This window comes from Accipiter gentilis, chromosome 30 (genome assembly GCF_929443795.1).
Source record: "Accipiter gentilis chromosome 30, bAccGen1.1, whole genome shotgun sequence".
NCBI lineage: Eukaryota > Metazoa > Chordata > Aves > Accipitriformes > Accipitridae > Astur > Astur gentilis.
The window spans coordinates 792,179-1,080,536 of NC_064909.1; the positions used below are offsets into that span (position 1 = coordinate 792,179).

Sequence of the window (288,358 nt, forward strand, 5' to 3'; positions counted from 1 at the left end):
TCAAGCCATGCATGTTCCACTGTTTCTGTCTTTCTCAGACACCTAATTTTGCCATTGCTGGGACACTGATACTTCCTTCTGATTTTACACAGGGTTTTATTCCAAGCATTTTCTGTACTTCTACATTTTAGAAACGAACGTTGATTCACCCATAGAGTTTAATGGTACACTCTTAACTCACTATGCCTATCTAACCTAGCTAGGCACAGGCAGTGCTCATTTCTATGGTACCTGAATGCCCAGGCAGAAAATCCCAAAACAGTTTTCATCAAGAATAAATACAGTAAACCAGACAAATGTGCAGTTATGAGATCAAAAGTCTCTCTCAAATGTGCCTAGAATCTACCCTGGCTGTGCCACTCTGTTGATTGCTTTTGCCAGAGTTCATTTTTCGGGTGACACGGGACAGCAAGAAGCAGAAAGAATTTCTAAGAAAGCAATGCCTTCTTAGTCTCTGGGCAGTGACAACAGCAGCACAAACTGACCTTATCTATCACAGATGAACGCTCCCCATAAATATAAACAATGCAGGAAAGCAGCTGATATTGCATCTTCTTTGGTAAAACTCTGTGATTTAGTGTGTAATACACTGGCACTTACTGTGTGACTTTAATACAGAACTGCAGGATTTACAGTGGTTCACACTGTGCAAGAACATTGCCAAACACTGTGATTTGTGTGAGGCAGAACTGGAAGAGTAGAAACTGCTGGTAAATATAATACATCGTCTTTGCTTGGTTTAGCTACTTTGTTAGAACCTTGATATGTATTTGCCAGTTAGCTGAGAGACTTGGGGAGCTGGATCAAAGAAAGCTCTTGTGTGTGTGCATATGCATTTTTTTTCATACATACCTGTGCATATATTCATACATCTATAGCCTTATTTATCTAGAAAAGTGGATGAAGAGTTAGGCTCATACAGTAGTAGTTGTATGATCAATATCTATAATCAGTTGATTATTCTCAGAAAAAACTCTGAAGATTTTTTTTAAATTGTTTTTATTACTTTACTATTCCTATTTTTGTTATCTTAATGCTGCTGTATATCTGATGCTTTAGAGGTGTGAAGTACTAATAGAGTATAGACAATAACTATAAATACTGCATATGCCACAGAGCTTAGACTATAGCTTTTCCTGATTTACAGCCTTTGGGTACCCACCCCCTGCCTGATTTTGACTAACAGGAGGAGGCAGAAAGGAAGAAGAGTGGGTTTGGGGGTTGAGGGGCAGAACATGACAGTTATTTATGTATTTTCTGGTTTGAAACCACATGGAAGATAATCCGAAGGCAGTTAAGGTAATAAATTTCTCACACCAGTATTGTTTGTTACCATTAATTCATCTTTGTTGATGACACACATACATTGTACCTCTCAAAGTCACAGCGACATCTTTCACAGTGTTGCTTTCCAACATCTGATGACATTGCAATAAGATATTATATGAAACTCCTTTACTGCTATGGCTAAGAATAGAAAAACCTAGTAGATGTCTGAATGATAAACATTTAATCCAATCAACCATACTATGCTGTGCTGTGACATGTCTACTAGGAACTGGAAAAAGCAGCACCTACTTTGGTTTGTTGGGGTTTTTTTTCAGCTGCGGTCTGAATTGGTTCTTCTTCAGCACTGGAAACCATTGCACAGGAGCAGTGCGCTGCTCCTGTCCTGAAAATTCCCACCCAGTTTACATTTCTTTGGACTCTGTTTTAGGATTTGTTGTTAGTGTGACTTGCTGGCTTCACTTATGCCTGTTGCTCTCTGCAAGATGAACCTTAAGCAGGCCAATGCACTTGTTCTCTCCCACTAGGATCACTACATCACTACCATGATGTAGTGATGCCCCAGTGATGCCATCATTGCCCCAGTATGATGCTGTAAAAAGGCCTGGTCTTTAGGGAAAGATAAGTGAGATAGCAGGACAAGTACTTTATTATGAACAATATGTTTTAAATTGCTTTTTTTTTCTTTTATTAAAAATCTTCCGAGTACCCAGATTTGACTTGGCAGTATCATTAACTCCTATTTTCATGTTGCATGGGTGGAACTACATTACTGCAATAGCTCAACAAAGATCCTTGAGCATATAGCATGTTGTAAATTTGCTGTAATGCATCACTTTAGGGGAAGGGGAGGTCTCTCTACTGTGATTCCCCAAGTTTTGCTGTGCAAATAAGGCATAGTCAACCGCAGCTGGTAGGAAGTCAAAGCTGCCTGCTTGTGATAGCTCCCATCTCGGAACGGTCCTGTTCAATATATGATGACTTCTGTTCACTCTTTGGTTTTTCTACAGCTTTTAGTATTCAGATATTCAACTTTAAAAACCTTCCCCAATTTAACACAGACCCCTTGATGCATCTCTAACTAGGGAGGATATCTAGATGAACCAGGCACACAACGGTGTCCCACTGAGGGTAGTCTCTGTGGCAAACCTTTGAAAAGCAAAATATGAGCTCCCACTGGAATACACAAAGAAGCAGTAACCATATAGGCATTATGATGTTGCATATATCAGAGAAATCAAGAAAAATGTATCTCAGGATAAGACAACATATGGCAGGCATCAGCAAGACTTAGACATTCTCAGCTTGTGCTCTGTGTTTCTTACACAGGTCACAGAAAAAATGCTAATGCCAGGAAAAAAAAAAAAAGAAAGATCAAAGTCTGCACATGACTTAAAAGCAGCTCAACAGTGGGCACAGCAAGTAATCCATGGACCAAAATGAGCAGCATAAGACATTGCAAGCTGGCGCTTCAGCCGCCTCACTTCCCCCAGCCTGCAGTTTGGTCTTCTGACCACCAGTATTTGCATCATGAAGAAAAGAGTAATCATTCATATTGCAGGACAATCAGTCATCCCATGAAGGGACAATTAGAATTTCTCTTTGCCCAAATCTTATATCATGCTGATCACCACGGTTTCTGAAAATGCACTTTAAACAAAAATGAAACTTGTTTTTTTCTCCCCCTACCCTGCATCTCTTAGGAATTGCTTCCTGACTCTATCTTCTGTCCAGCACCACTCAACAGGTCATGTACGTTTTAGAGAATGCTCCCTTTCAGTTGAAGCATCAGACACCAGTCCCTGACAACAGCAATTTAACTGATTTGACAGAGCAACAGATGAGTGACAACACCTATGCTAGGAATAGTTTCCTCTCTTTCTGAAGGCAGTTCATACATTCACAGACTGGTCAAATTTGTTTTGTGATGCAACAGTCTGTCATTCAGTGAAAGTGAGTTAGCAATTTCCAAGGTAATTCCCCTATTTCCCTGCCAACAACTCTGGCAGGAGCCCCTGGGGAAATAACCATTGAGCAAACATTTGTGTAATTCCTATCTGTCAGCATCTCAACAACTTCAGAAGTGGGGGCTGACAAGGACCTGCCAGCTTTACCAGAGCCCAAATTCTGAGGCAGCTGATATTAGCAGAAACTCTGACTCAACAGTGATAAAGACCCAGAGATACGCTGAATTGTACAAAGTAAAAAATTGCTGTTTTCCTAAATGTATTATGTTCACCTTGACACAATATATGTCAATTTTTACAATAAAAATCTCCCTTGAGAACTTGCTGCAGGATTAGTATTGTCATCTGTCTCGTGTTATCTGTCTGGTGATGATACATTGTATTGTCATCTTGTCAAAATGATTAAGTGAGCTAAAAAGCTAAAATTTTAGCACTTTCATGATAAATAAAATGCATAAAGGGTTCTTTTTGTTCGTTGGCATCTGCTATGTTTTAGTAATTTGGCTCTGAAGGAGGAGGGAAAAGGAAAAACACCGTAGGGAGAAAGACAGGTAAGGAAAACCATTAAACTTGAGAAAAACAAGGCTGTGATCTGCCCATCAACCTTGAGATTAAAATCACTCAAAAAACCAACAGGCAATTTTATTTTCACTTAAGACAAAAATGATAAAGCAACTTGCTACTTCACATTCTCAGAAGTAAAATCTACACAACAGCTGTTATCTAATTGTTTCTACAATATTTTCAGGGGAACAGAATATGTTCATGTCTTCCTTGCCATAAAATGGACCAGCCAACACTTCCAAACTACACCTGAAATACACCTTTGCATAACACCTAGCAGAGAATATTGTCTTCAGTTAGACTGCTAGTGAAACTGATCTTATGTCACCCTTAATATTAAAAATAGGGAGGTATTGCAAGTGACATTTGTGATGGAGGTGCAATCAGCTGAAAACATTTGATATTTTGAATTTAGATATCACACAAGCACCTCAACTGAATAAAAGTCAACCATTAAATTTGATGTAGGACTGCTACAGACAACTGTGGGGGATTCTCTATGGCATCTTAGATTTATGTCCCTACTGCTATGTCTTGCCCGTGATAGCATGGTCGATTTGGCTGGCCTGCTACTGCAGTCAGCAAAGAGAATTAGAGATCATAGTCAATAAACATAATATAAATATCTACCAACTTCAGTGCTCAGCCTACTTCACACTGACTACATAGTGAGCCACTATTTGGCAGCCTTGGAAAGCAGATGATCTAAACTATTTTGTCATCTCCTGATATTAGAAACTGTTACAGACACCAACCTTACTTGTATGTCAGTTGGTTGATGTGGCCCTGAATATTCATGTTTCATCAGCTCCTTTCTGTCTTATCTCCTTTACACAGATAAAAAAACCTTGCAACCATTACAAGAGCATCTCCTTCACTATGCATCAAGATCGCCTAAAGTAAAGTGCCAGGCCTTTTCCTGAGCTCCTTCATATACATAAGCCTGGCCAAAGGATCGTTTTCTGAAGATGACTAATAAGCCTTCTTCCTCTTTCCTTATCCCACTGAGAGAATATCTGAAATGTGTAATAGTTAAGCTTAGAAATCATTGTGTTTAAGTTATTGGGACAGTAATTTCCCTAAACAGCTACCCCTGGGAGCTGTTCAGAGTTAATGCTTGGAAACCAAGAAAGGAAATGCCCCGGAGTATTAGTAAACTTGCAGCTTGTGTTTCTGAGGTTTCCAGTATTAACAAGGACATGAAGGTGTCGTGATTTAACCCCAGCCAGCAACTAAACACCATGCAGACCCTCACTCACCTCCCCCCCATTGGGATGGGGGAGAAAATCGGGAAAAAAAGCAAAACCCATGGGTTGAGATAAGAAAGATTTAACAGAACAGAAAAGAAGAAACTAATAATGATAATGATAACACTAATAAAATGATAACAGCAATAATGAAAGGATTGGAATGTACAAATGATGTGCAGTGCAATTGCTCACCACCTGCTGACCAACACCCAGCTGGTCCCCGAGCGGCAATTTCCCGCCCCCACTTCCCAGTTCCTATACTAGATGGGACGTCCCATGGTATGGAATACACCATAGGCCAGTTTGGGTCAGGTGCCCTGGCTGTGTCCTGTGCCAACTTCTTGTGCCCCTCCAGCTTTCTCACTGGCTGGGCATGAGAGGCTGAAAAATCCTTGACTTTAGTCTAAACAATACTTAGCAACAACTGAAAACATCAGTGTTACCAACATTCTTCACATACTGAACTCAAAACATAGCACTGTACCAGCTACTAGGAAGACAATTAACTCTATCCCAGCTGAAACAAAGACAGAAGGGAGTAACAGCATCCTCTTTGAGCAGATGTTTTAATCACCCTAGTCATGTATTGGAACCCCCAAATGTTGGCCCATTGCCCAAACAGATTATGTGCAAGTGCGAGAGACAGCCGAAGTTCTTAAACACACCATCAGTCAAAGTTGAATCTGGCAAATGCTGGAACATTACAGGATTTCTTGCTGTAAGTCATGGGTCCTTGTCTAGTTTGAAACAAAAAGAAAGGTCTGTTTAATGGGCAATTCAGCTCTCATAAAATATGCAAGATAATGTATGTATGCTTATACTATTGCTCCCAATTCCAGAAAAATTGAAAGAATACTGGAGCTTGCCGGCTGTTCTAATCAGCGGCTAATACGAAACCATAATTGTGCCCAAACTTACCTTGGTTAGTTTTTTTTAAGACTTTGAAATTACCAACCCTGTATTCATTGCTCTCTACCCAAATACTTCTACGGCTCTGCAGTTGGGAATGAGGCTTTTGACAAGGGAGCTACCTATATTTTCTTCCATTTAAATAAACCATTTCACCAGTGCTATATGAGAACACGGACAAAGAAAATGTTTGCATAGTAATGTCATGCTTTATTTCCCTTTCAGTAGATTAAACTCGAGAGTTGGAGAGCAGAACTGTCACTGGTAGAAAGTCCTCCATGCTGGACTTACAACAGCACAAAGACAACAAAAGCTGCTGGGAGTAGGACAAGAAAGCAGTACCATTAAACATACGGAGAAGAGTTAACTGTATATATCAATGGGAAAGCTGTTGACTAGGAATATTTGTACACCCCTACTGTTATCTCCTGTATTTTTGCTGAAAACCACATTTCTTTAACAGTCTCAATTGCAAAGGCAGTGCTTTTTTATCCTCCTAGTAGGTTTTAACATAGACAATACTATGACAGCATCAAAAGCATCGGTAATTCCTTTCCTCATTCCATTCACTTCCAAGGGTAGCTGTTTCCATCTGATATTATCATTAATAACCAGAGAAATCAAAATATAAGTATAATGTAAGCTCATATATTGGCAGCAAACTTCTACTGATGCTATATAGCTTAGAACATGGCTAAAAGAGCATCATGACATATATTCCATTTATATTAATAAACACCCATTTATCTGTTTATTAATAGTAAAACTATTAGCTTAAAAATATGTCTATAAAAGAAAGTGTCACCTCCATTATGTGATGCTGAAGTCTGAACAGTGCAAGTAGCAATAAAACTACACTATGTCAGCACCTTAGCCAAAATATCTTTTCACCCAGCAGTTGATAACAGAATGTGGTATGTTATATCTGAATTAAAACAACAAAGATATTTATGTAGTGGTCTAGCACAGAGCACACAGCATAAAGAACACCTATCAGAAATACATCTCTGTACCACATTCTCATTTCTTAAAATACACATCACACATGTTCAATTCATTAGACTGCTAGAAAGCAAGACCTTTTGAGAGCCTTATACTGGTATCAGTTTAATACATTGCAATGATGGATTGATAGTAAATTGCTGTGTTAAACAGAATGGACTTGCAGAACTCACTGGGGAGCCTCAGGTGTGCCATAAACAAATTTCTAATATTCTTACCATACCCCTCATTGATATATTCAAGTACGTTTGTTTGTGCGTGATCTCTTGATACATGTTGTGCCTAATGAAACCATGAAATCAGGCTGCAAAATGGCTATTTATCAAAAATAAATACCTCTAAATAGAGCTCAGATTTGATCTTATGTAGTCTCCAAGGCAAGGACAATTAGGAATAATTATTGCTATAATCACTTTTACTTTTATATGAATTTGAAGCAGCAATCCTGGAATCCGCAACAAAGCTTACTACCTCAGCATACAACAGTCCACATTTTCAAAGCTCACAAACTCTCTGAATCAAATTAGGGATCTCTCTTTAGCGAAGTGTGTGCATGAACACAGTTGATTTGCTTGTAGCCATTTTCATACCTCAGGTATGCAGAAATATATGCAAGTATGCATGACCTACAGGCAAAGAAGTCTTTACGTTAAATAAGCACAGCTGTGTCTCAACCTACATTGCTGTCCTGTGCGTGAGCTCCAGGCAGTAAGTCACACAATTTGCGAATAACCGAGGCACGAGGCAGCAGCTAAGGCTAGACGGGGAGCAGACACACTGGAGCGCAGTTAGCTCTCCATGAGGATGACAAAATGCCTTGGCTATTCCATAGTTGTGCTCCCCTAGCTGGGGGGCAGGTTAATGACCTGCATGTAGCACATGCAGGCCCTGAGCAGCATCTCCTGTCTTCCAAAAACCACACCACAAGTAGTAGTAAAGGACTATGAATGAAACTGGGGACACACAAGCAAGTCTCAGGTAAAAGCATGTGTATGACCTGACATATCTGAAAACGTAAAAGCTATTCCACAATGCACAGAAGCATGGGTTTCTAAACACACAATGGGAAAACTCAGGATGGCTTTTGTAGAGGAAATAATTACCTCACAAATACATTTGGTGCCTTGAAGAAGTCAATGAGCACAAGGATACCAGTGATCTAGTTGGTATATTATATTTAGGTTTCCAAAAAGCTTTTGATAAGGTTCTTCACAGAATCTCACTCTGCTATGGGCTACCATCAGACAGGACACCAGAGCAGGGAGATTGTATCGCTCAGCAAAGGCTCCATGAAACTAAGCTGTCATAGGATACAGAATGTCCTCTTATAAAAAAATAACTGTTCAAATGATAGGAAACCAAATATACCTTTTATAATCTAATAATACCTCCTCTTTTCAATTTAATTTTATCCCAGAGATGGTGATATTTCAGTGCTAAGCAATACCACTATTTCCCTTATTACACATACTGTGTATCTTCACATTCAAAAAACCCAGGGAGATGTTTGATCAAACAGAGCTACAGAAGCAAGCATTTCCACAAACACTTCAATAACAGCCAGCCTGTGTCTTTGCTGCAAGCCAGAAGGGAACCTGTGCAGCCGACAGTTTGTTGCTGAGGGGAGTTAAGATTTGTGAATATTTCAGTTTCTCCAAGTCACGCAGTCTTAAAGAAAAAAGCTTAACAATTTAAACTTCAACCTTAAATGTAACATCTTAAAAAGCAGACAACAAAGAACAGTCATTCATAAATGGGACTAAAGTTGGCACTGCACAGACTAGACTCATGTAACTTCCCAATGACTCAGCTGCATTAAGGGATATTTTTGTCATGCATCCACTCTTATTAAATGGGATATGCTTTTTTTCTACACACCTTGCTGCTTATGCTTTTGAGACAAAAAACACATACTTTTCCACCTATAGAAGGTCAGCATATTATTGGAGGAGCAAAAAGGAAAGAGAATGGGAAAGCACAGAAATACAGAGACTCAAATAAGATCTTAGCAGATTATTTCTTTTTTGCCTTAAGCTATAAGGCAACCATTGCCTACTTTCTAGGAGATTTAAATTGCTTAGCACAGCCTATAAGGATGTTTAAGCAGCAGTTAATACAGGGTAAATTACAAAATGAGTAAGAAAGAAAAATGTCCTGTTTATGTGCATTTTGCTCCATATAGTGAAGATAAAATGATTGATTTGATACGTATCTGCTCTTTCCAACACATACTCAAGTGATGTGTCACAGTGTTTTAAGCTTCCTTTGTCACTGCTCATTAACAAGTGAGTCCATCACTTAGAATTAGAAACAACTTTGAAATGAATCTTCAGGCTGTAGCACCCAAATTGACTCTTCAGTCCGCTACTGTTTTTGGAAAGGTAGCTGTATTTCAAAGTTCAGCCTGCACTCTCTTCATGATCCCCACCTGTTGATGACGACTTTACAAGCCTAACCACAAAGATAAACTGGAAGATAAACTTACCGAAGCAAGGAGAAAGAGTATTTCTTCTTAGCCTTGCTCTCATCCAACTTCTTTTTTTTCTCCTCTCTATGCTTTGTAAGTCTATTTTTTTCTTTTAGTATAAAATATCCAACACTTGCTACGAATTGCACTATCTTGAACACAATCAAAATTTTGCCTGAGGGCTGCAACGGAAACTTCCCAAAGCCCTCGAGGCCTCTGATTTGCCAAGATAAGAGCAAAAAGCACTTACCTTCTTTTTAACTTGGACACATGACCTGGGAGTGTAGTTGGCTTCAGCACATGTTACTTCTCATTGACTGGATTATACAACTTTCTGGCTTCCATTCAGCCTGTACTCTATTAGGCAAACACCATTTCAAAAGTAAGTATTCCTCACATCAGTATTCCCTCATGTTAGAAGTGTCACAATTTAGTAACTGAGGGGAGTGGCAGCTTATGCTCCAAAATCCACACATCCATTTTTTAAAACAAACAGCAGGATCTGACACTTGAAAACCCCATTTTTTACTCTCAAAATCTAGTAACAACTGTCAAACTTATTAACTATTGTATGACTAATCAACACACAAAAGAAATTAGACCTAATGATATTATGGCATTGTATGGTTTGCTGTGGTACCTCAGCTTGATCCCACAACTTGGTATTGTACTTCCATCTTTTGAGTCTGACTTTTCTGCTTTTTAGGTAACAAAGGTTATATACATTTATGAAAGGAATAGTATGACATACCTACAAATGCTTAAAAGATTAGAGGAATGTATTGTTACTGGAGAACAGTCACTGCGTTAGGGCATGGAGTTCTGAAATCCAGGCAAGGCTTACAAAAATTCTGTTTGTGAGAAACTATGAATATGATATTGTTTATTAAGATTTATGTCAAACCCAGTGTAAAGATTAAACTGCAAAAAGACATGAGATCGCTTATGTAATAAACGGGTTAAATTTGTTCAGGAAATCAAGAAGGGGGAAGAGATGTTGAGAGTTAACATATGCCTTGTGTAAATGACAATACTTGCTCGAATTATGTGTGGAGGTCCCGGAAAGAGGGCACTTGCTATAACTTATTAGATAAGGGGGAAAAAGTAATGGCTATCACTCCCTAGATAAGGAAAGGAAGAACAACAGCTGCATTCCTCCACATCAAAAGACATTCCATATCAAAGGACAGTCATCCTTGAGAAGATCTACCGAATCTGCATGATAACAGACTTACACCAGTGAAGAAAGAAGAAACAGGACAAGGCGGAGACTTACAAGAAAAGGGTACATGAAATGTATATAAGGAATGTAACTGTAACCAAAAGTTACGGCAGTTGGTAGAGCGTAGACTCCCCTGCCGTCCAGCGCTGTATTTGCTCATATTCTACTTGCTATAATTAATAAAATTTTAATTGGATTATGATCCCTTGTGGTCGCAATTTATGACAATTTTGGTGCCGTGACTCGGATAAGGAACGGTGGGCTTCTGTCCTCCGGGGAGGCGCCCCGCGGCAATCCGCGGCCCCGTGACCGACAGCCTACCTCAACCTTACCGACGAACCTAAATTCTAGAATAGTGAGCAAAGGAGAGACCGGTAAAATCCCATAAAAATTCTGTGCACGGGAGTCCGGACGAAGACGCAGGACGCGTAAGTATATTGCGAATTTGTTCGCGGGTTTGCCGTTCGGGCGGGATTGGGTTTCCTGGATTATAACAAATGAGAGGTTCGATATACTGAACCAAGCAAGTGTAGACTCTTAAGTACTGCGTTTCCCATCTCCCGCGAGGGACTGGGCCAGGAACAAGGGGAGCGAGTGAGTGTGTGTGTGTGGATAATCCAGAAGATGGAGGCGAAGGGCAGCAAGCCTTCGACTCCCATGGGAAGGGTACCCACTGTACCTAGGAATACCCCTCTGGCATATATCTTAGACAATTGGAGATATTTCCCTGCAACCCTAAGGAAAGATAAGCAGAAAATGATAGAATATTGTACTAAGATATGGGGAGGGAAGAAGACTTCTAAAAATGTCTTTTGGCCAGTCTATGGGTCAGAAGAGGATTGGGTAAAACAGCAATTAAACCTCTGGGTTAATAATAAAAAACCCCTTAACCCGGAGGAAAGTCAGTATGCGGAAGTGTGGCTAGAAAGACCGGGAGCTAGACTTTACCCACTGACTGAAATAAAAACTAAACAAAAGAAAAAGAAGGAGGAGTTAGACGAAACCCTTCTAACCCCCCCCCCCCCCCCCTTACATTCCTCCTCCTGCTCCCGCAGCCCCTCCAGAGGTCCCCAGAGCGCCCACTCCCCCACCAGAGTCGGAACAAGGGTCCCCCCCCTCCTCCTAAACGCGTGACTAGAAGTCAAAAAGGGGCAGCTCAGATGTATCCTCTGAGGGAAATGCCCATGGGGGGACCTCAACCTGTGATTGGATATATTTCTGTACCCCTAAGCTCGGTTGATCTAGGAGATTTTAAAAGAACCGAGATGGGAAACTTAATTGAGGACCCACTCGGAGTGGCAGAAAGATTAGATCAATTTTTGGGACCAAACCTTTATACTTGGGATGAGATGCAATCTATCCTTGGTCAATTATTTACTACCGAGGAAAGAGATATGATTAGACGAGCAGGAATGAGACTGTGGGATGCTCAGCATGCCCAGGGACCCCAAGCAGATATTAAATGGCCACTCCAAAGACCTAATTGGGATAATCAGGATCCGGTGCATAGAACTCATATGCAGGACCTGAGAACTATAGTAATTCAGGGGATTAGAGAAGCAGTACCCCGTGGCCAGAATATCAATAAAGCATTTAATGAAATGCAAAAGAAAGATGAGAGCCCTACTGAGTGACTAGAACGACTGAGGAAAGCCCTTCAGCTATACTCTGAGGTAAATCCAGACGACCCTTTAGGGCAAGCGCTCCTCAAAACTCAGTTTGTGGCAAAATCATGGGAAGATATCAGAAAGAAAATTGAAAAGTTAGAAGACTGGCAGGACAAAGAGTTAGATCAGTTGTTGAGAGAGACTCAGAGGGTGTATGTACGTAGAGATGAGGAAAGCCAATTGGACTGGAAAGTAAAGAAGCAGGAGTTGAATGCTATTGTTGTGAGAAGAGAGGACACTTGAAGCAGAGTTGTGGAAGGAAACAGTAGGATGAACAAATGTTTGGAGGTGAATGGGGGAGTCAGGGGCTCTGCTTATTGGGGACTGGAACATCTACGGAGCCCCGAGTGGAATTGAAGTTGAGTCCCCAACGGGAGGGAGTGCAGTGTTTGGTGGATGCAGGGGCCGAAGGATCCACCGTTCAAGGGCTGCCCTCCGGCTACACCCTTGCTGGGAACACCGTGAATATTATAGGTGCAAAAAGGAAACCTCTTGAGGCCCTTGGTGATTTACTCTGGCTCCCTGGGGCGGAATACGGTTTGTTAAGAAGGGGTTTGGTTTTGAAACTGAACTTGAGCGTTTAAGGTCAGGGAGCGGAGTCCGGCTCCGCGCGGTCGCGGTGGAGCCGGCGCTGCAGTGGCAGCGGACAACGTCCTTTGTTACAGCAGCAGAGGCAGCCCCCCCCCCCCCTCCCCCCCCCGCCCCGGCAACGGCCGCCGCCTCTCCTCGCGCCGCGGGGCTGTAATGAAAGTCAACTCTGTAAACAGCCAAAGAGAGTGGGGCTTTCTGTGCGACTGCTGTATCGCTATCGATAACAACAATTCAAATGGACTGTGCTACCACAAAGGTTCACAGTCACCAAATCTATTTGGACAAACTTTAGAGAAAATTTTACAAGAATTCATTTCTACCCAGAGAAGTCAAGTTATTACATTATGTGGATGATCTATTAATAACAAGAGAAACTAAAAAAAAAAGGAACAAAAAAAAAAAAAAAAAAAAAAAAAAACCGACTATGAAATTGTAAAACCCCCACAAACTAAAAAGAAAATTCGACAAATATTGGGATTACTAAGATATTGTAAACCATGACTTAAAAACTACAGTGAAAAGGTGAAATTAACTAATAACCAACTTAAATGGTCTACAAAAGATGATTAAAAATTACAGAAAATAAAAAGGGCATTAATACAGACACCTGTATTAAGCCTCACAAAAAAAAAAAAAAAAAAAAAAAAAAGACTCAGAGAAAATAATTTGTCAAATAGAGAGACCCAGAAAACAGCCCTGAGGACTCAGATCACCAAAAGTAACATAGTAATCTTCTTTATGTTCCTATATAATAGTTCTAAGAGTAAAATATGTTACTCTGCTGTAAAACTTCTGTGACAAGGAATTGTGTTTTACCTCTGAATATTTAAAGTTGCCAATAAACTATTCCTGTTAGCAGGTTAATAAGAATATAAACACTACACAGTCCTGTGTTAATACCTAATTGTGTTTATAGGCAAAATTCAAAGACTTTACTAAACTATCTGAAAAGTAATACTAATTTCAAGTTGTTAAAAATGTATAACTTTTAAACTAGTTACTTGCTTCTTACTTGATTTGAAAAAGGACTGTAAGCGATTAAGGTAAAAACCAATTCATATGACTGTTATAGGTTGTCTCACAGGTATTTATAACAGCATCTTTTTCCAAATACTTTGATAGTTGTTGTAATACATATTTTAAAAATATTTCATTAAATTTATTAACTTAAGACAAATGAAAATTTATATATACACAAAACTACTTAACTTGTCAATAATGAATGTGAAACAGTGTGTATTAAAGAGTTACTTATGGAAATATCGAGGTAATCGACTCAGAGGAACACACTTTGTGTCGAAAATTGTTAAAAATCTAACAGAAAGCTTGGATATTAAGTGAGAATACCATACGCCATGGCACCCACAAAGTTCGGGAAAAGTTGAAAGAATAAACGGAGAAATCAAAGGTATTTTGACTAAATTAATGATAGAAACCAAATTATCATGGATTAAGTGCCTACCTATGACACTATTAATTCTAAGAACCAGACCCCGAACAGATTTAAGAATATCAGCATTTAAAATGGTGTATGGGATGCCCTATAGAATTGAAAGTCCACAAACAAATGTTTTGATTCAAGATTGTGTAATTAATGAATATGTTTCACAATTAGCAGAACATCATAACAAGCTTTGGGAACATGGACTGATTGTGCAACGACCTCCGTTGGACTTAAAAATTCACAATTTTAAACCTGGGGACTGGATATTGGTTAAAACGTGGAAAGAAGAAACCCTAAAACCCAATTGGGAGGGACCTTATCTTGTTTTGCTTACAACAGAAACAGCTGTCCGGACTGCTAAACGTGGATGGACTCATGCCAGTCGCATTAAAGGCCCAGTGACAAGACCCCACTGGAAAGTAATCAGTACTCCAGGTGACACCAAGATAACCTTGAAAAGATAACGTAATGATAGAGACCTTATTTGATTATTTTGCTGCATTACCTTTTAGTATAAAGTGTATATTGCTGTTTATATTTGCTATAATTACTTCTTCTTTTATCTATTATACATGGAAGCATACAAAGTGTACTAAAAGAAATTGCTAAATTTATGCAAACCACACAATATTAAATACAGAAAATGTACTAATGTAAATAATATTCTAGATATACAAATTAGGTGTAATAATTTGAACTGCAATTGTTATCCATTTGCTTGTTTCAGGTGTAAGGTATGCCAGAATAAATGGTGGACACACTGTGAATATGGATACCCTCCAATAGGAGTTTGCACACAGTGTTGGAAAATCCAATGAACTCTCACTGAATGAAAACTAAAACAGTTAGAGTCTAAACAAGAAATTATTTGAGAATCCCATGAATGGTGGGAAATTTTTACCAAAAAAATAAACCTTCAATATTATTGTTACCATTCCAACGAACCAATCCCCTTTGTAGCTAAAATCTTGGCTATAAAATACAGAAGGGGAATACTAACTGTGTCTTGCTTTGCCCCATTAGTTAAAGCTGCAAAGTGGGAAGCCTATATAAACAAGCAGAAAGCCTGAAACAGCTGTTCTCCTGAAGAATTCCCTTGCTGCCGAGAAGATGGTATACCCCGTGGCTCGAAGCAACCGAGTCGACGGGCGAGGCAGAGGAGGAACAAACTGTGGAGAAAAGAACCAAAACAATGGGACGCAAAAGCAACAATGGTCGAACTTCCCCAGGACTGGTAAAAATAAACTTAAATTGATAAAATTGACAGACACCCTTTTTCCTGGTATACCATTAGCTTGGTTATTAATAATAACCCAAGCAAATGGAAACCCTCATGAACCTATGGCCTGGAAATTATATAATTAACCAGAATCAAAATTAATTCAAACTCAGATCGGTCCAGGAAAGTGGAACTTCTCCGTGCATCTATATTCCCTGATACCTATAGAAGGGGGCCCCCAAGATGCAGCAATGCTTCAAGTCCAATGCAAGGCATTTTATATATGTCCAGCAAGTAACCCTGGCAAAAGTTATTGTAATTATCCAGGTCATTTTTACTGTGGCTATTGGGGTTGTGAAACTATTGCTTCAAATTGGAAAACGCAGGGAGATAAATATATAGATGTAACTTGGGGACCCCCAGGCTGCACTCCCCCAACACATGATTTTAGTGGAGACCCTATAAAACCCTGTGTCGAAGTGTCCTGTAAAAGAATTGAAATCACCATAAAAAAAACCCCAAGATGACACATGGTTAATTGGCTGTATCTGGGGAATTAGATATTGGGAACACGGAACGGATAGGGGAAGTTACTTTAGAATAGTTAAAGAAAAACTTCCTCATGATCCTTTGTCGATAGGACCAAATCTGGTCCTGAATCCACCCACTTCTTCTGAAAAAAAAGTTGCCCCCGTAATTGTTGTAACCCCTTCTCCAGACTCTCTTTCGGAAACAACTAATGATACTGTGACTGAATTCTCCTTATCCAGGGACCTAGAGTTGTCAGAATCCAAAGACCCCTTATGGAATCTAATGCAAGTCTCTTATCGTGCTCTTAATGAAAGCAAACCAAATTTAACTAAGGAATGCTGGTTATGTTATAATGTTAGACCACCATATTTTGAGGCAATTGGAAAACCAGGTAAGATTCAATGGTCTAATGGTTCAAACCTACGAGAATGTCCATGGGATGACCGGAGGAATCATACGCAAGGAATCACTATTCAATTAGTAACAGGCCAAGGAAAATGTATAGGTACAGTGCCCAAAAAGTACCAGCCTTTGTGCAACCGAACAGTCACTAACACCAACATAGAGAAACATAAGAATCAAAGGGACAAATGGGCTATCCCGACACCAGGAGCTAAATGGGTTTGTTCAGACATTGGAGTAACGCCCTGCCTATCCCTAAACGTGTTTAATCAATCTCAGTTTTGCATACAGGTGATTATTGTTCCTCGTCTTATCTATCATACCTCTGAGGAAGTGCTACGCCACTTTGAAGGAGACCTGAATAGACAAAAACGAGAGCCAATTACAGTGGTAACCCTGGCTACACTGCTGATAGCGGGCGGAGTTGGAGCAGGTACAGGCATAGCCTCCCTAGTAAAAGGCCAGGAATTACAAAGTTTGCAGATGGCTGTAGATGAGGATTTAGCAAAAATAGAACAATCTATCCAAAATTTAGCCACTTCAGTAAAATCTTTATCAGAGGTAGTGCTGCAAAATAGAAGAGGATTAGATCTATTGTTTTTAAAGGAGGGAGGGTTATGTGTAGCTCTCAATGAAGAATGTTGTTCTTTTGCTGATCACACGGGAGTAGTCCAGGACACCATGTCTGAACTCCGAAAAAGATTGGACAAACGTAAAAAGGATCGCGAAGCGAACAAATCATGGTATGAAAACTGGTTTAATGTTTCACCTTGGCTAACCACTTTGTTGTCTGCTTTAGCAGGACCGCTTATTATGTTGATTTTGGGACTTGTATTTGGGCCTTTTATATTACGCTATATTTTACACTTTATTAAAGAACGGTTAGACATGGCTAAACTGCTTATTTTAACTACGAGGTCTGGGGCAAAATATAAGAGTGTACCTATTAATGAGGATGAAGATTGTTGTGAAAACGTTATGCCACGTGAAAACTATACATATTGTAATTGTGAAGTATTACCTTGTGAATGTTATGATAAATGTTGGGATTATGAGAAAAGTTTGGCTTACAGTACCGAAAGTGAAAGTAACGTCTAATAAACAATAATAGGACAAAAAGAAAAAGGGGGGATTGTGAGAAACTATGAATATGATATTGTTTATTAAGATTTATGTCAAACCCAGTGTAAAGATTAAACTGCAAAAAGACATGAGATCGCTTATGTAATAAACGGGTTAAATTTGTTCAGGAAATCAAGAAGGGGGAAGAGATGTTGAGAGTTAACATATGCCTTGTGTAAATGACAATACTTGCTCGAATTATGTGTGGAGGTCCCGGAAAGAGGGCACTTGCTATAACTTACTAGATAAGGGGGAAAAAGTAATGGCTATCACTCCCTAGATAAGGAAAGGAAGAACAACAGCTGCATTCCTCCACATCAAAAGACATTCCATATCAAAGGACAGTCATCCTTGAGAAGATCTACCGAATCTGCATGATAACAGACTTACACCAGTGAAGAAAGAAGAAACAGGACAAGGCGGAGACTTACAAGAAAAGGGTACATGAAATGTATATAAGGAATGTAACTGTAACCAAAAGTTACGGCAGTTGGTAGAGCGCAGACTCCCCTGCCGTCCAGCGCTGTATTTGCTCATATTCTACTTGCTATAATTAATAAAATTTTAATTGGATTATGATCCCTTGTGGTCGCAATTTATGACATGTTCAATATGTGAGGCTGATAAGCCAGGTAGATACAGGCCTAATTTTAATGAATCAAACACTCAGTGCTCCCACCTTTCATGGTAGTCCAAAGGAAATAAAGAACTAAATACCTCTGAAAATTCAAGTCTTTTTTTGTTTGTTTGAAAACAGATTCCCAAGTCTCAAAATATTTTCTCCCTTTTTTGTGAAATAAAGTGAAATACTCATTCATACACTTCTTTCAGAGAGTACTAGCACATCCTGGTAGCCACATCCAGCAGCTGTTTTTCTCAACATTCGCAGTAGCTTCATGGATGCCCACTGGCCTGAAAGTCATTGTGAAAATCACCAGTGTTTTCTACGTTGATATTAAACCTGCGTCATTATGAGTTAATACATCAAGGATGATGATATTAATTTCCTTGTCATGCTGGGAAATCAATCCAGTTCTGCCAAAACTCTTCTATTTATACATGCAGTATAGGAATAGCACCAGACAGGCTCTGCCATTATTTTAACAAAACTACAGACAAGCAGTTAAACACAAAAGATCACTTTATTTCTCAAATCACACCCCTCTCATTCTTGAAAAGGTGCATTTCTAATTGTTACTATTTTAATATATTCTATATTTTCCTGTGAAGTTAAATACTTTAAAGAAAAATCCCCAAAGAAATAAATTCAAAGCACAACAGTTTCACTTTATGATTTGCTTTGAGCATTGTCTGGTCCTGCATCCACTCTGGTGAGTTTTGCTGCTCTTTGAAACTCTTAAAAAAGAAATCCACAGCCAGCCTTCCTTGCTCTCCAGAACCCTTTCCTTACCAGCTGTTAATACAAACTGTTAATACAGTGGTAGAGCATGCACAGAATAGCTTATAGCTGTTTAATATTTCTGTAACTTTCATTACAAATACACACATTGTTACGAAGGATATAATAGTGATGCTGCTGCTTCTAGATGCTCATAGAAAATTCCACATTACAAAATGCTTGTTTGATGATGTGCACATCTGCTGGTGAAAAGGAAATCAGTAGTAACAAGGTTTGCCAGGTTGCTCAATGGATAACTTACAAACTCAGACAATTCCCAAAGTTATTGACTGGATCACTGCATCACAATCTGCAACCATCATGTTACCTGAAACCTAATTAGCCCAAATGGTTGGCAATATGTATCCATTGAGGTATAAAATGTTACCAACATCATCAGAACATGCCATGTGGGGTTTATTCTTATATGATGAGCACACTCCAATGCAACAGCATATCTCCTGCTAACAGCCAGGAATGGAGGTCTGATGATACAACTGTTACGGTTGTCACAGTAGAAGAGAGGTGAAAGTAGTCCAGTGCAGGCAATACCATGTTCCTTCAAAGAGCTGAGATCAGAAAGTTGAAGTACTTGCTGTATCAGAAGTTGTGCTCCCGATCAGGTTCTGGTCAGGCTGATTTTGCTACATATACATGCACTTAAAGAACATTCAAAGACTACAATAAACTCTGAAAACTTTAGCTGAAACATGTACCTGTTCACAACAAGGTCTGAGGTAGTTTAGAACCACTCTACGTCTAGGAAATATGAGAAAGCAGGAAAGGGATCTAATGCACAAAACTTTAAAGACACAATGATAATTGCTACAGAGAAGGGGACTGTAAACATACAGTTTTAAATTACTGTCTGTCAGGAAAGAGCAGCAATGACAGAAATGAGTGAAAAAGTTCATTAAAAACTGAACTTCTGCTTAGCCTGGCTCTTTAAATTTAATTTATGATCTTTGAAGAAACAACATTAACATTCACTTCAGAAAGAAAACCAGTAATAATAATGAAATTGAGCAAAGCAGAAGAGAAAGAAATTTTTACAAGATATTCAACAAGGTTAATAGACAGGGGCACTGAATTGTGAAGTAATGCTGTACTTCTCAAAATGAGTCCATGTGCTCAGTGTGATGTTTGAGTCTCCAGGCAGCTGAAATACCTTCATACAGCAACACTGAAAAGTTACAAATTCTTTTGAGGTTCACTTCCAATGATGCAGTTTATTTAGAAAACAACACTTATGTACAACTAACACACGGAGCAATGCACAACTAACAAATTCAGCGCATATCTGGTGCATCATGGTGAGAGAGAAATATTTAAATTTATATTTAAACTTAACTTAGATAAGCCTACACAAAGCCTGACCTACTACCAAACTCAACAGAAAACCTCTTACTGATTTTTATCTTCAGGGTAACAAACAGACTGCAAACAGATTATGGAAGTACAAGCTCCAAAAGGTGTAGTTTTTCCCACATCCATAGACAGCCAAATTTAAATTTTGCTCACTAGCACTTAGACAGCCTAGTGGTAGCTGCCTTTAAAGTCTGATGTGAATGAATGGGGACGAGGATATTTTATTCAGTGTTATGACAAAGAGGTAAAAATAAATAATTTTTTAAAAATCCTTAATATATCACAATTTGGAGGAAAAATCCAGGGAATGCCACAGCAACAGTGACATGATGCTAGGTAGGGAGGAAAAGAAAAGAAGTAACAAGCAGATTGGGGAAGCATGTATGAAAAAATAAGAGCTGTGAGGACTGCAGACAAACAGAACTAGCTCGGACCACAAGAATTGTAACTTCATGTTGCTCTTCCCATAAAAACTACTAAAGCCTTGCTCCCTACGTTCTCCTCTTTTTTTTTCTTCAGTGCTCACATTCAGATGAGTGACAGGTTCCTTAACAAAATTCCCTACATTAAAAAAAAAAAAAACAAGGCCATGTAAAAACACATCTTTGCAAATAGTCACTTCAACTTGGGTAACACGTACATTTTTTCTTAGCTATATATGCACAGATGCACACCTCTAAGTCCATACCAGTCTTTCCCCCAAACTGCTCCTTGCAACTTCAGCTCTTGTTGTAAGTTGTATGTTTCTTCTGTAATCATCTAAGTCCCATGAACTTTGTATTATTGCATAAAAACTTTTACTCAAAGTATTTACCTCTCAAAATGAATATGTGACAAAATTCCTGAAATAGATCCAAATCATGCAACACTGTCTTGGTTTAACTCCAGCCAGCAACTAAGCACCACACAGCCCTTGTTATTAAAAAAGGCATAAACAAACTTACAGAAAGACCCAAATGGGATCCTGGCCTGTAGAAAGTGGAAGAAACCTGCCCGTGTTCTCCAGAAATGAACCCACTGTGACTGTTTCAAAAGCTGCTTCTCAGCATCACAAATCTCTAAGAGAAAATCCCGCGAAGAATTCTACTATCTTTTAGCAGCTGAAAATACCTAAAACCCCCGAAAGACAGCTATAGCAGATGCCAAAAAAACCAGTTCTGTGGCCTGACCATGCTTCAAAAGCACAATCTATAACTTTCATGTAAAGACAAAAACTTCTTAAAAACTATTGTTAAACACATTTATTGGATTCTAGGTATTAACCATCAATCACCTAGCAACGAGAGCTCAGGGGCAGAGAGACAACAGATAGGTGATGTAGACCAAAAAATGATACAAAGGAAATGAGTGATTTCTGGTAGGTGTGCAAGTTCCTTGCTTCCTCTACAGAAAGAAACTGTGATAACTATTATTCACTGGAATTACATGGCACATAAGTTTTAGATGCACAAACCCTCATCTGAACAGTAATACTGACCAACTTACTTGGTATTTCAGGAGTCACCTGGTACTTTTTGGACACTGCATTTGCTGTAAAAGACCATACAGGTAAGTTGTGTAGATTCCTCACGACTGCTTAATATAGACTAAGGTTGTTGATGTATATCTGCCAGTTTTCAGGAGTCACTGGATAGTTCTGAAAATCAGGAGAAACGATGTTACCTTCGTTTAACTGAGGGATGAGTATCTGCACAAAGATAACAAATGTGCCAAGATGATAAATATGAAAGAGGTGAGTTGAAGTTCTAATGAGGAAAAGTACTTACATTGCACCAACAGTGCAGCTCTCCTCTACGACAGGCCAGGCCCTAGCAGGAGACACTGGAGAGGCATGTTTACACCCATGCTGGGTAAAGTCACCACTCAATCAGATTTTTAGCCAAAGTAATCTGAACTTCAATTCCCATGACACTTATGTAATAAATCAATTATAATTTTTTTCAGAACACTGAGTTGTATTATTCTATCAGGCTGGCAGGAATGGGAAAAGAAGTAATTCTCTGATGTCCGGTTGGATGATGTCATCTAATGCAAAGAGTTTGTGGCGCTGATTCTTCACTTCCTTCCACCATTTGTATATACCATAGTAATTAAACACATAGTGTTATTAAACTGGTATGTAGTTGTACCAGCAGTCAGTCTATTGGTAAATGACAGATACCTGCAGTTTCCTCATATTATACTACAGTTTTTAATTTGGGCTTTCTTTACCTAGGAAAAGTTGCAGGGTGACTTTAAAGCTATTTTTCTAGTAAGCATTTTCAAAATCAAACACAGACCCAGATTCTGTTGTGGAATTGGGTGGGACTTTGACATTACCCCGGCCAAAGCTTTGCAATGAAACCTTGTGAAGGGCCAAAAAAAAGTCTGCAGAGTTTTTTTGAGCAGTTAACGGAAGTCATATGAAGACTCACTTTGTAAACACTGCAAGCCATAGCATACAAGATAGCTAAGAGAAATACAGGTGTGTTCTTTGGACTGCACCCCTGTCTTTGAGATGAGCATTTAACTTGCTCTATTTTATACACCTCACTGCAGTCAAATTGACAATACTTAACAACTGGGCAAAAAAACGTTTTGGACCTGCTCCGCCATACCTTATTTAGACATTTGCACCTTTTAAGCAACCATATAATAGTCAGCATCCTGCCATACCACAATGGTAGCATTTCACACCTGCTTGCACAGATGATTTTTTTTTTTTTTAGTTTTGGAGCTTTAGAACCTGTTCTAAATTTAAGCTAAAAAATTAGCTACTAGCTCAATTTAACATATGTATATGTATATAAATATTTAGGTACTCCTAAAACTGGAGCCAGGACTTTTATTTCTGTGTCCTGAACAAAGCTTTGTGGAGCTTCTATATATATATATATATCTGAGTTAACTAGTACAAGTGACAACAACAACAATCAGTTCAGAGAGAACTAAGGATTCTAACCGAAATACACCACTAACTGAAAGATGGGGATGGGAATCAGGCCTCAAACATTCTCTGGGATCTACAAATTATTATCTCTGAAGTATGGTTTAGTCCTCTGGCAACTGATATCATGACATACAAGCCTAAAAGTTTACTCTTAAATACATTAACCCCTAACTGGCTCCGATTATTTGCTGACTACTCCAGCCACAACAACAAAATTCCCAATGCATTCACTTGTCCATTTGACAGTATATTAACACCTGTCAAAATATAAGCCAATTAATACTTCCATAGAGAAATGCAATGTATAGCATGCCTACTTTCTGTAAAATCACATGTAAGTTCTAATTCCTTATTGAGTGTCTCTGAGTGGGCATCACTGTATAACCAGAACTACTAACACACAACAATCAGCCAAGAATGGCATTAACTTTGTTTTCTAATTTTTGCACTGACTCTAGATGTACATAATGTTGCTGAATAATGAGTAGATGCTCGCATGCATTTGGTTGGAAAACTTGATTTACTTAGAGTGGAACAATTATAGACATCTTTTGCTTTTATTCATGGAAACCAACTCTCATCAAGTCAGATACTAAACTGAAAATTCTCTAATTTAATATTATCATTAGTAAAGATGAAGATACATTAAGTTCATTTGAATTTTTCAGCAATGCTGAGAGGTACTGAGCTCTCTCATGAGTTGTCATAATAAACAAGAAAAACTGATTTTCATGGGGAAAAAAAAGAAATGGAGCTCTAAAGGAAGGAAATGGCAATGAATAACAGTTCATTCTCCAACAAAATTGGTGATTCCTCTTCTGTATTGTCTTTTACATTAGACTGGGATTAATTTCTCTCATTTTAATTCCATTTAACATGCCATTTGAACTTGTTTTAGAGCTGCTTGGCAATGGCTTGAAAACAGCTGCACAATTTTTGCTCACTTCAGAAATTAAAACTGATTTAGCTGGGAAAATTAGGAGTTGATATTTGGCTGTACATTTCTGTGAATAACAATCTTTTAAATGAACTTGGAATAAGTTAATTAAATAAAAGAGACTTTAGAAAGAGCTTTGTTGAGCTTCATATGAGTCGAGCTTAAGTCTGAATTTAGCCTATGGAAGAAAACCTGAGAAAATGAGGCCTGGGGAATTTAAAGATACTAATGTACTAAATAAAAAGAATGGCTCAATAGTGACAATATAGTTAGTTCCATTATGTAGAAATCTAACAACAGGTCTATTTTATAGTTTCTGACAAGTAAGCAATGAATACCCGGTCAGTTCTGCTCTACCCCTGTTGCAAATAAAATATGAGTAAGTGATAGCATAGTTCTGAAGAATTATAGTATTTCATCACTCTCATAAGCCCTGATATTAAGCCATAACAGCACAACTTACTTCCACTGAAAGGCAAAAAAAAAAAAGAAAAAAGAAAAAAAAAAGAAAAAAGAAGAATAAGATTTCAGAAGAATATACAAGAAATACATCTGAAATTTGGAGTCAATAAATACAGACAATAATTAGAATGAATGAGAACACTCACACCGAACAACAAATCAGTTCTGTGAGGTATCTTCCTTTGTCACTAGTAATAAGTTGCTGACACAATGTTTAAGACAGAGACCTATACTAGGCAATACAGATATTAGGGGTGTTTGTTGGTGGCTAGTGTTAGAAGACCAAGCAGATTTCAGGTCCCTTAAACATTTCAACATTATTTCTTTGTATAAAAAAGTAAAGGATTCCCACTAGAAAAAGTGAAGTTGTGGCAGGGCTTATCTTAAAAGCCAGGGAGCTCTGTGATCACATTGGACTCACCTCAGTGTCAGGTTCTAAGAGCAACTCTAACAGAAGAAAATAAAGACTGTGAGAAAGGCCATGTGTGACTGAGAATCAGTCTAATACTAAAAATTTCTATTCACCTGTATGAAGGGACAATGCAAAGTTGTTTTTTGATTGATTTTTGGGGGTGTGGTACTGAAGGGTCTATAGGACCTGATAGTTTTTGCTTTGGGAATCTCTCAGATTTGTTCATTCAGATTCCTGGCAGAGAGCATAGGTCACGGGAAATAAATAGACATTTCTGCTCAACAGCAAGTCATAGGACAAAACCAAAAAGATTTGCAGTAGGTTATAGCCTACAAGACTTATTTGTATCATAAAAATTAACTGTGCACATCAAAAATTACAAACTGAAAATCCTATTCTTTCTCTGAGAGCCTAGACTCAGAACAGCTGGCAAAAAATTTTTTTAAAACATTCTCTACAATGCTGACTACTAAAGAGTAACAGCTAGGAAGTTATGCCCTTTGCTCATCCAGAGCTTGAGAAAAGCAAACTTGTTTGATCAAACTGCAAAGAAATACCACCACTGACATGGAAGGACTTCTCTACCAAAGACAAGACATGCTCCATGCATCTCAGTAGTTCCAGCATGGATTACAACCAGAATAGAAAAGTTTTCTGGTTTTACTTTTCAAAGGGGCGGGGAGGGGAATCCAACTTTTTGGACCTATACTTAAACAAGAGTTGTGTCCCCAGTAGCTGGTCTCAATTCTTTCATGCTCCAAAGGTTGCTAAGTCAGAAGGTAATCAGCACCACAGACTAGGTGCTCGCCAGCACGAGCAGTATCCTGCCTCAGAATTCCAGACCATCTGAGGCAGCTGTGGCACATAATATAAGCTATATATAACACAATGGGCATGCATCTTCACTGACAGACATTCATGAGTCAGAAGACAGCAGTGGGAAGGGAGAAGGCTGTATGTAAATGTCAGAACTCAACTGCAATTTGGCAATGAAAAATATTATATTATTGATAAAGCCTAATCAATTTTATTTGAAACAAAAAAAAGGAAGCTTTTCTCCTTTAAAGTTTCTACTGATTCATTGCTACCACTTGCTATATTTCTTCCTGTTTTTAGCTCAACCAGTATGCAACAGGGAAATTCTTTCAAATTAAGTAGTGTGATAAATGAACATACTATTTGCTGTGGTGATATAACTCATTTTATCACTATGGTTATGCAAAGGAAAGCCCTATTTATCCTACACTAGCTTGTTTTTCTTCTGACAAGGCTATTTGTCACCACAGGAAACTCCAAGTTCATAAAACTGGATAGCTGACATTTCCAATACAATATACTTTGTGAGGAGTAACAACCCTCCTAATCAATTTTGTCAATTACATCAGCGTTTGTCTTAATACAAAACCACTTTATACCATACTGAAAGACCAACATGGAGCTCTACCTAAAAGTCACATAGATCAGGAGGGTAAGAGACTGCATCATCATCAGCGTGGAAATACTTAGAATAAGCAAAGTAGCAGGCAACGTAACCCAGACAGAGATGAATAACACATTCTGTGACTGTAAAGTAAGAGCCATATCTTTTACATACAGTGTAAAAGCATCATATTTTATGAAGATTATGAAAAAAGTTTATGCACACAGAGCCTTTGAATTTTTAGGTCCAGACTGTAAAATATTTTTTCTTGGGGAAAAAAAAAAAAAGTATGTGCAAATTCTTCTTTTTGTATTCTGAACAACTGCTTGTCAGAGTCCAGATGCAGTTCCACTTTTCTAAACCAAACATTTTTTATGATCTGTTGCAAGTTTTCTTACAAATACAAGTAAGATTTAAGTAATCATCTTCAAGAGTGTTTTTCTTCAAGATGGATGCTTGATTTAGGAATTTCCTTTTTGAGTGTAAGAAATGAAAATTTTGTACTTTGAAAAGTCAACTAAGGTCAAGATTAATATAGCATCCACTAATTAGTTTGTTGATATCATGAAGGTTTTTCTTGTCATTCCACTGATGAATGAAGGAATTTGCACCTCAGTAGGTAAACATGTTTGATACTTCCTTAATCTACTGCACAGCACTTGCTACAGTCAAAAATAAGAGACAAGGTGGAATACAGAGTCAAAACAATTTAGAAAACAGATTACTAGTTACAAAGGAATATGAATGAAGAATAACTTTTAAAAATAACATATATTCTGGACTGATGTGTTCCATAAACATTATCTTTGCTAATGGAAGCCTTCAGAGAACAAATACTCATTTCATATGTGTTCCATTCTGCCCAAGTAATTTTAGATTTCCTCTGTAGCTCTGCCTTTTATTTCCTTCTGTTCTCCTTGCCTTGGTTAGATTAGAGGTAGGGTGTTAATGGGGTACTTGATGAAGATTGAAGACCTATTTTCTCCCTTCTCGGAGACCAGTCTGATTTGAACAAATTGAAGAGAGTGAAGCAGTCTCTTCATGTCCTTGGGAAAAGCCTTTTCCATTTCAGCATTTCCAGCTTTCAGACATGGTCCCCTTTGTTCACAGAGAAAAATAAAGAAAAGGTGCCAGCATAAGAAGGTTCCAAATAATGTCATATAATGTCAGCGGGGCTACAAAAGCTCCCTTTCAATCTCCTTTACGGTTGGTGAGCATGTGAACGTGAGGTGGATCCAGGAGGGGAATGCAGGGAATTAGTGCTTGCAGCTCGAACAGGGAGAGAAACAAGCTGTTGCCCACCAGTCCCCACCTCTGTTGTTGCCACTTCCTTACTACTCTCATCCTTGTGGGTACTGTTTTGAGCTGGGCACTCAAAATGCACACAGTGAAACACCTGGAGAGAACAGAAAATGAAGATAAAGAAAACATTTAAATGCTGGCAAAAGCATGGTCAAAGTAAGATGAAGACTATATGGAAGTATGCAGGCCAGATCAATGCCAAAGTACTTAGTCAAATTAAAATGTTTCACCATGAGGTCAAAAAGATCTATCCATGGGCCATATAAACATAAAGCAAAACAAGTGAAGCAAGAGGAGGCCTTCAAATTATACCAAGCTTTATGTATGGCACTAAGGTCAGAAATATGGTTCCAAAGCGGATAGAGATATTTGTAAATGATTTTTTTCTTTACCAAGCATCATAAATACCTACTACATGCTATCAGATGACAACAACAATTACATTAATTGTCTTAAACATATCTTATGATCTAATTGCTTCCTCAAAAGACTGAACATTCATACATGCTGGAAATGAAATTTAAATCATTATCAATATGAATTGATTTCAAGATTTCCCTCTGCTGTAATAGGAATGGTAGCTCCACAGACATATCCTGGAGTATGTAGAAAGGCAGTCAGAGTGTCCAAGAGGCCACTGCTTCATCAGATGAAATATTCCATTTCAACCAGTGATCATTTTCTGATGTTTCAAACAATACCAGGGACCACTGTACAGGTGACTGTATCTTAGAGCAAGAGGACCATCTGTTTAAGCGTTTTTTTCCAATTTATTTTCTACTTTACTTACCTTTACTTCTACTTGTTCTTGAAGTGCCTGGGAGAAGAAGGGGGAGGAAGTCCTTAAAATTGTTGCAAAACTTCTTTCTACATGATTTGTCATTGCTACAAATTGCACAGATTTGCCACATACTACATACATCTTTTCTTATACTGATTTAAAATTTGCTATTTTCTCATGCATTGTAGTTTTATATCTAAAGCTTAAGAATATTAAAAACTGAATTTTAAAATTATTGTTTTAACATAATTTTGTGTGCTTTTATGACATCTATCATTCTTCTTGCATGTAGATCATGTCTTTAAAGCTCTTCTCACAAGCAAAGGTAATCTCTTATAATCTTAACAGTCTTTTCCCAGACCCTTTCAAGTTAATGTGGGCAAAATCAAATACCATAAACAAGACATGGGTATACTACATATTCATACAAGACTACAGAATATTATATTTTCTAGCCTTTCTTCAGTACTACTGAAAATCCTGTTACTATTTTTGACAACCCCTGCTCCAGTGCACATTGAGCAGACATCTGCAATGACATGTCTGCAATAGCCCCTGAGTCTTTTCTGAGGAAGTTGCTAGTTAATTCAAATTCTGACAGCATACATGAAATGAATAAAAAAATATTCTCAGTCACTGGTTTTTTTTATCCCCATTATATTTTCTTGTGCCTCTCAGTGTAAGATTTCTTGCAGTTTTTTATACAGATACATAGTGATGCTTGTTTATATTCCTTTATATACACACATGCTCATATAAAGATGTATCGCTATGCCTTTATATATACACATATGAACAGATTACAAATCTACACCTGTACCCACACACATACACATGTGCACAAAATGTTTTTTCTCTGCATTTCTTCTGGTGAGATTTTTTCTAAAGCTGAATTAATTTCTACAGTGGCATGAATTCTCTCCATCTCTTACAATTCTTGAGAAGCCAATTTTTGCATTCAGCTATGCTTGAGAAGCCCCTTTTATAGTCATCCTGCTCCCATGTTTTTAAAGTAACAGCTATTTTCATTTTTCCAGCCACACTTATCAGCATCAGGATTTGTGGGAACAAACATCATCTCATCAGTGCACCTCTGTAATATGCTACTTTCCTTGAAAGGCAGCACAGTCTAAAGAATGGGGTGGAGGTCTCCAAGTCAGAAGACTCCATATTTCTACTTTATCCCACACCAATAGTGTTTCTCATTTAAAACTTTATTTTACATAGCGAGGCATGCTTTTTTAAATATAGTATGGATACCACTGAAATCTAGGTAATACTAGTCTATAAAGTCTGAAGTACCCAATTCCTAAATTATAACTTTCATTTTTACTGATTCTTTCATACTAAATGAATAATGCTCAACTCAGCATCTGGCACATTAACAAGCCTGTGAATTTACAACATTACTTTCAGTTACTCTGCCACTTCAACGTACAGAGAACACAGCTTGTGAAAGAAGCAGAGGACAGAGAAATACAACTGAGCTCATCTGCTTCATCCAATATCGGAATTATGTATTCCAGAACAGTATTACTAAAACAAATAATCTTGCTTGTGTTTCTCTAAAGAGGCAGAGATGACAGTTCAGCATTATTCTCTTATCAACAGCAAATTATACTTCTCATGGATATTTTAAGAAAGGTCCAACAAACAAAGCAGGAAGGCCAAGTACATATACAGTGGTGCAATAATTTGTAAGATAAAGCTCTCACATTAGCAACTAGGTGTCCTTTCCAGTTCAGTAATACTGAAGAGGAATAACAAGATAAAACTTACACAGGCAAAGTATCAGGTGACCTGTCTGACAAATAAAAGATAAGAAGGGCTAAAGAAAAATAATCCTTTTCGTTATAAAAATAAGATGTCTTGAAGGTCGAGAAAAAAAAATTTACACTTTTTCATGTTCTAACATACCAAAAGTACTCAAATGCCAGGTCAAAAAATCTGTGAACATCATGCCTTCCAAAACATGGAAAACATGGCAAAGGCAAAGATGAGTTTTGGAAGATGAAATCATTCACAAAATGGAGAAATTTTATGAGATTTTTTACAATTCCAAAAATCAACTCTTCCCTTTGGAAAGTACAGATTGTGCTTCAAAGTTCAAAGGTATGTGTTGGTAGAACAAGTAGGGAGTATTTTTTTACCTATTACAGTAAAACTCCTTGATAAGAATATGCTGCCATTAGCACCTTCTCTTTAAAATGAGATTGGTTTGACATAAAATACAACCAGCTGTGGGCAAATAATTCTGGAAAATGCTTGTGTTCTTACTGAAGAGACTACCAAGACTCCAGAACAAACCAAGACTTTGGTTACACTGTTATTATTTAAATTGGAAATATGAAAAATACTTTGGTGCCTTCTTTGGAAAATGAAAATTTATGACAATGTTACAGACCATCTGTTTAATATACATCAAAACAATGTAATTTAGCAGTAATGAGACAAGGGGAGTCAAAAGAATCTCAGTAGATATACTAAAGGGGGATGAAAGATAATGTTTAGCGCTTACATTGTTGAAATTAGCCAAGGCAGAGACAGTCCTTGATAAGAAGAGCTGGTCCCAAGAACCAGCCAAGACTGGACTTGTGGCTTGGGTGAATACCAATAAACCACTGAGCCTGCACAAGAAACCAGGTTACTAGCGGTGATGAAGAGGAGTCGTCTATCTTCAATTCATCTCTGCAACCACCAGACGACCACCATAAGGAGGCACTGCGCAAGTGCAGTTGAGAGGAGACTATGGAAATGACTTCTTGGAGCTAATTTTAATATGAAGCGGGGATAGGTCATGCATATGTATAGCTGTATTGTGAATATGTGACACCTGACTGTATAAACTTGAAGCGAACTGCCGAGTCAGGCGCGCACAACTTTGGTGGGACTACCCCCCGTGCTGCCCAGCGCTGAATGAACATACCTACTTTACAATCTTACTGATTGTGGAGTCTGTTTTCCACACGTCAGTTTTGGTGAGCCAGCCAGGAGTCTCTCTGCTCAGCTGCGGGACTGACTGCGGAGCGGACGCCCCTAGGTGCGCCCCAAGCACTTTTCTCGGAGGAGCCTCCGCTGCCAGCTGCTCACCACTGCGGACCAAATGGTATGTGTCACAGAGGGAGCCTCTAAATCGTACGGGCCAGGGCAGCTGGTAAATTGCGCAGAGACGTCTGGCGTGCAGCGTAGTCCCTGTATGGGAGGAGGGTACCCTGTATGGTAACAAGGGGGGGATTTGCTGACCAATAGAGCGGCCGCTAGTGATCTTGGGGGTAGATCGAGCAAATCTGGGGTGACCGCTGCATCCCAGTATCAGGTGCCAGGATGGACCTGTTGATGGCTGGTATATAAGAGGCAGGAGAAGGGTAAGCAGCGCACCCCCTTGCAATTGTGCTTGGTACATTTTTGGGGTAAGTGGACACCCTCGCAACTGCACTTGGTACATTTTTGCAGCTGCTGAAAGGTTGTCAACTGGAGCAATGATTGTATGATAGGAATGTTTGGAAATTTTATGTTAAAGATTTTGTGTGGGTGTGTGGAAATGATATGCTGAAACTTATAGGTGTATGTATGTTTGTTAATGTGTGAATGTCTTTACGTATTAATAGGGGTGATTCCCTGCTTTGTATGTGGGCTTGCAACTGGACTATATAATAATTGGCATCCGGCTTGGGTTTTGCTGAAGTGTAAATCTTGTGGGAGAAGGTGGTGCTGCACATTTAGCAGACGGAAACCAGACTGCCTTGAGTGTTTTCCCCAAATTCCACACTTTTATGATTGGGAAAGAGCTCACCAAGAATCTGAAATAATGAGATTGGTGTGTAAGGGAAAATTTAATTCCGGAAATTTGGGATGTGTGGGAGGAAAACTGAGAGAAGACTATAAAGAAGTGTAAGAAATGATTTGCATGGGAGCTTATTACAAGGAGAAGCCAAAATCAAACTTAAGAATTAAAAGGAGAAGTCATAAAATGGTAAACAATCAAGGAGGAGTATTGAGGAAGAGTCCTCTGGGTTGTGTAATTGCCCACTGGAAAGATATTGTTGCGATCGGAGGTATGGAAATCAAAAAGAAGCTTACTAAATATTGCAATCAGTGGTGGCCGTTGTATAAGTTAGAAGGTGATATGAAGTGGCTACTTAATGGGTCAACAGATTAGAATATTCTATTACAACTAATGCTGTTTTTAAGGAGAGAAGGAAAATGAGATAAGGTTTCATATGCAGACATGTTTTTCACCCTCCAAAACCATGTGGACTGGCAAAGGGACTGTGCAATGGTACCCCCACAGGACCCCATGGTGCTTGCAGTTGAGTGAGAACACAACAAGGAGCTTAGAGGTAAACTGAGGCGGTGTTGTTCGGTATGTAGTATTGGACAAAGATGTACAAAGATAAATAAAATCCATCAGGTACCAGAACAAGATCTAACTGATTTACTTAAGCCTCCCCCTTGACCACAGGAACAGGATGAAGACTCGGACAGAACTCCGACCCCCCCCAGACAGCAAAGTACCCTTTTCTACTGCTGACCTAGGGAAATGGAAAAAGGTTGCAAAAGATTATAGGAGTGATCCGGTAAGTGTAACTAAGCATTTCCAATTTACTGTAAAACAGCATAACCCTGATTGGAAGGATATACAGCTATTATTGGAATATATGACTGAGACAGAGAAACAGCTGATTTTAAAAACAGCAGGGAACCTAGCTGAAGATCATTATAAGATTACAGGAGGGGACATTAAGGAATATTTCCCTCTCCAAGACCCAAAGTGGGATGTTAATAGATCTGCACATATGGAAAGATTGCAGGGGTATCAGGAGTGGATTACAAAAGAAATGGAGGGGGCAATCCCCAAAACTATAAATTGGTCAGCTTTATATGCAGTTAAACAGAGTCCTTCCGAGTCTCCATCTGAATTCCTGGATCGACTGAGGGATTTAATGCGCTGCAGCACACCGCTGGATCCTGGGTCAGAGGTAGGAGTGCAACAATTAGTTTCCCTGGTTTTGGGTCAATCTACAGGGGATATAAGGCGCAAACTTCAGAAATTATGCCCTACAGAGGGTAGGAATTTAGAAATATTGTTGGATGAAGCATGGAGAGTATTTAGTAACAGAGAAGAAGGATATAGGCAAGGCCAAAGGAAATTAATGGCTGTTATCCAGGAAAAAAGAGGAACAGGGCCTAGACGAGACCTGCCCTGACTGGGCAAAGATCAATGTGCTCTGTGTAAGAAATTCGGTCATCGGAAAAATGAATGCCCAAGGAACAAGAAGGATGATCAGTGGGCTCAAACAGGAAGAATGGTAGCCCATGTGAAAGGAGATTGACGGGAACCTGGGGAATCTACCCTAGCGTATCCACTGGTTATAATTAAGCTAGGGAAAACACAACAAGAGGTAGAATTATTGGTAGATACAGGAGCAACATCCTCAGTTCTGAATCAAGCTTTGATGCCCCTGGGAGATGATTATGTCATGGTGAAAGAAGCGACTGGCCAAAGTGAAAAGGCATATTTTTGTAAAACTTTAGAATATAAATCAGGAAAACGGAAGGGGCTTTGCCCATGAACACCTCTGCACAGAAGGCAGAAATAATTGCTCTAACCTGTGCCCTGGAATTGGCCCACGGCAAAGTTGTGAACACTTATACAGACTCAAAACATGCCTTTGGAGCTGTACACACACATGGAGCAATTTGGAAGGAGAGAGGACTATTAAATTCCCAAGGGAAAAATATCAGACACACAGAAGAAATTCTGAAGTTACTGGAAGCTGTCCAGCTCCCTGAGTAAGTGGCAATTATGCACATTAAGGCACACCAGAAAGTGAACTCAGATTTGGAAAAAGGGAATGAGCTGGCAGATAGAGAGGCAAAGCAAGTGGCCAAAACAAAGGTAAAAACAGAAGGGGCTTTAATTCCTGATAGACAAATCTCCCTAAAAGGTAAGCCAGAATACACCAGGGAAGATCAGAAGCTCATCACAGATTTAGAAGGGTCATATAATGAAGAGGGGTGGGCTCATACCCCACAGGGAAAACCAATCATTCCCTCTTGCTTACTCTGACATCTGGCTCAGGAGGAACATAGGAAAAGGCATTGGGGAACAGAGGCTCTGTATAAACATTTGATAAGGGAAATTGTGGCTAGAAATTTATACACCACAGTTGAGACAGGTGACTCAACAGTGTGATCTTTGCCTCCAGGCTAATCCTAAGAATACCCCCAAACCAGAAATGGGCCAGATTGAAAAAGGCAATGGGCCTGGACAACAATGGCAAATTGATTTCACAGAACTTCCAAGAAAAGGGGGGTATTGATATTTACTAGTATTAACTGATACCTTTTCAGGTTGGCCAGAAGCATTCCCAACAAGAATGGCTAAAGCTCGGGATGTAACTAAAATACTCGTACAAGAGATAATACCACATTTTGGGGTTCCAGCAACCACATCCTCTGACAGAGGACCACATTTTGTCTCAAAAATAGTACAACAAATTAGCTGCCATTTGGGTATAGATTGGCAGCTTCATACTCCATATCACCCCCAGCCGAGCGGTCAGGTGGAAGAAAATGAACCACTTAAACAGCAAATTGTGAAATTAGGACAAGAAGCAAATTTGACATGGCCTCAGTTTCTCCCTTTAGCCCTTCTGCATACCAAGGGCGAAAGAAGGACTGAGCCCCTTTGAAATCCTGTATGGACAACCCTATGGAATACAGAGAGGGGTGTCTGTACAAGTGGGGGATGAAGTTGTGACTTCTTATATGGTAGCATTAGGTAAGCAACTTAATAAAATCAAGAAGCATGTGGTAGGGACTCGAGGGAGAGGTTTGGATGGGCCTGTACATAATATACAACCAGGAGATTATGTGTATATAAAATCTCTTACAGAAAAAACTCTGGAGCTGCAGTGGGAAGACCATTTCGAGTATTACTCACCTCCTTTACTGCAATCAGAATCAAAGAACAGAACACTTGGATTCATCCCACCAGAGTGAAAAAGACACCCAAAACTCCATGGAAAATCCCGATGGACACTTAGTTTTTACACGGGTTTACATGGGCAACCGTGGGGACAAGAAGCATAGCATGGGATGGGAACATGTTTGTTCAACTATACTTCATGGGAATTTTCTGAGGCATGGAGAAAACTAACTTGCTGGCTGCCAAATTTAACGTGGCTAAAACAAGTCTTTGTGCCAACAAATATTTTCAGAGAATGCTAGATAGGGAAACAATGTATTAGAAGTACTAGGGTTAGATATAGTAAAAGAATTTACTATTTTCTAGAAAAGGGGGGACTGAGACAAGGGGAGTCAAAAGAATCTCAGTAGATATACTAAAGGGGGATGAAAGATAATGTTTAGCGCTTACATTGTTGAAATTAGCCAAGGCAGAGACAGTCCTTGATAAGAAGAGCTGGTCCCAAGAACCAGCCAACGAGGCAGAGACAGTTCCTGATAAGAAGCAGGAGCTGGTCCCAAGAACCAGCCAAGACTGGTCTTGTGGCTTGGGTGAATACCAATAAACCACTGAGCCTGCACAAGAAACCAGGTTACTAGCGGTGATGAAGAGGAGTCGTCTATCTTCAATTCATCTCTGCAACCACCAGACGACCACCATAAGGAGGCACTGCGCAAGTGCAGTTGAGAGGAGACTATGGAAATGACTTCCTGGAGCTAATTTTAATATGAAGCGGGGATAGGTCATGCATATGTATAGCTGTATTGTGAATATGTGACACCTGACTGTATAAACTTGAAGTGAACTGCCGAGTCAGGTGCGCACGACTTTGGTGGGACTACCCCCGTGCTGCCCAGCGCTGAATGAACATACCTACTTTACAATCTTACTGATTGTGGAGTCTGTTTTCCGCACATCAGTATGTGCATGTTGATAATGTTCCTCCTCTACAAGCTTTAGGAGAAATAGTTTTTTAAAAAAAGTTAATGTTGGGTACAGATTTTAAAGACAAAAGAGGAAAAGACCTAGAACAGCAGCATGTGTTTATAGTTCCATTGAGCCACTACATGAATAGCTGTAACCTCAATTTGCATATGCTGATCTTCACTATAGTTATGCAGTGCTCCATATAAATAACTACACAGGATATTAAATTCCTTGGACATAGTAACCAATTTGAAATTAGAATTATGTTTAAAAGCCCCTTACTCTTCAGGGCTTAAAGCTAACTTTAAGAATTAAAAGTTGGAGGCAATGTTTCAGGTAGGCTGATTTGCCAAGTTTATGCAACGTAACTCATTTATTAATAAAGAGATGAGAACTTAGAAAGCCTGGCATGACAACAAATGAGACTGACTGTATGGATCAGTAACGGAAAAGGCCTTCTTAACTCATGTACAACAACTCTGGAGTCAGTTTCTGACTCTGTATTTCTAAGAACTCACTGATTAAGACTGAACTGTACACTGCAAGAGAGAGTGCTTAGAAAAAAGAAAAAAAGAAAATTATATTCCCAGTTCAGTCGATTGGTCAGCTTCTTTCCAACTGTCTGCTGAGACACTGTTGACATCTGGTGGTGCATATGTTTGCAATAATTGCTCTGAAATTGGACATGAACAATGCTATTTGACAATTCTTCCAATGTTTAAGAACCAGCAACCAACCCCACATGCTAAGTATGATCAGAAATCCTGACTCCTAATACTGTTAGAGTTGACAAACTAATTACTACAAATGTAATAGGGCTAACCAAAATAAATTGGAAAGTGTGAAAATACAATGTTTTGTGGTGAACTACATGTGTGGGGATGTAGACATGCATGCATACACACAGAAGCAGCAGCTTTTAGTGCTTCTTACAATCTCATCATATAAGGTCGTAATCTCACAAAGACTTACATGTATTCCTAAATTCACATATTGTAAATTGTTTCACTGAAGTCAGCTATAAAATCTGGACTTCCTCTGAGACAAACACAACAATTATGAAAGACAGAAGCACAAGTAAACAAAAAGAGGATGATATTGCACTTGATCGGTTAGGGCAAAATATATTTTTTCCGTATAAAATGAAATGAAAAAAAAATCTCTTGGTTTGGCCACTATTCGTTAACTGATTTACCAGTTATGAAAATTAATTATAAGATAATCTTATGCAAATACATACATTTTAGAAGGCAACTGTACTGTTGTATATTCATGAAGAATATAGATTTTCTTAAAAGTTCCTTACCTCATTAGCTGTGTTGTGAGTTCCAACTATTCTGATAAAAGATGCAGGCTGTTTATCAAAAGTGATTGTTTGCCAGGATCTACAAAAAAGTCCAGAAAGACATACAAATATTAAAAACTGTCACAACAGCTTGCAGTAAAATATACAGAGAATCCACTCATGTGACAGTACATACTATTATCACTTAACAGGGCAAATAGAGAAACACTTTTCATCACCTGAATTTCCAGCACTCCTTGTTCATTTTTATATTTACGTGCCTTGAGTCTGCTTATATGTTTCCCATACATACCTTATACTACTATAATTTGCATATAAAAAAACTGAATCAAAGTCTAAAATACTTGACTAATATTGACTGTATTAGATAAACAAAAGATCAGGTAAATAAAAGGAAATGCATCTATCTGTTAACTACCCATAAGAAATCATCAGAGCTTGGTTACAGAAAATTACAACTCTAGGGGAAAAACACCACCCAAAACCTCAGACAAACTCTTCTGACTCTAAGTGGAGCAGCGGAGGCAGAGGAGCCAAGCTTCCCTTGTGTGGGCCAAGGTCCTTCCAATAAATTACAAGTGACATAAAACATTCTTCACAGTCCAGGTTGTGAGGATTTCCTTATGCTGACACAGAGATAGTGGAGAGAACAGACCACCCCCAGAGCTGGAGGGTAACTTTTTGGGCTACACTGAGAACACTATAGGCAGATTGGGACCACTAAATCTTCCTTCCTCATTCATACTCTTTTGATTTGGGCAAGGTACAACACCTCAAGTAGCCTAACACACAGCCAGAAAAGGACACTTACTCCTACCATACTTCTGTGCTTACAGAACACACTGACAGTAAAACAGAAGAAACAAAAAGAATAATGGGAACTAGAGGTTTCAGTTTGATGCCACTCTTCCACTACACTAGATTAGTACTTGAACACATTAGAATTTAAATTTTTATATTCATAAAACATGGAAGCTATATACAGAATTTAACTTCTTAGCAAAACTAGACTCTATCACAGATGACTTCAGAAATAAAATGTAGTTAAGTATAACTTGTTTAACTCACTACAGAAGAAAAACGTTGGATAGTTTTCCTGAATGTGTTCAGAATACCTTCAGAAGTGTTTGTACAAGAAATAAGGGACTGAAGCAAAACTGGAATAAAACACCATTCGCCACCAGAAGACTACCCCAAAGCCTGGCAGTATGAACAGCTTGGTAGCTGACTACTTGTCAGGCACTTGAATTTTCCCGTAGTAGGAAAACCTCTTTGTCACAAACATTTCTGGGTTTAATTTAGTTGACTATTACTTTTATCACTGCTGTCAGGTTACACTTGCTTAAAGAAGATTATGAGCCCCATCAAGACCTAATTTCAAGTAGTTTACTGGTATTACTGCACGAAGCAATGGATGTAATTACACTTACTCATCATAATAGAAAGTTGTGGTCTGTGTCAGGCCTCGGAGATACAGCAGTTATCTATCTCACAACATGGTTTATTTATACCCCTTATATGGCTATGTCCTCCTTATCTTAAAGCTCAGGCTGTTTCTTCAAGCTCTAAATAAAATATAAAATGAGAATGGACTATTTTATTGATCTGTCTCAAGATCTGAAAGACTGCTATGATTTAAACATTTTTTTCCCTAAACAGGAGAACAATTCTTGTTGAGTTTCCTTCTCATATTATTCTAGTACAGCCAGTCAGTCAATCTTCATGGCTGAATGTAACTTGTTACCTTGAAGTATAGAGTCCCAAAGATGAGTGGCTGAGACAATCAGATGATTGCAACACTACTACTTCTCATAACAAAGTATTGCCATAGTTTGCATTATGTACATGCTTTCACAATTACACACGCACACACTTTATGCAGGGAGAGTGATGATGTAAAAATCAGATTTCCCTATATAGTGATTTGGAAAATATTCTGAAGCTATTCTAACTAAAAGAGTTTAAGATCCTAAAGTCATTAAGAACAGCCCATGCCTTCCTAGCCTCTGAGATAGAGCTTGTGTTCTGTGACAAGAAAATAGGTTAATTAGGGATCACAGATTAGAACATAAATGGGTCTGTATTTATTTATAGTACTTCTGAGCACTGGTCAAATACACACTGCAAGAGTTCAGTGCAGATTTTCCACAGATGGCACTAAATGCCATTGTCTGTCATATGAAGTGACAACAAGGAAGCTGACGCATCTTTTTGGGAATACAAACTGAAAAGCATGACAGATATTAAGAGAGGTTGAGAAAAAGACCTCTGAAGATCCTTTTGACAACACACTTCTAGATCAGCTCTTCCAGGAAGCTCCCAGGTTCTTCCACTTCCCACTGCATTACAAGTCCTTACTTTCTGCTACAGTGCTGTTATTAGGATAGGATTATACTATGCTTTTAATAATATTAAAACATGATAGAAAATAGTAAAAATTCTTGAGGACCTGAGACTTGAAGGGTGATAGGGTTTTCAATAAATTTGGTCCTGAGAATATTTACTGTTTTGGTATGCGTCCATTTTATTCCTTTCCCATTGGAAAAAGAAAGTCAAAATTATAAACAATTTGTAGAACAGTTATTAAAATTCAAGTTATTAAAATTCAAGAATATTGCCACTAGAGAATTAGTACTTGATGGGATAATGAGAAAATTAGGTCTCTTAGTTTATTTCCTTATCAAAAAGGAAAAAAACAACCCAAATGGATTTGGAAAAAGTCACTTTTGAAATAAACAAGGCAAACCTTCTTCACTAGAAAGCTGCACTGATTTTGACTGTAACAGTACATTTGAGAACATCAATATATACCAAAGCAATACCTCTCCAGTACAGATATAATTATGCAGCAAAGAGATAATTTATGCAGTGTAACTATACCCATATGAGAAGAGAGATTAGTGACAGAACATTATCAAGGCATATCTGCCCTCTTTTTGCATTTTTGCTGATATAACAAATTCAGTAAGACTTCTATTTATGTATCAAGCCATAATAACTGTTCAATGCTGTTTCTTGACTAAATTAAAGGCATCACAGGTAAGCCTTAAGTTTCTTTTTAATCTTCTTCTTTTACTACTAGTTATCTCTTCTGGTACTATTGTAATAACTTCAGTTCCTCTGTAGAAATTTTATTTTGCAAATTATTTTGTAGTCATGCCATGTGTATGTGCTTATTTTCTATTTACCTCACAAAAGCTAGTCTTTCTATCCTTAAAATCACTTTTGGCGATCTTTACAAAAATTTCCTCCAAACTTTATACATTGCTCTGGTAGTGATTGATACATAAGTCACTGTATTCCAGGAACAGCAGCATTAAAACATATCAAAAGCACCTCATTTTTGGTCTGGGATTAGATACTTCTGGGTAATAGATACCATTTCTCCACCTTCACTCCCCATACACCAAGCAAACAAACCTTTCAAGCTAGTGGTAATACTTTCACCTTCTTTACCTCGGACATGGTCATAAAGAAGCTATCAGAACTTACTTCTCCCATAAACTGACATTTTCGTATTTGGACTTTCTGTATCCCTGTACTCCTTATTAGTGGCCCTGTAACAAATTGATTTTTCAGGGTTTAGCTTTTAAGTATTCAGAAAGTGTTGATCTTTTTTTCTGCTTTCACACCTGTCTTGCTGGTTGATTCATTTTAGATTTGCTGCTCAATCTGCAGCAGTCCTGGTCATTACTTTCACAACAGAAATAATCACTACCTCAAGCTGAGGTTTACATCTCTAAGACTCAGGACTAGCAGCCTACTCAGATTTATAACAGGGTCCTCAAGTTGAAACGCAGCTCTACAAGTTGTTTGGCTAGCGAAGGTCCCCTGACACTACAGCTCCATTTTCCAAAAGAAATTAGCCTTGTTACAGTCCTACAGTGTTTTATTTAACACTCTACATCTCACCTCAGCCACCCGACTTCTAACTCTCTTGTTCTGCCTGACTACCCTAAGGAGATCCAGTAATTGATGATTAGCATTCCAAAGCCATGCTTGCATCCTGGAAGCCTGTCATATTTAATTACATTTTAAATATATTCGTCTTCTATAATAGTCTGAACATAATTTAGATAATTATCTTTTGCTCTCTTATTCTCTGACTCTGCCTGTCTCACTTAGAGCTCCTTGCAATGAAAATCACTTTCTCTGCTCAAATATATAAACACTCTTGGGCCAAGTACTTTCATCTCTCCAACAGCAACAGCTGTCACTGAAAACTCAATGGCTTTGTGCATCCCACAATCTCTTCAACCTATTCTATTCAGAGGAAGAAGAAAATCATTAGAAACCTCTCCACTTTCATGTTTCTTCCTGCCTTTTTCTTTATTAGACTATTGCAAGAAGAATGCAGGAAATAATGATGTCCAGGTAAATTATAGCAATAGCTTGCTATTGCTTAAGCTATCTTTAGCTCCAAAATAGCAATTCACCTCTTAAGGAATTTAATAGCTTTTCTCAGCATTTGGAATCCTTCCCTAGTTATTTCTATGAAAAGCTGCTATCTTTCTAAACATTTATTAAATATAATAGGATATAAATAGTGACACTTTCCCGTTATTTCCTTCTCTTCCAGAAAGAACAAATTAAGAAAGAAGTGGAAGCTTATCTTTTATTGAGGTTTTCTAATGAGCCACTGGCACTACAGAGTACTACCACACTGTGGGATCACCAGAGCAACATGGATTATAGCTGAAACCAAGTTCTGCCAAAGATGTAAGATGAAAGGGAAAGCTGTTACATATAACTAACATTCATCGAGCTGTAATAACCATAACATACTCGTATCATGGCTTGCTTTAGGCTAAGCATGTATATTTTGTCTATGCACATTGTGTCTCCTCACTTTCCAAGGTGACATACAACCTCCATCTTTTGTTGCTCACTCTTAGAAGAAAAGCAAAGCAGAGTTGGAAGCAAATGTAGAAATTAACAACAGACCCTGAAAAATGTCAATTACCAGCAAGTAACCTCCATTTTCCTTTCTAACGCTTCTCCACGTATGCCTTGTTCTATAGTAAGTAACAAAACACTTCTTAGCTTATTTGAATGTGGACTTTTTCAACTGTGACTACATATCGTTTTAATGAAATACAGCATTCAGTATGATGGAATAGTGAGGAGATGTTTGTAAAAGCAGATGACAGGAAAAGAAAAGAAGAGTTGTGTTGTCTTTCCATATATCAGTCTGATGACTGTACTGATGTAAACAAGACAGCAAGTAACTAGCATGTGATGCTGCCAAATAAAAAATTGCATGCACACATAAGCAAGCCAACTGAAACTCCAGAAGTACTGTAGTATGTTCTGCATGATGTGTTACACCCCTTGCTTTATTAATGAATACCATACTAACCTCTACTATGGAGTATGAACAAAATAAACACAGAAGCGCACTAAAAATGCTATAACAGTTACTGCTATACAGACATTTTTCTTTATAAAATACTAAAAAGGTCTACAGCTACCTTATAAATTGCCTATAAAAGACATTTTCCACCGCAACAGTTCTAAACAATAAAGCAAAGTAATACTCCCTCTCCTGTTAAAGCTGTAATTTAACATACTAATTCAGAGTCACACTCATAAAGCACAGAAATCAAACTGGGTAGCTGGCTCAGCCACCCCCTTTCCATCCAGCCTCCCAAGCCACTGAGGGGGAAGACAAAGCATGAGAAAGAAAATATCATGAGGAATCAAAAGTGATCTACATTTTGTTTTTTAAATTAAAGTAAAATTAAGTGTCGTTCTAGCCCCACCTGCCTGAACCAAAACCTGAGACCTAAAAATGAGTTTCCATCTATTCTGCTGTCACCATGATAGCACTCTCTCAAGAGATGGCCCATCAAACATAGTACTTCTAAGGAAGCAAGGAAGGTGCAAGCTAGAAGTAACAGCTTGCTCTCAGTGGCAGAGGCAAAACTCACCTAACAATACATCTTGGTTATATTTATGCTTATGCTGTAAGTCCATTGATGAGATAGAAAATATACTTTATCCAGTCTAATAAGGAGAAAAAAAACCAACCAAAAAGGACTTGAAGTACTAATTGCAGAGGTAATAAAAATGGCTAAGAGAAATATAATGAGTGTCTAGAATAAATGAGAATAATAAATACTAAAAATCACCTGTCGCAGTATTTGTTACATAACAGCTTTATATATTGACATGTAAAAAAATGTATTCCCACCTTCTGGGAAAACTCCCCTCAGAAGTTTTTATTCTATATATACATCACATAAGGAACACCTAATTTTGAAAGCATCTGAACAAAATTGGTAGTTATTTCTGCCCTATGATTGGTCCCTCCCACCAATCCAAACAAATAAGGACACTTTACTGAACTGCTATAAATGTTTTATTGTATATGATTTATTGTGGAAAACAAACATGGGCTTGATAAAGCAGATCTATTAGAATAAAAATTCTGACATAAAATAGATCTAATGAAGTCTATATTGACTTTCTGACATCTTTATAAAGCTTCTAGCGTAAAAGATTCCTTATAGCAACCCCTGCTTTCACAGCTTCAGTGCTGACATATTTGCTGTTTTAGAAAAAAATATTGCATAAAGAAAATGTTAAAATATAGTCAAATTGAGCAATAGTAAAACTGAATGTAGCAATTATTTTTCTAACTAAATGTAGTAACCAATTTTCAAATATATTCACATGCCAATGTAGACATCCAGTAGCATTTTTGTACTGCATCAGCCATGTACTCATATAATTTACCTTCCTCACACATTTTTTTCAATTTCAACAGGTTGTCTTCCTGTACTTCCAGACAGAAAGTTTATATTTAAAAATCTTAAACAAAATGAAATTATTAGCAATTTTCTGGTAACCAGCTGGCAGAACGCCATGAGCCAAATTTCTATGCTGTGTCAAGAACTGTGCCTGTAGTATCTACACATACGTCCTTGGGGGATGGCAGTGGTGGTGGACAGAGGCTGTGAACTTGAGTAACCTGACCTATGAGTTCATCTTACATACTTTTGTGTACACCAGAGCACACATGCAGAAGACAAACTTGCACAATCCTAGAGGTTGAATTATTTTTGTTGTGCTTACTCATTACAAATAGTTATTGTTCCTGATGTTCATGTAGATAGCAAAGATATGAAAACCCATCCAACACATTAACATATCCACTAATACAACTAGCAGGCTGCTTTTAACTTTGAAGACTTCTTCCCTCCATAATCCTACAACAGACTGTAAGCTATTTTTATTACATAAATTTTCATACAAACAGAATAGCTGATTAACAGCAAATATATAAACAATATTTTTAGAGATATGAGACAGAATCACGCTTCCTATTAATCAGTTCCTTTGTAGCATGTAGACTAACACTGTATTTATTGCACTTCTCTCTCACATTCCCTTGGGTATGATTTCATGGCGCACTCGTAAAAACTTCACATTTACAGCAACCGCCCTTCTATTACTGTTGATAACATCTAATTGACATGTCAAACCTCCAAGGAATGCAGTAAATTAAACCACAGCCTCTGAGAAGAATAAAACACTGAAAAAAGTAAATCAGCATGTGCCTCCTTGTAACAGCAATACAAGCATACTAAGGTTTACTAATGGAAGGGAGGAAAACTGTAACCCTTTCTACTACTACACTGAATTACCTATTAACCTAGAGGTCAGAAAACAAAGCCTTGCGACCTCAGACTGAAACTCACCTAGAAAAAACCTGAACCCACATCCGTAACTGCAGTAATTTTAGACATGAGGCTGAAGTGAACCAAGACAGACAAAAATAACACAAGTTTTGCTTCTGTTACCATGTTATAGAACAGAAAAAATGTAGCTCCCCTCCAATAGTTTCTGATAAACTAAATTTTAGTATTTAATTTGTAACTCTGTACCTTAAAAATTTATAGGCAAAGAGCTGGGGAAAATTCAGAGATATAATTTTAAAAACACAGGAAACTTGACTCATGATGAAAGAGCACAAAAAGTCAGGCAAATCTTGTTTAAGTAGCAACCAAGGTAAAAGGAAAAAGGCAGAATGACTTTATAAATATGTTGCTGAAGTACATGAAATCCATTAAGAAAGAAAAATTGGTTTATAGGGATACAAGAAAAATAATGGAATGTAATTAGGTAATATGATGTTCAGTACTGGTATCGAGAAAAAACAATTCTTACTGTGGGAACTCAGTGTGATAGAAAAGCAAAGAGCAGAATCTCTTCAAGTATATGAAACAAACTGATGGAGCATTCTTCTAAAAAAATACACCAAAAACCACATAGTGCAGAAATCCCCAAAGGACGAACCCAAAGACATAATAATTCTTCCATTTTGTGATTCATAGGTATAATCTGTCCTGGTAAAAATATTACTGTGAATAAATCAATTGCTTAATACTGCATATATCTCAACACAGGATATTTGTAACACTGAAGACCACACCTGTTTTGGCCAGCATAAGCAAATGTGTACTTTTCAGAGTTTTAATGAAATTAGATCCTGAATATCAACAATCTAATTATGACAAATCTCTAGATTGGATGGGTTAACATCTGACTGGCCTCCTGACTGTAAAAGGAGATGCCAACAGTTGCTGTATTTAATGTCTTTGGCCTGTAAGAAACAGCTGCAGACAAAATAGTAACTTAACCCCTAGTTCATGAACACCTGACCATCTCCTATTCAATGAGTTATTAGATGATCTTAACCAACAATGAATTTGAAAGTAAACAACATAACTGCAAAACAACAGTTCAAGTATTAGGCATTCCTTTCTTACCTCAGGCAGATAAATGGACCAGTTTCACAAGAGACATCTATAATCTGGACAACCTTTTTGTAGTAATATTCATTTATAAAGGTGCTGAGAGTGCGCATGCGTGTGGGTGCCTGCACGCATGTGGGTATGTTCATGCATGCAGAGCTATTTTCAAAAGAGAGACTACTATGACTCAGAGAAGGCAATGTACTGCCATAGGATCCCTCCATAACATAAAAGCAGTAATCCACACTGTTGAGTCCTTACCAGAGGCTGCAAATTTGTTCCTGTACTGACTGGAAAAAACCCCCTTGCTTAGCAGGATGCACGAGAGGAGTAGTCTTCTCCTCCTAATCAGAAAATTAGAATTTCTGTTACGTTGAGCAGAGCTGGCAATAGTTGGCAAAGACCTCTTAAGATGACAAGCTTTTCCAGAATTGCGTAATGTTGTAGGACAAACTGGGACCCCAATGTTTAGGGTGGCGAATGTTTAAGTATTCTTAGCCTGTATGAACAATTAATCACAGAAGGAGGACAATAGAATTTACAAATATCTGAGATGGGCAAGATAGACTGAGGTAAAGCTGAACAACAGAATAAAGTTAAGAGGAATAAACCTACTAAGAACAAGTTTTCTTACGCTATCAAAGAGCTTCTTCATGGCAAATAACAGAAGGTCAAACAGGTTGTATATTTAAGTGAGTCTGACCACTGAAAACAATGGTGTTTGTTGCAAGGCAGAGCAACAGCCAAGATTCTGACTATAATTTATTTTGTAAGACAAAATTAACGTTTACTCATAAAGCAAAATTTAATTCTGGCAAGGCCTTATTAATAAGGTTTAACAGACATAGTGATCATTTCCCATCATATTCACATTTAGCCTGCATCTCCTAGGTAGGGTGAGGTACTGATAAAATATGCAATGTGTAACTCGCCATTTTACTGATCATCTTTAGTATTAAAAAGTGACCATAGTACAATCAAGCAAAATACAGTAACATAGTCATGCTGTAACTCTCAAGGAATACGTGTATTTCTTGTACCTCTACACTATAAGGAACACTTACAAACCCAGTATGTTGCTGCAGAAATGGGCTACTCAGGTATCCATCTAAAAACCTTACATTCTTCAATCTCAGCAAGCATTTCCTTATAATTAATTATCTTCTTTTCACAATTTTTGTCAGCACCCTTAAGCTTTTCAAAAGGCATAAAGGTTTCACCTTTCACTAAAAACCACAGTGTTTATATCATCTGATTTCCTTTTCGGCCTGGCAGAGATGACTGATTAAGTCAAGAAGAAAGGGTACAAAGAGGAGAGGACACAATTTTGTGACTGATCTCAGGAATAATGTGTAGATCAGGTCTTGGAGCTTCACTATCCAGGATTGTCCCATATGTACAATATACACACCGTATATATCAACTTAATATTGGTTCTACTGAACCTAATTCATTAACACTCATGAAGTATTTTTAGCTGTTTTGGTGGCATGTGTTGGAAAACAAGCATGGTACCATGTTCAAGTAAATGCAGAAGGCAATCAAGTGAAATTGAAAATAAGGATGTTTTTAAAATGGAACGTAGGGAACATGTTCTCAGAACCAACAAGTCTGAATGCTTCTATAACCTGGTCCCTGGGCTCAGGGAAACACAAGTCTGATTTGAATTTCAGTGTTTGTATAAATCTATCCTAACAACAAGCAGTAAAGACAATATATAGAATAGGTAATATTATCTCAGATTCTGGTGTGTTCTTCCCTCCACCCCCCAACAGATACTCTGCCCACTAAGCAATGCTGTCTCTCTGGCATATTAAAAAAGAAAAAAAAAATGGACTGAGAAAGTCAACGGACATTGAAGTCTACATGAATCTACACAATGTGTATGTGAAATATGGAACAAAAAGCCTATGAAATGATTAATGTCTCAGAATGACAGATTTACCATAAAACATCAAAGTGCAGGTAATTGGTGAAATAGTTAAAGTAAATTCATACTGTCTTTAAGAAAAAGAAGTAAAACCACAACAAAAACTCCTGTTGAAAAGCTCTAGAAACTGGGTGCTCAAACAAAATCTCAAATATGCATGCAAGAAGTCTTCACTCTGTTGCTTAGTGGACAGCGAATGAGAAAAGTTGCTGTGTCAAATGGGAAGGCAATGCTGAGCACTATGCATGGAGATAACGCAAAGGACAAGTCTGATTATCCAACCCAGGACTTTACACTGGTAACTTCTAAAGTAAATGTGGTCAATGTATGCAAATATGACAAATCAAGTGTAGCTGTATGTTGGATTAATATGTTTTTAAAAGTCACAGGCATCAAAACGGGAGGCAAGAAATCTACAGGAACACCACATCTCAGACAGATAAATGACAGCAACGGCTTGTGATGAAAGCACCATGGCACATCATCATGGTGATTTACACAACTCACAAGGTAGCACAAAATCAGTGATTCTGGCAACAGGTGGCCTTGCTCAGATTCAGTTGGGATAAGTAGTTGCAAAGATGAATATATAGATGAAAGAAGATGGCTAGTGCAGAATATGCAAGAATGAGTGCAACAATCAGACAGACGAAATCCCATCCACTTTCACAATATGGAAAACAAATCCCTACCTGGTCAAACCAAAGATGCTTTACGAATATCAACCCAGAAAACAAGATAATCAGAAAAACAATAAATAAATAAATGTCTGGATATCAGAAATATATTTAGGGGTTGATAAAACAATTAAGGCAACCTCTGTCTCCTTCAGTACTGCCTTTTCTCTCTTCAAAGCAGAATGAAACTACATGTATTAACCCCCCCTCCTGTATCTAGCACTTACAGTAGAAGCAGTGGTTATCTGTAAAGAGCGAGAACTAGCTTATACTTAAAATGTAATCTCTTGTAATAAGAATAACTTGAAAGTTTGCTGTTTTATCACAGAAGCTTTAGAAAGTCACCTGGCAAGAAACAAAAAGGCAAAGCCATTGGGAAGTTTAATTTCTACTAAAATGTCAATGTAATAATAAATAATAATAATAATTATAAAATAATTATTAAAATGGATAATAATTAAAGGACATTAATGATTTATTTCATTTTTATTTTAAATAGAAGACTATGCAACAGATATTTTACACGTACTTAATTACCACTGTTTATTTTGAAAAAAATTCAAAAGCAAAAGTGCTCACAGATACATTCAATCTGAATTTATTACCATAAAAAGTCAATATAAACTTCCTGCTATTCATCCAAGAGAAGGAGAAAACCAGGGCTTATTTTAAAGCATGATCAATAGAATAGCATAAGTATATTATGCACTCCTGGAAGAGTAAGGCATATTCTTTTCTTCAGCTTTTATATTACTGTTTGAAATATTTTAAAACAACAACCCAAACCCAAAACAACCACCACCAAAAACCAGCTGAAGTAAACAGGAATTCAGTAACACAGTAATCAAGTTACCCATTCCTAGAGAACACTGTGGGTTTGGAGAATTCCCTAGGATTTCACTTTTGTGGGCTAAGGGTTTAAAGTCCTCTCTGCTTATTCCCTCCAACCCAGAAAAGAAGAATGTAATTCAGCCTCACCAGCACAGCTTCGCCCTTCGTAGAGTTTTATAAAGATATTTGTGTATATTAATGACAGACTTCAGGATAATTCTTATTTCAAGCTTCCTCCCTCCCAAATGTATTTTTTCTAGATGATATATTACAAAGTAATAAACTAAATATCTATTTATATTCTTAGCTTGACAATTTTTACAGGCCTCCAAAGAGACATTCAAGTCTTTGATGGCATGGGAGAAAAATTCAATACCCAGTAGAATGTTCTATGTTAGGGAATTTTTTGACAGAGCTACACGATTCCAATGACAAGGTGGAGTGCTTATGCGTTAGGATGAGAGGGAAGACCGATAAGGCAGATATTGTGCTGGGAGTCTGTTATAGACCACCTGACCAGGTTGAAGAGACGGATCAATCATTCTACAAGCGGCTGGCAGTAGTCTCAGAATCGTGTGCCTTTGTCCTCATGGGGGACTTTAACTTTCCAGGCATCTGCTGGAAATACAACACAGCAGTGAGTAAACAATCTATGAGGTTCCTGGAGTGTGTGGAAGATAACTTCCTGACACAGCTGGTAGGTGAGCCAACCAGGGGAGGAGCATTGTTAGATCTGTTGTTTACAAACAGGGAAGGACTGGTGGGAGGTGTGATGGTTGGAGGCTGTCTTGGGCTTAGTGACCATGAAATGATAGAATCTTCAATTCTTGGTGAGGCAAGGAAGGTGGTCAGTAAAACCACCACTATGGACTTTGGCCTCTTTGAGGCACTGGTTGAGAGAGTCCCTTGGGAGACAGTCCTGAAGAGCAAAGGGGTCCAGAAGTAATGGACATTCTTTAAGAAGGAAATCTTAATGTCTCAGGACCAGGCTATTCCCATGTGCCGCAAGTCGAAGCACCGAGGAAAACGACCAGCCTGGGTGAATGGGGAGCTTTTGCTAGGAGTCAAGACAAAAAGGAGAGTTTATCATCTCTGGGGGAAAGGGTGGGCAACTCAGGAAGAGTACAGGGATCCTGTTAGATCATACAAAGAGAAAATTAGAAAGGCAAAAGGTCAGCTAGAACTCAATCTGGCTACTATTGTAAGGGACAAGAAAAAATGTTTTTACAAATATGTTAACAGTAAAAAGAATCCCAAGGAGAATATCTATCCTTTAATGGATACAGAAGGGAACGTAGCAACCAGAGATGATGAAAAGGCTGAGGTACTTAATGCCTTCTTTGCCTCAGTCTTTAATGGGGAGATCAGTTATCCTAAGGGTACTCTGCCCCCTGAGCTGGAAGGCAAGGGTGAAGAGCAGAACATAGCCCCCTTAATCCAGGAGGAAATAGTGACCTACTACGCCATCTGGACACTCACAAGTCTATGGAACCAGATGAGATCCTTCCAAGAGTACTGAGGGAACTTGCGGAGGTCCTTGTCAAGCCACTCTCTATCATCAGCGATCCTGGTCAACAGGGGAGGTCCCAGAGGACTGGAGGCTTGCCAATGTGACTCCCATTTACAAGAAGGGTCGGAGGGAGGATCTGGGGAACTAAAGGCCTGTCAGCCTGACCTCGGTACCAGGGAAGATTATGGAATGGTTTGTCTTGAGAGCACTCACATGGCAAGTCCAGGATAAGAAGGGGATCAGACCCAGTCAGCATGGGTTTACGAAACGCAGGTCCTGCTTGACCAACCTAATCTCCTTCTATGACCAGGTGACCCACCTAGTGGATGAGGGAAAGGCTGTGGATGTTATTTGCCTTGACTTCAGTAAGGCCTTTGACACTGACACTGTCTCTCATGGCATACTCCTTGAGAAGCTGGTGTCTCATGGCTTGGACAAGTGTACTCTTCACTGGGTAAAAAACTGGCTGGCTGGATGAGCCCAGAGGGTTGTGGTGAATGGGGTGAAATATAGTTGGTGGCAAGTCACAAGTGGTGTTCCTCAGGGCTTGGTGTTGGGCCCTGTTCTGTTTAATATCTTTATCAATGATTTGGATGAGGGGATTGAGTGTACCCTCAGCAAGTTGGGAGGCAGGGTCAATCTGCTTGAGGGTAGGGAGGCTCTACCGAGAGATCTGGACAGGTTGGATCGATGGGCTGAGGCCAGTTGTATGAAGTTCAACAAGGCCAAGTGCCAGGTCCTGCACTTCGGTCACAACAACCCCATGCAGTGCTACAGGCTGGGGGAAGAGTGGCTGGAAAGCTGCCCAGCAGAGAAAGACCTGGGCCTGCTGGTTGACAGCCGGCTGAGTATGAGCCAGCAGTTGTGCCCAGGTGGTCAAGAAGGCCAACAGCATCCTAGCCTGTATCATAAATAGCGTGGCCAGCGGGAGCAGGGAGGTGATTGTTCCCCTGTACTCGGCACTGGTGAGGCTGCACATCGAGTCCTGTGTTCAGTTTTGGGCCCCTCACTACAGGAAAGACCTTGTGAGTTGCTGGAGCATGTTCAGAGAAGGGCAACCAAGTTGGTGAGGGGCCTGGAGCACAAGCCTTATGAGGAATGGCTGACGGAGCTGAGGCTGTTTAGTCTAGAGAAGAGGAGGCTGAGAGGAGACCTTATAGCTCTCTACAACTACCCGAAGGGGGGTTGTAGTGAGGTGGGTGCTGGTCTCTTCTGTCAGGTGGCTGGAGATAGGATGAGAGGAAATGGCCTTAAACTGAGGCAAGGGAGATTGAGGTTAGATATTAGGAAATTTTTTTTACTGAGAAGGTTGTCAGACATTGGAAGAGGCTGCCCAGGGAAGTGCCTGAGTCACCATCCCTGGAGGTATTCAAAAAGCGAGTAGACGGGGTACTTCAGGACATGGTTTAATGGGCATGGTTGATGGTTGGACTCGATGATCTTGAAGGTCTTTTCCAACCTAAATGATTCTATGATTAAGAAACAAGTACTGATACTATGGGTATTATTTGGCATTGCTTATTTTCTCTAAGCAGAACTGAGCTAACATCGAAATTGATGTCAGAGTTACTGTGATGTTTTCTCCTCACAGTAAGGTGCATGAAGAGGAGCTGAGAACAGGCCAGTCACAAGGCAAATAAGAGCAAAGCAAAACTTCAATGCATATGGCACATGCAGATCTGCAATAAGTGTATGGCAAAACTTTCAAGGGAGACTAAGACACTGCAGTTTGCAACTCCTTGCTACTCTGTTCAAGGCTCATTCAAAAGATCCATGCATATCTGTGGCTGAAAAGCAACCGTAAGGAACTTATGGTAGAAGTGGGAAAAAGAAAAGACAAATGAACAATTTGAAAACCTTCTTGTAATCCTGAATCACCACTAAGAAACACAACTTAAAAGAAGCTAGATCTTTTTTCAATCAAACTAAACTCAGCTAAAATAAAAGCTAGCAAATGAAATGTTAGATGCAGGGTTTTCCTGTTTCTGAGAGGCTCCTAATGCTCTGAAATGGAATATAAGCCTGGTTTCTCTCTGTGAAATCTTAATTCTTTGCACTTAATAAGGTAGGTCTGTGAAGCTGGAGCCTCTTTCGTCTTTTGCTTTATTAGAATATTTCAAAATGTGAGCATATAAACACAAGGAAAAATATGTACTTCAATGCCTCCATCATTCAGGGCTTTTAAGCTCAATAATTACACAAAATGACCCTTTATATCTGTCTGACTTGCTCCAGTAGGCATTACTAGTGGCATAATGAACAGATTAATGAGAACACTCAGTTTATTTTGGTTAAGTGAGACTTGAAATTGAGCTTAACAATGTAGCAATTTCCCAGACAGCTTGCTCAGGTATATTTCATCTTTGTATTGTATGACTACCTACACCGAGTTCGGCAACTCTGGAAGAGGCATTTGGATTTCACAGAATTGCTGTGAAATTTGCTTCATGTAAAATAGGATGAACCATGGTGGAAACAGACTCTGTTTGACAGAAGAGGTACAACAACAGTTTCGCTGTGAAATTAATGTAAAATAGGATGAAGTGTGGTCAAAATACTCTGTTTGACATTGCAGGTACAAGAGCAGTTCCTTTTATTCTGTTCCACCCTGCACTTGGGAGCTCAGGCATGAGACAGAATTAAGAATTATACAAAAATTATGAAAAATCTTCTTTTCTCATTCTAGGTATGACAGGACAGTAGATGCAAGCAATACTGATGGGAAGCAACACAAGAAGTGATGTGAGCATACAGGCAGTTGGAAAGGCAAGCTGGCTGAGAAATGTTCAAGTTGTTTTATTATGAGAGAAAATAGTCCTATGAAGTGGTTAAGGAGAAGAATGATGGATGAAAATGGATGTGAGGAAATTCTAGAGATGGGATCACAGAGTGAAGTGGAGGAACTAGAGGAGGAAGGAGGGAAAAGCTGCTTTGTTTGTGGTTAAACATAAGGAACTACATACACGAGTACGTTAACGTGCCACATGCAGTTACGAGGAAAGGTATTCACACACTTCAAATATCTCTACAGCAAAAGAAATAATCACATCATGATAGAGATTAGACTGGTTTCACAAAAGTATACCCAGAAAAAAAAAAACAACCAAAATTGAGTTTGTCACTAACATTGTATAAAGCACAAGTATTTTCTCACTTGAAGTCCTTAGACAACACACAAACCACTCTTCTTTACATCTGAAAATTGGTTTAGAACTTTCAAGTGCATGACCTAGATCTCTCTAGGTGTTCTTTACCTGTGATTTATTATCAAAGGAAATACAGCAGTGCCTGAAAACTGGAAATGCACATAGTACATCATAGGATAGAAATATGAAACCCTGGACAAGAGCAGTAAACCTCAAAGTTGAAAATTATTCTTGAAAAATCATTCAGAAGACAGTTAATAAGTTTTGTTAACGTATCTTTCATCCACATCCCAAAGGGCCTTTCATGTGAAAGTACTAATTACATTCATAAAATAACTATAGAAAAAAAATTAGGGGACCTGAACTGAGAATTTAGGATTTGAAATAGTTATTATATAATAAAAAGATAATAAGCAATGGAAATGTGAAATTAAGTTTGGAAGTTTTTAAACATTTATCATAACAGCAGTATACTCCTAATGAGACCAGCGTGGGGGGGGGGGGGGGGGAGGGGGGGGGAAGGGAAGATATAATGCAATGTTATAAACCTTCTGAAAATGAAGTCATGCCCTCCACAAGAAAATCATAAAACTGTCCCAAACCAGGCATATAGACACTTGATACCAGCTGCCTTAGAACTGCCCATCAATAAACAATATTCATTGTCTCCCAAATTCTAGCAAGACTCTTTTCTCCTACTGGGGAATTGAACATGGTATGTCTGCTGCCAACGGATTAGATCCATTTCACAATAACTACACAAGAGAACGTTAAAGAACAATAGTTGATAACTGTTGTGATAGCCTGTTTTGTATTTGTCTTTACAGGGCCTATTTTATCAAAAGTGTCATTAACTCTGACTTCTACTGGCCTTTGCTATCTTCTGTTTTTTGTTTGACTTTCAGACTCCTTGTCAGCAAGTTCTTCTAACAAGTGCAGGTCTCTATTGTTTGACACTAACACACTCAAGCCCACTTATCATAAATATTTTAAAAAATAGGATGGAACATGACTGTTTTTCATTACTGTCATACTGTGTAGAGAAAAACAGCTTATTGTGGAAAAGAAAAAAAAAAAGCCTCCATAAAACATTTGAAAATTGACAATTACACAACTAGGATGCATTAATTGGCTCTCACTTAGATAAGGAATGCAAGCTTCCCCTGTGAAGATAACAGACATCCAGTTTCTGTTTTCAGCCTTTTAAAACTGGAAGAAGAGGAGGTTAGGAGAAGCCTGTCAGTTCCTGGTGTTGAGCATTGAATTATTAATTGTCAGAAAATACTACATTAAAAATACCATTAAAACAACCCAAAGCACCATACTGATAGTTTAAAGGGGAAGTTCATGCTTCAGTAGACTGCCAAAACCAATATTTAAACATAATCTACTTTTCTTTCTCATGGTTTTGTTTGCCACTTACTGATCATCAAAGGTGTCTGTTGAAGTCTCTGTTTGCTGTGTTTATGGTTCATCCTACCCCTTGTGCCAGAGATTCAGCAAAATGATTTGGCGACTACACAGGACACTTGGGAGACAGCACGCTAATGACTTACACAAAGAACTGTAACTCCACTGAAAGACTGGGTAGACAGTAAGTCAGGCAGCAAACAGCAAAGGAAACAACTCTCATCAACATGTCTTTGAAGACAGGAAAATGAATAGAGAATATTACTAGCAAAGTAAATTTTCTCATTGCAAGTATTTTGTCTCTTCAAATGTGGGCCCCTGTGAAATTCTCCCATGTTTTAACCCCATCCACTTTCATTTGCTACTGCAGCATATCCTACACAGAAAAGCAAGTGAGCTATTTTTCTGGAGTCTACTGCTGTATGTTAAACACCGAACTAAAGTCAGAAAGGGTAAACCCAGGATTTCAAAACCTTATCAACCACGTAGGCTGCACTCACATCTCCAAAATTTGTAAGAGAAACAGATGTAATCTGGAGTATACTTTTTGGAAAGAATTCATATTTTAGCCTGACACAAATACATGTATAATGATTTTTAGTTGACTGTTGCTCTGGGAGGTACTTGTAGTCAAACAGGCAATCATAGTCCCATGCAGGGACATATCTACTTCTCATTTTCTTTAAGCCTAAGTGATGACAATTTTTGTATCAATGCAGGATTAGTCCTTTTTTGGCTGGGATGGCCAAGTATTCATCTAAAAAATTAGGATTTGGCTGAGACAAAAAATAGTTTCAAATTTTGACCACATGAACAAAAGATTTGATCCATTTCTTTCAGGTCAGAGAGGAGTGCGGCATTCATAAGCATACAGAGAACAAAGACATGAGGGTGCTGTTGCTTCCACCCTGTTACGCTGTAGTGTGGTTAAGGCAAATTGCTGAACGCAGGAATCTTTAACTGTCTGCCTAAACCTGGTGATGAGTCAAACCCCGGTGCAGTGCCTGAGTTTGATTCTTGCTTTTCCTTGGGGAGTGCCTGAATCACTTGACTAAAAGGCAGTCAGAGGCAGATTTCTCTCTGTTGGAGCTGTGCTGTTTGCATAAAATACCAATGTAACCATGGTAAGAGGAAAGACAGAGACAGAAAAAACAAACCAACAATCTTTTGCATCCAGCAGGAGTATCTTTACCATTACACTATGACAGTAAGCCAGACAAACTGTACCATCTCTGCCTTACTACAACATCTGTTAATTTTGGTTAAAATCCAACTCTTCATCTCATCTGTTTGTTGTTGTTCAAATTACATAGAGTGAAAATAACTTGTTTGTTTTCAGGGCAAAAGATACACATTTTCAATTTGTTTTGAGATGCCTTTTTTTTTTTTTTTAAACTTATAGAACTAAACCAAAAAGTCAGTTCTTCACATATTCCTACCAGTGACTGGTTCAATTTTCTTCATTAAGATGTCTCCATCACAATATCGAAACCGTACCCAACAATTTTAAATAAGGGCCTTCATCCAGTTCCTGAGTCACTGGATGATGATGTCTCTTCTGTTCTACATTCAACTGGTTTTGATTACTAAGAGTATGGCTTGTTAGGTCACAGTACCATGTTTCAGTATTTTTCAGTAAAATAAAAGTGGTCCAGCTCTGACTGTATGCAGTTATGATTCTCTGTACTTTACAGACCTGTCCTAACATTTGTAGCATTTGGCAGTTATATAGTATTTTATATATTTATTTTACATATTTAATATATATGAATATATAATATATAAATATGCATATTATTGTATATGTTTATTTTTCTATATGATACATGTTCATATTTATATAGTATTTAGAGTTATCAACCTGCCATTACAATCAAAGTAATTTTGGAGCTGAAGTAATTTCAGCATTTCTGCAAATCCTATTTGAAAAGAAAATTTAACATATTACAGGGTTTTCTTTTCTGTGGTGGTGTAACTGTAAAAAAAAAAATAATCCAATTTGCTGATCATAAAGGGCAAGAGATTTAAATTGAACATGAAAAAGTGCTGTCAAATGCATAGAAATCACCTGAAAATTGAAGGGGGTGTGGGGGGGGACAAAGACAAACCTTTCAATTTAACTCAGATACAGAAGATACAGTTTTTAAGAGTAACTGCAGAGGATAGAAGACTTTCAAAGAGAAGTACAATTTTTTCAAATTGATGCTTTTCTTTTCTTTTTTTCTAGTCCTTGTTAAATTGAATTGTTCTGGAGTCCACTGAGCTTTTGTAAGTGTAAGTTTCAGGACCAGGTCTTTGTCTTTGTTCAGAGCAGATAGTTACAGACAGTACTAGGACACTAAGTCTGTAGACCTCAAGGTTAAAGACTGGCATTTTGCCAGCTGGATGCCCGTCTGCCAGAGCAAGAAGTTAGGCAAAATGCAATTCTGTACTACACATGAAAATCGTTCCTGCAGCCAGTTTTGAGAACTTCCAGAGCACCTACGTTTTGAATCAAGATCTTGAAGTATACCATGAGAAGGCAGGTATCTTTACATCAGGGATCATAGAATCATTTAGGTTGGAAAAGACCTTCAAGATCATCGAGTCCAACCATTAACCATGCCCACTAAACCAGGTCCTGAAGTACCCTGTCCACTCGCTTTTTTAATAACTCCAGGGATGGTGACTCAACCACTTCCCTGGGCAGCCTATTCCAATGTTTGACAACCCTCTCAGTAAAAATTTGTTTCCTAATATCTAACCTAAATCTCCCTTGCCTCAACTTGAGGCCATTTCCTCTCATCCTATCTCCAGCCACCTGACAGAAGAGACCAATGCACCTATACTTGTCCAAGGTTAAGGCTTTAAAATAAAAAAAGTATGTTTTGAACATGGTGAGTAGATACTTGAACTGGGCAGTCAATCAGCAATTCCACCCGCACTGTGCATACTTCAGCAAGTGCTTCTTTTGACTGTTAGAGGCTATTAGTATCAAAATGTACAAGGAAAAAATACAAAGATTCTGATTCTGAGTCCCTCTCCCTTTTTGTGGTTTCAGGCTTCTAGTGCTCCCACTGCTGGAGGCAGACAAAAAGATGAATTTTATCTATTATGCTGAGATGTCTTTGAGAATGATTAAATCTCCTTTACTCTTTCTCCAGACTGGCAGGCAGAACCCAGGTTTTCTGCTCATCCATACCCTGTCCTTTACAGACAGTGAAAGGACATGTCAAGTTCTCCTTCATGTAACATGTTTGAATTGCACTATTTGTTAAGACATAGAATATAAACTTTAGAAAAATTGTGTATCAACAGTGTTGCTAGGAAGGACTGAATAACTCTCTTGCTTGATGTGACAAACTGAAATACATCTCTAAATTTGTAAAATCAATTTTGTTTTGGTTGGCACAAATACAGAATGGGTAGGGGATGTCCCCATATGAGCTGATGACTTCAATTTTGTCCCAGGAAAGAAAGCATACCTTATGGAAAGCTGACTCAGGGAAAAGGAGGGAAATAAGATTTTTGTAAGTCTGAGCTTCCCTGGGGATCAGCCAGGAGATCATACCCTATCAACATTCACTGAATACTGAGCATACCTGTCTTCTGGATATGTAAGGTATAAATTTGCAGCCTGTCTTTTCAGTCCCATGACTGACAAGGATCTGGGTCATTCTTTATTTGGAATTAGAACAATCAAATGGTTTAAGAAGGCTATCAACACTGAATTATTCTTCCATACTAGAATAATGGGTTTTATCAGCAGACCAAATAATTGCAGAAAAGCTAATGGAGAGTTGTGACAGACTGAAAGAGTTAATGTCTCAAACATTGTGGTGGGGCAAGTTCTGCTTAAATACAAACCCAGCATGGCAAGGAACCAAGGTCAAAAGCCCATCAGTTCAGACATCAGCAACAGGAGGGGGAAGGTGTACTGGAGGGTGCGAAGCTCCCTGTTCTGATAAGCTGTTCTGATACAAAGATCAAACAATGGCCATGTCTGCAGGGAAGGAGAAGTTACTCCACAAACAACCCTCAAGCCCAAAGGCTCACAAACTGTTCATTAGCCTAATAAGTTTGAGTGCCTGCCCGAAGGAGGAGCAAGGATGATAAAAGGACACAAACTGAAGCCCCAGGTGCGCAAGCCCACCGGAATTGGACCCCTTGGCTGACTGAACCAACGCTGGACCCAGGACCAGTGAAATCTTTCTCTCTTCCGTTTTCTCTCTCTGCATTCTTCTCTCTTTCCTTTTCCACAATCCCTACACCTCATCCCTTTAAGACATAAAGCCACTGACCAAGTCTGGAACTAAGAGTGCATCCAGCCACCCTGGGCCCTTCTCTGAGGAGTCTAGAAAGCAAGGGTGTCTGCTCTGAACCTCATGACTTGACAGGAGGGATCTCCTTATGCCCTGAATTGATGTGTATGGTTACCCTGGGTTACACAGTTTACAGAAGCAGTCTTACACCAATTCCTGTTGTGAGAAACCCTGCCACCTACTACCATGCCTCTCCATTTCAGTTTGCTTCTGTCATGAATAAAATCTTTAACTGATCATTTGGTGGTGTTTCACCTTAATTTAGCCCAGGGGAATTTCGAATTAAACATGACTCCCTGGTCTGTCCAGTCCGGGTTGTGACAAGAGTATACATATGGAGAGTATTCATGCCCAATTTCTCCTGATTTAAGTATACAAATGAAAATTAAAGAGTTTTTCTCTCTTTTTTAGAAGAATGTTTTTTCTGTGGAAGGGTCCTGTTCAAAGACAGAGTGGTCAGTGCATGGCTTTTGAACAGAGACAAGGTCAAGCATAGGTAACTGATCTGTTATGGTTTCATCCTTGGCCTCACTCTCCCTGCCCCCTTCAAATATTATACATTACATTTATGTGCTTTGATAAGAGAGAAAGGCATTTGATTAAGAAAATCCTTTAACAAGCCTGCCCTCTTTCTTCTCCTACCATGTTTCTCAATGCAGGGTGACGTGACACCAAGGTAACAAGAAACACGTCAACTCCAGAGAAACATAGTTTAACTTCCAGTGATCACAAAACCAAGGGTATGGTAGGCAGACTGTTTCTGAGAATAAGCAATCAAACTGATTGTCTGAAGATCCAGTACTGATTTGGATCTTCAGAACTTGATTCTGGTTTGAAAGTCTAGGTATTCAACCACACTAGAAGCTATTACCTCCTGAAGTTGTATTTACAAGGGTCTACAGGTAGTAAACTACAAGTTATGTCATGATCATTCTTTCCACAGTCAAATAGTCACCTATGTAAGTGCTGAACAAAAGGATTAAAAAAAAAACCCAAACCAAAAAAACCCCAGTTTCTAGTTCTGACTTTGTGCAAATAAGTGGAAAAAAAATAAACTCACTTGCAGGAAATTTTTGTGCGATCGGCCACCATAGTCCACTGCTGCTGATTCGTTGAAACCTCAATGTAGTAGCTGTAGCTCCGATCATCACAGTCCCAAAGTAGCAACCTAAGTACAAAGAAGTTGTTGGGTGATAAGTAAAATAAACTTTAAACCAAGCTGCTTAAGTCTTCCAGTCCTTTATTTCCTCCTCTTAATCCTTTATAAATTTATCTGTTTCTTTTGGAACATCCCTCTAACACTCAACAAGGTCTTTACTTCACTTCAGTGTTTCTGTCATCTCAAACTTGACTGTCTCTATTTTTACTATCCTAAGGCCAGTAATAGACTTACAGGCCTCTAATAACCATCTTACTAACATTAATCTATTACATTCAACTAATTTAAAATTACTTTTATTTCAAAGTCAATAAATGAACTAATTTATTTAGCATGTGGCATTGCCTGCTGTAAACCTGAATCAAAGATCTGTTTGGAAAGGTCAGTTTAAGAGGAAAAAAAAGATTATGGTGACTAAAAAGATTACACTGTCTTCTTAACTGTATTCTCTTTTTTTTTTTTGGGTAAATCCATCAGAAATATTTTTTTAAAAAAGCAAGTAGGAAAATGCGAATTCCCAGTCCTGGTTCATCATAATATGAGAAAAAAGGCAATGAATTGTTGACCAAATTGCTACAATGACAGAAGAAAAAGGAATAAAATAGAGGTCTCAAGGACTCATTCCACACTCATTCTAACAAACATGCAGCTCTTGAGGAAGGGCACTAATTAACATATTGAACAGCCTTCAATTTCCATCCTTTTCTCTCAGAGAGGAAGATCTAAAGCATCAGTGATGTGATTTAACTTAAGTATATAATTCTCAAAAACCACATCTGCAAATGTTGCGTCTTCTCTACTTCTTCTCTTTATATGGGGATTATCTCCCTGTTGTAAGAGATATTTGAAACCTCACCATCATTCCTCAATTTCATTTTATTTCTAAGGATATGAATTAAAGCAAAACCAAGAACCTTGCCTCTCCTCTCCCTCTCAGTGGATGGATTGAGATATGTCTACTTAAGAAAGATATCCAGCACAGAATGCCTTCTTTCCTCAAAACCGTGAAAAATTCTATCCAGCATGTTTGCAAACCAGTATGGAACATTCTTTTTTTCCAGTGAAGCATCCACAAATGACAAGAGGGTATTTAAGCAACTTAAAGGGGCTATAGACTGGCCAGAACAGAGGCAGACACTTCTGCAATTTCTTCTTTAGAAGCAGTTAAATGTTGTCCATATTTTGATATAAACTCAATGGCAAACATGATATCAAAACCAAAATTTAAAAAATCTTTTCTATTTGAGTTAGAGGTGACTGAAAGCAAAAACCACATGCTGCATTTACCATTCTCTGAAATAACGATCTCTTGTCAACCTACCCCAAGTTTTTGAATTGCAATATTCTAAGTGAACAATCCACATTATGTCTTCATGGAAAATCATGTTTTGCTGATTTTATTTTTGTTAAAGCTCTTATTCCCTGAGCCCTTAATGGAAATGGAAAATAAATACTGCAATATATTGGCTGTTACCAACTGCTGCTGTCTCTCGATCCTCAGGTTCTTGTCAACATGTACTAGGATTACTGCTTAAGTCTGGCTATTTGTTACAGAAGCAAATGAACTTGCTGTAGTCAAATAACCAAAGCACAGCTAGCTACCCAAAATAGCTGTAACTGCAATGATTACCTAAATGAGAATAACTACAGCCACACACAGAGACAGAGAAGTGCAAAAGCCAGGTAATATGTCTAACCTGGCTTCTTTCTCCAGCTGTGAGAAAGAACTTCCACAGATCAGCATTTTTCAAAGTGCAATAGATAAGGATCCATTGATTATCAATGAAAATAGCTGACACACACACAAAAAGAAAAGGAACTTGTGCCACACTACAGACTTTCCCAGACAGAGTTTCAAGCTGTCCCTCTTTAATCGCCTTTCAGAAGAGTGCCCAAGTTTTATATTATAAATGCCTTTCTTCCAGTTGAGAAAGTCGTTCTTGCTTTCAGCTGCTACCTCTTCTAGGAGGAATGTAACTGCAAAAATTATTGCTCACTTTCAACATTTAAAAACCAACACTGCTAGAGGGGGAAAATGACCTAGCCAGTTGCTGAATGCAGAATCCTCCCTCTTACAGAGAGATGCTGTCCCAAGCAGAAGTGGGACCATCTTCGGAATTTGGTTATTAAGGACACATGTGTCTGTATCTTTGCCCTAAAAACCAGTGCTATTACCTTCTTTTCAAAACAATCTTGTTTAGCTCTGGTTTTTAGGTTTTGGAATCACAGCATTCAAAGTGGAATTGGGTCTACCGGACAAGCAGATTTAAAATAAACTCCCTAGACGCTCTCAAGTGAACCCAGCTCATTAATATTATAAAAAAAATAATAAGCTATCAAAAATAGCTTTAAGATGCCAAAATAAAACACTTTTAGCAGAAGCCTTTTAGCACATATTAATACTATTTGCAAATTAAAAAATTCAGAGCTGACCTAGTAAAAAAAAAAAAAAAAAAAAAAAAAGTTGCCTGTGGCATCATTAAAGACTTAAAAAAACCCACAACCCAAAACAAAACAAAAAACCCCCAAACCCATACCCCACACCCTAGAAGAAAACCACCCAACCCCAACTGCTCTCCCTCTGGTTCATCAGATCCTCCTCATTCTACTTTTCTATAGCTTGAAGGTCTCCAAACACTGAAGAGACTGAATGAAGTGCATTTTTTTTTGTAAGGGGAAAAAAAAATATTAAAAAGTTTATGGATTAAAATCCTGGATTTGGTAACTACTAGTAAACAACAGAACCTGAATTGATTTAAGATCTGTATTTAAACAAAGTCTTCTAAGTGATAAAAAGAGGGTAAAGCAAAAACATACATCAATTTGCTTTCTTTTAAAAAGGCTATTAAAAAGTAGCTAATTATGCTTTTCAATAGGATCCTTTTCATCATGGGTACTCAGTGTTGTTTGCTTGATCCATGTTTTCAAAGCTATGATCAAGAGTTTGAATATCAGAAGCACACTGGTGACTGTAATTTCAACTAACAATACTCTAATTAAAACACAAATGACTTGGCTTTAGAGCAGAAAGCTAACAGGACATATGTGTTCCTTTTAAGAATGTGTATAATTGCTCTCTCCCAAAACAACATAGCCCAAGTTAAATAGGTTTAAAAAGACATATGGCTTAGAATTATTACAAAGTAAATAATGAATGAATGAAAGTTGGCACAATCTTTCCCAAAGTGACTTAGCATGAATGCTAAATGTAGATTTTTGTTTCTTTGGGACATGTGAAAGAAAATAAAAAGTTCTTTCTTCAACTCCCTGCAGTAGCTTTTTTAGGAGATACTGGGGAGGGAGACTGATGACAGAATCTATTTGGAATTTACTCTGCATGAAATGCCTTTCTAGATAAGCAGTGAAAAAATTCCAGGTGATTACATGAATATTCACTAGTGCACACGGAGCACAAGGGCCACTTTTTATGCCAGGTACAGTAATCTTTGAAACACGTTCCAGGCAAACTACCAGGCTAAACTTTTGTAGAGAAGCTATGTTTTGATAAGATGGATATTAAATGACAGGAAGAAGAGTATTCCACTTAAAAAGTCAGAACTATTCTCCCTGGAAATGCATCTGTTTATAGCAAAATTGCCCACATTCCTACAACTTTCCGTATTAGAATAAAAAGCTAAATTGGCCCTTGATACTAAATCTTGCCCTTAGGATTGAGAAGGAAAAGAGGAACGAAGCTTTATCCAGCTCACTCCCTGCAACATTGTGAGATTTAAACATAAGCATCCCTGTACCCAAGTTGGAATGTTACAGTTTAGATGGGTGGACTACAACACAGGTAAAAATTAGCTAGATTGTTTAGCGCAACAGGTAGCAGTTAACAGTTCATCATCCACCCAGAGACTGGATGCAAGAGGAGTTCCTCTAGAGTCTATTCTGGGACCTTTCCTGTTTAATATCTTTTTCAACGACCTGGACAAGTAGATGGAATGAGCCCACACCAAGCTTTCAGATGACAGCAAACTGTGTGATGCAATCGATACACTCAAGAGTACAGCTGCCATTCAGGAGGACTGATTGCCAGCCTCTGGAAAGACTAAGGGCATGGGCAAAAAAGAACGTCATAAAATTCAATAAGATCAAAAGCAAAATCCTGTACCTCATACATACTAATCCACTGCAGCAGTAAATGCTACAGTCTGGCTGTGCTAAGAAGGACACGGGAGTCATACTAGAACAGAAGATGCCATTAGTTGGCTGTGTGCCTTCTCAGCAATGAAGGCTAGCAGCACATGGAGCTATAGCAACAGGAACTGAGCCAGCAGAAAAAGGGAAAGAGATTAGTCTCCTTTACTTGACACTTGTTAGATCACATCAGGAATACTGCATCGCATTTTGGACCCAACTACAACACTGACAGATCTGAGCAAGTCCAGCATAGGACTATTGAGATGATGGGGAGGTTAGAGCACACACACTGTGCAAGAGGCTGAGGAAATTGGCTTGTTTAGCCTAAGAAGGCTTGCAGTTGGAGAGGAACCTAACAGCACTTTTCAATACCTGAGAGCAAGTTATCAAAAAGGCTAAGCCAGGCTCTCCATCGAGATGCACAATGGGAAAAAACAAAAGACAACAGTCAAAAATTGAAACAGGACGTTCCAGATGGACTAGAGGCATAGGAAAACAGGAACCATGAGGAAAAAAAAAAAGGTACACTGTGTGAATAATTAAACATTGGAACAGACTACCCAGAGGAGTTGTGGAATTGCCTTCCTTGGAGGTTTTCAAGACCTGAGTGCACAAAGCCTTCAGTAGGATGGTCTTTCTTCATAGCTTACCCTCCCTTTGATGAACAGGCTGGGCTAGATGTCTTCCTCAAGACCCTTCCAACCGAAATGGTGCTACGATTCTAAGACAGGGTGACTTGTGCAGAACGCATGCATATAAGATATACTCCTGAAACATTAAACTCTCTATGCATTTCTAATGCATACTTGAGTACCAAGAGTTCTTCTGCCTTTTTCATACTCAGAATTTAGTTGACGTGGTAACACATTCTGACTTGGGAGGCTCTCTCCAGTGGTATTCCGATTTTTATATACTGAAAGCAGCTACTAACCTTTTTTCAAAGGCTCATGTATTTATTCTCTCTGATACAAATATATTCAATGGCACATTCATGCCTCTGAACTTAGAAGATGTGTACTTTAATTCCCAATTATTCATTTAGAATCCAAACCCACAGGTCTAATGACTCAGTTTCTGGGGTAGAACAATTCATGTAGTTCTGCAGTCACAGTGTACAGCCAGCCTAAAGAAAATGCTCCGGAAAATTTTTTTCTATTAGATGGGAAGGTGAAGTCAAGGGAGTTTTCAACCAAGGAAACAGCAGGAAAACAGGCAATGAATACAGTTCAATCAGTTGTGGAAAACATTCTGTTCAAAAAAAATCTCTTGCTTTCATTAAGATGAAATATTAAGGCTTTTTACTCTAATCTATGTTTATATGCTATTTGATTACTGTACCAGTCACAGATTTCCTGGTGCTAAATAAAGAGACCATTGTCACCATCTTTAGCATCGCACAGTACCGATCATGTTCTAGACCCTACAGCCAAAGCTGTAGCTGCCACATAGTGAAACCTCACTTCCCCACTCAAAAGGGCATCTTTCCCTTGGCCGCCTATGATCTGCAACAGACATGACTGCAACTCAAAATACTTGTTTTTCTAGGCAGAACGCAAAAAGGGAAAGATGACATAGTGCTAGAATTTCTGTCTCTAGGTAATGCAGGTAGTCTCCTCTGTCAGAATATACCCTAGACAATGGTGTTTATTATTGTTGTTTTTTAAGGCAAGTTGTTCATCTTGTTTGTACTAAATATGCAGGAAAGCTGACAAGGAAAGATGAGATTCTGATCCTATACCTGTACAATGAAATATCACATAAATCATTAAATGCCTCTTAGTTTTAAATTATGTAATGTTTGGCGCTTTTTTTAATTTGCTCTACACACTTGCTAATTATACAATTATCATTTCTTCGCAACCAGAAATCTAGTTCACCTAACACACTCTTTAATAATGAGACTTATTAAAAATCTTCTGCTCAAGAATAAACACTACCATAGTATTTAATATAGAAAAGTAATTTTTTTTGCACTGACTTAAAAAGATAGTATGATTCACCAATTGAAAGATAGCAGAAAATAATAAGATAGGAAGACAGAGACTATGAACTGAGAGACTATGCATTTTAGTTTTATATATTCTTCTCTTACTCCTTCATGTGGCCAAAGCTTCTACTGCTACCTAAATTTAAGTTTAAAGTGGCATAAAAATGATGCAATTACATTTTCAATTACCTCTTAAGAAATCTGAGTACTCTGTGTTCCAGGTTTTCTACTTGAGATGCAATAATTAATTGAACATTAAAACCACCAAACTCAAAAGCATAAAACATTGAGCATGGAAAGCTGCCAACTACACTTATTCAACTTGCTTCACACAGTGAGAGCAACGCTGGACTTGTACTATGCATAACATTTGTAGCTAGTATACGGACAAAACAGTACTTTTGTTAGGTTAGAGATTTGCCTGCATGTCTGATTTTAAACTTTATCTTCAAATTTTTATAACCATATTAACAATGCCATAAGCCAAAACCAAAGTACACCAAAGAGAAATTGGCAGTTATAAAAGAGCTTTCAAGTCTCACTTGCTCATCAGTCAGTTTGAAGAGGCAACTCTTAACAGGCAGATGGCACCAAGCTAGTTCCTAGCAATATGTACATATGTACACTGTCTCCGTTGCAAGCCAGTACCTCATCTGAGGTTTCAACCTTTGCTCACCGGTACTCTAACTTCAGAAACCTTTCTCTTTTTTTCCATTGTCACAGAGAATAAAAATTAAGTCCCTGACAACATATTCTAAATTTACAAAGAATGGGAAGCCACTTAGACAAGGTTTTGTATGTCTGATTTTATGAAACCAAAAAAACAATTTATAGTCAGAGAATCTGAAATTGGCAAGAATAATCTTCACCTGTGAACAATCCCACATTCCAATCTATTTCCAAAGCTTCTACATTAGCCAAAAGTTTGTTCTTCATATGTATACAGACATTCACTGTAGGAATAGCTCAATGAACTCAAATCTAGACCTGAACACATTCATTAATCCAACACTGTAAAGTAATATTCAGGTTACTGTACCATTATTATACACTCCATGTTCAAGTAAGAACTAGTACTAATTGTACAGTGAAAAGGAAACCTGGCTTACTTGAGATGATAGCTTTCTAAAATAAATGTTTGTGTTTTCACAATGAGGTGGATATGAGGAACTGCACCTACTTTGACCACAAGTGAGGCTGCAATTAGATTTCTGTTTTAATATAAGTATATATCTTTCATCTTAAAATTTGACTATTACTATTATTATGCATCTGAAATGTAGCATCTTCTGGAATTGCACTGCTGTATCTTGACATATAATTCACACAATTTTTAACATGCCAGTTATACTGAAGTAAGAATCCAATTGACAACTACTAAACTAGCCCCCTAATTACCATCATTTCCAAATGTCATATACTCTAAAGAAAATAGCTGTGCTCAGCAACTGTTGCTCTTAATTTAGAGAAAAATAAACCCTCTTACCTTATTGATCCAATCATGTAGGGCTGTGCTAGCTGTACTACAATTGCTCCGCTACCAAGCTGATGGCACGTGTACCCAGAATCCCAATCATAGTTTTTTGTGTCTCCATTCAATAAGGCATTGCGACTGCGACTTACACCCTCAATCACACTGGCACAGTCTGCAATTGTTGCAATGTTTTCAGTGGGAACTGTGAATTAAAAACACAAAGACAACAGACAGTCAGAAAATAGTTCGGGTACCAACGGTCTTTAATTCTGGCAAAGAATTAGGAAAAAAAAGAAAAAAAAAGGATGAAAGTATGATCAAATATGGAAATATAACTCTTATAGAACATGAACTATGAAGCAGAATCAAGAGGTACAGATAATTTTTATAGCATTGATCCCAGAATAGCTTGGTAAATTAACAGATGGATTTGTGTCTTGGTGATATGAAAGCACTCTTTTAATACAATTGGGGAAAAAGAGCTTGTCCAGCAAAACTTCTGAAATTTTCAAACAATTTCTTCCTGTTTTCATGATAAACCACCCCCCCCCCCCACCACTCCCCTACCCTGCCCCCCCCCCCCCAAAAAAAAAAAAAAAAAAGAGAGAGAGAAGAGAAAGAAATAAGTGGGAGATAGTTTAAAGCACTGATCTGGACTGTGGGAAGTCAGGACTCAAAGTCTTCAAAACCAGGGCTTGAAGTCTTACAGCTCAGGAGGCTATTCTCTACACATACCTGATGGTACTTCTGACAGTCTCTGACTGTGATGAGAAATTGCACCCCAGAATTTAGAAAGTCAAAATGCTTTTTAATACTTGCAAACCCCTTCAACACAAGTATTGGACTACAAGATGGAAGGAGACACCAATAGGTCTGCCATACAAATGGAACAGCAAGCGCAGAAGTACTTCTCATTCCATCAAGAGACATGAAAAAGGTATGACTGACTGCCACAAAAAAGAAATTATAAAATCCCAACAGCAAAAGAAAAGATACTACCTAAAACCCATCCTCTTGAAAAGAAAGGAAGGCCAAAACACAGGATAATGATTTTCCTCCAGGAGATAGGAATTATACAGTACTCCCCCCCCCCCCCCCCGCTAATTTCATCAAAGATCTTTGCCAGATAATTCTTTTTTCTATCCTATATGCAGCCATAAAAATGCCAGCATGCAGCAGCCTGCTATGCCCAACAAAGTCAAAGGTGTTACTGCAGAATATCAAATTTGCCTTCTTTCATTATGCAATATAATGAAATATGATATCATATAACCCTTACATGCAGTTATTTGAATATTACAGGGATAATGAGCAAGTTGGGCAACTCAAAGAATTTTCAAATTAGTAAAAGCATTCCTGGCAAAATCATGACAAGAAGGGAGTTTCAGTAAAAAGAAAAAAAAAGTAAGATTACAATTCTAATTCCACAGGCCAGTGCTAAACTACTACCTGGTGCTGGAACATCTGTAATTAACTCTTTTTTTCACTTCTACAACCCCTCTTGCAATCAGTGTACATATCCAACACTATGGTCCCTGTGCCATTATCCCCTAAATTCAGTTCTTCCTTCTCCCTGGTACATCCAAAACTGAACGCTCTAGCTTGGAAACTGCTGTTATAAACCAAATTAGGTAAAGCATAATATAACCCTTTAGTAGGCATTTTTAGAAGCAGGGGAACATTACATACTCAGGGGGTGGGGGGTGGGGGGTGGAACCCCTCAAAAAAGTAGCTTTGGGAGTTGTTATTCTTTAGCAAAGGACATAACTTTAGTGTTGGTTTCCAGAAAACTTTCTAAGAAGAAGAATGCTCTTGTACTTACTTAGTCCTGCTTAATGTGATTTAAATCCAGTGCTAAGTACTTTCCCCCCTTCCTTTCAAATCAAACACAATTCATAGTACAGTTAGAACTTGACATAATTTCAGCAATTTCATCAAAAATCAACAACAGCAGCTCCTCTGGGAGCACGCTGTAATGAGGAAGTGTATTTTCTTGTGCATAGAGTACTTTTCCAGTACTGTTTTACAAGTGTATCAACACTTGTTTTTGGAATTACCTATTATTTCCCTTTGTTAACATTTAATCAAGTATGGTACTTTCTTTCTGTTTGTAATTCAGAGAGAACCCCTAGCTTTTTGAATGTCACCTTCCAGCAAGATAATGGATGGGGGAAAAAAAAAAAAAAAAGCTGTTTAAGACACCCTAGTCATGTCCAGCACTTCCCTAAAAAGCTCAGTTTTTAACTATCATCCTCAACCTTTCAACCTCTCCCTATTCTCTTTTTCAGTAAAAAAAATAATATTAACAAGGCTGAAAAATGATGCTCCCTGAACATGTAAAAATCAAGGTTGCCTGTTGAGCCTTTGTTTTTTTTGGGAACGTGTTGAAAGCACTGATCGTTTTATCTAAATGATAACAAAAATTCTTTCAGCACAGGCTATATTAAAAAAAAGTTAAGATTTTGTGTGTCAGCCTCTGATAAAAGACAACCAATCTGTGCGGTAATTCAATTTAAAAGAAAGAGGAAAAATAAGTTACCAAAAATTATCTGAATGACAATAAAATTTCCAAATTCACAATATCTCATGCCAAAAATTTTTGTAAATCAGAAGAACAACAAAGCCAAAACAAAAATGGCACAAAAAAATTGGAAATGCAGAAGACATAAACCCAACATTATTAGAATTTTCACGAAAAAACAAGTCACGTATAGTACAGATGTAAATGTACCATTTTAAGCCCTCGGCACACTGATAACTTAATTACATACTTTTAATAGTTGTCTGTAAAATATGTATCTAAAATACTACAACATCTGAAAATGGTTGAAATATAGCTATGTGAAATTTCAGAGCTAATTGTAAGAGTCTCCAGCACCCAAAAAAAGAGATAATTTTCCATGAAGATCTAAGATTCTGTGTTTTAAGTGTGCTAGTGGTGTCAGGAGCATAATCTTAAGAAAACCACCAACCAACCAAACACCATAAGACACACAGCAGGAAAAAAGTTTAAGCTTGTTGCCAAGTAATAGTCCAAGGCAGTGGAAAAGCAATGGTTTCTGAAAAATCTACTGCACTATCTATCAAATGTAGTATCACCTCTGCTCAAAAACAGTTGCTAAAACTTCCATATTATTATTCTAGAAACCTCTTGATTCCCTATTGCTGAAAAGACATTCAGAAATTCCCAGATTAGAATCATAGAATCGTTTAGGTTGGAAAAGACCATTGAGTCCAACCATCAACCATGCCCACTAAACCACATCCTGAAGTGCCTTGTCTACATGTTTTTTTTAACACCTCCAGGGATGGTGACTCCACCACTTCCCTTGGCAGCCTATTCCAATGCCTGACAACCCTTTCAGTAAAGAAATTTTTTCTAATACCCAATCTAAACCTCCCCTGGCACAACTCGAGGCCATTTCCACTTGTCCTATCACTAGTTACTTGACAGAAGAGACCAGCACCCACCTCACTATAACCTTATTTCAGGTAGTTGTAGAGTGTGATAAAGTCTCTCCTCAGCCTCCTTCTCTCCAGATACTTATGGAGGAGCAGGTGGTAGACATTAGAAGTACTTCACCGGGAACAATCTGAATAAAGCAAAGACTAACAATCCAAACTAAAAGTACTGGCATCAAAATAAAGTGTGCCTTAGCTTCCTTTTCTTCCCCTCTTCCCTGGAAGTAAGGGAACTTCTCTGAGTATCCATTTTATATAGGCATTAAAGCATCTTCTATATATTGCTGCTTTTTTTAGCAAGAGGAAGCTACTGAAATCTTGGTTAAAAAAAAAAAGATGAAGTGTCAAAATCAGTGTTCAAGTTGAGGTTCTATTGCATGCTCTGGACACCCTCTGAGCTATGTAAAGGCATTAATTGAACACAGGACAGCTCAGTTCATCCAATATTTTATCTGCAAACCCTCTGAGCATCATCCCACTCCTTCTCACATTTAAATTTCTGCACTAATTGTGACCTCCTAAGAAGATGTTACCTTGATTAGTCAAACTCCTTAACAACCGCACAGGAACTGTCTTAGTGTGTTTTTAATACCATTCTGGTCTTCCCTACAATGGTTAATTAGAAAGTGATTCTAACTAATTGCAGTGTGCAGAAGGTGCCGTTCTGTTCCTTCTCTCTAGGAAGGTCTGCCACTCCCCATTTTGAACGTTATCATCTTTTATATCAGCTTGATAAATTTATTAAAAATACCATCTGGTGGGGACTCTGCTCTGTGCTGTATTTTCAAGTCTTCTGGTTCTCTTCCTTTTTCATGTTAGAATTTCTGCTGCAATTTACGTCACTTGTTTACAAAAAGATACTGCCAAAACCAACAGTCTTGTTTCTATTTATTTATTTATTTTTAATCTGTCAGCTATCCAGCTTTTACAGTAACCCATGTTGTAAGAGAAAACAAAAGAGGGGATTACAAATACAGAAATTCTTTTTTTCCACTGTTCATACAGCAGGTTTGCTCTGACAAATCTGATTTGCTTTTATGGAACAGAAAAGTTGTGCGTCAGGAAAGCATGCACATTCTGTAAGCAGACAAAAGAAGATGGTCAAGGGCACAGGACAGCTGCATCAAAACATTCATTAAAATGTACCTTCTTGTCTCCTGGTCTTCTGTTGCAGTATGGAGTGACGAGCAGCTTGGCATTATATTTAATTCTAATAATAGTATTTTTATAAGAGTTTGTAATTTTCAAGGCATGGCCTAAAGGCTATCTATTCTGGCTATACTTAAAGATGAGACAGAGATGTTATTCAACTGTTCTTAGAGATTCCCACAGGAGAAAAAGATACCAGGAGTCTGTGATAGCCTCAGTCACATTTATTTATTATTCCTTAAAGTTTTGGTTGTTTTTTCATTTGGTTTTGGTTTTCCTGCCCTCCCTTAATCTTTAGCATACTTGACCTTCCATAGGAATTATTTTTTCCCTGAAGTACTCAGGAAAAAATTAATACAGCCATTATTAACTGGCTTCCATATCCAAGTGTAAAGTACTTTCTTTCATCTCCCAGTGTGGACAGGTCAGATTTTGCTTCTGCCCATCCACTGTAACTTCACTGCAATTGATAGGCTAACGTGGGGGAAAGAAAAGACAGAAAAATCCTCAAATAACTCTGTGCAACACAGGAAGGAACAGAATGGAGTGGGCTCCTGCACCAGCTCACAAAACCAGCCATTAACAAACCTTTATTTAGTTACTAAAATAAACATACAGAGAAAGTGCATATCTACTAAGCAGTCTTATTTTATCGGCAAGCAGTAATTTACAGAATTATGGACTGTTGAATATATTTATACTGCAGTCTAGGCAACAGTCAAGTCAAAGGTTCTCAGCTAAGTGTCATCATTGCAATACAACTGTTCATTTTACTGAATTCTCTTAAGACACAAACGCATCACTTTGTGAAGAAACTATAAATAAGACATGATACTAGAAGAAATAAATTTTTGTTTTAGTTAATACGAATAAGTAATTTTTCTGTCATGTTGACATCTGTTAACTGCTCAGCTTTCAATTGCTCCATTTTTAATGGTAAAATTGCACTCCTCCACCTGAACATCTACTGAGCTGACAAAAGTTTCCTCGCTACGAAGCGAGTTAGAAAAAAGAAAGCTGAGAGCAAAAGAAAAAAAAAAAAGAATTAGGGATGTCACTAGGGTTTGATTTTATTGTATTAAATAATTAAAAGCATGTTGGGCATTTTGCTTTCATTATTTTCCACATGCCAAAAGATTTGTTAAGTCTAGTCTTTATTCAGTATATGAATTAGCACTTGTTCACTTGCTACATGGTAGAAAATATTAAGTCTACAGACTTTTCAGTTAATTAGAAGTACAATCACAAAGTCCTGTCTCCCCTTCCACATACTCTTTCTTATTTTCTTGAGCTGAAACTTGCTGATGACATTGCTACATTTCATTTGAATCTTCAATCAAGAAATCAATCAAGAACTCAAGAAATATCAACTTCAAACAGATATAAACAGCATTTCCACTTGTTTCAGTGAAAAGCTTTCTGCAAGCCATATTTAGCTAGAAAAGAAAACCCCACTAATATTTGTCTCTGTCCACCTCTCAGTTTGGATTAGAATAACTTCAGAGAAGGCTGATTTTTCAGTTGATATCTGCTAGACCTTGTGATTTCTGATCCAAAAATTAGAATAAAAGTATTTAAGTCATTAGAACTGGCCATACTTTTAATTGCCAACCAATACGCTCACTATAGGGCTCTTTCACTAAACATTCTGCCTAAAGAAGGCTTTCAGAAATATTAATTATTTCAGAAGAGCCCTAGGAAGTATGCATCCTTCATTGTGGCGCTGGAAATGAGAAGAAAAGAACAAGAAAAAAAAAAGTGTCCTGGTTTCAGCTGGGATAGAGTTAATTGTCTTCCTAGTAGCTGGTCCAGTGCTATGTTTTGAGTTCAGTATGCGAAGGATATTGATAACACTAATGTTTTTGGTTGTTGCTAAGTAGTGTTTAGAATAAAGTCAAGGATTTTTCAGCTTCTCATGCCCAGCCAGCAAGAAGGCTGGAGGGGCACAAGAAGTTGGCACAGGACACAGCCAGGGCACCTGACCCAAACTGGCCAAAGGGGTATTCCATACCATGGGATATCACATCTAGTATAGGAACTGGGAAGTGGGGATGGGGGAATCGCCTCTCAGGGACTAACTGGGCGTCGATCGGCAGGTGGTGAGCAATTGCATTGTGCATCACTTGTAGATGCCAATCCTTTTATTATTACTATTGTCATTTTATTAGTGTTATCATTATTATTATTAGTTTCTTCTTTTCTGTTCTATTAAACCGTTCTTATCTCAACCCACAAGTTTTACTTCTTCTCCCAATTTTTTCCCCCATCCCGCTGGGGGGAGGGTGGGGGTGGTGTGAGTGAGCGGCTGAATGGTGCTTAGTTGCTGACTGGGGTTAAACTATGACAAAAAGTAACTGGAACTGTATGAACAGATCTCTGTTGAAGAATGTGTACCAGTAATTAAACTGAGCACGTGGCTGTCCTTTCCTGTAAAAAGAGGGGGGGGAGGGGGAAATCCCTGCAGTATTTAGATCATCTTCAAATTTTCATAATTTCCTAAGGCTATGCTTGCAGCAGAGCTGACTTACATTGCTGGGTAAACCTGCATGGTTTTGAAAGAAGGCTAACCTTTTAAAAAGAGAACAAACAAAATATGATAGCTTTGTGTGAAGTCAACATTAAACTAGACACAAAACAGCATCTCTCACTGCTTCCTTGGACAGAGATAGAGCAATCTTCTACTAGGAAACTGGTATGACTGGTTTCTCTCTGTTATACATTTAATATTTATTTATTTTTTTAAATAAGTGTCTGAGAGTAAAAGACAATTGAATGATTATTTATTCATTTCATTTTTTCCCCTTTAAAACAAATTCTCTCAAGGCATTGAAGAGCACCCAAATGAAGATTCACAATGATTCATAAGTACTGAACAGCATTCCCCAGAGGGTGACCAAGGACATTCCAGTGTTTTACATCCATCTCCCGCTCTTTAGTCATTATTCACTGTTCTCCCTTCTGGGTGTAATGTACGAGTTACAAGATACTCTGACAGACTGAGACAGACTACAGATAAACACAACTTCATATAAAAGCCTTCTACACTGCGCTCCCTATGACCTTAACCAGGCTCAGAATAGGACAGTAGGCTGGTCAAAGCCACCTGCCTGCATAGTCCTTGACTGCCCCTCAGCACTGAGTAATGATTAAAGGACTAAGTGAGGTTATAAATTTTTTCTCTTTGAGGCAGAAAAGAGGAATTATTTCCTATATTTAGGTAGAAACCCCCACCCAAAATCAAAAGAGGCATTGCATAGAAGCAGCTCCTTACCCACTGTTGTACCTTCTTACCACCGGGCAGATTAGAAGCTTTTACAAAACATCACATCACACCAGGTACCACTTCTGCCTCCAAAGGAGTACGTCTCTTGCTTGTGACAAATTTCATTTGTTTTGGATTCTAGATTAAATATTAATGACTAAAGACCATCCAAAATTTCAGAAGCCAAGTGCATTAAAAGCAAACACTATGCTTTTGAGATGAAAAAATATTTACATCCCTGTTAAATGAAACAGTTATGTCAATCTCGTGAATACAATATGTAGAAGTGTTAATTTATTTACACATTGAGAGATAATACTATGCCAAAAGAAAAACTACATCTCAAATCTAACATCTGTGTTAATTTCTGTCACTTACCTCATTTCACAAGATAACAAAGTGTAAACCAACACTAAAACACCAGACAGTGCTAGAAAGAGCATTTCCTGCTACTTTTACTTCAAAACTGCTACCAATGGGTTGTCAGTACTGCATTCTGTATTATATAAAGTAACTATATAAATCGTATTTCATATTAACTTTTAATGTAGTATGTCAAGTTAATAATTTGTCATGAAAACCTTGTAAGTATAAGAACAGCAACATAAAATTGCTGTTATCATGAAACAGTGCTTCATTTTTATTATTTGTTTACCAGCCTTCTACTCTACACTTCACAGTGACAGCCATTACATAGATACTATGTATCAGTAGTAATATATCTGATAAATTACCCTCTTTGTATATACAGCTTTCTGATCAAGTTGAATAGGTCTCAAGAAAATTAAATAAATAATTACTCTTAAAACTCCGTATAAGATCCCTAAACAAATACCTCAGTGACCTTACATCTTTGGAATGACGCTTCAAATGACAAACCCTTTGCCTACTATCTTCAGTGTTGTTTTGGTAGAAGTAAGGGTCACAAAGTCTTTCTGAAAGAACCATATGGCCTTCAAGGGCTGACCCACGTTTTCTTAATAAAACAGGATATAGAAACAGCAGTTGCGTTTGTTCTAGCCTAATTTAATACCATACGAGATAAACAATGAACCCAATAGTATTACCTAATACTGCATTTCAAGGGTTGACGATGAAAGCTTCTGTACTCAGTCAAGCTTAAAAGCAACCTACTCTGATTACTGCACTTTCATATATTTCGTGGAGCTTTCCTAACTGCTTTCAGTTCACTTTACCCTATCCAGTCACTGCTGGAATAGAAACAAACATCGCAAATACTCATCAGAGCAATAAATAAATCTGTGCCAACTAATCCATTGGTAGTCATATAGATTTTTTTTTTACAGAAGTGGAACTGCTTGATCAAGGGAGCCAGACAATATGCTACTTTACAGTGACTATCACAGGTATGTAAAACAAAGTACTAAATGGATATAAGGTCACTTTCCTGGAGCACAACTGTTGAGAATATTTTTGAATAAGTAATTTGATGGCCATAAATTCTGGTGGAACAGCCATTGTGCCCCTGCTCCATTTCACAACTGGACTGCCGTCAACTAGTCCCAAAATATTTCCATTTGTCCCTTTCTACCATAAATTCTGCAGGGTCATGTATCCGACTTTTGATGCCTCATTTACAACTGGAAGTTAGTCCACATCCCTCTTTCAATTAACTACTCACTGAATTCTTACTCTTTTAATTTTCTATTAATTGTATTGACTACCATCCCTTCAATATGAAAAGCTGTAGAGCCCTACAGGCCTCTCTTTGCTTATTGTAGATCACTTCAAATGACTTACATGTACAACAGTTTGACTGACCCACACTGAAGGACAGCATCATTCCACTGATCACCCTGAACAACACTTGGATACTTATTATTATGTAGTCCAAACCCTGTTTGCCTGTAAGATTCTGTAACTACAAAAAAAATTTCATAAATGGATAAATTTTAATCAAGCCATATAAAGTCTCAATCCCCTAGATTATCTTTGAAACTCATGAAATGCTGAAACAGATCTAATAGTTTGCCTCACCAAAATGCTCACTAAACCACAAAACATCATTGAGTATCTGAAAGACAAGTCAATTATGGTACAAATACACCTCCACTAACATAAACGGATTCACTACCTTGCCTGCTGTTACGACCAAAGAATCTCTGTGTTAACACACACACACAAAAAGCTAATATGTTAAGTCCTAAATTGAATATTTGCTAAATGACTGATAATCTTCAGTCAAATACATACAGATATATACACGATTTATTTGCACACAGTAACTCTGATTTTGTATAAAGTTTTTAAAAATTCATAGCTGGCAGTGCTAAATATGAAACTTGGCTCAAAGGTTATAATCAAACTTGAAATATTTTGTTTCTCTGCTAACTAGATGTCGTGGTTTAACCCCAGTCAGCAACTAAACACCACCCAGCCGCCCACTCACTCCCCCCCCCACCCAGCGGGATGGGAGAGAAAATCGGGAAAAGAAGTAAAACTCATGGGTTGAGATAAGAACAGTTTAATAGAACAGAAAAGAAGAAACTAATAATGATAACGATAACACTAATAAAATGACAACAGTAATGACAAAAGGATTGGAATACACAAATGATGCACAATGCAATTGCTCACCACCTGCCGATCAACACCCAGCTAGTCCCCTAGCGGCAATTCCCCCCGCTCCCCCCAGTTTATATACTAGATGGGACGTCCCATGGTATGGAATACCCCGTTGGCCAGTTTGGGTCAGGTGCCCTGGCTGTGTCCTGTGCCAACTTCTTGTGCCCCTCCAGCCTTCTTGCTGGCTGGGCTTTGAGAAGCTGAAAAATCCTTGACTTTATTCTAAACACTACTTAGCAACAACCAAAAACATTAGTGTTATCAATATCCTTCGCATACTGAACTCAAAACATAGCACTGGACCAGCTACTAGGAAGACAATTAACTCTATCCCAGCCAAAACCAGGACACTAGATTACTGAAGGTGGATGTTTTCTTTAGCCACAGTTCTTCCTTATTCTATTTTCTTATCAACTGCAATTGCAATACTACTTGCAAACTCCCTAAAACAAAGGGTAAACTTTCTATTTGCATTATGGAAGACCTTGTACATTTTGGGGCTATATAACATAAAAATTAGTAAAGTGTGATTTGTCAGGCTACTTATTCTATGCTTCTAAAAAACCATCATGAAATTAACAGCAAACCTCAGGAGATCAGGTGTAACCATGTGATGCCTTTGTGTAACGCATGGGGAATGGGTGAAGGAGTTTGGTCTCAGTTTTTCACAGCTAAATAATATAGTTTTCTCAGAAAAAAATTTAAAAATAAATATGTCTTACTAAAATCTTCCCTCTCATTCTTTCTTGAAATCTGTTTTCCCTTCCATCTATCATAGGTGCATACTTAAAATTTAAATATATGTTTAAAACCAGCATGAATTCATGAAGAATTTTGCCGAAATACTCAATTTTCATGCCAGAAGTAACAAACTGTGGGAAATCCCACCTAGACAACTACTGAAAGCTGCACAAAAGTATTCCCAATGAATTTCAGGATCTCACTCACGTGAGTTTATATGGAAGAAAGCACAGAAATCACCCTGTTTGAACTATTAAAAAAATCAATATTAAATCTTACTTTGACATAATTTATCATTCAGTATTGTTGGTCTGTTGGGGATTTCTACCTTAAGTAATTCAGTACTAGGTAGAAGAACTTAAATTGGTATTATACAAGCCATTGGGAGCTCCAGAGGTAACAAAGCTCCATCAGTGCGGTGCTGTGAGAATAAGGGTAGCCAATATAGTGTTCTGCCATGGCTAAACGTGTCTGTGGCTCTTTGGGGGAAAATCAGCACACGAGAGTTTACCTTGAGCAGTTGGAACTAGGCTGTATAATAGGCCCTAAATGTCCAAATCCATCTTCACTGCAATAAATAGCTCTGGTTACTCCATCCTCATTACAGAATTCAGGTTAATCTACTGGGAGGCAAGTACAACCATACTATGACATGCAAAGAAGAACTGGATTAGCAGCACTGAGTTACTCAATTACTGGTATCAGCAGCAGTTGATTTAATTTGAACTTTAGGATTCCTGTAACATCACTAATTAATCCACAGAACTGGAATATCAAAGGAGTCGCAAGGACTAGCCAACTAATTCTATGCTTACAGCATCATTTAACTCAAGTATAGAGATTTCAGCGTGGAAACAGAAATAGAGTAAGAGTGCAGTGATGGCCAGTCTTAAAAGGCACGTTTTCGCAATAGTTCATGTGAAAGGAAAACAGTTTTATCTCTTACCTATCAGGCCTTTCTCAAGAGTAAATGTTTTGTTTGTGAACATGCATTCAAACGCCACAATATGGAAAACTTTGTTCACTGTGTTGTGGGTCCCAACAATTCGAATATACCTATAGGGAAAAAGGGAAAACAAAGGTAAGTAGCACAAGTTAAGCATGACAAAATTCTATGCACTAAAATATAAATAATTTAGTTGGACTATATTGTGCAGACCTGTAAGAACCAAGCAACTGTTAAAAAAATCAAATAAGAGCAGGAGTAAAAAGAGTATAAATTTCACAGAAAGCTTGCATCTATTCATGATGCTGGCTCCAGTACAATTTAAAAAAAATAAAAATTAAACAGCTATGAAATCTATCAAAAAAATCTTTCTGGACCAATTTGCCAAGAAAAGCAAAATGAGGGACCTTCTGGTTCAGAAATGGAGAAATAGCCTGTTCGTGCAAGTGTGTGCTCATGGAAGCTGTAAATAATTTAAAAAAATCACTTTACCAACTACTTTTCACCACAATGAAAGATTTCATACAGCCAGGACAAACACACCAGATCAATGAGGCTTCTCTGCAGAAGCAAAAAATTAATTCCATTTTAATATGGCTGTTTCTAATTCTAACACTGGGTGTACAGGACACAGATGTCTTTGTTGGTGTATCTTTTCTTAATAATAACAACAAAAAAATACCTGAACAGTCAAATGTTATGAAAAAAAGCTAGCTCTGGGTTTCATTCCTGGTTGTATAACTTATACTTCTAGACTCTAATTGAAAAATCAAGTTCCTCTTGAACACTGTGACCTATTGTCCTAGGTTCAGCTGGGATAGAGTTAATTTTTACAGGAACCTGGGAGGTGGGGGCATAGCTGGGGCAGCTGACCTGAACTAGCCAAGGAGCTATTCCATACCGTGTGACATCATGCTCAGTATAGAAATGGGGAGCGGGCCGGGGAGTGGTCTCTGTTTTTCGGTGGGGAAAGTGGCGGAGCGTCCGGTCCCGGGTGGTGAGCAGTTGCACTGAGCATCACTCTTTTTGTATACTTTTTCATTAGTGCCGTTGTTGTTGTTGTAATTTTTCTTTGTGTTTGTCCCAGTAAACTGCCTTTATCTCAACCCTCGAGGTTCCAGGGTTTTTTTTCTTTTCTCTCCTCCGTCTCCTCCCCATCCCACCGGAGGGGGGCGGAGGAGTGAGCGAGCGGCTGCGTGGTCCTTTGTTACCGGCTGGGCTGAAACCATGACACCTATTCACCTTCTGTATTACCCTGGAGGCTTCACGGTCTATAAACAGCCATTAACCTTGATTCAGTCCGATTCCTGCATTTTCTGAAGCGATCTGACAGTTCTTACTATAAATTTTGAAAAATCCTAAATGGAATATTGTATGCCATCTCCATAAATGTTGAACAAGCAACACAGAAAAACTACCTAAAACAAATACCATTACCCCACAAAATGGGTTGTATTAAATGAACTCATTCAATTAAGAAGTATCAGAATGCATGCATCTTAAGCAATATCCTCGGTCTGCAGTACAAAACAATCTTTCACTTATGTAGTATAATCATAGTTCCAACATAACAGCCAATCACCAACAGCATAATTTTGGTTTGTGTTCTTCATCATGCCAAGTTGAAAAGATACACAGCTTTCAGTCCTGAGATTTATTTTTTTTTAAGCAATAAAAAAGCCTCATAGCTATTTAGCATACTATTGTTCAACCTCCTCCTACACTTCAAGACTTGAGTGCCTTATGAAAGAGCTCTTATAAGCAAGCCTCAGTGAGTGTTATTACTGATACTCATTTGTCTTTACCACAAATAGAAAAAACCTTCTAAAAAAATAATTTTAAAAAATCCACTTATTACATGCAAATGACTGCAAGGGACAACTAAGTTACCCGAATATCATGATATCGCTAAAATTGCTAAAGTTTTTGACCTCTGCTCCTTTTAGCTTATATAATAGTTTAATTTAAAAAAAAAAACAACTACTGTAAATTTTGATTAAAATTACAAAGCTGATATACGATATGCTCAGAATTTCACTTAAAAAAATTACTTTATCATGACTTGAAACAAAAAAGAATGATATGCTATTCCCTAATTAATATTAACTCACAGATCAATTAATTTTCACAGTAGCAAATTTTCTGCAAGTCATTCTATGTAGAAAAAGTAAAAGTAGCAAAACTGGAAAAAAAATTATTTTCCATAAAGAAGGTGAACCTATATTTTAAGAGTAAAGCAGAACTTAGCCCTCATTGTGCAACTGTGACAAGTGCCTGCAAAGAGCAGCGCAGGAATCTTGGTTGACAGTCAGAGAAACAGCAGTTCCTTCCCCAGACCTGCCATGTGAACCAGTCAGTTACTGCAAGGTGATACACAAAATGCCTTATTTTGGGATTCACATTATTAAGGCAAAACCGTATCAGCCAGTTTTTCTGAACATGCTGAGGATAATTTGTGGTGCTTTTGCAAGTGGCACCATCAGGTACAGCCATAGTAAAAGCACAGCAGACACGCAGAAGCAAGACTCCAAAGTTTCTAATTGCAAAGCTGACTCTGCAAAACTGACACTGAAGATCCACTGAAAAGATAATCAAATTATTCAGGGGACTAAAAGTTTGCTGTTCAGAGAAAGTTAACCTGAAATTTAAAAGAATCTTTCAGTTTTAGGAGGTCTGGTAGACATCTTCAGTTAAGGGTATGTCTCCTCCTTGAAGTTACAGGCACAGACATATTTGGGCCAGTCCTCTCAGATTATTTTCTTTTTGTCAATTTGTGAGCACAGTATGAACCCTAAATACACAGGCAATGACAACAGTAAGTGTTCTGGTTCTATCCAGCATCAGAAGCACAGAATTTGACTAAACATAGGAACAATCTTGGAACATTTATAAGTGCACGTGGAGGCTGGGTCACCATAGAGACTCCCTTGTCTCTCTCAGGCAAGAAAGGTATTGATTGAGTTGTGCTGCTTAGACAAAACACACTCCAGGCTAACCAACAGAGCCTTACTAATGGAGATGCTTTGACATATTTCTGTTATGCTTCCTTGCTTTGAAGAGTTTAGAGAATAAACAAAATAACAATATTAATAGGAACAGAAGAAGCTGCTTCATAATTAGCTTTAAAAGCTAATTTATTTAGATTTTGTGTTATGAAATTGTAAAACTAGAGCAAACTTCTTGATTGTTTTTGGCTTTTTTGGTTTTTTTTGGTTGTGGTTGTTGGGGTTTTTTTTAATATATCAAGAGGGTAGAAGACACAAAAGACTTGAATAGTTTGCCATGGGAAAAGCATCTTTATCATACCACACACTTAGGTTAAATAACATCTCACTCATTGGTTAGCAAACTTCTCTGCCAACAGGTAGAAAGAAACAAAGCTTATTCTTGTATGCTAAATAGTCTATCAGTTATTTTGACAATAGGTGACAATGTTTCACACTGCTGGAAAGCTGAAATTTTGTGGTAATATAAAACAAAATCCCATCCATTAAAATAATCACGTATATGTCAATCTTCTACAGTGTATTATTTCAATGTTGCAATGTTATTGCAAGGTAGAACATAATGATATGACAAACCCCATTCTTTCTCCCAAGTACAATAGAAATATTTTATTCTTTCCTTATCTCTCTCAACGTAAATGATCAGCATGATTTCCTGCCTGAATCTTGCATTCTTCTACTTGGTGGAAATGAAAATAATGCAATCTTCAAACTTACTTTAAACACCCTAACTTCTAAAATCACATTCTCGGATTTTGCATAAAAATTGTAGCTCATTATTCCACTTGATGCAAGATACTAAAGCTGCCATAGCCTAAGACCGTAAAGATAATCTTCCTTCAAACAGGGCAGAATTTATTAGCAATTCCCAGTACTGCTAGGTAAACAAGCTGTATCTGAATTTCAAATATCACCAATGAAGAGCAATATTGAATACACATAACCTATTTCAGAAGAGTCAGATGAAGATATTGTAAATACTGAAATAGTACATCTTAATGAGAAGAACACTAAACAACAGGCTGAAAACAAAGAGTTGGTTCAGAAATATGATAGTGAGGAAAAACTGCAATGTGGACAACTTCAACACAAGCAACAAAGTCTTAATTCAAAGCTTACAGATTTCAGAAATTTAAAATGCCTATTATAGCTTATGGCACGCTTGAAAATGTGTAAATTTTCCTAAGCAGTTTTCTGCCAGATGGAAATGCAACTGAGTCATGATTAAAAATAAAAGTATCTTTCAGGCAATCAGACCATGTGTACCATCTCAACATTTTCCTGGAGTGATTTGTTAGCTGGACAGTACATCCAACAAAATTAATATGAACAATTATTCGGCACATGCAACTTTGACAAATGCTTAAAACGCATGGAACATGTTCTGTATGATTTCTCACTAAGTTTTTAAAAAATACTGTAGTGGTTTTGGCTGGGATAGAGTTAAATTTCTTCACAGTAGCTTGTAAGGTGCCATTTTGTATTTGTGCTGAAAACAGCGTTAACACTGGGACATTTCAGTTACTGCTGAGCAGTGCTTGCACAGCATTCAAGGCCTTTTCTGCTTCTCACCCTGTCCTGCTGGGGAGTAGGCTGGGGATGCACAAGAAGTCAGGAGGGGACACAGCTGCCCCCAACTGTCAAAAGGGATATTCCCTACAAGGATGGGGGGGGGACATTCAGAGTGATGGTGTTTGCCTTCCCAAGTAACTGCTACGCATGATGGAGCCCTGCTTTCCTGGAGATGGCTGAACACCTGCCTGCTGATGGGAAGCAGCAAGTGAAACCCTTGTTTTGCTTTGCTTGTGTGGACAGCTTTTGCTTTACCTGTTAAACTGTCTTTATTTCAACCCACAAGTTCTCTCACTTTTACCTTTCTGATTCTCCACCATCCCACTGTAGGGGAGTGAGCAAGCAGCTGTGTGGGGCTGAGCGGCCCACCAGGGTTAGCCCACAACACCATGATACTGCTTGTGGCTCTGAATGGCAGAGCAGCAACAGGTAAACCTCTCTGGCTTTGTTAAAAGGGCTAAGGTACAGACAATTGAGAATTAAGCACCATAAGATCTAACAGCCTTCTGGTTCCCACAAGCAAATCTGTATCATACCTGCAAGAGCATCGTACCTGGAGATAACGAGGTAACATTGACAGAGATGAGATCAGTGAGCAGGCTCTGTATACAACTGTCTACAGCAAACTAGGAAGAAAATGCTCAGGCCAGACTATGTTTGAAAATCCATCTTTGTCTCCATCAAGCGTAGGGAGATCCTTCTGTCAGCTTGGACTCCAAAGCTGAGACCCTTTTCTGCAGAACCGCTGTGAATACTGGTGCTGATAATCCCTCTTCATATAATGATCTGTTCTATAAGGCATTTTCTCAGAAAGAGGTTGAAATTCAACTCCTTTTTTTTAACAGGACTTCAAACAGAAGGAGACCTTCCTACCCACAGGGAGCCAGGCTAGACTGTGACACAATGTCCTCTCCCGCTGTGCTATGCACAGCAGACAAGGTGTGAGGCCACTCGGGGAAGAAAAGTATCCAACAGCTCCTCACTCAGGAACCGTAGTTCACATCTTGCCCTCTCTAAAGGCTCTTATTATGAAATCACTATATTATAAAACACCATCAAAAGATCAAAGGATACTTAATTAGGACTGTAGGAGTGAACAATTTCAGTAACCATGTATCTTTCAGAGTCCAACTTTGGAAGTTTAAACTGTCCTAACATTTGCTTTCTATTTACATATTTATACAAAAACTATATCCCATAAGAAAACAAATAAATCTTGGTTAACTTAACATTTTCTGTCTTGCAACTAAGGGAAAAAGAAACAAGCAGTTGCGTAATTGGAAGTGCTGGAGCAAGTTATTTCTCCACTATCTGTACCCTCTGTATGCTATGAACAATATAACAACTCACATGGAAATAAAATAAAACCTCTAACTGCATAATAAAACATTTGATTTGATCTTGATTCTTTTAGATACTTAAGAATAAGGTCAAACTTCGCATAGTTTTGCAATTACTTTTCATCTGTTCAAGCAGCGAGAACAAATACATTCACCTCTAAGATGAGTGGTATTCTCCCACCTCCAACACTACCTGCTTGCAATTATTGTAGTCCTCTAAATCAGAAAAAACAGGAAACAAACTAAAGATCATATTTTTAACAGACGTTTCCTGAAATACAAGTATCTTTTGTGCTGATTAAGTCAACATAAATGTGTATACTAATTATTTTTGATAGCCACACAGAATCATTCTTCAGTAAGTTCCTGTGCTTGGCAAGCATGTCATTAATTAAAGAGGACCACTGACCAGACTTACTTATGTATGCTGAATTATAAGATAATTTATAAGCTTTGATTACAACAAGACAGAAGGGGTAAAAACCAGCAGAAAGCCCAAACCCTAAATGAAAAGAAAAAATTTAGAGCACCTTGTTAGTGGGTGACACAAGCTTGGGCAAACCTGATTAATCTGCGACATAGGAATGATGAAGAATTAACTCTATAATCAAAATCCTAGTGCTACACTATAAATTTTAATTATATTGGTCACTGAGGAAGAGACATGGCAGACAAAAAAAAAAAAAAAGAGGAGGACCGACATTAAAAACACTACAGGCAGTTTTTCCAGTGAAATTAGAAATTGTTCGCTTTCCTGTCAAGAACAAAGCAGCTTTATACAACACAAAGTTATCTATCAATCTTTGTGTGATAGCAGAGTAAAAGAATCACAATTCAAAGGGCTAGACTAGCTCCTCTGTCAATGGAATTTAGACTCAACTGATAGACCAGTGGGAAGACAAAAAGAACCCTGAATCATTCTCTATAGAAAAAACCTTAATCACTCTGGGGGGGCTAAAAGTACTTCCCTGGCAGGTGAACAGGTCTGCAGCATGAGAATTTTTCGCCTTTAGAAGACATTTTATTTTGGTTTCTGGCCCTGTTTGAGAGTAATGAATATTCATAGTATTAAAGTGCTGGAAGAGTTCCATCCGCATGTCATAGACTTCTCTAGTCACAGTTAGTCATGCTACACTTGGCCCTGAAACTCCCATGACAGGAATACTAGAAAAATCTGTATTATTCTTTCTCTCCCCCCCCCCCCCCCCCCCCCCCCCCGAAAATTATTTGAACTAGAGGGAAACAGCATGTTCTACTGGATCTTAGGAGAATTTTAAACTACTAAATTTGAATGAACTACCTGGGTTGATTAATTAGGCACCCACATGGCAATGGCCCTCATCCATCCCCTATTTTTCCCAGAGCAATTCTTCACCTTTACATGAAACTATGACTTGGGAACTCTGTTGTGACTACAAATACACACATTTCTGAACAACTACATTATGTGTTACTTCTGCTCTTTACATTTGTATAGCTGACACATTTAATTGAGATAACAGCTGCTGTCAAGCATATCACTGATTCAGCTGTGGATACCCTAGAGGACTACTAATACCAAAGCTCAGCTGCCTGCATCAAAACAGTACTTAGGACATAAATGTCAAAGCATAAAAATATGCATACTCTGGGATCCATTTTAATCCTTCATTATAATAAAACCAGTAAGATATAAACAAACTCTGGAATATATTAAGTACAAATTTCAATCCTTGAGAACATTGAGAGAGAAGACTAAGTAAAGAGGTAAAGGAAATTAACTGGTATTTTGCACTGATACCCACTTTAAATTATTATCAAAGCAAACCAGAACAGGTACAGTGAACTAAAATAAGGAACTAAATCCAATATGTAGAAATTGAGCTCTTAAGAACTTGGAGTTTCATTTTCCTTTGTGGAACATTTGGCATGAGTTACCAGTGCTAGTCCTACATACTTTGTATCTCCTCTAACTGCTTAGAAACCACTAACATTCACATTCTGATCACTGCCACAGAGATGCATGAGATACAGCCCAGCACATAAGGGCATTAGAAGACATTCTGTTTGTCTTTTAGCAGAAAAGGAAACAGTGCTATTCACCACCATCTAAACCCCATTTATTGACAACTCTGTAAAACGTATAATCCTTCAGGCTCACACAGCTGAATCAACATACTAAGGGCAGGAGGACAAAAAAAACCAATGAGGAAAAATCCATTGCCAGAATTAAATCGTGGAAAAACAGTGGACATAAATACATAAAATAAAGAATTAAGACAGAACAAACATGGAAAGTATTTCTGTCTTTCGACAGGAGACAAGTTTTCCTGCACTTAGACTAGAAAGTCTAATAGAGTCTATTTTATACCAAAGGAAATCCCTGCTTCAAGTATAGAAAACAACAGTGACAAATCAAACAAAACACTTACATGAGACAAAATCATTGAACTCTAGTAGGAAAAGCATACATAATACCTGCAAAGCCTGTACAGTAGCAAACACACCAGTTTCAAAACACAACACATTTCTCTTTGTAATTTGCTAAAATGTATATCCAGATATTTTATGCTGTGGCATTCAAGTGGCTAAAAATATTGATATACAATAATTACACAGGATATGTAATTGTTTGTGTACTATACATAAGTAGCATATCAACAAAGCAACCAATGTTTCTGAACTTATTTAACCAAATTAAAACTGTTGTGCATGGCAACATAAGTTAACATTTGCATGATGTGATAATACATTTTGCATTCCAGACATAAGATTAATCACTTTACAGATGGTAATTTTTTCATTATTGGTTTCCAATTTTTATTTTCTTTTCTTTCTTTTTTTAAACAGAAAACCCCAAATTTGAGGTAAACTTGCTTGAACCCAAATCTTCACATCATATGCATCTCTAGTTCCATTCAATTTCTCACGTTTGAACTTGGCTCTGCAGGTTTTGTTTTGGGTCAGATCTCAAACCCAAACAGTTCTATCTCCCAGAACCTGTCTATATATGGGCAGGAATCTGTAATTTCACCTGATCTCACAACGGAATTCCACCACATGAATTCAAAATCTGGTAGGACAAGATAATAAGATTTTGATACCATGAAATCTGTATTTAAATCCTACCCCTGATTTGACTTTGCAGCCAAACGCAACTTAAATATCACCTTCATTTATCTTTATGCCATCTCTGTTGAATACACAAAATGGGACCCTAATAAATTAAATTTTATAGAAAAAAATAGTTCTTTTAAATAGAGAAGAAAACATTGTTCCTCAGGAAGTCTGGTTCTAGCACAAAGTGGACATGGGATTTAGATAGCAGACATGAGCTTGCTCTGCATACCCTCCAGACTGGTGTGACATGGAGCCGGATTCTTTCCAAAATGCACATAATCTTCAACAGAACTTGTTTTCTTTGAATCACAGTATAGCCTGATGTGGTTTCATGGCTTTGGCTCAATTTAACTTAGGCTTCATTATATAGATAAATTGTAACCTTCACATTTTTTAAAATATTGAATAAAATGGAATACAGAAAGTTCTGTTCCATGAAATCTGAGAATGTTTTCCATTTTCCCCAGCTTCTCATATTCCACCAGCCTATGAATTTAACATGCAATAATTATTTCTTGCTACAAGGACACTTCAGTAAGACCTGTCTAGATCTAGGCTGGAATCAGACTATATATGATATGACAAAGAAATACATGAAAAGTATTAAAACAAAGTGATCTAGAAACAAGTGGACAAAAAAAAAAAAAAAAAAAGAAAGAGAGATATCAACCTGCATCAAGGTAGCTCCACAAAGAAATAATTGTGGTTTTGAACTGCGTTTAATAAAGCAAGGAATTTAGAAATTCTTCCTGTAAAACTGTAGTGAAGATATATACAGAAAATTGTATTTAGCTCTGGAGTCTCAATATCTAACAGACAGTGGTAAAGAAGGGTGTTTTTTTTAAAAGAGGATGAAAATTATAAAAAAAGAGGATGGCAATTAATGAAAGAACCCTTTTTACATAAAGTTTGTTTGGATGAATCATTGCCAATCAGAAGTACAGCAACTCTAGGTATTCAAGCACATAAGGGGAAGAGAGTAAGAGAAGACCTCCAGGGCTCTCAAAAGGAGGTCATAAAAACACATGAAGAATGAAATGTTAAACTAACTTAATGAATAAATAGCATCCCCCCTCAGAAACACTGTAACTTTTTACTTACTGAGAAATATATCCAAGGATATATGCAAAGAACCCTCCCATTTGCTATGTTAAAATTACACCAGAAAAGTGCTAAGCAATACTTAAGTGGAATCTGCTAAGTGCTGGTAACATAAAAATGACTGGATACATCTTTTTCACCAATATTTTTATGATTTGAAAATTTGTACCTATGGATACAACTCCTTGTAGTTGGAGGTGGTTAGAAAATTGATGCAAAGTATTGCTGGCTCAATTTATAATTTGCTGTGCAAACAAATTTGTAATGCTGCAATGTGGGGTAATTCATTAAGCTGAGCCTGCCTTATACATTTAAAACATTTATGATAAAGCATTTAGTGTTAATATTCAAATGGTTTGGATTGAGGCAAGGATGGCTTTGTTAATGGGTTCCTTAAATAAAGCTATGATCATAGAGTTACTAAAAACCTTGCACTATCCAGTGATTTACAGATGCCAAGCCAACAGCAGCTATGTCATATACAAGAAACATCAACTTAAATTCTTCCACAGTAGGAGCAATGTTTACAGGAGAACCCCCCCTAAAAAAAAAAATAAAATAAAAAACCCCCACAAGTAATGCCCTACTTAAACTAGTGGAATGTCAGTTCTGATTGCTTTGGTGTTCCTTTCTAACATAATTAAAATGTGCAACACCTCTTCTGCTCCTAACAACACACAGCTTAACCAAACTCTTAACTATAATCATTCTTTACATGCATTTTAGAAATTATTTAGCAAAGACTCAAATTCACATGGAAATATGTATCAGACACTACAAAATGGAAGAGAAGCCTCACTGGAAATTATAAGACATGTTTTTCAGATTGGTGAAGTCTGATGTGAGACAGATCAGTGAAAGTATCAAACAATTATTTCTGAAGTCACCAAGTTCTGTGTTTCATGAGAAAAATCTGATATGGTATCAGTTAGCAGTATCACCTGCCACACATACATATGGTTGCTACCTCAGTTAATCAGTGTTTCTAATCTGCATGGCTTATACTTTCCACCATATTCAAGACCTAACTGCTAACTACTGCAGGCCTGAACTGAGCTATAAAATAAAGGACAAAAGAAGTGTTATTTATGGGACTGTTCATCAGACATGGACAGTGCAGCAGGTTCAATCTCATAAGCTGCCTAGATCTAGCTATTTTTAAACCAAATTGTATTTTACTGGAAATAATAGATAACATGGCAAAAGAAGATCATAAATTTGGATTACAAGTAGGCCTCCGTTAACCTGTACAAACAGTCCTATGCAGCTCAGGAGCAATGAGATGGCAGAAAAGAAGGGCAATGACTTCCAATATCTGAATGTGGATAGTAAAATCACCAGAAACTCACATTCCTGTGAGAAAAGTTGAATTATATTTATTTTAAAGACAGATAACTACTTTAATATAAGTATTTCTTCTTCATGTTGCTTCTCTCTTCTTCACTTTCTTTTTATTTTGTGATTTGTTTTAGCTGTAGAGTGGAACCACATGCATTGTATACAATTTGCCACACTTCTGCAGATTTAATAAGCAATCAGGAGAACGGTTTGATTAATTCAGAACAGTACTTCACATCATCTCACCAACTCAACTGATTACAATGGATATTAGCTCACTGAAACACTACCATCAGGCTGGAGCAGTACATTGGGTGCCATAGTCCCAAGAACATTTTATCATTTTGTTAAAATGCAGTTCTTTGTCTCCTACAATATGGAAATAATTTATGTTTGACATGTCTAAGAACTATGCCACTAAAACCTGTGAACAGGTGAGTAGACCTGCAGAAGACAGAAATATTTACTGAGCTACTGAATTCATGGCTCTTCAAATCGTTCTTTAACCAAAGAACAATGTAATTTAATAATGTCACATAGTTCCCTTTATATGGTAAAACATCTAAAAATAATAAACTGTTTTAAACCCAATGTCACAAATCCTAAAATCAATTTGGAGGCACTGGAATAAGAAGAGAATAAATGGCAACCAGAAAAATAAAGTAAGACTTTTCTTTTAAATAGTATTTCTTTTATTTTAAGTGTAATAGAAAATAAAGTTCTCACCTGTCCAAAATTTGCTCAACATTGAGTGAACTGCAGATAGGTTCCTTCTAGGGGATACTGATCCATCATAATAAATAAGCACTGAAAATTGGCCATGAATTTTCATTCTGTGAAACATACTTTAAGTGTAACAGCTGAAGTTGCTATGCTTTTAATAAAATTATAAAAACCATTACATTTCTGGAAATCAGTTTGGTTTTGTGTGCTCTTTGGCTCACACCTTATCTTTAAGCTAATCCTGTTTTGTACTGGAATAGTTTGCTGATTATTCCAGCTCAAATGAAAGATGACTGAACACCCCTACCAATACATGCAGTAAAGCCAAGGTGCAATAAATCAAACTTTCACATGTAACTGTATAGTAATTTAACTCCTCCAAACATTCACCAAAAAGCTTCCACTATTTCTGTCAATATATGCAGCTCAAACAATACAAGACAAGCTGGTGCCATTAGTACCTATAAGAGACCTGAATGAAGGAACTACCTTTCATTCTGTCTCAAAACATTAAACAACTTATTTCCACTGAAAAACTAAGAACTTAGGATGTATTTACATTCAAACAATGTTTCTCCACTGTTACGGGATTTTTTCAGGAAAATGGAAGAGTTACAGGTTGTCACACGTTATGACCTATATCACTGGTAGAAGAAATATCTCACTAGGGTGAATGCAGCAGTTTGTCATTTATACAATACTTTCAGGTCACCACAGCTTAACATAACAAGACACAACAAAATATACTCAGACCGCACTGCAGTGAAGGGCATTACCATTGTGAATGCTCCGACTGAATTTTATGAAAGTAACTGAGCACTGATAAAAGAGGATCATAATGCATATTTTTATCAGTAACAACAACAAATCTGCCTTGATCTTCCTTTGTAATACCTTTCAAATGCTTAATAACAGATCCCACAGAACATTGGAAGGACATGAAAAAGTCAGTACCTGCTTGTGCACAAATAGTTCCAACAGTTGCAGGATGACTGCTTCTGCAGTGAAATAAATTTTATGGCCATGGAAAAAACCCTGAAGTAATAACTTCCTTTGGTATAAACAAAGATTCTTTTATTTAGGAATCAAACAGAGCTTTGTCTGGATACCTACTTAAAGACAGAATGCATTAAGCCATCATCCTTTTAGCTATCCATATATTAACGAGTGCCAGAGAGAGGTTTCATGAACTGTTTCAAAAAAGTAACAAACTCACTGCCTATAAAAATCGCACTGAAAAATGCTGGAAGTTGCAAATTGATAGGCTTAGAGCCAAGTTATGACAAAATAAAGGCTCCTTAAATAATTTTAATGATCTACCTAGGATCCGCTAATGTAACAAACTTACTTCTGTATAAAGCTCTCCCTTTTTCAGTTCAGAAGACATGTAGTACTCAGAAAGGATAAGCCTTCTTTTCCCAGCTTAATGCTGTCACTGAAGTATTTCCATTACTTATGAAGGTATTGTATTAGGCCCCAATTCAAGTAAATCTTCTTGATATTTTTCCTCTATCATTACATTTGGTACTATGTTCAAGATGAAAACCACTCAAATGTAGCTCTAAAGAACATTTTTTTCTATATATAAAAAGAAAATGCAAAAGAGATTAAGTGCTCTGATCCACCTAAACTCTTACCACAATATCCCTGATACCACCTTATTAACTTGGATCCCACATCTGTTTTCACCCTGTTAGCAGCTAGAAGAATTCTGCCCAGACAGCATATCTCTAGCACTGACAAACCAGAGCTCCCAAAACAAAACCACCATATTTGGTTTAATGGCAAGTTGTTTTCTTTCACTTCTGTCTGCTTTGGAGTGTTGCTGAATTTACTTAGCTAACACTTTAAAATGTGACTCCTCAATGAAGAAATAAACTACTATATTTGAAGCAAAAAGTCAGAAGTAGGGGCAGGGGTGGGGGGAAGTCTTTTCAGTAGTCCCTATCCTGCATAGCACGTGAGATGGTGAGAATGAAATTAGTGATTTTAGGATATTAGCTCTAACAATTGTACAGGCTATCAGGAACCTGCAGTTACACATTTGTGTTGGAAAAAAAAGTGCTGAGCTGGTATATTCATATGCTTGTTTCACCATACTTACCCTCAGGATATCTGATAGCTCTCAATTGTTATTACCTTGTATCTGGCCTTCCCAAAGTGGCTATGAGCACACACAACTCTCGTATTTGAAATCCAATTAGATCATTACAATATTACATTGGAACAACTGCCATTGAAAGGTATTAGGTTGCATCATATCATCTTCAAGAAGATTTTTTTCCTCTAAATAACATCATTCTTGCCTCAGAAGCGATAGCAGTGCTCTGTGGTAAAAGGTATCTTTTAAAGGAATCTTACCATGCAGTTATGTGAATGTTGATTTTGTAGACATAACTTTCATTAGCATATCATTTCAATTTACCTGAATGTGCTGTATTACCTTTTAAACCACCTACTTCCCTTTATTAAGCTGATAATTTGAACTCAGTACTGCATTATTTTGATATGCAGCTAAAAGAGAACTTTATGTATTTTATTCTAATATACTAATGTAGTGAAAACCTGTTTCAGGTTCCAGTTCTTCATTATACTTCAATGTTTTATTCCTAGCTGTAATTGATGCCAGTTATGACTAGGAGGCTATTATCAGGCTAATACTATCTTTTACTCCATAATAGTATTATTTGCAGTATAAGGACATAAATCTCTGTTTGGAAGTAGAAGCAATCAATACTATTTATTGCTGTATTTTCATTAACTAGAAATTTACAGGCAATACAGGACTGTGACTTATTTTTGTCCTTTATGTAGCAGAACCTTTGAACTTCAGAATGAAGGTTCCCCTGCCACATGCCCCTGTGGCTTTCTTTACCTATGCTCAAAGTGAAATTTTCACACTTCATTTTCAGATCTCTTACTATACTTCCTCAGCTCATGCCCACTTCCCTTCGCCTTGGCAGCTCACTTAGTGTTAATGTTTCCCATTTTCCCACTAGGTCACATACCCTGAAATAGATGATGTATTTGACACATTCAGAATGAATCTCAATATACTTGGAATACAGCCTCCAAATTTTAGTTGAAATCAATAATCTGTGTACTTTTCAGCATAAAATGTTTAAGAACCCTACTGCCTCTATATTTAGCAGGTAATCGTGGTATTATCTAATGTATGTCCTTTCACATATACCCTATCCATCTATTTCAATTCTGATCACAGAGCTTTCTTGACTTCCTACAGCTCCCAATAGCTCAACTATATCAACCCCAAACTTCCTGATCTTTCTTCTTATTACTTTATATAAGTACTTTATACTTATATACTTTATATTCCTTTTTTTTTTTTTTTTAATATTACTCCAGAGAACACTGGTCAGCATTTCCACCTAAATACACACAGCTGACTCTCAATATCTCATTCCAGATTCTTAATGTCAACTCAGGAAAGGGATGGATAAGCCAAAAGAAGTCAATAGTGCCAAAATGTTAGTGAAACATTGGTTTATAGAAACCTTTTAAACTGGTTTCAGGGAACAGAGTCTAGCAGCATGCTTACTTAACAAAAGTGACTGAAGCATAAGGAAACAAAGTCATGGTAATTTTAATGCCACAGCACCATTGGCTTTCCATCCTACATTGTGGATTAAAGCACATACAAGTCTTACAAAATACTCTTAGAATCTCAGTAGCTGAAATCTGCATCCCTGCAATTCACCTGCTATTATTATCCATGGTAGCCAGATTAAAGTAAAAATGTGTCTGCCTAACTCATGTTAGGATCACATTTTCATTTCGTTATACACACAAACCATGGAAACAGGATGTCTACGTGACCAAACTGCATTTAAAATGATCTCATACTCAGGGATTCTATTACATGTGCTGATTTTCCAGAAATAAATAAAACAAAAATATAGCAGTTGGACATGAACAAATTTCAGCTCTAATAGTTTCATATAGCTGGAATACTAAAAAACAATTGCCCAATGTCTGATTCCATTTCTTCTATGTAACGGTCAAGTCCATATATTAACCAGGAAGTGAAAATGTTACAATTAGATACTATGTAAAGATGCATGTCTGTACATGACAAGCAATTTGGGCAACAAACAGATAACAAAATGCATAATACTAAGAGAAGATCAACAAGCATAAGAGATTTCACATCTACTTCTGTTTCAGGAGAGGTATTTAAGACAAACAGAAAAAACAAAACTACAACAACAAAACCCTTAATCAACCAAAGAACCCCAAAGCATGACTATAACTAAGGAAAGCATACAAATAGTAGGAAAAACATGAAAAAGAGGGAAAAAAAAAGAAAAAAATGCAGTGATGTCCTGGTTTTGAATGGGATAGAGTTAATTTTCTTTCTAGTAGCTGGTGTACTGTTTTGTTTTGGATTTGGTATGAGAAGAATGTTGGTAACACACATTTTAGTGTTTAGTTGTTGATAAGTAATGTTTAGACTAAGTCAAGGATTTTTTCATCTTCTCAGAGCCCAGCCAGTGAGAAGGCTGGAGGGGCACAAAAAGTTGGGAGGGGAGACAGCCAGGGCAGCTGACTCAAAATGGCCCACAGGGTATTCCATACCATGTGATGTCATGCCCAGTATATAAACTGGGGGGAGTTGGCTGGGGGGTAGGGGCGGATCGCTGCTCAGGAACTAACTGTGCATTGGTCAGCAAGTGGTGAGCAATTGCATTGTGCATCACTTGTTTTGTATATTCCAATTCTTTTATTATTATTGTCATTTTATTATTGTTGTTGTTATTATTACCATTATTATTTTCTTCTTTTCTGTCCTATTAAACTGTTCTTATCTCAACCCGTGAGTTTTACTTTTTTTTCCCCTATCCTCTCCCCCACCCCACGGGGTCGGGGGGAATGAGTGAGCGGCTGCATGGTGCTCAGTTGCTGGCTGGAGTTAAACCACGACAAGTGAAAAATCAATAAATAGGCAGTTCCATATTATTCTATACTTATCTCATTCCAACACATCTTTTTAAAGGAACTTGCTTTTAAAGCAATATTTAACCTCAAAGCAAAAAGTAACACCAAAAAAAAGAGTCTTTCCCCACACAAATGAGATCTGATTTTACTGTGACACCTCCTAACATATTTACCTTCAGACTTCAAAAGAAAATATTCACCACGTTTTGTGAAGGGGGGAGGGGCGGGCAGGGAGGGAAGAGACCTTTCAACAGAAAGGCTTATTCCCCTTAACACAATAACCTTGTGTTTGAGTTTATCTATTTGGAACCCATCTGTGCCCCATCAGGCCATTATGCAAAGCATAAAGGGGCATTACTTACACTCCTTTTGTTTCTCATCGTACAAAACTTTGTTCTCCTGCACAAGTGCAGCATAATTTTGAAAACATCTCATCAGGTTTCCATTGCCAATGTTAATTTGTAAGAATTCAAAGATTATTTTTATTATAAATAATACACTACTGTTGTAGAAAGTCAGTATTCTAAAAGGTAAACCCTGTGCATATGCTTTTAGTTCCACACCTACAGCTTTGGTTTTCCACCTCTGTTCAAAGCAGTAATGTTGCACATACATAGACAGAAAAGGACATCTACAACGAATAAATAAAATGCAAAAATGTATTTTATTACACTGCAAATGGAAAGCAATGTAGCTGCACCTGTACTATGACTCTAGCCACGTTTGTTCTGCATTACTGAAGTCTATGAACATGCCTATTCTACACCAAAAAATTCAACCTCAAAATGCTCACATTCTCATAAATACTAATGTTAAAGGTCTGCGACACATTTAAATTATAACTCAAAGTTAAATCTTCAAAACTTTTGAAATATTAAACCATCATCATAAAAAATACAATTTTATAGGTATTACATAAATTTTATGCTGTGAAGCTCCTTTCCAGAAAGAGGCATTCCAGAACTGCACTTCAATAAAAGGTTTGGACTATAGACCAAACTTTATTCAAATACAAGCCTGAGACTCAAAACCTGGTGAACCCTTTTGGACTGGAAAAAGCAGCTTGGCTTCCACAAGAAACAAACAGTTTAAACTACTCATTTTTGAGACTGAGTTCATACATGGCTAATGTACCCCTTTCCTTTTAAAACAGAAAGACTTCTTGAAATATTCTGTTAACAATTTTTTTCCACATTTATACACATATTATTGTTAGTGCCATAGGATCACAATTAAGCTCTGCACCAGTAGATCAGGATAAGCAAACCTGATTTTCCTTACTGTCAATGGATTAGTACACTTTGGCTCTTCTTTTTTAAAAACTGTCTGTTCAAGACCTCTTTAACATCAGTATTCTCCACAATACAGAGAATTCACTATACTATTGATAACCAATACAGGCTTACACTCGATGGTCTTACTCTATAATAAATTCAGTCTGAAAATTAACATTAAACCTGTCCTGTGCTATATGAGCACGTAGTTAGCAAAAAAACCTGAAAACATTTCTGTATCAGTGGAGATTAGAATGACAATACATCCTAAAAGAGGATACAGTCAGGACAGAAGTCATTAGCACACTCCCTACGCAGAGGGCAGAAATGCACCAATTCTAACAACCATCTTTGAAGTCCCCACCCTTGACAGTAGAACATATACTACATGGTCAACACATTCAAACGAAAAGTTTCTGCAATTGTACCTGAAAACTACCTGGTGGAGACTCTTGAAAGGGGAACAATTATGTCAAAAAAGTAGCACATCCAAAAGTGGCATCATAAAAATTTCCACTCCTCCCTCCCATTATAGAAAACATGATCATATTCACTGTCATTTCCTAATGAAAATTAAATGGTGTATACATATGTATACAAACACATATATGTACATATATATACATACGCCTAAAATCACTAAAGAATTCAGCACAAAGCCACAGTTAACAGCTAGAATGCTCTTGACATATTAGCTCATGACCTTCAGATTTCAAAATAAGAAGTTGATTTAAAATAGCACATTACAACACACTTTACAAAGATACAATAAAAATGCTTTAAAAGCTTGAAATAATAGGATTACGCACCTCATCTGCTCAAGGGCAAGCATAAACTAAAGGATGTTCATGTGAAGGTTAAAATGACAACATGCAATTGATGATTAAAGGAACTTTATATATATTCAGCCTCTTGGATGTTTTTGAGGTAGAAAGAGGGGAAGGTTAACTTCCAGAGAAAAGTGGGTCAATCAAGTAAAACTCAGAATATCAGATACAAAGATAAATCATACTTGGATGTTATTGTTTTGGTATCATACTTCTAAAATATTTTTTCAAGATTTTTGGTTTGCCTGCAGGGTTTTGGTTTGTTGGTTTGTTTTGTTTGGTTATTTTTTTTAATAGAAATGTCTTGCCTCAAAATGGATGAATCTTACAAAACAATGCATTAGCCTGTTCCAAGCAGGAAAGAGGTATAGAAGGGACATTCTGGCATTTAATTTAATATCAACAATACTGCCAGTTAATGTCCACATTCAAATTTGTAAGTTAAAATATGGAGTAGGTTAACTACCTAACATTCGATGCAAGTTAATTCCAACCTGCCAAATATATTGGTTTTGACAATGCCAAAACTCTTACAGGAAACAAATTCATTCCCTTTTAAGGACATCCACACAAGGCAAAAAAAGATTTGCCAGAGTCATAAAAACTTCATCTTATTTAAATCTTAAAATATATGACAAACTTCCTAAATCTACCACTTGACAAGAACAATATTATGATTATTTACTAAGGGTTTGTGTTTTTTTTATCCCACTCAACTGAAATGAATCATTTTATGAAGGTATACAGCCTGCGAGTTTAATAGTACAGAATACAACAGACAACGAAGGAGGAAGTTTTCAAGTACCGATATGAAATTTCAAAGCACACTGCCTCCCTCAAATACACACATTACATTGTCCAGAAATCCCCAGTCACAGAAGCAGGACCAGAGATTATCAAATTTAAAGGACAAATAACAACAATCTTGTCATTCCCATTCTCACACAAAAGAGAATATGATAATGATTTAATTCTTTATAACTATATTGGGCTGGGGGGGGGTGGGGGTGGGGGGCATTGCCAACCTTAAAATATCAGTGTAGCTCTTGCTCAATTCAAAGTCTCAGGCCCTTTTTTTTTCTTTATAACCCTTGTTCTGCTGAATTGCCTTGGCAATGCCAGAACACTGCCTGATCCTAATAGGTCAGCATTGATCACTCTAAACCAATCAGTTCCTTCATCAGAGAGAAAGTGAAGTAAAGAGAAAAGGCAGATGTGCTCTTGCACAGTCAGCTGGACTTCAGCTTCTCTTGCTCTTCTTCTCCCTCATTAACTAGCAATGAATCAATCAAGGACCTGCTCAGAACCCACAAAAACTATACATCACTTCTGACATGGAATTGTTTTAACAGTTCACTAACAAAGAATATTTGAGGTATCTATCTTTAGAGCCTTTAGAGCTCATACGGTTTTTAAACCAACATCCAAGAGAAAGGAAAATCAAAATGTTACACTCCTATATAGTTCTAGTCTAAATCTTGAATCCAAAATAAAATCTCTGTTAGTTATTTGCCCAAGATAAGAATCTGTGGTGTAGGGTAGCTAATTTTAATTGTTCTTTATTGTGAAGAACTTAGAGAGAAAGGCCAAAGCTGGGAGAAAGAGCGTAGATAGCCCCAGCCCCCACTTCCAGCTCATTCTCTTCTGCAGTTTCATGATCTTTAGTTGAAAATGCTCATGAATGTTTGTCCTAAAGCTTTACACACCATGTCTACCTCCAATTTTTGTAACAGTTAAACACTGCTTGTATTTCCAACCATTTCACATCACTTTTTCCTAATAGTCCCTTTCCTATCAAGCGCCACACTTCATTTGCCCATATAATTGCAAGGGGACCCTTTTACCTCATTTGCCAAAAGTTACCAACTGTTCAAATTACTCTTAAAAATCACTCTTCTTGAAAAGTTATCTGTATTAAGTAGCTCTTACTCTAGTCAGTTATTCATATTGTTCTTCTCATTCTCTGATTATAAACTCTGCACAATATGCCTCATCGTTATGCTTTGTTCACTAAAATAAGTTTGTAATTTCACATTACTATTACTTCAAAATACTGCCACCAATGCAATTCAGTAGAAGAAATCAAAGACATACTGTAATAAATATATGCACAGGGAACAAGACATTAGAAAGGGAAAAAACCACAAAACACCTCAAGAAGAGAACTAAACAGAGCATAAGGGAACATGAAATGAACAAAGGGAAGTGGCAGCAGACAACAAACTGGGTGAAGAAACAAAGGAGAGTGGCACTGCTTTGATTATGTAAAAGAATATTCCAGTGAAAGGTACTGCATAAAAAATTTCACTTACCTCTACTAAAAGAGCCAGAAAAGAGAAACAGAGAACCAATATGTCACTTTATGGTACACTGAACGGGAGGAAAAATTTAAGAGGGCAGCAGAACATAGAAGTGTAATCCTTTCATTTGCAAATCAGCATAAGAGCCATTTCTCTACCAGTTATGTCTATTGTCTTACAAATTAAAAGAAAAGGTTTAATTTTTATTTTGAACAAATCCATGGAATTGAATTGACTGAACCTATAGAACATCATAAGGAAAATCAGGTGTTTCATATGTGTTCTTTGTAATAGAAACATGATGTGACCAGTGAAACATTTCAGTTGGGAAAAATTTTATCCATTATATCCTATTCATCCCAGACAATTATAACAATTGTTAATTATACAGTAAAATGGAATTGCCAAGGAAAAATAAATTAACTAGTTCTTTTGCTAAATGTTTCCTCCCCTATAGTGACATACAGAATCAGCTTGCTTTCTGCTGTTGTTTTTTACCCTCTTTCCCCCACCCCCTTCTCTTTTTAAACCTTTGAAGCAACCATCCTGTGTATCATTCAAAAGCCATGATTTCTGAAAAGATTATATTGCTATTCAGGAACACAGTTTCCTGTGAAGCAAATCAATTTACCCATACCGTATGCTATATAAAGGCTATTCACATGACCTAAATTAGCAATTTGGATTGTACCTGAGCTCCAGAGGATGACTTGAGTTCCCCAAGTCTGGCTGGGTTATCCTTTGTCATTGAATCACACACACACATTCAAGAGTAGGTATCTAACTTGGACAGAAACTGGATGATTACACCTGCTTTGACTATTCGGGAACACAAATAGTCATACAGATGTCTAAAAAGAAGTATGAGCATGCTCAATGACTATTTTAAAGACTGTATAATGAGGGAACTTAACTGATCTTTCCCATAAACAGTCAAAAATTGTCTTCTAATGGTAAAAATACATTCCAGTAGATTTGTGACAATCCTAATTTAAAAAAAAAAAGATTTAAAACTTGACATACTACTGCATAAAAAAATTGAAGGACCATTTTTCCTTTGGTAATTTAAAAATCATTTAAATCAAAGGTTCCCAAATTCTTTGGACAAAATGACAGTGGCAATCCTCCAAGCTTCTCAGACCTCTGGATACTCTATGAAATATTTTTAAAAATTATCTTATGAGTATCAGAATAAAATAAGCCTGTTTTTCTACTGATGTGTGTCATAGACTTAATTGGTTTTGACACATGCAAATTAGGTTTCTCCAAAACTGGGGTATTTAAAAAGTTTTTGCTGCCTCTGTCTTACCCTTTTCTGAAAAGAGATCCTATAATGTCCGATAAGATTTAGGCCTTTTTCCAGTGAAGGTATTAACAGAATCTCTTTCCTTTATTTGGTGTCTGTCAGTATAGACTTCATTTCTTTATGGAACATGGTACATACACTATAAAAGAAATTTGCTTCACCATACTATGTCCCCAAAACCAGTAATCAATAAGTTTATGTACCATGGAGCTAGATTATCCCATGAATCACTTCCAACTCGTGATACACATGCTGACAACCAGAACGCAAAAGAAACATCAGCTTTTAAGAAACAATACCGTACTGACCTTATGGTTATCACACTGTTTCTACTCGAGCTACCAATTTGAGTCACACATAATCTAGAAATCAGAGTCCAGAATCCACAGAAAAAAGACTTAAAAGAGAATCTAAGATATCATTTAGCCCATCCCTCCTGTCACACTGTCAGAAAGATCAAATCACATATATTACATTCCAGGCAGATAAATATCTAACCCCTTGTTAAAATTCTCCACTTATGAAGCTTTCACAGCCTTCACAGACAACCTGAATTTAGCCAGTGTGACAGTGTTTCTTAGTGCCAAATTCAACTTTTTGTTGCTATAATTCATGCCTATTACTTCTTGTCTTATTCTTTGTGAAGATGAAGAATATGTTTATCTCTTGTTTTGTACAAGTTTTTTTACCTCTTGAGAGGTTTTTCATGCCTCACTTCAGACCTCTCTTCTCTAAACCAGTCAGTCAGAAGTTTGTCCATCTTTTCTTGTAGGTCAAACTGTATTGGTTCTTGCTGTTCCCTTCTAGACTCTTCCCATGCTTCTCGAAGTATGAAATGGTAATTTCCTCAAGGGTCCAGGATTAGCAATTCAGATATGACAGAACCGAATGAATAATTCTGATTCATAGTAGAAGTTATACTCATGTTTATATATTAAAATACTATTTTTTTTCAACAGCTGATACTGCAGTCCCATGTCCAGCTTGGCATTCACTAAAAATTGCCGATCATTGTGGTGCTGAAGTGCTATTCAGCCATTTGCTCCTCACCCTCATTTTTTAAATCATGTTCTCCTTCACATGTACAGATTCTTGTACTTGTTCTCAGGAAACTGCATTCTATTTATTTCAGACTGTGTCTCATATTTGTCAAGATCCTTTCTAACTCTAATTTTTTCCTTTCACATAACTGCATCTCATCTCACAGTTTCATGCTATCCTCAAATTTAAGAAAATATGGTGGGTTTTTTTACATCCAAATTATTACTCATACACCAAGTAGTATGGAATACAAGACCTCATAAAAATCACACTTCTTGTATCTTTCCATTTCCATACAACTATGACTACTACCGGTGCTGCTCCAGTTTTATATCTACTTTACTACAGTTTTCCTTTAGACCATGTTCCCCTTGCTTGCATACCAAATACCACATTAGCGTCAAAAGCTTTACTGAAGACAAAATATAACATGTACTGATTTATTTCTTAACCACGCCCCGTTTTTCTGCCTCAGAAGAAAACTAAATTGACTACCTATTTCTGACAAATCCAGTTTAGCTGACAGTAATTTCTTTATCTTCTAGTGTCTACAAACAATTTGGTTCAACTACTTGCTCCAATATTTTTCTGCAAACTGAAGCTGTGCTGTATGACAATTTTTCAGCTCCCTCATTTTGCTCCTTTAAAAAGGATGGGAAAAGAACAAACTTGGTGTCCATTACCTATTTCCCATGAGTTCATAAAATCAGTAACTTTTCCAAGCTAATAGGTGTAAGTTACAGCTACTAGTTCAAAAGCTTTTGCTTTCTGGGGATTAAAAAACAAGTTATATATTTATATAAATAAATAAAATGGGAATTAGAATATAAATTATAGGTACCAGCACAACAACTTTATTTCTTGTTCTACCATTGCTGATGTTAACTGCAACCATTACCACCAAGAAATTGTGGGCTTACATATTGTAAATTTTCAAGGACAATATCTGATAGTTAAAGTTTAGCTTATTAGTTGTATTTCCCAACTTGCATAAAATTTTATGAATGATAGAACAAGTACTTCCCCTTCCCTAACATGATTATTGCTCCTTACAGCTTCATGGTGAAATAAATATGGAATTTTGGAATTAACTTTTGCACGTCATGAAATTATGTATAGTATAAAAGTAAAAAAACTTCAAAATGGAAAAGCAAAGTCATGTCTTACTAAATAATATTCTCTAAGAGATGCAAATAAAGAACATATACGAAAAGAGGTAAACACAGTGACAATACCTTTTTATAATTTTTTCTTTTAAAAAAAAAATCATTTGGAAACAGTTTTAAAGAAAACCTTTTGGTGAAAATATTCAGCTCTAGAGGTAAAAAGTGAATGTAAGACATAGATGCCAACTGCTCTGTTCTCTATTTTAATGTGATGCAATAGTGTCCTTAATGATACACCACTGAGGGCCTTCCAGAAACCTCCACTGGAAGGCAGAGGAAGAGGAAAGACCTTCAGTAAGAGACTGTCATATTCTAATCTAACCTTCCTACAAAAAGAGCTTAAATAACTTTCTTCTCCTCCCCCCTCCCTGCTAAGTGAAAGATATAGGTCTCCCCACTATTTACACTACGAAAAAACCCAAGAAATTTCACAGCTTTCTGACTTCTCACTTGAGAAGACTCCACTCAAGAGAAAAACCTCTGCAGGTGAGCTCACCTTACCAGAAAACCACAGAAACTACTGTTTAACACACACCATGATAGAAGTTTTATACCTCTGAAAAACAAGCCCACCTTATTTTTTAATTTAGTGACTGAAATCACTAAAAATGTGCTACCTTATCTGCTGGTATCTGCAAAGTGTCTGTAAGGATTACCCATTGTTCTCTACCCAAAACTTTGTTTGAGCACTATGGAAAACTGTCTTTCAAAGTCTGTCACATTGTACCATATATGGAGGTTAAAATAACTTAAATAAAAAAACAATTAAGAGGGGAACTACTTAAAGTATTTTTTTTTCCTAAATGTAAATTGAGTGGTGGGAGGCATAACAAACTGAAGGAAAGCAGTTAGTTCTGTCGTGTTCTTCAACTGCACATAAAAAATAATAATGTTGAAGTAAAATAATGTGGAGTTTGTTTTTATTTATTTGAAATAACTGTTTTATAACATGGCTAAATGGGAAGCAAAGAGGAAAAATCTATTTTATTTGTTAGTTTCATGCAAATATCTGCATGTTATTTACACTATTGTTTCAAACTTCAGGGGCCTAAGGTAAATGAGTGAATAGAAATTCAGCTGTGTCAGTAACAACTCCTTATATGCTTTGCAACAAAGAATTGAGAGCTGCTTTCCCAATTTAAATAAGTGGTTGTCCATTTTAAAATGTTTTTTTACACTTCAGTAACACCAGGCTATGCTGTTGGTAACAAATCAGCATATTTCATGTTGGCATTCTTAAATTATTTAGATGCAGTAATCTTTGGGTAAAAGAACAAAACTCAGAAACCTGCGAGATAAATTCTTATCCTAGTATCCCTCAAAATTATACTCTGATTAGAGAGATACCTACAATGCTGCTGGGACAGCTGAAGTTACTGCCCCCCCCAACCAGAAGTTACAGGCTCTTCATATGAAGCCATTTTCACCTGCATTACAAGAGATGCAGCACATATCGCATCTCAGTGGAGACACCAACCCTCTACCAGAGGAAGCAGTAAATACGAAAATGAGAGATTCACAACAGGAGATAGTTAGACAAGATGATATATATTAAACAAACCTAAGTGTAAAGTAAAAAAAGCTATATTTGCTCCTTTAAACATACTATATATTTCCTGACATGAATAGCCTCACGAATAGCAAGAGGCTAGATAAAATCCAATAATACACCTCAGAAGAAAAGTTGAGCACTTTAGTAAGTTTAATTTTCAAAATTGTTATATCATCCTTTGATGACCATAATCAGGTAACAGAAGAATGAGCAGTACTCCACAGAAGAGATTAATTACCAGCTCTGCTTTTTTAAAGCTGTTTCCATTTTCCTCCATGGAAACATAAATCTTAAAAGAAATCAACAAAACATACCATGATTTTAAAATAGTATTTCAAAAACTGTCAGTCTGAAAAAAATAGAATGTAAAAATTCATGAAGTTAAAATTGTGGGGAGATTTCTATCTTCTGATCTCAAGACCTCAAGTTTTCCTCTTGGCACTGAGTGATGGGCCTGTCACAGAGACACTGCTTGGATATTATTTTCTTTGAAATATTCCAGTCCTCTTAATGAGGAAGGATGTAAGGTGAGAGGCAGTAACAGAATGAGAGTGTAAGTTTTCAAAGATGGCAGGAGGAAAAGTAATAGTTTCCTATTCCACTCAAATGAAGTGCATCACCTCAAATTTCAATAAATATTGTATATAAATGAAATTATGTACTGATCATACTGAACAAGTATTAAGCTGTCTTCAAAGAAAAATATCTTTAAGCACATTTAAGTTTTTACTTTTTGACTATTAGATCCCTCAAAAGCAGTCATAAATAGCAGTTTCTATCAATGCCCATGTATCAAAAAAAATAGACAAACACTAAACGTTTTCTGTCTTATTACTAAAAGGCACTACAGCAAACCACAGCTTACATAAAATTGTGAAATACATATTCTAAAATCTAATTATATGGAATACCAACCTATGTATACACATTTTACTCTCCATCTACTCTTCCAGTAACCTGATGAACATAGTCAAGAAGGACCAGAAAAACTCCCTGCCAAAACTTTAACAAGCACAGAAACAAGTATTTCTAACTAGGGCACAGAACTTGAATGTAGTGTTTGGAAACCATAGTTTTCTTTATTGAAAGACTAGTGGTATCCTTACTACACAGAAAAGTCATGTTCTTTAAGTAGTTGTATAATTTATATCTTTTTTCAGCATAAAAAAACCTAAGAAAACAAGGATATCAATATCTTTTATTACATTCATTCCCATTTTATTTTTTAGGCAATCACTCCTTACTGAAAATTTTGCTTGTAGCAGCTATTTGATGTTTCTAATTTAAAGGCATCTATTGTATCTCAAAACATGATTCCAAACATACATATTATAATCAGAAGCAGCAGTACACACTACACGCCGAAGAACATCATAGTGGAAAATGACTAATAGATATTTTGGGCCTAGGACAGACAGTAGTCATGCTAAAGAACAACTGTTTGCAAAACCTGTCCCAAAAACCAATACTACTACTGGAACCACACTGAAAAATGTTATTGCTAACAGAATGACACAAGTTTGATTTTAAACAAAAGAAATGAAGTTAAAAGATTAAAAATCAGTAGTACTCAACTCTCAGTAACTTCTGTTCCCCCTCTTCCGCCAAGCAGATTAGTCATATTACAGACTTAAACACTACTAACCCACTTCCATGTGCAGTGTATTGAGCTGAACAAACCACATCAGACTCAAGCACCCCATCACATAAATGCCACTGTACTGCTGCATATACTTGCATCTTCCTGATATTGAGTCCCAAATGAAAGTCTCAAACCCAGTTCTGTACTCCAGTGGCACTGCAATTCAGGAATTGTGGCCAGGAGAAACTACAGTGTGGGAAGAGCAGTGCTTCTATGTGGATTTAACTCAAAGTCCATGAAGTCTGTTCAGCCACATCCACGCTAACTTCTGCAGGGCTGCTCAACTGTTTCCCACCCAAGTTTATTATACTGGAACAGGCGTAACACTAGTACACCTATTATAAACAAAGCAAAACAGAAAAAGAAAAGTGACTGACTGCACAGTGGGAGTGGGCATTGTTCTCTTCCTGATCAGCTGGACTGGGATGGAACAGAGGGCAGAGGCTCCCAGGCAGGTCTGCAGAAAGCAAGCTGAGCCTGAACAGGGGCCAAGATGGTGTGAATAACCCCCCTTCCTCTAAGCAGCTCTCAAATATACATCTTGGAGATGTCTCCATTGAACTTTGAAGCAAAAGGAGAGAAAAACCAGGCACTAAAGAACGTTATCCATGATATTACTGCCACTCCCATTTTCCTAATTGATAACTGCCCTGTAATTTTAAGCCAAAGTAAAGCTATATTCGAACTCCCAAGGCAAAATACGATGTCTCTTTCTCTGTGCTAGTATACTTTACCTCCCTGTAAGAAATAAAGTCTGCACATTGCTAAACATGGCATCTTTCCTTTGCCAACAGGCTCTTCAAACTGTAATGTTACAGTAACAGTTTTCTAGCTTCAAGGTTTCATCTTCCTTCATTTCAGACAGACTGTTAATAAAGTTTAGTACTAGCATTTCAAAGACTGAAAATAGCCATTCCCCACTGAGGAATTTATGGGATCTATTTCTCATGTCATTATGGAGAAGAACACTGAAATGGAAGTCAAGACACTGTTCCATAGTTAAATTTTCATCCTGGGATCATACTTTCTTTTGTAGGAAATCTCTTCAATACAAATTCAATGAAAACAGCAATGCACATCTGTATCGGGTTTGTGTAGTAGGGTTTTGGTAGTGGGGGAGGGGCTACAGGGTTGGCTCCTGTGAGAAGCTGCTAGAAGCTTCCCCGGCTCCAAGTCGGACCCACCTCTGGCCCAGGCTGGGCCTCTTAGTGATGGTGGTAGCACCTCTGAAATAACGTACTTAAGAAGGGAAACCTGCAGCAGAGAGGGGAGTGAGAAGAACATCTATGCAGACCCCAAGGTCAGTGAAGAAGGAGGGGGAGGAGATGCTCCAGGTGCTGGAACAGAGATTCCCCTGCAGCCTGTGGTAAAGACCATGGTGAGGCGGGCTGTTCACCTGCAGCCCATGGAGGTAAGCGTGGGAGCAGATGCCCACCTGCAGCCCATGGAGGACCCCACACCAGAGCAGGTGGGTGCCCCTGAAGATGGCCGTGACTCCATGGGAGGTCCACGCCGGAGCAGCCTGTGACTGAAGATTGGCCTGTGGCAAAGACCCATGCTGGAGAAGTTCGTGGAGAACTGCAGCCTGTGGGAAGGACTCACATTGGAGAAGTTCATGGAGAACTGTCTCTCGTGGGAGGGACCCCACGCTGGAGCAGGGGAAGAGTGAGAAGTCCTGCCCCTAAGGAGGAAGGAGCGGCAGAGACAAGTGTGATGAACTGACCCTGACTCCCATTCCCTGTCCACCTGTGCCGCTGGAGAGAAGGAGGTAGAGAAAACTGGGAGTGGAGTGGAATTGAGTGGAGTTGAGCAAGCAGCTGCATGGTGCTTAGTTACTGGCCAGGGTTAAACCACGACAATATCTCAATCAAAACATGCAAAATACACCAAGGAAAGCATATTTGGAAATGAAAAGTATTGAACCACAAATTAACACCGGAGAGTCATTTTCATGTAAGCTGCTTGACAAAAAGAAGCTTCAAGAACACTAGATCTGTAGCTTTGACACTTTGTAATTTCAAGTAACATAAAAAAATTTCAATTTTGACAAAAATATTTTAAGTCCACAATACAAGAATTAGTTATATTTATTTTACTACTCTATTGGGTATATTTCTAAGACTTTCTCTGCTGCTGCTCCTATCACCCGCCACCTTCAAAGGGTGGTAGAAAAGGCATCAGCAGCAGATTCAGTATTGTTTTGCTAGTTACAATACTGCCCTTTTGTTTGTAACACAGACTCTGGTTTTCGAATAAGAGACCACATAACAATCAGTTCAACCATTGCCTATCTCAAAGATTAATCTATTCTGCCCATTACAATACTATCTTACTGATAATATGGATGCAAGAATAAAAACAGAGCTAACAAAACTCGTTCTGCAGCTTCTAGTCATAGTATTTCTTCTCCACAAATACCATTTCCAATTAGAAGAATTATTTTGTGTCTGAGACAGTAGGGAGAAAAAAAAAAAAAGGTGGGCAAATTTTTCCAATCAAACTTGTCCTTCAGTATTAAGACACTTGATACATTTGATGTACTTCCAGACACATCAAAACATGCTTTCCAAACTCACTCCATGGCACGTTATCATTTTGACTTGCAATATGTTTATTTTATCTCCAAGAGATAAGGACCCAGAGCTATCACCTAAAATATGTCACTTTCATTATCATACCATCCTCAGTTGGGGGTCAATTTTGGTGATGACATAAAAGACCATGCTATAACAGACTCAGACACTATTGACTTAGCAGAAGTGGCAATGACTTAAATGCATTGGCTTCTCAGAGAAAGAATATAAAGGTTAAAAACCAAAATGAAAAGAAGACACCAGCATCACTAGCAGACTCACAGAGGATAGCTACAAAGCTTGCACACTTAGTGTAAATGCCTAACTTAGCAAATATATTTAAACCAGCTTTATTTTTAAGCTAAAATGGATACCTTCTGGCAAGTGATAGGTACCAAATCTATTTTAATCTAAATTCTCTATTCACCACATTTTTTCTGAACCAGGAATGCCACATGGAAAGAATATTTTTCATAGAATACATTTGATTCTGAAAGTATCAATGCCAATTAGAAACCCAAAAGAAAACCCCTTAAAACTATAGGAAAAAGGCAGGACTTTGTTAAAGAGATTTCTCTTTCTGAAGGAATTGGATATTACAGCAGATACAGCAACAATCTGCAATACACAAAAAAAATCCCAAATTCACCAAATCACAGATTGTTTTATACATATTTACATTTCTGGTCTCTTAATGTCAGCTATACAATAAACCAAACTCTTACTATTCAAAATGGAAAGCTTAAAAATGTGTTAAAAAATACATTATTCACATTGCTAACAAAAAATTCCAATGAAAAATATTTCTAGGAAACTGTACAGGAGAAGTTTTCCATTTACAAGGAATTTAGGAAAATTAAAATCAATCTTCTGCAAGGGAATGAAGTATCTTTTGTTTGCTATCTCATTAGCCTGACCAGCAAAATAATACTTAAGAAGAAATCTTTTGTATGTCCATGTCAGTATACAGAAAAAATAAAACCAAACCCAAACTACACCTCTGACCAACATGTCTATACCAGGGAAGAATTGTAGAATAGGTGTTAACTGCACCAGCAAAATATTGTCAGGAAATTAGTATAATATATAGCAGGAAGACAATAGTTCCTTTACAAAGGTTAGATGGTGGTATATTTATATTGCCAACTGTTAAAGACGCAAAGAATCCACTAAAATTTACTTGTAGGTTTAAGCAAGAGCAATCGAAGGCTACTTGATTTCTGCATGACAGAATCGTCATGGTGATTAAAGATCTTTAACTACTATATACCACTCTCTCACACTTACATTGATTTACTCTGCAGTATTCCTGGGCCATTCCCATGACTGTGCAGCCTGAGCAGGAGCTTTTTACACCCCTCATGAAGGTTACTTTACTATGCCACATCCCACAAAGTATACCAAGTTACACTATATCAAATCTCTGCCACAAGGAGAAAATGCTGCTTACAAGATACACACTACAGTAGACTGGTACAGCTGAATTCCTACCAGGAGAGAAAAAAACCCCACAACAATAAAGTGTAGAAATTTAGCTAGATTCCTGAAAGCAAATGTTTTCTTTCCTGTTACATTTGATAGCAATAGCTACCTGTCACTTAACTCAAATTCTGGTAATTTTCCAGTGAACCTACACTCTCTTTTCCCCTTCTCTTCCACAAAAGTGTTGGCAATAGTGCAACCTTCTATTTCTAATATACTGCTCATATTTGCCTGTCATTCATGTTGAGATTTAAATAATGAAGACTACAGGTATTAGCAATGTTATGTCATTTTATTTGCAGTTTCTTCTGGCTCAACAGATGCAAATGGGCTCTTCCAATGTGCCATGTTTTATGAAAGTTAGCTGTAGCCATGACAAATTTCCAGTTAGTATCTTTATTGTGCAAGTTATGTATAGGCCTGGTCTAAAGCTGCGAAAATATAACTTCTGCTATCCTTAGTACTACCTTAGTCTGCAAAGAAAGGTGAACAGAAGCATTAAATCTCTGCATTGTGCATAAAAATCCTGGAAGTCCTGCATCCTTACCTGAAAGATTCCTATGCATTTCATGCCCACGCACCTCAGCGTATTTAACTAAATTTCCACCCTATATTCCATGGGCTACATACATTCCAATTTCCCACTTCTGCCCCACCGAGCTACTCATTCACCTTCCTCCGTAGAGCCTCAAGTGCTTCCACTTCTTTTCAGTGCCCCTCTTCTTCTTAAGACACGATCCATGTGCTTCAACCGTCTGCTTCTATGCTAAGACATGTAATGCAGTACTCTAAAGGACAGAGCTCAGAGTTCATCCCCATCTTTTCCCCTACATTTATTGATGTTTATTCCTCTCTAGAAACAGTAAGAGACTGTGTGTGTCTATACATATATATGAAACTTAGGCTCTTAGATGTATAGGCTAGATGGTGGGAATGTTCTAGACCATTGCCTGGAGAATAGGTATTAACTGTTGTTTTAACATGTGTAAAAATTTTCACAGAAAAATCCAAGATGGAAATATGGGTGATTCAAGATCCAGAAAACACTCCAGTAGCATAGCCAAAGCTAAGCTAATATTAGCAATCAAACTCTGCCAGTATGATTCTCCCTCACTTATTGCACTTTTAAAAAGCATTTATAGCTCTTCTGAAAAGCTTCAGCTCAACAAGACCAACTAAAATGTCAGTGGGCAACAATTTGAAATCCACAGTGCAAAGACATTAAAGTCACATTTATTTACGTGATTCATTGCTGTTGCTTCAATACACAATGAACAAGGCAGCAAATCAGAAAACATGTCTACAATTTTTTCTGCTGATTTTTTCTTCAGAGGAGCTCTACAACAAGCATAAGAAAAAGTTACACCTTTTAGTCCTACTGAAACTTGCAAAACATTTTTAGCAGGGTTTTATCCCTTTTACTAAGTGCCTTATGCAGTAAAAAGGTAATCACACATCAGTTGCGGGGTTTAGAAATTTGTAAGGCATCTGCATAAAATCAAATACCTAAAAAAATACCTAAAGTACTAACAAAATGTTAAAGTTGTAGTTTTAACTGAATGAAGCCTGGAGTATTTAATTTAGAATCCTCTTAGTAAGAGTAACTAATTTCCTTTATACGTACTATTCATTTCATTTATCAAGATATTCCATAAAGCATTGGGGAGTCATAACATTAGACATACACATGTGCACAAAAATCAGTAAATATCACAGTCTCAACTACACTTTAACTTCAATGTATTTTTAAAATTGCATAGTCCTAAAACCAGTTAAGACTAATGTATTTAATGCTACAAAAAGCAGGATATTTCCCTAGCTAGAAGGAATAATTTGATGCTTGCAATGTGATTTTGAGCCTGCTAGGTTAGCTAAGTTTATCCCAAGAGGATGGCCATTCATTTGTCAAAATGTGATGTACACTTCCTGGTTCCTCAAAGTAAAATATAATACATGTCAGCAAATGATGCACACATACAGTTGGAGCTCAGAAATCAGGCTGGTACATTAAAAACATGTAAGACTAACTGCAGGACACCGGCCCCATTATTGCTGAAGACGAAAGTAGAGTAAAATATGAACAAGAGTGAAGGAAATAATAGAGGAAACTTGCATGATTCAGGCATTTGAATGCTGCACTGTTGAACCGGGCACAGTCCCTTCACAGGCTGTAGAGTTCTGATGTGATACCCAAAACATCAAGTTAAACAGGCTTTTCTCAATTGCCCATGAAGTAGGGCTCCCCAATATTTGAAGCCTGTGGCTTCACTTTACATTCAGAAATGCAAACTGAGATCAAGAGAAGAATATGAAATGGCAACTACAGTAAATGCAATACTGTATTATAAAATACAGATTTAAGGAGCGAAAGTAAGGTTATATATATATTACCTTGATTTTGGCGTTTCTAAACATCCAATTACTGGATTTGCAACTTTGCAGAGAAGATTTACACTGAAAATTCACACAGAAAATTCACTAGTAATTTCTGAATTTTAAAGCCAATACAATACATCTGTCTATCATATGGTATAACACTTTCATCCACACAGGTGACAACAACATACACACATTCATCATGCAGGCTTGTTAACTAAAGTTAACTAAGAGCAATTAAGAACAGCAGCGGATACTCATCCTCCACCCTGATCAGCAGTACAGGTAAATGGGACACTCTCAGCAAGTTTCACAAACATTTGCTGCCAACAGAGGAAAACCAACATACAAGAATTCTTGGTGCCATTTAAAAATCAACTGGATGAGGGAGACAGAGAGCAAGTCAGTCAAATGCCTCCTGGGTCTACTCCTACCCAGCCTTTTCCAAACCAGCAGCGCCTTACTTGATTATTAAAGTTCAAGACATCTGACAATGCTATTAGTTACAAACAGAAATGTTTATTAGCACAATTAGCAGTGCTAGTTTTGATTTTGCTTCTATTTCATTTACTTATGCTCATACACACTCCAGATTTGGAAAGGTGAGATTTTTTTAGTTTGATTTTTTAAATTTCCTTTGCATTGAAAATCTTCCTGTTATTTTAAATGAGTATATATGCTTGGGAGGATATCATCAAGATATTTACCATTAAACCAATTACAAATAAAATACACATTATCTACATCACTAATTTTAAATTGCAAAATAAAGGTTGAAAAATACCACCACCCGGGAAGTACAAATATCTGAACTTCGTACTTAACATACTGATATTTTAACTCATTATATCCGCCCATTCTGTTATTAGGCCTATGAATTACTAAGAATCAAAATGAAACAGTAAATGATAATAAATGGTAGTACCAATTGTATTAAAAAGTGCACCTTCACCTGAAAACAAAAGATGAAGTCAGTACAGTTGGAAGGTAAAATATTTTAAGACAAGTAAAAATGAAATACAGCAAGTTTGTTTGCACTACCAATACAAGATATAATGACTTCTAGAAGCCTTATGTCATTGTTTAACCCCAGCCAGCAACTAAGCACCATGCAGCTGCTCACTCACTTCCCCCCCTCTCCCCACCCAAGTAGGATGGGGGAGAGAATCAGGAAAAAAAAAAGTAAAACTCATGGGTTGAGGGAAGGACAGTTTAATAGAACAGAAAGGAAGAAAATAATAATGATAATAACAATAATAAAATTACAATAAAAGAACTGGAATATACAAAACAAGTGATGCACAATGCAATTGCTCACCACTTGTTGACCGATGCCCAGTTAGTTCCCGAGAAGTGATCCACCACCCCAGGGCAATCTGATCCCCCAGTTTATATACTAGGCATGACATCACATGGTATGGAATATCTCTTTGGCCAGTTTGGGTCAGCTGCCGTGGCTGTGTCCTTTCGCAACTTCTCGTGCCCTTCCAGCCTTCTTGCTGGCTGGGCATGAGAAGCTGAAAAATGCCTGACTTTGTATAAACACTACTTAGCAACAACTGAAAACATCAGTGTGTTATCAACATTCTTCTCATACTAAATCCAAAACAAAACAGTATACCAGCTACTAGAAAGAAAATTATCCTATCTGAAACCAGGACACCTTAATAAAATACCCTTTTAAATAATACTGATTAAAATAGGCAAAAGTCTAAGTGCTGTTCACACATCAAAACATATCCTGACCTCTAAGTGATGACAGGAAAAAAAATCCAACAATAGATCAGCAGATGATGGCACAGCTAAATACAGTGTATAGTCTTTGTGTTACTTCCTGATACGTAATTTCTAACCCAGCACTCAGAGGCAGGATAGTGCCTGGCTAGTCAGGTTGCTCTGCAAATCCAATTACAAAACCCTGTGAAAGTCAAGTATCTTATTCCTCACAGTTTTGCCGAAAAAGCAAAGAAAGGGAGGGCAAAAAGGGATCACTAAAGTGCTTACAGGCACTACAGATACAGTTTAACAGCATTTTGGTTGGACAGGTTTGTTCCTAAAAGCAAAATTTTTGGAAAAATACGTTTCCAAAGCTTTTCTCCTGTCCCTTCCTCTCTTGTCATCCATTAAAAGATGTCAACACGTCCTGGGAAAAAGAAAGTAGATCCACTAGTGCCATAATGTTTTGAGATGAACAAGAAGTCAGACAACTATTATTTAGGGCATTAGTCACAACAACAAAAACCATCAGGGAAGGGAGATGAAGAAATAAAAGCAAGTTTCAAATTGAACCAAGTAACACAGAGTAAGCAGAATTTCCCGTATTATCAATCACTCAAGTCACAAGAAACCGAAATGTTTTCCCCTTCATTTCAGGGGGTTGAAGGATGCAAGCTAAGTACCAGCACTTCTAGTATACCTAAAGAAAAACTCTATTTTAACTGACTTCCCACATAAACTATTTCCATTACATTATGCAGCAAGTGACTCAATTTTTCTTCTGGCAATGCATGTGCAATGTTAACCCTTAAATTATTAATATATGAATGCATCTACAATAATGCCAAACTCAGAATACAGTTATGCTATTGTCATAAAGCAGGCTCATGAGACAAACCCAAACCATACAAAGCAAAAGCAGCTGCACTTCACTTACAAACAGCACAGCAAATGTAAAACCAGATAAGCAGGATTAAGTACATGTGACTTGCCTATCCTGAATGCTTCAGGAGCTTGTCCTAGAGAAATTTTTTTACTACTGACGTTCTTATGAAGTCATATTGTACTGCAAGATGAGAAAGCAGATAAATAAGGAGAGTATGGTTAATGAAAGGTCCTTTATCAACCTCTCAACCTACAATATTACATGGAAACTAACCAGCAGAACTGCTACTTTCTTAAAAAAAGGCTCTAATGGTAGGCTTTCAGGCAGAGTCATACCCATGAAACTGGTCCAGGGAAACATCCTGTAGATGTGCACCGGAAGCTTAACTTCTAAAAACCTGTATGCAACACTTCTGTAGTTCTTGCCAATCACTTAATGAAAAAGAAGAGAGAAAGATGTATGTAGAGCTGCCACATGTTTGGGGTGGAAAGCCCTTAAATACAGGGAGTTTGGTGTTTTCCAGGATCACATAAAACAAATTGACAGAGCTTCTCCAAAATAACTCACATGACTCAGGGGTTTCTTTTTTACTTCAATCCTAACATGTACGTAATATGATTTTCATCTGACTCCATCTTTAAAACAATCCTGGGAAGCTAGGTTCCTCCTTTCTAACTTTCCTAACTTCTTCCTTCCTCCTCCTCTAATTTCCCTTGATATTTAAGTTACTGCAATTTTTTTTTCTCCCCCCTCCCCTTCCTTTATTACTGAATCCTTTCCTTCAAAGTCTGGCAAACTACATGCCCTCAAACACCAAGAACAGAAGAGAAAGGCAGCAATGAAAACATAAGTTTGCTCATTTCTTCTAGCTTATAGCCAGCAATAACTGAAAAGTTGTCTGACACAAACATGGATTTCAAAATACAAGCTTTCAGTTAAAAACAGAGAAAACAGTACACTAGACAATGTCCAATAATGACATACATTTCATGTTTCAATTAAAAACAAAACAAACAAAAAAAAACCCAAACAGAAACAAATGCTTCAACAACTAATGGTCAATTCACATTTACCTGACCAACAAAAGCAAAGAGTGAATTTAATTAAGGTACAGTTCCTTGAAAAGGAAATTTCAATTGTCACTACTCTTTGCTTTTCAGCTACTTCTGTAATACACATACTGCAGAAAAAGCAAAAGCTGGCATTTTCTCTAAGTCTCTTGGTATTCAACAGTTAAATTTAAGAACAAAGAGCTCTACCTTTCAGCTTGGGGAAAGAAATCCAATTCAAAGACAGAATTAATACAGCAGCCTAATCATCTGACAAACAGTTTGAATAAAGTGACAGGGACCAACAGTTGCAGTGTGGATTCAGTCTACTGACCACAGATGACTGTACAGTCAAAATACATTTATTTTCAGAATAGTGTTACAGAAACATTTCACAGACAAAGACTTTATTCAGACTTGCTGAAGACCAAATACTCTTTGAACCAAGCATGTTAGATTCGTAGGTATTTTCTTCTCCTTACACTCAAATTATCATAATGTGACTATTTGTTATCTCCTAATCAGGTAACTCAACTTTCTAGTCCTGACATTCTGAATTAACCTGGTCATTCCCATCACCAATTCTCATCTACTAGCCTCAAAATAAAACTATTAAAAACAGTTGAGCTGATCTAAAAATTTCTCTACCATCTGAAAGGGGAGGTCTCACTCTATTTTCAATTTTATTTCAAGCTTCCCTACCACTTTTTCTACTTCCAGCCAAGGAATTCCACCTCTTTACTTGCAATGCTTCTGGTGCTTATCAGACAGTGCTTATTCACTTAATCAACTCAACTCATTAGGAAGTAGAAAACTACCCTGTCGTGGATCATGAGTTGAAGCTGTTCATGCGGAGGCCAGACATACACCAGAGCCAGCACAATGGAGAGGTATGTTCACCCAATAATGCGGAAGAAGATCTCCCATCCTTTTCAACCTTCTTAATATCCAGCTAAGGATTACACTTGCACATACAGCTAACCTATTTTATGAACCAATTAGTCTCCTAAATTTCTTCAAAGTAGTAGGAAACAAACATTTCCTCACTACTGAGAATTACTCTAACAGTGAGTATCTCAGGACATTAAGTAAGGAGGCACTGTTCACGTCACCAACTTTGAGCACTTTTTCTCACAGCATTGCTCTGAACCAGGGAACGAGCAGAATTCATATGGTGAAGCTGGTGTACCAAGGTACCTGAATGATAAATGACGTACTTGAAATCACATAAGGCACCTAAAGCAAAGAACTGTACCCAAGACACTTAACTCCCATGTTAGTACTTTTTAAGCAGAATAACCTGGCATCTTCATAATGAATATGAAAGCAAAGGGTCATCAACTGAGATCTGACAGATGAAACAACATGGCTATCAGAAACCAGGCAGCTGTACTTCCAAAACCACCTTACTCAGGCCACCAGATCATACTAAGCTGCAGAGCAAGCGAGCTAGATGGAACATCATATGCATCTTACATGCTTTCCAATATTGAAGCTACCCTAGCTATTTCTAAAATCCCTATAAAGTTGAACCCATATAATCCTAACTAATGAAGTTTAATAAATTATTTACAACTTTGTAAAATCCAAGTAAGCATCAGAATGCTAGACACAAGAACTGTTTTTCAGATATATTTTACTTCCTTTTCCTTAAAAAGGGAACAAAGTAGGAATTTACTTCCAAAATTGCTAATATAAGACAAACTGCAACATAAATTTATCTGAAGCAATGAAACACATACAAAACATTAAAATTTATTACTAAAGAGATGTTTAACTAAGAAAATTATCCTTTGCCAAAAATTCAGTAGCAACATTCATTAGTTCTTTCCCCAAGACACAATTGTTCTTATTCATGCTATGACACTTCAAGTCTGATTAAGATATAAAATCTCTTTAGGAAATGTTAAGACTATATTATACCTCAATTTACAGCTTATCTGTCAAACTGTGATAATGCTGTATTTCTTATCAAACAACCTGTATGTCATCTATTATTATGTATGAAAATTCACCGTAAAATATTTTCAGTTGCCAGAGATGATTGTAAAATTAAGGAAGTGCATGGTTCAGTAAGAAATGCATTCAACACATAATTGTAATAGATTGTACTGAGCTTTACGTCATGTACCTGTTTATGAGAGGACATATGGCAACATTCACTCTTACTTAGGTTGCTCACTCTGTCTTGAGCTTTCTTAAATATCGTCTCTGTATGTGACAAGAAAAACAGAGGCATGTTGAAGTGCCCTGAGCACCTGGAAAATTGGGCAAGGTGGCTGTACCATCACTGCTGCTGCTCACCTAGACTAAAGATTATTAGTGATGACTCCAAAGGGAGCTTCAGTAAAGGCGAGCTTGAAAGAATCCTGATTACAACTTTGAAGGTAATTAAAACTGAAATAATAGACCTTATGTAAAGGCTTATACCAACATTTTAAAAATGGCAAACAAAACAGAGTAACAACAATTAAGATCAGTTTGATGATCTGGTTGAAGACGCTAGATAGGCATTTGGTTACTGAGGGAAATGCTTAAGCTGGGGAAAATACAGGAAGTTTGGGCTGACATATTGTATTTTTAAAAACACGTATCAAACTTTCACTTCAGTAAACCAAGTAACTAGTTTTCATTTTTATTCATGGACACCCCCAGATGAGGCATCCTAAAGCTACCCAAACTGTAGTGACTAAACATGCCATGATTTCCCCCCATCCCTCTCCGTGACCAAATGACTAATTTTTTTTTTTTTTTGGCTGTACCTTCATTGTCAATTATGAGGTTGAGCAGCATTTTATTTTTAACTGCCATAGCTATGGGCTCCTGATAACAAAATACTGTACTAGTGAGTGCTCAGACAATGAAAGCTATTGAATTCCAAAGAAGAAAAGCAGCCAAGACTGTTACAGCATTCTAGCAGTTGTCTAATTCCAGTAAATTCAAACCTTTAAAAACTGCATAATAAAGTACTTTTGTACACCTTTATTAGCTGAATCCATACCAAATAGCAAAAACATTCCTGATGGATCTCTGGGCTTGAATGCTGAGGTTTTAACTTCAGCAACAGGAGATGAAGAATTGAAGTATTACCCCTGTCAGGTAAGTCAACATTTTAGTCCCTTGTTTGGCAGTTACACCAATTGTGTTATTTCAGCAAACACAACATTCACTTCCACTCAACAGAAGAATCACATAGATTAAAAAAGCCTATACAATTGGTCTGAAAAAATCAAGATTTAGTAGAAAGAGCATCTACATCAAATCACCACTTGCTTCAAATCTTGTCTGTAAATCTACTAAAAAGAAACACAGGAAGAATTATAAAAAATTATAAAACTGAAGAGAAGAAAGAAAAGAATAGATCAATTGAGAAAACACTAATTTTAAAAAAGAAAATCTTCAAAACTATGTTTATCTTCGAACTTTCTTTGCAAGTAACTTCTCATGAACCTGACTGCAAAGTAAGAATTAGAAAGTCTTATTTTAGGGGCTTGGGGTAGTTTTTTTGTTGGTTGAAGGGTTGGTGTTTTAAAATTTTTTTTTTTTTACACATGTAATTAACACTAAAAACATCATCAGCATTTTGTTTTGATCTCGTCAAATAGGGAATTACATGAACTTGTGTAAATTATAACCTTAAAAATTTAAATAACTTGCAATAAACCATTACTGTCATTCAAACAAATTTCTACACTTAAAGTCTGCATGTTAACTGTAAATTAATATGCTATTTGAAAAATATCAATCATTTATCTATTTAATGTGAAGAAGGAAAGATGCAAATGGAGAATTTCTTCGGGAGAGAAAAAATTTTAGTTGTTCCATAGCGCTCTCTAGTGGCAAAAGGTGTTCAAGTCAACTACGTCTTTGGAACAATTCTATCTGACTAAAGGATCTATCATTTAGGTTACAATATAATTTTATATGAATTAATAGACATCTACATTTCTTACTTTGAAGGAAAAATATGGTTATTTTGGAAAAGTGCTTAGGTTTGTGGTGTTTTATGGTTTGTGTTGTGGTTGGTTGTTTTTTTTTAGCTACTTCACAGTATCTCACATGCAACATTTCTCATGGCAATGTTTCAAATATCGCTTTGTGAAGACTACTGATGCTGAATTTGGTAACATTTCAAACTTTCTTTAAATTATGTCTTTTAATTCATATCTTTGTAGGATATTCCACAAACAACAAAACAGAAAGCACGACTCTCCATTTACACTCTCTGACTTCAAGCATAGCCCTTAAGTACAAAATACTTTGGACTGCTTGAAAAGAGTTTCTACAGTCTGCATGTATACTTCTTTCTGAAGTTTACTTCCATAAGGTTGATGACACACAGTTTACAAATGTGGATTTGCATACCACACACGTAACCAAGTTGTATTTTATATAATAAATTGTACCTAATGTACATAAAACAAAAGATTTCCATTAACCTGCACAAAAACGACATGAGCTATAATATTTTATGTTATATTTTTAAAAGTAATTTTAAGATAAATATTAGTTTTGTACATATCAACACAAAATTACTCATCTGTCACCTGGGAAAAAAGACACGACATGGAAAAAGACAAGGTTTCTTCAAGAAGTGCAGAGGAATTTACTGGTCTTCCAATCAGCTCACTCCCCACCTCTTCTAACAGCAAATTTTCAATGGCATCCTTATGCTCAACAGTGCAGATTTCCCATTATATTTGTGATACAAGCAAAAAACTTTATATTATTTTTCAAATGCAAGATCAACTCATTTCCATGTTCATTAAATACATTCATCTGAAACTTAACTGTGTTTGAAATGGAACAAACCATGAGTTATTATTTAATGACTTAGGATATGCTGGTTCCTAAAGTCTCATTTTATGCTAGAACTTCAGTTCAAACCTGTTTTAGCTTTACTTTCTGGGAACAAGCATCTTTTCTGGCAGATTAGTAAAATACTAGCTTCATCTTAGCAACAGAACAAGAGCAGGTAAGACTGGCTAATCCATTTTCATGACAAAATTGTAAATATTCTGTTAATAACTATCTATAACAATTTTGAGCCATTAAAGGTGAAGTTGTATTTTATTAAAAATCATTAAAAATATAAATATTATGAGCATCTGACTTCCAATACACTTTGTTACAAAAGAAACTGCAAAGCAAGACTAAAAACCTGAAGACAGACATGGATTTTTTTTTTCTTTTCCCTTTTTTTAAAACAAGATGTAAGGATTAGGTTAGAAAGGATTAGAATTATAGTCAGAGTCTAGGAGCTACAGCAATTTACCACATTTGTTAGTCCCGTATTGTTTAAAGGACCCACTCTTAAGCATTAATCATCACATGCAAAATTATGCTTTCTAAACAAGATTTTTACACAATAAAAGAAGTTTAAAAGCATTTTAATTAAGTATGTTTGGGCCCACTTTCTATCTCATACCCAGATCTCCAACCACAAAACTAGAACTCTGCTGGTTTGGCATGGCATGTCCCTAGATCGGCTCACCAGGCTTTTTCCATCAGTTAGGAGCAGTGTATTGTAACTGTTGACAGCAAGGGCTGAGTAGGCTCTGATGAAAGCAAACTCAACAGCCGTAGATGCAAAAGGCTCTAGTATGTAAAAAGAACTTGCGTATTTAAAATTGATCTTGCTTCAAGAAAGCAATCCAGAAGGCTTGCTTACATCCAAGGAATCACCTATTGCTGAAGGAATGTACAACTTACTGGAAACCCTTCAGTTGAGTTTGTAAGGGACAGACATTTGTCTTAACTTGGCACAGAAGAAACCACAAGATGCCAGTTTACAGGGCAGAGACCTGCACAAGAACCACAGCCTGGCGACACATCCGCATGCACAATGGACTGGTGGGGCGAGGAGGAGACTTTGGGACTCGGACAGTATAAAATGGTGCCATCAGGAGCTAGGGGTGGGATCCCCCACCACCAAGACACCAACAATCAAGAGGACCAATGGGATGCTGCTGGATCCACAGGTGGTGATGTCTCTGCCTCTGCCCTCCTCTCTTCATACATTGTCTAATTGAGCTGTCCAGTTAAGTAGTTGCCATTTAGTTATTGTATCTAACCTCATCCCTTGCATTTTGTATTAATGAATAGTTAAACTGGTTGGCTGGTGTCATTTCACCTTAATTCAGTCCAGAGGGATCACAAACTTGGTTGTTGGTCCCAAGGGGAGGGAGGTTGTCCTAAATGACTCCTTTCAGGCCACGACAAGGTTAGTTTCTTTGCATGCCTAAAACTCGTACATGTACAAGCTCTGAAGCATTACTGACTTCTCATAACTCTCTCCAGCTGATGTTATGACCCAGGGACTAGCTAGAAAAGCCCTGATAAACCAGAATTTTTTTATTATTTTTTTTTTAAAGCTATTTACATTAACTAGGAGTAAGCAACTCCTGTTGGGAATACAGGTTCTCTGAACACCCTTCTGAAGACTCATTGATTTTATTAGAAGTTCCCGTTAGCCTTTCCCAAACTTATTTACTAAAGGTAAAGGTGCATATTTATTGTTTTGAAAAGCTATCCTGGTAGTAAACAGGTACTTCTGGCACATTAGTATCTTGGTTTCACAGCTTCTGTAAAAACAACAAAGATACAAAACCAGACCTGGTGCATACCAGTTTCTAACAGGTACCCAGAATGCCAGAGAACTACCTTGAGCAGAGCATCAGGATTTCTTTATGAACTTATTGCTCATGACAGCTTTGAAGTACAGCTTATTCCTTTAACACTGATCCTTGACAATGTGCAAGTTTAAAACATGACCTGCTTCCTCATAAAGAACTTTTCCTACTATCTAGTCTCTGATGGAACAGTTTGTATCATTTAGTTTTCATTTTTAACAGAGTAACAACTACACACTGGAGGATCCTACCTCAAAAAAAGAAAAAAGTGGGCTTTTTAATGCTATAAAAAAAAATAATCCATGTTAACCCTCTTTAAAACTTTACAGAAAATATTCTTATTTCAGGCTGTCATACATTTATTCTAAATTAAAAGATTTTCTGAAGCATTTTTGATCTTTGAATTAATTTGAAGTAGTACATAACAATGAACATGCAGTTGTTTTCAGAAGTGAGAATTTAGGGAAGGAAATTTACCGGTACTTTATTCTGAATTTCTTATTACATTTTAGTTAACGAACAAAGTCTAGTTCTTATATATAGCCTTCTAGATAGAAAGAACAATTTTAAGAAGTCTTGTATTATAAAGCATTTGTTTTAAAATATTATTACATGTGGTATCTAGCTAACTAGACATTCAATATTCCCAGTTTGATCTTAATTGTAATACAACATATAATTCAAAAAGTTGCTTACATGTATAAGCCGAGTATTACACTAGCATACAATGTGAATTTAAAACAACTATTGATTATATTTGCATAGGACCTTTATTTAATCTTCCTGAGAGTAGTCTTAAAATCCTTCTATATAGGTTTCTCAGTGTGTCTTCATGCCTATACAGATACATAAATGTGGGTGTGCATGTGTGTGCAGGTGCTTTATACTGCCACTGAAAACACTGTAAAATACCATTAAAGTACTAAAGGCACAATCAATTCTACATTTGCTATGCATTATTTTATTACAACACCAGAGAAAAGAGTAAGGGAATCAACCACTTATATAAGAAAACCAGTTTTATTGAACTACTTTAATTTATGTCAGTAAGAAGGCTTTAAATTGGAATTCAGTACCCTATGTGGGGTTAAATAGGTAAGACACACAGTTTTGTTTGCTAGTCAAAGTAAGATGTGACTGTGTACATTTCATGTTAAACCTTGAAATTACTGTAAGGATGGAACAAATAGTTTCTCACAGGCATATTGGCTTTTGCTACGAAAATACACTGTACATATATGATAGTTTTGATATGCTTACTTCTCCAATATAGTGTCTTGAACTACTGTGCAGACTAAAAAGTCCAATCTCTTGCTTGCAAGAGGTGCTCTTACAGTATTTTAATAAGAATAGCAATTTGAAGTTTTAGCATGGTGTCTCGGAACTGTGACGAAATGTAGTATTCTGCTGGCATTTTCCTTACTATGAAACAAATGGACATTCTGCATACAAACTGTTAGAACAAAAGTGACTTGAGATTTCCTGCTTACATTCCCATCTCAAAGCCAATCTGCCTTTGCATTGCAAATTTTAGTATAACACTAGAGCTTAAAGAGCAGCAGTTTTTAAATCTGGTATCATCATTTTTATCAACAGGCAAGCAATATAAGCCTAACAGTTTTTTCACCCTCCAGCCCTTGTACTCCTTTCCATTTGAGAATTCAAATGGCCCTAGTTCAACAGAAAAGCATCCAACAGCAGAGACAGAAACTCGGTTTTGGGCCCTTAATGAGGTCTCCAGAGCCCAAGGCAAACCAGTAACAAACTGTACTTTCTGCACACTGGGAAGTGGGGGCTGTGAGGGAGGAGAGGAAGAAAACCCTGGAGCTTGTCATTTGAAATTAATTGAACTTAGCCATGCCAGGAAAACACTGATAATAAACCCTCCCCATCTAAATTAAGGCTTTACACCATGAAAAAAAAAAAAAAAAAAAGGCAGTAATTTCATCTTGGGTTTTTCAAGAAGAGCTTGTTGTTTTTCTTGCACTCAACAGAAAAATCCCAGAGGAGCAACGCAGGCAGCAATAAGGCACACTTCTAAAAAGATACCACTTAATTTCTCACTCCTTCCCTTGCACTACTGCTCCTCTTCCACTTTTATTTAACCGAATATTAACTCTATCACTGCAATATGCTACCACAAGGTTTCTCATTCTGTAAAGTTAGTAACTCCCATGCTTCACCATCCCCTTGAGAAGCTATTAGATCTCTGCAGGTTCATCACTCATTCTGTCATCCTAACAGCAGTCCAGAGAAGCTAGACACCTTGGGATTAACAAAATGGCATCAAAGATCAAAACAGAAAAAACTTTAAAATATTAAATCTCAACTTGGGCCAGAGGACAAACTTTCTGTATAAGAGTAACTGACACTGCACTTATTCCCTACAGGCCACAGAAACAAAGTGATCCTGGATTTGGCAACTGCTGAATACATGTTTTGCTTCACTGGCTTATGCATCTTATATCCTATTAAAAATCCCACAACTAATATTCATTGCATATATTTAATATACAGCATCCAAACCCTTCATTCAAGCACTAAAAATAAAACTTTGCAATTTGTTTGTTCTGCAAACAAAAGCAGATTCGCCAGTATCTTTTAGCTTTTTCTCATCTGCAAAAGGATGATAACTATGAGCTAAAGGAATTTTTAAAAGACCTATATTAAAAAAAATATTATCCATGCCCTCTATAAAACCTAAAGAAATTATCAGTGACATCCTTTATTGCTTCATTCTGTATCACAACAGAAAACAAAAATATCTATACTGCTCACACATATATCTATTGTGTCATTGAACAGCTTACACTGAGATGCTTTTGGCACGTCAGAAAAATGACCACCAAAGCTCTCCAACAAGTTGAACCTCACTCACACAAAGAGCTCTCACACTCTCTAAAGCACTCTGTTCAAGCAAACTGAAGCCATGCCGTTAACGGACCTGATAGCCCACAGCTTATGTTTACTACCTCCAAGCTGTTCCCCCATTCTGCACAGCAGTCATTGTGCACAAAAGCATAGGAAAAGCTCTTCCAGAATTCAGTCTTGCAATTATTCTGGCTACACTATTCATTTTTAAGGTCATCTGAAAATGGAAACAGACATAGTCTATGCTGTTGAAGTGTTAGACCTGTCCCTAGCACAATTCCAGTCTAGCCCAGCTGGAACTCTCTTCTCAAGCACTGCTTGAGTGAGGGTCCACGTGGGCCAGAAGCTAGTCCACCCATGGGCAATGAGCACGATCCATTCTGGAAGCTGAAAGGAGTTTAATAGGATGGATGTGGCCAATCTGTGACAGTTCATTACAGGGCTAAAGAATGGACATTGGGACTAACTAGTTCATTAATTTTTAGATGCAGTTGTAAACTACTTGAAAAGGTTTCAAAAGTTTATTACAATGGTTATTAGAAACAAACATACTTTCTAGGCAGAATGATAAATTATGTAAGTTTTTTCAGCATTCCTAAGCGTTCTCTAGGCTCGTCTTCCACAGCCATGTTTCTATGTTTTGTACATGACACTTGCTCCAAATCCTGTCTTCTGCATACAGCTTACTTTGCCCTTTGGCTAATACTCTCAGTTTAAAAGGTTTTGTTTTTTTACTTTAAAAGCTTATCCTCCTATTCCCTCTTCTGTCCAGGCTTTCTAAACCTCTCCAATCTCTTCTGAGACTCACAAGCTACACAGTTCTTAAAGATCTTACTTAATCCCCCTGATCAGGCTAATACTGTGTTTTTAAAGAAAGTCTGGAGAAAGCCAGCTGCCTTTATCTAGGATGAAATAACCATTTTGTTATTTCAAGTAAGACCCATAAAATTGTGATCAAGAAAGAAAATAGTGTAGCATTTGTTTCCCTTTAAATACAGTAATTACCAGGCTGATTTTCTGATAGTAACTTTGAGAATAAATCAGTGACACTGACAAGAACTATATTATCCTGCATTTATATATTAATCTAATTATCCAAATATGCACAAAACTGCTTCACAAATAATCCTGACCACCTGCCATACATATCTGCCATTTCATTTGCTGAAACAGTTCCAAATCCTATCTAGCACAAGTATCACATCATTTTCAAATCAACAAAACATCCTTCCTAATTCTGTTGACACCACTTGACCCATTTGACCTTAAGTTAACACAGTACCTACAAGCTGTTGTATCATGGTTGACCACAGAATTCACCTAGCTGTCCAAATTTTTCTAAGCGTCTTCCAACTCAGGACAGTAGTATGCTGCCAGAATAACAGCAGCCAGTTCCAGGGAGGGATTATGGCCTGTCCTGGGCCAAGTACAAAACTTTTACTCTTCATTCTTCCCTTCCTCTTTCCTGCAGTATGACCCAGGTCTCAGTTTTACATAGATAAATCAGTGATGAGCTCTGGTTGTCCTTACCACCTCTGTCTACATGTGAGAGCATGCTTAAGCAATTAAGCTATGCAGGGTAAACTAAAAACAAAGGAAAAGCACAAATGTGAGATAGCTTTGAACTATTATTATGTGGCATTAGCTCAGCAGAGAATTAAGACCATCAAAAACACAGAAGAAACAAAGATTGATGTGACAAGATATAGAAACACTACCAGAAGCAGCAGAGAGAAGGAAGACAGCAGCTGTGCAAAATGAATGCTCAGCCTGCTCCAGTGAATGACAAGACCAGCACTTTCCCACTTGACTGATGACTAGCCTGAAGACAGTCACTAGGGCACTGTGCTGAGGCTGAGGAGTATATTCACGTTCAGTCTAAGAATGTGCTTTTCTCAGTTAATTACTGTGTGTATTGTGCTGGTTTTGGCTGGGACAGAGTTAATTTTCTTCACAGTAGCTAGTACCAGGCTATGTTTTGGATTTGTACTGAAAACAGTGTTGATAATGCAGAGATGTTTTTGTTATTGCTAGGCAGTGCTCACACAGAGCCAAGGCCTTTTCTGCTTCTCACCCCACCTCACCAGTGAGTAGTAGGCTGTGGGTGTACAAGAACTTGGGAGGCAACACAGCTGGGACAACTGACCCCAACTGACCAAAGGGATATTCCAGACCATATGACATAATGCTCAGCATATAAACCTTGGGGAAGAATGAGGCGGGGAACACGTTCAGAGTGATGCCATTTGTCTTCCCAAGTAACCATTACTTGTGATGGAGCCCTGCTTTCCTGGAGATGGCTGAACACCTGCCTGCCAATGGGAAGTGGTGAATGAATTCCTTTTTTGCTTCGCTTGCGTGTGCAGCTTTTGCTTTACCTATCAAACTGTCTTTAAACTCAGCTCATCAGTTTTTCCTGACTTTTGCCCTCCTGATTCTCTCCCCCATCCCAACTGTGACAGAGGTGAGTGAGCGGCTGTGCGGTGCTTGGTTGCCAGCTGGGGTTAAACCACAATACATATGAACAAGAACTATTCTTCACACAACAAACTGGATATGATCCTGCTGTCAAGCATCCACAGCCAGAAGATGATACCTACCTACCTAGCGTTCCAAAGATTTGATGACTGCTCCATGTATCTCTACCACTGTGAAGAAAGTGGGGGGAAAAGTGAAAAGGAAGTCTCAAGCTAGATCCTTGGAGCTCCTGCCTATATCTAATTCAGCAAATTGTTTTTCTTTCAATAAGAGGCTGGCAGAGTTTCTCATTCAGTCAGCATAGGAGTACCAACTCCCAGTCCAAGCATAAGAAGTTAAGAGAAGAAGGGGAGAGTCTCAGCCTCAAAAATCCCCACCTCAGTACTAACCTTGAGCTCAGGGCATAGGAGACCAGCAGGAACGACCCATCAACACCCAATAAGGGCTTCTGAAGGAAGATGAAGCAGTGACTGCATGGCATACTGGAGTTGTGTGTTAGTCACTAGTCCAAGAAACCAGCTGTCTTAGCACTTGGTTTTCTGAACCAGAATGAATCACCTTCAATTTAGCCCTGGCCTGAAGAGGAATGTAAAGCATTAAATAAGGAATTAACAGTTTTTCTAACTATAAAGAACTCAAAAAATATAGAGGAAGAATGTGAGCATCAAGACATTGTTAATGTGCAAGTGAACTGCTACATTTAACTTGCTCAGCAGAAATTCCAAATAGGAAATCAGAGTCAAAAAGAAAAAAGTCTTCTAGCTGCAAACGATGAAGCATGCCAGAGAGCAGGCATCTGTTCTATTTGTACTTTTTGGAAGTTGTCAGAAACTGTATTCTAGAAAACAGGCCGCAAAAATTACACCAGTGACCCTGGAGTAAATTACTATTCGTTAAAATTTTAATGTTACAGAAACTATAAATGACAATTCTTCTAACACTGAATTTTGGCCATAATTCTAAAAAGAGTAAAATTTTCAACTTTATTTTTAAGACCAGCCTCGCCTATGCCTACAAGTACGGCACAGCATATTCTTTAAGGTCACAGAATTTCTTGCATATTTCCCTCCTACATCTTAAAAATAAAAAAATCTGCTTCTCAAAGTAAAAAGCACAACTGTATTTCAGAATATCCAAATAAGAATTCCCCATTTTTCTTCTTGATATTGGTGTTTATTGCTTTATTTTAGCTACCCATTGTAATTCCCTTATCTTTTAACTCTTACGTAGAATTTTGAAAATATTTACTCTAAAGCACCATGTCTGAACACCTGAAACATCATGCACAAGAAAACATAAACCACAAAAAAAATTTTCTTTCTTCCTCTACAGTGATGCTAATCTGTACATATTCCTCTTTTACAACAAGCCTTGCATCATTAAGATGAGACACATTAGTCTATTCCATCTTCATGGAACTCTTGCTCGCTCAGTGTGAGAGTATTTTAGCCAACTTTGGTTTAATAAGTTCCAGCCCAGTTAATACAGTGGTTTCATCAAAGAACTGACATGTTTGTACACAACCTTCTTGACCTATAAATCAAGATAACTACAAAGTCAACATAAAAGTTCTCCTTAAAGGACTGGGTGGGTAGGAAAACTCCACAGTACTGTCAAATCATTTCTTCTAGCCAACATTTGAAGTAGCACCAACTGATTCTGAAAACCAGAAGTTGGAAGGAGAAGGAGGAAAGTGTGGGAGGAAGCAAACCAAAAGACTTTCAGAAGGCCCCAGCAAAAACTCTTCTCTCCTTTAAAAAGGCCACTAGAAATAGGAAAAACTCTGCAAAGAGACCTACAAAACTAAGTCCTTTCCTATCAGCCTGATCCAATACACCTTATATAAAAGAACTCTCCATTGTTTGTGACTCCTGTGGTGACCTCTGTTTTCTCTTAAGTACTGCAACTACTTCAAGTAATTTCCATGCGAACTGCATACAGTTCCTAATTTTAATACTCCAAACAAATTCTTATTTGAACAAATGAAATAAAATACATATTTTAGCACTTTATGCAGATGTAATTCACTAGAAGCTAAAAGTAACAAAGATATTCAAGTTCAGTTATACCTGAAAAGGAAAGAACGTAATTCTCCAGTCTTACAGCTGCTTTCAGAATTCTGCCTAAAGGATTACACTCGGTAGTTACTCAGCTGCAAAACATTACTTCTATTCCATAGATTTTTCAATACAAACTATGAAATCTATTAGATCCAAGAGTAATTCCTCACACCTGCACTTAAGAAATTGATATAATGACCATAACATTTTCATACCGAAATATTTCTTTTTTGGGGAATAGAGAACAAATATATTTAGCTTTTTCAACTGCATCATGGCAGTTGCATACGATGTAAGCCATGAAGCTCCATAATAAAGATTAGATTATGAATTTCACCAAAATGGCAATTTTGAGTAATGTACCACCAAATTTACTTTACAATAAAATGGGATAACAGATGTTCTTCAGTGCCTAGATGCCTCCTTCCCCCCTGCAATTTTTATTTTTTTTTTTTTTAATAATTTGGTGGTTTGTTTCTGAACAGCTCAAACAAACACTGGTCATCCACAGTATAAAATGAGAAAAAATGTCAAGTAAGTTCAAACAGAGTAAATAGTCAGAGAAGATATATTTTAAAATCAGTTATTTTTTAAAGATTTTATAAATGATACACTAGTGAAGTCCTCCAAATACGCAAGACGCTGGTCAAGAACAGTACTTCCTCCCACTCTCCCCACCTCCCATAAAAAATGTTTAAATGTCATCATCCCTAATTGCACAGAACAACGCATCACAATTTTAACTGAGGTCTAATAGTTGCCAAAGCTAATAGAGGAAAACAGGCCAGCCTGGGCAGATGCTCGGTTTGCATTCCATGCATTGCTTTAAGCAATTTTCCTTAGCCTAGGATTTGGAGGATTCTTTAAAAATTTTTGGAAGAAATGTGCACTAAACAAGCTTATAGTACAGAATAAAATGTTCAGTCAACTCCCTAGTTGCTAAATGCCTTTTTAGATTAATTTTAGACACAAACTAACATTGTGTCTAAAAATGCATCTTTTGAGAATTCCAACACAGAAATTTTTATTTAATTCAACAAGCTCAAACATTTTGTTGAAAGTGTGTGATAGATAGTTCAGCAGATTTGTAATAAAAAAACCCAAAACACAAAAAACAAAGATCCTCTCTAAAATTCAAGTATCTTATTTCAGTCACCTTATTTCTAAGGACAAATACAAAACAACCACATTACAGAAACAAACACCAGTAAAATGTAGACTGCCCATTGCCCCTTAAATAAGAAGTCTAGACTCAACAGCATTTAAAAGATGAATTCCAGAGTCCCATCATCTCCCCAGTTTACCAAACACAAAGCTAAGAGCTCTTCTGTCAAAGCAGTCATGTTTTCTCTTTTACGCTTGCCTTATCTAGTGTAGATATTTGATACATAGAAATCCTAGGAGGTTATCTGAGCAGACACGTCATCCCATCACCTCTACCTCCTACCTACACCCTCTCTACTTCATTTGCACCATTTCTTCCCCCTCAAAAGTTTATGTGATGCACATCTAATTAAACTCAGAGCACTGTTTCTCAAAATACCTTCAAACAGTAATTTTTTTTTTCCCCCAATATCAATCAAATAGTCATTTCCCAAGCCTTACCTGCACCCTGCCCTTGTACTAATGTTCCTCCAAAGAAGTATTAATCTGCTCCATCACATGCATATCTCCAGTTCATAGCATAAACACTCCTAACAAGAAACAATTCCTAAAGGAAAAAGGAATTATTCACATCACTTAGCTGCAGCCATCCAACTTGGGGAGCTACGCTGTGGGAAGAGTCACCTGAGATTCCCCAGCACCATTAGTGAATATAAAAAGGCTCCTCTAAAAGGCATTCAAAACACCACATTTAGGTTCATTCTCTCTGTCAAGTCCTGGAAGAGGTTCTCCACTCTCTTTTAATTATATGTGCAATGTAGCGAGATTAGCCTCCTCTGGCATTTGTGTTACCTTACGTTGGCCTCTAGAATTACTTTGCTGTGAAGTCAGCCAATCTTTACCCTTGCTAGACTATTTCTTTAAAACGTTATACAGTTCTGTGCTGTAACAAATTTGATAGTAGTGGTCTCCAAACGATTCTTATGCACCAGAAAATTAAATAACTAGCAGCATACTTTTCTGCAGAGCATGTCACATCACATGAAAACTAAAGTGAGCATCTGCACTTCTCCAGCATTCACACTGATGATAAGAAACAAACAGATACACAAGGAAAGCTGGCTTAAGAACAGGCTCCTAAGTTTTTCATTGTACTAACAGAATTCTTAATTAACTAGTTATGCAAAACATAAAGGAACCAATTTTTGCCAAAGAAGTATGAACTATTGGTATGTATCTTGGCATACATATTACTCTGTAAACCAAACCATGCAAGTTAGAATTGAGAAACACAACTAAAATTTCTAGAAGATAGGCACTTTCTAGTTACTTTGACACATCCATCAGCAAGACAGAAAGATGTGTCTTTTGAATGATAAGAACAGTTTGGCTTTGATTTTCTTTGCATTCACACAGGTGATAGGAAAAGAAAAGTTTTGGTGGCTGCAAATACTTTTCCTGCTAGCTTGCTTGGGTATCATTAGTTACAAACCCCACAAGCTCAACTTGCATATGGTACTGTGAACCTTTCAAGGATGTCTCATTATCTACAAAATACGAAGAGACTGCCGGTCAGTTGTGGAAACAAAGTATTCTAAATATGCTGCTGACCCCAAACCATATTATTATATTTATTTCCAGACACCTGTGGGAAAGCCCAGTTAGGTGCTAGATACAATGGTGCCAAGACATGCCCACGTGCCAGAGGACAGCAAAGAGCCTTCAGTATCTTCCCAGAAATCAGGTGATGCATAGATGATGCAGACAAGGCACATGTAACTACAAACTTTCCATAATACAAAGGATAAAAAGAGTTTAAGAAGTCTGAAAAAATAAATTTTCTACCAGTGAACAGCAGCTTCTGTTAAAATGATGAATTAAATGCTCTTCTGTGTAAATTACCTGAGAGTACAGTGAACCCTTCTTCCTTGACTGTAATTCAGTACTTGTGAACGTGTCTGACTACTGTTGATGATACGAGGAACATTCTCCTATTACTAATCTGCAGTATGTCAATCTGCACCAACAGGATAAAATACATTTATAGTTTCTAGTTTCACCCAAGAGTGAATTATTTCAATTTCATTCATTTCCAGTCCAAAGAAATAATATAGATTTACCATATTGAAACAATGTTTCCCTTTCATTTACACACTTATCTATGAAGGCAAGATGAAGTATGACACAAAGTCATCTCTCTTTACAGCTGTTATATATGCTTCATAATTTACTACAAACTGGAATCATCAGCAATAATGTCTTCCAGCCCTTCACCCTATTTTGATCTACTGAAGTTTTAAAATCAAGTTTTCATCTAAATATACATTAAATTCTTGCCTTAAAAAAAAGGGTACGAAATACAACCTGAATGGGAAGAGTGTCTATGCATACACATATACACAGTGTTTCACATAGACTTAGTCTTCCTCCCTATTAACTCAAAATCAAGAATACTCTTGTAAAAAAACAAAGCAAAAATAACCCTCAGCCTCCAAATAAAACATTAACATCAGAAGTTAAACTGAAAAAGAAATAATTAAAATTGTCTGACATCAATAAAAGTCTTCATAAATACTCACACAGAAAATTGTCCTGCTACCAATACAGTAATAAAAAAAAAAATAATTTTAAAAGCCAAGCTCAGTAATTCTTAGAAGATAATTTTATCTGATTAAAAAAACTTATTAATATGCACTGAAGAACATAACTGGAAACACCCTAAGGCATGGTTAAGATTGATTGTATGCCTTAATACTATGTACTCATAATTTACTCCTAATTCTTTCAAACGTCCAAACATGTGACATTTAAACTCTTAGTTTCTAGACTCTAAAAAGCTTGCTACAGAAACAGCAACACCTTACTCTCTTTTGAATTAACTGCTCTTTTAAATATTTTTAAACTCCATTTAAACTCCAAATTTTGATGGCATAAAAGGAGTGAGGGCATCTGATAAATTAATGTGGAAATGAACACGTAATGTCAAATCACGTGGAAAGTTGGTTAAATTCCCCACACACAAATACTACACATTTGAAAAATCAAGGTCCTCAGAAAAAAAACCCAAGTTCCTCAGATTCATAAGGGCTTTTCAAGATTTTTCCAATCCAATTTAATTGTAACCACTTAGAAATAAATCTGCAAAACAACCAACAAACTTCCCCCCCTCAACTCTACATAGGAGGACGTGAAAGAAAATATTATTTTAAGAGTGAAACATTCTAGACTATAGTTCTAGTCATTAACTAAAAAAAAAAAAATCCTGCATGTTCATCCTCCCCCCCAAAATAGACATTGCTTAACTTGAGAAAACCCATGGATAAGTTTAGAGTGACATTTTTTGAAAAAGAAAAAAACCCCAAAAACCCAACAACAAACAAACCCCCCACATTTGATTTTACCCTCTAAAGTATATCAGAGAATTAATCTTTGTAAACAGCGCACCAACTTCAACCCAAAGAAACACTGCCAAATCTTACTTTTTAAAGGTTTTATATAAGAGTTGAACAAAACTGCAAGTCGCAACTGAGTCACACAGTCAAGGAACTGTGAAAGCCAAATAAGTTTTCATTTGTAAAACACTGTCAATATAAAAAAAAGAAAATAATGAAATCTGTTATCTTGCTTCTAAGTAGCCTAGAAAATAACAAGCCTAAATTCTTGTTAGTGCAGTCTCCAAATCTGCAGATGAAAGTAAGATTTTTGGGGTAGTCAAATGCCAGGGGCAGTGTCCTGGTTTCAGCTGGCATAGAGTTAAAGTTGTCTTCCTAGTAGCTGGTACAGTGCTATGTTTTGAGTTCAGTATGTGAAGAATGTTGATAACACTGATGTTTTCAGTTGTTGCTCAGTAGGGTTTAGACTAAAGTCAAGGGTTTTTCAGCTTCTGATGCCCAGCCAGCAAGAAAGCTGGAGAGGCACAAGAAGTTGGCACAGGACACAGCCAGGGCACCTGACCCAAACTGGCCAACGGGGTATTCCATACCATGGGACGTCCCATCTAGTATAGGAACTGGGAAGTGGGGTGCAGGGATTCGCTGCTCAGGGACTAGCTGGGTGTCGGTTGGCGGGTGGTGAGCAATTGCCCTGCGCATCATTCGTACATTCCAATACCTTTATTACTACTGTTGTCATTTTATTTGTGTTAGCATTATCTTTATTAGTTTCTTCTTTTCTGTTCTATTAAATCTTTCTTATCTCAACCCACGAGTTTTACTTCTTTTTCCCAATTTTCTCCCCCATCCCACTGGATGGGGGGGAGTGAGTGGGCGGCTGGGTGGTGCTTAGCTGCTGGCTGCTGTTAAACCACGATGACAGGCAGGGGATCACTGAAATATTGCACAACATTGGTAAGGTGCTGAGAACAAAATAGCATTGTGCTGTAACTCTGTAACAGCTTGGTGCAACTTTATCTCATGTGCTTGTGCACAGTTCTGGTCTCCACAGCCCAAGGAGTAGAGTCACAGAAGATACAGAGAAGGTCACCTAAAATCATAAAAGCAACACAGCAGATGGAACTAAAGAGGAGATGGTTGAGGGAGCTATTCTTGACATTGACAAAATCTTAATAAGAGTGGCAAAGGTGAACGCAGTATTGTTATTCACCAGATCTCACAATACTCAAACTAGAAGACACAAACCAGTAAAAGAATTGTGTAAATGGATAAAACTACTTTCTTTATGCAGTGGCTAATGAGCTTTTGGAATTTGCTGCCACAAGGAGTTGCAAAAGCTGTTGCTAACAGCCCAATCAGAGAAGAACCTTAGACAAACGAACAGACAAGAAATCTATGAACATATGCTAACAGGATCAGAGGAGTATAAGGCAAATGGAACACAGAGGGTGGCCAGGCTCACAGGCTCTCCCTGACCCAGGAGCTCTCGCTCTCAGGGTCAGAGACAGGACACAGGGGGAGGTGCCCATGAGGCGCTGAAGTTGTTAGTGAGAATGCAGCTTGATTGGCCAAATTTGCCATTTGCCATTAAAAGAGACAGGATAATTGAATTGAACAGGATACAGATTTAGAAATCAATATTTAATACACTGTCCATCACTGCTGTTATTTCCCAATACAAACAAAGAAAATGTCATGAAGAAAAGTAATGAAGCCACTACTTTACTGATCACACATTATGTTACTTACAGTATCTAAAATTTCCAAGACCTTTATTACATCTCCAGTGAAGTATGGAAATATTTATCCCAACGTTACAAAAGAAAAACAAGTATGAAAGTATAAAGCTGTAAAAAATTTTTTATAGTAAAAACCAAAACCCAAATGCAGAATCTGGTGTTTTACAAAGATCAATCTTTCTCTCTTTTAGAAGACATTACAAATAATAAAATAACTGCTTCCAGTAGCAGCCTGAAAATGATAAATCACATGTGGTTTTCCTATAATAATCCCTACTGTAAAAACCACTATATTTTAGAACATTTTTCAGTTGCACTGATTTTTTTTCCAAACACATTTTCTCTGTGTGATTTCTCTCTTCCATTGCTTTCTTTCCTTCAGTCACTCATTTCTGCCAGTTGAAGATGCTTATGCGCACTTTCACATGTCATATTTCCTATAAATTTGATTCTCTATAGCAACTAATTTGTTCATTTTTATTTATTGGTCTTTTCAGCTTGATTTTTCATTTTCAACTGTTTGTGTCCTATATTCTTCCATATTAGGGAGTGAATATTCCTTTTGTGGAACAGAACACTATTTAAAAGCTGCATCAAATGGAACCAGCCACCTAATCCTCCTCATTGAAACTGAGATGAGAAAGAGCAAGTACAGTCCAAGCTCAAGAAGCTTAAGTTCAGCACCAGTTCTACAAGCTTCTTTTGAGAAGAAAAAGTACACTGAATATAGCAGTTTACTTTATGGCTTTCCCATTCATACACTGATTTATACCTTTAAAAAACGCTACAGAGAAGAAAACTTGAGGTTTGTAAACAAAGAACCAAGTTTAACCATAGACAAGTTTCCTTTACTATAAAATTTTTAACGTCATCCAAATTATTCCACAACTGAGATTGAGATTGGCCTAGTGTTGGTTGACAGGTGGCTTTATAAACTTAGAAACTGAAAAGTGAACCCATATAAGTGTGTTCCTTGGTTTTATGTATACAATTTGAATATTCATAATGTGTAATTGTAAATGTGGTACAGTGTTTCAGACACACATCAGTAAACCATGCCCATTATCTGGTGAGAAGTGGGGAAAAAGAAAAATACTTTATACAATGGCATCAAACAACTTCAACAGATGGCCATCACTGATCAACAAACTAAAACAAACCAGAACTCTTACAAATTTGGCAAAATAAAATTTCCTTTTGTAAAAGCCTGTCTTTGTAAATACATATGGCAAGTTTTCACAGTTAATTCTAGCTCTTGGAGAGTAACAAAAATCACAGAAGAGGATTTAAAGAAAAAATAGTGTTGAAGATGTCTTTTAAACACAGAATTGTCTTACCCAACATTAACTTTAAAATACAACTTGCTGTAGAATTTTATGAACAATATGATAATTTAGTGTTTAGATGTATCTTTATGTATCAACGTCAAGCTGAAAAACTGATAATTTTCACCCATGTTAGATCTCTTATGAGGTGAAACAGCTTGAAAACAAACCTGGAAACAATCTGCAGTTTAAGAAACTCACAATGAATAAATCAAAATTCAGAATACATATAAATTCTAACCATGCTACAAAAAAAACCCTGCTTATTATGTCAAAGATGAGAAATATGTAATCTAGATCTCTTAAAAAGTTAATGGTTTCTTCTAAACTAGAAACCAAAAAAAATAAGAAAAGAATATACTATACTTCTCTATAATTCATATCCAAATGGATTGGCAGGCGTTCTCTCACATTTCTCAGGTATTTTTATGCAAGCCGTATTGACCCCTCTACACACACTTTTTCAGACAAATATTCATTTTCAGAGGGTGAGCTGTCTGGCAGGTTGTCATTGGCAGCTTAAATGCACACTAGCTTTTTTTGCTTTTCCTCAAAGCTGAGTTGGGCTCTTTAGGTTAGGATAACTGAAATTGTTATGGCAGGAGACAGAGAAGGAATCTGAGAATTAAAAAGCTGCCTTGATAAAGTTCCTGATGAAAAATGTTATTGATTATGCCTGTAGAGAAATGAGCTTCTGCATCACTAGGACCACATTTGGGGCTGAAACTGTAAGTTTAAGCTTAAGATCAAAAGCATACATAACCTCAAATGAAGAAAGGGATCTTTTAAATCAATAAACACTCTGTCCCAGACAAGGTAGTAGCTTTCTTGATCCTGTGTCAATGATCTACAATGTTTGAAAAATCTGGGACTATCACCTTATCTTAGGAAAAGAAAAAAATGCCAGATAGAACACATACTGGAAAAAAATAAAATATGTTTAAAGACTGATAGATAGCAAGATAATCAAGCAGCCACTAAAATGGGGACCTCAGGAAATCACTTCCTTGAATTTCACAAAGTTAAAAAGCAAGGTATTGGAAACATGCCAATAAAGTTTCCTCAGTATGATCACCTTCTAAAAAGAGTGATGCTCGTCACCCCCCACCCCCCCCCCCAAAAAAAGAAAACTGCACGCCTGCAGTGAAAATTGATTTGTGAAAATAATGTCAGTGAAAACCCTCAAAGGTCTGGAGTGACATTTCAAAATTGCTTTCTTTTAAGAATATGTTTCTGTAATACAAACTAAGATAATTTTTACTTATCTCCAGACATTACGTTATCACTGTATTACATACAGTATTAGGAAAAGATTTTAACATTTCGGTTATCCAGATATGAAGAAAAGCTAATTTGTATTGTGTAGCAAGGTGGTTTTTTTCCTAAACTCTGAAACTTCAGCATATCTGTACAGTTAGAAATAAAATATTTAAACAACAGTCAATGCTCCCCAAAGCACAGTACAAATAAAATAACTAATCAACACATTCCCTATGCAACCATTTGTATTTCTCAAGCACAGTAACTAAGGTAAAGATGGTTTCAGTTGCCCAAGTTTAATGATTCCCTTTGCAAGAAGTCCTTTTATAAGGTTATTAATGACTTAGTGATAAAAAATTTTTCAAATGTTTTTCAGACTGACTGAAGGCCTTACCAAAGCTCCTGCCAGCCACTCTTACTCTATGTTTTTCAGTTAGGTCAGTGATGTATTAGGGTTGCATTTTAAGTCAAAACAATGCTCAAAAACTTCTTTTAGATGTCAGTGTGCTTTTTCTGAACACCATTCTCTACTGGGGGAGGGGAAAGCACACAGAATTACTTGGTTAAAAAAGCCAGTGCTAAATTAGAACTGCAGACACTGCTTTCTTCTGTTTATTTCACATATCTGGGACAGTGCTTCAACCGTTTTTTCCTCAAGACTTAACTTCTCACTTGTTTCAACATGTTCTTAAACTGAACCATATTCGGAATGCCTTTTGGCAAGTTATTACACTAAGTTTCCACCAAGCACAGGAAAACTGCAAAACGGATATCTACTACAGACAAGAATGTCAGAGACCTACTGGTAAGGCTGAAAGTGAGACATTGCTGCTTAATCAGTAGCTAATTTCAATGAGTGACTCTCCCAAGTGAAAAGAAAAATAAAATGACTGCACCATCACTAGTATAAAGCACAGGTATCTGAGGCTGCCTGACCAAGAACAGAATTAAAGAAAAAAGCCTTGTCTAGCCTACACTTGAAAATCACATCTCTTTGCATGTCACTACCTGCATTGTGCACAATTACCAACGTTTCTTAGTTTAGAACTGCGTTGGTACTGAAACGTTTACTCTTTTTACATTTTACTTTTTTCAATGCTCAGGAGACAGGGTCTACAATTTAATTTGTCTCCACTCAGGCAGAGTATTACAAATGGTGTAATCACTAGCAGCAAAAACTGTTGAAGCACTGAACAAACACCCCCCCCCCCCCCCCAAAAAAAAAAAACCCCAACCACCCAATATCATCAATGCTTAATAAAAGGAAAGGCAAGAAATTCTCTCTGCACTGATAAATATATTTAATACACGAGTACACCTTCTAAAGTAAAAATAATTCTACACCATTCTTTCTATAGAGGCCAAGTACATTAAGGGAAACATGGAGCACTTAAACATAGTATACCACTACTAATTCAACGTACTAGTATTGAAAACCTCTACATTTTCTATTAAAAAACAGGAAAAACAGCATGCTTAAGTAATTTCCCACATTTACAGCATTATTCTACAGGCATCTATCAGTTCTTTTAATAGAAACATGCTTTAGCACCAAAAATTTATGCAGTAGTAATTAATACTTCCCTTTGATTAGTCACATTATAATATCTCAAGAAGAGATGAGACAATAAAATAGTAGCAAATGCAGATAAAAACTGACCCCCTTCTCCTCTCCTTATCTTTTTCAAATTCTGCTATTACTGACAAAATAGCATTACATTTCAAACTATAAATTGATGTAGTTAGGCGATACTCCCCCCATTAAAACTCAGCATCATCCAATGTCAGATGAAACATGGAAAATTAAATTAGTTTCCTTCTGATTTATTGTACCATCTCTGTACTTGCTCTCTCTATAGCAAAAACAGCAAACCAGAATGATTCTGTAAATCTGGGAAGTTTAGTACACAAGCACAACAGACACTAGGAATAACTGCCTCACTAAAGAAGTTTAAACATACAGAAATTAAGTCTTTAAAAAAAACAAAAACAACAAAACAAACCACCACTTTCATTATAGTGACACCTTGTGGCTACATTTGACTTATTTTGATTGAGACCTCTCAAAAATTTTTCATATTCTTGTAATTGCTTTAATGAAGTTCTTCAAAACTTGTGGTCTAGAACAAAGTAAAAAGATGAAGACACAAAACAAAAATGAAAGCATGAAAAAAGTGAGAAGGATAAACAGAAGACAGCATTGCCTGTTCAAATATCTTTAGAAGTATTAACATTCACTTAATGTATTTGCACTTTTTTATCCCAAAAAGAGAGCTGTGGCTTAGAATCACAACTCTGACTGCTACCTCGATTTGAAAATCTGCCTTTTTTTTTTTTTTTTTTTCCAAACAAACTATTGTTGCTTACCCATATTCAAACTGATATCCACATAGGATATCACACATAGGGTTATGAAAAATACCCAACAAGCAGCTCTTTTATGATTTTTATCACTGATTCCTTGAAACACAACACAATCCAACACTGTCAGGACTATGGACTAAGTGCTATATAAGAAAGAGTTAACTTTTTAATATAATCAAGAAGGTGGTATTCATTTTTTCAGGTTAATGACAGGGTAAACAGCTGGCTTAATAGGTACATATTAAAGATACTTGGAAATAGAGAAGAAAGTATTAATTCAAAAATCAGTAACAAACCACACAAGGAAAACAATCACAGAAGCATTCTCTTCTACATTGCCCAAATACTAAAAGAGGAAGCTGGAATAACTATGAACCTGACACTTGTTCCTAACTTTGACAGGAACCTGCTTATATGACTATTTTCTGTCTCCTGTCTTCCCTCTAAAGAAAGTCTTCAGCTCTACATGCAAATTGCTATGTAAGTGCAAACAATGAAACTAGGACCAAAAGAAATTCTAAAAAAAAAAATACAGTACCATATTAAACCAGAAAAAATTACCCTGTAATCCCACTCTCTTATTTGTTTTTTCTGCATAGTATATGGCTGTTAAATTTTTAAAGGTAGTGGAATAATGTCTTCTAAAAGCATTTAAAGCAAAAATTAAAAGTCTAAAATACAGTTATGTCAATAAAAAGCCCAGGTATCATACCTAGCATTTTCTCTTACAAAAAAAAAAAACCCAACTCAAAAACCAGCAACACTCTCTCTTACCTGTTATACTAAGCTTTGACGTCTCAGAAATAATCTTCCTCATACAAAGTAGCTTGTATACCTAAATCAGGGATTACATCCTACAAATCACAAATAAATCATCTTCTATGTGTAAGAAAGCATAAACAATCTTCTCATCTTCTTTTCATCATAGAATTTCAGAGTCTTTGGTCACTGCCCTTCCATTTTCCATCTATTAATCTAGACAAAAGGTTATGGCTAGCAAAAGTTATTCTGACCCTAATAAAACATAGACTGGAGCATAGAAGTAAGTAACAGGAAAAAGAAAAAAGTGTAAATAATCTTATCACATTACTTACTTGATTCTGCCTAATCAGTTTGGATGGCTTGGTACAAGCTTTGCCAAGTACAAATTATCTTTCATGGGAAGCACCATAATGCCCCTAACTCTATTGTGAATATTCCACAATGCTCCATATATCAATGAAATCAGTCATGATAGAGACTATGACATGCATAACACAATAAATGACTTGTAAAGGAGATTGAACCGGCCTTAATTCATTGTGGTATACATTACTTACTTTAGTTAACAATTAACTGCCAGAAGGTTGCATTTTTTCATCCAGCTGGTGTGAAAGTGGCATTGATTGTAGATTTGAAAATGGATAGATTCACTTAAGAGAAAAGTGAAAGGTTTTCAAAAAACAAACAAAAACCCCCTGACCTGCATACATGCAAATAGAAGATAAACGATCAATTTTTATGCCCATGGAAATGTCTGAATAGCTTCTTAAAACTCAGATGAACACACTAATTCAGCCCTTGACAGCTCTCACCTTGCATAACCAATATTTATGTGAAAGGTGACTCAAAAAGGCAACTAACCTTGCCTAATGTTACAGGGCTCATATTCTCTTCATAATCTATGTTTGAACAATTGCTCTAGTGTATGAGACACTAACAGGCTGTCCTTCAACAACGTGTACAGAATCTGGCATGTTCTACTCCCCTGCTTTGAAAAAAGGTGTGTAAACAAAACTCACAGTCAATAACCCTAATCTCCAATTCTTTGTTTCTCCACAAAATGTCATCCTATACAGTGATACCATAAAGCACTTTGAGCTCAAATAAACTTTTTTTAAATAAAAAACCCCAAGCACCACCTATGTCAAACCTTTACCGGTAAGAAACTGCACTGTGAAAGATACTTAGTCCATCATCTTCTGCTGAAAATGCATAGAAACCTTTAAAAAAATTGCTGCATGGTTCCCTAAGTGTTCACTTGCAAAGAGATTATTATCTGCATTACTAAGACAAAATTGGGAATAAATATTCAAAGGAAAGATGACAGAGCAAAGCATGATGCTTGCAATTCCTCTACTGTTGCCCATGAACAGGAAAATTTTGGCACTGGCACTTGTCACATCAACTCAAGTATACGACAGAAGTAGTGTTAAGCAATATGAAAACATAACTAGTTTTGGATTAACCTAGTGCTAATAAATGTGAGTGATTTGCTGAGTTACATTAGTCTTCCTTTAAAAATGGGGCAGGCATTTACATCTTTGAATGAAATCAATTAGGGTTTTTTCATTATGTGTTGATAATCTGATAATTTCCATCTAGATAGAGCATATAAAACACTTAAAATATAACTGCCCTTTGACAAGCATACAAAACTTACCTGTGAAAACAGAACATCATATACTAAAGCACACATTCTGACATAATCTCGTATTAGCTCATACTTTAAATCTGTGCTCACAACACTGGAGATCATCTCTTTCTTAGATAACAAAAAACTGCTATAGATTTTAGGATTTTTGTTTTGTGTATGTTAGTGTCCTAGAGAAAACTGTTTAACTCATTTAAGTAAACAAAACTACTTTAAATACATAATTACAAACCCCTGAAATTAGAGATAGAAAAAAAAGTTTAGTACTCCTTACTTCTTTCTAAACAGAATATTAATTAAAAGCCAGATAAATAAAAGTCTTGAGTACTAATATATATGTGTACATAGCCTCCCTCACTCAAAGCCTCTCTTCTGGAGGTCATCTGGTCCAAACCCCTGATCAGAGCAGAGCCAACCTTCAAGTTAGACCTAACTATTTATGTCAATACAAATAAATACGAACTTCTTAAAGTGGAACTCCTGAAAAAATTGTCAGCAATTTTAGTCTTTAAGGACATTTTAAATAGCCTTTTCTTATTTACAGGAAAAAATACATTAAAAAACAATAAATTATAGCCACAGTACTTCTACTTTTGACTAGCAAATGCACTTACTATAAGGTAGTCTTCAATTCACTGATGTAAAGAGACATTACAGAACAGCCTTAACTACCCTGAATTATGTTGACTCACAACTGACAACTTGTATTGCCTTAAAGTTACTTCTCCTTAACAATAAATACCCATAAACCTATGCTGCTACATGATTTTCTCTTTAGCTCTTTTGTTTGCTCTTCAAAGTAGCTGCACCTCCAGGGAATTCCCCACCACTCTATGGATATCATAATAAGGAACAGGGATTTATAGAAAATAAAAGCTTTACTCGGGATCATGGAACAGAACAGGAAAAATTAGAGGCATGAGGACTATGTGATAAAGAAATCTGTGCTGTAGTTACCTGGACAACTGCGTATTTCAAATATCTGCTAAAATAAAACTGCAAGGGGGAGGTTTCCAGGTGTGCTTGTATTTAAGTAGAAAACATATAGCTACATATACAAAAACACCACATGAAATGAATTCCCTCCTGATAATCTGCTCCTCCAATAGAGGGCAAGTAACTTACAGAGGACTAAGAGATCACTGGAGAGCTAAAACATACAATAGTACCTTTTGTGCCAAAAGAACGAGTAACATACCACCTAAAACTCTAGAATAATGTTCTCCCCTCCACTCCTCCCTCTCTTCACTTTCAGGCAAGGCCTCAAAGAGCCTTCACCAAAACAGAACAATGATGCTCTCAAAACAGAGCATACACACAGATGAAGACAGCTGAGGCAGGGCAATGAGACAGAATAACTTATGTTGAAATAGAAAATCACTTTTGGACAAGTCTTTGGATGGGGCCAAAGAATGACTACAACCTGGGCCTCTTCTTGGTAACATGATGGAAGCAGAAAAGCTGCCTTTACTAACAATCCGTCCACTTTGCGCCAAGTTAAGGCCACACACATGCACGCACACACACGCTCACAAAAATCTCCAGGAAATGTAAACCACCTACAAACTCCATGAGGCATTTCATCATTGCTAGATGATTTATCACAGACACCTTTAAGCAAAAATTTATCAGATACACACACAAACTACAGGACACCAACCATTTCAGAAAGAGAAAACAGTAAAATTAGAATCATAAAACTTACAAGGAAAATGTGAGAATGTATTCATTTGTATGAGGAACAGTTAAATTTCAAGTTACATTCAGTGTGAGCTTACTAAAGGACAGGGAAGCTGAGAAAGGGTTATCTGAGTAGGACACACACAAGTGACCCACGAGACTCTTTCCCCATAGATTACAACTGCTTACCAGCAATCCCATGTTGCAAAGCAGTAAAGATCAGAGAAAGAGGTCATTCTTTGGGAAAAAGAAAGCATTTCCCCTTCTTGGGGATTCCACGAATTGCTGTGCTGATTAAACAGTTTGTGTCTACAGAATAATTATTACAATACAGGGCATTTCTTCTTTGGGTCTATGACCCAAAACCTAATCATGATAACATCCTTGGAATCTACAGATTGTGGCCTCTCTACCAATGAGCTCAATTCAGTTTTTGGATGAGACTGCTTCAATGTGATTATAAGCTTTTTCTAGAATTCCCAGCATCTACAGTAAAAAGACATCACCTTAATAATGATCAAACCCATCTAGCTGCTTTGGTTTACACAAAGCATTGCTCAAGCCTCCTTAGCCCTAACTTCACCCTTTCACTCTTTCAATGCAACAGCAGAAAATATATAAAATATATAAAAATAAACTTCCAAGTTCTATAGCAAGGATGTAAACACATTTTAAACATTTTGGTAGTCATGGAATGATGTTTACTACTGAGATTAAAAAAACACATCAGCTGCAAGAGGAAAGAGGATAAGTGAGTTATGATTCAATAAAAAAAAAAAAAGGAGAAAGAGATACACAATTAGAGATGGAAGCACCAGAGTTTTTAAAACAAGATGCCTGGAATTTATGACCTATATTGATATCAAAAAAGCATCCACCAAGATAATTTTTTTTTCTTAAGATAGGTGATGAAAGTTGTGTATATCATAATCAGAAATACATCACGCAACTAGCTAAATCCAGACACTTATTCTGGTGTCTACATTATTTAATGATAGCCATGCAATATTATATTGATGAACTAACCTGCAGACACGGGCAGGAAAATACAGGTTTTGCCAGGACCGACAGAGGTATTTAGAGTGATCGATCACCCGAATCCAGTCTAACTCATCCATGGACACCTCAATGTAGTAGGAATAAGACCTACGGATTGTCAAAACACACTGGTTAGAATACAAGCAGCCACATTTTACATATTAAATTTTACACTGCTCTCGATTTTCAGTTGTGCTGTAGAGAAGGCTATTTGTTCCTACCCACAGACTGGTATCTAAGGTATCTAAAAGAGATCCCTATTTTCAAAGCATCTTTGAAAATAAATTCACATGCAGTTATATTAAGACAATTTTTCAGAATAACTTAAAACATCCTAACACTCATAATCTGCAGTAATTAGATGAGACCACTGTCCCTCAAAAAAGGCAATGGAGACTTTCAACTCAGTCAAAAATAATTATTTGTATTTCTTCTGCATGGAATAAATCTAAAACACCAGTGATAGTTATTATTTCTATTGCCTTAACGATAAAGAAAAATAAAATAAATTTAGCAGATCAAAAATGTAAATTCAAACCCTTCACTTGAAAAAAGCAAATTTCCTTTATAATCATTTTCTCACTGATGTTGTTCTTCACTTCTGACCCTTTCAGTTGTCTATGATACGTTGTTGAGCCTGTCACTACAGAATCAGTGTCTTCCTTTTGTTTATCAGTTATGTTTAAGCTTACAGTTTGCTGTTAGGAGAAAGCAAACCCAAACTAAAACTTGAAAGCCACAGCTATTCCCATATTATACCTACAACAGTGATAGTTAGAATGAAGTAGAAACTCCACTTGTAGATCAGCAAATTGTGAAATATACGTTTCAGAATATTTTCTTTCTCTTAATGTACTAGTCTGCAATATTCACAGACATTTCAACAGCACCATGTTAGCACTTACCCTCCTTTCACACTGATTTCTAGAAGAAGAGTTGCTCTTCCAGAGTTCTACATAGACATGTTTTGTTAAACACTAATGCCTTTGTTAATATTTCCAATTTTTTGCTGAGGACTTGAGGGGTAGAGGTCTAAAGTAGTATTGTTTAAAAATTCTTAAAATGTTAGATAACACTATTAATACCAATTTATGCACTTAGAAAGGTAATGCAGTCTAAGATGCCAATTGCATAATCAGCTTTCACATTCACACCAACCAGCTGTGTAATATTCACAACCCATAAAAATACACTGTATTTTAGCAACATTATTATTACTAACCTATGCATATGTGACTGAACTAGGCTTAGAGTTTGAGCAGGGTGGATCCAAAAGTTACTGACTGTCTATCCTCTGTGTGCCAAGAATTTAGGGATTCTCACAACTCCATTACTAGTCTAATGTAAATTTGTAACCAATATACAACATGTTATCTTTCTGGTTTCTGAAGGTACAAAGCAAAGAAAAATGATCTCAAAAATACAGTTCCATTATCATATATAACACTATGTTTTTTATTTTCTTAAGGATAGCATGTTTTTTGCAGAGGTAATTTGAACAGCTAGTCTGCTTAGCACTCCTATATCTAAGATTCATCTGTTATTAAACGCCTCTAAACTAGAGGTGCAAAACACACGTTAGTTTGGTTTTGGTTCTGTTAAGAATGTACATTATCTATATAAAGATATCCAATAGACTAGAGCTTTACAGGGACAGTTAAAATGAATGAGTAGTTTAAAGAGATGTTCAACAAGAAGCCACCATGTGCTTGTACAGTTGCTAAAATGCCTCTTTTGGAGGCATTATTCATGTATCCCATGAGAAAGATGCAGGTAAGTGGCTGGCAATTCTTAGACTAAAAAAGTATATAGATTGGAAAGGATCTCTAGACAAAGTGAGGACAATCTTAGACCAAGTTCCTTACGGTCTCAGCTTGTAAAGTTCTGCATACCTCCAAGCGCTGATATCCCTAACCTCTCTGGGCAAACTCTTCCCAAGTACAACTACCCCACTATGAATTCCTTCTGTAATATTTAAAAGGAATTTATTGTGTTGATTGTGTCCACTTCTCTTCGCCCTCTCAGCACACAGTTGTAAGAGGAGTCTGGTCCTGTATTCTCTATATTCTTTCATTAAATAGGCAAAGACAGCGATAAGTTCCACCTTCTAAGCCTTCTCCTCTTAAAACAGCAAGTTCTCTCAGCATCTCCTTGTAGATCATGTTCTCAAGCCCTCATCATCTTGGTGTCATGCTGAACTCACTCCAGTACATCAGTATCTTATACTGAGGAGTCCACAACTGCACAAAGTACTCCAAATGCTTCCTTTTCCATTTATCTTAGACAGTTGAGCTACTGGGGGGAAAAAGGCTGACAATTCAGGTACTATACCTAATAAGAAGCAAAAGAAAGTCTAATAGCGAAGTTTCCACAGAAAAACAAAAAATTCAGGATGACACAGAAACCATATCCTAAACCACTGTACCCTCAGTATTTTACGAAAACAAAAAACTCTAGAGTAAAGGTCCATCTTGGCCAATATGCTGCCAGCAACAATGGCTTGTTCTACAAACTTCAGAGGAAGGGCATAGGACACCAAGCAACAGATAATTTTTTAGTAAGTTGTCCAAAGGAGAAGGGTTTTTCCCTGAGTTTCAGCCTTGCAGACGAGGGGCATTTTGTCAGTTACAAGCTCTCTAAAAAATTGCTAGAGAACTCCTCATTATTAATATATCTCTAGTACTTTTTCAAATTTTATAAAATTTGATTGGTTGATGATTGGTTTATAAATTTGTCTGGCAAGTAGTATAATATCATATGACGCAGTTCCTTGTACCTTCAAAGTTTTACTTTTCCATCTCTCCAAAAGGAATAGAGGAAAAGCATAAATTGTGGTTGAACTCAATCAGGAGAACTTACTTGAAACAATTGAATAGCTAAAAATTAATGCAGTTTATTTAGAATTATTAATAACTGTAATTCATGTTTTAAAATATTTTAATTCACAAAAAATAAAAATAAAAAAATAAATAAAACATTAGTACACCCTTTTCTAAAATAACACAGATTAGTTAAGAAAACAAAATGCAACTGTTTTGCAATTCTAAACTGTTAGTCTGGAAGTAATATAAAATTAATCTTTTATCAGAAAGGTAATAATGTGTTAAAAGTATAACTGGCTTGGTTTATTGTTTTTAATAGAAAACTGCTTATGAATACCTGCATGAGCTGTCTACTAAATAGTAAAATCTTTGTCATGGCAAGCTATAAAATTAATACATTTAATTTGTCAGATAAAGAGAACCTTCAATTTTCCTACTTAAGCAGTCACTCAGTTGTTCAAATACGCATAATTTGATCTTTCATGCATTCCATAATAATCTAAAGTAACTGAGCATAAATTGGCTAAGGCATCCGTGACAGTTCATACTTCACCAGTCTCACCATGAAGCAGCTTCTAATAACTACTGTAGTTAGTTGGTAATTCACATTCTAAATAAATTTTACTACCTCTGAATTACTGTCAAAGTGTGTTATTTCTTAACAATTTTGATATATTGAAAAAATCTGAACAAACATTCCTTCAACATTTGGAATGTAAATATGTAAAAAATACAGTTTCTGCAGAAAAACTAGAATATTGTTTTTCTAACTAAAATAAAAAGTTGAAAACTAAGTGGCAAATAGAAAACAGAACAATTTAAATTACATAAACTTTCATTAGCAATATAAACTATTTAATGAAGACATAGAAAATACATTGAAAAATTATGAGGTAGCTTAGTATCACAAAATATGGTCTGGTGTGTATGTAACCAAAACTGCACTTAAAAAACCAGGGTGTTTTCAAACAAAACTTGTCATCTCAAACATTGTATCATGGTGTTTCTATAAAATATTTAATGAATATTCTGCATTGATATATTATCACCAGTACGAAAAGCACTACCTTTCTTTTTTAAGTCAACTTGGCACCTACCGACTATCTCTGTCCCATAGGAGTATTCGTATATGGTTGACTATTGATGGCTGGCCTAGTTTAATTTCAATTCCAGAACGGCAGTCATCATCAATGGGGTGTCGAGAGAAGCCATGATCCAAGTCATAGTTCTGAGTATCCCCATCTAACAAAGCAGACTTCAGCTCTCCTTTTACAACCTGCGCTCCATACTTCATTGTTGCAATATTCTCCCCTGGTACTAAGAAAAAAAGGAAATAATTGCTTAATTTTTACGGTCTTATAGTGCAAATTAGAAGTTCTGAACGTCAACTGTATTAGGTCAGAATAAAGATTTATTGCCAGTATCCTTTCTTGGCCACAAACACATGCTTAAGGAAAAAAAAAAAAAACAAGTACAAAAATAGAGGCATTTTAGAAATGTTGCTTCTTCCATTTCATTTGATGCCCCCCAGGTCTTTTACGGTAGTAATAATAAGGAATGATAATGTACTACTACGTAGTATCTACGTTCTCAGACCCCTTCTGATTTTACAGAATTCTATTGCACCTTCCTCATTCAATCATCACTTTCCTCCTGGTTTTAAAGTTTTGGTCTATTTAGTCTCTCCTTGTGATCAGCCTCTCACCATACCTCTAATACTACTTTTGCCCTTTCTTTCCTATTTTTTTGTTCCAATTTCAACTGTTTGTTTCTTTGTTTTTAAGTGGAAGGAAACTAGAAGTCACATAAAATGTTCAAGATGTGGATGCATTATGAATTTGCAGAATGGTATATAGAGTGGTATAGCTATACAAGCTATTTTGATAGCTACACAAGCTTCCAGTACTCTGCAAAGCTAAACGAACCTGAGTGAAATGGGAAACTTTTGGCTACTTGGGCTTTGAACCAACATGGTAAAGCAAGTTTTTTTTATGCCAGTATTTCACAGTAATAAAACCTGTCATGTCCTAGGAACAGATATTCCATCGAGATAACTGAGGATAATGATCCCTAACTCCAACTACGAAACAATATATTGAAGAACCATCCTGTTAAAAAGACATTTTTAACAGTCTGGTTTGAGAGAGACCCTAGAAAACATGATGTGAAAGCTAAATGATGAAAAGCTGCCCCTGTACTCTTCAGGCAGGTTGGCAACAGAAGTATGAATTTTAACAGGGTGTTAAGTTTAACATCGAAAGAACAGAATTTGAAGTGGCAAAATTTTAACTGTATTGTAGTACAACTACATAAAAACATCAAATGCACAAGCATGAAATTGTAAGTGGTTGTCAATGTTTTCACAGAAAGAGTCCCAAGAGCCTGAAGTAGTACTAAAACAACACAGTAATTCAGTTCTCCAAAAACATTTTTCCTTTTGACAAGATTTTGGCAAAGCTAGAAATTTTGAGATTAGGAGCATATTATTTTTGAGACATAAATATGCAGAAAAAGAAGTCAGAAAACACCATTTAACTTTTTCAAATTTATCTGCTACACTGTCAAAAGAATGCCTTGCATGACAAGACTTTTACACTATCCTAATATTAAACTCATACATTTAAATATTAATATTTGTAACTTCTAAGAGAACAAAGCAGAGATGCAGTTCTGACAAAGCAGTTATTATCAGGGCCCATCATGCATGACTGACAGCCTACAGCGCAAGCTCTAGAAGAACATTTAACTTTATTCTTTGCTGTGGGACAAATACTCCATAAATCACACGTTAGTTAGCGAACTGACAATATCTTTCTAAAGCTCGGCGTTAGATATTCTTGTTGAATTAACAGAAAGCACAGACAAACAGAAATCAAACAAAAGACTTCTCACACTTTTTAGGCTTCCATTAATACAATTTTGGAAGACTCGTTTATACTATTTGGGCAAGCATGTAAAGAGTAAGAGGAAAATCAAAAGCAGTGAAGAAAGGATGAAAATCTTCACGAAGCAGAAAACAAGTCACCATCAACATAAAACCATTTAAAACTCATATATCCCACAGTTTTTATTTTTAATGTTTTTTTGCAAAAGTTTTTCTGTTTAACCAGCACTTTCTCTAGGACAATATGCTTTTATTACAACATCAATGTTTAAGCAATATCTGAGATACAAAGCAAGAAAATATGTTTACTAATATTATTTCAGGAATAGAAATGGCAAGAACAGTACATAACAAGGTATTTCTTATGTAAGCCTATTAAAACACATAATAATAGATAAAAACTCAAAGCACAGATTAACCACATCCTCCAGGCAACTATAGTCACTAAATGAGAAAAAAAACAAAGAGAAAACCTGATGCTTACTTAACATGCCCCTGTAGTTGAGGTCCATGTCCCGACTCTCTGAACGAATCTTAATGGCATCTAGGATGGCATCAGGTGACAACAATCCCGAAGGTCTTACAACATTCAGTAGTTCTGTTAGACTCATTAGTGGCAAACGTACTGCTTGCATGATTTCAGCGTGGTTTTCCTTGGGGTTATGTTTACACCAATTCATCAAAGCTTGGAAAATGTCCTTCTCAGGAGCTGCAAATGAGTCCCTCAGTACAATACTTAGAAGAGCAGCCTGGAAAAGAAAAACAAACAAAATAAAAAATAAACAGAAATAAAATTAAAGGGGGAAAAAAAAAAGGAAATTAAATAAGGCAAAAAAAATGGGTATTTTAACTTGTAGTTAGTAAAAATAATCTCCAAAGGAGTGACTACCTGAAATTGTAGTTTTAGTTATTTATGCAATTACAGAATCCATCATGTAAACAATAGGTAATAGTACAAACCCACTAGAAGTAAGTCAGAACTGAAATGTGAACTAATCCCAGTTACCACTTCAAATTTACTTTGGAATATAAGTGATCTGGGGATTTGGTAGTATAGTTCAAAGCATTCCTTTAAACTTAGGTTGGTATAAGAACACTGATGCAAAAAATAAAGTGTGGCTTGAAATCACCTTTTTAAACCATTTCTAACTACTTGCATTTCCACTACTCCCCCCCCGCCCCTTCTCTCTCTCTTTTGGTACCAACTTAGAATCAGCAGTTAAAAACTCCAGTGGTTCTTATCCATGCAGAAAACCCACTGACTGCAAAATGAGAACAAAAAGAACTGAACAGCTTTTTGATTTTCACTCAGGTAGCAGAATAATTAGGAGTTTGCCTAAGAAAAGGATAAATCTCTCATATATACCAGGACTGGGTATGCCAAAGATTTCATAGAGTATGTTCTTCCATATGAATTACATTTGCTGATTTCTTTATTGATAATAAGCTCTCAGCACTCAGATTTAACAAACTGCATGACAGAGCATAGTAGAGAGAAAAAACCATTTTTTTTCCCCTACATAACTAGTAAGCTAGTCCACGGAGCAGAGTGTCTTGCATTTATTGAAGGAATAGACCCATCACAGCTTTTCCACTAAAAACACTTTAAAAAAAATAATAATTAAACTATCATTCAAGATGTTCTGCTGCTTCATATGAACACCACTTGAAAATACTCTATCATTATTATGTCCAGCTCAAAGACCACTGCAGAGTAAGTGGAAAATTTATACATCATAGAACAGCCTGACTCAGGCACAAATATTTATGCAGCTAACAACAATAACAAAACCAACACACAAAAAACCCAAACCACCCTACAACACCACCATTATTATGCAATTTCAGAACATGATGACAATCAGCAATATATATCACAGTGAACTCCAGAATGCTTTGGCTTATACAGTAGAAAATCACCCATCACTGAGGCAGCATATATCAAGAAATTAATTGAATGCAGTATCTTCTGCTATCTTCAAATCTTTACTTTCTATCCCCTGTGGAGCATTCAGAAGCAAAATTATATTATTTCAAGAACAGATGAAAAAAGACAAATTAATATTAGGTTGCCTGCTCCCACCCTTTAGAACACTCCATCCGATTTACTATATTTAGCTATACTGACTGGTCAAAATTAAATACCTAAAAAATTCAGAATAGATCACCAGGATTTTCAGTTCAGCTTGGCTTTAACACTTCCAACTGTCACAGTTTCACAGCATAAAATGATACCTGTTAATTAACATATAAACTCATATTTTATCATGAAGCTGTATTCAGATTAAAATTAACATTTCTGGGGGAAAAAGCGCAAACAAAAGATATACCTTAGAAAGTGACAGGAAGCCTTCACTGGAGAGCACTTCTTGGGCATTTCTATCCATGAACATACAGCACATACAAGTTAATTTGGGAAGGGAATAAAGACTGGCAACATCAAATGTCATACAGACATTCTGAATATTAAGTATTGTGCAAAGATACTCAGACGTGGAATCTTCCAGTTCTGGGAACCCATATTTATGTGCTAGGCTTAGGAAGTCTAGGAGAACCTCCTCTTTCTCATCTCGTAGTGTAGCACGACCAGTGTAAATATATTTCAATAGCATGGTAAATGCTTCTGCAGTGGTGTCCTGAAGAGGAATTTCTGCTTCAGGCTGAGATTCTCTCATTCCACCATACAATAATGCTCTATAAGGAAGACAAAATTTGAGAAATTTATATGCTGATAAAAACCAGGCAGAAAGTAGAAAGAGAAAGGAATAAATGACTATCTACAGCAAGGAGAATACAAAGGGGATATGGTTTAAGAATCTACAGAAGAAAACCCCTTCTACTTGGCATTTAAGTGCAGCTCTGAAAGCAGCTGCACAAGAATAATATTCTAATGCATCATGCTTTTATCCTACAAAAAATTGCTCCATCTCCACTTTGAACAATAGCTTGCAAAGCAGAAATTAAGATATGACTTCATACCTTCCTTTTTTTTTTTTTTTTTAAATATAGTGCTATCTGTGAGAAAGAAAAAAAAAGAAAAATTTTCAGAAAGCAAGTAAAACAAACAGTTTGCCACAATATTAGCAGTGGCAGATTAGCAAATCTTGGGATTCTTGATCCTCTATTGCTTACTCTAAATCCAGCACACTGCAACTCCAATGAAATCCTGAATCTTGAGAAAAATCAAAGTACTCGCAATTATTTTTTAAAAAATGATAGACAGTTTGAACACAATTTGCATTCACATTTTAGTTCAGCTATTAGTTTATCCCTCTGACAAAATTAACTGGAAGTAGATTATCAGGAAGTTCTATTAACTACACTTAGAGTGAAAAATGCCCAGCTCTTAAAAAAGCTGGATTAGTATTATTGCTAGTTTTAAAATATATATCCTAACCTGTACCAGCCAGACCTCTTTAAATACTCAATTCCAACACATCAAAATTAAACTTTCTAATTGAGTATATTCCATAGAAGCACACCATCCATACTCTGAGAAATCAAAACGATTTTACAGCAGAACTTTTCTGTTCTGAAGTTACCTTCCTCTTGAATTTGTGAAACTACCTTCAAAATGCAATTTAATGAAGGTCAAAAGAATAACATCATGACACGGTATTTATCTTTTTATATTTGGACACAATGATTTGATGTGCTGGGAAACATTCACACAGAAAAGGTCACACTCAATGGACAGATGATTACACCCTGAAAAGTTCATAGAGAAACACTATTTATCTTATCTGCATGAAAATTTCCTGTGAGTCTGACAAAAAACTCTACTTCACCTGAAATAATGACACCTAGCAGCCAGGATCACTCTGTGTGCTGGAAAACGTTTCTTTTCTACAATAAAGGTAACATCACTATATTCTTCCCCATTCATTAGAGCACCGATATGCTCTGACAGAATGTGAACGTGGTCAATCTCACCCACAGCTGTGTAAGGACGAAGTGGATGGCTGTTACTCATCTTGGAGGGATGGTGATATTGGTAGCCTAAAGGTTAAAAGAAAACAACCAGTATTTTAAAGGACACAAATATTAAAAAAAGGCAAAGATCAACCTGCGATTACGAAAAAAGTGACTAGTGTAAGTTACCATATATTACAAGAAAAATGAAGCCAAGAGGTTTTCTAATAAAGTTCATTTACAACAGGACTTGATGTAGTTTGCACCAACAATTCTAGCCGACAGAAAATATTTCAGAGAATTCCATCACCTTGTTGTTCTGTCAATCCATTTACTTAAAATAAAAAGCTTCCAACAAAAAGAATTAAAAATTAAACAATTTTAAAATTATCATTCAGAAAGCAATTTTATCTGAATTAAAAGGCACATAAATTATAAAGAAATAAATAATTTGACCAATTAAGCATAGTCTTACTCCCAAGTCTCTACTAAAATCAGTGATGAGTAAAGCCATCAGTGTTTTTGCAGAATTCCAATCAACTTTCCACAAATGGAAGAAAATACACAATTAGGATAACTTTTAATAAATAACAAAGTCTGTCAAAGAGCAAAACATTAAAACGTACAATTCAATTTTGTTACCCTTTCCACTCAGTTTTCTTGACACCTTCTTGTTCCCTTATATAAGAAAATAAATGCCCTAATACCTCTCAGTCATAAAAGTGTGAAACTGTCCACTAATGTACAATACAGACTAATGCATTAGTCATATCTTCTATGGAATTATTTTGTTACTTCTTAATTCACAAGAGGTTTTAGTTTGGTTGATTTTGGTTTATCTCAGCAATGGAGGCTTTCTGTAGTCTCAGCGGCAAGAGCATCCACAGGAGAATTTAGGCTAGTCACTTTTCAAAATGGGCACATACTTAGTGCTGAAGAAACATGGTGTACCACAAGAGGCAGGAAAAAGATGAGGCCATACCCTGCACACAGCTAACAATCTTTCAAGTGAAATATTCATGACACGAATGTATTTTTAAGTTATATTTTTAAAGTATTAGAAGATACGCATCTGTTTCCAGTCATTTCTACCCCAAAAAAAGAAAACAAAACACACACACATGGGGTTAAGTATTATGCAACACCTGGAAATTTTTAACCCAAAATCAAGATACAGTAGAAAAACAGTCCCAAAGAACTTTAAACTAAACGAGAAGAAGTGATAGGAACAGAAAATAAGATTTGAGAAAAATACAGCATGCTAAATTGATATTACAGATCACAGCACAAAAGGGAACAAAACCCCAGCTTTCCTCAGGCTGCCTCTGCTACTTGAATCAGAAGCTGTGTGCCCATGTAGCCGTTACAGTGTGGAAACAGGAATACTGGCCAAGATACCAGAGGCAGCCTAACCATGGGAACACAGAATACTGTACAGTCATTCTTCTATCCTGACATGAGCGTAAATGAATTTATGTTTTTTCAAAGTAACAGACTGTTTCTTCCATTTGCACTGGTTAATTTACAATTAGGTAAGACAACTCTGCACTGAACAAATTTATGCAACATACACTTGCAGTAACATTTACTTTGTAATATGCAAGATTAACTTAGCTCACATCACTCCAGTTGCATCTATTTATACTAGCAATAATATTTATCACAACATAATTGTTTGAGAGTTTATAGACAATAGTAAAATTGAAATGCCCTCAAAATAGAAAACCTTTTATTACACAAAAGGAGTAAACAAAAGGATGCATTGTTACTCAGCTGCAAATCTCAAGTCTCAATACTCCTTCAAGACTTCTGTACCTTACAAGTCTATAATTGCTGTTGTTGATCTTCATTCACAATAGTCAGGCAACCCAACTATGTGTGAGCTACACGCACATTATTAAACAACTCTGTACTATTTCTCTTCTGCTAGTTCTGATTTTGATGGATTAGAGAAGTTCATTTATGATACTTCATACATGTACAAGCACAGGCACATTTTGGTTTTAAAATCTATCTTCAATTCCATTTTTTTTACATTCTATTTCTCCATTTCCTTCATCCATTCTTATCTCTAACAAATAAGAGCAGGTATTGTCTGCATAAAACTGAGAGACTGTAACAGTAGCAAAGATAAAGGAACGCCATCAGCTGCACACTAACTTTGCTTCCAGTAGCTGTGGATGTTGTCATGTGCCAAGAGAGTGAAAAGTTCAAGGGAAAACTGTTTCCATGTCAGGTTAAATAAATAAAAAAAATTAAAAGCACACTTTCCTCTCAAGGGTACATAAACCTCCCTGTACATGAATTCTCTGTACAAGAATCAGCGTATAGAAGAGGACAAAGTCTGAACTGGGGACACTTGCTAATAAGCCAATGATGCCAGTCCTTATGAACATCAAGACCCTAAACTACAGCAAGCAACGAAAGTAGAAATTTAGAAATCCCTGTGCATAAACTGCAAGACAAATTTGTTTTGATGTTCAATACTCTCCAAATTGCTGGTAAAATGTACTATTCTAGATTGTCAACCAAGAACATGCTGATCACAGGGAATACAGGACTCGAACAACGGCTACAAGCCTCTGGGTGAGAAGCCTTTCAAATGCTTGAATGACACAAGGCTTTGGAAACTGGCAACTTTATGAAACTATGTATATGCCTTATATGCTTTCTGTGGGTAACACTAGTATATTGAAGAACACCTAAACTCATTTATTTGTTTACTTAAATGCACTTTCAATGCAAGTTTCATCTCTATTGAGGATTTTCCATATAAAGCAGCCCAGTAAGAGCAGTCCTGCCTTCAAAATACAGAACCTAGTAATACATCATTTCAGATCTTCCCAGACTGGATGAATTAATGGTACAAATTCAGTCAAACCTTGAAGTGATCTACACATTTCTTGTTTGAGGAAGTAAAACATAATATACTGCTTTAGTTGTGGCAAGTTACTATGAGCTCACAACTTCCCTGTACAGCTAAACCTGTATTTTTCTAGTTGCAACTCAAAGTATTACTTATGATAAAAAAAGACGGATGCTGCCAGGAGCTTGGCAAAACCCTTCCTGAAGATCCCTCTGGCATCTTCTGTCATAAAACAACATCAACCCTTTCAGAGAATACAGATGTTCACTCTTCCTGGCAGTCAATGAAGAACACCTAACCAACTTCAGAATAAAAGGCCAAGCCATTTATGAGTCTCTTGCCAGCACCACAACCTATTTCCAGGAGGTATTCAGAGCTAATTAACTGCTTCAGGAGTCAGCTGCTGCAGCAGCTTTGTTCATGCCGCAGAAATAAAGACAACAAAACAGTCTTCTCATTGAGTTTGAGGCATTAAAACTGCAACAACCTCAAAAGGCATCTGTTAAGTCAGAAGGCCTGCAAATCGCTTCTGTCTAAGACCCCATTGGAAGACACACTTCTTTGTGGCCATCTTCAACAGTGAGCATGTGAGAAAAATGTGGCCTAGTATTCATTACATAAGGCAGTATGCAATATTGCACGTGTGTCATGGCTAGAAAAACAACAAAAAACCTCCCAGTTTTCAGCTTGCTATATTTCTTTTTACTAAGTAATCTGTAACATGTTACGGCATATAAAAACGTGATCTAGAAAATACAGCAACAACAGCAAAACCCCAATGACATCTTTACTAAACAACTCTCAAGCCAGAGCTAAAATAAACACCGGTACTCAGGCACTTCCCCCCCTCATTTGGGCTATCACTAAAGAGTCCTCTGAAAAGCAGTGCATTTTCAGTGAAACATGTAAGAGTTGTTTTTATACTAGGCACAGAAGAAGGAATTTAAGAAATTGTTCACAAATAATTTGGAAATACTTTTACATAAAATGAATGAAAAATGTTTACATAACTGATAACCCTATTGAAACTTTAGAAATAAATGCACGTAAACATTGCTAGGATTAAGAAGTTTATTTTTAAAAGTCTAGATTATAAACACTGAGCAAATAATTTTGTACCCTTGAAACACTTAATTCCTTCATCATCTAGTTTGTACCTAGCAAGATAATACAGATTTTGTCAGAATTACACAAAGGGCATTTTCTTAAATATCATTCTCTTACACTGCTATTTTATCTAGAAGCAGGAATTGGTTCTCAGTTGATTGGAAGGGATTTGAGCAGAATTTCATTTTTTTTGTAAATTTATTACTTCATAAATTATTTTGCTACGCTTTAAATAAATTCCAGCAAAATATTACTTTCATTACAATTTCTATTACCATAGACTCACAGAACACGGTAGGTGTGACAACAAGGCTACTGTACAAACGTACCATTGTTTTCAAATCATACGGCTTGGTTTTTTTAATGGATATACACATCTTTTTATACAAAAATACTTTGTTCTCATAAGTTCTGGTACAATAAGCTAACATCTCAGGAAACAGGGATTTTTAGTAAATAGTTCAACATACATAAAGTATAACCCAAGTAAAGACTTTGATTCTGTCAGAACCCTTGCTACAGAAGCTCCTTTGTACTTCTGAAAAGCAGTAACTAAATTGACTATGAGTAAAATTATAACAGAAAGGGAAAAAAAAAAAATCCAAACATGTTCTGATACTTAGTATCCATAATAACATAATACAGTATGAATTTATGGATATAGGATATGAAGGATCAAGTAAATGAAATTCACAGAAATTTTAAGTCTCATCTCCAACCCTTCTGTTGTGAAAGGATTAAAAGAAAAGCAGATGTTGACTCTGGTTAATGGTAAATAACCACACCATTCAATGACTGCATTCTAAACTACAATGTAGTACCAAAATGTTTTGACTTAAAGGATATGGGAACTTATGCGCTGCTCATCTGTAAACACATCCCATTACTTAAGTACTGTTTTGTGCTCTGCTCAGAGACATACTCATCTGATAGAAGAGCAGGAATAAATTTAGCTAGGTACAAAGAAAAGTATACTAAGTACAGTTTATTTATTAATACACGTCTAAAACAGGTATTAATGCACTCAATACAACCTGGTTAAAATAGCATACAACTAAACCCTTAAATTCAAATATCAAGAAAATACATTGGTCTACTCACCAGTAAAGCTGTCTGAAGATCTACAGCGGACGTAGCCCGCAGGCAGATAACCAACTTCCTGAAAATTAGGGTTCTTCGCCATTCTGAACAACAGACGGATGGAACAGCAAGCTCATAGAAATGCTATTCAGCAACATCCAGCTACACAACAACTGTACCATTTCCTGAAACAATGCATGAAATATATACCATCAGAAACTGGGGGCGTGTAGCCTACAGCAAAAGTGAGTGAGATACATATTTCTCAGTTAAAATCTTTGTGGAAAAAAACCCCTTAAAAATCCCTCCACTCTATGGGAAAACTTCTAATAGTGTTAGGACATAACACTAGAATTTATTTTTTTGCATCATTATCATTTAATTTTGACCATTCATTTTTTCAACCATCAAAACAGATGGCAACATATTCATTTGTTCATTATAAGCCACAAAAACTTCATCCTGACATTCCTGGTACAGCATTAATGTCTCTGAGAACACCGTTCTCCCACATGGGTGTCCCAGTTAAACCAGGTCTATACAAACTGTATCATACACATTTTATTCCCTACACATCCAAAGTTCTCTTAAGTGTTCCTGCCCAGCTAAAGGTTTTGGGGGTTTTGTTTGTGTTTTCGTGGTTGGTTTTTTTTACAATACTTAAGCGAGTTTCAGGTCTTTCTCCAGTGCAAGCCTTTAATTTTACAAACAGGAAAACAAAACAAAACAAAACTGTAGGGTAAAGAAATAAAGAGGCTTTATTTGTTTAAAAACATAACTAACATAATGAGCCTCTCTCAACAAGTATAAATTATTGTTATTCTTCCCATCATACCTGCCAGCAGGAAAAATAAACTGTATTTAATTTGCTAAACAGATGATACCTTGATCTATGAATTCTCTCATAAGAGATGCTCTAATCTTCTTTAGAGTATATGTTTAAAGAAGTGAGGGAGAAGGAAGAAAAAGTATTTTTAGGTAGTCTCATGAACTGGAAAGTAACCACACCTTAATCCAGTTGAAATTGAATTGAAAACAGGCATTTCACAAAGAAGATCTCCTGGTTTTGGGGAATAACATGAAATATGTAAATATTTGTTCCTACAAGTTACGCATGTTATCAGATTGGCTTGTATTATCAAAATATATTCAAAAGCCATTTATGAAAATTCTTGTGGCTTTTCTTCTTTTATACAAATACGAGTGAACAGACGCCAACAGAACAGTATACTTCAAGCACCTGATTTACAGATTTGTAACAGAAGACACACCACGTACACCTGCACTGTTGAGTAGGGTCAAATTAATCCTTAAAACACATAAAAAAATTAAGTGATCCCAGCACAGGGCTTTGGGAAGGGATCTGTGTGCTGTGCTCTAAAAATAATGTGAGCAAAGAGCATTGCTGGGCATACAAGATTACAAGCAGATTGCTAACAAGTTAACCTCAAGTTGTTTTTTTTTTAAAGTCTGATAATATGACAGCTTCTTCCAAGTCAAAAGTAATTTCAATGAACCACAGCAGCGTGTAACTTGCAAGAGTAGTTAAGTACTAAGATGCCAGAAGAACCCGTGAAAATATTCTGTGTACTACCAAAGCGTCAAAATACTAAACTAATAAAAAAATAAATTAAAAGGAAAAAAAAAAAAGCCACGGCAGGGTCTTGCAAAGCGCAGGGGCAGGCAGGCAGAGGGGCGGGCAGGCAGGTGAAGCAGGCGCATTCACACCCACGAAGAACGGGCGGCCCAGGGCTACCGACCCGCCCAAGGTCGCGCCCGGGGAAGCCCGGGCCGCCGCCTCACCAGGAGCCGCCTTCCAAGTCGGCAGCCGCCGGGGAAGCGACCCCCGCCCGCTCGGCCGCCCCCCTCCCTCGCCTCCGCGAAAAGGCGCTTCAGAGCCGGAATCCCTCCATCGCCTGACGCGCCCGGCTGCTCCCCGCGGCGGCGCCACCGCCTCCTCGGCCCGCTCCTAGGTCGACCTGCCCGCACCCGGTGGGAGCCACCGGCGGCGGCCCGCCATGGGGCCAGAGCCCACACTGGGGGAGGCCTCGGGAGCCGCCGCCGCCCGGTCGTCACGAACCCGCTCCGCGGTGGGGCGGTGGGGCGGGGGAGACGCGACCGCCGCCGCCCGGCCGCCGCCCGACCGCCGCCCTCCCTGGGACTCACCGGCTCCGCCGCCGACAAGACCTCCAACCCCTGCCCCGCCACCACCGCCGCTACGTCAGCAGGCGCGCTGACGTCACTTAGTAACAGCTGCCGTCCTCCTGCGTGTTGACGTAGGCAGGCACCCTCGGGAGCGGCGCGGGAGCGGGTGCCGGTGGCGCCGTGAGCTCGCTTCGGCCTCCGTAGTGCCGTTCGCGCGGCGCCTGGTTTCCTCTTCCGGCCATAGAGCGGAGGAGGCCGCTAGCAGAGCGGCACCCGCCGGGCCGGGCGAAAAACGCTCGGGGCTCGGCCCCCCGCGGGGTCGGGTCTCGCTACCGCTGCCCCCGCTCAGGCGAGCCGCGAGGCCTGGGGCGGCTGGAATTTTTCACTTCCCTACGGGAGTGTCCCAGGTAGGGCTGCCGGGATCTTCCCGGCTGCGTCCTCCTGCTTGCGGGCAACAGCCAACCCGCCCGCGGATGCCCCCATTTGGCAGAAACCGGGCGCTCGTTCAGGCCGCGGGGACGCTTCAACACCCAGCCCTCAGGAAACAGCAGCTGAGGTTTAACCTTCTCTGTCGTTCTCATCTGCTGTTACTCGGCCGCATTCACAGCACACCTTTCCTTTGTTGAAGAGTAAGGGCGTGCTTGCTAGCCCCTTGCCAGTTGGTACGTGTTCCGCTTCCCTGAGCAAGGAGAACCTCCTCCTGTCTGTCAGGAGAAGAACGTGGACTTGTCTCTATGTGACCACTAGATTAATTACTGCTGTACTGCATGAAGCTAAATTTAGGCCCTGCAAGTGGCAAAGCACTACATGCTATTTAATTCCATGCTTTATTTAGCAGAAAAGAAGTGTTGCCTTAGAAGAAATAAAAATAACATTGTCCATCATCAGTGAGAACATTAAATAATTTCAAAATGTTTAGAACTGAGATCTTTGACGTCTGTGGCTGGCTAGAAGAATCATAATTAGGTGTTTTTCTTCAGTAGTTTATTCTTGGATTTCCTAACTGAGAACACCGGTTTTAATTAGTTCTCAGTATAGCAAGCAGCAGTAACTTTTTTTGTTAAAAAAAAAAAAACCACATACGTTGCCCACTTCATGATACTGCTGTAACAAGTTTGTAGATGCCAGTGGGTTTTTTACTAGTTTTCTCTGTATGACCTCATCATCCATCCCGTTGTCTATGCTTTGTCAAGCACGTTAAAAAAAAAAAAAGGATCATTCCAAACTTAGCAAACATGCATAGACATTTATTTGAGTACTAAGCAGAGAACCTTCAGCATAGCCTGCTCCTCCTTGTGCACTTATCTAATGAACTACACATGCACTCCCTTTGACTTACTCATCTGATGTATGAACTATCCCAGTTTTAATTACTGGATTCCATACAATTGGGTCAACAGCTTTTCCAGGCACACCTGTACTTTGAAGTGCAGCAAAACAAGTCTGAATGAAACACTGTATGTTGGTAAAATTTGAACCATTAAGTCACACACTTGCAAAATATTGAGATTTTCCTTGCCAACACCTTGGTCATAAAGCTTTAGGTGATACAGCTGTATTGACTGAAACAAAACCTACTTCTAGACAACTTCACTTAGACTACCATTAGTCTAAGTTTTTCTCCTTGCACCACCTAATGAGAGATTCTGAATGGTAATGAACTGCAGTTAGCACTTGTGCTTCAGTCGAGTTTTACTTCATTTTAAGTTCCTATTTCAGAACACCAGCAGCAGAAGGGATGTGTATGAAAAACACAGTTTAGCCATCACAACCTATGTAAGCTGCAATCAACTGAGTGTTTTGTCTCACTGCTGTAGCTCTCATGCTTCTTGGCACTATTCTCACCTTACTAACTTCAGAAGATACCATACTGTTACACTACCATAGTCTTCAAATTAAGAGTTCTCTTAATTGCTGCTGCGAGGTATTCTACAATATTGTGTACCTTTTTTTAAAGTAGGGTTAGGTTTCACGAGTCAGCTGAGCCAGCCTTTCTGCTAAAACAAACAGCTTTATTTACTCATTCAGGAAATGAAGGAGCCTTGAACTGGCTCCTTATTTCTGGTTAATAAACTTAGCATAAAACTAACTCAGCATTCAAGAAAATCATCGCTACTTTATTAACCTGAATTAGCCTGCTTTGGGCAGGGGGTGCAATGTCAAAAGCCCCACATCTGGGAGGAAGAAGACTGTGAGATCATGTGGTCATAGCTATTAAGAGAGCTCACTTAGGAGATCTCACTCCAAACAGTTCTAACTATATTATCCCTATGAAAATGGCCTAACATACAGGAGACTAATCAACCACACAAGGAACAAGACAGGGAACAGGCTAGGTATTAGTTCTGGAAGTATAGGAAAGCAGAAATAGAGAATACAACCATGAACCAATAGTGTTTATTGTTGCAGAAAAAAAAGGCAACTGGACAAATAATTCAAGAAGGGAAAGAATCTATTGTATATGCATGACACTGATAAGGCACCACCTAAAGACCAGTATCTGTAGATACTAGCCAGAAAATATCATACAAATGACAATTTAAAATATCAGGGTTGCTTCATGTAACAAACAGAAAACTGAAAAAAAGATTATTTTTTGAGTTACTATGTCTACCTTCCAATGAATTTATGATTGCTTGCACATCCGTAGGGGCCATTAAGCAGAGCAATAGTTCTCACATTCCTTTTTCCAACACCTAAGGCTCAGATGAAGCATATAATCTATTTTACTCATTTCCAAGGGTAAACAAAATATCTTTAAGTTTTATGAAAGATTTTTCATGTGGAGGTCTGTAAAATTACTGAGTTTATATATGCTATCTTGTTAAGATGAGGCAGACAGAATTAAGGGTTTTTTGGATAAGGAGATAGGACAGCAACACTTAGCATTTAAATCATTAACATCTACATTAGCATAGTAGAAATCAAATGCAGTACTTTCCACATTTCTGTTTTAACTTACAAGCCAGAAAGTTATTATTAACTCTGCACTAAGTTACTAAAACATCCTGTTGACCAAGTCACAGTTACCTTCTTCATTACTGTATTCCCAATTGATACTCTTTTACCACCAGATTTCTTACCAAAAACCAATCCATGAACCAAAACAAATACCCTTTCAGTTACCTAGGATTCAACAATTAGCAAAGCAACAGGTCATACTGCTTTAAGGTTATTCTGTAGTTTTCACCAATGCTTTATTTGGAAGTGAACTGCAATGCTATTACACTATTCAATAGTCACATAACTGAAGACTTAGTAGGAGTTAAGTCCTACTTGAACCACAGTAAGAGAGTTTCTTTCCTTGTTGGAAGGAACAACAGGACTTCAAAACTTGACATGGTTTACACCATTCGTAACAGCTGCAACAGCACAAAAACAAGTAATTTGTGTAACATCCGTAAATGCTACATGTTTTCCTGCTGTTTACAGGTATCGTTTCAGTAACCGTCACTCATTTTGACAGGGCAGATCAAAACATCTACTAGTAGGAAACTGTTGTTTCAGATACTCTTTTTCATTAATTTCCTAATGCAGAACAGAACATACAGAGCATTTTATTTTCTAGTATACAAGATAGGGCATGAAGCCTTCAGGATCTTCTGACTTCATAAAAAAATATTCTGAAGTGGGTTTTTTTGCTCCTTGTTAAAGCTCATCAGTAGTAACACAGATTTTTTTGTTGTTGTTAGTGAGATGCAGTGAATTTCTGGTCACTTATCTTTTGATAGTGTTTAGTGAAATATTAACATAAACACTGTTCAAGAGGAGAATCTGTGTAGGCGCTTTTCCAAAAAATGGTTGACTATTCCTAATTGGAAACAAATTGCAGCGGTATCACAGGACAAGAAAAAAAAAGGAAGTCAAGTACAGTGAGGCCCCAGGGGATAGTTTTAGAGGAGACTCTGAATGTGACTGATTCCTCTCCATTAAGCGAGAATTTCACAAACCCTGTTACAGATTTTCTCCAGGGGACTGAAAGTGGGCATCCCCTACATAATATATTTCATTAGAACTAAGTGAGAGTCACCATATGGTTAGGATTCAAAATTTCAATCCAGTAGCCATCAGGATCCTGAACAAATGCAAGTCCTTTCATTTTACCTATTAGGAAAAAAAACAAAAAAACCCCAAAAACAAGATAAGTTAAGACTACATGACTCGTTCTTAATGTCAAATACAACTACTTTTAAAAACATTTTTTCTTTTTTTCCTTTTGCATGAGAATTAGTTCAAATTTAGACAGCTAATTCTGAAAACATCCAGATTAGTTTTTAATCAGCATTAGAACTTTTTTATGCTAAATTGTCACTCTTACTCTCAACAAAGCTGTAGCTTAAAGTCACTTTGAAAATCTATCTTTTGTTGATTGAACTTTTCTGCATATGCCCCTATACATGTTCATCCTCTAAATTCAGAAAAATATCTTTGTGCTCCAGGATGCTTTGACACATTTTCTTGAACTTGCTTTGCCAGTATAAAATCCTGTGTTCCTCTGCCCTGTTCATGTCCCATCATTCCTGCCTCCACAATGAAGTTTTACATTACTGCTTTTGTTTGGTTTTCCCCCCTGACGTGGTTTATGGGACACATTTGCATCACTTCATAAAACAAAGAAATGCAGGGCAGGAATGTTTTAATTTTACTGTTGGAAAAAATATTGCTCATTAAAACAGGGTCCCCAAAAGTTGTCTTCAACAGTCGATCAGGATAGCACAGCTTAACATGTTATCTTAAAGTGTTAATCACAGACTTTTAATTGTAATTGCTCTACTAGGCTATTTACTGTAACAGAACCAACCTAACTGAATATAGTCTAGTTGCAAAAACTTCTGATGGAATAGTAGATGTTTGATTCAGTTATGTAGGAAAAAAACATCAGGTCTCTCAGCCTGCTCTGCAACGAATGTGAAGTCCAAAACTTTTTTCTCCTCCCTGGCATTTGCTTCATCAGTTTTATTTCTTAATGTTAAAAAAGAGCTTTTCTCTCCCCCTTCCCTTGACTGCTTCAAGACTTCTTTCCTGTGATTTATTCCATTTACAGTCTAAGCTTCCCCTCCTATCTACTTAGAGCTGTGCAGTGATACTGAATCAAAGTCAAGTCCTCACTCTTCAACTCTCTCAGGGTTCAACAGGTGCTGAACAGATTAAAAAGGGCTCAGAAACTCTAAAATGCTAAAAATACTAAGTTCAATTCTTAAATCAAGAAATCTCTGTTCAAGTTAAGTTTTCAGCTACACTTCTTACATTTGCTTCAGCTGAGAACAGTGAGATGAAAATCACTTAAGTCTCTTTTCAATTATGTGTTCTTATTCCTTCAGCAAGAAATCTAGATCAATTCCAGTATGTGTACACTGAAGCTTCATGTACTAATGTTACCTTCAAACTATAAAACACCTCCACCGTTAGTACGGGCAATAGTCTAGTTTCTATAGCCAGAAGGAAGAACTATCACAGATTTGTGCCTGCTGCTGGTATTAGATGTCTGTTTTGGAATGCATCAGCGCTAAAACTCTTGTGAGGTCTCTTCATGAAAGAGAATCCAGTTGAAAAATGCAAGACTTCTCTCCACTGATTTCTGCATTTTAGGCTATTTTGACATAGAGATTCTTTGTTTATGTACTCTCTAGACATTTGAGCTATATATTATGCATTTTTTACTAAAAAGTTATACAAGTCAGATATAGACTAATGAGGCTATTTCTACCAAAGCTGACTGTCTTGGTTTCAATTGGGATAATTGCCTCTCTAGTAGCTGGTACAGTACTATGTTTTGAGTTAGTTATGAGAAGAATGTTGATAACACTGATGTTTTCAGATGTTGCTAAGTAGTGTTTAGCCTAAAGTCAAGGATTTTTCAGCTTCTCATGCCCAGCCAGTGAGAAAGCTGGAGGGGCACAAGAAGTTGGCACAGGACACAGGCAGGTCAGCTGACCCAAACTGGCTAAGGGGTATTCCATACCATGTGGTGTCACATCTAGTATATAAACTGGGGGGAGTGAGGGCGGGGGGATCGCCACTCGTGGACTAACTGGGTGTCGATTGGCGGGTGATAGGCAATTGCCTGCTGTCATTTTATTAGTGTTATCATTATCATTATTAGTTTCTTCTTTTCTGTTCTATTAAACCATTTTTATCTCTACCCATGAGTTTTACTTCTTTTTCCCGATCTTCTCCCCCATCCCACTGGGTGGGGGGGACGTGAGTGAGCGGCTGCATGGTACTTAGATGCTGGCTGGCGTTAAACCACAACACTGACAGAACAGTTAAAATTATAATAGCTAGTAGGTGGCATTAGGTGCATTTACATAAAACATAGCCAGAGAAGTCAAGAATTACTCAGTTTTGATGGGTGGGAGTAATTATGTCTTCTGTGTCATCTTATTTTCATGTCATAAGAACCACACAGATGTGATATATGAATTTGATCCATGTTAAAATAAATTCTGTAATAACTCTGGGCAGTAGCATACATAGTAAACTGGCATCAACAGATCATGTGAATTTTACTGAAGGTGAGACCACATACCAAAGGCACATAGCTAGACTCATTAACTATTGTTACCAAGATGGCTCTATTGTCAGTTTTGCCCACTGTGTAAGAGGGCGCAGGGGTAACTGGTTCTAGCACCTTCTAAGCAGTGGCAAGTACATATTACCCAGCTTTCCAGGAATATCTACTAGACAGAATATGTTCAAAACAAGGACAGGAATTGACTTTCATTTCTGGTCAAGACTTACCATCATCTGGTTTTTTCACAAATTTCACTCCTAGTTCTTCAAACCTCTTACAAGCTTTATTGACATCGGGGACAGCAATTCCAATATGTCCTGGGCAACAAAGTAAAAAGAGTGAGGTATGCACTAAGTATTGCTGGATGTTGTAAGAAAAAGTTTGCTCAGCATTTCAACTTGTGCAAAAAGTTGACATGCTGTAGTTCACAAAAGATACGATTGTATACAAGAAAAACATTGCTTCCTGAAAGAAGAAAACTGTGGGTATTAACATTATTCTCCTTCAAAAAGTTGGCTTTTAACATAGGAACTTTACAGTTAAAATCTCTCATATTGTTTAGATGAGAATATTATCTAGAGTAGGAAAGAACATGATTTTCAATCAAACTGTTTTATCTGTATTTCCTTTCTCAAAACATGCCCACATAAGAGGATTTGTTGCATTTGCTCAGTTCAACAGTACAAGTTTATCTTAATGCTGTATTTGTAGAGTCTAACACTAGCACTACCCAAGGCCTGAGCTTACAAATCAATTCAGAAGCTTTAAATGTCAAGTAGCTAGATTTGAGTATGAAACTTATTTCACAAGCCAGTGACCTTTCAAGCACTCAAAATATCAAATCAAGCCACACAAATACTAGCCTCAATGCTACAGACAAATGGAATTCTCCTAGCTTAAAATGGGTAACCAGTGGATTATAAAATAGAAATCCAAATGTAAATCAGTCTAAACACCAGGATAATCTAATACACAAGAGCAATTACTGTTCTCCATTCAGTAGTTACTATTAGCATGCATTTGCTTGCCAAAGGATTAGATTCTTTATAAAAAGTGTAACTGTGGCTCATTACTGTGAAACACATTTGTTTACCTATTTTCACGATCTTTCACAGCATACGTGCGGGAAGAAGAGAGATAAAGGATGGGATGAGATGCAAGTTGCCTTCTCTCCTAGTGCTAGTATGTTTTCGTCAAAGTAACCTACTAGAAATGTCTTTTCATCCATACAAGTTTAAAATATTTTCTCTGCTAGTTCTCACAAAAAAAAAAAGCCTACAGCAATACTTACCCAATAACCTTTGCACAGAATTTATATAGGTGTTTTCTAAAAAACATTTGAAACTCCATTTTTCCCCAATACACATCGGGGGGGGGGGGAATCTATTCACAATAAGCCAAAGCTTAAAAACTACAAACACAAAACTAAAGACCTACCAAATCCTCGGGGATCTGAATTGCCATTGTGATAAGACTGATTTTCATCATTTTCAGTGCCCCAGTTGCTGTAAGAAGTAATTATTACATATTGAAGAAAAGCATTAAAATTAACAAATCCTAAATTTTCACTTTCCTCAGGAGGGTAAGTTATTTCTCCTAAGAAACTACAGAATTTCAGCTGTTGGCTGCATTCATTAAACTATCAAGATTTTCCCTACTCACAGGTCCCAGGGATAGTCTCTGGGCTAATCCAGTCATGTTCACACCCCTTCACTAGTATTCAGGCTCTAAATTTGAATGAGTCAGAGACACTCCTGTCTCATTCACATTAGAAAGAAGGTGTCTCATTCACATTAGAAAGAAGGTTGCACAGCATGAGTCAGTTTATCTACCTGTCACTGGGGAACAAACAGTGAGGGTAGCAGGTCCTGAAGCTATGCAAGACAGTGGGGTATTTGGGAGATTCTTTCTGCACAATTACAATAATTAGTAGCATTAACCAAATTATCCTGTTTATTGGAAGTTTATGTTTTGACTTAATACCTCTTTTGAATAGATTCCAAAAGCAATGGTTATCCATTACTAGGATGCTCTGGGGATCCAAAGAAGGTTCTAACCACATTGGGTTTACCTAAATTCTGTGGCTTTCCTACCCAGATGGCATGCATACTCAAAATATAGCAAGCATTATTTCATATTTATGTACCACTGTTTACCTAGCAATTTGAAAGACCTCAGAAAAAAGAAAGATTAAGCTTCCCAAGCATCCAAGATCTTAGTAGTATTTTAAGGCTATATGACAGTGAAGATGTTTCCACAGTAATGATTACATTTTTTATTCAATCCAACAGGATTTACACTCATCCACTTCTGTTTAACCACTGTTAGCTAAATGTCATCTCTCATTATACTAATACTTACTGTGTCAGTTCAAGTGTAGCTTTTCTAGAGAAGGTCCAGGCTGTTCGCTTAGTTTTATCTTTTGGGATATCATTTTTATCTTCATACGCCAGAAAATAGAGCGAGAACTTCATAGTAGGAAAGTCAAATTTTTGAAGCAGTCTAAATGGCAACAATTATTTTGAAATAGTAACGTTAAAAGGTAATCAGATAGCTTGCAAATAAACCAAGATGCTTTCCCCAAGGAAAAATTATTGCTGTGATTTTTTGCCTTTCTGACTGTGATCCCCATCTTAAAATAGCTACATTTTGAACTATCAAATAGAAACACTCCAGAACACATTACAAACATACAGAAATTAGAAGAATCAGATGCTTAAAAGCCTAACTATCAGTAACTGAATAGCAAAGCCAGTACAAAGGCTCACATTGAGGTTGCCACTCTGTTACCCGTATTTCCTCAGGAAGATCTTTAAGTTTATCCACTTTAAAGTATCACCAAGGAATAAAAAGATTTACTTTGAAACTTACTTGTTCTGGGGAGCTCACTGGCACCAGACAAAGTTTAAGAACACAGCAGGATTAAAAAACAAACATACCTTTAGATGAAGTATTTTTACAATTTCAATAACTAGGTATAATGATAAAATCTATTTCAGATGTGACAATTTAATCAACTAAAAAATACTTGAGGTATGCATTTTTATGTAGGACATTTAACCAGAACAAGTAGGCATGCAAAATGAGACTGATTTCTTTTTCAGCATATTAGGTATTTAATTTTTATTTTCTCACACCCACACCTTCACTAAAGTAGAAGTAGTTTATTTTACTCTAGTCTGGACTCATTTCAAGATGTTTAAAAATATGCTAGAATTTTGTTTTGAAACAAAAACAGCCTTCTCCCAACAGCCTTCTCCAAAAGACTGAGTTTGAACCTTGTCTCCAGCTTCCACTGCCTTGGTCTCTTATGACCAGAGATGGTCATAAGCCACCTCTGAGAACTAGTAGAAAACTTAATTTCAAGATCTATAGCAATGACTCTTGAGTGCTGTCATAAAAGTTACCAGTTAGCTGCAGGCTCAGCGAGGAAGAAGTAAGCAAGTTGTACACTAATAATTAATGACCTATTTAAGAAAAAAAGAAACTCCTAGTCAAGGCCAGTATTAGTTCAATTGCAGCTCAGGCATTAACTGTGCTGTAGGAGTTCTCAGAGATTGCCAGACTGTCTAATTGGGCATCAGCTGATGGGCCACCATTGTTTATGTAGCTAGACCAATTAGTATAACTACATCAAAATAACAGAAACTTTTCTTTTCAGAAGAATAGCAGGAAAGAGCAAACTTATTGTGGCAGACAACTTCTACTCACGTCATTCCAAGAACTCTTGTATAAAAATCCAATGACTTCTTAGGATCCTTTACTCTCAACATCGTCTGCTGCAACAAAAAATCCTGGAGGAAAAATCGTATATTTTTTAAGCATCAGCCAGAATTTAATTATGGATGTTAACAAAAATGTCAGTTAATTATGAATCTAATACTAACAGGTTTAGAAGTAACAAATAGAGCACTACAGTAAGCATAAATAAAACCTTTTGTCCTTATCTTATGCATACAGATTTGTGTTAAATAAATAAGCCTTTGTAACATCATGTTTTAAAACAAATAAACAAAACCACCACTGGTATCACTCAATATATATTATCAGTGGTATCAAAAGAAGGGTATCATTCTTACCTTTATTATTCTTTTACAGAGCTGTACTGCACATGAACCACTTTGCATGCAACCGTACTAGGCACATGAATATTAGATATCAGGCCTCACTGCAGACACAGAATTTAAACAAAGCTAAACTCCTGAACTCATTATTTTTATCATTCCATTGCACAGGTGTTGAATTTTTGTCAAGCTTGATTATATCTTGGAAGCAAAACCAGCCTGCAATTCTGTAAGGGTATTTGCTTGAAGCCACTGGGCAACTTTATCTACCAAGGGCTAACAACAACTAAGTGGATGAAAAGTAAATGGTAGGACAGGCTTGACATATGTATTTAAAAAAACCCAAACAAACCCAACAACAAAAAAACTTCAAACAGATGCAGAACAACTGAAATGCAATTATAAGGTTCTCCCCCCAAAAATAAAAATCTTTGGGGGGATTTTTTTTGCAACCCTGGCACGTGCTGGCTGAAGAGCCCCCGGATTGCCCAATTACCCCACGGCCGAGCGCAGAGCGGCCGCTTGCTCTCCTCAGCTCCAGCCTGACCGAGCCCCGGCAGAGGCCCCCACCCGCCCCAGTGCTCCGCGGCTGGCCGGGCCTCGGGGCAGGGCAGGACGGGGGCTCACAGCGGCCGGCCCAACGGGCCCGCCCTTCATCACGATCGCGAAACCGAGTCGGGCTGGCCGACGCCGGGCTGCCCCCCTCCCGCCGGGTCGGTCTCCCCGCATAAAGGAAGCCGAGCAACCCCCGGCCCTTTCTCTCCCCGACACCGGGACTCTTGCCGGCTCCATGCCACCTGCCATCCGCCGCACGTCCGCCCAGCGAGAGAGCGAGCGGGGCGGTACCGGCGCTGCCGCAGGCGCTGCCGCAGACCCTCCCGGCGCCAGCAGCCCCGGGGCGCCCTCGTCACCCCCACGCACCCCACCTTCGTGCTGGCATCCGGCTCCGAGCAGGCGCCATAGGCCGCCTCGTCGCTGAGGCCGCTGAGCTCTGCCGGGGCCGCCATGTCGGCAGAGGAAAGGAGGAGGAGGTGCTGGTGCCCGCGGGAAGGCGGTGCTCCGCTCCGCCCCGCCTGCGGCCGGGTCGCTGCCTAGCAGAGGCGGCCGCGGAACGTTGCAGGGTTTTGTGGTCAGGTGCAGTGCTGCCTCTTCCTTCCCGTCGGCGTTAACGGGAAGGAGTCTCCTGCCTGTGGAGTTAGTTTGCTGAAGCCTGGAATGAAACCACGGCTGCCCCGCGTTGAGGTGGCGATGCGTCCCTCTAGCTGCCGCTCGCAGGCAGATGGTACCCTGCAAACGCCTGAGTAGGCGTAGGTACCCGCTCCAATGGCGTGGTGGGGTTTTTTTGGTTTTTTTTTTGTGTAACTCCTTCCGACTGGCGATGTCCTGGGGTGGTTTGGAAACCACCTGCGCCTTCAGCCCTGTTTACAAACACACCCGCGCTGCGCTCGCTGTGGTATGGAGGGGGATTGGGTTCTGCCGTTGCTAACAGACACTGGGAGAAGACTTCAAATTTGACACCCGTTGGAGTTACTCAGTGACATTTTAGCATAAACAACTATTTCAGCTCCAAAAGAGAAGAATAATCTTTCAAAAACTCGGGATGAAAAACATTTTTTCCTGGATTGAATACTCAGGAAAAAAAAAATCGGTAACTGTGGAAAAAAAGCTCATCTTTGCAGTGCAGCATTCCTGCTGCGTTGCATTATGTAGCTTCCCTAGGTACACACCCAGCCCCTGAGCAAGGGAATTTACGGTACTAAGGGTCTTCAACAGCCCGAGCCGCGCACGTCGCCGCGCAAAGCTCTTTGGTGCCCGACACAGTCTTTACGATACAATTACGGTTCAGCTCCTGGGGCTGGGCCCGCGCGGACAGCAGCGACGCGCAGACACCGCCGGAAGAGAGCGCGAGCTCACAGCGCCACAGCCGTTGCGAGCGCCCCCTCACGGCTCGCTGTCTGCCTCCGCCGCGCTATACGGCCCCAGGAGGCAGGCGGGACGCGTGGGCGCGGGAGGCCTGACGCGGAGGAATAACCGCGCGGCAGCCGTTGGAACCGGTTGCTCTTGACTCCTGAGGGGGCAGCGGCCGGTGGTTGTGCCGGGGGGGGGGGGGGGGGGGGAAGGGAGGCTGCCCTTCTCTCCTGTCCTCTCCTCGCCTTGCGAGGTATAGCTCCAGCCAGGTCGGTGAGGTCTTTGTCTGTATTGCTCTGCTAAAGCCGAAGTGCCGGTTAAGGCACCTCAGCTTCTCAGAAGAGAGCCAAAAGTCGGTAGTCCTTGTTCTCTACGCTTGGGAATCCTCCACTTTTCCTTCCGTCCTTTACCTCATCCTCTTCCTATCTTCTAAAACTCGTGCTTGAAACCAGACTCACTTTCCTTTTTTTTTTTTAACATGATCAGGTACTGTAGCTAAGGTTTAGAGCACCCTGGAGGGGCAGAAAGGAAAGGAAGTTGTAATATAAAAGCACATCAGATGTTAAAACTAGGGTAGGTAGCCAGCTGGAGTTCATGCTGTTTTTTGGAAAGTGTGAAAATCTCAGCTGAGCCACGGGACAGTTGTTTGGAGAGTTAAGGAGGGTGATAGTATATAATGTATTGTTTCTAAAGAGAGCTATGACAACCCCACCTCTTTCATCTTGAGCTTTAGGGGAAGGCAGCAACTTAACTATCTAAAGTAAAGAGGCCCAGTTAAAAGGCAAAGAAATTAACATCCAAGCTATTCCACCTGAGTATCAAGGAGGAAAGTACCACTGCTGACCTTATAGATGACCAATCAGATAAACATGAAGGAAAAGAAAGGAATTAAGTAATTTAGATTTTATACTTTCCTTTTTTCATTACTTTCTTAAGTTGTTTTTTTTCTTAGTAGTTTTACTTCAAGAAAGAGACAAACTTTTTCTATAACTGGTGGTTACATACCAAAGTCCACAGAACAGTGGCCACTGCTAATCATGGGCAACAATAAGGAGCTAGTAATGTAGCAACAGGTGTTGCTTTTCATGTGAGCCTCACTTCTGATTTTCTATTTCCTGAACCAGGCAATAGTGTCTAAGAGAGTATATAACATAATTATACAAGTAGTTAGCTACCTTAAGGCTTCACAAGAACTACTAGGTAATTCTTGATACTTATTTTAATCCTTATGGTAATAGTACTCTGAGTAGAATGATAATTTCTGTGCTTTTGTTGTTGTCTGTTATTCTGGGTATGATATTAATGGTATATCTGAACATTTTTTTTATAAAATATTCCTCTATTGTAACATCCCTGTGAAACTGAACAAGCTACTTTTACAGGAAAAAATTAGGTACAAGGTAAGGACTTTAGGTATAGTTCTGCTGATTATTATGGTGCCTTAAAACTACTTGCTCAATCCATGTGTAGATTTGAGCACACTAAATAAAACATTTAATTATCCCTATATATTTAGGAGTGTTAAGATCTACAGAATGGGATTGATGGCAGCCAGCAAATGCAAGTGGTTGAGTATGTGCCATAATAGGAAAACATGGAGAAAGAGGATTTAGATGCTTTTTTGTAGCTCTGAATTATGGGCTTGGGATTCAGAAACCAAACCTTTCCTAGGCTTATGTGCTAGTAGAGTAGAAAGGGAAAGAAAATGGAAGGAGCCATCTTTGCATAACAGCCTACTGCTCTGCAGTCAGCCATTAATATACTTTGGTTTGGGCCTTTTTAGAAATCCTCATCTAGGATGATTAACCTGCTAGTCCCTGGTCAGCAGGAGAAAGACTGAGAAATTCCTATCTTCTGTTGAAGAATGGTACCCATTCCCTATGAACTGCAGTATTCCAGGGTTTAGGCACAGAATGAAGAGAAAATCTGACTCTGTTTCGTTATGCTGAAGGTGTCTGATGGTAAATTAATTTTTTTCGACTGAAAAAAATACTATCCACCACCCTCTGTTTTGCATTACTTCTGCAAACACACATGTTAAAAATATTATGCATGATGAGGTATTTGTATAAAAATCATGTGTAAGTATTTATGTAAGCAGTGATTTAAGACCTGGTACGGAAGTTTATGCAAGGCTTTTTGTAAGCTCAGTTGCTAAATGTGTGTGTATATTTTGCAAACTAAAAGTTAAACAAATAATTTACATTCTAAATAATTTCTATTTCTCAGTAATCAGATACTTAGTGACAGTATTAATATTTTAAGAATTTTATTTATTATCATGAAATATAAATATATGGTAAATTATTTTTAAAAATATTTCTGTAATCATCTTCAGCTTGACTTGGTAAGACTATTAAATGTATATACCTGGGACATTGGTTTTGAGATGCTCTCATTTTTTTTGTTTTTATTCCCTTCCTTGCTCTTCCCTCCAGTCTTCCTGAAAAGATGGACATGAAAAATCTGGATTGTTATAAATGCAGATTATTTTTTTTTTTGCAAATTTCAGATTTCAAAATGGAGGGGGTACAAAAAAATAACAAAGAAAGTTCAAACGCTGGAGAAGATGCTGGGCCCAGTCTTGCTGCCACAAATAATGCTGGGTCTAATATCACTGCAGAATGTTCTGTGCCTGCTCCCATTGCCCTAGAAGATGCTGTAGCCAGATCTATTCGCCATACTCGAGAAATAGCAAGCTTTTCTTCTTCCCAAGAGTCTTTTTCTATTGCAAGCCGAAGGTTGTCTAGGTTCTGCCGGAGCACTAGTGGAGTTCTGTCCTTGCAAGAAGTTTTAAAAGAAAAACAGGTTTAGTATTCAATCTTAGGTCTTGAAATAGATTTCTGGTTCTTTTCTCAGATCATTAAACTCAGTTTATACTAGTAGTTTCTTTTTTTTTTTCTTTCTTTCTTTTCTTTCCTTTTTGTTTCTACTGAATTCTTTTATTAAATTATTCCTGGTAGAAAGTGAGTGAGTCTTTGTTTTTAATGTTTGCAGTATTTTAAGATTTTATTTTAAAGTAAAGGAAGGCAGCAGGAGATATTAACTGAATAATTTGCACTGAAGCAAAGCTGTACCCAGCTTAGTTCCTGCAAATATTTACCCACTCTAGATACTTTAGTTTTAAATTGATATTGTGACCTTTCTGTATTGATATAATAAATTGAAATACTCATTGTGAAAAATAAAACCAGTTAATGTGGCACAGAAATATCTTCAAATCTAGCTGTAATATATTTAATATTTGCTTTTCCTTGAAATATCATCAGAGTTGACATTATGTTTTATAATAGTTCTTAATAATTTGTTCTTCTGTTAGCTACTGAAAATTTAGATTTTTTTAAAGAGTAGGGCTGTTATGTATTCTTATAACACAAGACAGTAGATTTCTGCATTAGTTGCAAGTTAAGTAGCAGGTCGTTGTGATCGCTTTGTGTATTTTTAGTTTGAAAGACATGTTTAATGTTTTAGGCTCAATACAAAGAAGCAAGAGACTATCGAAGAAAAAAAGTTGATGCTTCATATAAATACATATTTGAAGTTCTCAGTGTCAGGCTAGGTTTAGACTTAACAACTGTGGAAGAAATGCTTTTGGATGCCCCTTCGGTGAGTCTGTTCTGTATGTTTATTGATTTCAATTTTTAGTCAAAATATATAGCAGATTGCCCCTTTGATATGAAGAGTTATCCATCATTTAGATTTTTTCCACCAGAAAATGTGGTTTAAAAGGCACACAATTAATCTAAAATGATACCCGACTAAATCATTCAGTTTATTTGCAAATCTGCCAGGAAACTATTCCCAGCGGTTTTGATTGTGGCTTTTTCATCTTTCTTACCTCAAGGAAAATACAGTAACTGCTGTTATTTTGACCCAAGAGATTCTTGTCACATCCACCAGTTCCATCAAGTTTCATCCCTTTTACCCTGACGTTATTATATTCTAAAGATGGTAGTTTTTATTTGTTAAGCAAGTCTTCACTGAAATGCCAGAGATTCTGCAAAAATATGTGTAACTTCATAGGAACATTTTGAAAATTAAGAGTGTTACTTAGTAATAAGAAAGAAGATTAATTCTGCACCATTTAATTAATGGAATTACATTTGGAAAGACCCATTAAATAATTTCTGGGTTTGAGTGCTTTGTTTATTTTTGGATGTTTATGGGATAGTGGGTTTGTAGACTGAATAGATCCCAAACCTGTGGAACTTCTGAAAGCTCAGTCATTCTTCATGTGTCTTTAGTGTTGTCTCTTTCATAGTGTTTCAAAGTGCTTGAACAAACAGGAGCAACCAGCTAAACTGTTGTTTTAGTAGAGTATCAGAAGTCAGTATGGCTGTATGTGAAAAGATATGACCCTTGCCTTCTCTAATTGCATGATGTTATTTTTGTCTGTTAGAGATATTTCACTTAGCATTCAGAGCTCAGCCAGATATTGTCTCCTTTGATCAAATAAATCATTAGAACTTTAGCTGTTCACTTACAAGTCAAATTTAGTCCCAGATTTGTTGTTTACTGATATATATTGTGAAATGTGCTTAAACAGTCCTGTTTTTTCTAATGCTTATGCAACACAGAGGTGCTTTATACTGTTGTCAATCAGCTAACATTTCCTTTTTTTACAGTTGCTAAGTGATAGATAGTTTCAGATCATCCTGACTTCATGTAAAACTGCTGATCTGTGCTGTGTTTGATTAATTCAGACACTTAAGAACCTTTGTGTTCTTCAGGTGCTTTTTTAAAGTTTTGGTTTGGGGGATTTTTTTTTTTTTTTTTTTTTTTTTTTGCTGTCACCAGGACCATCTGAAAACTTTCTATTGTCAGAAATCTTACAGTTTTAGTTTATTCATAAACAGTTTAGGCTGCTGGGGCTGTGTGAACATTGTCCTTTAACAAATTGTCAGTTAATAAATTCCCATATACATATCATGTCTTTGACATCTGTGAGTTAAGTTTTACCCTTTAAAGCATTAGCCTGTATGTGTATTCACACAGTGAGTGTTTGTACCACATGGACTTGAACCAGAAGCTATTTGTAGAAGCAGTACCTACAGGGACAGCTCACATCTTGCCTCCTCTGTAAAACAATGCAAGTCCAAATGCTGCTGTTTGCCTTTCTTTTCTTCTCGGGTTGGAGTGCTTTTTGTAGCAGTGAATCTTCTGATTTTTGTCATTGCCCTTTCAGTACTTTGACTTTTTTTTTCTTTTAATTCACTCTTGGGGGGGGGGGGGTGTCTGTATTTTCTCAGTTATTCACTAGTGCCTACTAACCAAAGTGAAAGTGCAGCATGCATTTCTAGAGCAGTCTTGATTTTACTTCTTTTGTTTTCTCACAATGTTGTCTTCTCAAAGGAATGGGTTTAAATTCTGTCCACCTGGGTGTCACTCATTTTCCTATCACTGTTCTGATTCAGATTTTATATTTGTTTATTTTGGGGGGGGGGGGAGGAATTATGCTCATAAAAAAAAAAAAATGTACCACACCTAGGGGTGTGTATGCTTTTTGCTTGAACAGGTGATGCATCTCTAGACATACTTACTAGCTAAATTTTGTCAAAAAGGGGGGGGGGGGGAATGGGAGGAAACAAGATTTCTCACTACCAAGGTTGAGCCCTTCACTGGGACAGTTTGAATGCCCAGTCATATCTTGTTGAGTTAGTCATCCTTGCAGATAACTACAGAGACGGTGAAAGAAGCTGGATTTTGACCAGATCAGTCAGTACCTTCTGGTCTCCTTCAAACCTTTTCAATGCTTTTTAGACCTTTGTTCACTTTCTGCTAAATCACATATCCTGGTTTTACCAGGATGCACAAATTGCCTAGGGCAGCTTGAATATTCAGGTTTTGGAAACCTTAGTTATAATTTCAGGCAAGTTCTTCAAAGTGATGATCCATACACAAACAGTGTCTGTTTCAAAGCTTTGCATCCTTATTATCCAAAGCACCTTGTATAACATGACAAAATCAAAATGGCTATCTAGAGACCTGTAGTGTGTTAGGGTGGCCAGTTTATGGACAGGTACAGCAAGCTAATTATGGGGCAGTGTGGTCTCTCTCAGATGTGATCTCCTTGTCCTTCCAGATGTCAGCAAAATCTTTGTCATTGTGAAAAGATTTTGGAGCCAACTTGGCCAATTCGTGTCTCCAGAATGAAATCCTCATGTGTCATGTTAGTCCTCTTTTACAAATTAATCTTTTACATTTAGGGGCAGAGTAGTGATAGCAGGGTATGTCAAATCATGCAAATCAGCTGTGTATGTTTCTAAGGCTCTTATGACCAGTTACTTCCAGCTGATACTTTAGACTTACAGATCTCTGTGAGTGACAGAATATTCTCCAGTGTCTCTGCATTACTGGACAAGACCATAGTTATATATATAACTGATACACAGTTATCAGGAGCTAGGTCACCTGTGTGTGCAGGTTCAGTACTTGAAGGCAATATTTGAAATACCTATTATGTTGTTTTATAACTCCTCACAGTATTTGAGGATAAACATTATATGCCACCAAAACTTTAAACAGTGGCATGGTCAAATTATTTTTGCATGTCTTAAAGGCACATAAAATATTTGGAGTAACAAGTACTTATTTTTTGATTTAACAGTTGGAAGCCTTTGATTCTTTTTTTGCTAAGGGAGGAAGTAAAACACTGAAAGTTTTCTATCAAGAAGGAGAAGCACCAGGAATAGGTAAATTTTTAGCAATATTAATACAGGGAGATATGATAGTGCCTTTTATTATTAATTTTTTTAATGTTTCCCAGAATAAAATCTGGTTTTACTTGTTCATAATTTTGAAGCCTTTTGCTATAAGGACTGAAAATGCATATTTTGAATGCTTGCGTTAAGTCAAATTGTTTAGAAAAATTTCAGTCAATTTTAGCCATTCTTGGACGGAAGGCTGTAACAAGATAAGTTATTCTGAAATCTTAAATTGGTTGCAACTTTTTCTTACAAGAGTTATGCCCCCAGTTCATTAGAAAGCAATTTCATAAAACCTCTCTGAATTTGCATTTATTATAAATATTTGAATTTTTTTAGTTTCCACATGCTCGGTAGAGAATTAGAATTTAATGTCTAAAATCCCTAATGATTCTCTAAGCACTGAACCTGCTGTTCCCTTACCTATTTATATGAAGTCATCAAATTGCATAGGATTATACCCACAGAGGACCTGAGGGTATCTCATATTCTCTGTTTTCTCACTTAGGCATGACATTTTGTTTGATAGGGTGAACGTGAATAAACAAAGTATCTTGGTCACCAGCAAATTAACCCAATATGAGGGTTCCTCACTATGAAGGCAGTGAGGCACTGGAACAGTTTGCCCAGAGAAGTTGTGGATGCCCCATCCCTGGAAGTGTTCAGGGTCAAGTTGGATGGGACTTTGCGCAATCTCATCTAGTGGAAGATATCCCTGCCCACAGCAGGGGGGTTGGAACTAGATGATGTTTAGGGTCCCTTCCAACCCAAACCTTTCTATCATGGACCTGAGCAAGTTCCCTTTTCAGTGCAGTACAATGTGCCAAAATTGCTTTGTAAGACATATGTTATATGTTTGGCGTAGATTTTTAATTCTGTGGTTAATTACAGCCAAAAATTCTGCTGGTTTTGATTCTCTTACACACAAAAGAAGAAAATAAATGTTTTCTATGTTGAATTTTACTTCACTATGTTGATTTTAAGCATTTGATAATACCATTACTTTAAAAATAGTGACACTTATGAAATTCTTTTCAGAGTGTGGTCGGACAATTCCAGGAGTTGTAAAAGGAAGTAAAATGATGCAATTGTATGTGGACAATACCCCAGACAAATTCATAGGACTATGCTTATTTTTTGTTCGTTGTAAGAATGACAGCCCTTTAAGTGCAAAAACTATGCATGAGGTATTCTCTCGTATTTTAAAAACTAAAAACTTTAAAAGTAGTTATTTTTGTTTCATTATTTGTTTTGCTATTGTCAAGTAACTAAAGTTGCTGGTAACTGCATTTTTTGAATGTTAAGCTATATCATGCTCTTTAGTAGACAATGAATAGCTGTATTACTTCAGCAAATACTCAGGATATCTTGTGAATTCAGCATCTTACAGGACTCTTGTTAAAGAAGTCAGCATTTAGATTAATTTCTCATTCTCCTTGCTGTTTTTGAAGAACTTAAAGCCACCAAGTATATTTTAGATGGGATCAAAATCTCTAGACTAGAATGACTCACTGAGAAGACTTTATTGCAAATACCAGGAGAGGAAAAGTTTACTTGTGCCTTTCTCCTTTATGTGTCTTTGAATGTGTGAAATACACTTTTATCCTATGTAAATTATGTAGCATGAGCTTTTCTGCTTTAGAAAACAAATTCTTAGATAAGTGTGGGCTTCATTCTTGTTTATAGCTACACATTAATACTTGAGCAGTACTCAAGGGACTGTAAATTTATAAGAATCAGTCCTATACATATATCTTCTAATTAATATGATTTCAAATTCTTCACACAGAAAATCCATTATTAATTTATATACTTTATATTATATATTAAAAATGTTTTACTCCTTCTGAGAGCTAAGAAGGTGAAGGGGGAAGAGCACTACTAGAAGAAAGATACAAGATCTGTCTTTATCAAGAGTCTCAATATTGGTCATAAATATTACCTTTGCATCAGATTCCTTACTGAAGTGATAAGAAAAGGGAATATATGTTCTAGGAAGTTAGTTACATGAAATATGCTAATATTTGCTGATTTGAATGACATTTAAAATGTTGGAATATTAAAAATAGTCAGAACTTAGGAAGTTTTGGAGAGTAGACAAAAATTCCATCTAAACCAAAGTAATATACATTCAGTCAAATAATTGCTTCTAATATAGTTTCAGATATGGACATTCAGAGCATTTTTGCTACTTGCTTTTCATTACTTAGTACCTAATTGTAGATGGGGATATGTGGAATATTTTTAATTGTTATGTACTATTTAAAAGTTTCCAAACTTTCTGTATGATAGGGGAATAACTGAAATTAAAAAAAAATATAGACTGGCAGCCTTTTAAAACTGTATTAAATCAGTATTGACTTCTCTTTTTTTATTGAAAACAGTATCTTATGGTCACATTGTAGGATTCAGTATTTTGTAAAGATTTTTGTCTCCTTAAATTAAAGGTTTCATTGGCAAATTGGAGTGCCTTTATAAAAAGAATACACTGATTTTATAATACTGTTTCCAGTCTAAGTTACTGCATTACTGACAATCATTCTGTTACAATGCAGGATATATTCTTTGGTGTTTTGGATGCCACTGAAGGACTCCTATGTGGTGTTAGGAATATGATAGAAAAGATTTTTCTCCCTGCTATCCTCACAACAAATAATTGGGGTGCTTTAAGTCAGACCAAACAGGATACAAAAGACAAACGGAATTTTGTGGAAACAATTAACAGATACCTTTCATTTTTAGAAGGTAATCATTGCATTTAGGAAGAAATCAAACTAGAAGTATTCTACTTAAGAATTTATGTTTAAAAGCAGTAGTACATAGGTAAGGAACTTTTCATGTTCTGCAAGGAAAAATAAAATTATCCATTACTTGCATAATAAATACAGGAGTAGGTTATTTACTTAACACTCTAGTGATTAAAGAGTGTCATGGCTTAATCCCAGCTAGCAACTAAGCACCATGCAGCCACTCACTCACTTCCCTCCTGCCCAGTGGGATGGGGAGAGAATCAGGAAAAGAAAAAGTAAAACTCGTGGGTTAAGATAAGAACAGTTTAATAGAACAGAAAGGAAGAAAATAATGGTAATAATAACAATAGTAAAATGACAATAATAAAAGAATTGGAATATACAAAACAAGTGTGATGCATGATGCAATTGCTTGCCGACTGATGCCCAGTTAGTTCCTGAGCAGTGATCTGCTTCCTCTGCCAATTTCCCCCAGTTTATATACTGCGCATGATGTCACATGGTATGGAATATCCCTTTGGCCAGTCTGGGTCAGCTGCCCTTGCTGTGTCTCCTCACAGCTTCTTGTGCCCCTCCAGCCTTCTTGCTGGCTGGGCACGAGAAGCTGAAAAAATCCTTGACTTGTTGCCAAGTAGTGTTTATACTAGCTGAAAACATCAGTGTTATCAACATTCTTCTCATACTGAATCCAAAACAAAACAGTATACCAGCTACTAGAAAGAAAATTAACTCTATCCCAGCTGATACCAGGACAAGGAGGAACTTTTTCTGGAATCTTCTGCTTTATGTGACTGCAGTAAAATGGCTATTACATTGAAACAACACTGACTGCAGACATCTATTCCCAAATTTAAATGCTTAAACTAGTAGAAATTAATTTTAGAGTCTTAATTGGTTCTGTATTGTAATTGCTTTTCTCTCCCCCCCCCCCCCCCCCCCCCCCAGGGGCTATAATAAGCATTGAAGGAACTGTTGAGTTGAAAAAAGTAGATTGCATTAATTTTTCTAAACTCCAGTCCTTTGAGAAAGTAACTGCAGCAGCTGATAATCCTGACATGGTTCAGCAGCTAGAGGAAGTACTTATGCTGTGGTATAGACAAATTGAACAGGTAAGCTGTTGTTTTAACACATCAATCCAGCATGAATATGAATAGCTATTTATAAATTATATGAGACTTGCCTGAAGCTAGCTGGAGGCTTCAGCTGCATCTCCACCTGAGTAAGACAAGTGCTTCACTTCTATGCACAAGTTAAGCAGGTAGTCCTTATCCCTAGGAACTTAGCCTAGCAAGAATAAGAGTTTGTGAACAGTTAATGCACAAATAGTAAGAAGGAGAGGACATAAGGATGCAGGAGTAATAACACTGGTGAGGACCACATATATATATATACACATACAGTTAGGTATACTCTATACATTACCTATTAAGTTTCTGCTGCCAGTCATGGTATGGGATACTACTCTTTGCAAGATCTTTGACTGAGCCCAGTAGGGCATTTTTGATCCTGTGTAAATCCTAAATGGTAAGGTCTCAATTATCCAAGTAATTGGTGTCTGAGACTTCTGTGATAAAGCACTGAACCCTTTGTCAAAATACAGAATCTGTGTAGACTGGACATACTTTACTTGTAAGGGCATACTATGTTTAGAGAGTTTAGATCATGAGAATAAAAATGTAAAAGATGTAGAAAGAGCTGACTGTACTTTTACTTTACAAATGAGTACGTTTATGGCTTTGCATCTGATATTTCATATTTTTATTAAAATAGTTCAAGTTTTTACAAGTGAAGTTACATTTGGTGCTTTTCAATCCATAGATTCTGATTAAAGAAAAAAATATGGGTATATGCTGAAATTCACCCAGTTTATGACAGCAGTTGAACATATGTATTGGTTGTCTTCATTTTAGTTTGAGAATATGATTAAATTCAAACTTAGGATGCTTTTCCAAATCAGAACCATTTTCATGTGTCAATAACTGCAAGCTTGTTCCTTTTTCAGTTAGTATTTTCACAGTGTTTCTTCTCTCCTTTATAAGGATTTGTCTGTTCTCTATAGTAGATGTTTGGGGTTTTTTTTCAAATTGGTTGCAGGTTCTGATTGAGAGTAAGCAGATGAGGAAAGAAGCTGATGATTCAGGTCCACTGACTGAACTAGAGCACTGGAAATGTATGTCTGCTAAATTTAATTTTATTATTGAGCAGATCAAAGGACCAAACTGTAAAGCTGTCATTAACATTCTGAGTGTTGGACATTCTAAACTACTAAGGGTAATTATTTTTTTTCTTATGTTATTTTTTTACTATAGTAGACAAACTTGCGATAATTATTTTGTTTCATTGCATCTAAGAGAGATTTCCTGAGGAGAATTAAGAGAGGAAAATTTAGATATGGTGCTGGTGTGCTTAATATTTTAAGAGAAAGAACAAGGCATTTTTAGAGATATAGATAAAAATTATCATAAATTAACTTTTATTGCTGGCTTTGACAATGCCTTTAAAACATTAATTTACCAGGCTTTACTTCTGGCACATCGGTGCAAGTTAAAGAAATAGTTCACTATGTATAAAGTTTTTTTACCATACTGTTTTCCCTCTAGATGTGGCAAGAGTTAGATGCCAGAATCACAGATGCAGCAAATGAATCGAAAGATAATGTGAAATACTTATGCACACTTGAAAAAGTTTGTCAGCCACTTTACAACTATGATCTTGTAAGTATGCCTTTCATCATTCTTTAAACAAAGTTTAGGTATTTACTTAGAATGCCCAGGGCAAATGAAATCATCTTTGTATTTGCTCAAAAGTAAATTTTCTAATTTACTTTTCTATTTTTCTGATTATTTTTTTCTAAACACCTGTCAAGCTAAATGTTAAAGCATTAGCTTATTCTATATTACATAAAATATGTATTTATTGATAAATACATATGATTGCCTAGTAATTCAGTCCTGCTGCCAATATTATATTTAAAATGAGCTAAAACAGATACATATTTTATAATAAAAGAATCTTAAAATATGTCTTTCACTGAAAATTCCATACGTGTCAATGAACAATCACACGGCTGTAACCAAAATAACAAAATTTCAGTTATATAGAGAATAATGAAACCTAATCAGGTCCTAAATGGGTAAATTAATATTTTGATATTAAAACCAATATTAGCTAGTTCTCTTTGCAGAACTACCAGCTAGTCAGAATTTAAATAATTGGTTGTCCTTATTAGACTAGTCATCCCTAGTTCAAGGTAACAGTTATTAGGTTTAATATTAAATACTAATTATTATAACAGGTATATGTTTATTGATTGGTGCAGAATAGGGTAGAAGGAGGAAATAGCCTAGGAAAAATTGCTTCTTCTGCTCTGTTTTTTAGTCCTACCTGCCTCCAGTTCTCTGTTGGGAAGAGTTGCATTTCTTTTGAATTGCTGGCAGCTTAGGATCTTACTTCAAAGTTTTAACTGAGGGGAAGAAAAAAGTCTGTGATAATATATGACATAGAACTGGTACTGCATGTCATAGTAGGCGAGAGGAGTATGATAAACAGTATTAGCAAGACGCTGTTTATCTTCAGCTCTTCAGAGTATCACTAGAGGGTGCCAGATACCGGGCCATAATGACAAGCTGCTTCACATGAGTTAAGATAAAATTATTTTTATCTTAAACAAAGAGACATATGTGGGTGGAAACCCATTAAAGAGTTCATCAATTTACTAATACAGGATAGTTAACTGTAGTTCTTTGTTTAATCTGGAACAATTTGGATAAATCTGAATTTATGTTTTGTTTCTTGGAACAGCGTTCCAGACATCAAGATAATTTAGGTAGGATTTTTTATGGTATTCAACATAAAAATAGTGACATCCAGGTTAAATATATCCTGTTTTAAAAATAAGTATATTCTGGATTGAGTTGAATTTAATATCTGATATTGAAAAGTATTTTCAATATTAGTAGATTGGGAATCGAGTACATGCAGATTTAATATGAAATTTAGTATGTGTGTAAAATATGGCATTTAGTATATGCAGTATCACACATAGTCACATTTGTAGCTGAAGTGGGTTACTATATGAAAATTTAGACTGAGCATTTAACTCAGGTTTTGAATCAGAGAAATCTATAGTCCACTATTCAGGGGTTTATTTTTTTGTCAAGGATTAAAAAAGAAAACCAGTAGACTCAGAATCTCCTGATTCCATTTGGGGGGAGGAGCGGGGAAGGGTGATGAACAACATGCGGACACTGACAGTTGTTTTTATACCATATAGCCTTTCTTTCACACTCTTCTGCCAAATGCAAATGCCTGCTATATTTAGCCAGAGTATTAGTGTGTTTACTTTGAGTTTGAAGCCCAAAAGTGGCTTCTCTGTTGAGGAATGACAGTCAAAATTACTTTTTCTTGATGTTCTGAATTGCAATCTCTGATAAGTCCCTGATAATGTTAATGAATTATCATTTTTTACCTTTTTTCTTTTTTTTTTCCAAAATACTTTAGAAGTGATTGAATTACAGAACACTTGTAATACCATGGTTTGATTTTACTCATGTGAACAATGATTTAATGAAAAGATTTAGATGTGTCACATGATGATTGAATGAATTAGGCACTTGTCACAGTGTTAATTTCATTGATAATTACTTCATGAGTTTTTTGAAATGTCTGAATGAAATATTTTATGTAATGATTGTAATCACAATGTCATTGCACAGACTGTATTTAAGAGCTGTACCTGAAGGAAAACAAAAACATTAATCACAACCACTGTCAGCTGCCAGAAGAATATTTTCTTTTGTGCCAAAAAATGCAACCTGTACTTTTTGAATAAATGTTCAATTTTGATCATCAAAATAGCATATTAAAATATTTATATTAATATCTTTAATCTGATTTCTCACCAAATCATCTATGAGTTTTATTGTTTTTATTAGTTAAGGTTTAAAAATTTATTGAGTATGATTAGCTTTTTTTTTTTTTTTACAAGAAACTTTTGTTAACATGCCATGGCATTTTGAAGATTGATTCATGTGATTTAGGGAACAATGTAATTTAGAAGCTGTCAATAGAATAGAAATATAGTTGCTAAGAATAGAAAGTTATTTTTTTCTCAAAACTCTGCTTTAAGGTATCAATGATACATGGAATACCAAACTTGATAAATACTATTCGAATGATTCACAATGTTTCACGATATTATAATAGTTCTGAGAGGATGACATCATTGTTTATAAAGGTAAATATAATAAGTAATATTCATTATAAAAACGATGTGATTTTTCAGAAAAAAATTGTTTAAATCAGTAGGACATTTGTTAAAGAATGGTAATAAATAGTGGATGTCTGCATGGGAAAGGAGGATAAGTCAGGAGATGACTGAACTTGGACTAGAGACTTGTCTTCTGGAAGGAACTTTGTTGTTATTCTTGGTTCAGCAAAATTAATTTTTTTCTTATCTTCTTGATTAATCTCCTGTTTTGAATTAATCTGCTCAGTTGTTTCCTAAGTCACTGAATCCACAAAGACTCTGTTGTTATCAACCTTGAATACCTAATTAAGCAGATAGCTATCTGTTTGACTAGGCTATTCCTCCAAAAGGTATGAAAGACAAAAGGTTACCTGTTTTCAGAAGCAAGTCATACTTGAAAAGCTAATTGAATATCAGGTCATAAATTTTTCCACCTTAAACAAAAAATAAAGAACAGCTTAATAATTATACTAACGTATTTTGCAGAATCTAGTTATTCACTGCAGGAAAACATGGTTTGTGTAATGGTTATAGAACAAAGAAATCCTTTATAACTAAAATATATACCTCCAGTAAGCATATAGGGGAAATTGATAGTAGACCCTTGTTTTACCACTTTTTTTTTTTTTTTTTACTTTTTTTTTTGAACACCCCATGTATTGGTTTTGTGTGGCAAGGTTTTGGTAGCGTGGGGGGCTACAGGGGTGGCTTCTGTAAGAAGCTGCTGGAAGCTTCCCCTGTGTTCGAGAGAGAGCGAGCCCATACCAGCCGGCTCTAAGACGGACCTGCCGCCGGCCAAGGCCGAGCCAATCAGTGATAGTGGTAACACCTCTGTGATAACATTTTTAAGAAGGAAAAAAAGTTGGGATGGGGAGAAACAGCCGCCAGAGTGAGGAGTGAGAACATGTAAGAGAAACAAGCCTGCGGACACCAAGGTCAGTGAAGAAGGAGGGGGAGGAGATGCTCCAGGCACCGGAGCAAAGATTCCCCTGCAGCCCGTGGTGAAGATCCTGGTGAGGCAGGCTGTCCCCCTGCAGTCCAGGGAGGTCCATGGTGGAGCAGATATCCACCTGCAGCCCGTGGAGGACCCCACGCCGGAGCAGGTGGGTTCCCGAAGGAGGCTGTGACCCTGTGGGAACCCTGCGCTGGAGCAGGTTCCTGGCAGGACCTGCGGATCTGTGGAGAGAGGAGCCCACAGAGAAGGTTTTCTGGCAGGACTTGTCACCCTGTGGGGGACTCACGCTGGAGCAGTATGCTCCTGAAGGACTGCACATCGTGGAATGGACCCATGCTGGAGCAGTTCGTGAAGAACTGCAGCCCGTGGGAATGGTCCACGTTGGAGGAGTTCGTGGAGGACTGTCTCCCGTGGGTGGGACCCCACGCTGGAGCAGGGGAAGAGTGTGATGAGCCCTCCCCCTGAGGAGGTGAAGCGGCAGAAAATAATGTGTGATGACCATACACCCCCATCCTTGTCCCCCTGTGCCGCTGCGGGGGCTTGGTGGTGAAATCAGGGAGTGAAGTTGTGCCTGGGAAGAAGGGAGGGGTGGTGGGAAGGTGTTCTGAGATTTCGTTTTATTTCTCATTACCTTGCTCTGGTTGATTTGTAATAAATTGAGTTAATTTTCCCAAATTGAGTCTGTTTTGCCCGTGACAGTAATTAGTGAATGATCTCTCCTGTCCTTATCTCGACCCGCAAGCTTTTTGTTACAATTTTCTCTCTCCCCTGTCCAGCTGAGGATGGGGGAGTGATAGAGTGGCTTTGGTGGGCACCTGGCTTTCAGCCAGGGTCAACCCATCACACCCCAGGTAAAGTGTAAAGTTTTGTTACAATTCAATTTGAACTAGGATATTAAGAAATATGTGCTTTTTTGAGGCTAAATTTATCCATAGCTGTGGCTGTTTTCCATACATCAGATGTTAGGTATGGATTATGCAGCAATGTTTATGTTGCCTGTTATGTAATTGGGTTTTTTATATGTTTGTGTATTGATACTTGCTAGTGTCTATTATTTAACGGTCTAAGGGATTGAGCATTTCACTGCAGAGGCTAATAACAAACTGCTTACATGAAGCTGTGCTAAGAAATAGCAAGGAATGGTTTTGCAAAACAGGCACTTTTCCTTATAAGCTTGAGACCTACTTGTTTTCATTTGTCTGCACTAGGTTACAAATCAAATGGTCACGACCTGTAGAGCATATATTACAGATGGTGGCTTGTCTTGTGTCTGGGAGCAGGAGGCATCAACAGTGATTGAAAAAATTAAGGTTTGTATTTTGGTATTTTATTATTTACCTACCAAACCTATTGATTACCTATTGATATGCACAAGAAAGTCCATATCAATATGTATCAAGTACTTCACACCTCTTTACTGTTTTATTTCATGATGCTTTGAGTGTTTTCCCATTTCTTAGCCCACTGGCATTTGTTGAAATTAGAATGGCCTCATCTTTGTCAGGGTGGTCTGTCGCTGACCTTGGAATTGGCATCTTCACCATATGTGTGACCAAGGAATCTTGTCATCCTGCATAATCCACATTCTTCCTTCTTGAGGGTATCTGATATGGTACCATCTTCCTCTACCATGGAGAACCTGGTATTTGAATAGACCCCCATTTTGTGACACCCCCCCACACTTTTCACACCATAAAAGTTCAGTGCTAAGAAAGCCTTCCTTTTCTTCAGCTGATGGTGACATATTAAGAACAAATTAAGTACGTGCAATATGCCATAGCAAAATACATCCAGCTGTGGGGTTACTGGTTGCCAATACTGACTTCATTTCCACCTTCTCCTTTATTAGACTTTAGCTACTGACTTCTTATCCTACTCTGAAAGGCATAGGATTTCATAGTCCTTTAAAAATTAGGTCTAGAGGTACAAAAGAAAATTTATTGAATGTATCTTTCCTGACCTGACAGGATGATATGATTCTAATAATTCATCTATTTAATTGTGGTCATCTTGTGAGTATTCTACAGCTGACAAGCCCTCATTATTCTATGAGAGAAATATAAACCCAGTTTCTAATCATGGTGATCAGTCTTCATTCTGGTATCTGTATATTCTTGAAAACCTGAACATTCCTTTCAAAATGGACCTTTTCTCATGTCCTATGTAGGGTTTAGGGTTATTCCATGCAGGGCCCGGACGACACGACACCGATATGATGATAAAAGTCGCCAGTTTATTGAGCCTAGCTGATCATTCTTATACAATTCTCTAAGTTGTTTAGAAGCTTTGATTGTCTGCTGCATGCAAGCATTTGGTGTCCATGCACACAATGTGATTGGCTATATCAACACTGTACATGCATATAAACATAAGATACAGTTAGTTATACTCTGTACACGTGCATAATCACAGGACATAATTGGCTATATTAACCAGAGCATGCAAAACTTGTCTCAGTCTAATTGGTCAAGATAAATTGCCGAATTGAGGTGGTTTGTGCCAAGTTCCCTTTATCATGGAATGCGCACCTGTGTTTTTCTAATTGGGATCTTTCTTTTTCTGTCTTCTTGTTTATTCTGTTCAAGGCCTTCTAAAGGCGTCTGGAATGCTCTTGCGACCATGAGCTACTTTCAGGCCCAGTAACTAAGTTCCATATAATTGACCCCAACATCCTGTAATTCATAGCCAATTGTTGTATATAGCTATATATTCAGACAGGCTGGTGACTGCCAGTATATTGTGATAAAGTGTGCTTTCTGTTCCAAGAACTGACAGATTTTGTATTGCAATGATTATAGACTTTACATTTCATACCAGTCATTATTTTTACATCTGAAAAGGTCTTAGTGTTTTAAGTAAATAATTGACTGAGAGATTATTTTTCAATCTCACTTTAACTCAGACTTGTCAACACACATTCGTTTGTATAACAAATTTCCTTTAAGTCCCCTGGCAGTTCCAGATGGACTACCCTGTTATGCCAAATTCTGTCCTTATCTGGAGGACAGTCTGACCATTCTTAAGCAAGCCAATGGTTTTTCTTAATATTCAAATGTCTCCTTTAGAGCAGGAGTCATCACCTGCTTTTTGCTGGGCTCTAAACCACTCTTTAACAGGAACTAAAACTTTCCTGTTCTTTTTTTGGTGAGTCATTTCCCAGTGTTACATCTTTCACTGTACTGTAGTGTTGCATGTTCATATGTTGCAAATATTTGTTACACACAGTGAAAGAAAACCACTGTATGTAAATCATTACTGCTTTTTGACTGAAACTAGATTCAGTGATAATTAACCACTTTAGAATGACAGTAGCTTTGAGTTCTCCAGTCTCTCAGTCATAAGCATAGTGTAATGGGTATGGTATTTATTCCTTCACTTTTTAGGACTGCATGTTTCTGTTGAAAGAATATCAGAAATGCTTTCATGAAACAAAGCAAGAGATTTTGCAAACTCTAGGAGAAAAGACATTTGAAGTATCGGAAATGTACATTTTTGGAAAATCTGAAGCTTTTTGTAGGAGATTAGAAAAAGTGAGTATACTGTGTGCTGTTGTTATTGGTAGAGAAGGAGGGCTTCTCTAAAGAACAGTTTACAACGTGAACATTTGTCAACATGCATGCTCTTAATCATCCTGTGAAAGAGTTTGTAACTCTTTATTGAGAGAAATGAGGCACTTCTACAGAGTAAGTCATCCCAATACTTCAGGCAATGACCTCACAGTGGCCTTCAGAATTTGTTAATTTAATTCTGTTAGTGTGGAGAGAAATAATCTAATTGATGTTGATTTAGATCATTATTTTAGGAGGTTTAAAATTATGTGAAAAATAACACACCTTTTGCTTTTTTGAATGGTGTCCTAAGGCATTAAAAATTCTTGTTACTGAAGAACACAGTTCTTCAGATGATTTTGCTGCTTGGTGTGGTCTTAACATTTTGCTTGTTAATGCGATGAAAGAATTTTGAACTTGCATTCATAGAGTTTGTGGGGAAAAGATAATAGGTGCTCCTTGGTGCTGAATAAGGTCAGTCAAGGGATAAGAGGATAATGGGGCAATCATCACAGGGTAGGAATTCTGAGAGTCTGATGCTTTCTTTATCATGCGGTATATATACTAATCTGTATGGTCAGGTTTTTTTATTCTGTGAATGCATATGTCATGTTTTAACTCTTTTTCCATATTATCCTATTGAATCTAACAGTCAAATATTTAAAAAGAAATGCTTTACCATCAAAAAACCCCGAGATGATTTTACTTTGTATTGGGTTGTGGTGAGAACTGATGTTGAAAACTGAATTAACGATGCTCTGTTGAAGACACTTGACTTCAGAAGCTCAGAAGCAGCACGTTTCTGAATGCAGTAGTTAGAGAAGTGGCCAATGTTTATTTTATTTTACTCAGGTTTTCATTTATAGAAGAAGTAACAATTTGTTATGAGCATGAATATAATGTTGATATTTCAGATTACAGAGATGATAACTGTAGTACAAACTTTTCGTGCACTGAGTCTGCCTACCATTGAAGGGATAGATATTATGGCAGTAAAATTCAAAAATATCTACCAAAGTGTTCAAAAGAAACAATATGACATCCTTGATCCACGAAAAACAGAATTTGATCTGGATTTTGTGAACTTCATGGCAAAAATTGAAGGTTTAGAGGTAAGTAATATTGCTACTGATAACTTACTTGGGGAAGAATCTCATCACTACTTACTCAATATCTCCTGGAATGTTAGTGAGGCTTTGGACTGTGAATAGGCTATATTGCTCTTCTTCCAAAGAGCATAAAGTTTGTGTTTGTCTCAAGGGAGGCTTTTTCCGTTCTTTATCCTCCTTCCAAAGGAAGTTGTAAAATATATCATATAGTCCTCACTGAAGGTCAGTCACTCTGCAACCAAAATGACAAAAATTATGAGACCTCAGAGAATGATCTACATGGAGGTGGTTTATTAGCCTGGAGACGTGGATAGATTTTGGGCAGAACAAAGCTGCAACTGTTTTCAATACATGATTTGATTCTTTGCTAAAATTGTCTGGCATTTTAAGAGATTACTTGACTGACACTACCTATTTATTGACTATATTAAGCATGGACTGGTGAAGGCTGCTATTTGATGCTTTAAGCAGTAACAATTTTAAATGCTACTATGTTAAGAAATTATCATACATCAAAATAGTATTCTGTGACTAGAAAAACTATACTAAATTATATATTCTTTAGATACAGATACAGACATTTATGCGTACCTGTTTTGGGAGAATTTTGTCTTCACAGCATGCACTTCAGTTACTTCAAAGGTATTGGCAATTATGTTTTAAAATATTTGAAAGTAACCTCAAATTACTGATTAGCAGAATTTAAATACTACAGCTAATTTTAGAACGCAGGGCCTAATCAAAAATTTTTCATTATTGGTGTTCTGAACCATGTAATCATAAAAGATGTATTTTAGCTTTCTTGTGGGAATCAATATATTCTGTTTCTTAATTTCATTACAGTTTATTTTGTATATACAAGAAGACACTAAAAGAAAAACCTAAAAAACCACAACCAAAAACCCACCAGGGCAGAACTTTCCACCTTGCTTAAACTTGCTCAAAACAAAAGAAAATTCCCAGATCCAAAAGCATTTCCTAGATTTGTCCTTCTTTCATTTTATGTGCGCCAAAGCAAAATAAAATAAAAAAATTATTTGTGTTTTTAGAAATATCACTTTGGGTACTCATTTTTAATACAGGTTTCAAAATCTGAGAATGCCATGCCTTCAAGAAGAAACAGTACATACAGTTGGTTGTATTCTTCAACATTTTGTAGCAGAACTTGAAGCTATTAAAAAGGTATTTCATTTATCTGCAATAAATTTTAAACATCATGTTAAAATAAGAGCAAATATTTTAATGTGAATAATTTTTATTTATTCTGCCTATTCCACTAACTGTCAATGCTCAATTTATCATACTTCTATTTGCCTGTTACAGAAAACAGGCCTGAGTGTGTAGGCAAATACGATATACATGCTCTTGCAGGCAAATGTCATCACAATTTTACTTTTTAAATCAAAATCTCTTCTATCATTCCTTCATCAATAAAAGAAAAAAAAAAGTATGTTCCTTACTGGCTCTGTACATCATTTGCATATACCATGTGGTTTTGTGTTATATGAAGCCTCTACAGTTTATTTGCATTAATATATGGCTATTATCTAATGCTCTAACAGTATAAAATAGATATAAAATGTAGGTACATAGTATTTATGTTCATTATGAAGTAATTTTCCATGATTTGTGTAGTGTACCATGACTGTAGCATAAATGAGAATTAACTTCTGGGGAATGTTCACATCGGTGGACTTTAAACTTTTAGAGAGGGATTCATCTAACCTGACTGTATATGTCTGCAAAATAAACATCAGCATAAGAACTAGACATCCATATTCCCTTTCTACTCAAGAAAGAAACAAGTATTCTGGACTTAATTAATCTGATCTATTTTACATGTTAACTTGAAGATTTAAATAATTCCCTTCAAATGGCCATTTTTCTTCAATGAGCATAAGGGGCATCTGGAAAACCAGACTGATGCAAATATATTTTTTTTTAGAGATGTTTGCATTTTTTCAGATGAATGACACATGTTTACATGAGCAGCCAAGTATCTGTAAACTCTGCACTTCCTACAAAATGATTCCTCCAAACAAGGACTTAAAACTGTAGCCTAGCATGGCTGCTGTGAACTGCTCTTTACAGTGTCCTTTCCCTATCTACTCACTGTATATAACACTTTCTGAACCTCTAATTACTGGCTTAATTTGATGAACATATTTTCAGCAGCACTGCCTGCTTAAGAAATCACTGACCCCACCCCTGGCTGCTTTTTCCTAGCCAAAAAAATAGGTATGTTTTCTGAGGGGGTTTCATCCATGTCAGTTCCTCTGAAGTTCACCGTGAAGCTACTTGAATTTCTTTTGTTGGGTCTGTGCAGGAGAGTTATAGGGGTAAGAAGGCATGCCAGTAAGTGAAGAGTGGTGTTTGCTTAAGCAGTACAGTTTGTGTTACCACAGCATGAGCTTGCAATGCCTAAAGTTGGGTGCATACAAATATTCCTCTTCTGTTGAAGACTATGTCACCAATATACTGGCTAGTTCTAACTATTTATTAGATATTATTGGATTGCTTTTTATCTTTTCCAGGCAAGTTATTTTTCATAAGAAGTTGCTCCCACTACAATACTGGTTCTAAAGGGCTTGAATAATTTGTCACTGCAAATTTGGTATGTGATAATTTTAGGCCAAAATTGCCTTGACTACTATTCAGTGAGCAGGCCCCCTGTCCTTTTTTTTTTTTCTTTTTTTTTTTTTTCCTCTCAGCTTGGGCACAGATAAAAGCATGGGCTGTGTACCCAGGGGTCTCTACATGCATATTAATAAGAAGTTAGTAGAAGAGGGCATATGATGGAATCATAGATTATCCTGCGTTGGCAGGGACTCACAACAATCATCAAGTCCATCTCCTGAAATGTTAGCTGTTAGTCAGGTGTATGTGTCTGAAGAACAATGTTGAAGTTTCTGTTCAGGTAAGACCTCTCAGTTAACAATAGAGCTTAGGCCTTTCCTGAGGCCTTTTCCTAAGCAAAGGAGGAAAAGCCCCAACAAAGGTTCTCACAACACTTCCTTACACAGCTTGCTTTCACAGCAGATGGTTCCAAAGTTACACAGCTGCACCTGTCAGGCTTGGCCTTGAATACTACCTGCTCAGCTCTGAGGTTTGCAAAGCTTTTTGGTGTACTCAGGGCTCTGTCATAAGTAAGCACAGCTAAGAAACATGAGATAATGAAGACAGGAGACATACCAACAGTGGTATCAATGTGTGCATCTCAGCAGTGTAGCAAGTGGGGGAAGCAATACATTTTTCTCTCGGTGAATTGTTGTGTGACTCCACACAAATTCAATCTGTTTGGGAGGTGGAAGAAATTGTGGTACCAGAGGAAAAACAGTTTAACATTTCAATAGATTTTTTTAATCCATGTGTTTAATGATATTCTTATTGTAGCTTTACCAAATTCAGAAAGATGACCCTCCTCTTGCTCGAAACATGCCACCTGTTGCAGGAAAGATACTGTGGGTAAGACAGCTATTCAGAAGGATAAATGAACCAATCAACTATTTTCACGTAAGTTGATGTGAGGAGAAAGTAGGTGTTTTGTGTAACAGTGAAATGTCTTCAGTAGAGTTACTGTAATGTTTCTGGCTATGATGATGTCATTTCTCATATGCTAGGCAACATGTTTATTTGTATGTGAATATCTAGTTAAAAAAATATGCTTTGCAGTAACCACTGTTGTAGACCCAAGACATAGGAATAGAATAGACTAAGGTTAGACCAGGCTATTTCAGTTAGAAGTGACCTACAACGATCATCAGGTCCAACTGCCTGACCAATTCAGGGCTGACCAAAAGTTAAAACGTTGTTAAGGGCATTGTCTAACTGCCTCTTAAACACTGACAGGCTTGGGGCATCAACCACCTCTCTAGGAAGCCTGTTCCACTGTTTGACCACCCTCTCAGTAAAGAAATGCTTCCTAATGTCCAGTCTAAACCTCCCCAACACGGCTTTGAACCATTCCCACGCATCCTATTACTGGATACCAGAGAGAAGAGCTCAGCACCTCCCTCTCCAGTTGTCCTCCTCAAGAAGCTGTAGAGCACAAAGAGGTCACTCCTCAGCCTCCTTTTCTGCAAACTAGATAAACCCAAAGTCCTTATGCTCCTCATAGGACATTCCTTCCGGCCCTTTCACCAGCTTTGTTGCCCTCCTCTGAATGTTTTCAAGGACCTTCACATCCTTCTTAAATTGTGGGGCCAGAACTGCACACAGTACTCAAGGTGAGGCCACATGGATGCCAAATACAGCTGGGTAGTCACCACTTTTGACCAGCTAGTTATACTGTGTTTCATGCGCCCCAGGATGCGGTTTGCCCTCTTGATTGCCAGGACATACTGATTCATATTTAGCCTGCTGTCAACCAGTACCCCCAGATCCCTTTCAGCAGGGCTGCTCTCCAGCCGTTCCTCTCCCAATTTATACTTGTGCCTGGCATTGCTCTGTCCTAGGTGCAGAATCTGGCATTTCAACTCGTTAAGTTTCATCCCATTGATCATAGCCCAATGCTCCACTCTATCTAGACCCCTCTGCAAGGCCCCCTGTCCCTCAAGAGAGTAAACAGCACCTCCCAGTTTGGTATCACCAGCAAACCTGCTAATGGTGCATTCAGTTCCTGCATCCAGAGCATTGATAAATACATTGAACAGAACTGGCCCTTGAATTGAACCCTGAGGAACACCACTGGTGACAAGTCACCAGCCAGATGTAGCCCCATTCACTACAGTCCTTTGAGCTTTGCCCTTTAGCCAGTTCTCCACCCAGCGCACCATAAACCCACTCATCCCACAACTGGACTTTTCCAGAAGGATGCTGTGAGGGAAAGTATCAGATGCTTTACTAAAATCCAGAAAAACTGTTTCTTTGACTTACCACAGAACTAACACCTCAAGCTGGAAATATGCACCGAATTGTTCAGCTGTCTGTCTTCATACTGCACGAAGAAATACTTCACCGTTCCAGCCAGTAGTGTTTTTCTTCTTTTTGTAATGGAGCAGACCAGGGCTTGTACATAAGACTCATGTCCTGTATTTTAACTGAGTACCCACCTCTTCTGTTCCTCTAGCCCTGTAGGGTTCTCCATGGAGGATCAGGTCTTTTTACCAAGCGGCTTCTAGGAGTAGCTTAAGGCATAAATGTGGACTGCCTGATATCCTGAAATTGTCTGGTGTATGTGTTCTGGTACCACTGAAAAAGCAAGTTTACTGTAAGGACCCACACAATAGCTGTAGTACTGTAACTGAGAATCTGGTCACCAGTTTCACTGCAGGTGATCTCTGAACTAGTCTGGTAACAGGGAATTCCATTACTGAACTTGTCATGCTACATTTTCTGTACCACTTAACATACAGCTCAAGGTTAGTGCTAGCCACATAAGCTTTAACATTTATAGCCCTTAGGAATGTCCTGATATTGGATTTCCTTCCTTCATTGGATTAGTCGGAATCTTGCTATACTAGGATCCGCTATAGCAATAATATTTCTTGAAATGTTTGAATGATTCTCCTGTAAAGTATCTAGGGTCTCCTGCCAAGTTAACTTCTATGTGAGGAGGTTTTCACTTTTCTGTTTCCCTCAGATAGGAATAATGATCACCTAAATCTGCTCCAAAGAAAACAGTCATAAATATCAATACTAATTAAAAAAGGAGATTTTTTTTTATATCAATTTTTAGTTACTGTTCAATTTTGAGTAGAATCAAGCATCCATTTTACTGTGAATTACAGGTGTTTATCACAGTATAATAAAGTAATTGCTCTTACTTTTGTTAAATATTTAGCATTTGTTACTTACAAGTTCTTACTGACTTTATTGCCCTGTAAATTTGCATCATAAATACTTGATGCACTTTTTAAGAACTCTGTAAGCATAATTTGTAATATTAACTTGTATAATGTATAGTTGATAGTTAAATTGAGAAAAACCCCAATAGTATGGTTTTCTTTTGATATGGTTTTATTTGCATGTACTGTGTTTTAATAGAAAAAGTCAAATATCTTGGCAAGTCCAGAAGGTAAAGCAGTTGTTCGATTATACAACAGAATTGCCTATGTATTGGTGGAGTTTGAGGTAGTCTATCATAATGCGTGGATGAGGGAAATTTCACAATTACAATATCGTAAGTATTTAAATATGTAATTGGCTTTTTTAACTGTTATTGAATGCTAAGTTAACACAAATCAAATCAGATAATTTTTTAAGCCTCATTTACCCTTAATATGTGCAAATTAATCATGATCCAATAAGCAGGTCCAATAATACAAATCTCATTCCCTTACTGGCCTTGAAACTTGGTTTTGATGCAAAGGATTGCAGATTTGGTACACTGTTTGACAGATGACTGGAACAGTAGTGAAACAAATTTAAGGCACAGTTGTTCATTTTTGTATGCAAATTCTTTATGTATGCCATTTAATAATTCTTGCCATTTTCTTTCCACTTTAATAATGTATACAGTAGTATTATCCTACTCCCTCTCAGGACAAGTATTACTTTATGCCTAGAAAATATGTTTGATAATCAAGCTTTATCATTTTAAGATTAAATGAGAGTTGAAGTTTAAAAATTTATTTTTCTTTAGTACATTTTTCATATAAATTGTAGACAGTCTGTGGGCTTCAAAACTAGGAGTAGATCTATAAGAATAAAATCTCGTCATCACATAATCAAGAGAGGTTTTTGCGTTGCTGTTTGGGCTTTTATTTTGGTTTGGATTTTTGTAATTTCCCTGTATTTTGTAATTCCCTCTGGGTTAACAAATTCCGGTAAGATGCTGAGCATGTCATAAAGGTGTTTTGTTTGCAGGTCCTTAGAAAATTAATTTCATAATTTTCTAACTCAAGCTGAGAAAAAACATGCCACAAATAAGACTGGGTCTGATGCTTGTTTAGCGTATGAAGAGAAAGGTTATATATGGCAAAAAGCTAATATGGTGAAAGTCAGTTGCATATCTTCTTTAACTGAAAACGACGTGAAGCTATTTCACAAGTAACCATACATATTTAATCACTATACAGTAATATTAGAAATCTATGTTCCATAATAATTTATATAACAGAAACAATTGTTTGTCTTAGAAACTGATACAAAACTGTCTTTACAGCCTTACAAGCCACAATATTTGCATGTCATCCTAAAACTGGGAAGTTCGTGGTTAATTTCGATCCCCAAATTCCAGAGATTGTCCGAGAGACCAAATGCATGATAAAGTTGGGTCTGGAAGTACCGGAGCAAGCAAAAAAGATAGTAAAAATAGAAAATTACCAGAAGTCAAACAAGTTGCGTTTAGAGGTAAACTTAAAAATTATCGTGATTGCTGTTTAAAAAAAATAAAAAAGAAAATCTGATTAACCATAGAAATTTTTCTGTGGTTAACTAAAGATCAAAGCTGGCTATGAGGTAGTTTAAGGTAAATTTGTGGAATGTGCAGGTGAACATAGAGGATATAATTTGAAAAACCTCTACTAACTGCTGTGTGGGCTAGTATATACTTTAATATAAGCATATATATTTCTTATACCCTGTGGCATGTTAAATATATTCTGGTGATGAAATAATTAAAGCTGTCCAAAAAGCGTTCACTCTCTGAAAATCAATAAAACACAGTTTTACAGAGATTTTGAGAAGCAAAGATTGGAATTCTTCTGGATTGGAGGATATGTTGAGCCACAAAAACATCAAGAATTTTGCAGGTTGCCTGCCAGAGAAGTCAGATTTCTGATGCCTGCTGTAGTATTTGCTTTTTTTTGTAGTATTTAAAGAAGCTTATACCTTGAGGATGAGGTGTACCATACAAGATTTTTGTGTGTGTGTAAGGCACAAGACGAGGATATTTTAAAACTGAGTTTATATGTGACTTTAATTATCTAAAGCATATGATGCTCAGTTTCAAGAGGGTATTGCAAATTATGGTCACTGAAGCTCAAGCTGTCTTTAGGACTAGAGAAAGTTCATACTTTGTCTGGCTTTCTGCATAAAGAATGCTGCTTTCATTCTTCCTTCTGTAGCATGATGTGGATTTATTACATTCCAGAAATAATGTGCATAGGTATGTAATGTCTGTAAAATTCCACATTTGTTTTGAAATGTAGCCTTGTACTGCTTTCCATGCTTTTTCTGATGATTTGATTGTATAACAGGTTGTTTGCTTCACTAAAGAAAGCACTTAAATTATTCTTCTTGATACTACCCTTTCTAATAATTAACAGGGTCTTCTCCAATGCTATGAAGATTTGTGTCAAGAAACACCAATGAATTTTGTAAATCTAATGGCACCAAAAATGAAAAAGGTTAGTATTGCTAAATGTACTGCAGTATACTTCAGACAAAGTTAGACTACTTTAATAATAGTTTATAATTTTAAAATATTTAGATGGCTCTGCACGTTGTGAACTTCATGAATTTTACTAAAGCCTTTAAGACCAAAAATTTTCTCTTTGCATCCCTCATATAGTGCTGAAATAATGTGTATTACAGTAGAATAATCTTAGTGCCAATGAGATGTAAACCCAGTAGAACAAAGAATATGGACTTCGTGTGTCTATTTATCTACACAAATCTCTGGCTTTGACATGGAAGTAAATTATCACTTATTCCATTTTTAGAGGTTTTCACGGGAAGTTGTGCTTTTCATTTAGCTGAAATACTAAATGTCATGATTCTTGTCTTTGCTTGGAGAGAATTATTAGCCTTGTGAATTGGGTCAGTCTCTTCAGTGGTGTAGAAAGGTTATATACTACACTAAAGTTAAGTTTTACTGGAGATGCAGAATGTCTATCCTACAAGCCATTTTATTTTGCCAGACACTTGCAAGTGTATGTATGTGGTTGTTCTAAGTAACCCTTTCCTTTTGGGTTGTAAATAATAAAATCAGAAGGTCACAGAGTTTGCATAAGTTTGTGTAACTACATAGTTAGTATGTACTGAAGTGTGAGAAACAAAAAAGTTGTCCTTGCTCTTAAGAGTTAAATAGAGGGAATCATAAGCCTCTATTTTTGGAAGAAACAACTGGCAAAAGAGAAGGATGAGTGTTGTAAAAACAATAGAAGAGGAAAATGTTTTTTGAAGAAGGGAGAGAAGTCTTCAGTGTATAGGAAGAAGAGAGGAAAGCACAAATCCAAAAATGGAATGAGCAAATCTAATCTATGGCTACATTGGTGCCATAATTTGACAGGCTCATGTAGAGCCTGAAACTGTTTCTAGATTGGCTGTGTTGGTTACCAGTAACAGTACCATCCCAGCATTGTGGAGTTAAATATATTCCCCCAAAACATATATATTAAGTTGATAGTAATGGCTGCATTTTTGAATAGCTGTGTGTCTGTCTGAGATGAACTCATGGTTTTAGCTGTGATGTAGACATAGCAAAAAGAAGCATTAGGATGAAGAGAGTGGGTGAAGTCCAGGCAGTGACTTCGTAAATGTCAAGATGAAAGAGCAGATATGATAGGTGGCTATTTAAAATTAAATATGAGTGGAATCAGTTCAAAGTTTCTCAGCAATTAAGCAAAATTAAATTTCTGTCACTTCAAGGATGATGGGGATGGCAAAATTTAAAATTGTGGTGGCTGTATACTGGGAAATCAGTGAGAAATTTTTGAGTACTAGGCAAAAATTTCAGGGGAGCTCTTTGAGAGAGTCTGGAAAATTTGATTTTCATAGCCTGGTGGTAGTATAAGATTTTCTTTTTCTCAGAGTCCCATCTCCTTTGAAAGTACAGGTTCTGCAGTGAAGGAAGGATCTTGCTGTAGATCATACAGTGACAGGGAAATGAGCTACATGCTGAACATCTTGGTGACAAATCCAGAAGAAACAGACCATGCAGAACCAAGAATTCAGTAAGGGAAATAGGCAAGAGAGGATTTTCAAAAATAGCATTGAGGCTATAACAAAATTTGGAGATGATCAGTGTCATTCAAAAAGGGACAAATGAAAAAATCTCATTAGATAGATACATGAGGTTGAAAGGTGATTATGCTGTTGAGAGTGGTCAAGTTATGTTAAAGGGCAAATTGTAAGATCAATAGTAGACTTGAGTTTAATTGTAGGAAGTAGTGGGAACCACTGAAAGACACTATCCAGGAGAACAGGAAGGGCAAGATCGTTGCTTGAGAATGTATACTTGACAGTTGTGGACAGAGGCTGTAGTATGCACTAGCCTCCCCTTCCCCAATATTGCTTAAATTTCTTTGATATTTTCCTTGAAAACTTGTAACCTTCCTTGCAAAACTTAGACACAACTCTTTCTTTCATCAGTGACATTAGTGATTCTAATAATAATGGCATTTGATACAATTATTTTTATTTTTTTTTAATTTATGAAATTATATTTTTATGCTTAGATGGAAGCTGTGTTGAGGCAAGGATTTACCACATTGACTTGGTCATCTGTGACACTGGAAAGTTTCTTTCAAGAAGCTGATCAAGTTCTGATTATATTTAAACAGTTTTTGAAAAAGGTATACAATTGATCACTATATAAATGAAATGACAGTTTAGATAAATTATTTCCAATACACTGCTCTTCATATTGGAAATTAATCTGTACTTATTTTTGTACCACTTGAAATACATAGAAATCTTGTTTGCTTTTTAAAATATGTTCTTTTTTTTGAAGAATGATACACTCAGTGATTCTCTCACATTGTCCTCAAATGTTTGACCTTTGCTTCCATTCTTGCAGTAGAATATATTTCAACTTGTTGTCCACAGATTATGTGACTACCACTCTGATTTTTCAGTCAACCTCTGCTTCTCTTTGAGTGCTCGTTCATGAGTGCAGTTGCACACAAGATACCTCCATGTAAATACTGTCCAGTGGAGAACTTTTTAGTATTAACCGTGTTCGTAGCAGGCATGCTGTGAAACTGTCTCCTCTTCGTGCAGCCCATAAAATAGTGAAGGGGAGCATGCTTTTCCCTCACAGTTCTCAGCATGCTGACTGAGTCTGTGCTTTCTTCCTCTCTTAGTGTTTGCCACATAATGTCTGAATTCTTTTGATTCCATTAACATGCTTGAGGACCTGTTTTGGTTCTTTTTCTTCTCAAGACTTTACCTTGATAGTCAGATCATCCTTCTGGCTTGACAGTTGAACTATATGGCTATGATCTCTCCTACCAATATCATAAATTTTGTCTCCTTTGGTAGGAGATTGTTGGTCACTCGTGGTTATATCCACTTCTTTTTCTGTATGGCACAAAACCATAATTATGATCAAGTGCTCTGTTGGCCACTGAAACCCAAAGCTGAAAAAAAGATTGGCTATGTAAGAAATTAACAGTTCTCTGAGCCTGAGCACACCTGAAATAACACTGTCTTGTGTAGATACACTCTATTTTCCTTAAATATGTAGACTGTGTACATTTCTGACTTTCTTACCCCTCCCATATCAATACAAAAAGATGTAAACTTGGTTAGAGCCTTGATTACTGTGAATGGGATATTGTAAACAAATAGGGAAAAAGTGATGTTGATATTGTGACAAACAAGATGTGATACCACAGATGCAGAATATTTCAGGTAAAAAATTAAAAATTGAACAGAAGTCAGTTTTATTTGGATTCTGCCATGAAAAAGCCACTTCACTATAGTTAACTGAATGCTAATAATGCTATAATTTAGAATAAAAAGCCCAGTGAAAAGCTATGTTGAGTAAAAGGAGGACTGAAGATGAACCCATCAAGCAAGTTACAGCAGGTCCCTCTTGCCTTGCAACTAGACTTGCAGCCAGTAAGATTATGAACAAGAACCCAATCATCTTATGTTAACATAGCTTTTTTGTTACTCTGATTTATTTAATCTGGCAGCAGTGTATCCTGCATAACTAGAATGATCTGGGATCTGACTTACTATTACTGCCTGTCTGCCTAAAACTGCTGTTAAAACAGCAAGGATTCTTGAGGAGTCTAGCATGGATAACATCATGGAGCAAGAGTTCTCTTTTATTCCATCAATTCCTAAACTTTCAGGACAGAAGAAAAACAAGTTTAAAGAATCTACTCTTAGTCTCGGGACCACTTTCTGATGAGGTTCTTAGGGCATAGGAGATAATTCTTTCCATTGTCACTCATCCATCTAATCTCCAAGACTGATCAGCTAAAAGAGTTGTCAAGAGAAGCTCATGCAAAAATTAGATCATTGCTGTTATGGTGCAGAAGTAGTCTTGGCTTATGCTGTCTGTGAATTAATTTCATTTATACCATGAATTTAAAAATATGGTACTGATAACCAGAAATCTGTGAAGAAGTAGGTGGAAATGCCAAATTCCTCTAAAGATTTCTCTTTCACAAGGACTCATATGTTTTGGTTTCCCAACATGGAACCAGCAGATACTTGAGAATTACAAGATTTTATTTTAAATGACTGCCTGAAATGAAATTGTGCACACTACTGATCTTTTTAGAATTGTGTTATCACACTGTGCAGGATTTAAATACATACACTCTCAGCAATCAAGTTCTTGTTTTCTGTGGCAATAGTAACCATATAATTTCCAGACTTAAATCTGTTCTTTCATTCGTCATATTCCAGATCATCTGCACTGGAACATGTTAACAAAGGCTAAATTTATTGTAGGGTACTTGTCTCCCTAATTTCCCTGTAGATAATACAGAAAGAGGATAATTTACAGTAAAAGCAGACTATATTTAGCCATTGTAAATATCTCCTAAGTTATCATAACTCATGAGGCATTGCTGTGCTTCCCTTTTTTCTCTGCTTCTCTCATCTTGAGGTCTTTTGTGTTGGTGCTTTTACCCCACAGTTTTTTTCTGTTATGATTCACTTTCTTAGAGGATTTTCTACTATGTGATGCTCCTGCATTTTCAGTGGGTAGAGAGATACAATTTTATCTTTCTGCAAAACATTGTATACCTGTTATAACACTCTAAAATAGATACATTATGCTTTAAAGATAAACGTGTGGTATTAATGCAATTTTCTCTTTTTAGGTTAATGATTTAAGTGAAGCATGGATTGATTTAATATTAAAAGAAATATCAAATACTCTTTTAATTGTCTTACCAGTAGATGGTCCTATCAAAGTAGAAAACATGTTGACCTGCAATGAGGTGTGTGCCACTTTACATCTTCGAACTTGAATTCTTAAGCATGTTAGAAACAATGCTTTAGTAAATTAATATAAAACTAGAAAAGAATTCTTCTCACTGTAGAAATACAGAACTTTTTTTTTTAATTAAAATATTTTATATCAAGATAAATTGGTTCTTAGGTATTTGAGATACTTAAACTGTAGCATTTCATAGATAATTTTTGTTTATCTAACCGCTTCACAAGTAGATGAGATTTTTTTTCATATGAAGATGCTTGGACATAAGGACCCTTTTTTTTTTTCTCCTTTATTTTTCCCCCCTTTATTTTTTTCCAGACTGTTTTTTTAAAGGAGAAGGCAAGAATTACTTTACAACAAGTATATTTGAGAATTTACAAGTTTTCTTGATTCCCAATGAGGCTAAAAATATATTTATTTGCTAAATTAGTGCAAGCAAATAAAATTGTTAAGGACATTCGACAAAATATTTGGCTGATTTCAGATTCAGACTGTGGCCTCCCTTCAATACTCAGAATTTTCTTCTGGCCCTTAAAAATACCATTGCATTTCAAAAATGGATTTTTTTTTCTAAAAAAACATTAAAAATATTGTAATAATAGAAGGGTTTTTTATAATTTTGAATAAAGATTTGGGGTTTGGTGTCTCAGTTTTCTTTTAAAAATGTTGCTGTGTATTTGAAATGGTGTCAGTCTGAAGAATGCACTATTTGGGGAAATGTTTTCACTCTCCCTGAAAAGGAACAGTAGTAAGATAATCAGTGATACTAAGATAATAGACTGATATTTTTATTTCACAGGCTTATACTAAAGAATGTGCTGAGTTATTGAACCACAAAAGCAGGCACATTGAAGATGCTGTTCAAGATCTAATATCTGTATTTGAAAAAAATTATGAAATTAAATATTCTAAGAAACCCTCAGAAAAACATGTATTACCAGGTAGATAATGTTGATTATTTAAACAAAAATTTCTGTCCCTAGTTCTGTAGATCTAAGTGGTACATATCAAAACTGAATTGGTTTAGCTAATTTTCTTCAGACATCTCCCTCCCACTACAGTTTCATCTGTGTCACAGTTCTGCCTTCATTTACCATTGTTAAACTAAACCACTAGCCCATGAAATACAGAGGTAGTTTAGTATTGGTGGAGTTCTAGAATTAAACTCTGTCCTTCTGTTTAGATTACCAAGGTATTTGCTCTAGAGAAGAATATTATGGTTCCATTTTTCTTAGTCACTCATTATATCTCCCCCCCCGCCCAAGTGAAATACAGTGTTCCTCTCTACTCAGCTATGTCAGGTATTTGGTACTGTCCCTTTCTTTGTGACTTTTCTGCCACAGTAGAATTGTATCTCAAATACCAGTGCATTACTAGCTGGTCAGTTTAAATTAGTACAGACAATTTACTATCAACTGCTAGCGTATGCAGCTCACAGCTGATCAATATGGCTGGTTCCCGCTTCTCTAAGGTGTGTTACAAAGATTTTAGGAGGTCCTGTACCATTATAGGATAAATAGTTTATAGCTGGAGAAAAATATTCTTTTTTAAAGAAAAATGTATTTTGAGGCTTAATCAGTAATGGAGCTCCTTTTCTTACACAGGACTTTTTCCTTCTGGGTTCAGTTTCCTCCAGATATAGAGACATAGTCAGGGTCAATAGTATATACTTCAGTACAATGCAAGCAGAAAAACCTGAGGAAAAGTTACTTCTCTATATTTTGTTAAATTGTTTATGTTGATTTTTTTTTTGGACGTTTCCAGCTGATATATCCCTGTCTACTTACGTATCTTTAGTAACATATTTGTAGAGCGTGGTGTTTATTGGGCTGAGGCTTATAGGCTGGGCTCTTAACCAGATTGCTGTTGTGAAAGAACTGGTGTGAAATAAAACCAGCTAGCTGATCCAGGTACTACTAAAATAAAAAGCAATATTGTTTTGCCTGTTAAGAGGGGGCACATCATGCTTCAAAGCAGAACCAAATGTTCAGTTAACAAAAAATACATTGTATTTTTAAATTTACAGGTAAAGAAAAACATATAGTGTTTGGAAATAATGAAGAGGAGTATACTTCTGCAGTACTTTGTGGTGATAATAGCAAGGACAATGATAAAGAAGATGAGTTTAAAAAGGTATTTTGTGATAAGAAGGTTACTTTTTTCAGACCGATCAGATTAGTAAACTGTCTTGAGTTTTGGTAGCTGGATATCTGTATTACAGAAAGACTTCACATACATAGTGAATATCAGATGTCATGTAAAAATGATGAAATAACTTCCCTACAAACTGAGTTTAAGATGGATTTTAGCTTTCAAAAGTATATTCCGTGTTACTCCAATTATCACCTTTATTAAACAAATTCTTGATATGTGAGTGGTAAGTGTAAAAGTTTGGAGTGAATATTGTGCCTAAGCTGTAACTCAGGCTTTCTTTCTTGAGTGGGCACAAACATTCATCCTTTCTATCCTCGTCTTCCAACTTAACCAAGAAATATCACCTTTGTACTTTTTCCCTGAAAAATACCATCTCTTCATATTCAGCAGAGAAGGGAAGTAGAAGTAGAGAACAAAGACTCACAAACTTGCAAGCACAAATGCAGTAATGTTACAAGATTGCATTCTGTTTTTCTGTGCTAGTGATCATTACACATTGCTATTTTTTTATGTTCTTCTTAATCCATTACAGTCAGATTTTACTGTATTTGTCTCTTACTTGAAAACGGTACATATGCACCAATATTCTTGGATAATTCATGGTGTTTTTTTAATATAGAGAGCTTTTCTGAAGGAGTATGAGTCTTCAGCCAGATCTCAGTATTCTGTCTCTGAATAAGACAAATTGAGCTTCCTTAGATGCTATATTCTCTTTGCGCAGCTTTTACTTGTTTACTTACAAGCTATTTGTCCCCCAACTTTTCCTGTTGTGTTTCTCATGTATTTTACAGCATAAATTCCTTCAGACAAGAACTAATATGTTTGACTTAAAACCTTTTGAGATAATCTTCAGGTTCCTGTCTAAATACAGTACTTAATAATCTATGTTTTATTTATTATAGAAATGTAAAGAGGTGGTTGCCTATTTCAATCACCAGCTGCTAGACAGCCTCCAGAAAGCCACCCGACTGTCTTTGGATAGTCTTAAAAAAAGAATATTCGTTTCAAAGTAAGTTGCAAAAGAAAGATTCCTTCAATAGTATTACCAGAACAAAGTTATTTCTGTGTTAATATAATAATACAAATATACATTCACACATGTAATGATACATGCACATGTAACATCAGTCAAACAGTTCCAGACCTCTTGGCCCTTTTGGCTCAAGCAAAACCTGGAGAGCATTCAGTTTTAGTTGCAGTGATGCTTTAGGTGCACACTTTTCTTTCATGCTTTAATTCTTTATGTTGTTAGTTACAGTCTATGCACTTTGTTTTGTGCAGAAAATGAAGTTTGTTTCTAGTGTTGTTTCCCCTCTACCTGCACCCTTTTGTTTTTATTCCCATATCCTTCCCTTTGGATTGCTTTAAAGATGCTGTTAGTATATTTTATTGTGCAACACAAATAACTAGAACTTAAATGGCCATTCTAGGTCATATAAGGCACTGTGCCCCTATGTTAATCTCATTTCAGATTACTTCTGCAAGCATGGCTGTGCACCCAGAGTTGTTTCCCGTGGGTTAAAGATCATCCATGCACTCTTTATGAATTCTATATGATAATGGCAAGATCCATATGATTTTATCACTCTCCTATATTCAGTATAATTTCTATAGATTCCTTTTTCTCTGCTTGAACAGGCATACACTTCAGAGACAGAACTGAGTCAGTATAATATATTGTCTATTGAAGAGCCTACTTAGAATTCTATTAAGAGAATTTATTTTAAGCAGGTGAAGTTGATGGTGTTTTGCCATTAATACGTGTTGAAGCTTGAGTTAATTTTCTCTTTTTCTGAGGACATCTTTCGTAGAAAACATATTGAAATCCTGATCTTACTGAAGTCAATAGGAGTTTATTTGAGTGTCCTCTTTATATTTGTCTACTGTATTGTATTGCTGAATGCTCCCTTATTTGGTCACTGTGTCATGTCATAGCATTTAGAAATTGTAATTTTAACTTTATTTTTAGTTTGAGTTTTGAGAGGGTTCATGTCATGTATTTATCATTTTGCACTAGCTTGTCATCTTCAAAATTTTTTTCTGTTCTGTTGGATATTTATCTAAAATGTAATGAGGCAACTTTTACTCCTGATAGGCTGTTGTATGAAATGGTCAGTAAAACCTTCTTATGTACTACTCAAAGCACTGGCAGAGTTCCATCATTCTTAAATTGAGATATTAAAATCCAGAATCAGAAAATATTCTGGATAATAAATTCTGAAAGCAATGGCTGGATCCAAGGTAACCTTTGTCTGAATGATGGAGCTCTGGCTATTATCTTTATCCTTTAAACAAGAACCTTCCGTAAGTTTTATCAAGTAGTTCATAATTTAATGTGAAAATTCTCCATGAGGGTTTTCCCAAAAAAGGTAGCTCAAAATTACATATCTAAGATAGTTTGTGGGGATTTCATGGTGAATTATTTATGACATGTTTCAAAATTATTTTCAGCAAAACTACATTTGGGAGAACAAAGTTTTCTGTTTATCCAAGCAAATCTGAAGAGGTTGCTGCTTTTCTAAAAGCAGAAGTACACCTTGCTGTTCCCAATGTGGTAAGTTATGTGCTGTATAGGTAAGGTAAAGTACCTTCAGCAATTATTTTGCAGTCTGTTCATCAGTGTTGTCTGCAGCATGGTTACAGTTCTTCACATGTAGCAGTTGTATTGCTGGAACAAGTTTTTTCATTTTTTTTATTTTAACTGTGTTGTTCCTTGTGTCATTTAAATCCTTTGTTGAATAAAAATAATGAATATTATCTTTGCTCAGTTTGGCTTTGGTAATCTCAATAGCAAGTAAGATGACTAGAAGGAGGAACACTGAACAAAAAGAAGAAGATTCAAAACCAAAAAAAGAGCTGTGGATTTCTGTGTGCAGAGAACAAAAAGACAGCTTGATTGCAAAGAACTAATGAATGCATTTGTTTTCCTTTTTTAGAGTAAGATAATTCTGTGTCAGCAATATATATGGTATTTTATATATGATTAATCTTATAATTTTATAAGATTAAAAGTTTTATATTTATGAAATTACAGTGAAAAAAAGTTTCTATTCTAATGTGATATTCCTTTGACATTGAACCAGTGTTCATACTGGCATTCTGTTGTACATTCACACTGTGTGTGTACACACAATATATAAGGTCTGTCAAAGTGCAGAACTTTTACCTCGTTGATATTTGTATAAGCATAAAGCCCCAAGCTCAAGTAATGCTGGGTAAAATACCACTTTGCTAATGCTAATAGGATTTTACAAGAGATCCTTGCTTTTATCCATGCAATGGCTCAATCTGTGAAACTGATTTATAAAACTGTCCTGGTTTCAGCTGGGCTAGAGTTAATTGTCTTCCTAGTAGCTGGTACAGTGCTATGTTTTTGAGTTAGGTATGAGAAGAATGTTGATAACACTGATGTTTTCAGTTGTTGCTAAGTAATGTTTAGTCTGAAGTCAAGGATTTTTCAGCTTCTCATGCCCAGCCAACAAGAAGGCTGGAGGGAAATAGGAAGTTGGGAGGGGACACAGCCAGGGCAGCTGACCCAAACTGGCCAACAGGGTATTCCATACCATGTGACATCACATCTAGTATATAAACCGGGGGAAGTGAGAGTGGGGGGATTGCCACTCAGGGACTAACTGGGCATTGATCAGCAGGTGGTAAGCAATTGCATTGTGCATCACTTGTATATTCCAATCCTTTAATTACTATTGCCATTTATTAGTGTTATCATTATCATTATTAGTTTCTTCTTTTCTGTTCTGTTAAACTGTTCTTACCTCAACCCATGAGTTTTCCTGATTCTCTCCCCCATCCCAGTGGGTGGGGGGGAAGTGAGTGAGCAGCTGTATGGTGCTTAGTTGCTGGCTGGGGTTAAACCATGACAAAAACAGAGTCACTTTTAAGCAGTTTATATCTCAGTTCTGAACACTCCTGTGGATGATTTAATCATTTCAAAATGATGGCTTGCACAGGAAAGCTGTAAGATGATGTTCTAAGGACTATATTTGAGGATTGAGTGTATCACAGGAGTGATATTTCTTCTGAAGTTTAACAAGAAATGCTGTTTTTCTATTCTTTCCTGGATCACTCAGGTAGGTTCTTCTTCCTGCTCAGTATTTTGGAGAAACTGATGTGCGCATTTACTCCACCTTATCCTACATAGAATTATTTGGGAGTTAATAGCTATTTGTGTAGTACTAAATAAAACAGGCTAGAGGCCGTTTTTTGACCTCAAAGTGAGCTGATGTGAAATGGTGTGTATCTACATGGTAAATACTTTTCTTCCTAAATCCAGGAGTTTGCATTCAATTAGGAACAGCTTCTGTCGCGTTTTATGCACCAAACTATGGACGAATTTTTTCTGGGAGAGTGATTTTTTGTATCATCCCAAACTCTGCTAAGGGAGCATACTAGCATTTATACAGTGGATGATGGCAGACCAGAGCCTTTGTTTTGACCTATTCTGTTAGCTAGTTGTTCTTGATTCAGATCTAGGATCCTTGTTTTCCTTCCAGTTCTTTTTATCATGTACTCTGGTAGTTGAATATGAGTTCTGTTCCTCTTCTGACTTGGGTATTAGATTGCTCTGAAAATTATGATACAAAATCCTTGCCAAATATTTCAGGGCTAGTGCATGGAGTTCCTTTAATTTACTACACACTGTGCTCTTGCAAAAGTTTCTGAGGTAATGCTCCCTGTAGGAGGAAAGAAACATTTGGTATTTATTCAACTAGGACCTTTGACAGTTTGATCCATGTGATTTTGTTTGCCTGAAGTTACCCACGGTGTGAATATATGTATAGATAAGCAATTAGGAGAGGTTATATAGGTGTAAATCCTCTTTAAAATGAGGTGTCCTTATGCATTTTTATGACCATCCCTCTTACAATTCTCTCTCACAGAATTTAGGATCCAGTGGTTAAGAGCAACAGAGGAGGATCTTGGCCTGCAATTTTTAATGCTTTATGGTTCTAGAATGCAGGAAACAAGGCTTGTAATGTATTCTCACACACTATAAAAAAAAAAATCATAAAAATGCTGTTTAAAATGTTGTAGGAATTGTAACACTAATTGTAAAAAAACCCAATAAATTTATCTACTTATATACTTGCTTATCATTTTACCTACAGTATGACTGTACAAATAGATGGTAGGTCAGTAAAGTATGTTTCATTTCTTTAGAGGCAATTCTGAGCCAGAGAAACTGTTACATTTTCCAGCTTCTCTTCTGGGGCAAGTTCCACAATTCACTATTAGTGAGGTAAATCTGAAGTCTTCAAAAATGACTATCAGTTGCATTTATTTCAACAGTATTTCAACTGTTTTTAATAGGTTATGGTTCCCAGTTTAGACGATATACAGCAAGCCATCAATCGCATGATTCAGTTAATACTGGAAGTGAGTCGTGGAGTTGCTCAGTGGGGACAGAGACATCTGCAAAAATCTAGTTTAAAAGCAGAATCAGGCACAGAGCAAGTATCTTCAGCAGGCTTTGGATTACAAGGAAAAATAGCCAAAAAAGGGGAAAGTAAGTGGTGGTGGTGGTGTTTCCACTTGTTTCTACTTTTTACTTTAATAAAAATGGCATATATAAATATTTGTGAATAAGCTCACTTTTCTTCAGAGGCCAGTTGGGGATTATCTTGAATTAATTTGTTGGGTTCATTTTGATTGAATTAGCTATATTTTTCAGAAATAGCTTTTCAAGTTTACATAAAGCATTAGAACTCTGAGAAGCAATGAGCAAAAAAATGCTAGAGGAATTGCTAGATTCTGAATCTCCTATTTAATTTGAGGCAAAGCTAGCTTGTTAATTTATCCTTTTACCTACTTAGGTATATACAAATGTAGCCACAACGATATTGTTGAAACCATAAACAATGATTGTAGACTAGCTTTTGTTTGACTATTGAGATAGAACAAGACCTAGTTTAATAACTAGATTTCAGTAAATATTTTAATTGATGGCTATATTCCTAGAATGGATTATAAAACACTTCATTTGTTCATGTGAATATTCAGACTGTAGATAGACCTGCATCCATTTTAGTCAGATACTTTTTTTCCTTAATGTTATTTTTAAGCATCTCTCCATATGCTTTGCAAGCATCCACAAAAGCCCAAATATATTTTTGCCATCAGGTTCTCTTAGCTGCTTGGCTGAGGCAGTGATCTGCAATACAGTTGTATCTTTGTTGTGATTCCTTTGGAAAGCCTTTAACGTCTTGGAAAGTTTTTCTTTTTGATAGTCCAGAGCTGGGACTTTATTCTTCTGCTGATGTGCTTTGTATGATTTTAACCTCTTTAATGGGCTTCAAGCAGGGTGACAGGAAACTATCCTCATCAGACAGTCATAGCCTTTTCCTCTGCTGTGTCAAAATACATCAGCAAGTAACTGTTTTCATCACCTTTAAACTACTCATCAGCAACAGCTGGGGGCAAATGTTAACGTTTGGGCAGTGAGATCTATGGAGTACACTGGCAAGGATGGATCAATCTGAGACTTTGTTTCCAGTGTCCAGATCCCTGAAAAGGTCTTCAGACTAAAAGGCAATTGGAGTTGCATTAAATCCCTCACACTAACCAGTATGTGTGGTGGGAAGAGTGGATTTTTTCTTCTCCATTCTTTTAAACCTGCTTCAAAATGCTCAGGCATTGTTATGACAGAAAGGGCTCATTAGATCTCAGGGATATCAGTGTCTATATTGACCCTGATTGTCTCAGCAAGTCATCAAAGATGAAGGAAAGACATGATAAATTGCATTTTATTCCCTTCTATTTGAGCTTACTTGTAGTTCTTAAAGGAGACAGGTCTCCTGTTTCAACATCAACAGTGTAACTGGAGCAGCAGCTACCAGTGTCTAAACTGCCTTTGAAAGCTTATTTGGAGGCAAGAGGTTTAGGAAAATCTCTAGATTGTCCTTTTTTTTTTTCTCTCTTTTTTTTTTTTCGCGCTTTTTTTTTTCTCTCTTTTTTTTTTTTCTCTCTCTTTTTTTTTTTTTCTTCTTCGGTTCTAACCTCTTTCAGACAAGACTTTGATATTAGCAGTTTGTAAGACAAGTACAGCTCCAAAACATGACAACCTTTATTTCTGCACTCATTAATATGTGACTTAGCAAAGTTTAGGATCTTTTTCAAAACCACTAAATAGAATAACAGAAGTTATCTGTTTGAAGCATGTTAGAGTTCAAGAAACTTACACTGTTTTAAGGGGTTTATACCATTAAAATCTTTAATTATATAAACTTAAAAAAAAAAATTAAAAGAACACAGAATGTTTGTAAGGCCTTGTCATGTTCTAGTTACAATTAAATTACAGTGGAGAAAATGAAATTTGTGAGTTAAGAAGACTATTTTGGAAACATTCACTGTAGGTTGAATTAAGAAGACTATTTTGGAAACATTCACTGTAGGTTGAACTTGCTGTGGCTGTGTAGAGCCTGGCCTGAACTAGCACTTGGTACTTTCATATTAAGCAGTCAGACAGACATTTGAAGAAGGATATTCAGCCTTGCTGAAGAGCATCATTGCTTAACTTGGCTTGCATAGGTTTAGAAGAGAATTCTAACCAGACTTTTAATGGTTCATTGATTTACATATAACTTTATTTTACAGAAGTAGTTGAAGATGTTGTGCTTGTCAGAAAGCTAAGAAATTTTTACTCAGGTGTGGCAGAACATGAAGATATTTCTAAATTGGTTGTGTTCCTCTCTTCTTCTGTGAATTATATAAGAGAAGTAGCTAGTGAAGTTCTGCAGGACTTTCAGAAATATAAGGTGCTGTGGACTGAAGACAGAGATGCCAAAATTCAGGTGAGTTTAATGATGATCACCTACAGGACTGCTCTTCATTAATCTTTTTTTTTTTTAAAAAAAAACCCAGAAAACATTGAGAAAAAAAAAATCAAGGAAAAAGATGTAGAAAACACATTAACAGCTGAAATTCTTATTTTGTTTTTCAGTAATAATAGTAGTATATTTCCTAAGAAGAGGTAATAGCATGATACCTAATTTTTGTGTTGGGGTCTGGCTTTTGCTGCTTCTGTGCCATTCCAGATACTAATAATCTGGTCCTAATTTGTTAATTGCTTTAATTTTTGTTTGTGGAGCTCTGGATTTTAGGCCACAAGAAACTACCCCAGTCTGACATGATGTATACCACAACCCACTGAAACTCCCACAGCATCAGTGCTGATAATTGTGTACTTTTCTCTATAGAAAGTGTTCACTTTGAGTTTAATACATATTTTTATTCACCACCTTTCCTGTAGTTATTTTAGGAGGTGAATTCTTCATTCTCTATTCCTAGAAAAATTCTTTACACAATTCTTGGTTGTTTGAACTCAAAGTTGAATCCTCAAGTGTGGTAGAAAAATTTAGCATCTACTACAGCATGAAAGAGTTGGTGTCCAGCAATTGGAGGTCGGTGGGACTTTTGCTTCAGAATATTTCACACTGTCCTTCTACAACAGAGTTTTAATTTAGAGTTTGAATTTAGAGGTTCAGTATTAGAAAGTTGGCTTCCACATCTACTTAATTTAGCCTTGACTTAGTTGAGGTTTCTATTTTTATCTTTTCTATTTAATAGACTACATATATATACATAGATCTGTGAATATCGCATTACCTTGTTTACTACAGGAACACTGGTATCTTTTGTGTGTCACAATGCAAGTTGTGCTGTTTATGTGGGCTAAACAAACCACTTTATATGCAGAGCTGAGAATTTACTGTTGGTCTAATTAAAATTTTAAGTCTAATCAAATAAATATTATTAGTTTGATTTAGTTACTACTGAAGAAAAGGATACTGCTACAGAGAAAGCCTCAATAATAATGCAGTTAAGTTTTAGACATACATGCCCTAGTTTCTACATTCATTCTTTAGCACTACGCTAACGCTTCCACTTCCACTAGGTATTCTCAGATGAAAGAGTAGAAGTGGGAAACAGCTTTCAGCATTTATTATTTGCCCATGCAATGTAGGCATATTGAATACAGCTCTTGTGTAACATTTCTGAAATGCAGCTTTTCAGAATCACAAAACTTTTCTACACTTGAGTTCTGCTTATGGAACTAAGAAAATGTGTTTTATTGTGATTGTTTCACACATAATTGGGCTAATGGTGTAGTCCTTCTGTAAGCGTAGGTGTGTATTTTTTGATCTCTGTTTTGTCACATGTTTTGACAAAAAACAGTAGGCACTTAACATGTCTTGGATATCTGTTTCTCTGTTAAATTTGATTGGAATTTCCCAATGAGCTTCAGAGTTACTGACAGAAATTGATAAATATGAACACCTCATCACATGCATTTTACTGTGTTAGCAAGGCTACAGAAAGCTAAAAACAGGTATAATATTGGTATACATTTTCAGTAATTCCTGAATAACTGTTGCCACTTGTTTCACCAAAAATATGAAAAAGAACATTTGTTGATTGACATTTTAAACTACACACAGCAATTTTTGGCTAGCTGTCCATCTCTGACTGAAATTAAAGAAGAAATACTTCACTATGCTATGTTTGAGCAAGAGATGGAAGATTTAAAACCCATTATTCTTCTTGGTCCAATTGAATTGCATACAGGTAAGATATTTTCTTATCTCTGTATGTACAGTAAGATAATGATTATAATATGTTTTTTTGGTTTATTCTCTGAAATAAATGCTTACAATATGAATAGAAATTACTGAAGAGACCTCCCTGACTATCAGCCAGGGCTCATTCAGACCTTTCTAAGAAATCTAGCTTGAAAAAACCCTCCATTCCCCTTCCCTTCTCCTCTTTGGAGTGGTGAAATTAAATTCTGTCATGGCTGTGAAGTCATCATGGAGGGTTGCTGAAGAGTTAATGAATGTGTATTGACACTGATTTGATCATCCCTGGCACTCATCTCTGGCACCAGGTCAGCCAGTGATTATAAAGAGCATTGGAAGCATAAATCACCTTCTTTGGTTTTGGTGCAAGGCTAGCACATAGCTGCATTAGCTTCTTTGTCACTATCAGTGTTTGTTTCAGCAGGAGACATGACTGCTTAGCCATTCCCATGTTTAGCATCCATAGCTCTCAGAATATTATGTGTTTTCCTGTCTACCTCTAGTGTCTTTAAAGGTAGAGAAGCTGGCACCAAGACTTGGTGTTGTAATGTGTTCCCTCAGTTCTATACAGCACTGTGCCTCAGTACCTGGCCTTCTGTGGCCCTGACAACCTGGTATTCATTGGTCATGTTACTCTGAAGAAGTCAGGTGTAGAGAAAAGTGTTCTCTCTGGACAACTGCTTGTTGAAGAATTAAGATGTTTGTGCTATGACAGAGAAGCAAGGATTTCAATGGCAGTTATCCCTCTCGCCTTGCAGATTATTTTGTAGCTAACACCTTCTCTGGACTAATGTCACTGTTCGGTTTTTGGTTTGTGTGGGTTTTTTTGTTTTTTTTTTTTTGTTTTTTTTTGTTTGGTTTTTTTTTTCCTTTTTTTTTCTTTCTGTGGCAGATGTTATCGTGGTTGCTATCTAGGGATCCATTTCCAAATATCAGTGTAGCCATGTTTCTAATGAGCAACCCCCATCTTTTGAGAGATTAGATTGGTTAGATTGAGAAATAAATCTCTGTACAATTTGTCTCCCTCATATCAAAGAAGACAGAAGCTGCACACTTTGATGACTAGAGTTCCTTTCAGGATCTTGGTGGCATGTCATCCCTAGCTTTCTTTCAGTGAATGTGCAAAATTGTCAGACTCCTGACTGCATATCCGCATCCAGTTCCTGGATGCAACTTCTTAATGAAACCTCTCTGGACCCAATTAATTCACTCTGGAAAAACTCTTGCTGTCTATTATTCTGTGACCAAGAGTGATAAGAAGCACTGTATCCAAAAGAATATGGATTTTGTTGATGGTCACACTACTCCCTCATCTGTGACCACTGCATCAGAGAAAGCCAAGTCCTCCAGGTTCAAGAACAAGGATATTAAATGTTTTTTATGATCTGGGGAAGCAGGTATTTTTCTCAGACTCAGTTTAGGGTTGGGAATTGATTTATTATTATATCCATATTATAGCTTCTGGACAGGGTACAGTACTGTTCTTGAATTACCCTTGGCCTTCAGGAATCAGATTTTTAATGCTAATAGCCACATGACTAAAGAAGAATCTGCTGTAAAAAAAATTGTTTTGTGAGCAGAAAGGTTATATGCTGTTAGTATCTCTTGGTTTCTTTCACCACAGTACAAAATGCTGCCTATTAAAATCCTAATTTATTCCGATAATAAGTTAAAGTGCCAATGATTGGCTTTTTTGTTTCTTCAGTGTTGCTTTGGGTTTATATACTAACTGCGTATGATATGATGTGACACCTTATAGTTTTAGCTGTGAAGTATTCCAAATCTCAGTATTGAAATCCCAAGATGCCATTTCCTCAACAGGTATATACCATTTAAATATCACTGACCTTTATGCATTTGGTTAATATATATTCAAAGGTATTCTTTGAAAATTTACATTAATAAGTAGGCATTTCTTCTTTATTTATCTTCTCTATATGTTCTATTAGATAAGCTTACCAATATGTTTTACAGATATCATAATATACAATAAAACAACAGAAATATATTTAAGTATAGTTGAAATTGTTTTGAAACTTTTAAAGTGCAGTAATTGGATTGCCTGTCTGCTTTTCCTATGTGATGATGTGGGGGATTTTTACAGAAAAAATTAAGATGTAGAGTGAAATTTTTTTTTTAATCATTTGTTTGTTTGTTTTTTTAAATCAGGACCACTGAAAATAGCTTTAGCAATTGAAGCCAAAGCCTGGAAGATGCTCCTCTGTCGTTATTTAAATGAGGAATATAAAAAGAAAATGACAGACATGATGTCATTCATAAATGAATATTTAAAGAAATTGTCTCGACCTCTGCATGACTTAGATGACGTCAGATTTGCAATGGAAGCTTTATCTATCATACGTGATAATAACATACAAATGGATATGACTTTGGGACCTATTGAAGTAAGATAACTTCTAATTTTTTATCTTGATTAAAATGATATTATATAGTACAAGTCATAAGATGATAAACTGAGAACCCAAACAATGAGTTTACTGCCCTGATGGATCATGGCTGAAGATGGGAAACAAAGTAATACTTTGTTGTTATTTTTTTAAAAATTATGAATCAGTATTAGATAATTTGCTAGATACTGTATAAATGCAGAACAGAAAAACATTCTCTTTCAAATAAATTACAATATAAATACAGTCTAGGAGAAAACATGCAGAAATAAGCAGATGAGAGCATAAGAGAAGGGAGCAATATTCTCCCTTTTGCTGTGTGCTTTTCCATTAGCCTTAATCCTCTTCTTTTCTGTTTCTATAAACAAACATCTTGATCATCTAATCCCTTTATAACCAGAATATATTAATGGACCCACACTTCATTGTATGCTGTCAGAAACTTGCAACATTCTTTTAGTTTTCCCTATGAGAAAGAACCTAAAGGAAGCTCACTGAGATTTATATATACTTGGTATTTATTATCACACACTGAAATAATAAGCTTAAATAGAACACCTTTGCCATCGCACATCGAGTACTGTGTTCAGTTTTGGGCACCTCACTACAAGAAAGACATTGTGAGTTGCTGGAGCATGTTCAGAGAAGGGCAACGAAGTTGGTGAGGGGCCTGGAGCACAAGTCTTATGAGGAGCGGCTGAGGGAGTTGGTGCTGTTTAGTCTAGAGAAGAGGAGGCTGAGGGGAGACCTTTATCGCGCTCTACAACTACCTGAAGGGGGGTTGTAGTGAGGTGGCTGCTGGTCTCTTCTGTCAGGAGGCTGGAGATAGGATGAGAGGAAATGGCCTCAAGTTGCGGCAAGAGAGATTTAGGTTAGATATTAGGAAAAAATTTTTCACTGAGAGGGTTGTCAGACATTGGAATAGGCTGCCCAGAGAAGTGCCTGAGTCACCATCCCTGGAGGTATTCAAAAAGTGAGTAGACGGGGTACTTCAGGACATGGTTTAGTGGGCATGGTTGATGGTTGGACTTGATGATCTTGAAGGTCTTTTCCAACCTAAATGATTCTATGATATTTTCATCTACCTTTTGGAGAAGAAATTGTATTGCTGTATAGTAACATTTTCTTTCTTGAAGACTGTTTCATTAACATGATACCAGAAAAGACTTCCAGTGGGTTGTTGTCACTTTTTCTAGTTTTATGTTAAGAAAGTAGTTTTTTTCTTAGCAATTTATGCAGTGGTTTATAAGTCAGCAATGGTACAGAGACTATTTGAAGACAAATATAACCAGTTCTGTGCTACAGAAGAGGTAGAGGTTAAACGAGTAAAGGAAGAACTTGAACAATAAGTTCAACATTTAAAGTAATATTCAAATCTACTAAATGTTATTTCTTAGTCTGACTGTCTTCAGCCTGAAGATACAGACATGGTAATCATACTCATAGATGTTAAATAAAACAAGCAAGAGGAACTAACTTCAGCACTGTCTATTTGCTAGATTTTACATGTGTAGGAAATGATGTAAAATTTGTAAGTAAATAAATAAAAGGTATACAAGATTATGAAGTATTAACATTGTTTGTTTATTTATACCTGCTTCTGGCACTTTGAGTTGAATATTACCATAAAGGTTCTTTCCCAAACCACTTACATTCTATGTATCGTGCAAACATTTACTCCCTTTCTATATTAACATAATGAGCTCCATTAATATCAGTAGGGCTAGCCATGTTAACAAGTCACTCCTAGATCTTTTTTCCATGAGCTTTCCTTAAATAATGAAAGAATATAGAGCTGATAATATCAAGACATGAATGTAGAACAATGGCAGCGGCTCAGTAATTTCAATGTTCTGTCTTGTTTTCTTGGTGGATTTAATTAGAACTTTGTTGATGGGGTGATTAGGCATTATATTTCTTACTACAACATGATTGAAGGAAAGAGGGCTTGATGTAAGGAAACGTAGAACAGGAAAGGTACTGAGCATAGTCAGTGTGGAATTATCAAGGGATAATCATGCCTGACCAACTTGATAGCCTTCTATGATGAGATGACTATTGAACTAGGGGAAACTAGTGGATATTGTTTATTGTGATGGAAGCAAGGCTTTTGACACTGTCTCCCATAACGTCCTCATTGACAACCTGATGAAGTGTGGACTAGATGAGTGGACAGTGAGTTGGATTGAAAACTGTCAGGCTCAAAGGATTGTGATCAGTGGCACAAAATCTAGTTAGAGGCCAGTAAGTAGTGGTATATTCTAGGGGTCCATACTGGGTCCAGTACTGTGTACCTGGAGGATGGGGCAAACTGTACCCTCAAGTTTCCAGGTGACACAAAACTGGGAGGAGAGGCTGACACACCAGATGGTTGTACTGCCTTTCAGAGCAACTTTGGTGGAGAAATGGGGCTAACAGGAACCACATGAAGTTCAACAAAGGGAGATGCCAAGTCCTGCTCCAGGAGGTGAATAACCCCAGGCACCAGTGCAGACTGGGTAGAAAGTAGCTTTGCAAAAAAAGAGCTGAGTTTCTTGGTGTACACCAAGTTGAACATGAGCCAGCAAAGTGCCCTTTCAGCAAAGAAGGTTAGGGATATCCTGGGCTGTATTAGGACTTGTATTTCCAGCAGTTTGAGCGAGATGATCCCCTCTGCTCTGGGGAGGGGAGACTTATCTGGAGTGCTGTGTCCAGTTCTAGGCTTTGCAATACAAGAGAGACATGGACATCCTGGAGTGAGTTCAGCAAAAGCTGATTAAACAATTGGAGACTCTGACATATGAGGAGAGGCTGAGAGAGCTGAGAATATTTATTCTGGAGAAGGAAGCTGCAGGGGGTATTTTATCAATGTGTATAAGTACCTGATGGGGGCTAAGAAGGAAGAGAGAACCAGGTTCTTAGTGGCAGCCAGTAGCAGAACAAGAGGCAATGGGCACAAACTGAAATACAGTAAATTCCATTTAAACCTAAGAAAAATTTACTGTGAAGGTGCTCAAACACTGGAACAGATTGCCCGGACGGGTTGTGGACTCTCCATCCTTAAGATATTTAAAACCTGACTGGACATGGTCCTGGGCAACCTGAGGTAGGTAACCCTGCTCTGAGTGGGTGGGGGGCATTGGACTAGCCAATCTCCAGAAGCCCCTTTCAACCTTGAGGGTCTACTCCTCTTTCAGAAGCTGAACAGGAGAGAATTCTTAAGTGTAGATATCTGCATGGAATAAACTACTGTGTTTATCAACCATCACAAACTGCACAGAAGTCATAGGTCAAAGGAGAAGCTGAAATAATGCATGCTGCTGTTTGTCTTCATAAGCAAATCTTTTGCCTAGCTGTTGGGAAATTATAAAATATGAAAGTAATCTTATTTTTAAGTAATGTCATGTGTGTAGGAGGAGGATAACAAAGGACAAGATATGCAAACAAATTGCAAATGAGAACAAGCAATAAGAAAGGTTCATTCTGTAACAGATACATATGCAGGCATTTGATAGTTTGGCATAGTAATAAATATTTTATAGATGATATGGCAAAATGTTTACAAATGCGTAGTTTTGTGTGCATAGTTATTCAGAGTTAGGAAAAATTAATCAAAATCTACATTCAGGTGGAATGTAGATCAGTAGAATAAAAATACTATTGAGATGATAAAATTTTATAAATTTTTAATACTAAATTTATTGTGTTTATATATTTTTTCTAGTATTTCATCCAAGACATCTTTGAAGAAATATTTTTTGCTGTTGTTCCCTAGTTCTTCATTCATCATCCATATTTAAAAAAAAATAAAATAAATATTTTATGCCTAAATTACATGAACAAATTTTCTTTGAAATTTTTCTTACAAATTGGATCTATGTTCCTGCAAATGAACTTAAAATGCATCATTCCTAAGGTTTTGTTGTTTTTGTTTTTTTTTTTTTTCATCTAGGAAGCCTATGCCATTTTAAATACATTTGAAATTGAGGTTACAAAAGAGGAATCAGAAGGAGTTGATACACTCAGATATTCTTTTAATAAACTACAGACCAAAGCTGTAAGTATATAAACCTATGTTATCTTCCACTTGACTTCATGTGCTTTTTTCAGACTATAAATGACAATGTGGGACCAATTGTCACTCTGCTCTGTTTTCTCACTCTTGGCCTCAGTTGCACTCTAGTGTCTATACCTTTTATTAGTATGTTCATTTTCTAATTTTATTTTCATAGAGCTCTTCAATATTTAAATATATTATTGTAGCTTTTAGATACATGCTTAAAACCTGTCAGAAAAATGAGGAATTTATTATGTCTCTGCTCTTTCTGCTTTCCTTCATTTCCAGTTTTGGTGTCATTCTTGTCTGATCAGCAAGATTACTACCCTTAGATTACCTGTTTTTAAGAGGTGCACACTCTGCCAGTGCCCTTACCCCTAAGTGATGATTGCACATTTACCTTTATTGCTTAGGACAGCCTTATGTCCCTCAAAAGCTCAATGTTTATTGAATATTTTCTGTAGTGTAGAAGGTTAGATGGAAGTATGTAGATATTTTGTTGGAATGATTGAGTTAGATCCTGTTCCACAGATTAATCACTCTGGAAAGGACATATTTTACACTTGCATTTCATGCAGCTCTTGGTTCTTTCTCTCAAGCGTTTGAACAAAGAATAAGAAAGTTGTTAGAGAGAAGGCTGAGCCATCCATGAGGAAGAGGACCCTAACGCTTTGGGTTTTAAGAGTTTTTTTGGAGGGAGGGAAGGAAGGAAGAGAATAGGATCTTTCCTCCTGACCCTTTTCTGTGTCCTTTTGTTTCTCCCATCCCCTTGTAATGAAACATGTTCACTTAAAGGTGGAGGGGAGATTCTGTTATGATTTTTGGTTGTTTGTTTGGGTTTTATTTCTCTTCACTTTTCAATTCAAAAATTGAATATATAGCACCATAAAAGGAAAAAAAAAATGCTATTTATCTTCAAAAAATTAATTTTTGTTTAGAATTTTAATACTTTTTTATCGTTTTGCTTAATATATAACTCAATTATCTGTTCCTGATTTTTAAAAAAATAACTTGAATTTTAATCTTTTGTATGTCAGACCAGAGTTCAAGATGAGTTGGTTCAAGTTCAGCCCAAATTTAAGAGTAATTTGCTAGAATCAGTCGCAGTTTTTCGGGAAGATGTGTCAAACTTTGAAATGTCATATGAAACGGTAAATTACTTTAGTAGTTATCTTTAAGACTTGTACTTAGTTTTTCAATATTTTTGGTTTGCAGCATTTGGGTGCCAGAATTGTTTTTGTGCTCAGCTGCTGGATGTTTGATGCCATGGTTGCTGAGCAGTCATCATTGTAGGTTAAACTTTTCAGTATGAAGAAGTAACAGTATACACAACTCTGTAAGGAAAGAAATGAATCCCTGGTGGTACAATTTGCCATGAAATCTTAATTTAGAAATTAATTCAGAAACTGTACCACATGTTATGGCATCTTTCCTCACACATCAACATTAAAAAAGAGGGTCTCAGGCCACTCACTGTGTATTTTATCTTTGGCAAAAGAACAAAATATGAAAAATGAAAGTCTAGTCCTATTGAGTTTAATTAAGCTAAAGAATTTTCACTTTCATGAAAGTTATCTTTTTTTAGATTTACCATTGTAAGTATTGCATTACCAAGATACATAACTTGATTGGATTTTGACTATCAAAAAAAAATGCATTTTATGATGACCTGTAAATATACAGTGGCCTTCAGTCATTTGAGAATTAATATCCAATTTTTTTTAACTGCCTGTTTGAAAGGAAGGACCTATGGTTCCAAGTATTCCACCTCAGGAAGCCAGTAATAGGCTACAGATCTTTCAGGTAAGAAAATAAACTGCTGAGTTTCCAAATAATTAAAATTAGATCTGTTATTGCTTATCAAAACAAGTTTAGAAAAAGTCACGTCTACAGTATTTGGTAAATATGTCTTGCTGAATATTCTGTGTAGTATTATGTTAACTATGCTTTAGTTTCTGTCAGGCAATGTTTTCCTTAATGTGGAAGGATTGATTGATGGATGTGTAACCTTGCTTCACTCTTTGCATTTTGTGAGCAGAGATTATCTACTTGAAGTAATAAAAGCAGTAGAAAAGGGAAGATTCAAGTATGACAACTCAATAATGACTGAAAAGAAGCCAGGTTGCATAGTCACATGAGCCAATCTTTTAAAGACCATATTTTCCATTAGATAATTATCTTTTAACTTGATATTTGTTTGTTATGAATCTTAGTTCATGGGTCCATGACCAGTTTTAATTCTATTTTCAGTCCTTCCTTTCTCTGCAAGTTACAGTAACTTTAACATTTTTTTTCAACACAACTTTTGTCAGTCTCTTATATATTGTATAGATTCTGTAAAAAGTAAATTCAAAGTTTGTGAAAAGCACTAGGTAACTACAGAAGGTGCTTAAACCTAACGTATCTAATATGTACTGAAAATGTAGTGATTTTGGTTGCATTTTCTGTATTTATTATTTTGCCAAGGGAATGCCTTATACTTATGGTTAGTAACTGCCAAAATATTTATTTCTATTTTTCCATAGGCTGTACATTTTACCATCTGATACAAATATTTTCTTTTTTTTTTTCCTTGATGGAATTAATTTCACATCCCATTTTTATAAAATGGTGCTTCAAATTCTTGCTTCTTACGTAAACTTTCACTATTTTAATTCAATATATGGATTTGAGTATTACATAAGAACTGTTCAAAATTTTAAATATAAAATATTTTCAGACATTTAAATATGCTTCTAGCAGAATTATTTTAAGATGAGTTTAGAACTGTATAATGATTAAATATTAGGCAATTTTAAATGAAAACTTATATTATAAACATATTTTTATCTTGTCTGTATGAATCCGAATTTAATCAGGCTAACTTTGATGAGCTGTGGAGAAAGTTTATCACATACTCATCTGGTGAACAGTTGTTTGGATTGCCTGTCACAGACTATGAAGTTTTGCATAAAGTCAGGTAACTGTGGATATACAGCTGCCTTAAGTGTTTATTAAGTATGTTAGAAAGGCCTAGGGTACACCAAAGAGGGAACTATTAAAATATGGAAGGATCAAATAATAATAGTAAAAAAAAAAATCAATGAAAATTTTAGAAATCTGATGAATTTGCCAATAAAAAATAATTGTATTTATTATGGTAACAGAACCATACCAGATTATTTTACTACATGTAAATACTATATAAAGGAGCAGAATACCATGTCCTAGAAAAAAAAATATCTATATATCCTTACATATAAAAGTGGGTGAGTAAATATGGTATTATGTATTAAGATATGGTACGAAAAGCAAACGAGGAAAAGGCAAGGAAAGGTCAGTGTATCATCATATATGAAAAATATATCTAGAGCTTTTATGAAATTCTAAAGGTTTGAGCAGCTGTACAAATGAGGGTCAGATTCTGAAGTTTCTGCACCAGCCATTTCAATGGTTTGATGATGAGTCACACCGGATGAGGATCTGACCCTTTAAGCTGTTTTTAGATCAGCATTTTAGTTCAGATTCAGAGTGCTTCTAAAGTAAATTGACTAATTGTCCTGACTTGTCCAAAATGATCTGCTTTGCACTTCAGAGCCAGCTCAGGGTACATAAGCTAGGTTCTTTTTGCATGAATGGAAATTTTATATAACTAGGCTAAAGCAAAACTTCCCCCAAATATGTTTAGTGTGGATATTAGGTCCTTAGCACCAGCTATCTGCTCGCTCTTTTTGGATTTCATTTATGAAGTGTCCTTTGCTACAGTAAGAAGAATAATCTAGTTGATCTACCTCAATTTTTTGTAGTAATATTGCATATACTATGTATTTGACTATTGTGAGATATCCAAATACCTGATTAAGATTATCACTAGGATTATTTTTTTTCCCAGGAAGGAGTTAGGCTTGCTTCAGAAATTGTATGGATTATATGATACTGTAATAAACAAAATCAATGGTTATTATGAGATACTTTGGAGAGATGTAGATATTGAAAAAATTAATGCTGAACTCCTGGATTTTCAAAACAGGTATGTTCATAGTATGAATTATAACTGATGTTAAATGCGTTAAGATTTAGGTGACTTCAGTAACAAAACTTCCAGGAATAAAGTTCATCATAAAGTAGTAAGATTCTTCAAGGAAAAGTGGATTAAAGGGCATACAATCCGTTGAAGGGTTGATCTCCTTAGCTAAACAAGCTAAGAGGTTAGGAGAGCTGAAAGTTTACTTGTAAAGGTAAGTTCAAGAGCTAGGATGATTAGCCCATTGATTTTGAGTCCTGAATACAAGAATAAAGTTTGAGTCTTAGAATATTTTATCCTTTTTTAAAAACATTTCTGCCATTTCAAGTACATTAACAATGCTGACCGTCTTAAATATTATAGGTTTGTAAAACAGTTACAAATATTTCAGTAATGCTGAAAGCTTCAAATGGTTTTGACACTGTTGAGAGGATTAGATGTAATTAGTTTGATTCAGAAGTATTTTCTAACCTTTTAATTTAACACTAATTTTAATATTCTCAAAAAGTACATTTTTTTTGGCGAAGAAATATAATATAGAAGACTAGGACAAGGATTATTTTACAACAGAATAACTGCATCATTGAGTGCAGCCCCCAACTCTCCTGCTACCTAATAGAGTTGTGTTATAAGCTTGGCAAGGCTCATTCTAAAACAATTACAGCTTACTTGGCACTTTCCTTGTACCCCCAGTCCTCTTATTAGAATAATATTCCAGAATCTTTCATTATTAATTTCCAAAACAAAAGCATGACTAATTGATGTATGTTTGTACTTGTGCCAGTATTTGGTATCTTAGAGTATATCTATACTACAGTTATAGAGCAGTGCAGGCCTGTTAAAAGAGCTTTAAATCAATCTTAGGTAATGTTAAAATCTAATTGCTGAAATACAGAGCTCCACAAGAGCTAAATTATATTACTTTCTGAAACTGACATTTGTTTCAAATAGTTCAAGTAGAAGTGTATAAAAGGGCAATTACTTTTGTAACTGCAGTGAAGAGAAAAACCTTCAGTATAAATAGTTCTTTCTTTAGGCTGTTAAGTACTCATCCCCCCTATTTACCCATCGTTTCCTTCTATTCTCCATTTTGTCAATATATCTTAACTCTTGGCATTACTTTGGCAGTTTTTCATGGCTTATCACACTGATGAGTTCAGGTTACCCCAAAATAGTAGCATAACCTTCCTAAACTAGGGGGAGAGGATCTGTACTACAGAATGTGGAATTTTTTATTTGATTTTTTTTTTTTTTTAGATTTTGTTACTGGCTACTAGTCCAAGGTGTCATGGTAGTCTAGTAAATATATGTTCTCCTGAATAGTTAACTGATTGTCAGGGTTTAAGCCCAGCCAGCAATTAGGCACCACACAGCTGCTCGCTCACTCCTACCACACCCAGTGGGATGGGGAGGAGAATCGGAAAAAAAAGTAAAAACTTGTGGGTTGAGATAAGAATGATTTAATAACTGAAGTAAAATAAAATATAATACCAACAATAATAATAATAAAATATAATAATAATAATTGTAATAATAAAAAAAGGAAACAAACAAGTGATACACAATACAATTGCTCACCACCTGCTGACCGATGCCTGAGCAGCGCTCTGCCCCGCCCAGCCAACTCCCCCCAGTTTATATGCTGAGCATGATGTCCTATGGTATGAAATACCCCTTTGACTCATTTGGGTCAGCTGTCCTGGCTATGATCCCTCCCAGCTTCTTGTACACCTGTTTGCTGGAAAATCCTTAACTTAGCATAAGAGCTACTTAGCAATGACTAAAACATCAACGTGTTATCAACATTATTCTCACACTAAATCCAAAACATACTCTACCAGCTACTAAGAGGAAAATCAGCTCTAACCCAGCTGAAACCAGGACCCTGATATATCAAATATGTCATTATAAGGCATAAAATTGGTAAGTGAATAATTTCCATAGCTTTGAAATTGCTTTTTTTGACAGTCAGAGTTGAAGGTTGAGTCTTAGATTCGCATTGTTTCCAAATTTCTAAGTGGGAAACGTTAACCAGAGACTAATAAACTTTCAAGGAAATATGTGCCAAAGAGTATGTTTCTTTCCCAAATTTGAGTTTACATATGCTGATAGAATTTTAGGGATTAAGAGTCTCTCAAAGAAGCAAGATGTTGACAGACACCTAATTGCAGTATCTTGTTTTTGTGTAAAACAGTATCTCCTCCAGTATCTTCACAAGACACCGTAAAGATAACAGGGCTCCCAGCTCTGGAAGCTGCAGCATGTCATTCAAAATTTGCCTCTTCACTGTGTCTGATTCCTGTCTCCCAAATCACTGAACCTAATATTAACTCTTCACTACTGAATGAGAAGAATGGCTGCAAAGAGTGTAATTTATAAAATATTCAGATGTTTTGCCCGGTTTTCTAAAGAAAAATGTTATCTGTGATGTTACTCCTGACCACGTCTGTGCTCCTCTTTTTCAGCATTCTTGAATACTTTTTTTTAAAATCTATTGGCTAGTTTCAACTTTCAACAAGGCAGATTTCTCACAAAATAACCTTAAGTGCCTATGAGTTTTACAAAGGTCAAAACTTCATAGTAGTCCAAAACCAGACACAAAATACTTTTTCCCCCTCAGGGAAAGGCAGACAGGTATTAAACATTCTGTTTGACAGCAATCAGGGGGCTAATCAACATGAATGTACTGGCAACCATACAGCATTAACATAGCTCTAAACCAGACACAGACTGTTGTATTGTACCTGATTACAGAAAATATGAAATTGTATCAGTGAGAGGTAGAGAGATAAGTGACAAAGGATGCAAAACCAAGGGAAATAGGATCCAGGCTTTATAACTTTTCCTGCTAAGGATATACTTTATCATTTACATTATGACACTCCTGTGGTGGGTCAAGTGCTTAATTCTTAATTCTGTAAAAGTGTGGTCAAAGAAGTGAATATTCATTTAACTGTTTTGCTGGGGATTTTCCACATTAAAAGTATATAAATTTCATTTTCTTAGTGAATAGTTTCAGGACCACTAACCAAAAGTAGAGGCGAAGGTGGTCATATCTTTCTAATTTTCACGTTTATCTCCAAAGTAGTATGTTAATATATGCCATGTGTTTTACTGGTAAATCAAAGTAAATATTGTATTTGTACAAGGATTACATATATGAAATTTAACTAATTTTGCTTTAGTTTTTGTTTGCCAATAGAGTTTGTGATGATAAGCAGCAGATAAGCTATGTTTTAATGCAAACTATAATATTTCTGTTTATTTGCAAAGAACATATTAATGGTTAAAACTGTTAAATATTATGATTTCCTAGTAGGGCATTTGCATTAGTTTTTCCTAAAAAGGTAGAATAATTGACACAAATTGGAATTTTACATAGAAAATGTTGACCTCAATACACGCTTCTTTATATCTCCTTGTCTGTTTTTAAAATGTTTAAACAATTCCTATTTTGACAGAAGAGACATTTACTACTGTATCAATTTAACTCAACTGCAGGTGCCGTAGACTACCTAAAGGACTCCGACACTGGCAAGCTTTTTTAGATCTCAAGAAAAAAATTGATGATTTTAGTGAGTCTTGTCCTTTGTTGGAAATGATGACTAACAAAGCAATGAAGCAAAGACACTGGAATCGTATTGCTGAAACAACAGGACATCAATTTGATATAGAATCTGATTCCTTTTGCCTTCGAAACATCATGGAAGCACCAATTCTTAAACATAAAGATGATATTGAAGTAGGTACATACATTTATTTTTTTTTCCCCTTCATGTTCATTTTATATTGTCAGCAAAAATAATATGATTACTTATAAAATTATCACCTTTTTTACATTGTTAAAGTCCTTGACTCTCAATCAGACCACACTAGTTTTAAATAATTTATATTTTATTTAGAAGTTCTTATCCTTATGAACAAAGACAGAGGTGGCAGCTGGAGTCTTTGGAAACTTATTGCTAGATAATCTTTTGTCATTCTTCCTGGCCCTATTTTCTATGATTTTCTTAGTCCTAAAACATGAAAAAAGACAGACAAATCTTCAAATGATCATGGTCTCCCACTTTTTTAACTCTGTAGTGGCTTTAAACATTTGTAAATAAATCAGAAATTTTACAGGAAGGCTCCATGCTTGTTAATATTTAGTATGAGTACTTTTCTAGATCTTTATGGATTCTTCTGAACCATACAACTTCAAAAGCTCCCCCACATAGCCTGAAAATCTCTCAATGGAGTTTACAATTTTCACAGGGTAAATATGCGTGCAAAAGCTATTGTTATATCCATACTGTATTTATACAGAAGCATTCCAAGGTGATCTGCTTAATTTTGAATTAAGCTCTGATTTGAATAGAATGTTGGACGTGATGGCCTTTCCAACCTAAACTATTCTTAGATGCTGTGATTCTATAAATTGAAATGTGATAAGACTGAGAGTTCATCCGGTGACGAGTCCCCATCACTATGCTAAATTTTGTAGAAATGATGATTCAGTAATCTCATTATGCAGAAATAACAAAATGTGAAGCCACAGAAGTGGTATATCCATGCATTTCCAAGTGGTATATTTTTCAGTTATCCGTACATGTAATTTGAGTAAAATTAGTAGTGTGATCTCTGCATTTGTGTGACACATTTCTGTACTATTTTAAAACAATATATGGAATTTTATAAAATATTCTATTACCTGATGTGTAATATTAGGAAAGATTTCACTTCTGAAGAATGGAGATTCTAAAAAATTGTTTGTTCTTTGCAGGATATATGCATATCTGCTACAAAGGAAAAGGATATAGAAGCCAAACTATCTCAAATAGCTGACATTTGGGGAAGCCAAATTCTGAGCTTTTCATCATTCAAAGGGAGAGGAGAGTTACTGTTAAAGGGAAATGAATCATCAGAAATGATAATGTTGATGGAGGATGGTTTAATGATTCTTGGCTCTTTACTGACCAATAGGTGCTTTTGAATTGTATATGGTATTTTCAGAAACACACCAAGATAGCAACTGTACTATTATTAGGCTAAATCAGCAGTAAATTTAAATGGAATATTATTTTTTAATGAAAAAGTATGTTATAATGTCTAATGAAAATCTTCTTCAAGTGGAAGACTTTAATGTATTAGTAGCAAACTATTGTCTCAATAGATTTGAATATAATCAAGCTGGTTGAAATTTTCTGCAAGATTCTTCTTCCTCTAAGTGAAACAAGTGTTGTTTGGGGTTTTTTTTCATCATTCTAGAGTATTTATTTTATAATAGCTTTATTTAGCATTAAATAATTTCTGCTTCTCATCCTTTTTTAGATACAATGCACCATTTAAAAAGGAAATTCAGAGCTGGATTTATAAACTAAGCAGCTCTACAGACATAATTGAAGAATGGTTGGTTGTGCAGAACCTCTGGATTTATCTTGAAGCTGTTTTTGTAGGGGGAGATATTGCAAAAGAGTTACCCCAGGTAAACTTTACAATGCCTGCCTAAAAGCTATCTGTGTAATAATTTCCAACAGATTGTGCTGTGAAAGTACTTATGTTTTTGCTATATATAGGAAGCAAAGCGTTTTCAGAATATTGATAAATCATGGATAAGAATAATGCAACGAGCTCGTGAAAACCCAAATGTAATTAACTGCTGTGTTGGAGATGAGACTATGGAGCAAATTCTCCCTCATTTACATGAACAGTTGGAAGTATGTCAGAAATCACTTACAGGGTATGAATTGTTTAATTTTTAATGCATTTTATTTGTAAATAGTTTATATGAGTTATAGGAGGAGGAGCACGAAGATGATCAGGGAGGCTGGAGCACCTCCACTATAGGGACAGGCTGAGAGAGTTGAGGTGGTTTTGCCTGGAGAAGAGAAGGCTCTGGGGAGACCTTATAGTGGCATTCCAGTACTTAAAGGGGACCTACAGGAAAGACAGGGAGGGACTCTTTAACAGGGAGTGTCACGATAGGACAAGGGGTAATGGTTTTAACTGAAAGAGGACAGATTTACATTAGGTATTAGGAAAAAATTCTTTACTGAGAGAGTGGTGGGGCACTGGAACAGGTTGCCCAGAGAAGTTGTGGATGCCCCATCCCTGGAAGTGTTTAAGGCCAGGCTGGATGGGGCTTTGAGCAACCTGGTCTAGGGGAAGGTGTCCTTACCTATGACAGAGGGGGTGGAACTAGATGATCTTTAAGGTCCCTTCCAACTCAAACTATTCTATGATAAATAGTATTTCAGTCTTACTTTCATTCTTAGAAAAAATTGAAGAGCTGAACTAGTCTAATAAAAATCTTGTTCAATTTTAAAGGTACTTAGAGAAGAAAAGACTACTGTTTCCTAGATTCTTTTTTGTTTCTGATCCTGTCCTACTTGAAATTCTTGGACAAGCAAGTGATTCTCATACAATTCAGGTACAAAATTAGTGATTGTTTTTTTTATGCTTATAACAACAACAAAAAAAGAATATAGAAAAGCATTTAATAAATGAAAATGTAACCATTTTCTTATTAACTTTGCTTGAGAAAATTTTTTGTTTCTTGCTCTTTAGTCTTTAAGAAAATATGAAATGGATATCTGTAATTTAAAAAAATCTTCAGAATTCAGAACACCAGAGTGTGCTCCCATCAAGTGATTTGCTGGTGGTTTCTTTCACAACTAAACTAACAGAATGGACCCTGTGAGACTTCCATGCTTTGCATATTGCAAAATTCATGCAGCTAGTCTGGGGCGTTACTGAAGGTTTATAGTCCAACTAGTCTGGATTGTTACTGAGGATTGACTAAGATAACATAGTTGATCTCATACAATAGCTGATCTCTGTTCCACTAGATCAACTGGAAAATGTAAAAACAAACAAACAAACAAAAAAAACCCCAAACAAACAAAACCCACCAGCAAATGAAGATAAAATCCTACATAACCATTTCTCTAATTATTACCTACAGATGGTCTGAAATTCATCTGTAGGTTCAGATGAACATTTACAAGATCACCTTATCTGAGATTTTCTTCTGTTTGCTAATGTTATATATTTACATTGAATGACTTCTGAATTATCCTTACAGCCACATCTGCCTTCCATATCTGACAATATAAATGAAGTAGACTTTCACCCAAAGGATTATGATCACATACTGGCCGTCATATCAAGAGAAGGAGAAAAAATTCCAGTAATTCTCTGAATTATTTTTTTTTCCAGAAATGTTGTTGATAGATAAATCATTCTATTATTGAACATATAAGTATATATTACATTGAATAATTTGATTTTAATTAATTACAAATGAATATTTCTAGGATTTGTGTAACAAAACTATAATATGTCTTCATTAAATAAATTTCTAGTATGTTTATTGAAATTAAATCTGTTGCCTTGAACAGAAGTATAATAACTATTTAGTAACTAACATTCTTGAACAGAAGTTTAGTAACTATGTTCTATTTTGTACCTTTTATTAATTTTTCAGTTGGATACTCCAGTGACTGCAAAAGGACCAGTAGAACTTTGGTTGCAGGATTTATTGTGTGTGCAGCAGAATTCATTGCATGGCATAATTAGGACAGCATATTATCAAATTAGTGACCCAGGATATCAGTTGCTGAATTTTCTTAATCAATTCCCAGCACAGGTAAGATTACAGGATGTGGATTTGTGTGTGCAGTCTGGGTTGGGGGTGGGTGGGGAGGTGGGATGCGATGTAAAGAGCATAAAGGATTGTCTATATGAGGAAGTTTTCATAGAGGATACAAGCATAAGGATCTACTCAGTAGAAGGCAATCCTTAATGACTTCAATTTTGGTACCCTATATATAGCATAACATTTTTCTTGTAATCTACTTTAAAATGACTTTTTTCTTCTCTTGGAGAATAGGAAGTAGAGCTTATATTTTCTGTGATGGATATTGAACCCCTTTCAGATGCAAATAAAATTTCATGTGCAGATTGATTTCTCTCTCATAATTAAGGTTGCAAGAGCTATGATTATGTTATTTATCTCATAATTTACAAGATTTACCTCATAGTGCATATATTTGTCACTATGGTAATGCAGTCCTAGTAGAAGCCTATCTTGAAGGATTCTAGTTTGCCTAGAGACTTTTCCATCTTACTGATAATTCATAAATTTCATTAACAAGTACTGAATTGTTTCCTATTCTCTACAAATTCTAACTCTGTAATTTGCTAATCAGTACAGTGCTGGGTGTAATTTTTTTAATAGAAATTCTGCAAATGTTAAAACTGGCCAATACTTTGCCTATTTAAAAAAAAATTAAGTACACTTAAATATTTAATAGAATTATCTTAAAGCTGTATTTATGACATAATTATGTATTATCTCAGCAGTATTTATTTTAAAAAATCTACTATTTTTCTTTAAACAGATAAGGACTGTCTGTCTTATTTGCATGTCAGATATTTTGAAGTGGCTTTATTACCATCTGCTAAGATCTTCTTTCTCACGTCTTGCTAATCCAAATGTTTTTATGTTCAAAAAATTGCTTGTGTTGGCAGGGGGGAGAAGAAGAAGTGGTCTTTGGCAAAGAAATTTAAAGTACAGAGAAAGAAAAGCTGTGTTATAGGACAGCAAAGAAATTGGGCAACATACTGACAAATATCTGAAATGTTTTCTTTCCTTCAAACTGCCTTTTTCCTGTCTCAGAAGCTTCTGTTACAGGTAGCATGAAAAAGGTCACATCCAAAGATTTTTAATTTTTTTTCCTCTAACTGGTCATTTAAAAATAAATTTGGTTTAGACTCTACTGATGATAGCCTAATGATTCTAAAATGGTAAGATATTTCCTGCTGCACAATCTCTGTAACCACGAACTTTCTACAAGTATAGGGAGATAGAAAAGTAGAAAGAATGGGTGAGTCAAACTCTTGGTGCTTTGTGACTGTAGAAATGTGGGGAAAAAAGATATTGATACAGTTCTCGTCTATCCTGTTTTGTCATGGGTGTGCTGATACTGTAAATCAAAATAAATCTGAGACTGTAGTTTACACACAACATCCTATAACTCTCTAGATTTATTTGGAAGCAAAATAATATGCAGTTCAGCGTGCTTTAGCCTGTACTCCAGTCATGATGCCATGTTAGAAAGATAGCAATCCATCCCATGTTCAGTAGAAATGCACAGAAATTTTTTTTGTGTTCTTTAATTAGCTACGAATGGGAAATTTTCAGAAGGACTTCTCCCCACAATTTAAGACCTCTTCATGTTTGTGATATTGGAGTACACTTAGGGATTGTAAGTAAAACTGACTCATTGTTAATTTGTGTCTATCTCAGTATGTGACAAATTTTTGTAAAATTTTTAAAATGTTTTCTCAGGAGTTTCCAGTACCACAGCAAAGCCAACTAACTCAGCACAGTATCCTGGTGAGATAGCATCACACTGGACATAGTGATAATCTCTACACCATAATTTATTGTTCCTATTACACCTAAGGCTTCTATAATAAAGGTAGTGTTCAACAACTGATTTTTTTTGTATTTTTTTCACATATTAAATTTGTAGGTTGGATTACTGGGACTTCAAATGTTGTGGACACATGATTCAGAAGAAGCTCTACAGAATGCTAAAGAGGATAAAAAAATCATGCAAGTAACCAATGGGAGATTTCTGGAGATTCTGAATATGTTGATTAGCCAGACCATGCATGATCTTTCCAAGTTTGACAGAGTGAAATTTGAAACGCTTATTACCATTCATGTACATCAGCGTGATATTTTTGATGATTTGGTAAAGTATAGATTTTGATTTCTGGCAATTAAATGCATTTTCTGTCATCATAATTTTTCTTATACGTGGTACTGACATGTGTATGCATGTTTTCATAAAACAGAGATACCCATAAACTCACCATAGTGAAAACAGTACATTTTTGCTTAAACTAGAATAAAATCCATCAGTTCTGTCATCTAAATAGTTGCTCCAAAGTTTTATGCTTTTCTTAAAATATTTCAATTTGCCAGTTCTTCCTACAGAATTGTTTTGATAGACAAAAACCTTTTAGTATGTCCTTTCTTTAAGAAACTGTTTCATTACTCTTACTTGTATAACTAAAAAAGTTGAGTCTGCTGAGGGTGTTGTAGATTTATCATCATAGATAATTTCCTTATGGCTTGTTACAGAATCTCAGTAGTTGGCACTAGGTTGTACTTTAGCTCCACCTGTTCTAGAGTTACAGCAATGATAGTAACATCTTCTATATCTCCTTGTTTCTTCCTTCTGTCTCCTATTCCTTTGGACAGTAGGCTACTGCGATTCTCCTTCTGGTTCCTAAGGAGAATACATAGAAGACAAACAAACAAACAAACCCTACTAAAACCTACAGATAAAGCCAATCCTATATTTAAACTTTGTAGACTGTGGTAAATTGTTGTATTGGCTTTGTGTGGCAAGGTTTTGGTAGCAGGGGGGGTTACAGGGGTGGCTTCTGTAAGAAGCTGCTGGAAGCTTCCCCTGTGTCTGGCAGAGCCAATACTAGCTGGCTCTAAGACAGACCCACCACCAGCCAAGGCTGAACCAATCAGCAATAGTGGTAATGCCTCTGTGATAACATTTTTAAGAAGGAAAAAAGTTGTGGGACAGACAGAAACAGCAGCCAGAGAGCGAGCGAGAACATGTAAGAGAAACAACCCTGCAGACACCAAAGTCAGTGAACAAGATGGGGGAGGAGGTGCTCCAGGCACCGGAGCAGAGATTCCCCTGCAGCCTGTAGTGAAGACCATGGTGAGGCAGGCTGTCCCCCTGCAGCCCATGGAGGTCCATGGTGGAGCAGATATCCACCTGCAGCCCGTGGAGGACCCCACGCCAGAGCAGGTGGGTGCCTGAAGGAGACTGTGATCCCATGGGAAGTCCACACTGGAGCAGCCTCCCAGCAGGACCTGCAGATCTATGGAGAGAGGAGCCCATGGAGCAGGTTTCCTGGCAGGACTTGTGACCCCATGGGGGACCCACGCTGGAGCAGTGTGCTCCTGAAGGACCCCCGTGGAAGGGACCCATGCTGGAGCAGTTTGTGAAGAACTGCAGCCCGTGGGAAGGACCCACATTGGAGAATTTCATGGAGGACTGTCTCCCGTGGGAGGTACCCCACGCTGGAGCAGGGGAAGAGTGTGATTAGTCCTCCCCCTGAGGAGGATGAAGTGGCAGAAATAACATGTGATGTACTGACCATAAACCCCATTCCCCGTCCCCCTGCGCTGCTGGGGGAGGTAGAGAATCCAGGAGTGTAGTTGCACCTGGGAAGAAGGGAGGGGTGGAGGGAAGGTGTTTGGGGATTTGGTTTTATTTATCATTACCTTTCTCTGGTTGATTTGTAATAAATTGAATTAATTTTCCCCAAGCTGAGTCTGTTTTGCCTGTGATGGTAATTGGTGAGTGATCTCTCCTGTCCTTATCTCGACCCATAAGCCCTTTGTTATATATTTCCTCTCCCCTGCCGAGCTGAGGTGGGGGGAGTGATAGAATGGCTTTGGTGGGCACCTGGCATCCAGCCAGGGTCAACCCACCACAGTCTTTTTGGTGCTGAAGCCCAGGGGGAATGTGAGGAATTTGAGATAAGGATAGTAACTGAGAGAGGTAACAGGCAAAACATGGACTGAACAAAACATGGACAGCTAGAGAGTGAAGAGCTGCATGACAAGTGGGGAATTTTTCTTGTAATTGTGGTGAAGGGAAAAGGGGTGGATTGTGTGTAAATTGTCCACTTTTTGTCAGTGGTGTGATGATATTATTTTGATCTTGGTGTGGAGAATTCTTTTTCGTTGATGTGAATGAAGATTTTGTGTGATGAATATAGATTTTAATGATAATTCTTAAATATATGATGCACAGAGGCGAGGGGTGGAATGGAGGTTCCACATTGGGTGCCAAAAAGGACTGTGGTGGGTTGACCCTGGCTGGATGCTAGGTGCCCACCAAAGCCATTCTATCACTCCCCCTCATCAGCTGGACAGGGGGGAGAAAATATAACAAAAGTCTCATGGGTCAAGATAAGGACAGTTTAATAAAGTGAAAGCAAAGGTCGCGCACGAAAGCAAAGAAAAAAACTAATGATGTTATTCTCTACTTCCCATTAGCAGGCAATATCTAGCCACTTCCTGGGAAGCAGGGCTTCAGTACGCGTAGTGGTTGCTCCACAAGACAAAAATGTCCCCCTTCCATCTCCCTTTACTTAGCTTTTGTATCTGAGCTGACATCATATGATATGAAATATCTGTTTGGTTAGTTTAGGTCAGCTGTCCTGGTTATGTCCTCTCCCAAGATCTTGCCCTACCCCAGCCTGCCGTTGAGGCAGGGCAAAAATGTTGGAGAGACAGCCTTGATGTTGTGTCAGCACTGCTCAGCAGTAGCCAAAACACTGATGTGCTATCAACACCTTTCTAGCTACTGATGCAGAGCACAGCGCTATGAGGGCTGCTATGGGGAGAATTAACTCCATCTCAGCCAGACCCACTACAATTGTTTGCATTCCTTTATTTTTTGAGAAATGCAATCCCTCAACACTACATCTCTTGCATATTTTTACTGCTGATGACAATGAAGCTTATTACATTTTACACAAATTTGTATTCCACGTCTCAGTTGGATCGTCCCTTTGTCATGCCCTTTGTTCCAATGTGTTTGGTGGATTTAGCAGTGTGTTGTTTGCTAATTTCACTTGGGGAGTGAGCTGCACTACCAAAGCAATTCAGGATTTATTTGATTAATACAGATGTTGTGATGATCAGGTTAAGTGATCAGGACATTTTTTAGTATCAGTTTAGCATACATCTGAAGGTATTGTGTGATGCTTACATGTATTTCACTTTACTTACATAGGAACTTTAATCTGAGTAATCACTCATTATTCTCATACAAATAAGCATTTTATCACAGCTATCAAAGACAATAAACATGGATGCTCAATTATAACATATACATTTGTTTACTTTCTTTTAAGGTAAAAATGCACATCAAATCACCAACTGATTTTGAGTGGTTAAAGCAGTCTAGATTCTACTTTAAAGAGGATTTCAATCAAGTCTTGGTATCCATTACAGATGTTGACTTTGTTTACCAAAATGAATTTCTGGGTTGCACTGATCGTCTGGTTATAACACCTCTTACAGACAGGTTAGAAGAACAACTACATAATTAATACTTTATATATTTATATTGTTTATTTAACATACGTCTTTAAAGAAGTACATTCTGAATTAAGTCCTGTGTGGGCTAGGTCATTCATGAAAATTTTGTCTTATATACTCTTTTAGAAAAGGTAAAATAGAGTCTCAGTAATTTGTACACTTAGTAATTCCTAGAAAAATTTTATCACTGCCTACTCTTAAAAAAGAAAAAGCTTTATTTGCAGAAATGAATAGTTTTAATGTTATATGGTAATGTATAATTTAGTAATATTTCTATACTGAAGAAAAGATTAGGTCAAATATTTCAAATTCTGTAATATGGAATTCTTTAAAGATTTTGTGGCTACCACAAATGTCTTTGAAATTCTAAGACAACCAGTCAGTGTCTGTTGCCTTATTAATACTGGGAAATAGTTTAGATATGTTCATAAGAATCTAGATGTTGACAAAATCCAAGCTGTATGCACTCACCTGCCATTGTTCTCTAGCCAGGCAAGCAAACAACCCTTAATTTTGTTTCAAATGTGGCTTAACAATGAGAACTATTTTTCTTTTTTCCTCTTGGGAATTTCTTGGCTTCTTTTCTTGTCAAAATTCTTCCTCCATTTATTCCTTTCTTGAGATGTCACTTTTGACCAAATGAGAAAATAGAAGGCCAAAAGATACTTCACTTGCAAAAAGATCCCCTCAAGAACCAAAAATAACTTCCAACCTACAATCATTTACTTTGCTACCTATGTGAAGTATGTGTCTGTACAGATTTTTGAACACCTTTATTTCTCCAGAAGAGGTAGGACTGCTATTGTGACAATATGGAAAGTGCAGGACATTTCTGCAGTGAACTGTACTGCCCTCAACAATCAAGTATTTTTCATGCAAAATGTTAATTCTACCCCAAAATTTGCCCTGACTCCAATAGAATGGTAGAATTAAAACCTTTATGTCACTAGAAATTTTCTTATTGGCTAGAAAACATCAAGGTCCCTGCAGTGCAAGTTTGGCATAATATATTACAGTGATTCAAGCTAAACTGTAGGAACTAGTTAGTCATTACATTCTGTTCAACTATGGATTAAAACCAGAAATACTTTAGTTAGAAATGTGTTCAGAGTATGTTGAGTTGATTTGACAGTGAAGTTACCCTATCATTTGTATAGGAATGTCATTTAATTCCTTTAGCGTTACCCTTCCATACCTTACCATGAATGAAAATTGTAATAAAAACTCTCATATAACTAAAACAGTAGTCTAAATTTTTTAAAAACAAAGAAAAAAAGGGGAAAAAAAAAGGATAAAGCGTAGGGGTTTGGGTTTTTTTAAGTTGTAAATTTTTTTTTATCCATAATTGTAGAAGCAGCCATATATCCTTATTCTTTCACACTTGAGGATTTAGACAAAGGTAACCTAACCTAATGAAATGTATACAGATTAGGACAATGCAGAATATGATGAGGTGGCAGAATTCAACAGTACAATCTGTTCTTTATAGCTGCCAAAAGAGTTAATGACAATTTACTTCCTTTATGTGGTGTGCATTAATTTTTTTTAGCTTGTCTAATATTCACAGTTTGTAAGAAACTATATTAACACCACATAAAATTTTTTGCTTTTATAAGTAATGTTTAAGTGCTGTATTTTGTGACTTATACTGCTCTGAACTTCCTGCACTCAGGGAACTGCTTTATGAAGAAGTAATGTTTCAACATAAGAGCTGTAGAATATCACATAACTCATTGTCGTATATATACACATATATCTTTTGTATGATTTAATAAATTAATATGAATTTTCATTTATAGGTGCTATATAACATTAGCACAGGCTTTGGGAATGAACATGGGAGGAGCTGCAGCGGGACCAGCTGGAACTGGTAAAACAGAAACGACGAAGGACATGGGAAAGGCTCTGGGAAAATACGTAGTAGTCTTTAACTGCTCTGATCAAATGGACTTCAGAGGTTTGGGTAGGATTTTCAAAGGTAAGACTTCATGTAGGATAGAAGAGACCTCCACAGGTCATTTAGCAGGTGCAATTAGAGCAGGTTGCTCAGGACCTTATCATGTTGAGTTTTGAGTGCTCCAGGATGGACGTTCCACAACACCTCTAGGCCTCTGTTCAACTGTTTGACCATCCTCATGGTAACATTTTTTATACTTCCATTGACTTGGAATTTCCCACATTGAAACCTGTGTCCGTTGTCTCCTTTGCTTCCACTGCATCTCTGAGAAGAGCCTGGCTCCTGTTTCTCAGTGTCTTCTATTAGCTAGTGTGAACAGCAATAGGTTTTCCCCTTAGTTTTCTCTTCAGGCTCAACAAATCATGTTCTCTCAGCCTCTCCCTGTGTCATGTCCTCCAGCCACTGACCATCCAATGTCTCTCCTCTATTGGTAAGCCCCAAACTGAACACAGTACTCCAGCTGCTATCTCACAAGTGCCGAGTAGAGGCAAACAATGATTTTCTTGCATGTGCTGGCTACACTCTTGCCCAATATGAGGCTGGCTTCCTGTGCTACAAGGGTATAATTCTGATTCATGTTCAATTAGTTGTTAAGCAGGACACCAGGTAATTTTCTGCAAAACTGCTTTGTAGCCAGTCAGCACTGAAGCTGTACTGCTGAAAGGAGTTATTCTGTTCCAGATGAAGGACTTGAACTTCATGAAGTTTCTGTCAGCTCATTTTTCAAAATTATTGTATTGCATGTATTGAGAAACAAGGGGTGGAACTATTAATAATTTTTTTAATGTGGGGTGGTTTTTTTTAATCAAACAAATAATTGTGGCATAAAAGTGCCTAAAACTGTGGGTTTATAAACATATTGCCCCTTTGAAAGTCAATCTATGCAAATTTAAAAAAAAAATCTTTGAGTACATGACAGAATCCCTTTGAAATGATTTAGCCTTAACTGCATAACAATAATATACCCTGAATGAACTGGATAAATTTTTCACTTTTAAATAGCTATATTTTGGTATACATGAAGGAAAACTACTGCCTGCTTGGTACGTCAGTATCATTTGGGAAAAAATGCTGCTAGAGATTTTCTCATAAAATGTTGCTAAAGGGACAACAATTTTCTTAGTTGCTACTAAAGACATGTTACTTTTCCAAACTGAAATTAGGCAACTGTGAAATTAATCCTTTATGAAAATGTTATTTTTATTAATACAGTGCTACTAGATTTCTCTTCCCATTTACTTTTCTGTCTTCAGCTCTTTCTTTCATAGACAAGTTCACACAGAGCATTGTCCACACTTTGAATGTTAATATCCTGTACCATTATATGAAAAACTCATAGTTTAGTGTGGACTTAAGATGGTAATGCTTATGCATAGAGATATATGCTGTAAGATTAATATTTTCTGCTTTGTGAGATTCAGAGTTTTATTTAAACCCCTAGTTAGTGCAAAAATAATTTCAATTTTTAATTTCAATCTTTATGATTTATAAGAGCCAAGGAAAAAGTAATTCAAAAGCACTGTTAAGGCTGAAAGACCCAAATGAAAATTAAAAAATTGGGGATTTTTTTTGTTGTAGCATTTAGGGTTGGTCTTGTAGCTCTGAGTCACTTATTTTTAGTTTTTTAGATTAACAATACAGCTTTTGGCAAATAATTTAATTGCCCTTTTACAATAAAAGGCTACATTCACAGAGAGATCTGGATGAAAAGATCTGCCAAATGCCACAAGATATCAAAAGATTTTTTTCTGATTTTGATTCACTTTTAAGCATTTTGTATAAATCAACTAACATTGATTCAGACTGATATGGAAATATTCAGGTGGACTGGAGGAGGATAGGCCTTGGCCACAGGGTAATAAATAAAACTAATTTTATTTAATAATTTGAAAGAAAAGTTATCTAGTTGTCTCAAATATGTGTGAAGAACAACGGATAATAAATTTTTCTGTCCCTGTTTTAGGTCTTGCACAGTCTGGATCTTGGGGATGTTTTGATGAATTCAACCGAATTGAGTTGCCTGTCTTGTCAGTAGCAGCACAACAAATCTATATTATTTTAACAGCAAGAAAAGAAAGAAAAAAGCAGTTCATTTTTTCTGATGGAGACTGTGTAGATTTAAATCCAGAGTTTGGAATTTTCCTAACAATGGTAAATGTAGTAATAATTCTAGAGAAGTGATGAATTCTACTATATATAAGTTAATTAAATGGCGAAGTGAAAATAACTGATCTTATTAATTAAGTGATGCTGTTGCTATACAATTAGATTAGACTACTGGAACACATAAATAATCTGATTATTCATGAATTGCATGCCTTCATTTTTACTTTCAGATTATTGAAAAGGTTCATAATTATGTCCATTCATTACTGTATTGCAATTCATTATTACTAAGAGTTTGGCCAAACTTCCAGAATTCTCTGTGCTCACTGAGAGGACTGAAACAGTAACTTTACTACCTTAGCTTGAAATACTTTACAGCATTAGTGAGAAAGATACTGTAGGAAAAAAAAACCACATTCACTTAAAACAGGAGATACAAGAAGGATGTTTTTGAAGGACATATGTCTTGTCTAACGGGTACTTTACATGGATATATAAAAAGAATTCTTCAAGATGATTTACAGAAGACAAGTATGATGATCCTGGAATTAACCACCCTCCTTGTACTGTGGTGACAACAGGTCTTTTCAAAACCTGTGCAAAAAATCATCAGATTCTTTCATTTGTTGATATAGCATATGTCTAAACTGGTAAATACAATGCTGGATGTCCGCTTTTCGCCTTCTGTGGCAAAGGCACCCGTTCTGGTCTTGTGCATCAATCCTGGAATAAGCATGGGCATTATGACAGAACTGTACTTCTTGTATCATGGAGTTTTTATGGGTGGTATTTGAGATACATTGTTCCCTTTCTTATAATGACTACTTGTGAAAAAGACTTGCAGTATATATAGATCAAAGTTAGATCCCACAACCGAATGGATACGCTGCGCAAAAAAGATATGCAAGACAGTACATGTAATTTTACACCAGTTACCAACCATAACCCAAGGGAGAAACACAAATTCCTGGATTTAGAATATTATCTTTCAGAGTATGCTGTCTTGTTGCCATAGGGTTCCTGAGGCTTCATAGCACTAATTCCTGTCATCTCATGGGCAGGAAATTTTATAGTGTATGTTTCCTAATACCAAGGCACATGGCAATCTAAGATGACTTTATGGGAAATAAAAATCTTCATCTGCATGTTTGAATGCAGGATAATAACTGAGGAGGTCATAAATTTGCACTGCTTCTAGTTTCTTAAATGTCACCTATTTGATGTCAGAGTTATTCCTCATGTTTGCAGCACATTTCCAGAAATCTTTTATTAGTCAAACTTTCTTGGTCATTAAAATTTTCTTTCATATAATTTTGTTGTAAAGTTTTAATGTTTTAATATTGTTGACTGTGTTATTTTTACTACTTCATTAAATAGTATTCTCTGAGTATTCTTGAGCCATTATTAAAGTCAGATCTGTCACTAAAAGAGAATTATGATTTCTTATATGATTCTTAATTCAGTGGATAGGATTCACTCACAAACTATTAAACGTTCCATGAGATTCTGTACTTTAAGGCTAGCCTTTTAGATACAAGAATTAGAGAAGGGTATCTTAATATTTCTTCACTGTAGACTGCTTGTTATCCTTTTAAAAATTATTATTATTATTATTATTATTATTATTATTTTGGCTCTTGCTAGACACTGAATTTTTAATATGTTACAAAATCTACCTCCTGCAAAATCGTAATGAAAACTATTTGCATTGGGAATTTACTAGAAGAAATCAACCAAATAGATTGTATTCCATGAAATTTTAAAATTCTGATTGCTGGCATGTTATGATAAAGAAATTCAGTTATTACTCTAGCAATTATGCATAGGTTATTAAATTCATAATTATGGTTGAAGTTTTTTCTTCACACTTTAATCATTACTAGACAGGAGTTCTAAGTCTAAACAGATATAGGTATTTATGCATAAATTTACTTTTGTTGAACAATAAAAAGAATGTTATTTTGACTGTTGTAAATAATAATGCAGTATGTTTTCTTACATAGAATCCTGGATATGCTGGACGTCAGGAACTACCAGAAAATCTCAAAATTCAGTTTAGAACTGTTGCAATGATGGTTCCAGATAGACAGGTACAATATACTGACTGAACTGAAAGAAAAAGTGTATTTTACTTTGCTTTCCTATATTCAGAAAAACTAACAGGACTTTAAAAAAAATTGTATTTCAGATAATTATAAGAGTTAAGCTTGCAAGTTATGGATTTATTGATAACGTGATCTTGTCTCAGAAATTCTTTATTCTTTATAAACTTTGTGAAGAACAGCTCACTAAGCAGGTAGTGTTATGTATTCCCTTCCTTTTTGTCTTCATATTTACACAATACAGCCCCTTAGGTTTTGATTTGTGCAGACTGTTTTTGAAGCATCACTTTTATGCTTTTTATAAAATCTGAAGTAGTTTAAATATAATTCAAACAAATATCTCTATAAAATTTTTCAACAAATAACTATGTTAATTCATGTATATGCAGTCACACACATTTGTTTATTAAAGAAAGATAGTTTGTGGTTGTAAGTGCATGAGGTTCTCTGCCTAAACATGGCAGCCACGTAAAAATTAACCTCATGATGTCACTTTTCTGTAAGTATTATCTAGGGCTAGTGAAAGTAGTTGGAAATTGGAAACCACAGGGGGAACGCCTCAAGGTTGATTTAGGTTGGCTTTCTCCTCATAGCACTACTTTGATTTGACGTCTTGGCTTTAAGCTGCCTCAGTTTGAAAGACCCAGTCTGGAACAGAACTATTATTTTTTTAGAACCCTGCTATACAGAGCTACAAAATAATTGCTATATGGCATTATAAATGGTGAAGTCATTAAATTTGAATTAGATAAGAAAAACCTTATACTCCGCCCCCCCCCCCCCCCCTTTTCCTGAAAATTACCTTATTATCCTTCATTTATTTTAATAGAATAATTCCTAAACAACAGCAACAATTCCTATTTTAGCTAACTTTTCCAGGCAGGGCAACTATACTATAAAATATGCAAGTAAGTTTTGATATACTGATGAAATAAAGCTAGAGAACTTGTTACTGATACATAAGTGTTTTTCTACTCTCTAGGTCCATTATGACTTTGGTCTAAGGAATATTCTTTCAGTACTGAGGGCCCTTGGGTCTCAAAAGAGGGCCAGGCCAAATGAAAGCGAATTAAGTATTGTTATGAGAGGGCTAAGAGATATGAATCTTTCTAAGCTGGTAAGAATCTAACTTAATATTCTAGCACCATGTAGAGGCAAGTCTACTACATATTTCATGGGGTTTTGCAAAAGATTAGACAAAATCTCAAACATCTTTTTTTTTTTTTTTTTTTTTTAAAAAAAGAAATATAATCATCATGTTATCATTAAACATGAGAGTTTAAACATTAAAATAAGAGTTTATTAGAATTGTAAACAGTGCTGAGAGTGCAAAGGTTCAAATAGGTTAATAGTGGCTTATCTGTGGGTGTGACATTTTATGTACTGACTTGTGTGCAGACTGTCTACTGTACCACAAGTAAACTGAATAATTTGAGTATCCACTGAATTAGACTCTTAAAGATTTCTTTCCAGATAGGATGTTCCTTCCAATATATGCTGCAAGTGTTTTACGAATCAATTTTACAAATAGATTCCAATCTCTGCTCAGTGGGAAATTTCTTTTAATTTGAATTTTATTTCTTGCATGGCATATGGATGATATTTTTAAACTTCTATTTTTGTAGTGAGCTGTCCTGTTGGCTTGCTGTGTTTATGAAAATAAGCATCTGTATTTAGAAAATATATTCTTACTGCTTATTATTTTAAAATAGAGATTAGTTTTCATTTGAGAACATTCTTTGGATAACCACACTTTAAGCACTTAACTTTTTTGTTTCAGATAGATGAAGATGAGCCTTTGTTTCTCAGTCTTATCAATGATCTCTTTCCCGGGTTACAGCTGGACAGTAGTACTTATGCTGATCTTCAGGCTGCAGTAGCTAATCAGGTTGAAGAAGCAGGATTGATTAACCATCCACCATGGAATCTTAAGCTTGTTCAGGTAACGCTTTTCTTCCCAAAACATTCGTAACAAACAGGAGTCAGAACACCATATTAGTAGTTAAACGCCTGTCTCACTCAAGGACCTGTGCTTCTAATGTGGGGAAAAAATTAAGGTTGTGTGTACAGCACACTAAGGAAGACCAGTCCAAGGGACTTTAGGTTTTTATTTCTTTAAATTATCCAGAAGAAGAGAAAAAAATACCTTAAAGCATGCTATTAACCCAGCCTTTCCCAGACATAGTAGTGGATCCAAGGTATTTGGATGAAGCAGCAAGGCACCTACGTGGGTCTCTAACATGACTTTCTTAGACTAGAGTAGGGACAGTAGGGCATAGGGAGGATTGGGAGGCATTTTGAAGGCCAAAGCAGTAAATAAAGAGTGAGAAGAAACATAGCCAGGGCACAACTCGTGCGAAGTAGGAGAGAGCTAAAAGACCTTTTTAAGGGCAAAGAAGAATGTAAGAGGTATGTATATAAATATGTTTCTGTAATGAAGAAGAGTCTTCATGATCAGTTTGAGCAGACATCGTAGTAAAGTTTTTTCTCACGGAAGTTTTGAAAACCTATACAGTGGTTGGGTCATCATTCAGCTTACCTGTATTTAGTTGAAAGAGTTAAAGTATCAGGATGTATGGAGCATATATGTCTTAGCATATGCTATGACAAGCTTATGGAAACCTATAACAAGGTTAAGCATGCAAGTGAACATGCTTGTAGGTACTATAAATGAAAGAACCAAAAATAGTGTCAGTAACAAGAATGACACTGTCATACAACAGGAATTGTTTCTCTCAAGGACACACATGATTGAAAGACTAAAGCTATAAAGATATTTGAGACTTTCTAGACTAGAAAGGATGCGAACAAGCCCAGCTACTGTCAATTTCTTTCTGTAGTGCTCAAAGCTAGCATATTTCTGAAGTGCATTAGCCATCTGAATACTGTGGAAAGACCCTGCCTAAGTGGAATATGTATCCCTCTGTTACCTGCATGCAAGAGTTTTAGTAAAAATGAGTAAGAAAATACACGGAATCTGAATGAGAGACTGCAGCAAGATGTTGTTGCAAACAATGTTGTTTACATAATACAAGAAGTTGCTTAGTTTTGACATGAAAGACACTTGGATTTTGGCAGTTGAGGAATAGCGGATATAGACCCTGTGCACTGGCAGCTTGCCAGGAGTGTAGTATGTTTTGTTTACCTTGTGTTGCAAGGTCTTTAGACCTAGTGGGCGTTCTGATTGAAAAGCAATAGAGAGAAAATTGTTAGGGTGTTGCAAGAAATTATTTTGACTTCAGTATATTTGTAAGATGTTCTGTTTAGTAAACTTGTGATTTAATGATTGAACTGTAGTTTTGGATTATGGTAATTTGTATTTAATGTGGGATATTCTTTATGACATGTTGTTGATTAATGAATGTGTAGTTATTTAATATGAAGGAAAAAAGGTGATTATATGGCTTTTTGAACCTATACTCCAACAAAACATTTAAATGGTTGACAGTTGTATTTCTGACATGCAATCATGTTTGAAACTAGCTTTGAATTTATTGTTAAAGACAGTTAACTCATGTTCTGATGATCTTTATGCCAACACACTTGCCTATACACGTTCTTCTTTAAAGAGCAAACTTAACAAATGCAGCAGACTAACAACTCAAGAAATAAATAATTAGAAAATCACTGAACAGTTATAAATTGACAAGCTAGAAAGGTAACTAAAGCATTGTTGCACTTCTGTCTCTTTTGTTCTACTCCTTTTTGAGAACACACTTTAATTATTCATGATGTTGTTTTTAAACATTATGACTGTTGGTTTCTTGTGTTCTCTGATTCTTCATTTTTTCTGCATGCAGGCAACGAGATGCGAACGCTTTTTCTTGTGGTACCATGCTTTAAACAGTGCTTAGCTTTACTTTATTGTCTGTATTACTTATTGAGATTAGCATGTAGCCTTAATTAGTGATTTTATTTTTTTTTTAAATTCCATTAATTGATGAAATTGAATTTTGCTTTGTAAAATCTGTCAGCCAGAGAAGTATTATGCTGTTTTCTAATTTTTGTATTTTACTTATCCCTACTTTTTGGATAATTGTTAAACTCTGTAATGATTAAGACTAATAACCTTTTCCATTTCTAATGGCTGAAAACTATATTGCTCTAGAAGCATTTACTTGTAATTTTGCTGATTGCCAAGCTGAGAGTATAGCTACAACAACTGACACTTAAGAACATTTTACCCTATGGAAATAAGTTTGCGTCTTCTTGAAGCACAACCTCAAAATAGAGACTTTATAAAACTACAGGCCTTGAAGTGCTAGGCTTGTTCATTGGCTGTACAGTCTTAAATTAGAAACTACGTAATTGGCTCTTACAAACTAAGTATCTTAAAGAAACTAGATGTAAACCAAGAAGGGCATTCTGACCTTTGTGCTCATTACCAGATTTCTGAAAATTTCCAAACTTGTCTGGCTTAAAAAACAAAATTCTTGTTGCCTCTTGTGAGGCAAGGCGACCCGGTTCGGAGAAGACACGACGGCAAAACGTACAGGCCGTTCGGGCTAGTCACACACGGACACTAATGTGGTGGATGGCGAAAAGCGTTTATTCCCCGTGTTGCTTCCTTATATAGCCACGGTGCGCTTGCATCACCACTGAACTGCTATTGGTTAACGTAACTGGAGGGGGTGGGGCCCTACCTTTCTGTACACCGCGAAATCTTCCGATCGGGTTACCTGTCTAACCACAAATTCTCGTGCGATTTGTTGAATGAGAGCAAAATATACCATATGGTACAGTATTCTACAAAGTGCAACATTCTGCCTTATGTTACTTCACAGCAACTAGAATACCATGTCTCTGTCATCAAACCAGATGTATATTTATGGATCTGCTCAAGATTCCACTGAATTTACAGAATGTTTTGCTCCACATTCTGCAGGTTGGATCCATATTGTCCTTCACACAGCTTCACACTGATAAGCAGCAGAATTTTTGCATGGGAGAAAACACTTTTGACCACCGTGCTTAAAGTCATGTTCACTGTTTTATTCACAGCTCAATATTTCTGGTTGACAAACTGGTCATAGGAAGATTGCTTGTTCCTTAACAAATTCCATCTTCCACTGGGAATAAGAAGTTTGAAATTGTCAAGTTCATGGTGGACTTGACCTTATTTTAGGTTTGTGGTACCTGTAGATCTTCCTTCTGGACTGATACAAGCCTTTCTTCAGCATGCAGAGGAAGCAGCTATATATGCTTTTCCTTACAAGTTTCTGTCATCCAGAAGGACTGCCACTTTTTTGTTCCTTTCGGTTGCTCCAGAAGGAGATATTTGTGTAGGCAGATCCTGCCACTTCCATATCAAGCCTAAAGCTAATATTAGAAGGAAAATAGAAAATTCAATAAGGAACTCTCCTGAACCTAAACCCATCCACAATCCTGGAGGATGTGCAGTCCCTATGTTTATTTCATATACTCGGGTATTTTAGCACTGTAGTGATTAGTCATTCTTCTGTTGCATTAATGTTTTGCTACTATTCATTTTTCCTTTTGAATAATACAGAAGATCCTTTTTAAAATCTGGTAAAATTATTTTCAGTTGCTTTGAAAAGTTTAGGCAAGATTTAGTTAAGTAAACTGTTTTATAGTAAACTTGCTTGGTGCTTAGAAGATTAGGATGTGAAGGTATGTATATTCCACAAAACAGTAAAAATCAGCAAATACATGCTGATTTCAATTCTGAGCATGTAATTTGTATGTCTAATACATTTATAATCACTATCAAATATATTAAATGCAAGCAAAAATCTTCCAAAAGCAGGTATTTCTTAAAATATTTTGATTTTTTTAATAGTTGTATGAAACTTCTCTAGTACGTCATGGGTTGATGACACTTGGACCTAGTGGATCTGGAAAAACTGTAGTCATAACTATATTAATGAGAGCACTGACAGAATGTGGCCAACCTCATAGAGAAATGCGCATGAACCCCAAAGCTATTACTGCTCCTCAAATGTTTGGAAAACTAGATGCTGCAACTAATGATTGGACAGATGGAATCTTTTCTACATTATGGAGGAAAACACAGAAAGCTAAAAAGGGTATGTAAATACTTTGTATGTGGCATCATAAAAAATACCTCTTGAATGATAAGTTGAAAGAAGCATCCTGAATTTGCAAATGTGGTGAAGTTCCCTCTTGAGAGAAATTACAGACAACATAAATGAGGTTACAGTTCACTTCTCAAGAAAGGAAAATAGTTTAAAAATTTATTATCTCAGTAGTATATCTACATGAAAAAATTGTTTGTTTCCTTGCACTTCAGTCCTACAGTGCAGATGTGTTATTTGGAAGCTGATAAGTTATAATTTAGATGTACTTTTACTAATTACACTAGCTTGAAAATAGGGGGGTTTCCATGGTTTTTCATATGTTGATTACCCATATTTATATTCAGTATTTTAGGATTGGAATACTGAAATTCCTTTTCACAGGGATTTGTTTTATATTTATATTAAAGAAAGGGAATTCTTCTAGGGAATCTTCCTAGAAGGAGGCTTTTTTTAAAAGAAAGTTGAATTTTCTATACTGGGAATGTCTCTATTTTCTCTATTGGAAATTTTTTATATTCAAACCAAAGCCAGAATTTTAAAATTTGATTGCCAAAATTTAGGCATTTTCATCTATATTTATGTTTCAAAATAAAAGAAAAATAACTGGATTTTCAGAATTGATGAGTGATGGTATTTTCAGTAACTTAAATGGGATCTGTGAATATTCAATGCCTTTTGTTTATTTGCTCAAAGAACCCTTATTTTAGCAACAAAATGCTAAATTTCCATTCCCCCTGTGCTGCTCAGGGGTGGGGGAGGAGGAAGGAGGAAGACTTAAATTAGATTGGGAAGGAAGAAGGTGAGAAAGAAAAGGGGGTGGGGGAAAGTTGGTTTAGTTTTTATCTTTGTTTCTCATCATCCAAGTCTATATTCATTTGCAATAAATTAATTTTCCCCAGGTCGTGTCTGTCTTGCTGTGACCCTAGTTGCTAAGTTATCTCCCTGTCTTTATCTCAACCCACAAGCATTTTCACCTTATTTTTCTCCCTCTGTCCTGTTGAGGAGGGGGATGCAGAGAGTGGCATGGTGTCTGTCTGCCAGCCAGCCAAGGTAATCTCACCACAGGTGTTCAACATTATAAAGATATACTTGTGCCCTCATTTGCTACTAATTGTTTCCAAAAGAGTTCCTTAACTAAGTATGCCATTTATACAGTAATGAGCATCCATGGAGATGGCAGAAACTGCAATAAATAAAATACCTTTTTATATATTACTTAGTTCTAGACCATCTTTTGTAAACTTATTTTCTTGCTTTTTCATCATGGTGATATGAAATAATCTTTTGATTATTTTTCCAGGTGAAAATATGTTTCTCATTTTAGATGGTCCTGTAGATCCAGTCTGGATTGAGAATCTAAATTCAGTTTTAGACGATAACAAGACCCTCACTCTAGCAAACGGAGATCGAATTCCTATGTCTCCTACATGTAAACTGTTATTTGAGGTCCACAACATTGACAATGCCTCTCCAGCAACAGTTTCTCGAATGGGTATGGTCTACATCAGTTCTTCTGCCCTCAGCTGGAGAACAATATTGCAAGTAAGATTATAATTGCTGGCTACTCCTAACTTTAGCCTTTTATACATTTTATACAGAAAAAATATTGTGGATGTTTTTCAGGCATGGCTGAAAAAATTTTCTTCTCAAGAAGCTGAAGTTTTACAAAGTTTGTATGATGGAATCTTTGAACCAGCATATACATATATGAAACTAAACCTTAATCCAAAAATGGAGCTTCTAGAATGCAACTACATTATGCAGGTAAAACAGATACTGTGTAAGTCTGTATGAATTGACTGACTAGAGTAAGTGTGCAGAAATAACAAAAAGAACACCTGATAGCAATAAAATTTAATTTTAAAAGATGATTTCTTGACAAAAAAAACCCCTCAAACTCAATAATTGTTTCTTTGGCAATATATGAGGAACTGTTAGAGATGTGCAAAAACCCCCCTTCTCTTCACTGCTTCATATGTAGGCTAGTCTTCTGTTGACTGGAATTTGCAAGCTTCAGTAAGTTTTCACAAGCATATGTTTAATAAGCTAGTGGTCTCACTCCAGTTCTTTTAATACCAAACAAATTGTGGTACGGGTCAGTCTAACCCTATGGTGGCGTCAACAGAGAGTGTGAAGAATAATTCTAATTATCCTTCTATCTCCAGATGTAATAGCTGTCATTCTGTCAGTTAGCTCTTCCAGGGTCAATGTAGTAATTTTTGCCTGTTCCCTCCTATTAACTGGAGTTCCACCTTAAGTGGAGTCCATACTTTATCAGTGATTTATTAATAATAAAATTATGTGTTTAGCATATTTTGCAAGACTGTCAGTCCTATACTGCATGTCTCCAGCTGATTTATGAATCTGTTGTCATTTGCAGATTCTAAGTCTCCAGACTATCCCTTTGCCCATGTAATCTCGGTTTTATATTGACACTTTCATAACAAATCAGTAGTGCTTTTGAATAAGAAGGTAGACAAGATAATATTTGGGGTAACACATCAATTTATTATTAAACTAGTCAATTTGCACCCAATATCTCTTTATTGTTCATCAGAGATTTAGCTTCAGATTTTCAACAGTTTGAAGTATTTTGCTGCAAATTATTAGCCACAGTAAATGCTGCAAAGATTAACTGTGCAGTATCAAAAGGAATTAGGATATCTATAGAATTGTAGTCCACATGCAGAAACTATGTAACTTGCTGATTTATGATGGTATTGGGTCTGGCTGAGATGGAGTTAATACTCCCCATAGCAGCCCTCATAGCGCTGTGCTCTGCATCAGTAGCTAGAAAGGTGTTGATAGCACACCAGTGTTTTGGCTACTGCTGAGCAGTGCTGACACAACATCAAGGCTGTCTCTCCAACGTTTCCCCCCCCCTCAACGGCAGGCTGGGGTAGGGCAAGATCTTGGGAGAGGACATAACCAGGACAGCTGACCTAAACTAACCAAACAGATATTCCATACCATATGACGTCAGCGCAGATACAAAAGCTAAGTAAAGGGAGACAGAAGGGGGACATTTTTGTCTTCTGGAGCAACCACTATGCGTACTGAAGCCCTGCTTCCCAGGAAGTGGCTAGACATTGCCTGCTGGATGGGAAGTAGAGAATAACATCATTTGTTTTTCTTTGCTTTCGTGCGCAACCTTTGCTTTCACTTTATTAAACTGTCCTTATCTTGACCCATGAGACTTTTGTTATATTTTTTCCCCCCTGTCCAGCTGATGAGGGGGAGTGATAGAACGGTTTTGGTGGGCACCTGGCATCTAGCCAGGGTCAACCCACCACAGATGGACATGCTACGCACAAAGTTTTTAGAGAGAAACAATATTTTTTTCTTCTACATTTGTTATCTGTGAGACCTCTGACTGAACTGATGTTGTCTTCATGGAAGACTTCTCCTAGAACTGGAAGTTTCTATGTTATTTTTGATTAGGGCTTGTTAGGAAGTGTGAGCAAGTCAGTGTTCTATGCATACTGCTTGGTCAGGGAAATATTTCCCTGATTTAACCTGTATTGAATGTTTCTTCCTGCGAATGAAAATCTCTAGTTTCTGTCACAGGTGCAACAGAATAAATAACCCTTAGTGGATCTTCATGCTGGGGTTTATCTAAGAAACAGTGAGACCAGAGCTTTTACCCTAGTTTATCATTTCACAGATTCACTTTGTCACTTGCTTCCCCCGTCAAGTGTTACATTCGCTTAGTCTTGATTTCTCCTCCTAGCAAGGATTTCATTCTTGGTGTGGGAAGGCAGGGCAAAAAGTCATGTTGGTTTCTGTGATGTGCAGCTGCTTGGATTGGGCATTACTTAACAAGTTTTCTTGGCATCGTCCAGCGTTTGTCTACATGCATCTCTCTGATCTCCAGGATCTTCCCTTGTTTCCAAGATCCTTTCCTCTAACCAGGATCTTTACCTCCTTCTTTCTGGGCCACTTTTTTTCCAAGAACAACTTCTTTTGGGAACTGTTCTTTTCCTCACTGCCTCTCCTTTCCAAAACCTTAAGATCCCAGTCTTGCCATAAATGGTCAATGTGCAGAAGCACTGTACCTTATCAGCCTCCTGATTGGTGGTTCTGTCTTATGTCTCTTTATTAATTATGGGATTCAGGGCATGCCACTTTTATTTACTTCAGGTGTTTTCAAAATTTACAACCATCTCAAAACAGTTACATCTAGCAGATAGCAGATTCGTACTCGAGTTCTAAACTTCAGTTTGGGATGTTCACCCAAACATGCACGTGTACCCAGTTATCTGCCGTTTGTTAGCTTTCACGATTTAAACTTTTTTTCACTTACAACAGCTTTATAATGGTTTTATATAAAAAGTGATCTTACCTTTGCTTTACTCCTTGTGATTTCCACTGCCTTTCTAACTGTTTACCATCCTCTGGCCCACCTCATTAGGTAGACAAATGTAATTTACCGTAGGAGATTCAACACAGTTTTTGTTTAGAGTTATCCTGCCTTATAAGCCTATTGGAAAAGTTAATAAACTTGTAGCTAAAGGAGATCTGATTTATATGGCCTGCATGAAGGAACAAAAGTGTTCGACAAAGTTCTTTACCAGGTATTTACATGGAAGCTACAGTCATAGCAGAAGATAGGAGGCTCATTTCTAGATAAATAACTGATTAGAAGATAGGAAATATGTGACTGGAGTATCAGTTCTTAGGAAGGACAGAGGTTAGCACTGATCCCGAGGGTACTTTTGTTGGGGCCAATGTTGTTCAAAATATTCATAAACAATTTGGAAAAGTTTTAGGTGAAGAAATTTACTGATGATACTAAATTATTCAGGGTAGTAAGGACAAAACAGCTAACCATGAAGAACTGTAGACAGATGTTATGAGACTGAATAATTAGGTAATAAAATAGCAAATGAAATTCATTGAAGATAAGCATGAAGGGATTCACACAGGGGAAAACCCAAACTGTTCAATGCCATGAATAGCAGACCTATGGAACATCTTGCCAAAGGCGTTATAGATGATAAAAGTTTATGTAGGTTGAAGACCAGTCCTGATATTTTCTGGCTGGAAAAATCCAGGGAGGATTACTAAACTCACAAAAAGTATGTTTGGTTCAGAAAGGCCCAAGCTGAAGAGAGTACCAGTAGGAAGTACCACCCCCAGTATCACCACAAGCCAAGAGAGTTTTTTCTTTGTTTTTACTCTTCTCTAAGTGTTCACTTTTGGTCACTATTGCAGATGAGATGCTGGGCAAGCTGAAGTTTTCATCCAATTTGTTGCAATCATTTGTGTGTTTTTAGAAGTCAGTTTAATTTCTTCTGTTTTCTTTCTTCAAAAACTTGTTATAGAATATTACTAAGACCCAGAGCATCATAGGAAATTTGGAACTCGAGCTTGTATTTGAGGGAACAAAAAGATTTTGTTCAGATAAACTGGGACACAGCCTGTCCTGGAAATAATTAGATAAATCAATTGTCTTCCAAAGAAAAGAAGTGACATTATTTTAATGTTATGTAATTAATACTGATTAATAATTTTTTAAACTGAATTTTAAAGTAATCAAAACTATTCTGACTACTTATGTCCTTTAGGCTGCATTAAAAGTGTATGTTACTGCATTACTTCCCACTTAAGTATGAGAAACAATGTGTTTGACACTGCCTTGTGTAGAAACGGAATATGAGTGATGTTATCTAGGACAGTCAAACATCTGGCTTCATGAACAACGTCACAGAATTGTAGATAGCAAGTTACTAGATTTCTGGAATCTGGAGTCTAGTTCCTTAGAAACAGAGTGAAGAAATCATAAAATAGGATATTTTAATCTTTTTTTTTTTTTCAAAGCAGAAAATAGAAACTAATGTGATAGATGCGTAAATTGACCATAATTGAGATGAATACATTAGACAGATGCTGAAAATTCTTCCATTCTTAAAGATGGAAAGAAATGGCTAGGCTCCACCTACTTTTGGAGTTCTGAATATCCCACTAGCTATTATAAAATCCCTTAAAAAGCTGTTCTGTTACCCTAGCTCTTAAATGACATTTATTATATAGGCATAATTTAAAAGATAGTTGATGATCAAATTACTTAAGTAATTTTGAAAACTTGATCCAGTTTTATATAGGTATCTTTAATCTGTTTTCTTGGATTTCTGAATTTTATGTTATTCTTTGGTAATGTACTGGTTTTCAAATTCTGAATTAAAGTTTGAATACATATAAATAATGCATGTGCATATATCTATAAAAATAAAAAATGATTATGTAATTTTCTTAATACATAATATTTTAAAATATTTTCAGTCTATTAATCTTCTGGAGGGTTTGATTCCATCGAAGGAAGAAGGTCGTTTATCAACTATATTTCATCTGCATAAATTGTTCTGCTTTGCAATAATGTGGAGTTTAGGTGCCCTTCTGGAGTTGGACAGTAGAGATAAACTTGAAGCCTTCATTAGAGCCCATGATAACAAATTAGACTTACCAGAAATCTCCCCTGGCACCAGTGAAACGATGTATGAGTTTTATGTTACCGATTATGGTAAGAAAAAGCACTAACATTCTTTTTTATACTGGCATTTTAAAACTGAGTATAGCTTCTTTGAAATTTAAAATTACTCCTTTAGTCCTTATTATACAGTCATATGAGCGGAGATTTTTGATGACAGTGTAGCAGTAACAGATTCTGTATGCAGTGCCTCTGTGGCGGTGAGACATCAGAAAGAAGAGATAGAGTGCTCATTGGTATCATTTTCTTATGTCTTTTGGGTTTTAATTTCATCCTTACAGATTTCTTTTCTATTAATGTAACCAGCCTGCAATTTTTAGATAATTTATGCTTAGGGTGGTTTAGTCTAAATTAATATTAATTTTATATTTAATTTCCCCACAGCTAGTGTTTTTTGTTGAAAAATATAATCTGATTTTAATTCCACTTAATCAGTAATAAATCTTACAGTTTATAAAACTGTAAGAATAGTGTGATATTTTGAATATTGTGAATACTGATATTTTGAATAGCATGATATTTTCCACAACAAATTTAAATAACACACAGAACCAATTTCACAAAGAATTTACTGTTCTTTCGGAGTATATTCTGACATGAATACATCTATTTTTATTGTATCAAATTCTGATATTTTTTTTGCCAGAAATGTTTATTTAGTGTACACATACACAATCCATATTCTCATATTCTATAATTTTTCACCAGCAGTGTGAGAATGAGTTTCTAGGTAAACTTGCTTTTGGGGTTTTTATTTAGATAGCTATATATAAATTTAAGAAATCTGTGTATATTTAGTAGGATTGTAGGCTAATTAGAGGTCATGAGTAAGTATGTCCTTTGTTAGATGCATTTTAGCTAGATTTAAGAAAATTTATCCCTTTTTATACTTTGTAGTGCTTCACCCATAACATCTAGGATTTTTATTTTTTTTTTGTACTAACAAAATGTTGAACACAATCAAAATATTGTGAGATATTTTGCTCTTTTTTGTCATTTCAGGTGACTGGGAGCACTGGAGTAAAAAAGTTCAGGAATATATTTATCCCACAGAAAATGTCCCAGACTATGCATCTATTCTGGTTCCAAATGTTGACAATGTCAGAACTCAGTTTTTGATAAACACAATAGCAAAACAACAGAAAGTAAGTACAGGATTACTTATTTAAGTATATGCTTACTATGTGAAATAAATAGAAACCTACTTATAAAGTAACCAAGGCTTGCAATCATTCTTCATATTCTCTGTCTCTAGTCATCATTTGCCAGGTGCATCATTATTTACATATCGTTCTATTTTTATTTTATTAACACGAATCCTCTGTGCTTATTGCTGTGCATGGGTAAAATGTTTAAAATATCCTTTTTTATAAAATAATTTTTTTAATCATAAATTTTAACTCCAGCAACCTATCATTTTTCCTAGAGAAAGACATAAAACCTTGTTCTTAGTCTTTACACCATATTCCTTTTCATGATGTGTGCTTTCTTGAATAGGGAAACAAGGAAAATAAATTTCACAAGGCAGTTCACTAAAAACCTGAAATTCCTAGCCTTTACTCTACTTTTTTTTTTCTCTCATTAAGAAAGCTGTAATTAATAACAGTAGCCACAACTATAGAAAATGAGAGAACACTCCTCATACAGCTTTAACCAATAAGGACCAACCTGGTGTCATGGCTTTTGACTCGGGCCACATTAAGCAATAGTTATTAAAACATATTAGGCCTATTTTCAAACAGAGGAAGATCTGAAAAACACATATGTTGCTTTAGCACAACACTTTAAATAACCCTAGCAACTTCCTATGGAAATCTGTGTCAGCTTGTGAAATATAAATCAATGTACTCCCTGCTTGGTAGCTGGAGCCAATATCAGAGGTACCACAAGTGCATAAGCCAGTGCTGGAACTTGTTTTTTTCTGTAAAATTCTGGGATTTGGACAGAAAACCTGTTGATTGGTTTTGACGGAACTGTTCCAGAAGCCATAATGTGGCTGTGTCTTTGATGTATCTGACACAAATTATGAAAACATGCAAAATCCTTATATTTGGAAACAAATAATTAATCTTTGTACGTTAATGACTTGGGAGGTATTGATTATATTTCCAGGTACATTCTTTTCGCCATCATTGCAATAGAAATAACAAACATTTAAATCTTCCCAAAAGAGTCTTTGAAATCTGGCATTTTCCACAATTCCATGTTTCTGTGATGTACAGTTTATATCTTCCTCTCTTCACTTGAAAAGTTTCAGCATTCATTGTGCAATGGGACTTGTCTATGTTTCCCTATTGAGCAGAATGTTCCCCTCCATGGAAGCAGTCCACTTGCTTTGTTTTCAAGCATTTTTTTTATTTGGTAAGGTTTGATTTAATCACATATTGAACTGTAATAGAGAAATTTTTTTTTTTTTGGTCTTCTCTGGATCAGATTACAGTAGCATGAACTTTCTTTCCAGCTACAGCTGAATTACATGTGATAGATGAAACCAAAGTAATGTTTTACAGCTCTGACTGCACTTGTTGGTTCTGCAAGTTTACTATCATCTGTGTTATTATGGTCAATTGATCACTTGGATGTTCAAAAACAGGGTGAAGAATGAGACCATGTGGTATCATTGTGGCTATCTGTTGGAGAGCATTGATTTAAAGCAGGAGCAAGTCAGGAGTATTTGGACATTTCCAAATCTCCTGCATGATCAACTTCAATGCTCATCATTATAAATAAACACTCCCTTTTGCAAACTGATTAAATTCTTTTCATGGAGTGGAGATAATAATGAAGATAATACCATCTGTCAAAAACATAAGTAGGATGAAAATCTGAGCTAGAAAAAAAACCATGGAGGATGCTTACATGTCTGAAAGAAGAGCAGGGTTCTTGTCTAGCTCACTTTCGTGAGATGAAATGAGTGATTTCTATACAAGGTTTAAGAGAAAGGAGAGAAGTATTAATTCTTTGGTTTGGCAACTTTCTGATTTAGATTCAGATTTTACCAAGATAAGAAGAAAACAAGGAAAGACTTTCTTCTTGCTTGACACATTTATTACTTTTTTATTCAGGGAAATGACACTTAGTGTACAGATTAACCAGAAAATAAAGTTTATGACATTACATATTTTAATATATAATATTAAGAGAAAGCAGAAATAAAATACATGCTATCAAAATATCAGCTTGAAACAAAAATTTTCTGCACCTTTAATTTGAATGAGACACCAGAGAAGAGTAAAAATGCTTTGAAAAATAGAAATATATATAGGTGAGGCATACATTAAGATGGTATGAGTTTTAGGAGCCCAAAGTGCCATATTAGAAGCATCAAATGCTGCTGCTGTAAATACTGCAGTGATAAGGGGACAGAATAATTATGTTCTCATCCAAAGGGAGTTTGTTTCCAATAATAAAACAATCAGAAAGGAGAATCAAATTTTGGGAAAAATTCTAAGATTTCCTGACCATTCTGTGAACATCTTTGGCCAAAATCTGCGTTGTCAAAACTTCATATCCTGACTAAGTGATCTAAAGGCCCTATGCAATACCAATCATCCTGCCAAAAGTATTCTGAAAAAAATGCATTGGTTTCATATTCCTCCATGGCTGTTTAGAGAAAGAATCAAGTGTTTCCATGGCATGCAGTTGATGAAATTCAGGATGAAAAGCCCAGGTCAAGTTTGGTTGCAATTCTGAAAAACATACTGCTGTCAGAGGACATGTGGACTCTTTTAAGGATCCAGAAGGCCTTTCTTGCTAAGTCGGTTTATGTTGTCATAATTAGGTTGGGGAACTTGGGTAACAGATTTAAAATTCCAATTTAGGAGAAGAGAAGGGGTGGATAGGAACCAGTGTTCCTTAAAGGAAGGATAGTGTTCTTTTGAGGAAAGTTGAAGAATAACTGCCTGCTTTGAAAATAGGTGATTTTCCTTTGTTGCTGATAAGTAGTAGTTCTCAGGGTTTTTTTGTGAGTGGAGCATAAAACACATTTCAGAGTTTCACTGCTAAATTACTTCCTCTCCTACCAGTTTTAATGGACTGTCTAACGGGACACAAGCACTACAATACTCACTGCAAATCAATTTTGTGTATCTCCTGACACATTCAGTTTAGAAAAAAAGACTGGATCAGGTATTTTAGACAATATACGGAAATATAAGAGGAGCTTCAAAAATGACTACATTTCCAGAGTCTTTTATCCATCTAATTGTTTCCCACCTTCACTAACATTTATCACAAAGCCATAAATATTGCTTAGTCAGGTAAGACTGCTGTACACAGTTCAGTGTCTGTTGTTCATATTTGTAATTATCATTACATCATGTCTTTACAGACCTTTAAAGTATCTCTTTTAGTATATGCTTGAGAGAATATAGCTACATCTAATCTATATTATATTGTTGGTTTAAGGACAATGCTGTGAAGAAGGAACTATCCTTCTATTACAAACAGGTCTCACAAAGGATACCTATAGAGAAACCAAATAATAGTAGAAATTTTGCATTCAAATTAGATGTCAGAGACTACTTTCCATTATAAAGAAAGCTTTCTTAGGGTCATCCACTACAAAAGACTGCTGGTGAATGTGTTGGAAAGTGGAAGTTAGGCAACTGGAAGAAAAACCTCTAGTGCATTCTTGCTTCATCATTTCTCGTTTGAGTTTTTGTAAATAATTTTCTTGGAGAATCTGGGTGGGATGTAAAACACATACTGTGTCACTGCATATGGAGACACAGGAAGAACCTACTAGAATAATATATCATTCCAAAGTAGACACAGAAAGAATCCCTTTTTCTAAAATAGGTCTGTTATGTGTATTTAATGAAAAGTTTTGACAATACTTATGTGATTTAAATATCTGTTACAGGCAGTTTTGCTCACAGGAGAACAGGGGACTGCAAAGACAGTCATGATTAAGGCATATGTGAAGAAATATGACCCAGAAAAGCATTTGTCAAAATGTTTAAACTTTTCATCTGCCACAGAACCATTTATGTTTCAGGTAAAAATACAGATTCTAAGCAATTCTTGCATATCACTTCCTTGCGAAGTATTTAAAGTGTACTTAATTCTGATGATAAAAGGAGTGATTTAAAGTATAGAGGATCTTTTCCCTCTAAGTCACTTAAACACTTCAGAAAATTCCATAAAAAATAATTTTTGCAGATCAGAATAAAATATAGTCACTCACATAGAGATACATTTATTCATGATTGCTGTGTGCTTTTACATTAAGGAATTCTAAGGATCCATTTTTTTGCTGAAGACCTTTCCTTTTCATTTTAGATTAATTAAAATTTTTGGTTATATGTCTTCATTTTTTTCCTGATTCTTTAGTTTTAACAAAAATAAAAATTGTAATAAAAATCAGATTTCAACTTATAGATGCTCTTATCTTTCCTCAGCTCTGGAGTGACTACAGCATCAGAAATCCAGTCTTTAAGGTCCTCTAGCATGGCAACTTTATAGAGATTTCCTTTCTGCAATATAACTGCTAAAAATCCATATAAATAGAAACAAATACTACAGATATTTTTTTCAAGTGACTGAAAGGGTGATTTATACCACTGTGCTATGATTCAGTAGTACTAATTTGCTAGGATGTGATCCTGTAAGTTGAACTGCCTTCATTACTAATTCAAAGTAATTAATTCATGGTGACAATCCTCTAGTAGGATAAAGTAGTCATTCTGGAATATTTCTTGATTGAAAAGTCTGTTCATGGAGAAGGTCTTACAAACTCCATCCCAAAACCAAGTGTCTTTTTTTAAGAAGTTAATGTAAATGTTATTAAGAAATTGGTGGAAACTAATGGCTTAAACAGCGATTTTTTGAAATTCCAAACACACAGAATATCTGCTGAGCTTGTCTGTTATGAAGATCTGTGGCCATCGTTTATGTCAAACTGTGAGACAGAATAAGGCAGGCATCCCTTCATGTATACAAGATTAATTGAGCAGTCAGTATCTCTGTCTCAGTGTCCTTTACTTAGTGTATTAGGGGTCCCTAGAGCATCACTGTTTTGAAAACAAAACCCAGACTTCCTTGTCTCTGGTACAGAGAGTCTGTGAAAGGATCTTATTGTTCTTGTCTCTGCTGCAGTACTGTAGTACCTCAGAAGATATGCTCTTTCTTTTCAGCTAGCAAGGTGAATACATAGCTCATTCTGCTGATTTCCAAGAGAGAGATATAGCAGAAAAACAGTTGAAATGCTTTTTGTTTCAAAAATACTATTATTACTTCTATCTTATATGCCACATTACTCATATAGGATGACATTTATGCTTGTAAAACTAAAAAGTTATTTGTCTAATGAAAACATTTGCTAACATCTTGTAAGGTATTTTTTCTGTCATTGTTTATGTTCCAAGTACCTTTACAAAGATTGTAAAGCTGTAGAACTTTGAAGATATATTTCAATTTTATATTAGTGTCTTATTTGTCTGTTGCATCCTGCTTCTTATTTAGTTCAAAACTCAGTCTTAAAATATTATTGCCACCAAAACATTAAAATGCTGCATTACTTAGCTTACAAGGTATCTCAGAAATGTAAAAGGAATCTAAGATGCCTCTATATGGTCTGCAGTTGTACTGCAAATATAAAACAATTGATCTTAGTGAGGGGAAATACAAAGCAACCATAATTTTCAGACAATACATGACAAACTCTCTGAAATCAGATTCCATTCCTCACCAGAGCTACCCTTTGGAAGGGAGATTCTTAAATGTCTTTCTAAATAAGTCTGGTATTTATGAAAATTATGCTGTAGATAATGAAAATACTATTTCTGCTTGTTGATATTCTAGCTTGCTCATAATTAGTATAATTTTGATTAATCCTTCATTTCTCAAATTGTGTGTAACCTATCTTCCCACTATCTCATACTGGTTTGAGAAGCAAGAGAAAAAAAAGATATGCAACAAAACTCACAACTTCTGATCTATTAATTTTCTTAGCAGTTTATCTTGCATTAATCTTGGCATGTTTGAAGACTGAAATACAATTCACAAGATGTAATATTTCTTACAGACATAATGTGTCATACTAAATTTAATGTTGTTTTAGTTTGGTGACTTCATGATAATAATTGACTTCAATGCTGGTAATGAAATAATAATTTCCAAGTTTGAAAACTTTTTAAAAACTTCTCTGGTAGCCAGAGGTGGGTTGCAGGACGTAGCCCTGAGGCCAGGGGAGTGCATAGGAATGAGTGTGATGAACAGGAGAATAGGGTTCCTTAATGATGAATCAAAGATGAAACTACTAACAAAAAGACGAAATCACTGGATAAGTGCTGTAGCAGAAAGCAGTAACTAATACATTTTTTAATAATAAATTTTAAATATCGTTGCTTTAGATGCAAAACAAGAACTTTCTTTAATTTTTAGAGGACAATAGAGAGTTATGTGGACAAACGCATTGGAAGTACTTATGGACCTCCTGGTGGCAGAAAAATGACTGTTTTTATTGACGATATCAATATGCCATTTATCAATGAATGGGGAGATCAGGTAAACTGGTTTTTAACAAATACAACTTATTCTCAAATTGTTGTGATTTTTTCTTTTTTAACATACATGGGAATTGGTGGACTTCCTCAATATTTTAATTAACTGTTAACTATTGGAAATACTTTCTAATTATGGTACACTCAAGAAGAAAAAGACCAAATTCAGTTTACTGAAGAGACGTGTAGGATAATAGTGTAATATCTTACATTATTACCACTTTCTCATATTTTTGTAAGACTAAAAAAGCATCACTGTACTAAAGTACCATATTATTAATTTCAAGATTGGCATCAATTTGAAAGCACTAGTAAACAAACTTTCTGCAAAACAGAAATGTGATACCTTGGAGAAAGTAATAAAGGTTTTGTCCAAATTCAAGGGTAACATATTGACTTGCAAACTGGATTAAAGATTTTTGGCTTTTGATGACCCCATCGACAATTTGGGTGTGTAACATTCATATGCCTATACAGACCCAAAATCAGGCAAAAGTCTTACAGTTCCTTCGCATAGTAGGTCTGAAGTATTTCCAGCCCAGCATGCTAGGTCTTCTGGAATTTCTCTTGTAACATAAAGACCAAGAATGCTTACCATGACATTTTTTAATTTGCTCAGAGTAAATAAAAAATGAGAAACATGAGGCCTCTGTGCACTTTTGAATGCTCAGGCTTTCTGGCTTCTGTGAGGCTCACAGTTTGGGTCAGGGCTGCTTGTAGCATTGAGCTGGTTTGTTAACAGTGTGGGTAGTAGGTCTGGTTGTGAGAGTGGGCTTGGGCAAGTATTTAAGTGGCAGTATGGATATAAGTCTGTGTAGACTGAATAGTTCCTCCACTTTAGAAAGCTGGTTTTGTCAAAATTAAATCCAAGCATGTGTTTTTAGTGTCTCTGAAGTGGAACCTGGCCTTTTACCTTGTAATCGGTTTGTGTGGCAAGGTTTTGGTAGCAGGGGGGGCTACAGGGATGGCTTCTGTGAGAAGCTGCTAGAAGTTTCCCCCATGTTTGACAGAGCTAATGCCAGCTGGCTCCAAGATGGACCCACTGGTGGCCAAGGCTGAGCCCATCAGCAACACTGGTAGTGCCTCTGGGATAACACATTTAAAAAGGGGAAAAAGACTCTGTGCAATTGTAGCCAGAGAGAGGAGTGAGAGTATGTTAGAGAAACAACCCTGCAGACACCAAGTTCAGTGAAGAAGGAGGGGGAGGAGGTGCTCCAGGTGCCAGAGCAGAGATTCCCCTGCAGCCCGTGGTGAAGACCCTGGTGAGGCAGGCTGTCCCCCTGCAGCCCATGGAGGACCCTGTGCTGGAGCAGGTGGGTGCCGTAAGGAAGCTGTGAACCCCTGGGAAGACCATGCTGGAGCAGGCTCCAGCAGGACCTGCGGACCCGTAGAGAGAGGAGCCCACGCTGGAGCATGTTTGCTGGCAGGACTTGTGACCCCACAGGGGACCCATGCTGGAGCAGTCTGTTCCTGAAGGACTGCACACCATGGAAGGGACCCACGCTGGAGCAGTTCATGAAGAACTGCAGCCCATGGAAAGGACTCACGTTGGAGAATTTCACGGAGGACTGTCTCCCGTGGGAGGGACCCCACACTGGAGCAGGGGAAGAGTGAGGAGTTCTCCCCCTGAGGAGGATGGAGTGGCAGAAACAATGTGTGATGAACTCTCCGCAACCCCCACTCCCAGTCCCTCTGCACCGCTGGCAGGGGAGGAGGTAGAGAATACAGAAGTGAAGCTGTGCCAGGGAAGAAGGGAGGGGTGGGGGGAAGGTGTTTCAAGATTTGGTTTTCTCTCTCATTACCCTACTCTGGTTTGATTGGCAAGAAATTAAGTTAATTTTCCCCAAGTCGAGTCTGTTTTGCCTGTGATGGTAATTGGTGAGAGATCTCTCCCTGTCCTCATCTTGACCCACAAGCCTTTTGCTACTTTTTCTCTCCCCAGCTGAGTGGGGGAGCAATAGAGTGGCTGCATGGTGCTTAGTTGCTTGCTGTGGTTAAACCATGACATACCTAAATGCCAATGTACACCAGTTGTTTGGTTTGCATCATTTGCTCTTACTTGAGAGAACTTTAATCTGTTTAAAAATTGAAACTAGTGTTGAATAACCCACAACGCTGAGCTGCTTGACTGTAGTCTAGAACATAGGTGGTTGTGTTTGAGGAAAAGCTCTCACAGGCCCAGAGAGTGTTCAATAATGGGAAGGATCTCCATTATGGAGGGACCTCCACTAGGTCGTCCATTATGGCCCCAAGACATTGCTGAAATATTTTTGTGGTGGTTTGTGATCAGTGCCCTGCTGCATATCATATGGCTTTGTTGCAGTACCTGAGCACATAAGACTTGCTGAGTATCATTGGAGCAGTTGCTGTGGGGGCAAACTCTCGTGCCTCCTGATCCTTATAGGTGCTGTAGAGTGGAGTGTGGAGTGAATAACCTTTCCACAATGAACAGCTTCCTTTTTCAAAAAAGAATTATTTGTTTTGCTTCAAAAGAGGCCCAAGGAAGAACTGAAAAGCATAGTTTGAACATCTGGAGCTGAATGTCCAGCAGCAAAATATGGAACCAAACATTTTTTTTCCAGTTCATTGAATTTATTTGGTTAAAAGGAATGCAAACACATTTTGTTGATATTAGATGGTAGTACATCTCTGAAGGAGTTTTTCTGCTGTTTAAAATCATCTAAACAAGATCTCCTGTATGACTAGGGAAGATAGTTTAATCCGAGTTTAGATTAAAGTGAAAAACCTTTCTCTAGGGATTAATGGTAGATATACAAGAAGAAATTAAATTATCAGGGTACATTTTCTTTTCTTGTTTGAATTTCTAATTTATAGAAGTTACATAAAATTACAGGTGACAAACGAAATTGTTCGTCAGATGATGGAAATGAAAGGAATGTACAGCTTGGATAAACCTGGAGACTTCACTACAATTGTAGATGTACAATTAGTAGCAGCAATGATACATCCTGGAGGAGGCCGTAATGATATTCCCCAGCGTTTAAAAAGACAGTTTTGTGTATTCAATTGTACATTGCCATCCAATGCATCCATTGACAAAATTTTTGGTACTTCTTTTTCTTGTTTTAGTATAAATTCTTTTTCATAATTGACTTAAAATATGTAAAAGTAAGTTCCCTTTCTCACTTTCATCGTGCAAATTCGGACTACTTCCAGTGAAACAACTGAAGCTGTATTACAGCAAAAATAGTGCTGTGGAAGAGAAATCAACCCTTTTAAATGCTTGTCTTTCTAATTTTGGACAAGCAAAATAATTAATAAGGAAGTAATGGCATTTCGTGGAAAAACATGAGCACTGTTATTACTATGTAGGTTACCATTCCACCTCTGCACTATCTGAAATGCCCTCTGTTGCTAAAGTTCTCAATTCTGTTAACTTTGTCAATACAGTATATTGTTAAAAGCCAGCACTTACTGCCAGTTGTTTCTACATTTGTTCAGAAAAGCCATGGACAAAAGACAAAAAAATATTTCATCTGTAATTTAAAAGCAAGTTGTTTTAAATAAGTACTTATATGCCTTGCTCACAAGCTACCTTATTATATCCTACAACTTGAGATTAATGGTATATTGCATTTTATCTTTTCAGGTATTATTGGCTGTGGATACTTTCATTCCTGTAGAAAATTCAACCCTGAAGTATGTGATACGGTGAAAAAATTGGTCCCAACAGGCAGAATATTGTGGCAGTGGACAAAGGTGTAAATTACAGGGAAGGTTTTATCACAATCAGTCTGAACAGAGTGTCTATTAGTGTAATTTAGGCAATATTAGTGTAATATTCCTTAAGAACATACCTGTAACAAGAAAAAAACAGGAGAAAGATGGGCTAAAAATGTTTTGGAGATACATCTGGAAAATATCAAATTTCAGTATACAAGACAGATGAATGGAAATACCAGTCCATTCATTCCTATAGTTTTATTTATGTTACCCAAAGCTTTAATCACTATAAGGAATAAGGAGTGAAAGTCTTTATAAATTATAATCTTTAATTTATAAAGCCCAGAGCAACATGTGAAATGTTATAAGAATTGGGGTTCTACATTTAGTGCTAGATCCTGCTTCCAAACAAATAAAATGTTTTTGGTGACTTTTTAGAAAGAGTTTTCCCACAGTATTATGTGTGAAAATTAGTAGGTTTGTTATATTTATATTTTATGTGTTATTAATTATAAATTTATATTATTCTTGCTTCCTTCTAAATGTTACTTATTTTGAATATTAACAATATTTTTCTTTAGACAAAGATGCTGCCTACACCATCTAAATTCCACTATATCTTCAACCTTCGAGACCTTTCTAGAATTTGGCAAGGAATGTTAACTATAAAGGCAGAAGAATGCAACAACAGTACTGTCCTCCTAACACTTTTTAAACATGAATGTACAAGAGTAATTGCTGACAGGTATAACAACTAGCATTTTATATTTAGTAGGTTTAACCATTTACTTCACTTATGCTCATACTTCTGTAAAACTTCTTCATATGATAAACCTCATTATGCCAATATGAAAAATTTTAGCTTGTTTTACATGCACTTTGCATTGGGGTATTATCCCAACAAATGTCATGCTACGTACTGATAGATTATCTCAGTAATTAGATGGACAACTCAAAAATATACACATATTCTGTGTTTTAACCTACATTTTATTGCACTTATCTTTGGCTACACTCAGCCAGTTCCTCTGTTAAAAAGAGGATTGTACGGTGTCCTAAATTCATACACAGAGAATAATTTAAAATTGCTTTGATCTCCTCACAGAAAAAAAATCACATGCCTATGATTAAAAAGTGGCCCGTCTCCAAATCTCCTTTAAAATATTCATAAAACAGATACATTTATGAGGTGTAAGTGTTAAAGGTCCAGTAATATTTTTGTATTTACAGTGTTTCAATTTCTTGTGAAATTCTAGATGTAGTACTGTAGTTGCTAGTAAAAACTTGACATATGCCCACCTCTACTGGGGATTTTAATGAATATAATTTCTTATTCTGATGTCCTGAGGAAGGGCCTTCATAATTTTAATAAAATTAATGCTTTAATTATAAAGCATTAAAGTTAACTGTTGACTCTTAAAAATATATATGTGTATTTTATTACACTGCATTTACTTTATAAAGCTATCACAAAGTGAAAGGAATGAAAAATGTTTTGCCATGGACACAAGAGGGTACATTATATTGCTCTTGGTTTTAGTTAGACCTAAACACCTTGAATTGGCAAGTGCTTAGGGGTTACCTTCCATGACCAGAATTTTTTCAATAGTCAATGTAGTTGCAGAAGTCTAAAATGGAATTTATCTATTTTGAGATGCCGACTACATAAATGCAGTCTGGTGCAGATGATTTGGCATGGTAGCAAGCAAGATGTGTACATAATGATTGCATTGTATTCAAGCACAGTCAGACTTAATCACTATTATTCTAGTAACTTGTCAACATAAAGGAAAGAGAAAAGGTGTAAAAGAATTCTAAGGAGTTCCATCCTGTTTCCAAAAGATAAGAAGGACAAAGTGAAATCCTTCTAAGTATATATTGGTATGTGGACTTTAGCATGTACTTAGTCAAAACAGAAACAAAACAAGATATGTAAAACTTAGAGATGAATTACAAATTGCCAAAACTGGTGGATGAAACATCTGCCCTCCATTTCAGGTTGTCATGGTTTAACCCCAGCCAGCAACTAAACAACACGTAGTTGCTCACTCACTCCTCCCTTCCACCCCTGGTGGGATGGGGAGAAGAATTGAAAACAAGTAAAACTCATGGGTTGAGATAATAACAGTTTAATAATTGAAATAAAAATAAATAATAATAATAATAGTAATAACTGTAATGAAAATAACAAAAAGAGAGTAAAATATAACCCAAGACAGACAAGTGATGCACAATGCAATTGCTCACCACCCACTGACCAATGCTCAGCCAGTACCTGAGAATTAATCTGCTCCTCCTGGCCAACTCCCCCCAGTTTGTATACTGGACAAGACATCATATGGTATGGAATATTCCTTTGACCAGTTTGCGTCAGCTGTTCTGGCTATGTCCCCTCCCAAATTCTTGTGCCCCTCCAAACTTCTCACTGGCAGGACATGAGAAGCTGAAAAGTCCTTGACTTAGTATAAATGCTACTTAGCAATAACTAAAACCATCAGTGTGTTATCCACATTATTCTCACACTAAGTCCAAAACACAGCAGTATACCATCTACTAGGAAGAAAACTAACTCTATCCAAGCCAAAACCACGTGTTAGAATCAGTTCCAAACAAAACATAGACCATTGTCAACCAATTTTGTTTACCATCCCCACTTGTATCTTCTAGAATCCCTCATTTTCTTCCCTGAGAGCTCTGAATCAGCTGGCTGATGTCTTCTCATTTTCCCCAGAAAAGTGCATAAACAAACTTGAGTTAAGAGCCAAGGAAGTAAGATTGCTATTTTGACCAGTTCTAATATCCCAGAGGAACTCTAATTTGAAAATCCTCCTCACTTTCTCCTATCTCCTTAGATACATATGCTGAGTTCAGAAAATGCATGCAGGAAATCTAAAAGGAAGTCTTATCCATCAGTTGTCAAGAATATAAAAATGAAGGCCAGAGCTTTCTGCTGGCTTTAATAGTTATTTCTCTATAATCTGAGAAAGCCTACTCAGTGTAAATCCACTACAAAGTCTAACGGTGCTGGTGTTTCTAAGTGCCTGGACTACCATATATTATACAAACTTATAAATTACCTGAAACTGATGTATATGCATTTATATGTGCAATAGAGTGCTGTTGATGTAAAAAGGGGGGAAAATGTTCAATTTGAAGTGAGGATCATACACACTGATGCAGAAGTGTCATACAGCTTTGAGTGTATTATTTTCTGCTCTAAAGTTAGGAGCGATATCACTGATGTGTACTGAAATGTTCTTTTATTTTTTTATTTGTTGTGGAGAATTTAAAAAGACATGGAAGATACATATTTATACAGATATGTTATATATTAGAGAGACTGTAGTCATGTAGTTTCTTCTTTCTTCTATGCTGTTTTTAGATTCCACAGTGGTTAGTATTATGTCATCACTAAGAAACTCTAACAATAATGAAGTATATAATGTATATCGAGGCTGTCTATACCACAGTTCTTCGGTATTCTTTGTCTTAATTGAAAACTCAGAGCACTGTGTACAGCGTTTCCATGTTTGTCCTTTTTTCCTCTCAGTTGTATCACTGAAAAGGAAAAGAAGTAAAGGGGAATTTTTTAATTTATTTTTTTTCCTGTAGTGAGCATTCCCCTTTTCTGGGATTGAGGTGCTTCTTGCCTTTTGTTTACCAGTTACTACCGAGTACCACTCTTGATTGCTTCTCAGATAATCACAGCCACAGATAATCACAGTAGTCTGAGATCTTGATCTGTATTAAAACCATCTTGAACCTATCAAGGGAAGTAGATACAGTTGTTTAAACAATGAAATGCAGTCACCAGTATTTGTGTTTGCAGACTGTTTTATTTCAATCTGTATTACTCCTCGTCCCAATGTATATCCCCCTTTGTTAATTACAGATTTTGGTGCAAGAAGCATTGAGAATGAAGTTAGGTTGTAGTGACATATACTATCTTCCTTTCACTATGCCTTATCTCATTGCAGTTTCATAGGCAGTACTACAATAATATAAATTATGCTGTTCTGCTGCAGGTTGAAAGATGATATGAGTCACTTACCAATGGTTATTTCAGAAATCATTCAACCTTTTTCATGCTTTTTCATCTGACAAATTAAATGATCTGTCTCTGCTTAGTTCTAGGTGAAAGTTGGAAAGTCAAGTTGGTTTTGTGTTTTATGTGATGGACTATTATACTTTAGAGCTTAGAGTATGGAAGCATGTAATTTCTGTGATTATTGCCTAATACATATTGCCTAATACGTATTTTTCCTTGAAATTTTACATGGGTTTTTTCAGTATTTAATTGTTTGGTTTTCTCCCTATATAACTAGAAATCATTTTTTTTAATTGTACTAATCTATGATTTTTAGATTTATTACTCCTGAAGATACAGCCTGGTTTGATAAAACTATTACTAAAGCAATTGAGGAATATGTGGATACAGACTTGACAGAAGTTCTCCAAGCTGAACCATATTTTGCAGATTTTTTACGGGAGATGCCTGAACCAACTGGTGATGAACCAGAAGATTTTGTGTTTGAACCACCAAAAATTTATGAGGAGGTATTTCATTTTACACTTAAAATACTAGGCACTTAATTTTTCCTTTAATTATTAAGTATTTTATATTGCTGAACTCATCATACAGAAAGTTTTGTTGAATACCTACTATGTTTTTTGTGAAGATATATATAGATTTTTCTGGCTTTAGTGATGTTAAAGTTAATAATGCCATAAAAATGTAGTTTATTCATTCCTATTCTCCATGCTCCTTTTTTCCCCCACCATTAGCAGAAAATTTCTTAAACACAACTACAGTCACTACAGTGAATTAACAAAATAATCTCATTATTTGTGGCCAATAAATGAACTCAAGTTTGTATAAAAATGTCAGTGCAGTTTTAAATTCTGAAGGGCCATGCTAGTACAGTTACTGATTTTTTTTTCTTTCCCCCCGCCAGATTCCCAGCTTTGAATTTCTGTGTGAAAAATTGCAAATGTATCAGAGACAATACAATGAATGTATTAGAGGATCATTTCTTGATTTGGTGTTTTTTAGGGATGCAATGACACATCTTATTAAGGTTTGGGGTTTGTTACTTTTTTACTAGTTTAGCTGTTCCAACAAGCTATGCTTAGAAGGCACATTCTGAAAAGCTACTCTTAATCCCTAAACTTGCTTGTCATTTTTGCTAGTGATTTTCAAGAACTATGAAAGAGCTACAGTCATTTTACCTGTTTGCATGTTTTGTAATAAATACCTTATATTATATATTTGTTTAAGCTTCTATGTATTCAGAGGTATGAAGATTTTCCTCGATAGGAAAGTTGTGGTCATAAAGAGCCATATTTATATTTTCTATATAGAATGATTTTTAATCATTAAGAATTCAGAAAAGACTTCAAAGGTAACTCTACCTGACAAGTGACCAAAACAACGTGAGGTAGAGTCTGATTGGATGAGAGACATGAAAAGAAATAAAAATCAGGGCTATAGTAGAATCAGTGTGTAGGGTTGAGGAAAGCTTCAGTTTAGAACCAGCTGAACCCCTATTCAGAAAGGCAGATATAAGGAAAAAATTAATCCAAAGTCAGAATCTAATTCATGGGGAGAAAAAAAAGGCTAAGCATAAGATTTGTTTGAAGCACTGTGCCTCAGATTTAGGAAGTTGTGTTTGTTATCTCAGGAATTACTCTAACTTGATGATTTGTTTACTGAAAGATACATAGAAGCCACAGTGAAACCAAAACAGGAGATGTTTGGTTCTTCTCTAGTTGACCTCAAGTGAAGTAAATTATTTTGTTTGCTTTGCATTTAAACAGAAGAAAATATTTTTTTTTTTTTTTTTTTAAAATACAGTTCATGTGATGCTAGGTGAATTTCAGAAGACTTTGAGTCTCTGATACTCCATTTCCATTGGCAAGTTCTAACCAGAACATCTAGGATATGCATTTAGGTAGTAGAAAGGAGCCTGGCTGTCACTATGGTGACAATAAATGTAGTCACCTTCATAATTTCACATTTAGACTTCTATTTTAATATAGTTATCTGGATAAGCTCAGAGGGAACTGTGCATAAAACCAAAATTTCTTTGGAGGAAAAACTGAATAGAATTCAAAGGCTTGATGTAGATGCCAATCTTTTGCATTTTGTACATAATTTACATAAGAAGCAAAGCAAACTGGAGCATCTTTAAAGTAATAGAGCACTAACATATAATAAATCCAAGGAAGGTGTGATGTATAGACAGGAGATGTGTAAAAAAGCAGTAACTTAGTAAATTTGTAATCCAGCTTTTATATCTGTGAGACTGCTTAAGAAAAATATCTCAAAGGGAATGTTGAAGGCAGATAAAATAGAAGATAACATTAAATGGTAGTTTAAATGTGTCCAAGTCTTTCAGACTCTTAAAATTAGGAATCTAGTATGTTTATTGTTCTAGCTAAAGTTTTTTTGTTGATATTTTTAAACACATTCAGGATGATACCTTCAACATAAAGTGGAGCTCAAAATGTCTCCCCTTATGTATTTAAATCCTATGTGTAACTGATTGTAACCATCCTATATTCTTACATACAGCTTTTTCATTAGCTACACAAAATTCCTAAAGAATGTACAAGTGTTCTTTTGAGAGGAAAAATTTTCTGCAAGTATAATTTTAATAATCTTTACATTATACTCCAGTAAATAAAGTGTAGAGTATAAGTTTTTAAATTTTTTTTAATTAACATTTTAATTTAAATTTATTAATGAGCTTTTCTTCCATTTTTTCCTATATAGATTTCCCGGATAATTCGGACAGCATATGGGAATGCTTTACTTGTTGGAGTTGGTGGTTCTGGAAAACAAAGTCTTTCAAGGTTGGCTTCCTTTATTGCTGGCTATAAAATATTTCAGATCACTTTAACCAGGTAAGAAATGCAAGAAATATATAAATCCAATTTATGCTATTGCTTTCTCTTTACATAGTCATAACCTTATATTTTTAACAGCCGTCCCTCCCCCTGCTTTTTTCTTTTCATTTTGTTACCATTTAAAAATGTGGAAAACAATAAATTCTTATCTTGTTTATATACAACACTGGATTATTTGAGCTGAAAAAGCTGGACCATTTGTTAGCTATTCCTGAGGCAAAATATGTGTGTTTAGAAAGGATGGTTGCACTATCGCTTATAAAACACTATAATCTGAAAATAGCAGTATTCTGAGTTGTCTGGAATTAACAGGTAATGTTTATTATTCCTCCTAGATCCTATAATGTAAGCAATCTGTCAGATGATTTAAAATTGTTGTATAGAACAGCTGGAGTAGAAGGAGAAGGTATCACTTTTATTTTCACTGATAATCAAATAAAAGAGGAGTCATTTTTGGAATATGTAAATAATCTGCTGTCTTCAGGTGAGGTAAGAGTCTCAATGTGACAGGCGATGTACTTTAGAAGCAGGAAACTGCAGAATTTGTTCCCACTAGTTTATTTATTTTGGTAATAAATCATAGAATTAATAATGATTAAGTCAAAAATATCTCAACTTTTTTTAAAAAAGAGTGCTCTTGATATGGAGTTCCTTTATCTCTATTTCAATGTAAGCCAGGAAAAGATAAGGAGCTGTGATGTGTAGTTTAGTAGCCTTTATTATATGAGTATTCACTGGCCAGTCAAGGTCTGTACTCTTCCTGAGTTGGACTTCCTAGTTTTTAATGGAGTTACATATGTCTAAATCAGGGACAAATTTGGGTTTTTATCTGTCTAAACTGTATATATGCAGAGAGAGAGATATGATGTAAACAGAAAAATATTTATAAACTCTATAATAATTAGATCCATGCAATTTATATTCTTATCAATTTTAATTTTATAAAAAGATTTCTAATTTATTTGCTCGGGATGAATTGGATGAAATCACCCAAGGATTAATACCTGTGATGAAAAAAGAGATGCCTCGGTGTCCCCCTACTTTTGATAATCTTTATGAATATTTTTTAACTCGGGCAAAGAAGAACTTGCATGTTGTCCTCTGCTTTTCTCCAGTAAGTTTTTTCTCATATCTGTCTTCCTTACTTCCATTAGCAAACTATCCTATAAGGTGTGACAGGATTATTCAAGCTTTATATTTTCAAGGAGATGTAAAGATGCATAAAAAGATTACTGAAGTCTGATTATAATTGCTGAGATAATAAAAGTAATAGTACAGTTGTCAGAACTTAAAAGCAAAATACTTAACAATTAAATAATTCCTTACATGTTAAAGTAATTTTTATTTTTTCCTCCTGGCATATTCTTTCCTAATACAAATCAATGAATATATCTTTGTGAAATTCTTGCTTGTTACTTGAAAACAAGAATCTAATGGAATTTAAAATAAGTTAACTGAAGTTTTAAAATACTAAAAAACATTTATATTTGTGATTAAATTCTTTCTTCAAATTTCATAAAATATTGAATGTTGGAAATTTAGCAAAATACTTATATAAAAGAAAAAACTGTGCAGGCTGTTCTAAGCAGAAAATTAGCAAGAAAAAAAATAGACCATTTAGGTTTTTATATGAATTAAACATTTTGATCAACCTAATTAAGTATCATATTGTAAATTGACAGTGTTACTCTCTTTAGGTTGGTGAGAAGTTCCGTGCATGTTCTTTGAAATTTCCTGGTCTCATATCGGGGTGCACCATGGATTGGTTCAGTCAATGGCCCAAGGAAGCTCTTGTAGCTGTAGCCAGTTACTTTCTTTCAGAATTTAATATGGTCTGCTCTGCATCAGTTAAAACACAAGTAGTGGAAACCATGGGTCTCTTTCATGATATAGTTTCAGAAAGCTGTGAGAATTATTTCCAAAGGTAATATTTTATACAAATGCAATAAATAATCCCCAAAGTGCTGCTACTGATAGTGGTTTTTTAATTCATTTTTTTATATGAATTAATAAGTGTCTTTTTAAGGCTAATACAAAAATAAATCTGCTATATCAATGTATGTAAAGGCCATGAAAACTAATTACTATTGTGGTGCAAATTCATTATCTTCATTCCCAGTATTCAACAATTTTTCACATCGCTTATGTGGATGAAAACAATGTAATTGGAAATAAGGGTTTGCATTATGAAGAAATTTGATTTTGACTGAATTAAAGACTTGTTTTATATAACCTTCTGTTTCATTGGAAATAATCAAATGACTGTACACATCAAAAATATGTACTAAGTTGATGTTGCCAATATATTATGGTTTAGGTATCGAAGAAGAGCTTATGTAACACCTAAATCCTATCTGTCTTTCATCAATGGCTACAAAGAAGTTTATACTGAAAAGTTAGAGAGTATTAATGAACAAGCTGAACGTATGCAAATAGGTAAGCAATATAAGGATAAACATATATTTCCAGGTATGGTCTCAATTCATCTGTGTTTTTAATATTAGACTTCTTATTCAGTGATCACTAAAAATCAGTTCTGCTGGATCACAGTCCAAAACTGGTAGCATATGAGGACCATTTCCAAGCACTCCAGCTATCACCAACTCACAATGATTCTCTTACAAAAATGCCTCAAAGAAGCTGCCAGCTTAATCATTCATCTCAGCATTATATTAAACTGTAATATTTCCAATTTAGCATTTGTAATAGAAAGTAGAACCTGAAAGTGGCCAGAGAGAGCATGTGATGTAGTAGAGAGAGTGTAGAGAGAGGTAGCTCTAAATACAGTTAATTTACTCTGGACTTGTCTATGGAAATTCTTGATATACAATTTGAGCACTTCACAGTTGATTTATTTCAGATTTCTGCTGTAGAATAAGTAACTGTTACTTGTGGTCATTTTATAACTAGCGATCTAAAATACAGAAAAGTATGATTGAAATGTCCTTCTAATGTTGGATATCTGTTTGAAATGACCTTAATTTTTGGCATTAGATTAGTACTTAATGGGTTCAGAATACATTTCCAGTTTTCTCCAGTTTGCATCTAGACATGCTTTTGTAAATCTACAAAGGCAACTGAAAAGCTTAGGAAACTTGGTCTATTTGGGAAAAGATATCGTATATCAATCTAATAGAATAGAGAAGTCTACATTATAAGATTTTTCATACAAAGGTAAAAGGACGTCACATTTAGACAATGCAACTGGTACACTTTACATAAAGAAAAGAATAGAATAAGAATGTGTAGATCACAAACTGTTTGCTGAATTAGAGTGGACTGCAGAGAAGTGATCCTTAATATTTTCACATTATGCAAATTTCCCTGTATGGATCTGTTGCCATTTTTTGAAATCAGAACTTATCATTAGTTCTGCTTGACATGGTGATAAAGTCTGAGAACCTGGAAGATTTCTGACTGTGGGGGGTTTTTTTGTATTCTTTCTCCAGTTCTTCTATTTTAAAAACTAATTTAAAAGAAGCAACTTAAATAGCTTCAGCACTGACAAGAAAATTTCACATG

At 36.6% G+C, this 288,358-nt stretch overlaps 3 protein-coding genes across 5 annotated transcripts in view; 1 reads left to right on the forward strand and 2 right to left on the reverse strand.

The window, feature by feature from the left end:
• Nucleotides 1-25,685: 25,685 nt before the first annotated feature.
• On the reverse strand, nucleotides 25,686-169,855 carry BTBD9 (BTB domain containing 9). Of its 3 annotated transcripts, XM_049833815.1 has the most exons (13): nucleotides 166,851-169,855; nucleotides 164,706-164,869; nucleotides 159,508-159,718; nucleotides 158,050-158,413; nucleotides 156,204-156,468; nucleotides 153,933-154,152; nucleotides 150,002-150,121; nucleotides 81,334-81,443; nucleotides 69,200-69,389; nucleotides 61,482-61,589; nucleotides 37,858-37,936; nucleotides 28,664-28,690; nucleotides 25,686-27,967 (listed from the first exon to the last, which is right to left on the reverse strand). In XM_049833815.1, the coding sequence occupies exons 2-13, from the start codon at nucleotides 164,785-164,787 to the stop codon at nucleotides 27,773-27,775; spliced, it is 1,971 nt and encodes a 656-aa protein (XP_049689772.1). In that variant the 5' UTR covers nucleotides 164,788-164,869; nucleotides 166,851-169,855; the 3' UTR covers nucleotides 25,686-27,772. The 3 variants fall into 3 exon arrangements, with proteins under 3 accessions (XP_049689772.1, XP_049689773.1, XP_049689774.1); XM_049833816.1 differs by lacking the exon at nucleotides 28,664-28,690; XM_049833817.1 differs by lacking the exons at nucleotides 164,706-164,869; nucleotides 166,851-169,855 and having other exon boundaries at nucleotides 159,508-159,565; nucleotides 159,657-159,707.
• A 139-nt stretch (nucleotides 169,856-169,994) lies between these two features.
• GLO1 (glyoxalase I) lies at nucleotides 169,995-178,477 on the reverse strand. Its single transcript, XM_049833821.1, has 6 exons — nucleotides 178,334-178,477; nucleotides 177,055-177,137; nucleotides 175,705-175,845; nucleotides 174,781-174,848; nucleotides 173,571-173,660; nucleotides 169,995-170,933 (listed from the first exon to the last, which is right to left on the reverse strand). The coding sequence occupies exons 1-6, from the start codon at nucleotides 178,412-178,414 to the stop codon at nucleotides 170,845-170,847; spliced, it is 552 nt and encodes a 183-aa protein (XP_049689778.1). The 5' UTR covers nucleotides 178,415-178,477; the 3' UTR covers nucleotides 169,995-170,844.
• An 8,606-nt stretch (nucleotides 178,478-187,083) lies between these two features.
• The window catches only part of DNAH8 (dynein axonemal heavy chain 8), a 150,525-nt gene continuing 49,250 nt past the window's right edge, over nucleotides 187,084-288,358 (forward strand). Inside the window, 62 exon segments of the mRNA XM_049833809.1 lie at nucleotides 187,084-187,206; nucleotides 188,575-188,764; nucleotides 189,715-189,878; nucleotides 190,864-191,040; nucleotides 191,370-191,483; nucleotides 193,898-194,005; nucleotides 196,181-196,282; nucleotides 198,356-198,502; nucleotides 199,435-199,632; nucleotides 200,195-200,271; nucleotides 200,712-200,811; nucleotides 203,023-203,142; nucleotides 205,615-205,750; nucleotides 206,735-206,922; nucleotides 207,840-207,920; nucleotides 209,973-210,089; nucleotides 212,580-212,699; nucleotides 213,498-213,639; nucleotides 214,731-214,831; nucleotides 215,755-215,865; nucleotides 217,329-217,406; nucleotides 220,181-220,376; nucleotides 222,464-222,660; nucleotides 224,308-224,434; nucleotides 226,615-226,850; nucleotides 230,785-230,889; nucleotides 231,927-232,040; nucleotides 232,630-232,692; nucleotides 233,748-233,848; nucleotides 234,761-234,898; nucleotides 238,394-238,634; nucleotides 239,655-239,854; nucleotides 240,203-240,356; nucleotides 240,448-240,611; nucleotides 241,199-241,301; nucleotides 241,956-242,060; nucleotides 242,358-242,519; nucleotides 244,411-244,635; nucleotides 247,841-248,013; nucleotides 249,827-250,005; nucleotides 251,948-252,135; nucleotides 254,094-254,180; nucleotides 254,279-254,386; nucleotides 255,175-255,309; nucleotides 255,973-256,134; nucleotides 259,993-260,239; nucleotides 261,552-261,793; nucleotides 261,875-262,015; nucleotides 266,534-266,771; nucleotides 267,741-267,883; nucleotides 271,603-271,737; nucleotides 274,125-274,247; nucleotides 277,098-277,311; nucleotides 277,854-277,963; nucleotides 278,509-278,672; nucleotides 282,292-282,484; nucleotides 282,883-283,005; nucleotides 284,703-284,833; nucleotides 285,172-285,325; nucleotides 285,786-285,950; nucleotides 286,534-286,760; nucleotides 287,154-287,272. Coding sequence (XP_049689766.1) covers nucleotides 187,099-187,206; nucleotides 188,575-188,764; nucleotides 189,715-189,878; nucleotides 190,864-191,040; nucleotides 191,370-191,483; nucleotides 193,898-194,005; nucleotides 196,181-196,282; nucleotides 198,356-198,502; nucleotides 199,435-199,632; nucleotides 200,195-200,271; nucleotides 200,712-200,811; nucleotides 203,023-203,142; nucleotides 205,615-205,750; nucleotides 206,735-206,922; nucleotides 207,840-207,920; nucleotides 209,973-210,089; nucleotides 212,580-212,699; nucleotides 213,498-213,639; nucleotides 214,731-214,831; nucleotides 215,755-215,865; nucleotides 217,329-217,406; nucleotides 220,181-220,376; nucleotides 222,464-222,660; nucleotides 224,308-224,434; nucleotides 226,615-226,850; nucleotides 230,785-230,889; nucleotides 231,927-232,040; nucleotides 232,630-232,692; nucleotides 233,748-233,848; nucleotides 234,761-234,898; nucleotides 238,394-238,634; nucleotides 239,655-239,854; nucleotides 240,203-240,356; nucleotides 240,448-240,611; nucleotides 241,199-241,301; nucleotides 241,956-242,060; nucleotides 242,358-242,519; nucleotides 244,411-244,635; nucleotides 247,841-248,013; nucleotides 249,827-250,005; nucleotides 251,948-252,135; nucleotides 254,094-254,180; nucleotides 254,279-254,386; nucleotides 255,175-255,309; nucleotides 255,973-256,134; nucleotides 259,993-260,239; nucleotides 261,552-261,793; nucleotides 261,875-262,015; nucleotides 266,534-266,771; nucleotides 267,741-267,883; nucleotides 271,603-271,737; nucleotides 274,125-274,247; nucleotides 277,098-277,311; nucleotides 277,854-277,963; nucleotides 278,509-278,672; nucleotides 282,292-282,484; nucleotides 282,883-283,005; nucleotides 284,703-284,833; nucleotides 285,172-285,325; nucleotides 285,786-285,950; nucleotides 286,534-286,760; nucleotides 287,154-287,272 — 9,211 coding nt within the window. The 5' untranslated portion in view covers nucleotides 187,084-187,098.

Bases quoted from the DNA above. Each gene is read 5' to 3' on its own strand.
- BTBD9 (XM_049833815.1), bottom strand. From the start codon at position 164,787: ATGGCGAAGAACCCTAATTTTCAGGAAGTTGGTTATCTGCCTGCGGGC. The intron at 159,719-164,705 runs GTGAGTAGACCA...TTTAACCTTTAG, and splicing joins ATCTTCAGACAGCTTTACTG to GCTACCAATATCACCATCCC. The intron at 37,937-61,481 runs GTGAGTTTATTT...ACTTTTTTGTAG, and splicing joins CGCACAAAAATTTCCTGCAA to ATCCTGGCAAACAATCACTT.
- GLO1 (XM_049833821.1), bottom strand. From the start codon at position 178,414: ATGGCGGCCCCGGCAGAGCTCAGCGGCCTCAGCGACGAGGCGGCCTAT. The intron at 175,846-177,054 runs GTGAGTAGAAGT...GTTGCCATTTAG, and splicing joins ACAAGAGTTCTTGGAATGAC to ACTGCTTCAAAAATTTGACT. The intron at 170,934-173,570 runs GTAAGTCTTGAC...TTTTCCTAATAG, and splicing joins TGTGAAAAAACCAGATGATG to GTAAAATGAAAGGACTTGCA.